The following is a 288,358-nucleotide window of genomic DNA, read 5'->3' as shown; positions in this document are numbered from 1 at the left end:
ATAAACAAACTAGGGAAATCTGGTTTCAATTAAATTACTCTATAAAGTGGGCGTGCAAGTGGTTGAAAGACTGCACTCAAAGAGTAGTTATCTATGGTTCACTGTCAAACTGAGCATGTGCGGGAGTCAGGCCTGGAACTAGTCAATATTTTCATTAATGATTTGGATAATGGAGTGGAGCATAAACTCATAACATTTGCAGATGACCCCCGCTTACCAAGCACTTTGGCAGACAGGATTAGAATTCAAAATGGTCTTGACAAATTGGAGACTTGGCGTATGTCTACACTATGAAATTAGGTCCAATTTATAGAAGTCGGTTTTTTAGAAATCAGTTTTATATATTCGAGTGTGTGTGTCCCCACAGAAAATGCTCTAAGTGCATTAAGTGAATTAACTCGGCGGAGCGCTTCCACAGTACCGAGGCTAGAGTCGACTTCTGGAGCGTTGCACTGAGAGTACCTATCCCACAGTTCCCGCAGTCTCCGCTGCCCATTGGAATTCTGGGTTGAGATCCCAATGCCTGATGGGGCTAAAACATTGTCGCGGTTGGTTCTGGGTACATATCGTCAGGCCCCCGTTCCCTCCCTCCCTCCGTGAAAGCAAGGGCAGACAATCGGTTCACACCTTTTTTCCTGAGTTACCTGTGCAAACGCCATACCACGGCAAGCATGGAGCCCACTCAGCTCACTGTCACTGTATGTCTCCTGGGTGCTGGCAGACGCGGTACTGCATTGCTACACAGTAGCAGCAACCCATTGCCTTCTGGCAGCAGACGGTGCAATAGGACTGGTAGCCGTCATCGTCATGTCCGAGGTGCTCCTGGCCACGTCGGCCAGGAGCACCTGGGCAGACATGGGTGCAGGGACTAAATTTGGAGTGACTTTATCAAGTCATTCTCTTTAGTCCTCCAGTCAGTCCTTTTGAACCATCTTATGGTTAGCAGGCAGGCGATATGGATTGCTAGCAGTCCTATTGCATCATCTTCTGCCGGGCAGCCATGAGATGTGGATAGCATGCAGTCCTTCTGCACCGTCTGCTGCCAGCCAAAGATGTAAAAGATAGATGGAGTGGATCAAAACAAGAAATAGACCAGATTTGTTTTGTACTCATTTGTTTCCCTCCCCTCCCCCGTCTAGGGGACTCATTCCTCTAGGTCACACTGCAGTCACTCACAGAGAAGGTGCCGCGAGGTAAATCTAGCCATGTATCAATCAGAGGCCAGACTAACCTCCTTGTTCCAATAAGAACAATAACTTAGGTGCACCATTTCTTATAGGAACCCTCCGTGAAGTCCTGCCTGAAATACTCCTTGATGTAAAGCCACCCCCTTTGTTGATTTTAGCTCCCTGAAGCCAACCCTGTAAGCCGTGTCGTCAGTCGACCCTCGCTCAGTCAGAGCAATGGCAGAGAATCGTTCCGCCTCTTTTTTCTGTGCGGCTGCCATACCAAGGCAAGCATGGAGGCCGCTCAGCTCACTTTGGCAATTAGGAGCACATTAAACACCACACGCATTATCCAGCAGTATATGCAGTACCAGAACCTGGCAGAGAGATAGCGGGTGAGTAGGCGACATCAGCGCGGTCGTGTGAGTGATCAGGACATGGACACAGATTTCTCTGAAAGCATGGGCCCTGCCAATGCATGCATCATGGTGCTAATGGGGCAGGTTCATGCTGTGGAACGCCGATTCTGGGCTCGGGAAACAAGCACAGACTGGTGGGACCGCATAGTGTTGCAGGTCTGGGACGATTCCCAGTGGCTGCGAAACTTTTGCATGCATAAGGGCACTTTCATGGAACTTTGTGACTTGCTTTCCCCTGCCCTGAAGCACATGAATACCGAGATGAGAGCAGCCCTCACAGTTCACAAGTGAGTGGTGATAGCCCTGTGGAAGCTTGCAATGCCAGACAGCTACCGGTCAGTTGGGAATCAATTTGGAGTGGGCAAATCTACTGTGGGGGCTGCTGTGATGCAAGTAGCCCACACAATCAAAGATCTGCTGATATTAAGGGTAGTGACCCTGGGAAATGTGCAGGTCATAGTGGATGGCTTTGCTGCGATGGGATTCCCTAACTGTCATGGGGCCATAGACGGAACCCATATCCCTATCTTGGCACCGGAGCAACAAGCCTTCGAGTACATAAACCGCAAGGGGTACTTTTCAATAGTGCTGCAAGCTCTGGTGGATCACAAGGGACGTTTCACCAACATCAACGTGGCATGGCCGGGAAAGGTACATGACGCTTGCATCTTCAGGAACTCTGGTCTGTTTCAAAAGCTTCAGGAAGGGACTTTATTCCCAGACCAGAAAATAACTGTTGGGGATGTTGAAATGCCTATAGTTATCCTTGGGGACCCAGCCTACCCCTTAATACCATGACTCATGAAGCCGTACACAGGCATCCTGAACAGTAGTCAGGAGCTGTTCAACTACAGGCTGAGCAAGTGCAGAATGGTGGTAGAATGTGCATCTGGACGCTTAAATGTGCGCTGGCGCAGTTTACTGACTCGCTTAGACCTCAGCAAAACCAATATTCCCACTGTTATTACTGCTTGCTGTGTGCTCCACGATATCTATGAGAGTAAGGGGGAGACATTTATGGCGGGGTGGGAGGTTGAGGCAAATCGCCTGGCTGCTGGTTATGCGCAGCCAGACACCAGGGCGATTAGAAGAGCACAGGAGGGCACTGTACACATCAGAGAAGCTTTGAAAACCAGTTTCATGACTGGCCAGGCTACGGTGTGAAAGTTCTCTTTGTTTCTCCTTGATGAAACCCCCCGCCCCTTGGTTCACTCTACTTCCCTGTAAGCTAACCACCCTCTCCTCCTCCCTTCGATCACTGCTTGCAGAGGCAATAAAGTCATTGCTGCTTCACAGTCATGCATTCGTTATTCATTCATCACACAAATAGGGGGATGACTACCAAGGTAGCCCAGGAGGGGTGGTGGAGGAGGGAAGGAAAATGCCACACAGCATTTTAAGCACAGCACTTTAAAAGTTTACAACTTTAAAATTTATTGAATGCCAGCCTTCTTTTTTGGGGGCAATCCTCTGTGGCGGAGTGGCTGGTTGGCCGGTGGCCCCCTCACCGCGTTCTTGGGCGTCTGGGTGTGGAGGCTATGGAACTTGGAGAGGAGGGCGGTTGGTTACACAGGGGCTGTAGTGGCAGTCTGTGCTCCAGCTGCCTTTGCTGCAGCTCAACCATAGACTGGAGCATACTGGTTTGATCCTCCAGCAGCCTCAGCATTGAATCCTGCCTCCTCTCATCATGCTGCCGCCACATTTGAGCTTCAGCCCTGTCTTCAGCCCGCCACTTACTCTCTTCAGCCCGCCACCTCTCCTCCCGGTCATTTTGTGCTTTCCTGCACTCTGACATTATTTGCCTCCACGCATTCGTCTGTGTGGGAGGATAGCCTAAGCTCAGAGATCATTTCATCACGAGTGCGATTTTTTTCTTTCTAATCTTCACTAGCCTCTGGGAAGGAGAAGATCCTGTGATCATTGAAACACATGCAGCTGGTGGAGAAAAAAAAAGGGACAGCGTTATTTAAAAAGACACATTTTATAAAACAGTGGCTACACTCTTTCAGGGTAAACCTTGCTGTTAACATTACATACATAGCACATTTTACCTTGCTGTTAACATTACATACATAGCACATGTGCTTTCGTTACAAGGTCGCATTTTGCCTCCCCCCACCGCGTGGCTACCCCCTCAATCCTCCCCCCTCCCCGTGGCTAACAGCGGGGAACATTTCTGTTTAGCTACAGGCAAACAGCCCAACAGGAACGGGCTCCTCTGAGTGTCCCCTGAAGAAAAGCACCCTATTTCAACCAGGTGACCAGGAATGATATCTCACTCTCCTGAGGATAACACAGAGAGATAAAGAATGGATGTTGTTTGAACACCAGCAAACATACACTGCAATGCTTTGTTGTACAATGATTCCTGAGTACGTGTTACTGGCCTGGAGTGGTAAAGTGTCCTACCATGAAGGACGCAATAAGGCTGTCCTCCCCAGAAACCTTTTGTAAAGGCTTTGGGAGTACATCCAGGAAAGCCATGAATGCCAGGGCAAATTAATCCTTTCACTCACGGCTGGGGTAGTGGTGGCTGAACCCCCTAAAATGGCATGCAGCTCATCATAGAAGCGGCATGTTTGGGGCTCTGACCCGGAGCGGCCGTTCGCCTCTCTGGTTTTCTGGTAGGCTTGCCTCAGCTCCTTAAGTTTCACGTGGCACTGCTTCGGGTCCCTGTTATGGCCTCTGTCCTTCATGCCCTGGGAGATGTTGACAAAGGTTTTGGCATTTCGAAAACTGGAACGGAGTTCTGATAGCACGGATTCCTGTCCCCATACAGTGATCAGATCCCATACCTCCCGTTCAGTCCATGCTGGAGCTCTTTTGTGATTCTGGGACTCCATCATGGTCACCTCTGCTGATGAGCTCTGCATGGTCACCTGCAGCTTGCCACGCTGGCCAAACAGGAAATGAGATTCAAAAGTTCGCAGTTCTTTTCCTGTCTACCTGGCCAGTGCATCTGAGTTGAGAGTGCTGTCCAGAGCGGTCACAATGGAGCACTCTGGGATAGCTCCCGGAGGCCAATACCGTCGAATTGTGTCCACAGTACCCCAAATTCGACCCGGCAAGGCCGATTTAAGTGCTAATCCACTTTTCAGGGGTGGAGTAAGGAAATCAATTTTAAGAGCCCTTTAAGTCGAAATAAAGGGCTTCATCATGTGGACGGGTGCAGGTTTACATCGATTTAACGCTGCTAAATTCGACCTAAAGTCCTAGTGTAGACCAGGGCTTGGTCTGAAATCAATAAAATGAAATTCAATAAAGACAAGTGCAAAGTACTTTACCTAGAAAGGAAAAATCAAATTCACAGCTATAACTGGCTAGGCAATAGTACTGTTGAAAAGGATTTGGTGGCTACAGTGGAGCATAAACTGAATATGAATCAATACTATCAGAGAGTTGTGAAAAAGGCTATTTTGGAGTGTAGTAACAGTATGTACGCCACGAGAGGTAACTGTCCCACTTTACTCAGCACTGATGAGACATACTGTGTCCAGTTCTTGGTACCACACTTTAGAAAAGAGGTGAAGAAATTGGACAGAGTCCAGAGGGGAGCAACAAATATGATAAAAGTGTTAGGAAAAAAAACTTGACCCATGAGGAAAGATTAAAAAATGTGGCATGTTTAGTCTTGAGAAAAGAAGACTGGGGGGGGGGGGGGACCTGGTGACAGTCTTCAAATATGTTAAGGGCTGTTATAAAGAAGATGGTGATCAGTTGTTCATGTCCACTAAAGGTAAAACAAGAAGTAACAGGCTTAATCTGCAGCAATGGAGATTTAGGTTAGCAATTAAGAAAACATTCTAATATTAAGGAACGTTACCCTGTGGAATAGGTTTACAAGGGAGGTTGGGGATTCCATATCACTGGTGGTTTTTTAAGAACAGATTTGCCAAACAGCTGTCAAGTATGGGCTACATATATTTGGTCCTGCCTCAGCACAGGAGTTGGTCTAGATGACCTCTCGAGGTCCCTTCTAGCCCTACATTTCTAGGATTCTAGTGGAAGTGGGGGTTTTTTTGTGCATGTTTCATTGGTTATGGTAATCTATGCTGTATTTCTCTCTTGTGCACTTGGTTGTTTGTTCATTTAAGCATAGCTATTGGAAAATACAATATGCCAAAAGGTATTGGAGTAAAAATTAGATGTGGGGGTCACATTAAATGCACTTTGCATTAGTCAACTCACACTGGTGCCTATATGGGGGAGCTGTTGCATCAGGGATTAGCTAGGCATTAAGGCTGAACTATCCACAGCTAGTCCCTTCGGGTCAGGGTGGACACACAATGGCAGGGGAGATAAAGAGTGGAGGGAGTTACTGCTGCCACTGCTCGTGCTGTACTTATTCTGTGGATTATGGAGTCAGGGCATTGCTGGCATAGGTAAGGCTATAGCATGACCATACTTCTATAATTATGACTCCACCAACCTCACACCCATCCTAATTTTTTAAGTTCTTTTGCCCTGGTATTTTATATAACTGGTCTCCTGCCAGAGAAGAATGTTTTTTGCCCTGGCTTGTGGTTAATGACCTTTCTGGGGTTATTTGGAGGGGGTGGGTTTTGGTTTTTGAAGGGTTAAAGACTAGTCTGGGAGTTATTTACTATGTATATATATTAACCTTTGGGGAAAGGTGGGAGTGCATCAGCGGTCAGCATTGAGCTTCTTCTTGTTTATCATCATCCTGGATACCCTCACAAGGAATATACAGAAGATGCCACCGTGTTGCACGTTGTTTGCAGATGATAGTCTGTGCAGTGAGGCGAAAGTCTAAAAGAAGATCGTGTGAATGGAGAGATGTGTTGGAAAGACAAGGGCTCAAAATAAGCAGATGAAAAACAGAGTATATGGTATGCAGGGGTGAAAGTAAACCGGGACGGGCCGGTATGGCATACCGGTCAAAAGTGGCCGCCAGTACCAGCCCGTAGCAGCCGACATTAAAGCAGCCTTTGCTTAAAGCGCTGCCGTGGCAGCACTTTAACTTTGTTTCCCCTTCTGCCCCCACACCCGTGGCCGCCGACGGGGCAGGGACAAAAAGAGCAGCTGCCTGGGGCCAGCGATTTAAAAGGGCCTGGGGCTCTGGCCGCCACTGCCGCTACCGCAGCAGTGGCAGCCAGAGCCCTGGGCCTTTTAAATCGCTGCTGGAGCCCCAGGCAGCACGGGCCAGGCAGTGCGGATGGGCTGGCTGGGGGACGCTGACCCCCCCCAACCCTGCCCCTTCTGCCCGAGGACCCGCCCCTTCCAGGGGCCGGAGCTGGCCCCCGTACCGGTCAGTGTTGAGTGTTACTTTTACCTATGATGGTATGTAACTTCAATACTGTGAACGCTGAAGAATTATCCTTGAAACTAGATGGGCAGACAATACCGAATGCAAAATTTCAAGTATCTTGTCTTCAGAATCCAGGGAAATGGAGGAGGATGAAATTAGAGCTAAGATAAGAAATGTTTGGCTCAAATGGAGAGAGGTAAGTGGTGTAGTATGTGACAGGAGGATACCAGTAAGATTAAAAGGGAAAGTCTGTAGAATGGTGGGCTGTCTAGTTTCCGTGTATGGTGCTGAGTGGTGGGCAGCAAAGAAGAAACCTGAGCAAATTATCTGTTCCACAGAAATGGGAATGTTGAGGTGGATGAATACCGTAAGCAAGAAAGACCACGTGAGGTATATGTATGTTAGGGATGTGGTCAAAGTAACACCTGTAAATGAAAAAAATGAGGGAGTGCAGGGTCAGAGGGTTTGGCCCTTAGACTAAAATGGAATCAAACAATATGTATACCTGTGCCCCCAAAAAACACCTCTGTTGCTTAATAGTTAAGGTTGCCACATAGCTAACATGCCTCACTGACCTCTTAACTAACGACACATTTCCTGTGTAAAGAAATTGCGGCCAATGGAAAATTGTGGTATTAGACCATTTCTGCATCAAGTGCTTTATACAGGGAGTTGACGGCAAAGCACAGTTAACCAGAAACAAACAATGAAGAGTTGGGATGTATAGAAAGTGATGAATCCTGAACAGTTTTCTTCTGCTGTCAGAACAACAAGGCTTTACACTTGAAAGGTGCTGCAAGGGGAAATGGGCTGAAATGCTAACCAGCTTCTTTTTGCAGTCTGTCTGTCATATGTAGATAGTTACTGTCCCTGCAGAGACCATAAAGGGGATAGAAAAAGGTTCAACTGGGGTACAAGATATATAGGAAAGGGCACAAATAGAAAAGAAGGGATTTGCCAGGATAAAAAGAGAGAACTAAGAGAAGAATGGAGAGAGAGAATAGAACAGAATAGAAAAATCAAAAGTGACACAAGTTGGCTTTGAGTGTGCTCTGGAGTCAGTTCAGTGGAGGCTAGAGAATATTTAGGAGCTACTGGAGGTGCTTAGCAGTACCAAATCCCCTTCACACCTAACATACCAAGAGACAGATCTGATCACCAGAGACTTATCTTCAGTGTGTCCAGCTCTCTGTCAGTCCAAGTACTTCCACTGCCACCTCCAACTGCAGCACAGAGTGCTCCTAAGATCTGCAGTGGCATTGCAGTACCATTTCTGAGAGGAATTATATTTGAGTAACTTGAATTCTAAGGCAAGTTTTGGTGCAAGACTAAGTAGCACTACGAAGCTTTAATGAAAAACTTCCTATCAAACACTGCAAAAAAGTGACTGTCTCTATTACCTACTGCAGGGGTTCTCAACCTTTTTCTTTCTCAACCGCCCCTCACCCCAGCAGGCCATAAAAACTCCACGGCCCACCTGTGTCACAACAACAGTTTTTGTGCATATAAAAGATGGGGCCTGTGATAGAGGGTAGCAAGCAATTGCCGGGGGCCCCACGCCACAGGGGGCCCTGCAAAGCTAAGTTACTCAGGTTTCGGCTTCAACCCCCAGTGGCAGGGCTTGGAGTCCTGGGCCTCAGCCCCATGTGGTGGGGCTTCGGCTTTCTGACCTGGGCCCTAGTAAATCTAACGCAAGCCCTGTTGGAGGACCCCCTGAAACCTGCTCGCGGACCCTCCAGGGGGCCCTAGACCCTTGGTTGAGAACCACTGATCGACTGTATGCTAAGGATCTTGGGTGAAATCCTAGCCCCACAGAAGCTACTGTTAGTTTTTCCATTGACTTCACCCCTTGTGTGTAAAATGCATTGGTCAAATACTGTCTCAGTTTGTCACATGTCAGTAATTTCAGAGTGGATTTAAACTCATGTCAGTGAGAGCAGAATCTGGGCCCTAATCTTTGCTTTAAAGCAGCTACTGTAATTCATATTTCAGATCTTTTCTTGTCTTTGAACAAAGTAAGAGACAAAGGGACTAATTCTGTTTTCATTTACCTCTGTGGCCACGTCTACAGTACCTGCTGGATCGGCGGGTAGTGATCGATCTATCAGGGATCGATTTATCACATCTAGTGTAGATGATTATTTTAAATCATGGGGCAGTCTTTGCATTTTGCAATAAGGTTCGGCTGGAGTAAACTCATAATATCTAATGTCATTGACAAGCTCTGATCGGCATGCAGCATTTTCTGTCGTAACAGATACGTCAGGTTACTTGCTCAACAAGCCATTGGTTTCCCTAATTATATTAAGCAAACATTCAATATCATCTGCCTCACTGTGTGACAGTGCATAGACAAAATTAACAGCTTCAAATAAGAAAAAATAATTTAGGTGGGCCATCTGCTCTTTTTATTTAATAGCGGTACCCACAGCAAACCAACGAGGAATCACAGCACTGCAGGGTCTTTTGCATCCAAGGCAGAATGACAAGCTTGTCACATGACAAATGGATGCGACAAGCTGTCTGTCTTGTTGGAGAGCCAGAAAGTCACCAAAGAGATCTGTGAAAGAAACTGTCAGAAAATAACATTAAGAGAAATTAGCCTGTTGTTTTTCAAACTTCAGTCTGACACCATGTCCCCAGGTGGGTCGCTGCCCACAGGAATTGAACCTAGGACCCTCAGATCTGGGTGCATAAATCTATGCTGTCCATACTAAAAGACCTCTCTTAATGAAGACGGTTGCAGGTTCAGCAATCTCCATATGTGTCCCAGCTGCCACTAGCAGGGGCACAAAGTGCCACACCGACTGGGTGTGTGTTACAAATGGGTGTGTGTTACAGCAGTACTTTAGCTTGCTTTGAGAGCCACATCTCCCAGAACAACTACCACACAACATAAGCAGAACTGAAGGAACACTTATAGGCCATGTCACAGGATGTGCTATCCCTTTAAGAGCAGGTCTGGGCCAACATATGCTTGCTTCAATGTCTAGCCCTTTAAGTACTGGTATCCTGGGAATTATCATCCCCAGAGGGTCATGTGATTGTAAGCTGCTGCAGGGCATTCTGGGAAGGAGTACCAGGGACTATAAGGAGCAGCCTTCCCTCTATGCAAGAAGGACAGAATAGAGCTCTTTATCAAGAATGTAGGGGACATGCTCACCCACAGAGCTGCTGTTGGAAAATACCTGTGAAGAGATGGGCTATAGAAGGCCCTAGGAAAGGTGCGCAAAAAAGGGCCTGGGACATCACAATACTGATGTGGGCTTTAGGCCTCGTGCTGGCATCTGTTCTTCTTTAGAAGCCCCGGTCTGCATCTTTCAAAGAGGCTAGGAGGAAGCTGACAAGATTATCCTACCAGCCTAGGAAGCCCATCTCTGAGGAGAAACTGAGATAGTAGATGAAGCTCCATGCCAGAAAGGTAAGATTGGGTGTGGGGGAAATGAGAAAGAGGGATGGGGGCAAAATGACAAAAATCCAAAAATTCTTTTGCCTTCGTGTCATTTTTAAAAAATAGTAAAAATGCTTGTGGACAAATGTCAAAGTTAATCTTGTTTTATCATTTTTTTCTCCCTGAAACACAGCATGTCTTTGTCCGTTCTATTGTGTCTGTAATGAGGTAGCTAATCTAAAGAGTCCATCTACTGGCACAGGAGAACTAGTAGCATGTATAGGTTCAGTGAGAGTGTTATGCACTGGAAATGGCTCCCTGGTTGCAGCCAGGGCTGGCCTTAGGGGTGGGCAACATGGGTGAGCACCCAGTGTGCTGTGGTCAGGAGGGGCACCATGGCCTGGGCAGTGTCCCAGCTTGGTGAAGGGGGTGGATGGGGTGGGCCAGCTCCTAGCCTGGGGAGGGGCTAAAGTTGCAGGGGGCGCCATGGCCTGGTCGGTGTCCGAACTTGCTTGTGGGGGCAGGCAGGGCAGGCCGGTTCCCAGCTGGGGAGGGGCTGAAATTGCAGAGGGTTCACCCATGGTGCCATTTTCCATAAGGCTGGCCCTGAATGCAGCTCTCACCAGTCAGAAAGAGAAACGCTTTGTCCTGCTCTGATTCCTCCTTGTGGCTGACCAGAGTCGCTTCTACAATGGCTGGGGAAAACATTTTAGTCCCTTCTGTGATACAAATGAAAGGGAATATATATATGAAAAGTGGAGCTTTTTCAGGTGTGTACTAACTGTGACCCTAAATACCCTTGTACTCTCACCCCACATATTGTTTCAATGCTGCTTATCCAAAAGGTGCCTTGTAAGGTATCACTTGAAAACTGATGGTACACTGGTCATTAATATCGTTGTAAAATGCATGTGTTAACATTATATATAAAGTTATGAATTCCCTTTTTATAATGTCACTAGAACATTTGCAAGAACACAGCCTCATCTAGGTAAAGGTGATAAGTAGGTCTGTACTAGACAAAGGAGTGTGGGTGTACCTCAATTTACATATTAAAGTTATAAAGCAAACCACTGAGGGTTGTCTTGAGCCTGAATTTGAGACAGAGAATTAACATGGCTCCTGAACACCAGAGAGATACAGGAGACTGAATCCCCAGGGGGCTTTCCTAACTTTGAGAACAGAAACAATTATTTGGGAATATAAGGAACAGAGAGGGAGTCCATCTTTATCATTCACATAAGAAGACAAGGGAAACTAGCACCTCATGCTTCTGTGGAAGGTCCTGACTGAGAGACATTCAACCATGCTGGACCAAGAGTTACTGGTAAGCAAAACCATCTTAAATAAACATGGCGCCTTGCTAGATTAAGCTTTGGACTTTTAGATGGGTGTTTTCACTTTTATCTGGAGGTAACCATCTCTACAGTCATTTCTTTTACTTGCCCTCTCTTAACCTACGTCCTGTTGTTAATAAACTTCTTTATTATAATCTAAACCAACCTAGTGCTGTGTTTGAATTGAAGTAATTGTTAACTCCAGTTTATGTGGCATGCTGCTGGGTATTGTCTCTTTAAAGGAGCAAACAAAATGTCTCATGTCTGAGTGTTCCAGGAGAGGGCTGGACACTTCAGAGCAGATGGCTTGGGGGAAATTCAGGACTGGAAATGTGGTGGGGTCATCTTACCAGCTGTATCCAAAGCTGGTGGAAACCAGGGTTGGGCTGTTGTGTTGTGATCTGCTGCTGAGGTCAGAGCACTGAACCAGGACTGCACAGCACACAGACACTCAGGATACTACATGCTTGTCTACTGACTACTGGTGGCTGGGCTGCAAGCCACAGCAGCAGAGCATTTAAGGCATCCAAGGTTACAGGGCAGGCAGTGGCAGAACCCCTTACTGGTCTGGATTGCAACCTTAAATGTGACACTAACTAAGAAGAATAAAGAAAGCATGGAAATCAAAATGGGTTCCCCCAATGAAAGAGCTAGCAAAGACTGTCTTCTGACTTGCCCAGATGTGGCTCCTTTTTGTGTGACTGTCCTTTGCATCGAATAAAATCGGCTCAGCTGTGTGCCCTAAGCGCTACACTGTTAACATCTAGTAGAGAGTCGTCTTTAACTCAAATGTAAGGTTAGAATGCACTGATGGGAATCTGGTAGAGTATACAGTGGAGCAGGAGCTCTGACATCCTCGAAGAAGATACAGTGTACACTCCCCCTCTTGCCTCAAGATGGCTATATGTGCTGGTGAAAAGTGTTAGATGGATCCAGACCCTCACATTTGGTCTGGAGAATCAGGTACTAAGAACATCAGAATGCCCATGCTGGGTCAGAGCAATGGTCCCTCTAGCCTGCATCCTGTCTTCTGACAGTGGCCAGTGCCAGATGCTTCACAAAGAATGAACAGAAGAGGGCAATTATTGAGTGATCCATCCGCTGTCATCCAGTCCCAGACTCTGACCGTCAGAGGTTTAGGGACACCCAGAGCATGCAGTTGCATCCCTGACCATCTTGGCTAACAGCCATTGATGGACCTATCCTCCATGAACTGATCGAATTCTTTTTTGAAGCCAGTTACACTTTTGGTTTTCACAACGTCCCCTGGCAATGAGTTCCACAGGTTGACTGTGCACTGTGTGAAGAAGTAATTCCTTACGTTTGTTTTAAACCTACTGCCCATTAATTTCATTGGGAGCCCCCTAGGCCTGGTGTTATGTGAAGAGGTAAGTAACACTTCCTTATTCATTTCCTTCACACCAGTCGTCATTTCATACACCTCTGTCATAGCCCCCCTTAGTCATCTCTTTTCTAAGGTGAACGATCCCAGTCTTTTTTCTTTTTTTTGTTTAAATCTCTCCTCACACAGCAGCTATTCCGTATTCCTAGTCCATTTTCTGCCCTTTTCCAATTCGAATATATCTATTTGTGAGACAGGGTGGCCAGATCTGCATGCAGCATTCAAGATGTGGATTTATGTATATACTGCCATTGATAGATTCGGTCTTATCTGTCCTGTTCCTAAAGGTTCCTAACAGTGTTAGCTTTTCTGATGACCGCTACACACTGAGTGGATATTATCACTGTTGGCGATCTTAGCCTAATGTAGTGTCTGTGATTTCCCCAGCTAAAAGAAGTCTCTGGGGGATTTTTTTCAAGTTGCTTCTTAAGTTAGCATGTCAAGAAGTAAAGCATAGCCAGTGACACAAGCTGTTTCAATGACTGCATATTTGTACTGTCCGACAGCTTAACAGTCTGAAAACACGGACCTGGGAGGAAAGGACTCCTATGCATTGCTGCTTGAAAATGATAGACCATCAATTGTCTCTGTGCCCCTGTCTTTCTTAACTAGTCACTAAAATCTATGAAGCGTGTCACAAAACAGTATGTTCCACATCCGCTTCTGCTTCCTAGAACGGTGGCCTGGTCAGTGCCTTTTAATATATGTTTTTCCTCTGGGATTCTCCAGTACAGCTGGAGCTACATTATCTGCATTTACAAAGGAGACATATGAGATGTGCAGACATATGCATTACAAATATCTTATTTGTTAAACCATGCTATCATCATACATGTAGGGTTGCCAAGCCTCCAGGAGTGGCCTGGAGTCTCCAGGAATTAAAGATTAATCTTTAATTAAAGATTATGTTGTGATGAAATCTCCAGGAATACAGCCAACCAAAATTGGCAACCTTACATACACATAGTGTATTAGATGAAATTCACTCCTATGTAGGGGGCCAGTACAATGTAATTGTGACAGGATGTACCCATGTCCACACTATTGTAATAATCTTTGTACAAAGTATGCCTTGTGACCTAAATTCCCTGTACATTGGACGGCTGCACAGAAGCCTATTTAGCACTGCGCAGGTGCTCAGGGAACCCGCCCGGCCAAGGCCTGCCATGGCCGGGGGAGGGGCATACAGTGGCCTCAGCCTGGACCGGGTCTGCCGCAGCTGGGGTAGGGGTGCCTATCCCGATGCCCCAGCCCCGGAGCTGCCATGCTGGGGGGCGGCGCCTCTCCTCCCTAGCCAAGGTGCTGATGTGGGGAGAGAGAGAGCTGGGGGGAGTCCTCTCTCCCCACCAGAGCACCTTTCTGCACCTCAAACCCCTCGTTCCCGGCCCCATCCCAGAGCCCTCGTACCCAGCCAGAGCCCTCACACACCCCAACCCTGTGCCCCAGGCCTGAGCCCCTCATCTCTGACCTCACCCCAGAGCCCACACCCCAACCCTCTGTACTAGCCCTGAGCCCCTCATCCCTGACCTCACCCCAGAGCCTGCACCCCTAGCCGGAGCCCTCACACCCCTGCATCCCAATCCTCTGCCCCAGCCCTGAGCCCCCTTTCACACTCTGAATGCCTCAGCACCACCCCATTTCCCCACATAACATTCATTCCGCACACGTGGGAAAAAATAGAGGGAAAACTGCTTGTAGGTTATCATTTGAAAACTCAATAGGCTGCTCGTTATTGTCTTGGTTAAAGTATGTGTGGCAATGTTGTATGTGAAGTTATAAGATTCCACTGTATGTTGTTATAAACACATGTTCCAAACTGAGGTTGGCAAACAAGTCTATCTTAACAAGGAAATGTGTGCTTTGCTTAATTTGCATTTAAACAGAGTCATGTAGTAGGGAGGGAAACAAAGGAAGCTCAAGCAGTTGAGAAAAAAGCAGCAAGGAACATCCTTCCTGTTAGGGGGCTTATTCCTTCACCCACTTACTTCCCTGGTCCTTCTCGCATGAACAGAGAGCAACAATACCCGAAGTCCAAAGGTGCAAACAATTCGGTGTTTATTGGGGTGAACTTGCAGCAAGCATGATTCCAGTTTCCTTCCTTAGTGTCCCCCTTCCCAGCTCTGACACCACAAAGCCTTACCTGTGTCTCTGTTCCCATTCCCCCACTTAGCAAAACATGATTCCAACTTCCCCACCTCCATTCCCTGTTCCCATTCCCCCCCTTACTTCCTGATTGACTGCAGACTATGTAGTAAAACTTGAGTTCTGCTTAGCTATACCTTAACCTATCATTTTACTGAAATTTAACTAACCAATCCTAACATATTGTAACATGATTATTTAACCAATTATATCCCACCACCTTAATTAGTTCACACCCAGCAAAATTAATTATACAGCAGACAGAAACAATCACAGAACCAGACAGAGACCATGCAAATAAACAATAGCAAAGTGGGAACTATAATGACAAAACAATACAGAAATGAGGATTTCACAACTACATCTATAAAGACATAAGGGTTTCCCAGCTGTGTCTATTGATAAGTGAGTTCTTGCCAGACAGGATGCTATCAAACTAAGTTTCCTTTTACATCTTCTAGGCACTTCCCTTTCTCTGGAGGTGATAGGCATTATCAGGACAGGATTGTATTCCTAACATCCCAATAGCACCTTCTTTCAATGTGACTAGTTTGGAATGTAAAGATGTGACCATACACTTCCCAGCTTATGGCTGCCTCTGCTGCTTAGCCAGAGACCTTAACCTAAGAACAGGGCCTCAGACTGTCACAGTGAGAAAAGGCCTTATACAGTCAGACAGTGATTTTGATTCTCTCTTTTATACCTCTATAACTAGCTAAGTGATAAGAACACACCTAAATTCTTAGAGTCTAAGCCTTTACAGACAGGCCTGAATATCTATATCCTAACACTTCCCCCATAGACTTTTTGTCTCCTGGTGCCCAGCTGGAAATTTTTTTTTTTTGAAGAGGGGAACTGAAACTATAAAAAGGAGGGTCAAATACCCCAATCACCTCTCTCGCGCTCCGTACCCATTACATTCATGGCCCCTGAAGTGACAAAGGAAGCATTTGTTGAATTCTGGAAGAAAGGGCCCTAACCTAAGAAGTCTGATCAGTAAGACTGCTGAAAGCATATGGTGAGAGAACTTTACTTTGCATTTAACATAGTTTGCTAAGTTAGGCACCAGATGCATTTTAATCTTTATTTTTCTTGTAAACATTTCTGACTTTTTATGCCTCATTACTTGTACTTATTTAAAATATATCTCTTTGTAGTGTATAAACATGTTTTGTTTTATTTAATCAATTTAAACACACTGGAAGTGTTTGGAAACGCCATTTGTGTTGGCAAGTTGTGCATATTATTTCTATTAATGAAATAACTGATTTAATAGAACTTGTATTGTCCAGGAGAGGGCTTGGTGGTACAGGACATAAATTTCTGGAGGAAAATCTAAGACTGGGGGTGTGTTAGGGTCACCCTGCAGTAAAACCAAGGCTGGTGAGAGCCAGATTGTAACCCGAGAGTGGTTGGCAGGCTGCAGTTACACACAGACACCCAGCAAGTGGCTTTCATGCTGGAAATCTGTTTGTGAGTGGCCCAGGTGGGAGGTACGTCAGCAAGGCATTGTAAGGCACCCAAGGTTGCAGGGCAAGGGTGGCATGGCTGCTCATTAGATTGTATCCTGCTGTGTCACAGTCATGCATCACTTATCCCTTCTACCAAAAACTTTGTGTTTTCTAGCTTGTAAAAGGCCACATTAAAAGCCAAATCACTCTGAAACCCAGGCTTTCTGTTCCTGAGATCCTTTTTAGGACAGGAAATGGCATGTAACACTGAAGACTCTAGCATTATTGATCTGAGGACATGAAAACACTCTGAAATCTAGTTGATTAGTAACTAAAGTTACTCAAACATCACCACATGTGTTATTTTATCTATACATCCTACATAATTACCATATTGCAGCCTCCATGCTATCAGCCAATTAATGTGATGCGTGTCATAATTCAGAGCAACTGCACCTGTATTTGCCCTCTGGTCCACCAAGGGCACCCACTCTAGGCTCCCACCTCCTCAGCTGTCATTTGGACCTTCATGTCGCTCTCTCCCCTTACTGGGTTTTTTCTAGTCTGCACAGTTCCTTGCCTAACTTCCCAGCAAGTCTGGCTGCCTAAGCAGGCCTGCTCTGCTTTCTCCTCAGATGTTATAAACAGCATAATTGCCGACAATTACGTTATCGCACAGCTCTTTCTAAGCAAGCATGTTTATTCTTAAGGTGAGAGCATTACAGAGAAAACATTAAAACGATGAAGGAACCTATATGCATGCTAATAAGCTTTCCTGAGACCACCCCAGCTCCAACAAGGGCTCTTGCAGATGTCAATCCTTTAACCCCCATCAAGAGCTTTTTCTGTGGTACCTAGTTAACACCTTTTACTCAGAACAAGCACAGCCATGTATCTGAGAATCACTCTTTTATGCAGTTTGGGCCACTGATCAGTAGACAAAAGTCATCTCCTCAAAGTGAAGTTTCAAAAGGCTGAGTTTTGCATAACCAGAGGGAGCGTGTTTGCATACACATCCCCCTAGAGATTTCCTGGGAAACACAACTTTAAACGTTCATACTTGTCTGGCCCTTTTTTTCAAATAGCTCTTTGAAGCTCAGAACACTTTCCATGGTTTACATCAGTCATATCCTCCCGCCCCCACCCCACCTCCAAGAAGTTACCTACAATAATACATAAACTTTCCATTTTAGTGCAATAAACTCTTAAGCTACTTAAACTTAATTCAGTAGGACTTCTCCAGGAAAGTGCCGTATATTGCTGTAGCTGTCACACTGCCTATAGGACCAATCATGCAAAGACTTATGCATAGGAATAATTTTACTCATATACACATGTCTTCAAGATCAGGCTATGGTGTATATTTGATATATTGATATTGCTAATTATATACCAGAGCTATCATATATAATATATGCAACAATTCTCAGAAAATATATTGTTTGTCTCAATGTTAATTCAATCAGATGCTTTCGCGGCTCTAATTGGGACATTACACTGCAGTATGGCATCCTGGCTCCTCTCCCATGCTGCTGCCTTGTTCTCAATAATCTTGGTTCACATATAGACAGTGGGGGGGGGGGTGACTCTGTTTTCATTGCCAAAAAAATATTGACAACATGACTTTGAGAGTCATTTAACACAGAGACATCTGCCTGAGTTTTGCAGAGAATCTGAATCGATAGCTATTAGTCTAGGTCAGGGGTGGGCAAACTATGGCCCGCAGGCCGGATCCAGCCCATCAGGGCTTTGGATCCGGCCTGTGGGATTGCCCCCGTAGTACCGCAGGCCCCACGCTGCTCTCAGAAGTGGCCAGCACCATGTCCCTGAGACCCCGAGGGGGGGGGAGGCAGAGGGCTCGTGCATTGCCCTTGCCTCCAGGCACCACCCCCTGAAGCTCCCATTGGCCGGGAACAAAGAACCGCGGCCACTGGGAGCTTCAGGGGAGGTACCTGGAGGAGTGGCAAGGGCAGCGCATGGAGCCCTGTGCCCCCCCACACACACTCCCAGGGGCCACGCAGGGACGTGGTGCCGGCTGCTTCCCGGTGCCTGCTACTGCCACCCCAGAGCCCCTTTAGGTAAGCGATGCCAGACCGGAGTCCGAACCCCTCCTGCACCCCATCCCCCAACTCCCTGCCCTAACCCCCCCTGCACCTCGCACCCCTCCTGCACCCCAACTCCCTGCCCTGAGCCCCCTGTCACACCTTGTACCCCAACTCTGTCCTGAGCCCCTTGTTGCACCCCCATGCATCCCAACCCCCTGCCCTGAGTCCCCTGCTGCACCCCGCATTCCTCCTGCACCCCAACCCCCTGCCCTGAGCCGCCTCATACATCCCTCAGCCCTCCTCTGCCCCAATCCCTTGCCCTGATCCCATTCCTGCACACTGCACCCCCTCCCACACCCTGCACTCCCTCCCGCACCCCAAACCCCTGCCCCGGCCCTGCATACAATTTCCCCACCCAGATGTGACTCTCGGCCCAAAAAGTTTGCCCACCCCTGGTCTCGGTCTACACTTACAGAAGCATGGAGAGTACGTACACATCACACACCCCTAGTGCGGTATACATAGCAGTGTAGATGGTGAGGCTAACAGAGTAAAGACAAGCTGGAACCTTAGGATATGTGCCCTACATGACTCTCCACACACCCAAGCAGTGCCCGTCTGTGCTGCTGGTTTCAACAGTATAGCGTCTTGCGGCCAGAGCCTTTCCCTGCCACAGGGAAAGGCTCTCTGGCAGCTAGGGAGGCAGTCAGCAGGGAAAGTCTCGAGCAGCTCCCTGTTGCTGGAACCTTTCACTGCCATATGTAACTACATACTGAAGTGTTTTCTATTAAATGGTACATCATCTCTGAATGGATAGTGTTGGCCAAATGCAGCCCAGAAAGTGAATGAGGCCAGAGGTTCGGAACAGCTCTGGACAGACTGTGTTTGCAGAGCTCCTGCGGAGCCCCATCCATGAGCTACAGCTGTTTCCCCTCCTGGAACTTTCCAGGTGGCAGTACAGATGCTGCCTGTCTGCCTGGTTTGACACTCTCCTTGCAATCTTCCAAGAATGCAGTTGCCCTTCTTATTGGCAATTTACAACCTCCTATGCCTGTGGTGGTAAGCCTACCCTGGTTGTATAAATTTCACCTCTCACTAAGAGTGTGATAACTAGAGCTGAGTAAATAACTGGGGGTTTTGAGAGCATGGTTCAGTGGCTGAACAAAAAAATAGTTTGTTTCAAACTAAAACCGATATTATCTGGGGTTTGTTTTTTTTTCTTCAGTCTCGCACCAAAATGCAAAAACAAAATAATTTTCTTCTGGTTGAAGAGAACATTTCAAACATCAATTTCAGGTTACATTTTATTTTGAAACAATTTGGTTTCACACTGTCAAAATGGAAAGTTTTGACATTTCCGCGGGGGAGGGGGAATTGGACGAAACTACTTGCTGAATTAGACCGAAATTTACAAATGGTTTCCATGCCCTGAAAAATGCATTTTTTCAGCAAATTTACTATTTGCAGAAAAAATTCACCCAGCTTATTGGTAATATAAGGGGCATAGCTTGGTGTAATTTTCTACCCTGAATGGACTAGAAGACATTATTAAATACACCAACTTAGAATTACCTCTGAATGTGGCCCTAAGGCTTGAAGTAGAAGGAAGGGGCTGCTTAGGAGACTTTGATAACAGAGAACAGAAAGAAGAGGAGTTTGTCTGGGTAAATGCTGACTAGTTAGTTCCCTACAATGCCTGAGATACCACCTGAAGTGATGGAGTTGAAGTCAAGATTGTCAGCCTGAGCCACAGAAGCTTATTGGGAAGTTGATGGTTTTCAAAATTTCAGCAGTCACTTAAACAGAAGGACAGATGTGGAAGCCTGTGAATTGTGTTTTATCTATTGTTTTTGCCCACAGTTAAAATTATTACTATTACCAGGAATCTAGTTAAAATACACCCCAGATAGGACTGTGCCATACCAAATAATTCAGTCATCCACTCATTCTGACTATCTCATATGGCACAAAGCCCTGCTTTATTGCTCATGCCAACATGTTAACACAAACTGTGAAAAATATAGAAACTCTCCAGGTACAAGCATAACTGTGAATACTGTACGGACTTGATCCTGCATTACTGAAGTCAGTGGGCACTTTGCATCTGATTTCAGTGGGAGCAGGAGTAGGCCTTATATGGGGGAGAACTTCTCGACCTTTCAGGTTCCATCCATGTTTCTTTAAAAAAGCTAAGAAAAAAAACCCTCTTCCAATTTTTCTTCTTCCCAGCTGCACAGTAGGTGCCTGAGGCCTTCAGTATGTAGGGGTAAGGGGAGCCTGCCAACTTTATCCTCTGATCCTAGCAACACCCAAGGAATGTCCATGTCAGTGAAAGGAGTTGTTAAAAAATGCTAATGAGGAAACATCCCCTCCTTATGATAAATCAGATTTTGTCTACTCTGTGTGTGTGTGTGTGTGTGTGTGTGTGTGTGTGTGTGTGAGCACGCGCTGTTTCTCTGTGCTACTTGCTGCTTATTGCAGCTTGAATATTTTGATTGCTCTACTACACTATATTGAGGGCACTAGAGGAGTTAAGCCTTAACTGCCAAGTTTGTTTTGGAACAGTATCATTCCTGTCCCACTCATAGGCCTTGTCTACATTGGCAAGTTTCTGTGCAATGAAGCAGCTTTCGGCGTTGTAAATCCCGAGGTGTACACACTGCCAAGGCCACTTAGTGCACAGAAACAGCGCAGCAAAAAAACCACCCCAAGAAGAGGCGTACAGCTTTCTGTGTCAGGAATACAGCACCTCGGTGCCAGTGTAGTCACCCTGATAGATTACAGTGCTGCAATTGGATGCTGGGAGGTGTCCCACAATGCCTGTTCTTGCCTCTCTGGTCATTGGTTTGAACTCTTCTGCCCTGCCCTTAGGTGACCAACCATCATCCCCGCCCCGTAAATTCCTTTGGAATTTTGAAAGTCCCCTTCCTGTTTGCTCGGTGACATGTGCACCTTTCCAGGTGGCCGTGCCCGCTCCACGCACCAGGCGATCCCCCTGCTTGGAGCATTGCCGAGCTGCTGGACCTCATCAGCATTTGGGGAGAGGAGACTATCCAGTCTCAGCTGTGCTCCAGCCATAGGAATTATGATACCTACGGACAGATTTCACGATGCACGACAGAAAGGGGCCACGACTGGGACACCCTGCAGTGCAGGGTCAAAGTGAAGGACCTGCAGAATGCCTACCACAAGGCGCAGGAGGCAAACTCCAGCTCCGGTGCTGTGCCCACGAGCTGCCGGTTCTACAAAGAGCTGGACGCGATACTCAGCAGCGACCCCACCTCCACTGCAAAGTCCCCTGTGGATTCTTCGGTGGCTCACGTGCCAGTCAAGAGTGGACTGAGCCAGGAGGAGGAAATCTTGGACAAGAATGTGGAGGGGGAGGGGGACCCAGAGGCAGAGGATGATTCAGAGGTCAGAGATACATGCAGGCAGGAGATCTTCTCTACCCCGGAGGAGGCTAGCCAGTCACAGCTGTCAGATCTTGGTGAAGCGCAGACAGAAGAGGAGGCCCCTAGTAAGTGACAGAACAGGGTGTTGATTGACTCTCTCACTTCACAGGAATCTGCCTCAGATCTCCAGGAAACTCTCATGGTTCTTTGGCAGAGCTGTTTCTTTTTTTCCTTGCCCCATTAAGGGTAACTTTCCCACGCCACGGATTACCCTGATGGGCAGTGTGCAGAAGGTTGCCAACCCCTGATATAAAAGAAGACTTATTTATTTATTCCCCAGAAATTATCCCTGGAACTAAATAAGACGCAGTCTGACTTATCTGTATAATTACTAGATTTCCTCTGACTAGTCTAATTTTTAAAGCAATTTAGTGTACAAAAGTGAATTGCAATTTTGAACTTAAGCTACTTTCATTTAATATGAATTTAAATCTATTTTGACTGTACTTTGCTTTTTCATAAAGCTAAAGAAAGACCATCTTTTGAGATGCTGTATTATGACAGTAATTGTATGGTACATCACCACCACAAACTTTAATTGATTTGAGTCACTTCATTGTCCTGGCAAATCCCAAAGGGACATGGTTCTTCTGCCAATCAGGTGTCATCCAGATAAATGTCTGGCTATGTCTTTAAAATGGCCTACCTGGATATTCAGTTTATGTCCATCACTGGCAATCTTGCCTCACCACTGAAGCTTCTGGTGCCTTCGTGACTGCCAGCCATGTAGTGGCTTTCCTTGGTACACATACTTGGGAATTTGTTTCTCTCGCTGCTTCTTTTACTTTGTTGTTTAGCCACAGTGGCACTTTTTTGGTTCTCTTACTATGTTTTTTTTAATTTGGAGAATTCATTTAAGTTGAGCCTCTATTATGGTGTCTTTAAAACGTTTCCATGCAGCTTGTAGGGATTTCACTTTTGGCACTGTACCCTTTAATTTCTGTTTAACTAACCTCCTCGTTTTTGTGTAGTCCCCCTTTCTGAAATTAAATGCTACAGTGTTGGGCTGCTGTGGTGGTTTCCCCGCCACAGGGATGTCAAATTTAATTATATTATGGTCATTATTACCAACCGGTCCAGCTCTAATCACTTCTTGGACCAGATCCTGTGCTCCACTTAGGACTAAATCAAGAAATTCCTCTCCTCATGTGGGTTCCACTAGCTGATCCAAGAAGCAGTCATTTAAAGTGTCAAGAAACTTTATCTCTGCATCCCATCCTGAGGTGACATGTACCCAGTCAATATGGGGATAGCTGCAATCCCTTGTTATTATTGAGTTTTTTATTTTTATAGCCTCTCTAATCTCCCTGAGCATTTCAGTCACTATCACCATCCTGGACAGGTGGTGGGTAGTACATCCGTACTGCTTTATTCTCATTATTAGAGCATGGAATTACTATCCATAGAGATTCTATGGTATAGTTTGGTTCATTTAAAGTGTCACAGCACACTATTACTGAAATATTGCTTTATTGAAATGAAATAAAAATATCATTACCAAATAAATCAATTGGAATATAAATATTGTATTTACATTTCAATGTATAGAGCAGTATAAACAAGTCATTGTCTGTATGAAATGTTAGTTTGTACTGACTTCTCTACTGCTTCTTATGTAGCCTGTTGTAAAACTAGGCAAATATCTAGATGAATTGATGTACCCCATGGAAGACTCCCAGTGGTACACATACTCCTGGTTGAGAACCACTGTCCTGGAGTGAAAGCTAAAGTGAGCGGGCACGGAAGTAGGAAGAACTAGTTAAACTGAGGGTCAGATCCTGTGCAGAAAACTTTGTGTAGGTGTAGAAATCATTTTTAAAATCTGTCAAGTATTTCTTCCACAAGGTCAAATTTCTAGCTCCTGAACCCACAAGTTATACTGATTTAAACAAATACATCATGCTTCATTTGTAGTAACAAGAAATGCATGCAATCTGGTTTTTGACAACATTGCTATCACGCATGGATTAAAGGCATTGCTGTGATATGTGATTTTTGTGTGTGTTTACTTAATGAGTTAAAACTTTAGCATTTATAATGGGTAAATGTCTGAACTATTTTGATTGCATTTTTTTTTTAACTCAGCCTGAGGCAGACAACCTGGCATTGAAAATTTCAGCCCAAATGGCTTAAGTTTGGCAAACTTAAGCAATTGAAAACAGGGTCTTACAATGGAAAGTGTCTTAATTACCTTCATGATGGGCGATGCTACCAGCCCGGCATTACAGTAAGAATTGTTTGCAGATTTCTTTTTAAATGAGGCAACTCACAGGGTAATGTGCTCTAGATTACAATACTACTGCCACAGATCAACAAAAAGGCTTTTACCCTGGCAGCAGTTATAATTCATGCCCATCTCACACTCCAATGCTTTTTTGTTTTTTTTAACCACAATGGGACTTTCCTTGAAAGTTGTTACAAGGATTTTCAAGAACATATAATTGTGTCAAATTCGATTCTTCATCTAAAACAAACTGGACTTAGACTGGAGTGGATCCAACTGGTCTCTCTCTAATCAGGAAACCAGCCATGTTTAATAGGAATGTTTGTATAGGAACATCACTTTCTGTGATTTTTTTTAAAGCACTATTAAATGTACCTCAAGGGATGAAACTGTATTAGCTGGGGAATAGAATAGATGTTCCAGTACCGATTCTGTCTGTAATTTCTGTGGTTTTTCTAAAATCCATTAGACCATTACATGCTGAGTGTCACTTCTACCAAGCCTAACAGGAGGAATAAAGTAATTTTTCATATCTACTCTGATAGTAGAAACACATGTTGGAAAATGTTCTAGTATGTAAGAACAGAATCTGCATTAATATACATCTGACATCAATTACAGTTGAAAAGTATTGATATGCTTGTAATAAGAAATTGGATGCATAGAATCCCAAAACCTGCTAAACCCAGTAAGGAAACAAGCATACTCGCCCTCTCCCCTGTAAAGCCAAACATACTGAGCTATCTCTCTTCCTTTACTCAATCAGTATAAAATGCAGAACATTGGCTACTGCACTCATTGAAGAATATGAGTTTTAAACATTAAACCACTAGATGGTGTCTCTCCACCATTTATGATCAGTCACCTTTAGAGTCTGGAGTTATTACCGGGTGGAGCCATCGTATCCAGCATATTTACAAAGGAAAACACCAGTGGAAAGCTGAAGTAACCAAACTGATGTTCAGATACTAAATATGAGTTCATTCAGTGTCACCACAATTGCTTTTGAAAAACAGTTCTGTGCTCCAGTGAAAGATTAAACTAAATTTACTAGTAGAAGTTTTCCTGAGAGGAATGAATTCATCATTGTGCCTGAACTCTGACAGATACCATCTATGGGATGAGAAGGTAATTCAGTCCTCAAATCCATTTAATCCTTGTTCAGCTTCGGCTAGTTAGAAGGGTGATAATGTAGACTTCAGTCCACTATAAAACTGGCCTTCAACTTCTTTAACATAGCCCATCATGGCCATAGGCTCACATGGCAATGATTTTCAATCCAGTGAAGAGCTACCAACATTTTTAACAAGAGACTTCCACAAAAATTCCCACCTCTTAATTTGATATCTCCCCAACCCTAGTTTGATCATAGAGGAGGGGTGAGGGCCTGGAGAATCTAATTGTTTGCTTTTCCATTTAAAAAAATCATAACCAGGAGGAGGGCAATTGTACCACTTTGCAAACAAACATGTGTAATGGGAAGTCAGAAAGGGAGAGCCAAGCAGTATTCTCCTCTACTATTTCCTGAAAATGGTTTTGAAAATACCTGACACTGATGTTTCATTCTAAAGTTCTTTAGAAGTATTTTTAGGAGCACCAGGGATCAGAGGTCTGGTTGGTCCCTGTCATAAATATAAAGGGAAGGGTAAATCCCTTTAAAATCCCTCCTGGCCAGAGGAAAAATCCTCTCATCTGTAAAGGGTTAAGAAGCTAAAGGTAACCTCGCTGGCACCTGACCAAAATGACCAATGAGGAGACAAGATACTTTCAAAAGCTGGGAGGAGGGAGAGAAACAAAGGGTCTGAGTCTGTCTGTGTGCTGCTTGTGCTGGGGATAGAACAGGAATGGAGTCTTAGAACTTTAGTAAGTAATCTAGCTAGGTATGTGTTAGATTATGATTTCTTTAAATGGCTGAGAAAAGAACTGTGCTGACTAGAATGACTATTCCTGTTGCGTGTCTTTTTTGTAACTTAAGGTTTTGCCTAGAGGGATTCTCTATGTTTTGAATCTAATTACCCTGTCAGGTATCTACCATCCGGATTTTACAGAGGTGATTCCTTTACTTCTATTAAAAGTCTTCTTGTAAGAAAACTGAATGCTTTTTCATTGTTCTAAGATCCAAGGGTTTGGGTCTGTGGTCACCTATGCAAATTGGTGAGGATTTTTACCAAACCTTCCCCAGGAAGTGGGGTGCAAGGGTTGGGAGGATTTTGGGAGGAAAGACGTGTCCAAACTACATTTTCCAGTAAACCCAGATAAAGTTTGGTGGTGGCAGTGGATCCAGAGGCAAACGATAAAATTAATTTGTACCTTGGGGAAGTTTTAACCTAAGCTGGTGAAAGTAAGCTTAGGAGGTTTTCATGCAGGTCCCCACATCTGTACCCTAGAGTTCAGACTGAGGAAGGAACCTTGACATGGTGGCAAAGTGGTGGGATTAACCTGAAATCATTTTGAGATCAATTTGAGATTTTTTTGAAGCCGAAATACAGACCTTAAAAAGGAATTTTTTTTTCCTTTGGGGCTGCTGGAAAGGAGGTCCAACTGAAAGCAGCTAGTTTTTTCTCTGCTTTGGGGCCAGAGCAGAGACAAAAGGGGATTATCTTTGTTAATTGCAGGTTTTCTTTACCTGGAGGCAGGGTACTTAACCTCCTGCCGGGAAATTCAGTCTTCGCAAACCAGAAGTTTTTTTTTCCCCGAAAAGTAAATGGGGGGGGGGGGTGTTCTACGCATTTGCCTGGAGACAAAAGTGGCAGGGGTGGGTTTTTTTGGATTTTGATTTTTTTTTTTACAAGGAGTACAGGTTTGAAAAGGAATTTTTTTTCCTTTGGGCTGCTGGCAAGCAGGTTTCCAAGTAGTTGGAGATTTTTTGCTTTGATTTGGGGCCAGAGCAGAGACGAAGGGAATTGTTTTTTTCTGTAGGCTGACAATCACTATCAGAGAATAGGTATCCTATTCCAGCACAGCAAAATTTTACAAGCCAAGTTTTGTTTGTTTTATTTCTAACCCTGGGGTGTAAAGTTAGTTAAAAACAGAGAGGTAAAGATGTCAGACACCAAGGCACTACACAAATTGGAGTTAGCCAAACTGGAGACAGAAGCCGAAAAAGCTCAAGAAGCTGCTCACAGGAGAGAAATGGAGACAAAGGACAAAGAAAGGGAGGCAGCAAAAGAGGCAGAACAACACCAAGCGGCTGCTCACAGGAGAGCTACGGAGGAGAGGAAGCATGTGGAGGAGGAGAAGAAAAAAGAGAGGAAGCATGAACTGGAGATGAAGAAGGTAAAGGCTCAGCAGAATATCCCAACAAACCCTAGTAATCCTTCTCCAGGTACCACTTCCCATCCCAGAAAGTTCCCCACCTACAAGGCAGGCGATGATACTGAGGCCTTCTTAGAAAACTTCGAAAGGGCCTGCCTTGGGTACAGCATCTCTACCGACCAATACATGGTAGAGCTGAGGCTGCAGCTCAGTGGACCCTTAGCTGAGGTGGTGGCTGAAATGCCTAAAGAACACATGAACAAGTATGAACTGTTTAAATCCAAGGCGAGAGTCAGAATGGGGATAACACCCGAGCATTCTCGTCGTAGGTTCAGAGCCCTAAGGTGGAAACCAGACGTGTCATTTACCCGACATGCCTACCACATTGTAAAACATTGGGATGCCTGGATATCAGGAGCAAGTGTTGAATCTCCAGTAAATTTGCCCTTCCTAATGCAAATGGAACAATTCTTAGAGGGTGTTCCTGAGGAAATAGAAAGATACATCCTAGATGGGAAGGCCAAAACTGTAATCGAGGCAGGAGAGATTGGAGCCAGATGGGTGGAGGTGGCAGAGAAGAAGAAGAAAACTGGTCGCAGTTGGAGCGGAGACCAAAAGGGACAACCCCAGACCACACCGTATTACCGGGGGCCACCCAAGGCCCCATCTACCCCCCAAAGAACCCTCCAGACACCTTATCGTCCCGCCACACCATTCTCCAGCAACCCACCTCGCCCCAGTGACCCGTCAGCTGGACGATGTTTTAAATGTAATGAGCAGGGGCATGTAAAGGCCAACTGCCCCAAGAACCCCAACAGATTACAGTTCATTGCACTGGAATCACACCAAAGGTCCTCAGGCCCAGATACCTCCCAGATACCCTTGGAGTGGAGGGAAACTGAGTGTGGGTGGGAAGAAGGTCACCACGTGGAGGGACACCGGAGCACAAGTGTCAGCTATCCATGCTTCCTTAGTGGACTCCAATTTAATCAACCCAGAGATCCAAGTGATGATTCAACTCTTCAAGTCCAACTCTTTCAATTTGCCTACAGCCAAGTTGCCTGTCCAGTATCAGGGCTGGTCAGGAACGTGGACTTTTGCAGTCTATGATGATTATCCCATCCCCGTACTGTTGGGGGAAGACTTGGCCAATCATGTGAAGGGGGCCAAGAGAGTGGGAACGGTCACCCGCAACCAGGCTAAACAAGCCGTGAGGCCTAGCTCTGTTCTGGAAACTTCTATCAGGACCTGGTCAGAGGTGATGGACCCGGACCCCAGGCCAATGTCTGCAACAGCAATAGTGGATCCGGTCCCAGAGACCCAGATGGAACCAGTCCCAGAACCGGAACCAGCGGAACAACCAACACCAGACCCATTGCCAGCACTGAATCCAGTACTTGCAACCCCAACCCCAGAGGACCCCACCGAACCTGAACCGGCAGCATCCCATAACCCTACACAAGAGGCTCAGCCAGAGCTTGAACCCCAACAGATGGAAGCCTCCAGAGAGCTTGGGCGGCGGCACGGAGCAACCCACCGCCTCTCAGCTCTTCTAATCTATCCAGGTTTGTTGTAGAAAGAGGACTTTTATACAAGGAAACTCTTTCTGGTGGACACCAGGAAGACTGGCATCCTCAGAGACAGTTGGTAGTTCCAACTAAATACCAGGCCAAGCTCTTGAGCTTAGCCCACGATCACCCTAGTGGTCGTGCTGGGGTGAACAGGACCAAAGACCGTTTCGGGGGGTCATTCCACTGGGAGGGAATGGGCAAGGATGTTTCTACCTATGTCCGGTCTTGTGAGGTGTGCCAAAGAGTGGGAAAACCCCAAGACCAGGTCAAAGCCCCTCTCCAGCCACTCCCCATCATTGAAGTTCCATTTCAGCGAGTAGCTGTGGATATTCTGGGTCCTTTTCTGAAAAAGACACCCAGAGGAAAGCAGTACATACTGACTTTCATGGATTTTGCCACCCGATGGCCGGAAGGAGTAGCTCTAAGCAACACCAGGGCTAAAAGTGTGTACCAGGCACTAGCAGACATTTTTGCCAGGGTAGGTTGGCCCTCCGACATCCTCACAGATGCGGGGACTAATTTCCTGGCAGGAACTATGGAAAACCTTTGGGAAGCTCATGGGGTAAATCACTTTGTTGCCACTCCTTACCACCATTAAACAAATGGCATGGTGGAGAAGTTTAATGGAACTTTGGGATCCATGATACGTAAATTCGTAAATGAGCACTCCAATGATTGGGACCTAGTGTTGCAGCAGTTGCTCTTTGCCTACAGAGCTGTACCACATCCCAGTTTAGGGTTTTCCCCATTTGAACTTGTATATGGCCGTGAGGTTAAGGGGCCATTACAGTTGGTGAAGCAGCAATGGGAGGGATTTACACCTTCTCCAGGAACTAACATTCTGGACTTTGTAACCAACCTACAAAACATCCTCCGAACCTCTTTAGCCCTTGCTAAAGAAAACTTACAGGATGCTCAAAAAGAGCAAAAAGCCTGGTATGATAAACATGCCTGGTATGATAAACAAGCCTGGTATGATAAACAGAGAGCGTTCCTTCGAAGTAGGAGACCAGGTCATGGTCTTAAAGGCGCTCCAGTCCCATAAAATGGAAGCCTCGTGGGAAGGGCCATTCACGGTCCAGGAGCGCCTGGGAGCTGTTAATTATCTCATAGCACTCCCCACCTCCAACCGAAAGCCTAAGATGTACCATATTAATTCTCTAAAGCCCTTTTACTCCAGAGAATTAAAGGTTTGTCAGTTTACAGCCCAGGGAGGAGACGACGCTGAGTGGCCTGAAGGTGTCTATTACAAAGGGAAAAGTGCTGGTGGTGTGGAAGAGGTGAACCTCTCCATGACCCTTGGGCATATGCAGCGACAGCAGCTCAAGAAGCTGTGCACTAGCTACGCGCCAACGTTCTCAGCCACCCCAGGACTGACTGAATGGGCATACCACTCCATTGACACAGGTAATGCTCACCCAATTAAAGTCCGACCTTACCGGTTGTCTCCTCAAGCTAAAACTGCTATAGAATGGGAGATCCAGGATATGTTAGATGGGTGTAATCCGCCCCTCTGGAAGTGCATGGGCATCTCCAGTGGTTCTAGTTCCCAAACTAGATGGGGAGAGATGTTTTTGCGTGGACTACCATAAGCTAAATGCTGTAACTCGCCCAGACAACTATCCAATGCCACGCACAGATGAACTATTAGAGAAACTGGGACGGGCCCAGTTCATCTCTACCTTGGACTTAACCAAGGGGTACTGGCAGGTACCGCTAGATGAATCTGCCAAGGAAAGGTCAGCCTTCACCACACACGTCGGGCTGTATGAATTTAATGTCCTCCCTTTCGGGCTGCGAAATGCACCCGCCACCTTCCAAAGACTTGTAGATGGTCTCCTAGCGGGATTAGGAGAATATGCAGTCGCCTACCTTGACGTTGTGGTCATATTTTCGGATTCCTGGGCAGAACACCTGGAACATCTACAAAAAGTCCTTGAGCGCGTAAGGGAGGCAGGACTAACTGTTAAGGCTAAGAAGTGTCAAATAGGCCTAAACAGCGTGACTTACCTTGGACACCAGGTGGGTCAAGGAACTATCAGCCCCCTACAGGCCAAAGTGGATGCTATCCAAAATTGGCCTGTCCCAAAGTCAAAGAAACAGGTTCAGTCCTTCTTAGGCTTGGCTGGTTATTAGACAGTTTGTACCGCAATACAGCCAAATTGCCGCCCTACTGACAGACCTAACCAAAAAGAAACAGCCAAATGCCGTTCAGTGGACCAAAAAGTGTCAGAAGGCCTTTAACCAGCTTAAAGCGACACTCATGTCTGACCCTGTACTAAGGGCCCCAGACTTTGACAAACCGTTCCTAGTAACCACAGATGTGCCAAGCGTGGTGTGGGAGCAGTTTTAATGCAGAAAGGACCTGATCAAGAATTCCACCCTGTAGTGTTTCTCAGCAAGAAGCTGTTTGAGAGGGAAAGCAACTGGTCAATCAGTGAAAAAGAATGTTACGCCATTGTCTACGCCCTGGAAAAGCTATGCCCATATGTTTGGGGACGGCGTTTCCACCTGCAAACTGACCATGCTGCGCTACAGTGGCTTCATACCGCCATGGGAAATAACAAAAAACTTCTTCGGTGGAGTTTAGCTCTCCAAGATTTTGATTTCGACATCCAACACATCTCAGGAGCTTCTAACAAAGTGGCTGATGCACTCTCCTGTGAAAATTTCCCAGAATCAACTGGTTAAAATCGTCCTTGAGATGTGGAAAATATTGTTAGTTTTTATGTACTTGGTAGTATATTTACCAAGAGGTGCATGTGTCCTATTAACTCTGTTTTTCCTAGAGCTCCAGGAAGAAATCCCAGCCAGCGTTTCACCCTAGCTGAGATTTGGGGGGCGTGTCATAAATATAAAGGGAAGGGTAAACCCCTTTAAAATCCCTCCTGGCCAGAGGAAAAATCCTCTCACCTGTAAAGGGTTAAGAAGCTAAAGGTAACCTCGCTGGCACCTGACCAAAATGACCAATGAGGAGACAAGATACTTTCAAAAGCTGGGAGGAGGGAGAGAAACAAAGGGTCTGAGTCTGTCTGTGTGCTGCTTGTGCTGGGGATAGAACAGGAATGGAGTCTTAGAACTTTAGTTAGTAAGCTAGCTAGGTATGTGTTAGATTATGATTTCTTTAAATGGCTGAGAAAAGAACTGTGCTGACTAGAATGACTATTCCTGTTGTGTGTAATTTTTGTAACTTAAGGTTTTGCCTAGAGGGATTCTCTATGTTTTGAATCTAATTACCCTGTCAGGTATCTACCATCCGGATTTTACAGAGGTGATTCCTTTACTTCTATTAAAAGTCTTCTTGTAAGAAAACTGAATGCTTTTTCATTGTTCTAAGATCCAAGGGTTTGGGTCTGTGGTCACCTATGCAAATTGGTGAGGATTTTTACCAAACCTTCCCCAGGAAGTGGGGTGCAAGGATTGGGAGGATTTGGGGGGGAAAGACGTGTCCAAACTGCGTTTTCCAGTAAACCCAGTTAGAGTTTGGTGGTGGCAGTGGATCCGGGGCAAACGATAAAATTAATTTGTACCTTGGGGAAGTTTTAACCTAAGCTGGTGAAAGTAAGCTTAGGAGGTTTTCATGCAGGTCCCCACATCTGTACCCTAGAGTTCAGAGTGGGGTAGGAACCTTGACAGTCCCAATGTAAAGCCCAGCCTGACACGAGCACAGCTAACCCAAACCCGATCCGAGAGTGTCCAGTCATTTTAAAAAGTGATCTGACCCCAACGCTTCCCCCACAACCTATGTCAGTGCTGCTGCCACCTTATCTGTGGGACTTGTCCTGGTGAGGGCTTCCTGCTCCCAGGCCCTGTGCCTGTGATTCATCTCTAGTCGCCTCAACCTGGCCGGTTCCCCCAGGCACCACTACCTCACTGAGCTCTGCACGCTGCAGAGTAAGAGGCACTGTGACTTGTTGGCACACAGAGTTTAGCCATGTGGTGGCAGCTGGCAGGAGCAGGGCATGCAGCTGCTGCTGCACCAACCCCAAGGTCAGGAGGAGGTGATCAGAGATGACCCACCCCAAGTCCATGAGCGTTGGGTTGTTTTCAGACGTGACCTGAACAGATACAGGTTGTTGGGTCCCATCAGATCAGGTTGCAAGGCTCTATCAGGGAGAAGTCCTGCTGACAGGTATCAAGCAGTAACCAGGGTGATGAATTCTCACTTATTACACCACATACTGCACAGGATGCAGTCTGAGGTGTATTATGTTTCAGAAATAAGAAATGTGGTAGGGTACCCTATGCAAAACAATTTTTTACACTAGTCTAAGAATTGTGGGGAGGGGTCTCCAGCCAAAAGTAATGTGATGAGTCACCTCAGAAGGAAGCAATGCAGATAATTAGGGGGAGGAGGGGGCAGAGCCTGCTCAAAGCTAGGAATGTTCAAAAGAAAAAAAATCCCCAAGGAAGCAGCAGGTATCTTTCACCAAAAAAAGAACAGTTGGTAGTAAATCTGCTCTGTGTTAACAAGAGCAGCATTCATGATGGACCCTTTAGGTTTGTAGTGAGCATGATGAGTTATAAAATTACTCAAATTACTAGTCAGAGATTAGTTGTGCTTTAGATTACCACTAAAACAAAAATGATAGAAGTAAAAGTAAAGTACACAAACCAGAAATGATGTCCCTGAAAGCTGGGATGCTTTGATGGAAGACAACAGATTACAATTTTTAACAAGGCTGCCCACCAAAGTATGCTGAAAATACATTTTTTTGCCAAATTTTCCATTGCAATGCATTCATTTTATTCCTGTCTCCATGCCAACAGGCAGACTTTAGTCTATTATTTTCACCAGAACATTTCTAAGTACTTCCCCTCCCTGGTTAGGCTCTGGAAAGTGAGAGAAACTAAAAAGAATGTCAGCAGAAGTACTCTATATACAGAATCTCTCCACAAGCTTCAAAGTAGCTGTCAGCAACAAATGAACTTCAGGTTTCATTAACTTCTGTATTTTTAAGTGGTTATTTTTAAAATGGTGAATTAATCAGGCTTATTTTAAAAGTTGTCTAAATTGCATGTTTTAACAGCCCTTCACTAACTTTTAGTTAAGGAAACTTAAAATTTTTGAAGTTTGATTTATTTTTCCACTAACAAATATAAAACTTGTGATGTTGCATTGAGCTAATCTTCCTATATTCTGATTCTTTGGCATTTAAAGAATATTTCACAAATTAAAATGAATTATTTTGCCTTGTGTTTTTTCCTGCATAAAAAAGTATTGTGAATGCAGAGAGATTTTTAGGGTAGCTGGAAATCTAAGTGCTTAGATATTATGGTGATGGGGACACAGTAACTAATTGGGGCCTTGATCCTGCAAGGGAATTGGGGGTGTTTGGATCCAGGGTTTTGGTTCTATATAAATCTGTTTTGATTGGGAAATTGTGCAGTCTCGCATGCTCTTGCCCCACCAGTGACTGGCCCTATTTAAGTTTAGTGGAAAAGACATATATGCCGCACAGTTGGTTTTACTCTGTTTATATATCTCTCAGAGCTTTCAGGATAGTAAACATGGTAACCAGACACTATATTTTTGATAAAAGCCACAGAGCAACTGTCAGGTCCTGAAGATTTCCCACAGGGGGGAAATTGCATAGCACTGTTTACTTCTGCTAATGTAATAGGGGTGAGCTTATGTATGTTTTATAGGGCTGTTGACTAATCTCAGTTAACTCACACGATTAACTTACAAAAATTAATTGTGATTAATTTAATCGCACTTTTAATCACACTGTTAAACAGAATACCAACTGAAATTTATTAAATATTTTGGATGTTTTTCTACATTTTTCAAATATATTGATTTCAATTACAACACAGAATACCACGTGTACATTGTTCACTTTATATTTTATTACAAATATTTGCACTGTAAAAATGATAAACAAGAAATAATATTTTTCAATTCACCTCATACAAGTTAGAGCAAACTCTTTATCATGAAAGTGCAACTTACAAATGTAGATTGTTTTGTTTCTGAGTGCAGTTATGTAACAAAACCAAAAAAATCTAAAACTTTAGAGCCTACAAATCCACTCACTCCTAATTCTTGTTCAGCCAATTGCTCAGACAAACAAGTTTGTTTACATTTATGGGAGAAAATGCTGCCCCCTTGTTCTCCCTTTCAGGTGAAATTGTAAATAATAGGCATTCTCACGGCACTGTTGTAGCCGGTATTGCAAGGTATTCACGTGCCAGATATGCTAAACATTCGTATGCTCCTTCATGCTTCGGCCACCATTCCAGAGGACATGCTGATGATGCTCATTTAATTAAAAAAAAAAAAGTGTTAATTAAATTTGTGACTGAACTTCTTGGGGGAGAATTACATGGCTCCTGCTCTGTTTTACCCACATTCTGCCATGTATTTCATGTTATGGCAGTCTCGGCATGATGATCCAGCACATGTTGTTCATTTTAAGAACACTTTCACTGCAGATTTGACAAAATGCAAAGAAGGTACCATTGTGAAATTTCTAAAGATAGCTACAGCACTCGACCCAAGGTTTAAGAATCTGAAGTGCCTTCCAAAATCTGAGGGGGAGGAGATGTCAAACATGCTTTCAGAAGAGTTAAAAGAGCAACACTCCGATGCGGAAACTACAGAACCCAAACTACCAAAAAAGAAAATCAACCTTCTGCTGGTGGCATCTGACTCAGATAATGAAAATGAACATGTATCAGTCCACACCACTTGGATTGTTATCAAACAGAACCAGTCATCAGCATGGATACATGTCCTCTGGAACGGCAGTTAAAGCCTGAAGGGACATATGAATTGTTAGTGCATCTGACGAGTAAATATCTTGCAACGCTGGCTACAACGGTGTCATGCGAATGTCTGTTCTTACTTTCAGGTGACATTGTAAACAAGAAGTGGGCAGCGTTATCTCCTCCAAATGTAAACAAACTAGTTTGTCTGAGTGATTGGCTGAACAAGAAGTAGGACTGTGTGGACTTGTAGGCTCTAAAGTTTTACATTGTTTTATGTTTGAGTGCAGTTATTTTTTGTACATAATTCTACATGTGTAAGTTCAACTTTCATGATGAAGAGATTGCACTAAAGTACTTGTATTAGGTGAATTGAAAAATACTATTTATTTTGGTATTTTTACAGTCCAAATATTTGTAATGAAACATAATATAAAGTGAGCAATGTACATATTGTAGTCTGTGTTGTAACTGAAATCAATATATTTGAAAAATGTAGAAAATATCCAAAAATATTTAAATTGTATTCTATTATTAACAGTGTGATTAATCATGATTAATTTATTTAATCACGCAATTAATCACAATTATGTTTTTTATATCACTTGATAGCCCTAATGTTTTGGTTAACTTGTTTTTAAATTGTTTCAGTGAAAACATTAGTTGAAATTAGTTACTTTAACTGATCAGTGATTTAAAAAAAAATGTTTAAGCAACAGTTTTGTTTCAGGATCACTCGCTTGCCTAACCCTAACCCTAAGATTTATAGCAAAAGGCACCAAAATCTTGAAATTGAAGAGTAAAGGTAGCTCCAATAGCACCCTAACCAGGAGGACAGTTTTTGCATAGGTCTGGTATATGACCCAAAATAGATTGCACAGAAACAGCCTGACTCTAATAAATATCAACATCCACACCTTACATTTTCCTTCACTTATCAACCAAGCACCTCACTACAATTCTTTTTCCATACCCAGATTTGAAATAAGATTCATGTGGAGCCAAGAAATCTGTGGATTTGAAGTGTAACTGGCATTGATCCATTACCATCCACTCAAATACTTTCTCTGGAAATAGAAACTACAGACAGGCTAGCAATTGGTAAGGTTAACATCAGTCTCACCACTGCTTGTTCACCATAACTGACATTTTGCCCCTTTGATGAATGGAGCCACTCATCCTCATCATTATATGTTGATCAAGGTAGGTATCAAAGATAGATTATTCAGTTAATCAAGCATTCCTATTAGCTGAAAAACCACTAAAATTCCAAGTGCTTTATAATTATCAGTTACAAGGAGACTCTATTTTACAATCTATCAATTGATTATTCCTTGAATAAATATTTTATTGCTTCAAAAGCTTTAGCTCGTCAGTATGGTAGGAACTGGGGCTAGTCAATTTATTCATATGCAAATGAATTTATCTTGGCATGCTGTCTTTTCATACTATTGAGTCCTATATTAAATACCACCATATTGGTTTTATTTTCTAACAACTGAAAGCCTATTGGATAGGATTGCCAGTTGGAATTATCTCTCAATGTTTTCACCTGATGACAGTCCAGTCAAGATACGTTATGTTAAAAACAATCTGTCACAATAACGGTTCTTCTGGTTTCTTTTTTTCTTATTGCTTACTGATGTATGATATATGGAACTGATTATTTTCTATATAGAGAATTTTTTTCCTTAAACTCCAAGAAAACTTCAGCATTAGACTCTTATAGAAATCACAAACCATTTTTTTTGAGAATTTTTTTGTAGCTTATATAATTATACATGACTTGTCTCATACTTTTATTGTTTGCAGAATCTTAGAAATTAACAGACTGCAAGATATTGATACTCTAGCCTTGCCCTAACCTAGCAATTCTCATCCCCTTTCACGTGTTTTATGTAGGGATTTCCTCAGAATTGGGCCCTTCAGCGTGAAGGCACTGCACACAGCCTGCTCCCCATCTTTCATGCACAGTGAAACTACACCAGTTACTCCGGGGGAGAATTCTGAATCAAAACATTAAAAATTCTGTGCCAAACGTTTAAAAATTCTGCACACCAATTTAAAAATTCTGCATATTTTATTTGTCAAAATAACACAATATAATCCGGCCAGTTTCACTTAATTTGGTAATTTATTTCAAAATACCTGTCAGTAACTATGTCTGTAACAATAGAGACCAAAAAAAAAAAGAGTCAGGAAATGATTTTTTGACAAATAGATTCCTTACTAGGCATACAAATACAGAACTTTGAGTAATTAATTTAAACTGCAATACAGAACCATATTTCCTGCCCCACTCAGAAGCTGTGCAAAGACTTGGAGGAGTCAGGGGTAATGGAGGCGCTGAGGGAGAGGGAAGGAGCCTGGGAGTGGACCTGGAAGGTTGTTGTTGGGTGTGGGTGGGAGAAGTATGGAATGGCTTGCGGGGGGGGGGGGGTTGTTAGGGAGCTTCCCCTGTATAGACCCCTAGTCTCTCCCATTCAGTTAGACACATCTGCCCTTGAACCCACCGTCCCCATGTGGCCCTGCACCCTCCTCCCCCCTGTCCATGTGTGGCCCTGCACCCTAGCCCCTCTCTCCATGTGGCCCTGAAGCCTCCCTCCCATTCAGTTCTTGGGTCAATGCTGTCACCCCACTAGTTCCTAACCCCATGCCCCAGTCTGTCCCCCCAGCTAGCCTTTCTGAACCTCAGTCTGTGACCCCCCCCCGCAGCATCCCCATGTACCCCACTCCGTCTGTCCCATTCCTCCTCACCCGGCCCTGCTGTGAGGAATGCAGCCTCTCCCCCTCCCTCTCTGCCGGCTGGGTGCCCTCTCTTCTGGTGCCACAGCAGCCCCTGGTGGGTGAAAGGTTTACTTACAGCCCCTCTCCAGCAGAATCTATATTCTGTGGAGGAAAAAAAAATCTGTGGGAGACATGAATTTTGTGCATGCACAGTGGTGCAGAATTCCCCCCAGGAGTATGCAGTTCTGCTTCAAAAGAGGGTAGAACTTGCCACTAAATGCACAGTTGTTATTTCTGTTTCTATCTGACTGCAATATTTTTGGAAGGTGGATGAGGTAATATCTTTTATTGGACCAACTCAACACAAGTTTTTGAGCTACACAGAAGCTCTTCAGGTATCAGCATTTTCAGGCACTTACGATGGGCCAAATCCTGATGTCCTTAATCAGGCAAAACGCCAGTTGATCTCAATGGTATGACATCAGTGGACTTCTGGGTTTGGCTTCATATTCATATTGACTAGATTAAAAACTCTGAAAGTGAAATATTTTGAAGACTAGAGATTATGTATTGAGGCAAATAATACCAAAATCTCCTAAAAAGGACAAGCCAAAGACTGAAGAGGAGGCAAAATCTTCAAACTGCATTTGCTTCCTGTTCACTACTACATCCATTTCAAGCTCTGGAACCAATTTACAAAGCTCTTAAAGTGATAAGGCAAGACTTCTCAAAATTTGTGAAATGGAACTCTCCTACAGGAATATAAAAAACACTAGTGTGATGTTTTTAAAGGCCTACCCAAAATGAGCTGTCACTCAATAGATTGTGTAGATTTTCCTGGTACACCTCTACCCCACTATAACGCTGTCCTCGGGAGCCAAAAAATCTTACCGTGTTGTAGGTGAAACCGTGTTATTTCGAACTTGCTTTGATCCACTGAAGCGTGCAGCCCTGCACCCCCGGAGCGCTGCTTTACCGCATTATATCTGAATTCGTGTTATATCAGGTCGCATTATATCAGGGTAGAGGTGTACCTTCTCTTCTGTCTTATATGTTTTGATGAGCACTGAAATACTTTAAATGTCAACACTTAACTATCACTACTGGCAACTGAAGCACCAATTGAAAAGAACTAGGCTGTTCACAGCCCTCAGCTACTGTTTCAGGCTCTCTGCAAATTCAGACACTGTTGCATCCAATATACTCAGTTCATATTTTCAAGGGGTTCTTTACAATCAAATGTATGTCATTACTGCACAGCTAACCCACGTGAGCAACACCTGGGTTAGCCTAGCTTGGGTGCAAACAGACGTGTTGCAAAGCCATACCTGAGTTACTGGCTCTGCACTTACTGGTGTATGTCGTTAGGACTTGTGGGGTCATATTCCATGGTTCTTGCCACTGCAGTAAACTGAGCTGCTGTATGATTCTCTTCCAGAGAACTGTGAGAGAACTTGTCTGTCCTTCTGGGCACACAGGAGGAATTGTGGGAAGGCATTGAGTGGTTTAACCTGTGTCCTCACTGCAAAGTGGGCAGGTTACCAGCTCACATATTAGCAGCACTTGAAGTTTATCCTATAGGGCAGGCCACCTAGCCTTGATGTAAAGTACCACCACATCAGACCAGACAGTTTAGGGGCAATATCTGTGTTAGACCCCACATTAACTCTGCAGTGAAAACAAGCCCTATGTATAACAGAGTCCAAGCACATATTAGAAGGAGTCTGTGATACAGCATTCTTAACAGCAGGCCCAAGGCTCTGGATCGCCTTGTCTAAAGGAGAGTTCAGGAAGAGTTGTTTAATATTCTGAGGTAATACTGTAAAAATCACCTCTTCACCAAGGTGTTCCCGAAGAACCATAGCATTAGATAAACTGGACCACACTCAAAACAAGCAGCTCACAATTAAACAAGAGTAGGGTGCAGGACTGACTATTCTTTGGACAGTTTCTTTTAAAAATAATCCATGTACAGGGCCCAGCCAGTAGTACTGCGGTAGACACTTTAGAATTGCAAATAAATTAAATTGGATAGATCTGAGACCAATAAGCCAATATGTCGTGGGCTTTACCTGATTCATCAATACAAACTAATTTCATAGCTCATGCATCAGACCAGGAGAGACGTCATAAGCTGTACTGAAGTCAATATTTTATTAAGGAATGCAAATTTGAAAGCATCCCCTTATTTGATGATCCCACATGCTGTGGCCCTTTCCTTCTTTCATGTTAAAAAAAAATCTATTACTCCAATGGTGTTTATTACATTGCAATCATAATTAGATTGTTGGAAACTGACTAGAAAAGTTTCAGGTGGTAAAAATGGTAAGATATAAAGAAAAACTATACCTCATAAAACCTTAAAATATATGCTCATTCAAATGCAACTATAGATCTATAGGTAAACAACAAAGAATAGGTCTACAAAGGCTTGACTTTTAGATCAATGGCAACTTTGAGATTCCCTCTATATCAGGCAGGACAAAGTTGAAATTGGTTATTTTCTTTTTTTCCTTTTTTGTTATAATGCCAAAGGTGAATACACTTAAATAAAAAATCATTTAAAAACTCTATATGAAAAATAGATGCAGAGAACCCTAATTTATTATACATAGTCTGTGATAGACCCTTATGATTCTGTTTTAATTTTAATTTTAACTCTTGCTGTGAAAGGATATATAACTTTCCTGATACACTCATTCTCCAAGGAATACTAAATGAGGATTTATTGTTGCAGGACTAATGGGTTTCACATGAATTTTTTGAAACTTTTTGGTTCTGAATGATCAATGTTCCAAATAGAGGAAACATAAATAAAAATACAGCAACTGAAAAAGTAACCACAAGTGAAGCCTGGCAAAGTTTAAAGGCATAATCCAACCATTCATCAAACAAGCTGGTCTTACTGTCCCATATTTTCCTGAAGCTGGAAAGTGGCCTGAGTACAGTTTTGATTTATCCATTGCCAGTAAGATATTTCTTGCTGCCTCTGAGACGTTTGTAATAGTATCCTGCTCTGCTCTGCGTTGCCTTGGAATTCTAACATTCCAAACAGTCTGGCTACTCTTGAATGCTTAAATCTTTACAAAATATTCCTGCCAGGAAAAAACAAGCACTCCAGCTTGGTTATCAATCCAGGTTTATCTATATAGCTGACAATTCACTTAGAGCTTTTTCTAATTGTTATTTTTAATTATTCACAGTATCAAATAAAACCCTCATTGTAACAGACTAAATAGACTAGTTATCTTAAAGGTTAATAAGTCAACATCTTGCACTATTTTTTTAGATATTCAATATGAAAGTATTTTCCACAAGGTTTTTTTTTTTAATATATTTTTACAGCAAGATGTATTTTGCTTATATGAAGGCTACCGTTGGTCTATATAGAAAGTAAATTTTTAGTAAAAAGGGCAAGCTTCTGACAGCTTTTTCCACATCAATATCTGTAAATAGGGGGACCAGGCAAAGAATTGCAAGGCTTAACTGCTTTACGCTGATCCTCACTCCCCTGAAGCCTACTGTATTTATACTGCATGAGTCCTCTCCTCCCTTTGTTGTTTTGCAAGGGCATTCCAAGGTGGAGTTTAAACACAGACTCCTTGATTCCTAGGTATGTATCCTGCTGATGCACTACACGCCTGTCCCCATTCAGATTACTCCTGCTTCTGCTTTCTTCCTTCCCTCTGTTATAACCCTATGAAAAGCTCATTGTTGGGTAGTAGGATTATGACCTCAGAGGCAGATCTCCCTCCTGTCCCCTCTCCATTCCTCCTCCTCCTTAGCTGTGCTTTGCACAGCTCTTTGTTCAGTGATGGGATTCTGACATCCTTCCTCCTGAGATTATGACATCAAAGGTAAATCAACCAATCACTGCTCTGTCCCTCTTCTCTGTCTCGTCTCTATTACCTCCCCTCAATCTTTATTCATATGCATACAGCTCTCTTGTTTAGAGCCAGTATGATCCAGTGGACCAAGCATCGGAGTGAATCAGTCCTGGATTCTATTTTTGATACTACCAATGACTCATCCTATGTTGTATGCAGTGTAGTTGTAGTTTGTTTGGTCCCAGGCTATTAGAGAGACAAGGTGGGTGAGATAGTATCTTTTTTTAGACCAACTTCTGTCGGTGAGAGAGACAAGCTTTTGAGCCACATGGAGCTCTTCTTCAAGTCTGGGAGAGGTATTTGACTGTCACAGGTAAATGCAAGGTGGAACAGATTGTTTAGCATAAGTAGTTAGCACATATTGTAAGGGACCATTCAAGATGGATTTATAGTTTATTACAACAATCTGTAACCCACTAATGCCTTCTTTTTGTCCTTTTCTAGAGGTATTAACGGGCCACTCTACCTTAAATGGTCCCTTAGAACAGTGGTTCACAAACTTATTTGATCCCACCTCCCTTCTTTGTGTCTGTCTTAGTTTGTCCCCCCCACCAACAACCACCGCCACAAGTACATATACGGATATATGTGGTGGCCGTGCTTCACTTGAATCAGTTTTGGCTTCTTTGTTTTTCACTTGAGTTTTTTTTTTCCCTGTTGAATGAATGAACCAACAATCCATTGTAAGAAGAGCAAAAGCAAAACACTGCTTGTGGTCCATGCTTACAATTAAATGTGCACACCATGCTGTAGCAAATAGATTAACGTACAGATGGCAACAACTTTGTATAATACTATGCAAGCTTAATATAAATCTGTCAAAATGCACAGTATCATCTTCCACAGGTGACATGTAGGTGCAGCATACAGCGTCACATGCACCTGCAAGAATTGCTGCTTGACTTGTATTAAGCACGCTCACGGAGTCAAATGGACTGAGCGTGCTCAGTAACATCTGCTGAAGCCGCTACCCTCCCCATCCTTCCCCCCTTTCCCCCCAGTGCTATCAGCAACTATGGGTCATCTCTGCTATCTAGAGTCAAATGCACAGCACCATCTGAGGACCTGATATGGCTGGAGAAATTAGTTTTGCTAATTATTCATTGCTGTGGGTAAAATGTGCAGAGTACATTTTTCCCCACTAAAGTTTCTCACACACCCCAAGAATACATTCCGTGCCCCTTTCCCCCTGTTTGAAAATGTCTGCCTTAAAATATGTACTAACTACTTAAACATTCTGTTTCACCTTACATTTAGCTATAACCCTTAGAGTACCTTTCCCAAATCTGCAGAAGAGCTCTGTGTGGCTCAAAAGCTTGTCTCTCTCACCAACAGAAGTTGCAAATCACTTCACTCTTCTGTGCCTCAGTTACTCCATCTGTAAAATGGAGATATTCCTCTGAGTCACATTTTTGAGACTATGAACATCTATCAAAAAATATAGTTGGAATGACACACTGGTCCAAATCAGCACCATAGAAGGAGTTGGCTGTACACACGCACATGCAACTGAGCATTTATGTGATATCGGCAGGCAGGATATATGTACAGATACGTAAATTTCCAATGTGGCCTCAGTTATCTTACTTCAAAGAACTAATTATTATAATTATACCTCTGTAATACTACTACTTGAAATGGAGTATATAACAGGCCCATTGTATGAAACCCCTACAACATGTTGCTTGCTGTAATCAGCTATTCTTGTTCAAGTGATGTCCCTATGGGTGCTCCACTGTAGGTGGGTGCAGCAGCGCCTCCTGTGCCTGGGATTAGAGATCTTCATTAGCAGTGTCCATTGGATCGCACATGTGCACCTCCCCATCTCGCACCATGAGCAGCATGTGTATATATATAGCACTCTGCGGTCCAACAGTCCTCTGGTTCCTCCTTAACCAACCTTGGTCTGGGACAGAATCTGCAGCAGAGCCTGCCTATCCTTTGAGCTGTTAGATAATGCCTTACCTATTCTTTTTAGTTTAGTTTAGTTTAGTTTAGTAGTTACTTAAAAAATAAATTGTTTTCCTTCCTCTTGCCCTCCCCATGAGTTTAGGATTTCATTTTCCCGCTTCCTGCCTTCCTGACTGGGAAGCTTTCTCCCTCACCCTTATGCCTGGGTCTCCTGGGTTTAAGGGGTGCATTTCCTGCCGGGAGGCCTTTCCAGTAAGCGATGGCCACCGACAGCGCATCCGCTGCCTGGGAGAGGGACATGGCCTGCAGCAGTGTACTCATTGCCATAACCTGACTGCCCAGGCCAGAAAGGAGTGGGACATTCAGCTGCAACTTCTCCTCATGGACAGAGATCATTGCATCCGGCATCGGACCCTGGCCGGGACACTTCCCCCACGCGGCTCTCACACTTCACTAGGTCGTCCACTGACCCCCATTCACTGCATTCTTCTAAGAGGAAATCTTCTCTTTCCCACGCTGATGGGAAGAAACAGGCTCCCTCATCGCCCTCTGAGGCACCGCCCACCAGAACACTGTACTCTGTGAGTTCAGGAGCCTCAACATCTTCGGGGATGAGACATCCCTCCAAGGACTATCCGAGTACCTCCAGTATCCAGTACCTAAACATAGGTCTAAACACCCTAAACAGGTGGACCTGCAGGTGTTGGCACCATCTCTCAGCACCAGATACTGTGGTGCAAGACCTTCAAAATTTATTCCAACTGCCCCAACCAGATCAACTTTGAACGCCACGGCACCAACGAAACCACCAGCACTGGCAGCTCTCTCAGCGCTGACAAAACATGCAGCACCAACCAAGCTTTCAGCGCCGGCGTGCCCTCTGGCACCAACTACATCCTCAGCACTGAGCAAGTCCTTAATTCCATCTGCTGGCTTCTCAAGAGAATGCACCTCTCCCTCGGCACCAATGCATCCACCTCCCCAGGACTTCAGATACCCCAAGGACCTACTTGTATTTGACCTGCCTGAGTCACCACTACTCAGGCACGAGCTCCCTCCACCTCCGTCCTCTTCTCCGGAGTCAGAGCACTGTTCCCTTTCCCCTCTGAGGACAGCACCATACTTCCCCAGCATAGAAGAAGAGGAGGAGGACTACCCTGCCTTCCCCCTTACATTCGAGACAGGCACAAATCACATCATCTTACATGTCCTCAATATCCACAAGCCCCAACAGACCCAGGGCCCTGGTATGGACTACCATGGATGCAACCCCACATGCCATTCCCTCCCTATTGGCCACACTGGGATCCATGGGCCATGTACAGATCGCAGTTCGGGAAGTCTCCCAGAGAGCAAAGCTGGAGGCCTACACGTTTGCCATCCCCATCCGTTTCTCTGCCACCAGAAACCGAGCCACTCCTGATAGTGGATGAGGAAGAAGAACCGGAAGGGGAGGTTACACCGCCACTCCATTTCTCCTTGTCTTCCTCCAATGAGGTTATTATGCCGCTGCCCCCTATGTTAGCCAATGACTTTAAACACTTCCAGGAGCTGTTTCACAGGATAGCAGTCTCCCTTATGATTCTATTGGAGGAAGTGGAAGAACAACAACATAAACTGCTCAACATCTAGCACTCATTCTCCAGAATACCCCTCCCTGTCAACAAGGCCCTTCTCAACATGGACAGGGTGCTCTGGCAGACCCCAGTGTCCATCCCACCAAGCCGGCAGATAAATAATATTATGTCCCCACTAAGGACATGGAATTTCTTTTTTCTCACCCCACTCCAAATTCCTTAGCTGTCAATGCTATGCACAAAAAGAGACATCAATACCAACCTAGATCTACCCCTTATAACAGGGATTGGAAGTGATTGTATCTATTTGGCCACAAGATTTATTCATCTGCTATGCTCCAGTTCTGCATCTCCAAATGAGGAGAGGCTCTGATGACCAAATAGAATTATGTCAATTATTCCAAAATTCAGGAATTCTGCCAAGACCTTCCTGATGACAAGAAGGAGCAGTTCCAGGCACTTGTATCCAAAGGACATCTCTTGGTCCATACAGCTTTACAAGCCTCCTTAGATTCCACAGATACTGCTGCCTGTTCCATAGTGATTGCCGTAGTCATGAGAAGGACGTCATGGCTGCACCTCTCTGGCCTCCCTAAGGAGATACAAAGCACCAGTGGTAGCTAGCGGGGCAGCGGCTGCTCCCCCACCAAGCAGAAGCAATGCCTTTTTAATTACTTGGCGCCTTTTAAATTTCTACTCAACTGGCAGCGCTTCGGGTCTTCAGCAGCAATTCAGCATTGGGTCCTTCACTCGCTCCGGTCTTCGGCGGCATTGTGGTGGCAGGGCAGGGGCGGTCCTTCAGTGCCAAAGACTGGAGCGAGTGAAGGACCCAACGCCAAAGTGCTGCTGAAGACCCGGAGCGCCGCTGGGTGAGTACCAGGGGGTGGCGCCTTTTTTTATCTGCACTCCCCCTGTTTTTTCCACCTGGCTATGCCACTGCGCACCATTGAGAACCTACCCTTTTGAGGGCTCCAAATTATTCACACAGTGCATGGATGAGTGCCTGCACTCCCCAAAGGATGCTCAAACAACTCTCAGCTCTCTGGGCATTCATACGCCCGCGCCGAAGAGATGACTGGGGAAATACCAACCTTCCCCACGATCCTGACCACCGCTGTTCACTCCTCAGTGACAGTACAATACACACACCATGGACAGAAGCCCCCTACCAAGCGCAGACATACAATTCCTGAAGGGGCTACCTCTCACATACCTTTGGCCAAACAACAATTCTGAAGGTCTGATCGAGGCCCCGAGAAGCCTTCCCCTGTTCCAGTCACAACAACCATCTCCAACATCCCACCAGTTTCATGACAGTTTAGCCCCTTTCTTTCCATCATGGTGGCTAATTGCCTCAGACAAGTGAGTTCTAGAGATCATCAAGAAAGGATATTCCATCCCATTCCCATCTATCATCCCCCCACTGTCCTCCCCCACTCCTGTCCCTCTTCAGGGATCCTTCTCATGAACACATTCTATGAGAAAAAATAAACCACCTTCTGCAACTGGGAGCCATAGAATTGGTCCAATCCCAGCACAGCAGGAAGGGTTTTTACTCCCATTATTTTCTGATCCAAAAGAAATCTGGTGGGTGAAGGCCAGTCCTAGACCTTTGAAACCTCAACAAGTTCATCAAACTACAATGTTTCAAGATAGTTATCCTGTCCACCATTATCCCAGCACTGGAACAGGGGTACTGGTTCTCAGCCCTCGACTTCCAAGACACGTATTTTCACATCACGATACACCCTACCCAGAGACGGTTCCTCCAATTCATCATGAGGACTGATCACTATCAATATAAAGTACTGCCCTTCAGACTCAATACAGCCCCTCAAGTGTTCTCCAAAGTCCTCATGGTAGTGGCTGCCTACCTACGCAAAGAGGGCATCGTCATATTTCCATACTTAGATTGTCTCTTCAAGGCCCACTCTGAACCAGATGTCCTTCATGCTGTACGAATGACAATGGACCACTTCTTGAACCCAGAAAAATCTACCCTGACACCAGTGCAACACCTGGAATTTATCAGGGCACAGCTGGACACCATACAAGCCAGAGCCTTCCTCCCAGCTCACAGATTTTCAGCAACAGTCAATCTCGTATCCATGGTGAGAACCTGTCCCCAGGTCTCAGCCAGGATGTGTCTCAGCTGCTCGGCCACATGGCAGCGGCCACGTTCATGGTAAAGTACACATAGTTGCACATGCAGTGTCTCCAGGAGTAGCTACGTACATGCACCTCACAGACACAACCTTCACAAACTCCTCATGCCTATCAAGGTCAAGGAGTCATTACTCTGATGGACACAATCCAAAAACATTTCTGTCAGGGTCCCTTTCCTTCGATCAGCATCATCAACTAACCGCCATCAGCCGACACCTTCTTAATCAGTTGGTGAACGCACTTTCAGACCCATACAGTGCAGGGTAGGTCCTTAAGTGAATCCACCCTACACATCAATCTCCTAGCGTTATGAGCGGTCTGAAATGCCTGCCAACATTTTCTATCATTGATCACACATTGGAGTCATGATGGACAATATTGCCTGCATGTTCTATATCAACAGGCAAGGTGGTGTGAGGTCCCACTATGCTCATGGAACTCTTCACCACATCTTCAGCCCTGGGCATTCCCCACCATAGATCTCTTTGCCACAGCAGAGAATGCCCGATGTCCTCAATTTTGCTCGAGAGCAAGTCTCGGACTCAGATTCCTGAGAGATGCATTCCTCCTCACATGGGATGCACCACTGCTCTATGCCTTTTCTCCCTTTTTCCCTTCTGTTCAGAGTACTCCACACGATCCAAGAGGACAGAGCCTGAGTCATCTTTTTAGCTCTGATATGGCCATGACAGATCTGGCATACTTACCTTATTTGCATGGGGGTATGCCCTCCAATCACTCTGCAACCAACTCCATGACTCCTTTCACAGAATGTGGGTCGAATCCTCCATCCCAGTCCACAGCTACTCCAGCTGAAGGCATGGTTCCTCCATGGTTCTGGAATTCAGAGATGACTTGTTCGGAGGCAGTTAAACAAGTACTTTTGAATAGCAGATGTGATACAACTAGATGCACTTACCTCCACAAATAGATTAGACTCCAATCCTGGGGCACCTGCAATCATGTCAACGCAATGCGTGCTCCATTACTGCTCATCCTGAACTATATTTTACACCTTAAAACATCGTGGTTATCCACCAACTTCATTCATGTGCACTTGGTAGCCATTTCAGCCTTTCACCCCAAGATTGACAGCCACTCCGCATTCACCCATCTTCTCATGAAAAGCTTCCTGAAAGGCCTCCAAAATCTTTCCCTTCACATACGGGATCCCATCCCAGCTTGGGACCCCGGCCTTGTCCTACGTTTTTTACTAGACTGCTGTTGGAACCAATAGTAATGTGCTCTTACGTTCACTTATCGATGAAAAAAGCATTTGTTGTCACTATCACCTTCGCCCAGCGGGTTGGTGAAATTGGATCACTCACGGCATACCTCCCGAACAAGATTTTTCATAAAGGCAAGCTTGTGTTACATTCACATTCTAAATTTTTACCCAAGGTACCATCCTCTTTCCATTGCAAACAACCTATCCACCTTCCCTACTTCTTTTCAAAGTCATACTGCAACCAGCAGGAGGCAGCATTATACACCTGGACGTCAGACAAGCATTAGCGTTCTACATGGACAGAACTAAACCTTTCAGGTGATCGCCACGCTTATTCCTATCAATGGCCAAAAGATCGAAAGACGCAGCCATTTCTAAGCAACACCTTTCCAAGTGGATCTCGCAGTGTATACACCTGTCCTACCAACAGTATAATCAACAATCACCTACTGGAACTCAAGCACATTCCACCCACTCTCTCTTCACCTTGATTGCCTCTTTCTCTACAATGTCCTGATTGCTGACATTTGCAAAGCAGCCACATGGGCATCCATGGACACTTTTAGCGATCACTACGCCATAGTTCATGATCCAGCATCAGGTACTCTGCTAGGACACACTGTCCTATCACCTGCTTTAAATGCCATTGCAAAGCCCCAGCCTTCCAACTAGGGGCACCACTTTATAGTCCCCTACAGTGGAGCACCCACAGGGACATCACTCGAAGAAGAAGAAGAAGGTTACTGACCCTGTGGAGTAACTGAGGTTTTTTGAGATCTGTGTCCCTATGGGTGCTCCCCTACCTGCCCTCTTCCCCTCTGCTTTGGAGCTGAAAAAATAAGCTCCGCGATAGAGAAGGAACTGGGAGGTTTGAGATGAGGGGGTGCGTATGTGCGGTCCAATGGGCACTGCTAATGAAGATCTCTGATCCCAGGCTCAGGGGGCGGGGCCAGACCCATTTAAGGTGGAGCACAAATAGGGGGACATATCTCAAAGAACCTGAGTTACTGCACAGGGTGAGTAACCTTTTTTCTCTGGGACATTGAGCTACCGGGTGCAATAATTTGCAAACACTGTGCAAAATAAGACATCATGAGATAAAGTTGGGACGGAGGCACAGTGAGGGATTAATGGAAGAAAGATTTTCTTGTGACTAATGCTCAGGATTAAGAGTCAGGAGCCCTGGATAGCATTATATGCTCTTCCAGACTTTCCATGTGACTTTGCGTGAACCACCAATGAAAAAATTTTCCAATCTGGATGTTTAACTTTAGCCACATAAATAAAATTTGCCTGATATTCACAGATGTTGAGTACCAGCAGCTCCTGTTAAAGTCTACAGGAACTGTGGGTGCTCAAGACCTCTGAAAATCAGGCCAATTTTATGTAGGCTACTAAATATGAATTTACCCATCTTCCTTTAGGAACCCAAGTTTGGAAATGTTGGCCTTACAAGAACTGGATGAAATTCACCCTTGTACAAAAGCCCTAGGATTCTACTTAAGCAAAGGGCAATTTGCGGTAGTGCTGTACTTAAAGTTTTAGTCTCAGCTTTGACTGTAATGCAGATAACAGTACTCACCTGCCTCATCCAGAATCTTGTGAGGCTTTATTTATTTTTTGTATAGCAGTTTGAGATCATCATATGGAAAATGATATATAAGAGAAAGCATCATTGTTATATTGAAAGTATGCTTCATATCAATGCTGTTTTATTCTGTATATATTCAAAAAGGGTCCTCTTCCAACTTACATCCTCCTGTGAAGTTAACTCAAACCTCTTCTGTCATGTTTTCTGCAGTCTCATTCAGGATTCTGAAAGGTAAAACTCAAAAGGTACTGAGGCACAAAGGCGAGAGAGGGAGGATGAGGAGATAAGAGATGAAAAAAAGGGGGGGGGGATGTGGAACACCAAAGGAGGTAGATGTTTTCCAAAGGAAAGTGATGAATGTGAACGAACAGAAATATGTAAGAGGAACAATAACGAATCACAGAAGTCTCTTGAAGTGAAAGAGATTAAACAAAATGATCTGGCGGTTTTTAGTTGGCGTGGTATAAGTTTGTAAGTTTTAATAAACAGTATGGGTGGGGGAAATACTGTAGGAAAACAGAGAGAAAGGTGGAAGAAAAGAAACAGAGAGATACTTTAGAAAGCCAAAGGAGAAAAGAAATGGAAAGAGAGGACACACAGAAGGGAAATCTTATTATATTAGATACTGTGTGGTTTTTTAAAAAAATATACCAATATTACAATGAAATACACACAAACCTTTGTTTTCATGTGGCCTAATATATTTTAAGATATAGAAAATTAAATCTTGTATTTCAAAATTTCTTGAGTCTCCCCTCCCAACACAAACCTATCTGCCTCAGACAAAATTCTCTTGCCTGGTGTTTAAATGTTGCCATATATGATACTGTTTCCATGCCATGTTGTGGTTTCTAGGACTATGGAGAACATCCATGTAAAATATCCTGAAAAAACTAACTTGTAATGAAATGTAAGTTAGAGCTGGCTTGATGGCCTAATGTTAATATTGCTGCCACTGAAGACAGGAAGATTGCAAGATCAAGCACCCGGTGGGATTTAAGGGCGCCATTTGTTTTTTTTCCAAGGCTGAACTGGGCTGAGACTGCTGCAGAGGGCTTGCTGGGCAGAAAAGGAACAGTACTGGCACAGACCAAATATGGTCTTGCCCAGTCCTTCTTGGCCTCAGATATTCAGTGAAGGAAAGCATTAAAGTTAGAAATATGTGGATAGTCTCAGAATTCTGATAGGAATGCATTGGGACCCCTATGGGAAAAGGAGCTGTCATAAAAGGATCTGTCAGGAATTGATGGTTATAAATGTGAAATGAAAAATACCTAGAAATGATTAACAGCTGCACAAGAGGAGCAACTTCAATAAATAATAAAATTGTGCCCCCACTGAAGGCAATATATATTCAGCGATCTCTGTATAGTATATGGGGGTTTAATTTATAAGTATGGCCGTGCTGTCTTCTCATTAGCATTTGTAGGGTAAGGTAGAGAACTCACTCTAGCCATATTTGGAATTAAAAACACAATGATTGTAAATTGTCAGCTAACAAAATGAACTCTGCTAGTTTCTCTCCAACAGGATGCAGATTAAGATTCAGATAAGGAATGTCTCTTTCTTTAATCAGTACTGTGCTATATGAAAGCAAAGCTCCCATCTACTATTACATGGGTTGCTAATTAACCTAATACATTTCCCCAATGACTCACTGTATTTGTCCAAATGTTTTCAGTGATGCCTTTTTTTTTTTTCCCTCTGCACAAAATAAATCCTACGGAGCTAGGGAGGATTAAGATCAAGTCCTGCGTCAATTAAGCAAGCACTTTTCCTGTTGAACCTTCCCGTTTTGTGTTTAAAAACACACAAAGAACAAGTTTTGAAAGGATGCATAAGAGGCGATAAATGAACAAATCCTGATATTTGTGGATTACGGCTGAGCAGAGCTGGCAGGGACTGCACAACATGCACCCACTCTGTAGTTTGCTAGCTACTGATATGTTGATATACAGTGTTTTATGCAGGCTAGACAGGTCAAACTGGCACTTACAATTCCTACCATCTCAGTCACAGCAGGAGTCTTCATAGTTAAGAGACAATCCAACCATGTTTTGGCTTCTCACTTTGAGAATTGCCTTGTAGCAGAATTTGAGAGACAATGGCAAAGAAGGGGTCCCAAATTACCTATCTTGACACTTGTATTAATGAGCATTATGAGACAAAATACCTAAGAGCCAGCTTGTGGTAGTTAAATTGTACACCACTTTGGGAAAGCACATTACCAATAGATGCTCAAGCTTCTCAGTGTTAGGGTAGTCCACCTTTATGAAGGGTAATGCTGGGCAGAGCCAGGACTTTGCTGCCACTTTTGGGCTTGCACACCCAAGGGAAATAAAGGGACAATGTGTGAGTCCCTTTGGAAAATACATGGAAGAGAGGAAGGTCCTTGTGCTCCCTTGCCATGAACCCATCAAGATCCTGCCACAATCCAAATATAAATAAGAAAATGAACATGACTCTGAGGCAAATGCTTCTTCATGCTCATAGTCCGAGTTGCTTCTGGGCTCTAGGAATCTCCACAGGGTTGAGGGAATTAATCTTCCCTCCCAAGTCATAGGCTAAAACTGTTCCCATAGTTCAGTCCTTACACTGCAGTATTGCCCATTCTCCTCCCACTGCTCCTTCAGAGAACAGCGACCACTCAGTATCAGTTAGTGGAAGATCTCCCATCCTCATTTCTTTTCCTCCCCATGTTCCATCCACCTGTGCAACCGCACATGCAGAGCCACCTGTTGTTTCCTGCGATATGCATGCAGTTCACCTGCTCTGTGAGCCCCTCAAATCCTACCTCTCTCCACCCATGCAGTGGAATGGCATTTGTTCCACTGTCTCTGTCCGTGGGAAATAATTTGAACTAAGTGTATATTAAAAATGTTAGAATAAAAGAAATAAACAACGTAAGTCCCTAACAAGTCCTACACAAAAAGTTAAGTTCAAGGTATTACTGATATTATATAAAGTGTTTAATAATCTAGGTTAAGCACTTGAGGACTGGTTGTTCTCTTTTGCCCTTTGTGATTGTTTAGACCTGACTAGCTGATTACCTAACTTTAGGGCCAATTTTGTTTAAATATTATTTACATTTTACACCATTCCATGTGCATGCAAGGGCCACTTATTAGGTTGATTCTTATGAAACACATACCCCTAAGTTTTCAGTGCAGTTTTAATTAGTCATGTACTCATTTAAAAATGTATCTCATAAGAGTTTGAATTCTTCATTAGCCACGCTTACTTACTTTTCTCTGCAGTATTATAAGAAGCACATCATATATAAGAAGTATATTTGTGCAAAGTGAGTGCCTATGAATTTTTTAAAAAGACTATTTTCAAACTTGGGCGCCTAAAATATTTGGTGCCTAAATAATTGGCCTCGCCTTCAAAAGTGCCGAACACTTGCAGCCCATACTGAAACTTACATGTGCTCCAGTGTTTCTGAAATTCAGGCGACTTTTAACTAGGTTCCTAAATATATACCTCACATTAACCATCCAGGTTTGAAAATGTTGGCCACGGTATGTAATAGCTTCCTGCTTAAGACTGGGCCCTTTCAGAAAGCTCTACCTGTACCAAAATGACAGTTGTCTTTGCAGCCCTGCAAAATTCTTCCTAGGCTCCTTGTGACAATCAACATCTCTGGGACACAGAACTAACTACTTCTGTGCATATCTGAAGTTTGATGGAGTGGCATGGGTGCGTACAACCCTGTTAATACTAAATTTGCTTCCGTGACTCAGGAGAGAATCTCCTAGTTGGCACAAAGTTGAACAGGCTTCTTAGCATAAATGTACAGTGATAGGAACCCCGAAGCGGTACCTGGACATATGGAGGATGGAATTGTCATAAATAGCAACATATAGTAACAAATAACTGAAAAAAATCTTTACCACCTTGAAGGCGGCAGCGGGGTGGGGAGGACAAGAGAGAAAGAGTGTGTAACGTTTCTCTCCTGAAGAAGGGTGTGAAATATCTTTTCCAGTTTTGTTCACTTCAGTCGTTTCTAAAAAAATGGTTTTCCTGATTTAATAAGAAAAATAATTTGTTTTTTCAATTTAGGCTTTATCTTAAAAGACTCGATGTCTATAACAAGAGAGTGGTTAAGGAGGGGAAATTAGATTAGTAATAATTAGTTTTAGATAGTTCCTTTTATCAAAGAACTTCAAAGTTCTGAACCCAAAATGAAAGAATTAGACCTTGCACAGCCCCTGCAAAGTAGATAAGTATTGTTACCAAAAAATAAAATCAGATGCATTAATCACTGAAAAGTAGTGTATAGTCAGGATGGTTTTATGGTTTACCTGATCTGAGCTTTGGAGCAGTGTTAACCAAGCAGTTCATACATATGAATTAGTGCATCTTTAATTGCTGTAGTTGAGTTCTGTGTACTAATAAGATAACATAGGAAAAATTTTGGCTGAGAGATTAGTTTAATGAATGTTTACTTTATTTCTTCCTTACAATGTTAGTTTATAATGGAAAAACTGCTCCTTTGAAATTTGTAACCATAAATGTGGGTAAAATAGAGGTAAGATCAAATGGGTTTACGTAAGGACCTAGAAAGATATTTCAGCTAGAATTTCAATACTTGTGCACAATGAGTCTGCTGATAACTGCACATTTTATTTTAAAGCTTCTGTGCTTACCTACCAGCTTTAGTATGTGAGATATTTCATCTGGTACAGCTTGGCTATAGGGGAAAATTGCAATGTGTTAGTCATGATAATCTACAGTGTTAAACACTAGATGTAGGTGAGTGTTTACATCTGCTAGTTCTTGAGTGGTTTCTCTCATTGTATGATCAGTAAGAGTTTTGAGCAAAGTCCAGCATGCATTTTCATCATCGTGTTTGTAATAATTTGTTTCAATTATTGCATTGCCAGCTCTCATAGCACCGAAGCAGGGGGCATAATCAGGATCACAATTAGCAGTTAGAGCCAGATAAAAAATAAGGTTTAGACCCCGTTTAGTATCTGGTCCATTTTCAGCCTGTGTTGTATATGTTGTAGTTCAATCATTCAAGCTGTGTGCTGTGATCTTGTACAATACATGACCTAAGCTTTAAAGACCTTTGTCTTTAGAAATATTTTCAGGAAGTGTTTTAGTGTGATGTTCCTGAGTATTCTTAGGGATGTATTCCCTTGGGAATCACTTGTATGACTTATCATTTTCTCCACTGGAGGTAGTGTGATATTGAAAGGGTACGTGTGGTGGAGAGAGTTACTTTTCAACTGTAAGATTTATTTCCTTAATCAAGGGAGTTGCCCATTATGATAAATATCAGTCATCACTCTCAAGCATATGACAAAGGGTGTGTCAAAGGCTCAAATTTAGGCTCCATTTTGCCTCTTCACCTGAAAATGTAGCTAACCCAGAGACTGACAAGTGATCTGAAAGATGTTCAATGGCCACAAATACGGTCTGGTACTTAATAGGGAAATGACAGTCAGGATTTAATACTAGTCCTGACTCCTTATGTTACCCTGGGCAAATCATTTAACTGGTTGCCTCTCCATATTGGGAGGATTAAATTTTATAATCTAATTTGAGATTTTCAGGTAACTACACAAAGTGAAGTGTTAGTAATTATTATTACCTGATTAGATGGGGTTGCCTTCTATCCGCTATTTCAGGTATATTTATTTGGATTTAAAACATGAAAGCCAGATGAAACTAAACACAAACTCAGGAGGGGAGAGGGAGGAAGAGGGGTTATCTTGATAATGTCTTAAATAAAAGTATACAGCCTACATGTATGGAACTCGCTAGATATTTTTTAAAGCCTCAAAAAATAGTTCCAAGTCTTAGTCAAAGTTGATGTCACTAGAGTTTCCATGACACACTTCAGTACAGAGAAGCATTGTTCGCAATAGCTACCATACAATATGGCTATCATTGTTCTTTGAATCTAGAGCTCTAGGTTTTTATACACTAATAAGGTCATTATTTGGTGTACAGTTTTTTATTTAGAGTTCAGATTATGGTATTTGTTACTCAGCAGAACCTGGGAGACCCACTGTAAATTACTGACTAAATGAACAAGCCTAAGAATAATGCATCACAAAATGTACTTTGTTCATTCATTTTGACAAAAGTTCATTTTAACTGTTTTATAATTTATTAGTAAAGGTACTTTATATTTTTGTAAGTAGAAAAAAAGAATTCTCTTATTACTAAGACTCACTACAACACTTTGCTGCTAAATATCTCCTGAAAAGTGTGCAAAGACTGGTCATTTACTCTATAGAGTACAGGTCTGCCGATCCTTTCTCATGAGTGTGTGAAGGCAGCAAGTGTTCTCAATCAATAGAACAGGTCCTTTGAGATTGGGATCCCATTTTCTGTCTGAATGGGGAAAGTTGACCAAGACAAGTCTTAAAAATTATAAAAGACATTTATGCTACAATAATTCATGAAACTTCCCCAAGTTCCCAGAGTTTCCTTCAAATAACCTTAAAGAAGCCTGGCAATTCCCTTGTGATTCAAATGACTAAAAACCACCTGCTTTGCATAGAAACCTTAGAGGCTGTATTTCATAATGAGAAATTATGTTTATTCAATACTATTTGCAGTACTTTAACAAAGTAAATTAACTCAAAATGTCAGAAGAGATACCACCAGTACTGGATATAAAGGATCTGAAGGCCAATATTATAATTTTAGAATGGAAAAACCTGCTCATAATACTCTTCAACATCCTGCTGCAGCATCCTGACCTCTTCAAACAAGAAAGTGTACCTGGATATAGCTATGGTCTGTGTATAACTCAAAGCAGTACCAGTACAAAGTACTCCCCCTTCAGGATGTCAGCTACAGTCAGGGGATTAACCAAAGCATGCATATACAGTATATGCACCCATTTTTAGATTGCATCCCTTATCCTTTGCTATTGATCTCGCATTGTCCCTTCTTCAAAAGCAGAGGTTCATCATAAACTTTTGAGAAGAGTAATGTAATCTCTTCATAATCCATTACTTACCTGGGAATAGTGAGAGCACACTGAAAGGCAGAGCATCATTTATCACTGACAGATTTCATAGGCACCAGTGATAGATCTGTGTGTCAGCAACTAGGAGAGCCATAATTAAAAATTCTTCCATGACTCCAAGGCCGGAAGGGACCATTGTGATCATCTCATCTGACCTCCTCTATGATACAGGCCATAGATCTTCCCCAACATAATTCCTAGAGCATATCTTTTAGAAAAACATCAAATCTTGATTTAAAAATGGTCAGTGATGGAGAATCCAACATTAAACATTGGAACAATTTACCAAGGATCATTACTCTCACTGGTAAAAATGTATGCCTTATTTCCAGATTGTATTTATACCTTTCTCTGCTAGATTGAAGAGCCCATCATTAAATATTTGTTCCCATGTAGGTACTTATAGACTGTAACCAAATTACCCCTTAAACATCTCTTTGTTAAGCTAAATAGATTGATCTCTATCAGTTTATCACTATAGGAACAACAAGGAGAACGGTGGCACCTTAAAGACTAACAGATTTTTTTGGGCATAAGCTCTAGGTTTTTATACACTAATAAGGTCATTATTTAGTGTACAGTTTTTTATTTAGAGTTCAGATTATGGTATTTGTTACTCAGCTAGAAGCTAGAACCCACTTCATCGGATGCATTAATCCTTCAATTGTTTTCGGGGCTCTCCTGTCTGAATCTGCTCCAATTTGTCAACATCCTTCTTGAATTGTGGGCACCAGAACTGCACACAGTATTCCAGCAGTGGTCACACCAGTGCCAAATGCAAAGGTAAAAAATCCTCTCTACTCCTACTTGAAATTCCTGTTTATACATCACAAGATTGCATCTACGCTTTTGGCCACAGCATCACATGGGAGCTCATGTTCAGATGATTACCCACCATGAGCCCCAAAACTTTCTGTGGATGCTGTAAATAAGAAGAGGGCAGCATTATTTCCTGTAAATGTAAACAAACTTGTTTGTCTTAGTGATTGGCTGAACAAGAAGTAGGACTGAGTGGACTTGTAGGTGCTGAAGTTTTACATTGTTTTATTTTTGAGTGCAGTTATATAACAAAAAATCTACATTTGTAACACAAAGAGATTGCACTACAGTATTTGTATTAGGTGAATTGAAAAATAGTATTTCTTTTATTTATCATTTTTACACTGCAAATATTTGCAATAAAAATGATATATACTCTGATTTCAGTTACAACACAAAATACTATATGAAAATGTAGAAAAATATTTAATAAATTTAAATTGGTATTCTATTGTGTAACTGTGTGATTAAAACTGTGATTAATCATGACCAATTTTTAATCACAATTAATTTTTTTCAGTTAATAGCGTGAGTTAACTGCGATTAATCAACAGCCCAAATAAAAAATATTAAACAGTGTAGGGCTAAGAACAAATCTTTGCAACACTCCAGTAAATGGAGGGATTCCCTGTTTATAGTTACATTTTGAGACCTATCTGTTAGCCAGTTTTAATCCGTTCAATATGTACCATGTTCTAGTTTTTTAATCAAAATTTCATGCAGTAATAAATCAAGCACCTTAGGGAAGTTTAAGTATATTATATCAACAATGTATCAACCAAACTTGTAATCTTTGTTTTTTTTAAATTACTTTCCATAAACTCTCCTTTAATTCTTTATTAATCAAGTCCCATATCAGCCACTCCATTATCTTGCTTGGGATTGATGTCAGACTGACAGGCCTATAATTACTCAGGTAATCCCATTTACCCTTTTAAAAGTATTGGCACATAACTGGCTTTCTTCCAGTCTCTTGGAATTTCCCCAGTGTTCCAAGACTTGATAATCAATATTAACAGTCCAGCAAACTCCACAGCCAGCTCTTTTAAAACTCTTCGATGTAAGTTATCTGGACCCGCTGATTTTAAAACTGTCTAACTTTAGTAGCTGCCATTTAATATCCTCCTGAGATACTCGTGGCATGGAAAGAGTCTATTTCTTTGGGATCATGGTCTCTTGTATCACAGAGTGGCTCTGAGAATGATAGCCCATGAGATACATCAGAGACTCCTACTTACTACATGACCAAGGTAGGATCTATCACCAAATTCAGATGTCACAATTCTAGGCAAGGTAATACACTTTGTTGTGGTGGATGGAAGAGTAGAGATTGATCAAGGGAACATCTCTGCCAAACAAAGAGGAAAATTCTCACCAAACTTGAGTATTGAGGGGCTAGAGTCTAGAGAATCCAGTCGGGGAAGAAGTAAAAGAGTGTGGATCAGGGTGGAAAGAAAGAAAAATCAACCAACCTATTAGAACTTAGAGAAATGAGCAGATTCTGTGAAAGTCACAGCTAGTCCTAAAAAACAAGCATATCCTGGTCAAGACAAAAATATAAACATGATCTCCTATCTGAACTGACAAGGGGGAACTGCTGGACCTGCTTCATTACAGAGCAAAAAAGTTGTCTCAGTGGGCAGGAGAACACACTCTTCGTAAAAGCTATGCACATAAATGGAGCCACCAGTCACAGGGCAGACTGACTGAGAAGAAAAATAATTCAGGAGGGGGTATGATCCCTTAATTATTTGTCTGTATAAAACTGAATGATAGGCTCATTGGAAAAAAGAAAAGGAGTACTTGTGGCACCTTAGAGACTAACCAATTTATTTGAGCATGAGCTTTCATGAGCTACAGCTCACTTCATCGGATGTGGGGAGTGTGATTCATTGTAGGGAGAGTGGTCGCTTTGGATGAGCTATTACCAGCAGGAGAGTGAGTTTGTGTGTGTGGTTTTTGGAGGGGGGTGAAGGGGTGAGAAAACCTGGATTTGTGCTGGAAATGGCCCACCTTGATTATCATACACATTTTAAAGAGAGTGGTCACTTTGGATGGGCTATTACCAGCAGGAGAGTGAGTTTGTGGGGGGGGGGGGAGGGTGAGAAAACCTGGATTTGTGCTGGAAATGGCCCAACTTGATGATCACTTTAGATAAGCTATTTCCAGCAGGACAGTGGGGTGGGAGGGGGTATTGTTTCATGGTCTCTGTGTGTATATAATGTCTACTGCAGTTTCCACGGTATGCATCCGATGAAGTGAACTGTAGCTCACGAAAACTCATGCTCAAATAAATTGGTTAGTCTCTAAGGTGCCACAAGTACTCCTTTTCTTTTTGCAAAGACAGACTAACACGGCTGTTACTCTGAAACCAGTTGAATAATGGTGTCATATCTATAAATAAATATATATAGTTTCTAATACTGTACTTAATATGTAATATACTGTGTAAACTTTAATCCATATTAATGGTTGGGACAGCCTCTGTGAGTGACAAAGTTTGGGGATTTTTTTTTTAAGAAATCAATTATACTGCATCAAACCAACATTACTTTATTGTTTAATGAAAAAATATACTAGATTAGTATATTAAGATGTAATCTAACAGCACAAGTAGTACTTTAGGTTCTTGTTATCTAGAATTGTCTGGAATGGATTTTTGAAAAAGACCTTTAGAAATCTTATGTCTCTCTTTGTCACACGTTGAACGCAGCTGCAGGATATCAGAATACCCCCATATCATCTTGTTGCTCAAAGAACATAAACACATTCTGAAGATTCTGCACTGTGTCCTCTGCACTAATTTTTGTGCTTGACACAAGCTCAGTTGTATCTTGTTAACTGTCTGCCTTCTCCACCTGATATTCCCCTTCAACAGCAACATTAATCTAAGAATCATCTAAAATTTGATACCAGGGTTGGTTGCTGTCACGCAGGAGCCATTGCTGGATATTCTCTTCATCCACTTCTTCAAAACCATGATGGTGATTTATAATTTCAAGAATATCATTGTTTTCCTCGGGGTCTGTTTCAAAATCAAGGAAATGTTGTTGTCTTCAAGATCTGACCACAGTTAATATCAGGCAAATTTGTAATGTGATGTCTTTGACATCATTCCATGCCTTTTCAGAACCATAAATAGCATCTTTCAGAATCAGTGACTTCCAAAAAATAAACATGTCATGTTGTTCAGTTAATAATTTTTTTCCATAACTTTTTTCTGTCATTTTTTTGAAAGTCTGAATTATAGATTGGTCCATTGGCTGCAAACAGAAGTCACATTTGGCAAGAGCATGGCTAAAATCTGGTGATCTGTCATCAGTTGCTCTTTCTGAGGACGTGAGGGAGCACTGTCCAACAATATAATTGCTTTTTCAGGCAACTGTAGTTTCTGTGGCTAGTTGCAAACAGGGGACACAAATTTTGTATGAAATCAGTCTTAGAAAATATGGCTGTCCATCCATGCTGCCTTCTGGTGATAGTAATGAACTGCCACATGCTGAACATCTATGCCCTTGAATGACTGTGACTTTTTGGCTTTGCCCATACAAGCCAGTTGCAAACAGTGCCTCCCACTTGCATTGGCACAGCACAAGAAAGTGATCATTTTCTTGCTTGACATATATCCAGGCACAACTGTGTGTGCAACTTGGAAAACATTTCCAAAAAACACCTGTCTCATCAGCATTGTAAACTTGAGCTGGTAAAAAATTGTGCATTTCAATGCACAGATGGAATCTATCCTTGAAATTTTTGGATGCTGCACTCTCTGTGGAAAGCTTTTTTCCTCAGATGCAAAGCACACAAATTCCATGGAGTGATTTAAAATGCATCAGCCACCCTTGACTTGCCATGAAAGGCTCGGTAATTGTGAGGCAAACTAGCAGCCAAACCAGGGCTGCTCACTCAGCTGTCCCCCGAACAGGGTGGACTGGCGCCTGGGGCTCTCCATCCCTTGTGTCCCCTGTCATATACTCCAGGAGGTGAGGCCAGCCTTACAGTCAACTTCTTGCGCTTTCCTCGAGCAGGCCCTGCAGGGGGGTGCTTCCCGCCCATCCCTCCGGACCTCACCATCAGGCCTCTGCCCCACAAACCTCCCCAGCTGCCCCCTACGCACCACCTGAGCTGGCAGCCTGACATGCAGCTTATCTGCCTCCGAACCGCACCTAGGAAACAGCTATACACACTTGTGCTCCTCACCCTTCACATCCTCAGCCTCGTGTCTTGTCCCGATCACCACGGGACCTCCTACCACCTGTCATAAATATAAAGGGAAGGGTAAACACCTTTAAATCCCTCCTGGTCAGAGGAAAAACCCTTTCACCTGTAAAGGGTTAAGAAGCTAGGATAATCTTGCTGGCACCTGACCAAAATGACCAATGAGGAGACAAGATACTTTCAAAAGCTGGAGGGAGAGAGAAACAAAGAGTCTGTCTGTGTGATGCTTTTGCCGGGGACAGAACAGGAATGGAGTCTTAGAGAACTTAGTAAGTAATCTAGCTAGATATGCGTTAGATTATGATTTCTTTAAATGGCTGAGAAAATAAGCTGTGCCGAATAGAATGGATATTCCTGTCTTTGTGTCTTTTGTAACTTAAGGTTTTTCCTAGAGGGATTCTCTATGTTTTGAATCTATTACCCTGTAAGGTATTTACCATCCTGATTTTACAGAGGTGATTCTTTTTTACTGTTTCTTCTATTAAAATTCTTCTTGTAAGAACTGAATGCTTTTTTCATTGTTTATAAGATCCAAGGGTTTGGGTCTGTGGTCACCTATGCAAACTGGTGAGGATTTTTACCAAACCTTCCGCAGGAAGTGGGGTGCAAGGGTTGGGAGGATTTTGGGGGGAAAGACCTTTCCAAACAACGCTTTCTCAAAAATAAACCCAGTCAGATGTTTGGTGGTGGCAGTGGAAGTCCAAGGGCAAAAGGTAAAATAGTTTGTACCTTGGGAAAGTTTTAACCTAAGCTGGTAAAAGTAAGCTTAGCAGGTTTTCATGCAGGTCCCCACATCTGTACCCTAGAGTTCAGAGTGGGGAAGGAACCTTGACACCACCCATGGAGGGTGAGGACATCTGATGGGCCATTCCATATTCCACCCTGGTCCCATGGCCTGATGGGGATATTAGTTGGCAGCTCCTTCATGGAGCCATAAACATGGGCGTGTACCTGGCGCAGTTCACTACCTCCCCCGAGACCTGCCCCTTCCACGGTGAGAGGGAGATCCCAGGCACATCTACATCGAATGCGCTGGGTTGCAGCCCCTTTTCTGGCTTCTCCAAAACCTTCTCCTTAAATTCTGGCGGACTTTTCCCTGCACCTCTTGATCTATGCACACCACATCCATGGCCCCACAATTGGCCACGAAGTCATGAGACCTCCTCGTCAACCTCCTCCTGGCTCTGGCCACTATGGCCGTCCTCCATGCCAGGAGCAGGAAGTTGGATGGAGAGGTGCTCTGCGACATTGGGGCCTACTTCTGATCCTCCCTTAAGTCATGTCTCTGGGCAGAGTTCCTTTGGACTGTGTACACTGGCTCCCTAGACACCTTTGAAGAGCAGTGGGTGCTGTCCGGGGTTCTCTGCTTGGTGTCTCCCTCTGGATCCCTGCTTTTGAACCTGTGTCCCTCACTCTTGTACCTGTTTTTTCATTTGTTGCCCCTGTGATGGATTCCCCCTCAGGTGCCACCTGCAACTCAGGTACCTGTAAGCCCCCCTCACCCACCAGTCTGGGCTCCCTCTTACGCTGTGGTTCTGTGATAAATTGCCAAGCTCTCCAAGCTTGATCTTTCACCAGCATACACAGAGGTAGGCACACACCCAGCTGCAGAACTTACAGGCTGCTGTGATCAGCTCTGCATGGGGAGGCTACTGCTAAGGAACTGCCCAGCTGCTCAAGAGCACACACCCCTCTGGAGTGTAAATCCAAAATAATACCGTCTTGCGCTGCACGGAAATCTCTACAGCATAAGCTCATGAAATTCAATGTGGAGAGAGAATATATAACAGGTTTTTGTCCCAAGTTATAAATCCCACACACTGGTTTGTGATTCAAGCAAAAGCAAATTTATTAACTACAAAAGATAGATTTTAAGTGATTATAAGGGATAGCAAACAGATCGAAGCAGGTTACCTAGCAAATAAACAAAAACGCAATCTAAGCTTAATATATTAAAGAGATTGGATATGAGGAGCAAATTCTCACCCTAAATGATGATATAAGCTGGCTTCAGGCTCTTAAGGGGCAAGCTGCACTTGCTTACAGCTTGGAATCCCTAGGTGTTCCTTTCACAGTCTAAAAATCCCTCTAGCCTGGGTCCAGCACTTCCCCCCCAGTTCAGTCCTTGTTCCTTGCGTGTTGCCAGGAGTCTCTTTGGGCAGGGAGTCAATGAAGAATCTCGATGTCACTTCCCTGCCTTAAATAGCTTTTGCATATGGTTGGAACCCTTTGTCTCCAAGCTTTGTTCCCATGCCTTTCAGTGGAAAAACACTGGTCTTCCAAGATGGAGTCCAGTACCAGGTGATCTGGTCCCATGTCCCTGTAGTGTCATAACAATCATGACTGGGAGGCTATTTGTAGGGTGCTCAGGAAGGTTCCTAGGTGGGAGATTATCTTCTTGTAAGACCTATTGTTCTTCCTAATGGTCCATTGACTTGACCATTTCCAGCCAGCCATCTAGACTGACAGTTTTTTGCCTAGTTTCAGAGTAGCAGCCATGTTAGTCTGTATCTGCAAAAAGAAAAGGAGTACTTGTGGCACTTTAGAGACTAACAAATAGTCTTTTGCCTAGTGGGCATTCCCCAGGTAATTTTGTATTTGTAATAGATACATAGATAATATTCTTAACTTCAGATACCAAAATGATACATGCATACAAATAGGATAATCATATTCAGTTTATAATAACCTTTACCATGATATTTCACATGACCTATCTTGTATAAAATACATCATTGTCATGCCATAATTGTATCATAATAATATCTCTTATGAAGAATATGGAATGCAGTGTCACAGTTCCCTGTAATCTTTTTGATGCCTGTGTCCTGTGGCTCCTCCCCTTAGGCTGGGTGGGGTGGCTTTCGATGTGGGCAGGCTTGTGACTACCTATCCCCAGAGGCTCAATAGGTGCCCCTCCAACAGAGCTGTGATGAGGCAGCACTCAGGCAGGCACCAACAATTCAGCTGCACTTAATCTTTCTACAGAGCCTGCCATGACTCAGTCTTCAGGCATGCAGCAGCAGCCTATCCAGTAGAGCCTGGATCAGATAATCCTCAGGTTCAGGTACTTTCCCCAACCCTGGCAGAGCTGCAGATTAGCCTGTGCAAGAGAACTACCCAGCCAGGAACCCTCCTGCAGCCTTGCAGTGTACCAGATTCCCTTCATGTCCAGCCTGCTCTTGATCCAGTTCCTACTCCAGCCTTGACTGCGTTATGTTCCAGTCTTGTCCTTGCCCAACCCTGACCTTGCTCCAGCTCTGTTACTGGCCCGCTTCAGCCTTGCCTCTGCCTCCTGACCTTCTTGGACTCTGACCACTGGGCTTCAACCTTTGTTCTGTATCTGGACTCTGACTATAGTACTCAGTTTGGCTTATCTGCGGACACTGATCTCAGTTCTGATACTGGCCTGTTCCCAGATCTCGGTTCCAGCACCACCCTCAGCATGGTCCCAACCCTACGTCTGGTTTCTAACTCCGCTCCAACCACTAGGCATGACTATTGGGAGGCAGGGCCTGACAATAATGTTCATTTTTGCATGAAATTCCCTACCTTTTTCTGATATCATTGGTCCTGAAACCGGAATTCCTTCAGCACGTTTCTGTTTGAACCATGTGTATGAAGCAACATCTACATCCTCCAATGAAGATTTTTTTCAGGCTTCCTCTTCAGCACACTGAGCAGGCTATCACCATCATGAATAAACTTACAAATCCATGACCCTGCCCATGTTCAAATCATACCCGGTTTGCAAACCACAATTATACTCTACTGAACTTTTTCTTTTTCTTGCTGGGATGCCATGCTCAAATTTCTCTATGAACTCACGTTTCTGTCATAGGATTAAGAAAACTCTTTTTCTTTGTCATGCTATGGGACTCAGAACCAGATGGTAATGGTTGTTTGTGCATGATAATTCAGGCTTTTTCCTTTCTTCTTTTTCACTCCTTGACAGATTCCTTCCCCCGCTCCCTCTCTTATGTGTGGCCCCATCCTCTCCTTGGTTTAGCATTTGACTTTAACAGTGTATGAATTTAATTAAATGTTATAATAATGCAAAATGAAGTTAAAACAAACCTTCAGAGATTTTATCATCATCCTCATGTATTAATAATTGTTCCTCCACCCCATATTTCGTTTCCTCCTTCCTCTGATCGTCTTTGTCCTGACTCCACCAAGGAGACAGCATGTTATTCATCAGGTGCATTAACTTCACCACCCCTAATACATAACACCTGCTCTGGCAAGTGAGAAGAGCTGTGTCATGCCCAGGGGATAGTGCTTGTAAAGCAATTTCACATGATGCAATGCTCCACAGTTGGCAAATAGGGTCCATCACATTTACTGACCCTACTTCCAAAGTGATGCTTCTTGACTGCTATGCCAGCACTGTTTTCTTAGAGCATCTGTTTCAATGAATTTGATTATGTTCACTTCAGTGGATGGTTCTGGAAAAGATTTTACTGTATAAGGAAATAATTATTTCAAGAGATTGTGTGGACAATCGTGGGGTATCTTTAACGGCCAAATTTTGAAAATGGTGCACAGCCTGTGGTGCCAAAATGTAAGCTGATAATTTCAGGGTGCAAAGGAATATTCTTCCCAGCCTGGTTCTCTACTGCTTGTGCAACTTGTACCAATATATGCTCTGAGTGTTTCACTCCCTGGGCCAGATTCTGATATAATTTACACTGGTGTAAAAGCAGAGTAACTACATTGACTTCAATGGAGTTACTCCAAATTTCGTTTGGTATAACTAAGATCAGAATCTGGCCCTCTGTCTGCAGTGAAGAATGGCCAATGGATCTGTATCTGCACTATTTGTAATGATTGGGTGCAGAGAGAATCCTCACACAGTAAAATTCTCAGGTGCACAGAAGTGTGCAGACACCCTGTGTAAGGGTCCCTAAATGCCATCCCTTCTCCTTTTTCAGTGGAACCTCTTTAATTCCATTGAATTATGGTTCTCAGCAATCAAGAATAACAGGACCCAAGTTATTTGTTCATATCTATATTATTCTTCAGAAGAATGTCTTTAGTTATGCAAAATTATACAAAAATAATTTCATATAGCTGAGAATGATTGAACTTAAAATTGTATCATCTTGATGTACATAAAGCTATTTCATGTTTTTTGAAAGGATTTAAATGTATTAACACTAATTTTTAAGGCAATTTGGCCCACTTGATGGAACACAGGATTGGGAGCCAGGAGACTTGGTTTCCGTTATCAGCTCTACACTGATCTGTTATGTGTTCTTGGGGAAATCATTTTACTTACCTATGCTTCTGTCACCCACCCATCCTTTACCTGTCTTGTCTATTTAGATTGTAAACTCTTCACAAAAGGATTGTATCTCACTACATTTGTGTATAGCGCTTAGGATAAGGAGACTGAGCTCAGTTACAGTAGCCCCTAGATATTGTAATGGAAATACTAATAATGTTTTTCTCTCTCCCTTCATAACTACACTAGCTATGTTGTACAGTATTGCATAAACCAAATGCATGAGTTTGACGGTATAAATGTTTTATTGACACTCATTTTGGAGGAGCTATATTGCAGGATCATGTGGCCCTTTCAAACTCATGCTAGTGAGCATAGGTCATAGTGAGTAACAGACAACAGTTTAGGACAGACAGTGAAGAATTAGCCAACTGAAATGGCAGGGGCACATCAGCTAGTTAGTATATTATCTAAACTGCTACTTTGTCAGGATGCTCTCAGTTTTGCAAGATATGCCCTACAGTCTTTAGTAACTGCAGAAGGGTTAATGTCTTGTGAAAGGCAGCACTTCCACCAGCACAATACCATCATCGCCACACAGGGGTATCGCTTATAGGGAGCAAATGCCAACTTAAGAATTGTCTCCCCTTCAAACACTGCTCAGGTTCAACCCAGCTTAACTTGCAATAACTGAAAATGTTACAGGCAGCCTGATGTCATAAAGCAGCACCATGCATTCAATGTCTCCTTCAATAATTCCTGTGTGCTGTAAGATGACTTCTACGTACCCAGTGAGGCAATACATTACCCCAACGTCATCACATCCTCTAGATCTCACTTAAATATCTGTAAATAAAAAATAAATGGGCCTGAAGCTTCAGGACTTGCCCCAGCCAACAGGACAGGACTGAGGTTCTCTCAAACCAGACCTCTTTCAGTCAAACTATAGCCACTACTGGAGTTGTGCCACTTCAGCACAAGTTATCCGAGTTAACAAAAAACAGGTCTGAGTTATAGCCATCCCTCCAATGTCTGTGACTTTATGGGCACTTGATCGTCCCCACGAGTCATACCACTACCTTGTGATATGTTGGTATCAAATGAAATATTACATCCATCCTCCGAGGGAGGACAACAGGGAGCTCTATGACCAATAGGACTAGCATAAATAAAAGTATATTAACTTGGGGAGGGGTTCAGCTAGCCGTCCCTCCCCACTTCTCTCCAATGCTGGCTGTGGGAAGGGGGTCCGTCTTCCATTTTCTCCGGGGCTGAGTGCAGGAGGGGTGTGCAGCTGCTGAAGGGTTAGTTAGCTTCCCCTCTTTCTCCATCCTAATGTGACGGGGAGGAGAGCTCCCCCAAGTGTCGCTGGGTCACTCAACCTCATTTCTCTCCCTGTGGATGAGCAGGTGGGGGGCTGGGGAGCAGGTGGGGAGCCCCCCACCGACGTTAGCAGGTGGGTGCTGGGCGGACTCCCCCCGCCCCCAGTGGGGTGCTGGGGAATCACCCTGGTATGGCGCTGGGCAGCCCCCCCCCTCTCTCTACTCCTGGGGGGGCAGCCCCCCCACCCCACCCCACCCCACCCCACCCCGGTGCTGGCGGGAGCGCCGCTTCCCCCTCGTGCCGGGTAGGGAGCGCACTCTGCTGCGGCCGGTGCGGAGCGGGGCCCTTCCCGCGCCCTGGCGACAGGGGCCCGGGCGCAGGGGCAGCGCGGAGCCGCTCTCCCCCCGCGGGCGGGAGCCGAGGCGGGGCGGGGCGCGCTGTGCGGCGGGGGCGGTGCTCGCTCCTCCTCTGGGGCCGCGCGGCGAGGGAGGCGGCGGATCCGGGGCCTGGCGGAGGCGGAAGGGGCGGGGGGACGCGGCGCGGCCGGGCCTGACTCTGCGGGACGCGCGATGCTGGTGAGTGCCGAGGCCTCGGCGGCGCCGCGGTGTCGCAGTGAGGCCGGCGACGGGACGGGACGGGCGCGGGGAGGCGGCCGGAGCGGGGCGGGCTGCGGGGCTCGGCTCGGAGTCACTCCGCAGCCGCCGCGCAGGGGAGGCCCGGGCGCCGCCGCCGGTTCTTCCCTTCGGGCTCGTTTTATGCCCCTGGCCCGCCAGCCCTGGGGTGGGGCCGAGCTCGGCCGGGGATCTGGCCCCTCTGCCCCCGGCTCGGCCTCTGTTGAGAGGCCTCGAACTACGCACTGGAAATGCCTTTCCCGGTACCGCCCCGGAGCCTTCCCCCATCCCGTAACCCCCCCAACCCCCCGTCCTTGTGTCGCCCCAGGAGCCTCCTGCGCAAGGGGACAGCCCCCACGTTGCCTCAGTATTGCTCCTGGAGCCTCCCCTCCCCTCCCCAAGGGGCAGCATCAGTGGCTGGCTCTCTCACCCCCAATATTATCCCAGTCACTCCAGAATATTCTCTTCCACAACCCCTCACCCCAACCCCCCAGTGACTGCCTGCCAGACTTCTGTATCATCTCAGTTAGCCCTGACCCCGATATGATCCCAGTTCCCTCCCACTCTTAAAGACTGTGCAACTAACTACTCCCCAAAAGCCCCTGCTGTCCCTTCATCCCCGGTGACTGTCCCTGTAACTGCCCCTACCCAATGACTGTATCTCCATAGTCCTCAGTGTTCCTCAAGTATATCCTTCTAATTCTCTCGTTAACACTCTGCCACCCACTAACAGCTCTGTAACAAAGCCTTACAATGATCCATTTTCCTTTAACTGGGATCCTTTCCCCATCCCTTTAATCATTCTTTGCCTCTCAGTGTGGAGGATCCATCCACCATAATTATTCCTCTGCTGTAATTTGTCCTCCAAAAAACTATTTCCTGCACTGATTCTTACCCCTGCTGATCTCATTTACTTGTCCTCAGATCTTTCCCTAAGATCCCTCATCATCTTCCCATTACACTTCTTCCTTCCTTCCTTTCTGTGAACCCACATACTGTCTCCCCTACTTTGTACTTGTATCCTCTTGCTGTGCCATTTCTTTTGATGGGGTAGTGCCAGTTGGCTTACTTTTTGAACACCTTTTTCTGTCCAGGCTGTGCACACAGATTATTTCCCTATCTTTATTAATTTGCCCCAATTATGTTTCAGTTCTCTGCTAATAACAGCAAACCAGTTTAACACCCCCACCCCAAATCAATGTTGGTTTATTTACTGCACATATAGCTTTTCTCTTTTTTGTCTCACTTTTTATCTGGGGATAATTATGTGGTCCATCAGGTGCTTTAGTAAAAACCTGCTATTTGGGAGAAGCTGGGGGAGAGAATAGTGAGGGAATGGGGAGTTAGCTTAAAGTAGCAACTCAGAAATTGTTTCCACTACAGTATTGTGAATTGGTGGTTTGGGGGGTAACGCTGTTTGGAATCTTTTCTTCAAAAGCAAAAGTGTAGTAAATTGGCCCACTATCACCAGCTGCAGCCCTGGGCACTTATTGTAAAGAGGCTTGCATTGGCAGATGAATTGACCTTATATGACCCTCTGACAAATTGGTTGCTTCCCTCTCTGATTTTGTGGTTCTGAAGATTCATAGATTATGTGGCCAGAAGGGACCACGGTGGTCATGTAGTCTGACCTTCATTATCTAGAACTTCCCTGAAATAATTCCTGTTTGGACTAGAGCATATCTTCTAGAAAAACATCCAAACTTGATTTTAAAATTGCCAGTTGTTCCTCCTTGTAGTTGAACTATCCTTGCTCCTCTTGTTACTGTTAGTTGCTTAATCTGTTAAAATTTGATTGCTTTATCCTCGTAACTTGAATATTGCAGTCAGAATTAAGCGCCATGCATAATTAGAATACTGTGTGTGTGCGTCACATTGGTTTAAATCTGTTTTATAGTTTGTGCCTATAAGTTAGCTCTTGTCTGCAAGAGAAAGTTGCACCAGTTTCAATTAAATCTTCATAAAAAATTAGCCAACTTGATGCAAACCCCTGTGTGGACACTTATTTTGGTTTGTGTGTGTCTTACTTGGGTCTATCTTAAGTTGAATTTTGCTGTTTGCCTATAGAATTCTGCTGTTTTTTATAATTTAATATTCAAGAAGTTATTTAATACTCTGTTCTATTAAATTAATTTAATTACATTTCTCTGGTGCTGGATTGTAGTTTGAGTACATGAAACATGGAAAGGCCCACTCTACTAATCAGGCCTTGTCTACACTACCAGGGTAGGTCAACTTAAGTTATGCTACTCCAGCTATGTGTATAATGTAGCTGGAGTCGACATAGTTTAGGTCGACTTAGTGCGGTGTCTGCACTGTGCAGTGTTGACAGGAGATGCTGTCCCGTCAACTTACTTTACTCTCTCATTCTGGTGGAGTGCTGGAGTCAACCAGACAGTGTTCCGCAGTTGATTTAGCGGGTCTTCATAGAATCATAGAATAACAGAGTTGGAAGGGACCTCTGGAGGCCATCTAGTCCAATCCCCTGCCCAGAGCAGGACCAATCCCAACTAAATCATCCCAGCCAGGGCTTTGTCAAGCCTGACCTTAAAAACCTCTAAGGAAGGAGATTCTACCACCTCCCTAGGTAATGCATTCCAGTGTTTCACCACCCTCCTAGTGAAAAAGTTTTTCCTAATATCCAACCTAAATCTCCCTTACTGCAACTTGAGACCATTACTCCTTGTCCTGTCATCTGCTATCACTGAGAATAGTCTAGATCCATCCTCTTTGGATCCACCTTTCAGGTAGTTAAAAGCAGCTATCAAATCCCCCCACATTCTTCTCTTCCGTAGTTCCCTCAGCCTCTCCTCATAACTCATGTGTTCCAGCCCCCTAATAATTTTTGTTGCCCTTTGCTGGACTCTCTCCAATTTCTCCACATCCTTCTTGTAGTGTGGGGCCCAAAACTGGACACAGTACTCCAGATGAGGCCTCACCAATGTCGAATAGAGGGGAACGATCACGTCCCTCGATCTGCTGGCAATGCCCCTACTTATACACCCCAAAATGCCATTGGCCTTCTTGGCAACAAGGGCACACTGTTGACTCATATCCAGCTTCTCGTCCACTGTCACCCCTAGGTCCTTCTCTGCAGAACTGCTGCCTAGCCATTCGGTCCCTAGTCTGTAGCTGTGCATTGGATTCTTCCGTCCTAAGTGCAAGACTCTTCACTTGTCCTTGTTGAACCTCATTAGATTTCTTTTGGCCCAAGGTCTTCACTAGACCTGCTAAACTAACCCCCGCTGCATTGATTGCAGCAGCATCTATCCTCAGTAAATGTAGACATCGCCTCAGGAATGCTTCATTGATGACAGTGATTACCAGCATAGGGTCCACCTGTACTTATCTCTGCTGGCACTGAAAGTAGTTTAACTGCTAGTGGACAAAATGATTTTTAACATGGCTCCTTTATACCTTCTGTAATGCTACTGAAAACAGTTTTGTTCCATGTGCACTAGTAATTAAATCGCTTTCAACACGGGTTTAGAGAATACATGGTAGGGGAAGGGGAGATATACTCATTGCTGAAAACAATTGCTAAGGGCAGGTCTACACTGCAGCCGGGATCGACGCTCTTGAGATCAATCCACTAGTAGTCGATTTAGCGGGTCTAGTAAAGACCCACCAGATCGACTGCAGACTGCTCTCCAGTCGACCCCTGTACTCTACCCGTGACGAGAAGAGTAAGGTAAGTTGACGGGAGATTTTCTCCCGTAGACCGCGCGGTAATTCGACCTCAGGTACGTGGACTCCAGCCACATTATTCATGTAACTGGAGTTGTGTAGTGTAGGTCGACTTACTGCCGTAGTGTATACCTAACAAAGGGTCATTTTCCTATTGCAGATAGATATAAAGGCCATGTTGTGCAACAACTTTCCCAGGGTTTTATAGCCAATTGGTGGCACAGTCACATTAATGGTGTTACAGATAAAAGTTCGGTTTGTCTGCCCAGCTTTGCTCTATTGCAGCCATGACTGGGCGTCTATATTTACCACAATGTATAATCTTATTTTTATCCATGCATTCTAGGAAAAATCTGGGGAAGCGTGGTGCCCTGTCAGGGGACACAGGGTTTGGAGGACATGCACGCAGAACAATAGCAGCAGCATATAGGGTAGTGTATCTTTGTGGTTTTCTGCTGCATGTAGCAGGGAGGAAGGATACCCAGTGAAACCAGTAATAAACTTAGTTATGGGGGTCATGACTGCACTGTAAAAAAGTGTAAACCAGTTTCAGAAAGACAACCATGTGCCAGCCTAGGTCTCTGGCAGGGGCAAAACACTGTTACTTGCCACAGTTACTGAATATTAAAGATGAGGTAAATGGAAGCAAATGGTAATTTGAGCCAACTGTGCCAATAACTAGTTGCAAACTTTGTTAAAAGTTATAGTCTCGTGTTATATAGGGATTGTATAGGATTTCTTTTTAATCAGCCACAGTGACTGCTCTGTTTTTTGCATTTATTACAAGAAAACTTCTGATGAAGGCAAGAAAGAAAAGGAAATAGTTTAATAAATGAGAGAGAGCGCTATTGAGCTTTTCTACACTAGCATTTTTTGTAAAATGTTTCACTATGATTGTTGCATCTCCATTGGAAGAACTAATGTAGACTGGCTAGTGGTGTGTTTACTGCTGTGCAGCCTAGATTTGCTGTGAGCAGGGTTAAATTACATGGAGGTGAAACTGCCAAGGTCAGTCTGCACCAGGGCTCCCACTGGTGGAGCTACACTGGCACTAGTAGAGAAGTGAGATGACATATCTGCATCAGGCTTTTTGTAATACCATCTAATGTAGCATTATAATATGTCTGGACTATCTCCAGTGCTGTTGGGGGCAGGGAGGGTCAGTACTGTTTCATAAGATCAAATTCTTTGCCATATTTTTCTTTCTTTTAAAAAAAAATTAGCAGAATGGTCAGTTTCTTTTTTAGAAGCACAGTTTTATTGGTCTCCTATAAAAGTTTTTTAAAAAACCAAAGAAGCTGCATTATAAATTTTGTTTAGATTCTACACTGTATTTTTAGTATAATACATTCTGCATCTATAGTGCATTCTATTTGAGAATCTTGAAGGGTTTACAAACCTGAATTACTATACCTTTGAGGTTGGGAAAATATTAACCTATTTTACAGATTAGGAAACTGTGGCACAGGAAGTTTGTGGCAGAGCCACAGATCTCTTGGATCTCTCGTACCTAGTATTATACCTCAAACTCAGAGCCATCCTTCTTTTCTCAAGTTAGCAACATAATTCTTATTTGCTATTTTCAGAATCTGGGACAGAATTACATTACTTTCCCCATCTCCCTCATCTTCCCCTTTGATTATTCTGTTTTTGGAAGAATTGTCAGAGTCAGAAGATTCACTGTTAGCTGGTCATGTGGGATCTGTGTAGCCTGATGACACTTTTAAATCTCATACTAAAAGTTGTACATTTTATTCCACAATTAACTGAAAATATCACTCTTGGATCTGCTTTTAATAAAACATATGTACACCTGCAATAGTAATGGTTTATAAAATGCTATTTGTCCTTGTGTCAAAGTTGCTGTCATTAACACTACTAAGATTATTAGTGTTACTGTAAGTGTGAGAGAAATTCAAGTTGAAATAACTGACTTCACTTTTTTACAAAAAAAAATAGCAATAGACTGCTCTTGGATTTAGGGGATTATGGGAGGCTTCTTCCTCTGGCCCGCTGCTACCATTTTTCTAGAGAGGGTGGGCATAGGTACTCATTCTCTCTTTCCTTCTGTAGTTATTAGGGCTGTTGATACTGTTGCATCAACTAGGGAGGAACAGCAGCCACAAAAGTATATTTGCATGTGGCATGTCTAGATTTTTAGTAAGGCGTTTGACAAAGTCCCACGTGACAGTCTCATAAGCAAACTAGGAATATGTGGTGTAGATGAAACTACTATAAAGTAGGTGCACAACTGGTTGAAAGGCCATACTCAAGAGTAGTTATCAATGGTTTTCTGCAGGGGTCGGTCCTGGGTCGTCTTCTGTTAAATATTGTCATTAATGTCTTGGATAATGGAGTGGAGAGTGTGCTTAAAAATTTGCAGATGTCCCCAAGCTGGACAGGATTGCAACTGCTATGGAATCGATTCAGAATGACCTTGATGAATTGGAGAATTGGTGTGAATTCAACAAGATGAAATTCAAAGTAAAGAAAAGTGTGAAGTACTTCATTTAGCACATGCCTACACTTAAAGCACTACAGCGGCATAGTTCCAGTGTAGCAGCTATGGTGCTGTAGTAGTTTAAGTGTAGATGCTGCCCACACTGAAGGGAGGAGTTCTCCTGCTGGCATAGATTACCTATGTCCCTGAGCAGAGATAGCAAGGTTGATGGAAGAATTCTTCTGTCACCCCCACACTGGGGGTTAGGTCAGCGTAGATACAGATGTTTGGATTTTTCACACCCCTTGGAGATGTAGGTATGCTGATCTAAGTTCCCAGTGCTCTTAGGAAGAAAAAATTAAATGCACAATACAAAATTGGGAATAACTGGCTAGGTGGTAATATCGCTGAAAAGAAACCGAGAGTTATAGTGGATCACAAAATGAATGAGTCAGCAGTGTGATGCAGATGCAAAAAATACACCCCAGAATGATATAAGCCTTAACCCAAGCGATGTAATTGTCCTGCTCTACTCAGCACTAGTGAGGCCTCAGCTGGAGTCTGTGTTCAGTTCTGGGCACCACACTTCAGGAAAGATGTGGACAAATTGGAGAGAGTCCAGAGGAGAGTAACAAAAATGATAAAATATTTTAAAAACCTGACCTATGAGGAAAGATTTAAAAACCTAGGCATGTTTAATCTTGAGAAAAGAAGACTGAGGGGTGTCCTGATAAGTCTTCAAATATGTTAAGTGCTTGTTTGAAGAAGATGATAAATTGTTCTTTGTTCACGGAAGATAGGACAGGAAGTGATGGGCTTTAGTGTGCAGCAAGGGAGATTTAGGTTATACATTAGGAAAAACTTTCTCACTATAAGGGTAGTTAATCTTTGGAATAGGCTTCCAAGGGAGATTGTGAAATCCCCATCATTGGAAGTATTTAAAAACATGGTTGGACAAACACCTGTCAGTGGTGGTCTAGGTTTACTTGGTCCTGCCACAGTGCAGGATGCTGGACTTGGTAACATCTCAGGGTCCTTCCAGCCCTACATTTCTATGATTCTGTGTGCTGCTGCTTCTGGTTCCAGTCTCTGTTGCTGACATAGAAACTCCCAGCAATGGTCAGGGTGACTTCTTAGAAACCGGGAGAAGCAGGGGAATAATAAATAACTCATACTCAGAGGAATTCTTATCTGTAAAATGTACAAGATGAAACTATATTGAAATTAGACTAAATAACGTTAAAGTTGAATTTCAGCTATAAATCAGGAAAATATAGGGAAACAGGTTGAACTAAGGACAGAATTTCAGCCTTAACTGAACTCAGATTGTCTTATTTGTGGGTTTAAGTTGCATCTAGTGTACTTTGGTGTAAAATGGATTATTTCATCTTTTGTATTTTTTATGATGAAATAAAGTCTTAAGTCAGGTTAATAGAATTTAATATTAAGGCTACACTTCTGTGCTTAATTCACTGTTTTGCTTGGCTATTTAAATTTAGTATATAAGTTCATGAACAGTTCTGTGGTCTCATGACAATGGAGAATATCTACCAAAGAGAAGGGCAGAGGTTTGAGCTAAGAAAAATATTGTGCCTTAACTCAGAGAAATTGACCTGAGGCCGGGGGTATAGTTCGTTTGGGAATTGTATGGTTTGCCTCCCTGCCTTTTAAAAGTTCCTGTGTTGCTGCTCTTGAAATTAGTGCTTGCTGACTGGCGCCAGCAGGAGCAGCAAATTGAAATTGTAATTCTGCACAGTTTTGCACGGCTGGGGAAGTGCTGTGTGATGGAGCTGCAGCACAGATGCCCTTCCCTCTGAAAGGAGAAGAGGTAGCAAACACACAATGGGGGAGATTGAGTGAGATTAGACATGCAAACCAAGGGATAGATGTACAAACCAAATGTGTTGGTAGCAGCCCAGCTCATTTGTAGCTCATCAAAGTACAAAACAAAGCTTAGTCCCTTACTGCCTCTGTTAGCACAAGTTCCACGTGTTAAAGAAACCTACTCAACTTCCAAAGGATGCCTGTTCCTCATTTTCTGTCAAGTAACTACCTCAGACCAATTGACGGAGCTTTGGAGGAAGTCATGGTCCATCTTTACCAAGAAGGAGGTGGTTGTGATGCATGAATTTTGGAGAAAAGGCTGTGGGATGGGAAGAGAGGGAGACTGAGAAGTGGGAAGGATTTTTGGAAGATCTTTTCAAAACCTTTGTGTTTCAGGGAAGCAAAAATGAAGGAGAGAAGGGATTGAAGAGGAGAGATCGGTTGCATGTAATTAAGAAAAAGGAAAAAAATGACCAGTTTCTGCAAAAACTAAATTATAGTTTGTCTGGCTTTCTAAAGAGAAATTCAGAAATAATCCCTTCATCCTCCAAAAAGCAATTCCTCTCCTCTGTAATCTGAAACCATTGGGGGTTAGGGGTAGGGGGGGAAGATCTTGAAACACATACAAACAAAATTCAACACCTGAAACTTCTTTGAGAATGAAAAGTTCATAGTTCAGGATTCTTCATGGCCCTGCCAGAGTTGCTAGTAATGATAAGAATGATGACACTAACACCTGAAGTGAAGCACGGAGCTACTTTTCTGAGCCTGCTTTATGTGCTAGTGATGTCACATACCCAACAATATGTGAGCTGAAGGTAAAAAACAGGGTCACTGTTCAACTTCTTCATTCAAAATATTCACAATTTTAAGTATCTTCTCCACACAAATTGCTCTTCATTACAAGCATTTTTCCAAATTTCTTTGTTTTCCTTGGAAGTATGCCCTTGCTAAAATCCCTTTACTAATATAACTAGTGTAATGCAAAAATGAACCCATTTAAGTAAATCAATTGAAGAATCAGTTTAGTTTAACTGTGGTGCAAGCTTAGCTTTGTAACTTAGTGACACAAGCGAGGTTTAAGGGTGTCTACATTGAGGGTTTGCTTTGGTTTTACTAGATTAATTTATAAACTGTTTTAGTTAAACTGGTACACTGTTTTGTATAGACAAAGTGTAGCAGCAGTTAGCTGTTGTAATTGTGCGTTCGAAAACAAAGATGAATTTAAAAAAATAACGAGTTGTTGGAATTAGTCATCTGATCTCTTTTATAGAACAGAACAAATGATATTTTTGTGAGATATAAGTTCTGAGCAATGCAGAAGGTTAAATTTTGGTTTATTACAATTAAGATATCTGGCTTAAACTGGAGGGGAAAAAATCTCATGCATCAGTAACTTTCTTAAGGGGGGGTTTCTGTTTATTCAAAGAGTAGGGTTATGCCTGGTCTGTATTTGTGCACCCCTTCGCTGTTGTCTTTTAGTCATCAAGAGTTGAGGTAGTTAGTGGTACTGTCAGGTTTCAGAGTAGCAGCCGTGTTAGTCTGTATCCGCAAAAAACCCCCAAAAAAACAGGAGTACTTGTGGCACCTTAGAGACTAACAAATTTATTAGAGCATAAGCTTTTGTGGGCTACAGCACAATTCATCAGATGCATTGAGTGGAACATATAGTAAGAAGATATATATACACACATACAGAGAAGGTGGAATTTGTCATACAAGCTGTAAGAGGCTAATTAATTAAGATGAGTTGCTATTAGCAGGAAAAAAAAACTTTTGTCAACTGTCTAAATGGGCCATCCTGATGATCACCACAAAGTGTGAGGATACTTAACATGTGGAAATAGATTCAATATGTGTAATGACCCAGCCACTCCCAGTCTCTATTCAAGCCCAAGTTAATGGTATCTAGTTTGCATATTAATTGAAGCTCAGCAGTTTCTCATTGGAGTTTGCTTTTGAAGCCTTTCTGTTGCAGAATTGCCACCCTTAAGTCTTTTACTGAGTGGCCAGAGAGGTTGAAGTGTTCTCCTACTGGTTTTTGAATGTTATGATTCCTAATGACAGATTTGTGTCCATTTATTCTTTTGCGTAGAGACTGTCCGGTTTGGCCAATGTACATGGCAGAGGGGTATTGCTGGCACATGAAGGCATATATCACATTCGTAGATGTGCAAGTGAACAAGCCCCTGAGGGCTCATAACATTCAAAAACCAGTAGGAGAACACTTCAGCCTCTCTGGCCTCTCTTGGCATCTGTTGCACATAAAGCAGACTTTGTCTTCTCAGTAATAGACTTAGTATGAAGCAGACAGTTTGAAGCATATAAAACCAATATCCTTCACCTCCCCTTGCCAAAGAGGGGCAGAATGATGCCCCTAGATTTCAGTATGTGCAACATGACTGTACATATGCACTCCATAAAACTGTCTTATGAAGCTATATAAATGACAATGGGGGTGCAATAGTTGACCTTTGTCAACATATGCATGACTGTAAAGTGTTCAGAAATAATACTATGCCCCTGCTGCACACCCCCTTCCATAAAATAGTGTAAGACACACCTCTGCAAGTTTGTTCAATTGTAAACATTAACTTGAAAGAAATGTGATCTAAGAATATTATCTAAAAACAATCAAAGTATAATTTTTCAAAGGAAAGTTTTCCATGTTACAAAGTTCTGCTCAGATTTTTTTTTTCAAGATAAGAATATCATGGGACAGATACTGAAAGCCTAGAAAAATTGTAGAGGCTAGGCTTTCAATATCTGTCCCATGATAGTCTTATATTGGGAAAAAAAAATCTGGGCAGAACTTTGTAACATGGAAAACTTTCCTTTGAAAAATTCTTTGATTGTTTTTAGATAATTTTTGTATCCCAGATTTGATGGCATAAAATTCTTGGCACTATTTTTCTCTGTGAGGGAGTATATCAGGCCTTCTCTCCGCTCGCTGCTGGTGGTGGCGACACCCTACAGCTCCCCGCTCAGGGAAAACCCACTCAGATTGGGCCACCAACAAGAGGACTCCTCCACACGCCTACAGGGGTGAGGACGATTTATAGATTTTAATGCCAGAAAGCATCATTATGATCTAGTGTGACCTCCTATATAGTACAGGCGACAGAACTTCTCCAAAATAATTCCTAGAACATATCTTTTTAAAAAAATCCAATCTTGATTTAAAAATTCAGTGTTGAAGAATTCAATACGACCCTTGATAAATTGTTCCAATGGGCAATTACTGTCAACACTAGGAATTTATATCTTATTTCCAGCCTGAATTTGTCTAGCTTCAGCTTCCAACCATTGGATCATGTTACACCTTTACCTGATAGATTGAAGAGCCCATTATTAAATATTCAAGTCACCTCTTAGCCTTCTCTTTGTTAGACCCAAAACTCAAACTGTTTAGCTTATCACTATAAGACATGTTTTCTAATAATTTAATCATTCTTCTTCTGTGAACCGTCTCCAATTTATCAACATTCTTCTTGAATTGTGGGAACCAGAACTGGACACAGTATTCCAGCAGTAGTCATACCAGTGCCAAATAAAATAAAATAATTAAGTGGTTCACAAGCAGGGGTACATGTACCCCTGTGGGTATGCAGAGGTCTTCCAAGGGGCACATCAACTCATTAAGTAAGATATTTACGTAGTTTTACAACAGGCTACATAAAAAGCACTAGCAAAGTCAGTACAAACTAAAATTTCGTACACCACAACTATTTGTTTATACTGGTCTATACACTGAAATGTAAATGCAATATTTATATTCCAAATTGATTTATTCTATAATATGTTGTAAAAATGAGAAAGTAAGCAATTTTTTAGTAATAGTGTGCTGTGACACTTTTGTGTTTTTTTTTGTTTATGTAAACAAGTCGTTCTTAAGTGAGGTGAAATTTGGGGGTAAGCAAGACAAATCAGGGGTTTGTCTGAAATGGGTACAGTAGTCTGAAAAAGTTGAGCGCCACTGAAATAACCTCTACTCCTACTTGAAAGTCCCCTGCTTACATATCCAATATTCGCATTAGCTCTTTTGGCCATAGCTTCACACTGGGAGCTCATATTCAGATGATTATCCACCATGACCCCCAAATCTTTTTCAAAGTCACTGCTTCCCAGAATAGAGTTCACCCCCAACCTGTAAGAATGGCCTACATTCTTTTTTCCTAGATGTATACACGTACATATAGCTGTATTACAAACAGTTAGCTTGTGCCCAGTTTGATTACCAAACAATCTAGATCAGTGACCTATCCTCTACATTATTTATCTATTTTTGTGTTGTCTTCAAACTATCAGTGATGATTTTAAGTTTTCTGCAGGTCACTGATAAAAATGTTAAATAGTGTAGGGCCAAGGACCGATCCCTGTGGGACTTCACTGGAGAAACAGCCGCTGGATGACAATTTCCTGCTTTCAATTACATTTTGAGTTCTATCAGTTAGCCAGTTTTTAGTCCACTTAATGCATGCCATGTTAATTTTATACCTATCATTCTAGTTTTTTAGTCAAAATGCCATGTGGTACCAAGTTAAACACCTTGTAGAAGTCTAAATATATTACATCAACGCTATTGCCTTTATCAACCAAACCTGTCATCTCTTCAAAAAGAAGATATCAAGTTAGTTTGACTCAATCGATCTTCCATAAACCCATGTTGATCTGTATTAATTACATTACCTTCCTTTAATTCTTTAATAGAGTCTGTATCAGCTCCTCCATCATCTTGCCTGAGATCAATAGTAAGCTGACAGGCCTACAATTACCTGCATCATTGTGCTTAGCCTTAATAAGTGGCACAACATTTCTTCCAGTCTTCTGGATCTTCCTCACTTCTCCAAGATTTATAGAAAATCAACATTAGCTGTCCAGAGAACTCAACCAGCTCTTATAAAACACTAGGTTGAAAGTTATCCAGAGTAGTGAAGTGCTTTTGCTGGCATAGCTTAGTTATATTGGTTCCCTGCAGAAATTAAACTATGCTAACAAAAAGACTCTTATGCCAGAATACCTGCATCTACGCTAGGGCTTTTACCAGTACAGAAATGTTGTGGGGGGGAAAAAATCGCATGCCTAACCTTACTGTAGGGCAAAAGTTTTTAGTGTAGAATTGACCAAAGCAAAATTTAAAAAGAAAAAAAAAAAGTGTCATCTCTTTAATTTTTTGTAATTTTAGGTTGCGTTTTTAGCAACAGAAGGCAGAAAACTGTCAGACAAATCTGATGTTCAAGTTAATGTGTTCCTTTAACTCAAGGCCTTGGATCTTTCTGTGTCTGACATATGTTACAAATCACAGGATTCTTTTAACTGAGCCTGTAGGGGGTTAGCTTTGCACTTTTTTGCCTACCATGTCTAGCTTTTACATTTAAAGAAGAGTGAGGTGCTTTGGGAGAAGAGACCATACGTGCATTGAAGGTCAAGCCAAGAGCATGAGAGAAAGAAGAAAAGCTAAGGTGGTCAGAAGGACTCGCATACCTGTTTCATTTAAACCTAGCATAAAGCCTAAATCCAAAAATGAATAAGCTGAACAAAGATAGCAAATACACTATCCAGAAGGTTTGCTGTTGAACAGGCTACGGAGATGGAGCAAAGAAAGGTGAGGGAGGACACAGCCAAGAGAGGACAAAGATATAGAAATAAGATAGAAGAGCAGGAACAAGGAAGGCAAACAATTTTTTTTATAAGTTTCAGAGTAGCAGCCGTGTTCCGCAAAAAAGAAAAGGAGGACTTGTGGCACCTTAGAGACTAACAAATTTATTTGAGCATAAGCTTTCGTGAGCTACAGCTCACTTCATAAGTGAGTCAAGAAAATGCAATTTAGCAAGAAGGGCAGCAGCATCATAGAAACCCAGAAATATCAATTTGGGCAATTCAGAAACTGCTGAGCTTGAATTAATATGCAAATTAGATACCATTAACTTGGGTTTGAATCGAGACTGGGAGTGGCTGGGTCATTACACATTGAATCTGTTTCCACATGGTTGATCAAAATTACAGTAGGCTAGTGTCATAGAACAAATCATAATGTTTTTGTTGGGGCATGCACCTATCCTGTTAGCATTATACAGCATGTTTGCAGTATATGTGTCTAGTGTGCCTGTTGCTTTTGTGAGCATATGTGCTTGTATTTATGTAGTATACTTACTTACTGATCTCTATTATAGGGTGTTTAGACAGTTGTCTTTGTTTAGTGGTGATATGGTTAAAATGCTGTGGCTCATCAGGGCAGGTAATTTTAAATTTAACAGGTGCCTTCATTCACTAGGGATTTCTCTTCACTCAGTAGAGAAATCTCTGGTCTGGGGGAGCAGTGTTTGACTGAGGTGTTAAAAACTGTTTCTGGGGCGGGAGGGACTTATTCGAAAAAGGTGCCTCTTGTCTAACTATTGGAATCAAACTGCCAGAAAAGTTCATTTAAAGATTTTTTGGCTGCAAGAATCTCATTTTGCATTTTTGGACTCTGGCTGTATTAATCCTTACTCCTTTTTTGGTTTGGCTTTGGCTTCGCTTTTTTCGATGACCACCAAAGGCCTGATATGATTGCAGCAGCTGTCCAGTGAGTAGGGTGAGTGAACCAGATTCTGCCAAGGACTGACAACTGCTTGCATACCCTTACAAGCATGTACTGTGTTTGTGATACTGAGAATCATATTCATTTTTAGAAAAATTAAACAAGTTCAGTATTTTGTGATATGTTGGCAGAATATAAAGAATGGAGTTCTGATCTTAATCTGTAAAATAATATATAATGAGGCTGCCAAGATTTAAACTTCATTACTAGTATTCAAAGCATATGAGGGTTTTGAATATATTTTTGTGTAATATAGTGAAATCTGATATTTCATAATATTTTACTGCTTTTTTAGCACAGTGAAATCTGATACTTCGCTGCACCTTGTTCTAGGAGTGATAGAAGACTGTTCTCTTTCTATGGGTTGAAATTAGGCAAGGGTTAAATTTTTCAGAAGTGCCTGATTACGTTACTTTTTTGAAAAAGTGACTTAGAGTCCTAAGTCAATTAAGTGTGTGTGAAAATTTTACGTAAGATCTACAAGTGATTGGGGTCAGGAAACTTAGCACCCATTTGTTAGTATATAAGATTTGAGAATTTAAAATAATAGAATTGTAATTCACTCAACTTTAGAACCTGATTTTGGAAATGAATGGGAGTGTGTACGTTGGTGCCATGCTGGTAAAAGATATTTTTAATAAGGAAATAACTAATGGAAATGTTTTATAAAGCACCATTGTTTTGAATGATAGTAGCACATTTTATATTTGATTATTGATGGATAAATATTGGTGTTTTTTATAAGCTTCATACAATATGCACATCCATTTTTTCTCAACCTGAATTTCTAAAAGAAATGTAGCGTTCTCTACTGGCTTTTAATTGAAAGCAAACTTTTATTGACTGGATTTCAAATAATATAGTCTTTTGCAATTGTTTCTGTGTTATAATGCAAGGCATGATTATAATATTATTGTAGTATAAAGGAAGGGAATCTTCTCTATTTTTCTGCCCTTTCCCCTTCAGCTATCGAGTTTCCAGAGTTTTATCAGGAATGTTATAATATAGAGTAATTCTGTTATCACTTTGATTCAAGCAGTAGATTTCTCAATGGTATTGGCACCAGCATGAGTGACAAGAATTTTAGTAGGTCTCAGTTTGCCACTCTTTTGATGCGGTGGGAAAAATAAGGTGGCATTGGAAAAACATGATGTAGGACATCGTTATGCTGCTGCATAGTTATTTATGTACAGCATAACACTAGCTAGTGAGGTAATGGGAAATAAAGACTTTTGGTATGACTCATCACTGCTTAGGAGTAGCAAAGGGGTCTTTGCAGCCTTTAAAAGTGGAATAATTATTCTGGAGTAAAGTCACTTTAGATACATTAACACTGCAATAAAAAACCTGTGGCATCGGAGCCCAGGCTCGCGGAGCTAAACATTGGGGTGTAGACTTTTGGACTTGGGCTGGAGCCAAGGCGCTGACACGCTTCCCCCTTGTGGGGTCTCAGAACCCAGGCTCCAGCCTGAGCACCGACACCTACACAATTTTTAGCCCCTCAGCCCAAGTCCGGCAAGCCAGAGTCAGCTGACCAAGGCCAGTTGCAGCATCGCCACAGGTCTTTTATTGCGGTGAAGACATACCCTTTGATTTCGCAGTTGTGTCCAGCTGGGTGAGTTATGTCAGCATAGCTGTAGCAGAATAATTTTTAACTTTGTTTAATTAAATTGGTTTTGTGTTATTGATACTGCTCCACCACGTGTGCTGAGATTATAGTTTTGAGTTTGAGGATTTTCACTGGCTCCTTGGTGAATAAATGCTGGTACATATTAAGCACTGTGCTTGCTCACTTGCTTCATGTTCCTTTTCTTTCATATGTAAATACAACATTTACAAGTTAATAGAAAACTTGGAGGTCCATTTGTGGAGTTTAGGAGATGCAGAGTGCACCTTTGCTAAACCCCCTGAAAATGAAAAGATGTGGTGTGATGGGGGGCCCTGTTTGTTGAGGGTGGCTGCCCCCCATCACACAGTCATCTGGACTCCTTGGGGGATGGTCCTCAGTGAGGTCACAGGACGCCTGGTGAGGCAGAGTGAACAAAACAGGCTATGGCCCCTGAGCCTCCTAGCTGGGGCAGGCAACAGCAATTGGGGTTCTCACCCTCTGGGCAGGGCAGAGCAAACAGTTTGTAGCTCTTGGCGAGGCAAACAAAATAGTCTATGGCCTCTGAGCCTCCTGGCTGGAGCAGGCAAACAGCCACTGAGGGTTCTGACTCTCTGGGCAGGACAGAGCAAACATACAGTAGCCACCCCCCCTCCAAGCAAGGAGCAGGGGGTGGGGGAACCAGGGTCCACTCCACTCCACTGGGTTCTGACCCAGAGCACTATGAAGCTGGGAAATTCCCCATGATGGGATTAAGCATCAGTTTATACTACATTCACTGGGTCACTTCCTACCACAAGCTGCATCTCATCATCTCCCCGGCTGGCAGCGGCTCAGCATCCCTGTCAATCTCTGTGGTCATTTGGTTGCTCGCAGTTTATTCCGAGTCTGTCGTTCCCACTGCTTAGGGAGTCTCTGGTTTCTCTGCTGGAGCTTGTGATGTGTGTCCTTCCTCCTCAACCAGCCCAGACTGAGCTGGGCTGTCTCCTTTTATCTGTCCTTTCCACCTGGAGCATGCACAGCAGGGGTGAGAAGGCATGTGATCGGCCCACAGTGATTGGTCTGTCCCCATTGGCCCAGTGTGGGGTTGGGGCACTTGTTCAAAATTTGTTCAGTGGTTTGAAGTCTGTATATTTGCACTGTGGGGAACCCTTGATGCTCCATTTGTGCATCAGGTGTGATCATTTTCCATGTAACGTTCTGATTTTTATGGTTTGTCCACAGTCTCCAGTGGAGCAAGAAACCAGGCAGTTCTACTTCGGGATAATCTGTGAGGTGCTTGTTGTTTACTTCAGAGCCTGCCCATTGCATCCACCAGGTATTTTCTGGGTTCAAGCTGGTGATAGAAGAGCTTCTCCAGCTGCCCAGAATGGTTGGTAAGGCTTAAGGAGAATGCGAGGTGAATGAATGAGGTTGTCATTCAATGGGAGATTTTGGTTAGTGAGAGCTTTCTTGTACTCCCATCTCTCTCCGGATGGTTGGAGGAGGGATGTTTGTGAGGATTGGAAGCCAGAGCAGTGGAGTGGACATGACAGTGCAAGTTACAAGTCCTAGAGCCACAATTACTGGATATCGACAAGTTTGTGAGCGAACTTCTTACCCAAACAGGTGCACAGTACTCAGCCATGGAATAAACTAAAGGTAACGTTGCTGTTCATAGTATTAGGTCATCACAACCCCAGCTACAACTGACTAGCTTTTGGGTGATATTGATGCAACTCTTTATTTTATGGCTCAGATGTTGACAGTTAAGACTGTGATTGGGAGTGACTCCTAGGTAGTGGGAGTTAGGATCGTGGGCTATCTCCTTGCTGCAGAAGTTTACGTTAAGCATCCTCTTAGCTTCAGAATTGCTGAGATGGAAAGCTGATGACATCAGTTTTGGTGGATTGGGTTTGAGCTGCCAGTACCGAATGTAATTTTCCATCCTCTTCAGATCAGTATTAAGGGTGTCTTCTGCTTCTTTGAGTACTGCAGCTGTGTCATTAGTGCCAGGTCGTCAACATAAATTAACTTGCAACATTTCATTTTGGGCACATCATAAGAAGATAAGAATGGCCATACTGGGTCAGACCAAAGGTCCATCCAGCTCAGTATCCTGTCTGCTGACAGTGGGCAATGCCAGGTGCCCCAGAGGGAGTGACCCTAACAGGTAATGATCATGTGATCTCTCCCCTGCCATCCATCTCCACCCTCTGACAAACAGAGGCTAGGTACATCATTCCTTACCCATTCTGGCTAATAGCCATTAATGGACTTAACCTCCATTAATTTATCTAGTTCATAGAATCATAGAATATCAGGGTTGGAAGGGATCTCAGGAGGTCATCTAGTTCAACCCCCTGCTCAAAGCAGGACCAATTCCAAACTAAATCATCCCAGCCAGGGCTTTGTCAAGCCTGATTTTAAAAACCTTTAGTTCTCTTTTAAACCCTGTTATAGTCTTAGCCTTCACAACCTCCTCAGGCAAGGAGTTCCACAGGTTGACTGTGCGCTGTGTGAAGAAGAACTTCCTTTTATTTGTTTTAAATCTGCTGCCTATCACACTTGTGTGTGTTTTTAAAAAGGGAAGTTGGTAGTACCGATCCTTATTTGGGAGGCCATTGTGCACACTGTGTGTTTTGCTAACCTGACTTTTGAGATGACATGTAAGGTTCATTCCAAAAGCATTGACCTAATGAGTCAAAATTTCTGGTCACACAGAGGCAGGTTGGATAGTTTCAGCAGTAGACCCCTGTGCCAGACAATGTTATAGGCTGAAGACAAGTCGACAAAAGCTGCGGCCTTTTCAAGCTTCCACTGAAAGCTGGCCTTGATATGCAGTCAGTACAAGCACTTGGTCACAGCATTCGCCCTGCCCTAAGACCTGTTCAAGGGGTGGGGGGGGAGTTGTGGTCTCCATGATGGTGGTCAGCCTCACCGGGCTTGCCTGCTCCAGTACTTTCTATGTTATACAGAGGAGAGAAATAGGGTGGTAGCTTGTGGATCAGCGGGCACCTTTTCTGGTTTGAAAAGGGTGATGACCTTTGATCATCTCTAAAATGTTAAAAATTGGCTGGTGTTGATGAGTTCTGTGGATAGTGCTGCTTTCTAGTTGTGCCCTTTTGGCCTGAGATATTCAAGGAAGTCTGGAAGAATGCCATCAGTGCCAGCTGCTTTTCCTGCTTTGGTGGTAGAGATGGCAGCATCAATCTTGGCTTGATTGACAGAGACTTGTAGAAGGGGCGCTTTATGCACAGGATTCCTTGAGAGCTATTTCTCCTCTCAGTTTATTTGTTGGCTTACAGTCATCTTAGAATTTCTTAGTTGGAGGCTGGCAGTACTGTTACCAGAGACTTGAAATATATATGTGGGTTTGATGGTGCCACTCCACCTCCACAGAATGGCCCATGCTATATGGCTTGAGTTTATGAAGTCTGTGGTCTCCATCATCTTTGTCCATCATTGTCATGTAGAATCCAGTGATTGCAAGAGAACAGTGGCTATGTTTGGGTCACCAGAAGCTTCATACTCCCTTTAGCGAGCATGGGATAAAGAAGCTCCTGTAACCATGGAGCATGGTCATCCTTGTGGCTTTAATAATAAGCTTTGTGAAGAGGTTGAAGTTTTCAGGCTTTGGAGGTATACTACTAATGGTGGGTTTTGTTTTGTTTTTATGGTGGAGGAGAAATCCAGGCAATCCACCCATCTTGGGTTCCAGCATGGAACTGGTACACTGGTAATGATGATGAGTTCAAGGCCAATTATACCGCCACTGGCTAGTGCTGATGGTGTGGGAAGGGGTCCAGGACAGTTCAAAATGCAATGAGTGGTGATTCACTATGATGAACACAAAACATAAAAACAGGTGTGGCTGGGTCATTAAACATATTGAAACTATTTCCCCATGTCAAGTATCCTCACACCTCTTTGTCAACTGTCTAAATGGGCCATCATGATCATCACTACAAAAGATTTTTTCTCCTGCTGATAATAGCTCATCTTAATTAATTAGCCTCTTACTCCACTTTTTCATGTTCTGTGTGTGTGTGTGTGTGTGTATATATCTTCTTACTATATGTTCCATTCTATGCATCCGATGAAGTGGGCTGTAGCCCACGAAAGCTTATGCTCAAATAAATTTCTTAGTCTTTAAAGTGCCACAAGTACTCCTGTTCTTTTTATAAATCAGGTGTGTGTTCTTTCTTCCATCGAGCTGAGCAGAAGGTACACTTTTTTGTTTTGCATCAGAAGGTACTGAGCCAGTGCGTACTCAGTGAGCCATTTGCTGACTATGTTGTTCATTGTCGTTCATGTTGGATGGTGGCATTTAAAATTGCCAAACAATGCAGATGGGTGTTGTGATTTTGATAAATTTGTTAGTCTCTCCACAAGTACTCCTTTTCTTTTTGTGGATACATGCTAACACGGCTGCCACTCTGAAACCTGACGTTATATATTGTCAGCTCACTGATTTGGATATCAATTGTGAAACTGTCATCTGTTGTCAGTAGTGCTTTGGCTATGTTTTTTTAATTTTGGCCTGATATAGGTGGCCATTCCGTGTTCTGGATGGCTTTGGTGGGAGAGAAGGATGTATCCTGGTATTTTGAGATGTACTGAGCCGCCTTGTGCAATGTGTGCTTCTTGCAGCATCAGGATGTTGATGTTGTTCTCCATCAGCAGCCTTGTGATGACATCAACCTTTGAACAAGATAGGCCTTGAACATTAAGTTCACAAAGACAAATGAACTAGCCCTTTAGTCAAGTAGTGTAGCTCTTGAAAAAGTTGCTATTTTGACTGAGAAGTCAATGAATAATCATCAGTCTACAAAGTGGTGGCATTAGTTCATATACATAAATTAAAATGTACTTACCAGGGAAGACCACATGAAGGTTTCCACCGTTGCTCCCTTGCTTCATGTAAAGTCATGGCAAGAAACTGACAGAGAAACTTCACTAAATGTTTATTTTGTTTCTTCCACCATTTGAAACAGATTCTTGTCAGGTGGTGCGTTTTGAGCCAGGCTGAAGTTGTTGTGATAGAGGTCCATGGAAATGAATAAATAATACTTCTAATGAAAAATGCCGTGTTGGCTTAAGGCTATACCATAAATGCTAAAGTCAAAACTTACATTAATGTCAGTAATGCAAGGACATGCCCCTAAAGTGCAAATTCATTATCTTCAGTTACCCATTTTGAGCCATCAGGATCATACTTGCAGATAGTGTCTGATCAACTTTTTTTGCTCTTTGTTTTTTTTCTCTTTCTCATGTTAATGTAGATTGGGAGTTTACGTTGGCAGAATATTATGGAACTTTATCTCAGAGGACTCTTCTGGAGTTCTGTGTGTTAAGTTTTGGGTAGTGCAGCAGACAGTATACGTTGTATTCTGAAAAACTGTTCAGGATATATGCCACACAGAATGAGATGGTTTCATTGCATCCTTGACATGTACCAAGAGTGCTTTGGGAGTTGCTTTAGGAGTTCATTAACATGAACAGGAGCTGTAGTCAGTGCTGGAGGAAAGTATGGCTGGAATCTAAATTCTGTGTGCCAAAGCCACACAGCAAGTGAGTGGCCAAGCTAGGGTTATAACTCAGAAGTTCCTGGTTCAAACTTGGTCCACCAGAGCATCCAGTCTTTCCAAGAAAGGACACTGACAGTTCAAGACTGATCTTGTATGTATTGCTGATAACAGTGCTTACCAGTGTGAGAAGTCCCATAGACTTTTAAGTTTAGAAGATTGAGCCTTTAGTTTTGAACTGGCAATGTGTGTTTTCTTGGAAAGGCAGTGTGTTCTGGTGGACTAAACACGGAACTGGAATCCAAGAATGTTAGATTTCTAATTCCAGCTCTTTCAGTGCGCTGCTGAATTTTTGGCTTGGGCAAGTCACTATAAATCCCATGCCTCAGTTTCCCTATCTGTAACATGGGGCTGAGACGGTATACAGCACTGTGAAAATAAGTTCAAAAGTATTCTAAGATATTGCTCTTTCTGCTACACTGCATAATGGTTTTTCCTTGCCAGGACTGATTCCAAGGACCTTAAATCGAAGTGTAGCTAGATATCCGGAAAAGTCATGAATGTACAACTGTAGTTTTTGTTCTCTTTGGAATCTTAATAATCCTTGTAACCTTATGTAAGAAAGAAACGAAGTATAAGTAATTGGTGTGGACCAGTTCAAATCCTTCAGTGTCACACAGGGGACCCTCTGAGCATGAATTTTAAAATAGACTTGAACAGTGCATTCAGTAACTTTACCAATGGAATAAAGCTTTCAGATTTTCATAGAAAAAAGTTGTCTATAACAGCAACCTTGCTACATAGCAAAACTTGATTTTGCTGTACATGTAGCAGCATAGTGTATTTTCTTAACAGATAAGTAGGAGAGGCTACTTTCACAGGAAACTTGTTGACCTGTGTGTTGATACCAGCTATTCTTTATTACTGTTAAGTCAAATAACCTCTCATTCCCCTTCTGGTTTTTCTATGAATGAGTGATAGGTGGAAATATCTCTGTAAGCAATGTGTAGCTTTATCCATCTGTTTTTCTTTCCAAATTTGTGCCAAATAACTAGAAGAAGCAAATCTCTTTAGTCTATAAAGCTAGTAAACTCAGTCGATTATAAGAATAGATTGTAAGACTATATTATAAGCATTTAATTGCAAAATTCAAGATGGAAACTAGCCAAGTCACACTGAAATATTGTAATCAAATGCAGATGTTGCAGTGCAATTTAAAGCATGTAAAAAACACACTTCCAAGTTGATAGGTGTCTTAAAAATAAATTACATAAATATTCAAAAAACAATTGAAATGTTCCTTTGTTCCCCTAAGTGGTAAGATCCCAAATTGATTATCAGAAACAGCTTTAGGATTGCACCTCAAAACATTTGGAGTAAACGAAGTTTCTCAATAAACATCTCAAAACATTAAAATTTATTTTATTGCTTTTTTAGCTACCAGACATATTTTATAAAATATATTTTTTGAAAATAGTCTTACTGATGCTTATTGATATCAATAAAATAACCAGGAATGCTTTTAGATTTAAATTTTTATATGTCATCAATATCTGTTGACCTCCTTACACCAACGGTTTTACTTTCTGACATCCAGGAACCAAAATAAAACAAGCTAGCTTTATTTATTTTACTTGTACACTTCAGAATAGTAGTCAATTGTCAGTTGCCACGCAGCTAAGAAGCTCTTTAGAGAAGTGGATAATTTCTAGGAAATTGTGTATGCTATTTTCAGAAAATATTTATGTCCTATATGGATATTTCTTTGTATGGGTGGTTTTTTAAATGTCCTTCTAATTTCAGGTATTAACTATATTACTATACTGTACAGTATTATTCTGGATCATATGCAAATAATATGTTCAGCAGCAGTTTATTTTTAAGATCTCCATTCTGGATCAGTTAAATTCAGAATTAAAAATTCATATCCAATTGTCCTACATCATATGTAAGAAATAAAGCCTTCTATACTGTACCTATCCTGGAAGTAATGAATGGCTGGGAGATATTACTAGCCAGAGGCCTGTGATCATTTCTCCTGGATTAACCTCCAGAAATGGTATTTTTGTTACTGTCTGAAAAAATAAAATGTGCTTGTGGATTTTTCATGATTTGGTATGTACCTTGCATTCATTACAGAGAACTAATCATGAATGTTCTAAAGATCTTTAATATCCATCTGCAGCAACCATGTATACTGATGACTCCTAAAATATTCAGTATTTTGGCAGTTTAACAGTATGGTTATCTTCCAAATTCTTATTTTAATGAATAAAGTTGAAGTGATATGGAAGGCAACAGTAAAATCATCGCTTTTCTACTTACATATTTAAGTATGCTTTGGTGATATTATTAGCAGACAGCACTCTAAATATGTAATGTTCACTTTTGGATGACTTAATGGTATATCTTTTGTTCTAGCAGCTGATGAAATCGAGTCTGGTGTCAGTGAATGTTATTAACTAATTCCTTTTTTTTGGTAGGTTATCTTGCAAGGGGATATCATTCTTCGTATGTAAAGAACATCTTTCTGAGTCACTGAATTTGGAATGTTACTTTACTTGTGAAACTGATGGAGGAATAGCCAGATCTCAGACTTCTACTCTGGAAGACTTTACAGGAAATACAAAATGTCGTCGAATAGGAGTCAGAACCCACATGGACTTAAACAGATTGGTCTTGACCAGATATGGGATGACCTTAGAGCTGGAATTCAACAGGTTTATACCAGACAAAGTATGGCAAAATCCAGATATATGGAACTCTACACGTATCCTTATACTAAAAAAAAAAAAAAAAAAAGTTGGTAAATATTTTACTGTCAATTAAGAACTAAAATCACCTTATAACTTAGAGTAAGTTTTTTTTTAAACTTTTGGTGATGTTTTATACTTTTTGTTTTTAAACTTCATTTTTGAAAAAGATTAGCCTTTCCCATTTCATTGTGACAAAAACAAGTAGAAAGACCAGTCACTGGTATAATAAAAATCATGAGTGAATGTGTTTAGCTTGATAAACGCTTGTCTTGAAAATATTTTTTTAATAATTGTACTTATTTGTAAAATGTCAAGTGGAATGCTTTTAATTTTTATAAGACAGCAGACACTTAAAGGTGATTTTTTTTTTTAGTAGATAATGTTTACAAGGTGCACCAAATATTATCATTCCTCATTAATGATCAGTACAATGAAAACATTTTTTCTTTCCAGCCTTTTCACTTTGACATGTTCGCTTCAAGGCTTTTTTGTAATGTTCAATTATCTACTTCAAAGTAGTGGAACAATTTTCTCTTGCAGTAGGCCTTGTCCAACCATAGGGTTAGCATCTTTCTCTGCAGAATACTGGAGTCAGTTTCAGAGCTTTCAGTCTGGAAGAAGAAATAGCTCTGAATTTCTCTCTAGAATTACTGGCTTCCACTGAGATACCAATTGAAATTTTTGAGCAGCTCCTGGTCTAGTGATTGCTTTAATGTTTAGAAGGATTCTAAAACAGTGTGGTGTTCTTGTTTTCATGTTCATGTTGGCCTAATACTTGGAAGTTACATTCAAGGAAAATGTTCCTGCTCAGAGACTCTTCTGTCAGCTGTTGTTTTATGGTGGAGAAAGGCAAAAAACATCAGGAAGGTGTATGTCTCTGAAATCTTCAGGTCTTTAAGAGAAGGAAATGAGTCTTGTGAACACTTGAGGCACACAGATAATTTTCACAAAGGTCTGGAAAATGCCCTTTCTGCTTTGCAATGACCAGTTCCCTCTTTTTACCCTCATAAGAATCTTGTATTTCTGCGGTAGGGCAGGTGCTTCATAACAAGAAAAGACTATCATGAAGTTTAGAGATAGCATAAAGAAAAATGTCATTTGGAAGTGAATGTGTTCTCTCCTAGTTTTTATTCTAATACTGTTACACTCCTTGATGAATTAAAATGGCAGTTTTAAACGGTTGGTAAGCAGATGGGCAAGATATCTCTAAATTCAGCTTTTTAAAATATTCTTGAAACTGTACTGGAGTTTCATAAATTGTGCATCTGTCAAATTGCAGTCCTGTTTGTAGGACTGTGTTGTGAACAGATGGGGACTTAGCTTCAAAACTTGAAGAGAGTGTGTGTGTTTTAGGGGATAAAGGATGGATGGACTGAAGGCTGTGTAATTAAGCAGTTCTCTAGATTTCATAAGAGGGGAGGATGATAAATTACATACATCAAATGTTCTTCAGATATACCTTCATAGAGTTCACTCATAATAATCTTCTGAATTGTGACTTCAGATTCCAAATCAGTGGAAATAACCAGTGTATTCTTTGTTGGAGTTTTACAGAGTGCTCTTTCAGTAATAGTTGGGAATGTGTTGAATTCTGGACTTGATGCATCAGGATCTGGTCTTAGAATTTTGAGAGCAGAGCAAGTAGGTTAACTTTTTTTAGCCCCAGATCTAGATGGAGCAGGCTGTATGTTGGGTGAATGAGGAAAAATCTACAACATTTAAATGAGTGCTAGAAATATTAAGAAAGTGATGTGCAGTAGAACTTTTGCGAACCCTGAGATTCAACTGTATTCAGTTTCTAGTGTCTAAAAATCTCTTGAAATATATAGACTTCAGATCCTTCTTTTATAAACCTATTACTTGAGTGGAAGGGAGAGAACCAATATGCTGGAGAGACCTATGTGTGATTTTACTCGTAGGTTTTTTATTTTTCCAAAGCAAATAGAGTACAAGTAGTACAAAGTAAGTCATACTAGATCAGATATATTTAAAAATACAGTTTGAGGGTACTCTTTTCTCTGTTCTATATCTAGGTGTCTGGAAATGCTAGGCGCCCACTGTGTGTTAGTGTTACTGCAGGTTAATGAAACAGAATCAGATAAGATATCTGAGATTCTCATAAATGCAAGATCTGAATTTACCCTTCAGAGGGTATCTGAGGTGTAAGATCCACTAAATTCAGATCTTAGTGCAATTCACTTTTTAACCTCTTTTGTATTACCTTACCTTTTTGCCATTTTAAGGCAACATCACACTGTAGAATAGAGATAAAGTTGTTTATTACTACAGTAGCACTGGTTTGGTATAAAATTGGTTTGAGAACAGCTTCAATCTGTCCCACAGTTTTAAATTTCATTGAGCAAATAAGCATTGTGGGAAAGCTGTATGTTTCAAAGGAAAGATTTTTTTTTTTTAAATTTTTACAAGATATCAGAAGTGGTTTTAAATTAAAAGGTGCTTGGTAGAGTATCAGTCAGATTACTCTTAAATACACTAAAGAAAACCTCCTCTTCTATGAAAGACTTTATGTAGGAAAGGATTACACTTGAGGATATTACAGATGTTCATATTGTTCATTTGGTCAATCATGCCCTAACACAATGATCATTACTTGGTATTAGGATCCATGTGGTATTAGGATACCAAGTGAATAACTTGGTATTAGGATCCATTAGTCTTGGAACCACTAAGAAGATCTGAAGAAGAGCTCTGTGTAAGCCCAAAAGCTTCTCTTTCACTAGCAGTAGATCCAATAAAAGATATTCCTTCACCCACCTTGTCTCTCTAATATCCTAGGAGCTATGTGGCTACAACAGCACTGCCAGCAAAAATGAAAAGTAATTCAGCGTTGTTCATCAGAACAAAGTAGTCAAAGGAACATCAGAATTTACACTTGAAACAGCCTCGTTTTTCCATTAATCAAGGAAATCCAATGTGTGCTCCCTTTTTGTCCAGCTCCCCAACCATGATATAAGTAATGGCACAAGCTCGATCTGCAGAGATGTGGGGTTTTTTGTTTCATTTAAAAAAGAACTAAAGTTTTTTAGAATATCTGCCTTTTACCATTGGTCTAAATTTAGATGGCCGTTTCAAAATGATAGCAGAATTGTATCACCAAAACCTACGTAGTGAAGAGTGTTTGGGTGCCATATAGAGTAATAGTACCCTTAACTCTCTAGTGTAACAGTATCATCCTGAGCGACTGGGGTATCAGCTTCTAGGCAGAGGACATGTAGACAGCAACAGTGTGATCTAGTATTCACGTACTTAAAAAACACAAGAGATTTATGTTGGGTTTATAATGTGTTCAGCTGATTAAGGGGAAAATAAAATTGCTCTTTGAGTAGTGTCCCTGAGGGTGCTCCACTGCATGTGCACATGTGCCTCTTTGAGCTCTTGATCACGGATTTTTTTCTACTAACAGTGCCCTGTGCCTCTTTGTGTTGGACACAGAGAAGGAAGATAGCAACCATCATCAAAAGTGGAACCACCCCTGCATACATCCTCCCTCCCATATGCCAAACCTTTCCCCTCTCAGTGACCATACTGGGATCCCTGGACTGCTTACTGACAGCAGTTCTCCAGACCACCACCATCTCAAGGGGACACTAGGGTTGTTCAGTCCTCTTCTTCCCACAGCAGGAGATGTTTGAGGAACAGGAGGCCAGGCTACCCCTCAAACACTCATTCATCCTCATCTCCAGATGATGCAGTTATGCGTCCTCCACTTTCTGTGACAGACAGTTTTTTGGCAATTTCAAGATCTCATGTAGAGGGTAGCTGACACTCTTCAAGTTCCACTCAGAAAGGTCAGGGATTCAAAATGCAAGCCGTTGGATATTCTACAGTCAGCAAAATCCTCTAGGGTGGCATTACACATCAAATGCCTACAGTAGTAGGCAAATACCTACTACTGTTCCACCAATGTGTAAAAGGGCAGATAAAAAGTATGATGATCCCCCCTAAGGAATCTGATTTCTTGTTCCTCCGACGCTCCACCTAACTCCCTAGTAGTGGATGTGGTAAATGAGCAGGGTAGGCAACACTTCTCAGGTCTGTTCCTCATGACGAGGACAAAAGAGACTGGATCTGTTTGGACAGAAGTCCTGTTCATCCTGAACTGCAGGTTGCTGATTGTGAACTAACAGGCTGTCATGGTCAAATACAATTGCACAAACTGCAGCATTGCTTAAACGTATTGGAGTCTGAGATAAGTAGGGCTGCTAAGTGGGCTTCAGTATGTACACTTTCCAAACGCTATGCTTTAATCTATGTCGTCAGAGCCAGTGCGGGTCTGGGTACTGCTCTACTATCTTCAGTTCTGAACTCGGTTCCAAAGCTCCCTCCCTTTGGGAAAACTGCTGCTCAGAACTGATGTTACTGCACAATGTGAGTAACCTCTTTTTGTGTTCATTCTCTCCACCCTGTTTATCTGACTTGATCTATCTAAGTCACTTTCAGTGTCAGATCAGTAGTGTCTTTTCCAACAAAAAGGAAGTATTCTTACCGGCTAATTTATAGTCTCTGAGGAAACATGTCTGCTAATCCAGACCCTGACTAAAGTGGTGACCAAACAAAAAACAGATGGGTAAAACTTTCAAAAGCATCCAAGCCCTATTTTCAAGTTTACTTCCATAATAGAGAACTAATACACTGCCATAATTAATACAACATATACAGTAGTATTAATAAGTATTATTTTGCTAACCTCTCTATTTTGTCTTTTCCAAACACAGGATGAAAGTATGAATGATTGTCAGTAAATTGACTGATGAATAGAAATATCAGACGTTTTAAAATATTGCATTTCTTTTTGGAGTTCTGCCATAAATGTGCATTTTACTTTGGGTAAAAACATTTCTAGGTTTTCTTTTCTTCAAAATAGTGATTCTTCAATTTTCTGCATACTCTGCCATAAATCTTGTGGAATAACCTCACAATCTTCCACTTCCCTGCAGCACATTTCCATCTTCGTTTGTAAAACGTAGTCTGATGAGCATTCTCAAGGAACTGTGTAATCCACTTATTCTTACACCAGTCAGAGCAATCATATTGTATGGTTCTAATTTTTAAAATAAAATCTGGCTATTTTATATCTTTAAAATCTGTACTGTTTAAGCACTTACAAAAGCTATGCATTTGTAATAAATAACAATTCTGCTCATGGATGTAGAACACTTAGCCTGCTTTAACCTTTTTCATTTGTTATGGGGAGAGATGGGAAGTGCACAATCTATAAAATATTCAATCAGGTAAGTGCCATTTTTGTTGATACTGGCATTTAAAAAATTCTAATGTGGTTTAGTTTAAAAAACACACAAACAAAAAAACAAGTTACCCATCTCATAAGAACATCCAAAACATTTGGTTAGTCAGTATTCCATGAAATGAATTTCTGTGTGAAATATACGTTAAAGGGAGCTGTCCAAATTTAGGATGATCTGAAATTTGCATAAACATTGTTCCAATAAGCCCAATACTCCAAAAGCTGTTTGTTACACTAAAGTGTTCTGATTAACAGTTCACAAATTACTTTTAACAAGGATTCCCCTGGTATTCTATTTTAATATTTAAATTTAGGAGGTTTACTAAAGATCGCGTTTTGTTACACCTCATTATCTACTGCGTAATCCTTTCCTTATTTGTAAATTTGTTTTACTGTGATTAAAATTTTCGTTCAATCATTTTCAGCTTTACTCCTTGAAATCATTTTTCTTTTATCACTTCCTTTGACCTCTGTTAGAGCTAAATATTAGCATATCTGTGGGCAGAATTAGACTCATCTAGTGTTCTTCTGTTGAATGTAATTGCTTTACCTACTATACCAGCTGTAAATAAACACATCTACCTACCATTAAGTAAAATAACAGTTAAATGCAGTGTATTTACAGTTTATAAACTTAAAATAACTTTTTTGTAAATTAAAATATAAAAACATGGTAAGTTTTTTGGGTTTTTTTTGTTTGTTTTTGTTTTTTGGTTTTTGGTTTTTTTGCAGGGGGGAAGGGAGGACAGGAGCGGGGATTGGCTTTGCTACAGTATCGGTAGGAGGACTGCCCAAACAAATGGTCAAGTGCAATACAAATTCAGGCTAGCTTTAGCTATTTAGGCTGCAGGCATTTCTATCTTAACCAAAGACAGCTGCACAGAAGCCTCCACTGGGATACTTCTGACCACTATGTAATGCAAACTTTAAAAGTCTTGAAAAGCAGTTGGCTAAGTAGACAATGATTGTTTCTGCATGCACCCTCTGTTTCTGCTCTGTGATGTGCTGTGTTGGTGAGGGTTTTTTTGTTCTGTTTTTTGTCTCTTAATATTTCAAGTTTAGGGTCACTTGCTGCTTTAGTTGTCTGTATTCTCCAGTCATTCCAGAAATGAGGCGTATTTTTTATTTGGCTATTGATACTAAACTGTTTACATAATATAGATTTATGTCTGCAAACAACCTGAAGTACGATACTAGTGAAGAAGTTAACAAGACAGTTCTATAATGGATCCACTGTTCTTGGCAAAAGTCAAACTTCCCATACAATCTAGTAGAATGTAAGTGGAGCACATTTTAAACTTAAAGTATCTCTTCTCCCCATATCTGGCACATTAACTGAACTAACTGTGCCCTACCCACACTGGTAGTATACTAAGGGGTTCAGTAAGGCAGTTTTTAACGCCCAGCATTTGTCTGCCTCTCCTTCAGCTCCATTGCAAGGCAGCGTTCCACTTTCCTGTCAAGTAGTTTAGGATCGCACTGGGGACATCAGTGCAGTATCGATTAGTCATCATCATCCATGCTGTTTGTGTGCAGTATATGATGTTTCACAACATCTCTGAATGTGTGTCAGCATATGCATTTAAGGAGCCCTTCAAGTTGAAATAAAACCTATACATTTATGTGTGGGGGAAAATGTTGCATCTGATAATGAAATACATATATGTACGTGTATATATGTATAGATGTATATATATTTATATATAATGCACATTTCCCCTTGTACAGTAACTTCAATAAACAGGCTTCGACATATAGATATGACTATACAAGGTGTGTAACTCTGCCATTTGGATCTCTTCAGTGTGAAATAACTGCGCGTTGTGCATGATCAGTCTCTTTTTTTTTTCTCATTTGACTGTCATGTTGATCACTTTTTTTTTAAAGGAACAGGATATTCAGTACAAAAACAGCTATTGAGTGTTGATGCTAAAACTTTTAAATGCATGGATTAAAGAAATCTGAGTTACAGTTCTTATCGTAACTTGCTCCCTTACAGATACAGTAAGAAATATTCTCTACTATATCTCCTGTGTGTGTTTGTAAATGGACGTGGCAACTAAATATTATACTTCCACAAGCTCACAAGTTAAAATTGCTTTGGGAACCATAACTAAGGTATCCTAACTTCTGCATGTTTACACTTCCAGATATAACATTTTATTACCATAGAATTTGTATAGTGTGTGGATATACCCACCTAAAAGTTAGTATGTTTTTATGTATATGTATGTGTAGTTTATAATTTATTTGTTGTAGTCTATTACCTTGAATGCAAAGGGCAGTTTGGGATTGCAAGGAAATCTGAGATTTATACTGTGAGTAGAGCCACTGGAATTTATTTGGTAGATTTAGGGTAGCTGCTTTTGCTTTTCTTCTTACGGAATTCAGACTTGCATTTAAACAGTTGAAGTTCACGTTGTAGATAAATGTGTTCTTTCTCCAATATACATATGTATAGTTACTCCTGCACAAGGTTTGCTGTCAGGGATGGCTGAATTCTGCCACTGACTCTCTAAACAAGTCCCTTCGCGAACTGATTCATCTCTTCCCATGTAAACTGGGAATATACCTTGAACACTTTTATATACTCTACATGATTAAAGGTAAATATTTTTTCAGTCTTGTGGAAAACTATCCAGATATAGTGTAGATGGGAACTATTTTAAAAAAGAAAATTGTGGAGAGCGGTTGTATACCAGACTGAAATAATATTTTTTTTCTAGCAGCTCATGTTACTGTTTTGAAATTGTGCTGCAGCCTTGTAAACACTTTGCCTGAAGGTGAATTAATTTGGCAAGTTCTCAAATTCCTTCAACTATTGATTTATGAGAGGGTTAGAAAAATCATGTAAGTGTTTCCATCGGTCTTAGTTTTTGAAAAAGCTTTATTTGGTTGTTTTGTAAAACTTAATCTTTGTGTCCTATTTGATCTGAAACTATTACTCAACAGTTTTTCTCTAATATTCTGTGTTGTATTAAATGCAATAAGCTACATTTTTTTTTGGAAAGCCATTTAACTAGAGCTGTGTTTGATTTGCTGGCAGTTCTGAAAAATCATGGAAGAAAACTTGTTTTGGGTTAAGCTGAAAATATTTTTTAAAACTTTCTAGCAAATTGAAAAGTATAAAAACATTGTTTGGATTTTGAGCTTTTATGTTAATTTTTTAAAAATAAAATAACATTCAAAATAATTGAAAAAACATTTTAGAAATGAAAAAGTGAAAAATTTAAAGTCAAACTTTTATTTTGAAAAGTGTCAAAACTTTTTCTTTTAATTTAAGGCTCTTTTCCAATTAAATCAATTCTGTGAATTCAACACAAATTTACAAAATGTTAAAATTTACCCACATCTGCATTTTTTGTCAGAAAAATTATGGTAAAAATATTCCATGCAGCCCTTCACTTAACACAATGCAAATTACTCTATTTCTGTAACTCCCCAAGTCGTTTCTTTTAAAGTGAAGTGGTTTGTGTACTTTTCCTCAGTTATTTTATGCTTATCATTTCCCTGAGTGAAATATTGACAGTAAACACATAAGTGAAAACTAACTTGAGTTATTCCTGTGGGCCAGTTCAGCATGGTAAAGAGATTAACCCAGCTTGCTGGATCATAGGAAGTAGCAAAGTTGATGCCCAGAATCCGCATATATAAGGGAGATTATAAGTAATGAACAGAAAAACCATATTTAGAAAGTTGTTGTTGTTGTTATCCTTGTAGCATACTATAGTAAATCCTCAGAGTTGCGAACACCAGAGTTACAAACTGACCAGTCAACCACATACCTCAGTTGGAACCAGAAGCACGCAATTAGGCAGCAGCAGAGACACCCCCTCCCACCCGCCCAAAAAAGCAAGTACGGTGTTGTGTTGAATGTAAACTACTAAAAAAATAAAGGGAAAACAGTGTTTTTCTTCTACGCTGTAAAGTTTCAAAGCTATATTAAGTGTTCAGGTGTAAACTTTTGAAAGAACAGCCATGACGTTTTGTTCAGAGTTACGAACAACTTCCATTCTCATAGCATTCATAACTCTGAGGTTCTTCTCTACTTAATTTTGAAGAACCTTCCCATATAATCTGGTTATGCCTCTCAAGGCAACTTCTTAAATAGTCAGTATCATTATAAGAACATGCAATTAATTTTTGATTTTATGTAAGTTTTTATGCTGCCGTCATTTGTGTAGTATCTGAGTGCCTTCCAGTAGTACGTTAAGTGACATGACTAACATCACATGTGGCTTGTTCTTACTCTCTCCAGGGGGAGAATAGTATGTGTGGGGGGGTTGGGGTAGGTTTTTTAATATGCACATGCTGCTATGTGTTTATATTGGAGAAGGCAGGGTTGAAGAAGTGTGCTTGCACTTGAGCAGTAGGTGGTGAGATTCCTGTGAGCGTTTGTTCCACATACTATGGCTGGCCCCTGAGACCCCTCTGTGTTCTGCACAGTTGAGCTTTAGATGAGTAGTCAAGATTTTTTTTTGTAAGCACTGGAAAGAGACCAGCAACTTTTAAGATGCAAATGTTGAAGTTGAATTATAACCTAATTATTGGCCAGTTCTGGTGATTGTGTATCACAATTTACAAGAAAGGGAAGGAAAGCTGTGAGAGAGATTTGTCTCTTGAATCTTACACCCATGAATAGCAGCAGGAGGCTTCATTGTGGCTTCACTTTCCCCCATACTTTTTTTTTTTTTTTTTTGCCTCAGGTTTAAAGTTAGTATCTCTCTGAATAGCAGGATCAGTTTAGAAATAATTTACATTAGGTCCTAATTCTGCAAAGTGCTGTATCTGCTTTGAAAGTAATAGAAATTGAGGGCAGCGCCTCTTAGAAGATACTCATCACATTATTGGATCAGGTCTTGATGTTTACTAGCTGGACAATTCACTTGGGAAAGAAGTAAGACTACACTCCTATGCATATTGGGACAGAATACCCTCTGAGTAATTATATGTCCCCTCAACTTGATTTGTAAATGACTATACAAAGTTGCAAAAACATTCCAGTGAGAGATTTTGATATTTCCTAATAGCCATTTGGATACACACATGACTTCTGAAGTATGCTGCTGTTATGAAACTAGGTTTTACTTTCTCTAGGGCAAGAATTCTTTTTATAGAACTCTCCTTGTGATTTTTGGACTGTGTGTGATGTACTTTGTTTCAGGATTACAGATTGATTACACATGCAGCATTTCAGGTTTTGTTTTGAATACATCAGTCTTCCTGTCAGTGGCTGGCTATAGCATTTGGGGACACAGAGTGTAAACATCATCAGCATGAGAGCAGTATTATTTTTACATGTAGAACATACGGAAGGTCATTTTATGTTCAGAAATACTTTCTGATGGACCACACAACAGGAATAAATGCTGTAATTCATGGTTTGATTTATATAAATCAAGCTGGAAGAATATCAAAATTTGACTATGTAGAATACTTTCATTATGTGCATGCTTGAGATTTGTTGTATGACTGTCCTTATTTTTGGCTAGAATGTCTTTGTCATTTGCACACTTTCATGCAAGTAAATAAATGACGCTAGTTGGTTTGTGTGTGTGAGCAACTGCAGTAACAGGCATATGGTCCCCATAGCTGGAGTCTTGCTTCCATTCTGTTTGCAAAAATAACAAAATTTAGTGGTAATTTGCCAAGAATACTCGTCAATGCTATAATAGTGCTTGAGGTCCTTTGAGACCTCAAGAAAGGACTATGAATGCACCCCTACTTAGATGATTGGTGGCCATCAACAGGTTATGCTCCTTCTTGGAGAACAGGGAGTTGGATCATTAGCAAAGAAAAGATCTTCCTATCTCTCTCAACACTTGGTCTGCCTGGAAGCTTAGCTGGATAGTGAACACAGCAGAGTCAACACAGGGCAGGCTTACAGTGTTGGGATTAGTCCTTCTGTGACCTGAGAATAGGACTGCTGAAAGGTGTTTATCCATAGCAGTGAGCTTGGAGGTGGTCCTTGGGGGCCTAGTTTACCAATAAGAGCAGAAAAAATTGCTGTTTCAATGTGGAATTGGTATCAAAGGACTGTAATGATGATTCTCCAGCTGCTGGCCCTATGGTGGAGGCTGGATCACAGGAACTGGTGGGGAGAACCTCCAGTGGTCAGTTCTGAATACAAAAATGAACCTATTGGGATGACTTAGAGCAAAGGGACCACAGAGAAATGATGGTTAATTGGCCACCTCAAAATGAAGGCAAAACTCAATCGGCTCTCCATTGGCAAAATCACAGGAAGTAAATGGACAAACTCCCACATGTGGCTGTTTGTCCTGGGTTGAACACCACTTCGTCCAGGGTCGCGGGAGCTCAATCACAAGATGTCTGCAGTACGCTAGAGTTGGGGAACTGCAGATTATCATCAAGATCAATAGGAAGACAGAGGGTTATTTCAGCCCATTCAAGGATCAAGTCTCTTGGGAAATAGATGTTCTGTTACTTGAGTGGAACTTTAAACTGCTATATGTGTTCTCGTTCTGGCCCATAGTGGGCAACAAGAGCATCATTTTTCACACAACGTACAGTCAGCCTGTGGAACTCCTTGCCAGAGGATGTTGTGAAGGCCAAGACTATAACAGGATTCAAAAAAGAACTAGATAAGTCCATGGAGGATAGGACTTATAGTCCTTATAGTCCTTATAGCTAATAGTGGCTATTAGCCAGGATGGACACAGATGGTATCCCTAGCCTCTGTTTGCCAGAAGCTGGGGATGGGCAATGGGATGGATCACTTGATGATTACCCGTTCTGTTCATTCCCTCTGGGGCATTGACCACTGTTGGAAGACAGGATATTGGGCTAGATGGACCTTTGGTCTGACCCAGTATGGCCGTTCTTAAGTTCTTATCAGTTGCTATGGGGCAGGGAGGGCAGTTCCCCCGCTTCCCCTGACTTTTCATAGGTCTGTATGCTCTATTGTGTCTTCCACTCTTTGCCACCTTGTACTTCCCACTTTTCAGGAAATAAAATAATCACATATAATAATCTACATGCTGGTACAACTTGCTGACAAACCTGTACCACTCCTCTCCAGCCACCACCTCCCCATTTTTCTAAATTGACGCCCCTGGTGAGGAAGTTCTCCAAAAGAAAGCCATGCCCACAGGAAACTTCATTCTGAACTCACCAGACTGGCTGTGAGTACCCTGGCTTCCTGGACCTAGTGAAGCCTCCATTCCATCTCCAGTGACAGAAGTACTGTCCGTTCACTTCAGGCTTACAGCGTGGCTCTTGATAGGGCAAGTTGAGTCGAGAGAGGCCTTTTTTGATAAGGTCATTTCAACCTTGATTAATTCAAAGAATACATTTATTTGGATTTAGTATGCAAGAGTTTGGAAGGTATTCACTAAGTAATGTGAAAATAGAGGTTTGATGCTATGCTGTATTGAATTCTGAATATCGTGGAATTTTTGCTGAATGGTTGGGGCATAGGAATGAGTGCCAGTTCATTGAAAGTTAACTGCTGCAGTTGCAGCCTTTTAGAACGATGTAGACCAGTGGTCTCCAACCTTTTTATGCAAAAGATCACTTTTTGAACTTAAGATCAATTCAGGATCTATCTTGCCCCTTCCCTGAGGACCACCTGCTCACTCCACTCCCCCCTCCTCCCCGTCCCTCGTTCTCCACCCTCACTCACTTTTACCAGGCTGGGGCAGGAGGTTGGGGTGCAGGAGTGTGGGGTGCAAGCTCTGGGAGGGAGTTTGGGTGCAAGAGGGGGCCCCAGGCTGGTGCAGAGTGTTGGGGTGCAGGAGAGGGTGAGAGGTGTGGGCTCTGGGAGGGAGTTTGGTGCAGGAGGGGGCTCCGGGCTGGTGCAGGGGATTGGGGTACAGGAGGGGGTAACGGGTGTGGGCTCTGGGGCAGGCAGGTGGGGTGTGTGCAGGGTCTGGGAGGGAGCTCTGGGGTGGGGATTCAGGAGGGGGTGTGAAGTGCAGGCTCCGAACGGGAGGTGGCTTCCGGTCGGCGGCGCAGAGGAGCTCAGGCTGCCTGCCTGCTGTGGCCGCACGCCGCTCCTGGAAGCGGCTGGCTGCTGGCACATCTCTGTGGCCCCTGGGGAGGAAGTGGGTGCAGCAGGTCTCCATGTACTGCCTGCACCTGCAAGCACTGTCCCCGCAGCTCCCTTTGTCCGGGAACCGGCCAATGGGAGCTGTGGGGATGGTGCTGGGGGGGCGGGAGGGGAGCACGTGGAGCCACCTCATTCCCCTCTTCCCCCAGAGGCCACAGAGACGTGCCAGCAGGCAGCCGCTTCTGGGAGCAGCATGGGGGCCATGGTAGGCAGGCAGCCTGCCTGAGCCCCTGTGCCGCCAGACTTTTAGTGGCCCGGAGATCGCGATCAACTTGCCGAGGCTCCAGGATCAACCAGTCGATCGTGATGTAGACCATACAACTTTGGGGAAATCTCCAGCCATATTGAGATGTTTGCTAAATTGGACAAACAGGCCTGTGCTCAAACCACCCATTTTATCATTAAAGTAAATTTGAATCAGAATGCCCTTACCAAATCACTGTTCAAGCTATCTGGAGGGACATCACCATTACATTTATCCCTCAGAGTCTTTTTGCTTGCCATAAGTTTGGCTATGCCAATTGGAGAACATCATGCCCTATCTTGGAGTACCTCCTACCTCGTTTTATCCAGGCAACGCTGTGGTCAAAACAGTGCCACACTTCTTACTAATGGTTGCCTGCCTTTTCACGAGAATCACGGCATAACCCTGTCTTTTTTTTTTTAGTCCTAACCCAAATACAAATAGTGAAGGAAGTTCAGCATCTTAGAAGAACTTAATGTTTGGCAGGGGAGAGGGCATAAGAAATGGATAACAGCAGCCTAGTTAGCCTTGTCTAATCGAATAAAACAACTCCATTAGAGAAGCTTATTTCATAGTGGGAAAGAAGTTTTAGGAAGCATTCAGGGTCTACTGAATGAGAGAGCTGGCCTTTCTGAGGACAGCAGAAGCAGATGTATTTGCTGGTGATCTATGAAGTTGCTACTTGCACATAACCTACACCTTTCCCAGCATCACAGGGTTGACGTCCAAGTTTCAGTGAATGCAGTGTTCAAAAGGAGCCTCTGCAGGCTGTTATGAGGTGCTCATACTATGGCAAATGGAATGCTGTTTTGCGAGGACCTAAGAATCTTGACTAGCATGTAGGGGGTTAAAAATAAGTGTGCCATACCTGATCCCTTTTTTCTCTTCCGTTGAGATTCTCTATGCCAGTCCAGACTCCCCCCTCTTCAAATTAGCATCAAATATAAATTTTTATATATTTCAAATTACAGAAATCTCTAGTTAATATCTTACCATAGAACGTCTTTTGATTAGTCAGCAGAACATATACTGCTATTTTTATATCCAGAAGTGAATAAGATGTGTGTGCTCTCTCTGTTTGTTGACCAAAGGAATTGTAGCCAGGTAGAGATTGGGATCTCTACAAGAAAATTATCTGGTAGGGAAATACTCAGTTGACGATGCACACATTTTAAATGTTGTAGTACAGCACTTCTCCCAACTACATTGCATCTCTCAGACTCCAGCTATGGGGACCGTATGCCAGTTACTGCAGTTGCTGGAGGAAATGTTAAATAGACATGGTTCAACCAAAACAGGATGGCTAGTGTGAACACAATCTACCATTAAAAGTTACAATTCCATTGGACCTATTGTAAATTACAGTGATACCATGCTCTATACAAAGGTGAAAAGGAAAAGCCAACTGTGATCTGTCTCTGTTCTCCTGAATGCCATAAACTAATAAAATACATTTTATTCGTGTCCCATGAACTCAAAGTACTTTATTATGGAAAATGAAACTTATTTACAGCTAATTGCAACATAATAATGAGTGATTGGTAGCATACTAAATAATGAGAATTTAAGTAAGAATGTGATTTCTTAGAGAAGGAAAGAGATTAACTGTACTAATCTGCATTAACTCTCTCATACAATGATCTCTATAGAAGCCAAGTTTAAGAATATAATCTAAGTGGATTCTAGAGCTTAAGATCAGAAGGGACCACTAGATCATCCAGTCTGACCTCTTGTAAATCACAGACCATTAAAGTTTACCCATTTATCCCTGTTATGAGCCCAATAACTTGTATGACTAAAGCGTCACTGGGGGAGGATTCTATACCAGGCTTACTTGGAAAGATGACTATATAGCATTCAGCTGACAGTTAACGTTACTAAAGAATGAACGTTGAATACAATATACAAGTGTTCTGTGTAACTGGAAGACAATGGCATTGTTATATTGCCGATAGTACTATTCATCACATCTTACATAGAGATCCTTGAATTGAGTTTCAGATCAGTACAAGTAATGACAGATTCCAGAACTTTTGGATAAACTAGGTTGAAGAGCAGCTTAATCTTTTCTACAAAAGACAGTAGTTCTGATCTTATACCTTCATGAACTGATAGTGTCCTGAAGCTGCCATCACTTTAGCACTAATCCAATATTTTATGTTTTTTAATGATTTTTTAGGATTTTTATAGGAAATCCTAATATTTGGCACTGAGGTGGGGATAACACATGGGAATAAACACATGGAATACATTTCCAAAAAGGGTAAAATTTAAGTGAAGAGGATTGTATTCTTGGGGTATAAGTAGATGACTTTTTAAAATAAACATGTAAGTGGGGATGCAGAAGAAATGAGAAAATAAACTGGAGGGAAACAGAAAGGGTGATCATAAAGACCTTGAGCCTTTGTGTTTGCTGAAGTGTCAAATACTTTCTTGATTCAAGCTGAGAATTAGTTTTAAGAATTAGAATTTCTCCTGGGAACATGTCATTCAGAACTGAATGCAGTTTTCTATGTCTGGTCAAACTAAAGCTATAAAGGAATTATTACCACACTGCTCCTTGACTTGATGATTGTTTGTAGCCCAAAATTGCTTTGGCCTTTTATTTAATCACATCACATTACAAACAAATATGTACTTTGCTGTCCATTAGCGATACCGGGTCTCTTTCTGCATAACTGCCTCCCATGTTTCATCTTCCCCCTGTGTGCGCGCAGACACACTTGTTTGTTTTTCCTCATCTTGTATTAGCTTACATTCTTCAAGAATTAATCTAATTTTATTTTCAGCCCATGTTTCTGGTCTCTTTCTTCATCTGTTCAGACTAGTGCTTAAATTCCTTCCAGTTCAGGAACAAGTGAAATTCACCTCTGTGCAGCAGGCCAGCACAATGCCTATGCATCCATTTAAAGTTTAAATGGAGTTTAACTGGCACAGAGGCCTTGTGCATCATTTTCACCTTTATCAGCAAATTGCTGTGGCTTACTTCATCTTCCAGCTTATTAATAAAGATGTTAACGAAGATTGCTCCTAATATCAGTCCCTGCTGTACTCTCCTAGATCCGTCTGTGCATTTAGATAAATTTGATTATTACCTTTTGTTCAATCTTTTAGACAGTTTTCTTTCAAAATGGCAACATTCTAATTCTAGCAAAAAGTGAAGGCAGTCAGATTAGCCTTGCAAGATTTCGTTATGTAAGCGTGTGGTCACTTTTCCTGATAGATCACCCTCTAAATGTATTTCATGATGTTTCTTCTCTTGATATTGTTTTCTTAGATTATTTTGCTGGGAACAGAAACTAAATTAACAAGAAAACAATTGCCAGGATAACTTTTGACCTTTTGAGAATTGTTACTACATTAATTCTGTCAGAAATACGTTGTTCAGTTTTCAGTTCCACTACAGACCGAGATGCTTTGGACAAATAACTTAATCTGTCTTTCCTTCACCTTTCCCGTTTGTAACATGGGGATACTACTTACTGACACCACAGATAATCCTCTCAGGAGGGCTAAATGATTGTTTATAAACTCTTTGAGATGGGTTCAGATGGAACTCCTAGAATTTGCATAGAATATGTGTCATACACATATATATGTATATTCCTTAACTTTTCTATCAGTCATGTTTATAACTACTGTACTAGTGTACACCAGTCTAATCAAGCACGAGGAGCTGGAGTACCTCCTTCTAAATCTAAAAAAGGCCAGACACCTGGAGGAGCTCAGTTCGTTGGCTTAGAACTGTACAAACGACTTAAAGAATTTCTGAAGAACTACTTGACAAATCTCCTTAAGGTAAGGCGGCATCATGTCAACTCAATGAATAATTACATGAAACTCATGTGAACTGGAGTCAAAATAGTACAGTAAAACTAAAAATATTTGAAGCCATTGCAAGTAAAATTGTCGAGTGATCAAATTTGTAGAAAATCATGAAATTTAACATCTTAATTGTTTCATTAAGCTTTGACTTTTTACCTTGTACACAAGTCAATCACTGTGAAATAAACACAAAACTTCTCGCACCATTGGGTGATGCTCGCAAGCTATCCTATGTAACTCTTTAATTTGCTGTGAGTGGAGCTCAATTTTGTTTAGCTAATAGCTAACCTCAATATTAACCCTTCTGCAAAAAGAAAAAGGACAGCTTGTTGGTCTAGTTGGGAAAGATATTTTAGTATCTCCTGTATCCTGTAACATTTTTCTTACTTCAGCACTGAAGTCTGGGATGTAAGAGCCAGGTGTGATGCCTTATCTCTACCAAGATAGCAGCTTTAACTGCTGCTATGTGCAGGGGTACCAAGGAGAGAGAGACAGTATTCACTCTTGACGCTTGGGTAGCAGTTATACTTAGAAATTTAGCGCATGGCCTTTACCACTGTTGCAGGTCTGCAGGTAGTAATTGTGGAGGCTGTAGAATAGAGTGGGATCAAGCATTTTTTCTAGGTATCTAACCCATAACGCTAACAGTTTACCAGGCCACTATCAAGGTAAGAATGGATTTAGTAATACTTTTTCCTACGTGCAGCCATACCTGTTTCTGTAGTAGAGTTCTTACTGGAAGCAGCAGCATATGTTGTATGTCATGGATTTCGGTTTACAGTAGACGATTACTTTTATCTCTACATAGCATTATATTGTATATTAAAAAATAAGCAGTCTACAGTATTGGTGGACTTTCTCTGTTTCAGGATGGTGAAGACTTGATGGATGAGAGTGTGCTGAAATTTTACACTCAACAATGGGAAGATTATAGGTTTTCAAGCAAAGTGCTGAATGGAATTTGTGCCTACCTCAATCGACATTGGGTTCGTCGTGAGTGTGATGAAGGTCGTAAGGGAATATACGAAATCTACTCAGTAAGCATTTTAAAGAGCTTTCTCTTCAAGTATTTTATTGGTTTTAACTTTTAATTAAAACATTCTGATGGAAATATAAATATATCCCTACTGTGTTACTAGCCTACTGCACCAGGCATCTGCTTTCTCTTCCCACAAATCCCTCTTTAAAACTCACTATTTGTATGAGGCTCACCAGTATTTGACAGATTTGCAAGCTTATATACCTTTTTCCTTCTCCATGTTTAGACAAGCTAAATCATAGTATTTTATATAACCTCCAAAGTTTCCTTCCTTGCTCTTCCTGCCTCCAGAATGTTGTTCTGTGTTCTGTTGGGGACAGTCATCAGTTTTGTTGGTAATTTTGTTTTTTCTGGACATACCTCTTTCATACAAAATTTTTGCAGCAGCATATTAACATCATCTAAAGCTATTTTAGTCATATTTTCCTCTTCTCCCCTTTCACTGGCTTTTCATCTTCCACAAAAATTGAAGATTTTTTCACTTTGAAAACTATTCATGACAGCCTCCTGATCAGCTCTTCTTTTATTTCCCTGTCTAATGGGCTGTATTCCATCTAAACCTTTTTCCTGACTCTGTTTTCTTCTGACTTCTGGCTATGCCATGTTCTGGGGAGCAATCCAGGCTATTGAGGGGTTGTCACTTCTTGCTCTGTAACCCTGAGTGCCTCAAAATGCTGTGCTGCTGTAGCTCCATTTTCTGGATGCTTCCAGCCAAAATACAAGCATGCATTGAGTGTCTGTGTTAAGGAACTCAGAGTCAGCAACTCTGATTCCAGTAGCTTTCTTGTTATACCACTGCCACGTTCTGGCCTCCACCAGCCTTGGTTACACCTGGCAAGATGACCCTAAAACCCCAGTCCCAAATTTCCCAAAATTATGTGCTCTGCACTATCCAGCCCTCTCCTAGATCATTCAGAGAGATATTAAGGTTCTTTTGTTCCTTTAAATATACAGTACCCAGCAGCTTGCCACATTAACTAGAGTTAACATTCAATTTAAATGAAACACAGCACTGGGTTGATTTAGATTAAAGTAAAACAAGTTTATTAACAAAAGGAGAGTGAATTCTAAGTAAGTCAAGTAAAAAGGATAGAGCTAGAAATGGTTACAAGAAAATGACAGTGGAAAAACACTTTCCGGGGCTAAGATTTAACAAAACCAAGCTACAGCCTTTGTTCATGATAGTTTCCTTAACAAGCCATCTTCCTGTAAGATGGCTGACCACCCCTCTGGTCAGTATTTCCCCAGAGTGCTTGGTTCCTTTGTTGTCTTAGGTGAAACATAACTTGGGGTTCTTTGCCCCTCTCTTTTATAGTCTAGTGCATCTTTGAAATGGACTCTTCTGAAGGCTCCCCCTCCCCGCCCCAAGTAATTGGTTTTTTGGTTTTTTTATTCAAGCTGTGAGGAAGGGGACGTGGAATCTCGTGGTAAAGGAAGGTTTCATGCTTGTTTCTTCCCCCTTTGGTGTTTGCTAAAATGAAAATTGATCTGTTCCTGAAATTTCCTACCCCTGCTGTGATGCTGAGTGGATATATCCTCCCCTTGTTGGCTTGATGTTCCTGTTTACTTTCTGTGTAAATTGCATTCACATTTTCTCTTAATGTAGCTAATGTACCTTGGAAAAACCTTCAAAGTGGTAGAACTGAATTCCTTTGTCTAGGTTGGGGTAACTTCAGCCCTGCCTCACTCTTTGATAACATAAGCTCCAGTATGTTTGTAACTTTGAAATTGTCCTCCATACATACGCCATGCAATAATATTAGTGATCACCGTGTTATTAGCTTTCTATTGATATCTTACATAATACCTTCTATATACAGGTTATGTCATTAGTGAGTTGGGGTACGATAAACTGATCAGGTCAGCTGAAACTCATTACCAGATGCTAATTAGCCCTATGCTCTCTTTCATTGGGATGCTGTTAGGGCACAGGCTACAAATCCTCTTCCATTTTACTCCTTGTATTTGAAACAACGTCTCAATAAATATGCCCCAGGCACCCTATCTTTCCTCTGTATTACTTCTGAAAACCAGTCTAAACTGTCATGTCTAACAGTGATGATATTCTCCCCCTCATTTGAACTCTGTTATACTCATTTGTGAGTGTAGATTGTTATATGTTGAAGGAATCTTTTAGTTTCTGCTTAGTACATATTTTATTGCATTATGAAAATAACTCTGCATTGGGTGGGACGATAAAAACAATTTAGGAGGGCGTCTTTACTGAGTGTTCATCTTCCAGCTGGTCCTTCTCTGACCATTCAAATTCAAAGTCCCTACATCAGAAAAATCCCATTTTAAAATATTTTTTTATTAAAAGTAGAGTAGTATTCAGGTACGTGCTGGACAGCCCTATTCCTGTCTGGGGGATGAGGAAGACGGGGGTTCAAAAATACTGTTATCTGATCATTTAGAGTGTGGGGATAGTTATAAAACATGTAAGTTTTCCCTGAGATAGCTTAGCTAACTGAGACTTGACTGCCATAACAAAAAGCTTCTTAAAAATAAATTATAACTATTTAGCATAATACAATATTTCAGTTTTCCATAAAGGATTATCCTGTGTATATATAAGCCTTTCCTCTTTTCTTCTCCCTTCCCCAATCTTAGCTTGCCTTGGTGACCTGGAGGGACTGTTTGTTCAGGCCGTTAAATAAGCAGGTACATATTTTATGAATACTGCATTATTTCACAAGGTTAGTATTGAAATGTCACAAGTAACTATTCCAAGGTGAACTGCAAAAGGGAAGAAAAAAGCCTTCTGCTTCTCCTTTAATGATTTTTTAGTAATAGGGGACATCAGGTGCAACATCTGTTACATATGAGGGATGGGGAGAGGCTGCTAATTTTGTGTGACTGTTACAGACGTATGGTTTAGCAAAGCATGGATTGGCAAGGTTCTAGTGTATATTTCAAATGTAAACAAGCAGAATTTATTAAACCGAAGTTTAGAGGTTGCTTATATATTATAGAGAAATAGTTAAAGGCACAAACAGATGCTTTTATATTTCTTTGCAGTTCGTTAGCTAGAATATTGAATTGTAAGTTACTGACGTGCACAACTTTCAGTGATGTTTGTGGGAATTCTGTTTGGTGTTAAGATTAGCACATTGCTTTATTTCTTTTTCAGGTGTTTGGATTGTCTTGAGCGTGGAAGTACATGCCTGATTGATTACTGTATTTATTGACCAAGTAGTTGGTTTTAATGTATGTTGACTCATTTTTAATTTGTATTTCAAAGGTAACAAATGCTGTGTTGAAACTGATAGAAAAGGAAAGAAATGGTGAAACCATCAACACCAGGCTGATCAGTGGAGTCGTACAATCCTATGGTAAATGAATTTTCTGTAAGATTTACTTGTAGCTGCTTGGAAAATCTCCCACCAGAGCCCTGAAGCAACATTTTTACCATAGCTGATTAAGAAAGATTTTTGCAGTAGAATAAACTTTTAGTAGTGTAATTTGCCATGTAAAATTTTTAACTTTATTCTGTCTGAGAATGGGGGGGAAGTGACAGATCATGTATGCCTCTAAAACAAAATAACTCCATCCCAATTAATAATGCAACCTTTTCTGTTTTGAGAGGCAAAAATTCATAGCTAGAAATAATCAAACTCTAAGCCTGTAGTAGATGTTCTTCTTCGAGGGATGGTCCCTATGTATTCCACTCTTGGGATATGCATGCGAAACGTGTTTCAGTCTGGAATTTTTTGTAAGCAGTGTCCCTTGACCTGCCCATGTGCTGTAGCTCTTGTTGTAGTCCGAACCGAGGGCATAAAAGGTAGTGCGTGGTGACACCTCTTCAATTCCTTCTTACCGCTTCATGGTCTGAGTCAGAATCTTCCTTATCCTCACTCCTTTTTTTACTGTCATTACTGTAAGATATTGTATATACTTAGTTTGAGTAGTCTTCAAGGCATAGTCTACATAGCAGAGTTAGTGTTGTTTTTCCCCCATTTTCTTCCACACGGGATATTTTTCCTCCTGAGAAGTTTGGGATTATGCCCAGAATCCCAGAGTTCAGAAATTGTGTTTCTTGCCCTTGCTCCTCTTCAGAGAAGTGATCATCAATACTGCCTGTACTGCGTGGGTGAGGCTCATGTTTCTGCCAAATGCAGCAACTGCTGCTCTTTTTGCCGCAGAACTTGTGAAGGTTGGGAACTAAGACTACAGAAAACATCTCACGTAGAAGTCAATGAAGCTCTAATCAGATCCAGACTTGGGACCACCATCAACCCCCATACATCAGTCTCACCAGGTGGGCAGTGCCCTCTGAGCACGAGGTTGGCAACATAGGCTAAGACTTAAGCCTAAGCAGAAGGCTTCACATGAGAACCAAGGGCACTCTCATAGACTTAAGGACAAGCCATCTTTGTTTAAAACCACCCCATCAAAGATGGGAGAGCTAGCAAGTACAGGCACTTAGGCTTTAGTCCCAAATAAATCATCTCTGCAGGAGAAAGCGGTACACAAGGGTACAGATCCAACAGCTCTAACATTTGGCTCTGATTGTGAAGGCTCAGGATAAACGGCTCCTGGTGATGCCATCCATTTCTAGAGCTGATGCAGTATCAGGAGTGACATGGCCCCAAAGGACGCCCGACCACCATGGTGATGAAGCAAGTTCCAGTTCAGACAGCTCTGCCAATGGAGACTCCTTGTACCGAAGGGTTATCAGAGACCTGGGTCTCCCTGGAAGACATGTTTGCTTTTTCCTATCTGCATTCACCCCTCCTATTGAGGACCATCTCTAATCCGGGATGCTGTTACACCAGAGGAAGACATTATCCGAACAAGGCAAAGTTGTTCTTCCATCCCACCTGCCAGCCTTGGGGCATAACCATTGGTAACATAAGTACCGTTGGAGATAAGGGATCCAGCTTTCCAAGCGAAGAGTTTCTCTTGATGGGGCTGTCAGGACCTGTGTCCCTTTATTGATGCCACTCATTCCCCTCCACTGATCTTCAGAGGTTGCCGTACTCAATTTGCCAAAAAAATTGTAGTTATCCCCTGACTACAGACAAATGGTATTAGAGATTGTTCATGGTTGCTATTTGATGGAGTTTCTGGTACCTCTAACCCGCAACCCCCCCTTCCCGATTCCTTTTCAGGGACCACTGTCATGGGGAGATTGTGCATCAAGAGGAGAACTCCATTCTCTCCAGGGGAGCCATAGAAAGGGTTCCACCTGAACATCAAGGGAAGGGATTCTTTTCACCTTACTATTTGATTCCCAAGAAAAATGGGAGATGGAGGCTAGTTCTCAGTCTGGGACAGCTGAACAGATTAATTCAAAAACTAAAGTTCTACGTGATATCCCTTGTTAGAGGAAACATGGTTCGCAGCTCTCAACATGAAAGATGCATATTTTCATTTAGTCCTCTACCCAACCCACAGGAGTTTCCACAGGTTCCTCTCTGATCACAAGCATTACCAATTCAGAGTCCTCCCACTTTGGTCTAGCTTCAACACTCAGAGCTTCACAAGGTTCTTTTCAGTAGTGGCAGCTTGGATGAGAAGAGAGGGATTTACAGTCTTCCCTTACCTCAACGATTGGCTTCTGATGGGCAGTTCCTACAAGGAAAGTCCAGCGGGCAACCGTTGTTGTACTCAACCTTCTGACTTCCCTGGGTGTCCGCATCAATCACAAAAAAATTTGCATTAACACCCATGAGGTTCATAAATTGTATAAGCGATATGTTGGACTCGACTACAGCAAAAATGTATCTATCTCTCAAGAGGTTTCAGACCGTGAGTGCTTTGATTCATCAGGTCACTGTCAGACCCAGAACGTCAATCAAAACTTGCCTTTCCCTCCTCGGCCACATGGCCATATGCACATACTTGATGCTGTTCTCCAGGCTTCATCTTTGCTGCCTACAAGCCTGGCTTCTCTCCATGTACGCACCAGAGAAGGGCAACATAAATGGTAGATGATTGTTCCACCCAAAGTTTTAGACTCTTGTCTGGTGAACAAAATCAGAGAAGGTTCGTGGGGGAGTCCCTTTCCTCACAGCAGCTCCCAAGGAACCCAAATGCCTCCCTCTTTCGTTGGGTTGCTCATGTGAGTTATCATATGGAGCAAGGCATCTGGATCCTATGGGAGTCCCATATGCTTATCAATTTACTAGAACTCTGGGCAGTCCATTGAGCTTGCAAACCCTTCCTCCCACTCACCCAATCCAGACACGTCCAAATAATTTCAAACAACATGACAATCGTATTTTATATAAGTGTGTGTGTGTGGGGGGGGGTCCCTCCTTGTGCATTGAGGCAGTCACCCTGGAATTGGTGAACCAGCCATCACGTAACCCTGTTAGCAACATATTTATCAGGGGTGTAAAACTCCCTAATGGACTGCTTGAGCAGACACTTTTCCTCAATCACAAATGGGAGATTCACAATTCAGTTCTTGACGACATCTTAGCCCAATGGGGAATTCCAGCCTGGGAACTTCTTGCCTACCGAGAGAACAAGAAACTTACTTGGTACTGCTCCAGAGCAGCCCTAGGCAAGGGTTTGATGGAAGATGCTGTCCTGGTATCATGGAAGGGTCTCCTGGGGTATGCCTTCCCTCTCATCCCATGGATATCACAGGTTCTACAGAAAATCTATGAAGACAGAGCTTACGTCATCCTGACTGGGGCCAACTGTCTGAGATAGTTCTGATTTATGGATCTGTTGAAGTTCTCAGTTCACTTATCTATGAACATCCTCACATTGCCAAACCTTCTAACCCAGCACAAGGGCAGGTTCAAGCACCCCAATCCAGGACCGCTGCAACTCAGGGCCTGGCATTTGAATGGGTGTCAGAAATAGAGCACTTGTGTTCTAAAGGGTTGCAGTCCATCCTTAACCAAAGCAGAAAAGCTGTTACTCAGGAAAATGGAAGAATTTTTTCTCTTGGGCTCACAAAGAATCTTGTCTCCAGAATCTGCTGGATCATTTCTTCTTAGAGTATCTGCTTATACTTAAGTCTTCAGGCCTTGTGCTCAATTCTCTGTGAGTGTATTTAGCAGTGATCATCACTTTCCATCCTCCAGTGGACAACAGTACAATCTTCACTCATCCTGTCACAACTAGATTTCTGAAGGGGATTCTGAAATCCTTTCCACCATTAGTGAAGTTTGCACATTGGTGGGACCTCAATTTTGTTTTATCGTCACTCACTTTACCCCCCCCCCCCCGAGCCTCTAGACACATGCTCTGTGGCCTATCTGTCCATGAAGGTGGCCTTCCTAATAGCCATGATGTCAGCCAGAAGAGTCACTGAGCTCGGCGCACTCCTGGTGCACCCACCATTATAATTCTTTCTATAGAGAAAAGATCTTGTTATGACCTCACCCTAGATTCTTTCCTAAAGTAGTATCCAAGTTTCATGAGTCAGGTAATCCACTTGTCTCAGATGAAGAAAGATGGTATTCTGTAGACATCTGAAGGACTTCCTCTTTTTATTTGCAAAGAATGAAGGATGTTAGAAAGATACCTTAACAATTTGTTTCCATAGCAGAGAAATCAAGGGGTCAAACTATATCAAGGCAGAGACTTTCAAAATGAATCCCAGGTTGTATTACCTTTTCTTACCAACTAGTTTATATTCCCTCTCCGAAGGGGGGTAAAGATACTTCGGCTGCATTGCTGAGAGATATAACCTTCCTAGAGATATGAAGGGCAGCGTCTTGGAGGTCTTTGTATGCCTTCACGAGACATTATGTTCTGGTCCAGACATCAACTATGGATGCAGCTGTGAGGGCAGCAGTACTACAGTCAACTACACTTCAGCGTCCTTTTACCCACCCCATCTCAGTACTGCTTGTTAATCTCTCACGTGTGGAATACATATAGGGGACCATCACTTGAAAGAAGAAATGGAGGTTACTTACCTATAACTGGAGGTTCTTCAAGATGTGTGCTCTACTATCCACCCTCTGTGCTGCAGAATGTTTGAACTACAGTAAGAATTGGAAACTGGAGTGATGTCGGCCCACGCAACCGTTTCTGCCTTCTGTTTGGAGCACGAGAAGAGCAATGGCTTGTGTGCGGGACAACAGACACTGCTTGCAAAAAAATTCTGGATTTTTGAAATTGCAAAAAAAAAAAAAAGATCATAACAAGATCTTTTCTCAGGCACCTGGTGCACATGCATATCCCACATGTGGAATACTTATATGGACCACACACCTCAAAGAACCGCCAGTTAAAAGTAATAACCTCCATTTCATTGTTGTTAAGAAATTATTTAAGAAGACTATACTGTAGTTGGAACAAAAATGTTGTTTTGGAACAAAAATATGAGCTGCAACACAAACATGGATTTTTTTTTTCATTTACATTAAATTCTGATATTGTGTCCTTCAGGGGAGTAAATGAATGTTAGTTTATGTGTGCGTCTAATTTATTTATGCAAACAATTTGAAAGTTTAAAAGAAAATTCCTTTTTGACACGAATAATGTGAAAGTTGACATTTGAGCTAGTTTCTGTGATACTGACTATGGAAACCATAATATTATACAGTTTCTGTAATCAATTATTATTTATACTAATTTATGCTTAAAAATCTAAATTTCAGTGTTCCCCATGGAACTGACTTATATTTCAGATGCACAATAAAAATACTATACATGGTTTTTAAAGCGGTGGCTCTCAACTTTTCTAGACTACTGTGCTCCTTTCAGGAGTCTGATTTGTCTTGCATACCCCCAGGTTTCACCTCACCTAAAAACTACTTGCTTACAAAATCAGACCTAAAAATACAAAAGTGTCACTGCACATTGTTACTAAAAAAAAAGTATACTTTCTCATTTTTACCACATAATTATAAAATAAATCAATTGGAATTTAAATATTGTACTTGCATTTCAGGGTATACTATGTATAGCGATATATATATAAAGTCATTGTCTGTATGAAATTTTAGTTTGTACTGACTTTGCTAGTGCTTTTTATATAGCCTGTTGTAAAACTAGGCAAATATCTAGATGAGCTGATTTACTCCCTGGAAGACCTCTGCGTACCCGCAGGGGTATATGTGCCCCTGGTTGAAAACCACTGTTTTAAAGTATTAAACTTTATTTACATGTTAAACATTCCAAATTTCTCTTTGTAAACCCATATTAAATTACTGTAATGGCTGCCAAGAATATGCAAAAAATTCCACAAAGAGCTTATTCTTTTCAAACCACTTCTTTTAGTATATACTCCAAATACTGGTTTCTTAACACTTCTAAAGAATTGAGCTTAAGTAATTTTATAGCACAGTTTTCCTTAACAAACAATGCAAATAGTAAAACTGTCTCACTGGATTCACTATTATGAGAAAAATGATTGCGCTTCTTGTCTGTTTTAGTTTTCTCTATCAGTGCTTTAAATATTCTGGTTATAAGTACTATAACCATAGATCTTTTATGAAGGTCTAAATTGTGGTTTGGTTAGAAATACTAATTCTGTTAAAAGTCCCTGGGTCTTTTGCCTGCCTTGTTTCAGTCCATCCTGGGCTTTCTGCTCTGGAACTTGGTTTTGAAGATAAAACTGTGTAGTCTAGGCTGGTTTTAGTACTAATCTTGGATGTTTGGGGATTTTTTTCCCCCTCAATATTTCCAAAGATTTTTCAGAAATTCTTCCATGAAGCATCTGGTGCTTTGTATGTCTTTATATAATACAAATTTCACGATCCTCCTTGCAGTGTATATATATTAAATGTATTTCATAATTGTCAAACATTGCTCATCCTCACTCTTGCTAAATTGCCAGAAAAGAGTAGTCTCTGTGTCTCAGCAAATTTAATAGTAGTACACTGGAGTGAGTTCTTATGTATTATGACTTCATTATTTTTATTAAATGAACTTGCAATTACTAATAAATTCTGAACCATGTATGTGTATGTAAAAATACATATATAAAATAAAAAAAGCATACAACTACAAGTTCATCTATCCTTAATGAAGTTGTTCGAATTAAATTTTTTTTTATACAGAATAGATTCCTGATTAATTGAGGCGTCTCTTGGTGCACGTTATTAGTTTAGAATTAAGGATGCACTTCTGGGATTTATAATTAATTGCATAGAGAACTAAACACTCAAAATGTACAGTAGATCATTTAACGTAGAATAAATTAATCATTGTGTACTTTGTTTTTTAGTGGAACTGGGGCTGAATGAAGATGATGCATTTGCGAAGGGACCTACACTAACTGTCTATAAGGAGTCTTTTGAATCTCAGTTTCTCGCTGACACAGAGAGGTTTTATACAAGAGAAAGTACTGAATTCTTGCAACAGAACCCAGTCACAGAATATATGAAAAAGGTGAGCTATTATTAAGTAGCTGGAGTTCAGTGCTTATTTCCTGGATCCAGCTGTCTATTAGAGGTAAGCACTAGTATAGATATTTGAGTTCTTAAGATGCTAATTACTGTTGTAAAGTAAAAACTACTTACTGTCTTTCCACTGCCATTTGGACAGAGTTGTTCTTATTCCTATCTTCGTTACTTTTAGCTGGTTTGAAATTCCTCCCTCTTCAATGTATTTACAGTTATTTGAATCTCTCCTTAATGGGCAAACCAAAAGAGGAGATGGAATAAATTCAGCTACGTCAAAGGCCTGTCAAATTTTCCAATGAAAAAGCTATTAATTATGTCTCGGGGCTACAGGCTCATGGGTTCAGTTCCAGTACTGGGAGCTGGCCTCATAAACGGTACTGAAAAGCCTACACTGTTAGGCCTTGCCTTCATTAGCCAGGCAAAATCCCCTTTTCATCAAGAAGCAGGTTTTAGGGAAAGTTCAGCAGAATTCCCTTTGAAAGCATTTGTTATTCCAGCATCGCAGGGAGAGATTTTTTTGTTTGGTTTGCAGTGTGAAGATATTTCAAATGCCTCTTCCCCAATGGTCCAGGTACATTGGTGAAGACAATATATCGTCTCCTCTTTTGATATAAAAACAAGTCTTTGTGGATTTTCCATTTTTGCTTTAATTGTTGCCTATCATCTGCACTCTTTCAAGCACTTTTTATTCTGCCAAGCTTCAAAAAGCGATTGTGCAACCTATGAGCTGATATACACATCAAAATGGCAGATGTTAATGTGCCCTGAATCTGGTGACCACTTCATTGTGACTTGGTTCACTCAAATCCTTTGTCCTGCCTGCAGCTGAAATCCATATGGATTCCCAAAATGATTGAAGCTCATGAGAGAATATGGAGGATGAAATGTGAGTCTAAACAGGAAAAGGGCTGAATATTGCATTCTAAAATCATTGCTTGGTTTGAGAATTGAAGCAATCTCCACCAAAACTTGCCTTTCTTTTTAAGAGACACAGGTCCAGATCCTCAAAGGTACTTAGGACTTGATCTGCTCATTGTTGCTATACCTAACTTCCTGTTGTTTAGGGGGATCATCGGTCTTAAGGTAGGTGCCCAGGTTCTCTCTACAATGCAAATGGAGATTTACACACCTAAGAAAGGGATCCACAGAAGCCAGCAAGCTTAGCCAGAGTGAAGCTGAGGAGAGAGGCTTAGCTGCTTAGCAGCTAACCAGGTGCACCTGGCTAATGGACCACAGATAGGCTCCTCCCTCTGCTCAGGATCCTCAGCTGCAAAGTCTCTCCTGGACTTAGGCATCTAAGCCAGGTTAGCCACTTAGGTAGCCTATGCCTTGCAGCCAAAACTGTCTCTTGGTCTCCTGCTCGATACTTATATCATGGTTGCTCCACATTCTGTGTGCCTCTGGTTGTCTTGTGTATAGGTGCTAGTCTGCCCAGCTGTCTAGTCCGTGGCCTGCATCTGGACCTTCTGCTTCAAGGACTGACTGGTATCGGGTTGTAGGTCTGCTCAGAGCCTGCCTGCGGGACTGAGCCCCACTGGTGAGATAAGTGTTCCCCTGCCTAGTTTGAGAATGCCCTATGCTGTTACCGGAAGATTTGATTCAATTATCCTATACCAATGATGTTGCCTAAAAACACTGCTTTTGATTTAAAACCTCAATTCTTACTTTATCTAACCTGGTAACCAAGGTTGTGACCCGCCCTAAAGGAATTGCCAGGAAAAGCCACAGCTAGATTGCTTTCCCTTGAAAGGGCATGGATACAGCCCTCCAATCAAGAATAGAGAATCAAGCACTAAATCTTCGAAAACAAGGAATCATATTTTATTTTAGAAGTGAGTGGTTACAGTAAAATAATAGAGATCAATATAAGGATTATAGTTAAAAGAATGAATGGCACTTACAATACAAACGACACTCTCACTGACTATGGCATATGACAATATAATCATTCACTTAATGCTCTGTAACGTAACTGTGATGGGTTCAGTCAGAGAGAGCCCCTTGGGACTGTCACCTGATGTGCTGAAACTACCTCTGATCCTGTTTCTTTGATGGCTGGGACTCCAGAACCCTTTCTTGTTGAGCCAGACACGCTAGCCTGCTGCAACACAGACCCAGGGTCTGAACCACGCCCCCAAAGCTGCAGACGTAACTGAAAACAGCTCAGCAAGAACTCCTGTTTCCAACACCCAGCTCCTAATGGGATCCAAACCCCAAATAAATCCGTTTTACTCTGTATAAAGCTTATGCAGGGTAAACTCATAAATTGTCTGCTGTGTGTAACACTGATAGAGAGAGATGCACAGCTGTTTCCTCCCCTAGGTATTAATCACTTACTCTGGGTTTGTTAATAAACAAATGTGATTTTCTTAAGTATAAAAAGTAGGATTTAAGTGGTTTCAAGTAATAACAGACAGAACAAAGTAAGTTATCAAGCAAAACAAAACAAAACACGCAAGTCTAAGCCTAATACATTTAAGAAACTGAATACAGGTAAATCTCACCCTCAGAAATGTTCCAGTAAGCTTCTTTCACAGACTAGACTCCTTCTTAGTCTGGGCCCAGTCCTTTCCCCGGTACAGTTCTTGTTAGTTCGAGCCCAGGTGGTAACCTCATGACTGGCCACCCCCTTTGTTTTGTTCCACCCCCGTATATATCTTTGGCACAAGGCGGGAATCCTTTGTGCCTTTCTGGGTTCCCACTCTTCTTTCTAACTGGAAAAGCACCAGGTTTAACATGGATTCCAGTATCATGTGACATGTCCACATGTCCTGTGAGACTTCATTACCCACTGGCTGGCACACATATATATATATATATATAGGAAGGCTTACAAGTAAACGGAGCCATTTACAACCAGTTGTCCTACTTAATGGGAGCCACCAAGATTTCAAGCCACCATTAATGGCCACACTTTGCATAGTTACAGTAGGACTTCAGAGTACTACTTCATATTTCTAGTTTCAGATACAAGAATGATACGTTCATACAAATAGGATGAACACACTTAGTAGATTATAAGCTTTGTAATGATACCTTACAAGAGACCTTTTGCATAAAGCATATTCTATGGAGTGCAACGTCACAGTAACAATATAATCATCATAATAATATATCAGACTTTCAATACCAAATACTTAATACTAAACTAAACATCCAGTAAGCACTGGCCGGGCAGTTACTGGATGGGTAGGGGAAGATCTCATTCAGACCACAGCCAGCCAGCTTATTTACTATCCAAAAGTGTATGGGTTTTGTTTGCAAATAAAAAGAAGGATTAAACTTACAAAAGCTTTTTAAAAATCTCTGAGACCATCTTTGGTCCTTCTACTCTGTCACAATTAGAGTGCGATGGCTGCCAGTGGCTATTCCTTTGCAAGCTGTTGACTGCTGTCACCAGTGGTCTCTAGCTGCTGGCTCCTGTGTTGAGCGGCTGCCTGTTCCTCAGATAAAACAGCTCCTCAGGTAGAAGAGACAGAAGCCCGCTTGGTAGCTGCTGGGTTAGCTGCTGCAGTGGCACCCGGCTGGCTGGATAACGGAAGCAGTCGTTGTCTGGAGCAACTTTGGAATTCTGCGGTTGCTGCTGCTGCAATAGCTGCTTTTCAGGCAGCGCTCTCTCTGCAGGGTTCCGCTGAGGCTTCTGCCGCTGTTCCTTAAGCGTCGTCGTCTTTTCAAGTCTTGAAGCCTTTTCTCTCCTCCAGGTTCCTGACGCCACTACAGGGTTTAGCCTGCTGTCTGTCGCCCTTATGTACGACTTGGTCACCCAGACTCAGCCAATCAACTTCCAGCTTTTTGCTGGCTCTGTGCCCAGCTACACCCAGTCACATGTACCAACATGTGACTAGTAGCTCCTCCTCCTCACTGGAAGTCCCATGTATTCCTGTGGGCTACAATATATTCCTAGGGGAGGTTTTCAGCTGACCAGTGGGTGCCCCCTACCCACTTCCTCTTTGGAAGCCCCATGTATTCCTGAGTCAATCCCCCATAGGAAGTGGAATTTACCATTGCATCACAGGAAGTGAAATTATTACATCATAGGTAATGGACCCCTATGTGCCTTAGAAATGGAATCTTCGACTACATCACCATCCATTACTGGATTTTCTAATTTATACTACAGTTAATTTCTATTCAAAGATTTATTCTTAAAACTAATTACTAGTCTAAGCATCCCAAAGGGTCCTGATACTACCACTACGCTTTTATGTCCAATTAAGCAACTTATAATTTTTTCGATTTTAAACCTCCTCCTGAGGTTTTTCTGCAAACCGTCCTTTTTAAGCTAATTCAAACAACTGAGGCAAAAGCTTTCATCACAAGGAGCCCTGAGTAACTTCATTTTATGTAGGGTCCAAGTTGCTCATTAGCTGTGGGGAAGCATCAGGGCTTTGGTGGCTTTGCAAATGCCAACTGGTAGAAATTTAGGTGGCATGGGGATTTAGGTGCCAACAGAGTGGTGTTTTTGGAAGTCAGTGGCACCTAAATGGTGTACTTAGGCCCTGGAGACAACACTGAAAAAACACAAGGAAAACAACCATCAAACCACTTCCTTACCAAACTGGTTCCCATAGAAGTGGATTATTAAATAATCTAGCTTTTCTGGATCTTATAGGGTAACGGACCCTACAAATCACTCTAGTCAAGAACTGAAATTCTTGGATAGTTTCATTGGCAAGTCTCTCTGACAATTAGGAACAAGTTGGATAAAGATTCTTTGACAGTTTCCAGCCTGGTTCCTTGCGTCAGTCTTACTGTATGCAGAATAAATAGATCTTGTTTTTTCTCGGATAATGGCTGTTATATAGATTTCCAGTAGATTCCCCCACTCTTCAAAGTGATCCTGTCTTCCTTCCCATTTGATTAAAATAGAGCTTTTTGTGCACTCTAATGAAACCATGTTCCTAGTTATAGTTGTACCAAGAGCACTTTCTATGCCATTTCATTATACCTCATAGACTGGAAGGAGGTAGCTTGGTCCTTGATTTTAAAATGGATGATCTACAAAAATTTCAAAATGGATACATTGAAAGCCATCCTAGCATCATTGGATTTGGGGTAGTTACTGAGTATCAGTCAACCTCATAAACATCTATCTTCATGTTCCCAATAACTGTTGGATCAGTGATTCCTGTTTCCCTTTTTATTTATTACCCTGGCTTTGTCTGGCCTCCCTAAATAATTAAAAAAAAAAAAAAGAGTGAGAGAACCACACCACACACAAATAAAAATAGAGGCAGTATTAGCTACAGCACTGAAGAGTGAAGGAATCCCAGTACAGTGATTCCCAGTCTAAACAATGGGTTCATCCAGGCTTCCTCACTGCAGGACATCAAAAAAGCTGATGGTCACTGCAGCTATTTCAAGAACCAGGGATTAGTGTCAAATTTACAGAATTTAACAGGATCCCAGACAACCTTGGAGACCTGAAAATTACACAAAGGGATACTTGTTCCCCTCCAAGATGATGGTTTTAGGCCTGGAGAGAGAGATGAAAGTTATCCAAGGGCAGACGAAATCTTCAGAAAGAAAATGCACAGCCTTACTGGGAATCATAGTTTAAGGGCAAAGTCTAACACTCTGGGTCCATGACCACCTTCACCATCTGAATTCCTCCTCATAGAGGACACTCCAACATGGAAATCAACCTCCCAATCCCATCTGAACAGAAGGAACACCCTCATAAGAATTCAGCTGACAAAACCAAAAACACTTCACATTAGACATCAGTCTAAAGGGGGATGGAACACACACAACACATACAGACCAAAGGATGTGGCCCAATATGCACTGGGGCTAGATACTAGATCACTGAAATAAATTTCTTCTTGGCTAATTCTTTTCTATGCTCTGGCTACACTGATAGAAATACCCACATAAGTTACCAGAACTGTTTAGGTGTGAGTAGGTATTAGATTATTTCTCCTGCTTTTTGCTCTTTAGTGTGTGTATATATAGTGTCCTTGGAGTATTCTGACTCCAACATCACAGGAGGATTAATTTTTCTTCAGTTTCTTAGTCAGACGATCCTTGTGCTCATATACTGTGGTGATTTGTGCAATATAAATGCCTGGAACAGAATCATTCTCCCCATAATTACTTACTCAGATGGTAAATTAGAATATAGTTAAGCAGTTTCCTGCTGTGTAAGGCATCAATTGAGACAGACTTGAAGAGGTGCAAGGAAGGCTGTTGCAAGCCACCCAGCTAAATGTCAGCAAAGGGGCTTGAAACAATTATCTGTATTGGTAAAGTGAGACCACAAAAAGCTATTTGCACTTCATTGGCTCAAATGGCTTTCATGCTTAACTGCCATGTGCTAAATTCTCAGTGAGGATAAATGGTATTGTACAATAATTTCTAAACCCACATTACTTTAGTACATTGGTGTCCACAAACTTTTCAGCATGTGGAGGTTTGGATGTGATTAATGATGTAAGAGGGTTCCAGTCAGTTTCTTAATTGGAGTTGACAAATGGACATTTAGGCCATGCAGATAGATTTGCTGAGTTGAGAGGAAATGTGCTCTCACTCCATGGGAAATGGGGATGAGTAAAGCTGTGATGGCTTGTGTAGCCATAGGAAAAGGATGGATTCATAGAGACCCCCATCAAATTTAAAAATCACAAATTCAGTTTGTGGTTTTTTGTCTACTGTTGTAATAATTTTAGGTGTTTCAACTAACAACAGTTTAAAAAAATATTTACTTTTTCCTGTTTTTATAACTTTGTGTATTTTTTCTGTATGATCAGTTTATTTCCATTATTGTTTTTGTGGATGTCTCTCCCTCCTCTTGCTTTGTGAAATGCTTCTTAAAATAGAATTATGAAAGCACAGAAATTGGCAGGGGGACTTGAGCAAGTGCAGTATCAGAAATTATTTTGAGCTCGTTTTTTGGAAATGAATAGATTTCAAGTTGACTGTATCAGTCAAAAGGGATACATTTCTTGATACAGTGCTACCTGTAAAAAGAAGGGGATAAGCAATGGAGTCTCTTGACTCATAAAATTGTAGGAATTGCCGTGGATCAAACCAGCTGTCCTAGTCCAATATTCTGGACACTGGCCAGTACCAGATGCTTCAGAAGAAGGTGCAGTAAACGTTGCAATTGGGCAATTAAAGAATGATTTGCTTGTAGGGAAGGTTGATTCCTTATCCCCACTGGCTAGAAGTTGGCTTTTCCCCTCAAGCCATGGGGCTTTATATCCTTTTCAAAACTCTGTTGATTTTGTTTTTAATATTTTCAGTCCTTACTGTTGTAACTGTGGAAGCTTGTTATTCACATGCCTGTCATCAGAAGAGATGATGCACATGTAATACCTTTTTATAGCAATGGTTTCGCTAAAGACTGGTGTCTGCATAATTGGAAAATTTTATTTTATACAAGAACTTTCTGTTTAATGTGTAGGTTTAAAACTCTGTGTGATCTTATCCCTAATGTTGTCTTTCATGCTTAGTCCATACATTTAAGTATTAGGAAAATGAATAAACTTGTCTTCTAATTTCTCTTCTATTGTGATGGGTTTTTTAATAAAAATATCAGTAATCAGCAGGGGGGGGGTCACATGTGCCCCATCATCTAACATACTGTTCTTACAGATTGATCATAAAGAGAACCTTTAGCACATTCTACAAACAAAACAGAGATTAAAATGGTGGCTGTACAAATAAATTCAGTTTTACATTTTGGAATAAACACTATTTCCCTAGTGACAGTTGGATTTTGGATGAGCAGAAACATATATATGGAGGGCTCCACGGATCAAAATAAATGCTGGTACAGTTTATGAATTTTGGAGCGTTTTAATATGTAATCCTGTATACTTACGAACACTCAAATTAATTCATGTTGTGCACATACTGTAAAATTGTCTATTTTTGTCTGTCAATTTTTGTGTAAGTGTGGAGGTCCTTCTGTTCATGGTTATTTTTAACAGTGTGCTGGAAAGTCTGATGTCTTAAACTGTACAGGTGCTCTGCCTTGGTTGCTTTCTCATTTCTTTTGAAAACTTTTGCTGTTCAGAGGCATAGGACGAAAATAATTTCTCAGTGACTTTTTTCTGTTTCAACAGATTAAGATATAAAATTAATGACATGGACACTAACACAAAATATTACATATAAATAAAAAGGAATCACTATTTCTTCTGTGAGAACTATATTCTCTGTATTTAAATAGACAGGTATAATGTTACATCAACATACTTTTTTTTTAAACTCTGTTTACACTGTCGTCATTGGTTTTACTGCTGTTCTATCTTGCTGTTATACATTAGTACATGTATCTTTGTTCTGTAGGCAGAAGCTCGTCTTTTGGAGGAACAGCGTAGAGTTCAGGTTTATCTCCATGAAAGCACGCAGGATGAATTAGCACGAAAATGCGAGCAAGTACTTATTGAAAAACACTTGGAGATTTTTCATACAGAGTTTCAGAACTTACTGGATGCTGACAAAAATGAAGGTGAGTTGGTTCAAATTTCAGTTTGGGAGTTTCTCAGAGATGATGCCCCTTAATGGTACTAGTGATCATAATATTGCTAACTTTGATGTCTTTGCTGGGGTTACATCAACAGATAGGGTTAACACTCAATAAAGAAATTTTAAAATCTGAGAAATTGGAAATGTTAATAAAATTAAATCCATATGATCAACTTGATGGCTTCTCAAAATACTGGTTAGAGTCACAGATGGAATGCATAAGAAAACGGGGGAAGTGGTTGAATGGTAAGGTAAAAGTAGTTTTAATTCAGGCAAAAAGAGATCCTTTTTATTAGAGGAAATGGGTCTTAAGTGATGCTTCTAGAAATGAAAGTAAACTTCAGTGGATAATATTGAAAATGGAGACTATAAGAGCTGAGAGAGAGAATTTGAGAAATAAATTGCCAAAGGAATATTCTGGAGAAATTATTTGGAGTGTAATAGGTATAAGACTTCTGTGGGAGAGACAGTGGCCCTCCTAAATGCCATGATTTAGTGTCTTGCAGAAGGCACAGTGAAAGACCGGGACAGCTAAGTGATTTGTTTTTGTAGAACTCTTCACCATAGATGTTGATGAAGGAGGTTACATCAGTCTAGAGTTAAGCTTTACAGGAAATGAAGGTGGGCTCTGTCTGAAATAAAGATTTCAAGAAGAAAGCGGTAGAACTGAATAAATGATATGATAAATCACCAGAGCTGGAAGGTATTAATCTGAAAGTTCTGAAGAAATTTGAGTGAAGTAGCTGAGATAAAACAAATAATTACTAAAAACAACAACTGTAATGGAAGACTAGAGTGGCCAACACTACTTATTTTGTCAAAGGAAAACTGATGAAGTTAGGCCAGTGATCCCCTTCCTTCACTAGCGGAAGAAGAGCTAAGAAACCATTTATTTGTACTAAAAATATCCATACCTAAGATTTCCAAAAAAAAAAAAAAAATCGGACAAATCAGTGGGGTTAATTGATCAAAAAAATAAACTATTGCTAGCTGAAAGTGTAGCTAAATTGGTATACACTAGTTACCTCTCATAATAGCTGTTAAGTGACTAGCACTGTAAATCAGAAATTTGTTTCTCACCTAATTGAAGCAATTTTGCAATATATGGATACTGAGCAATAAGAAACTAATGCCTTTTTAAAATATAAATCCCTTCTGAAAATATAAATTTCTTCCCCAATCATGAAAAATTCTGTCTAATCAATCTTTAACTTAATTAAAAAAAAAAATTACTAAGCTTATAGTGATTCATGTGAGCTCTTGTGTGTACCATATGGTGATAAATACCCTTTCTTAAAACATTTTCTTAAAACATGCATCTTTATCCACCCCACCAGTATCTGTGCATTAATTTTATCGACTTCTATGATTCCAAATCTCTGAGCAGCTTTTACACAGCTACCACTTTTTAAAAAGTTTCCTTTCTTCTTAAACTGGTTCCACTTGCACAACAGACAATAATTGTTCCTTGATCATTTTAAGCTCTATTGTCTTGTAACTCAACATGGCTAGAAACAGCTGCATTAACCTATTGCCCAGAAATTCAATCTTAATATAAATCATCTGTATCTAGCCTAGTCAAGTCTCAAGTCATTGGATCTAACCTCATGAAACACTGAAGTAAACTATTTTAGATTATCTTAAACTCAGCAATGAAAAGTTTATATAGCTACACACCATAATATATTCTCTATAGCTCATCCCCTGGAAACAGCCATATACAGTGGACCCTTGCTAGAGCGCGGATTCGCATATAGCGCGGTCGCGGCAATGGATCCCAAATTTAAACATTTAAATTGGGATCCATGATAACGCGGCCCCCGCTAGAATGTGGTTAACGCGGTACCGCGCATGGATCCCGAACCCCACGTTCTAGTGAGGGTCCGGTGTATAAGGTATGTTAGGCACACTGTATTACAGACCACTCACTCTTTAAGTGTTGTGTAATTGCTTAAACGTATTATGCAAGTAATAATACAGGACATGGTGTGGATTAGTCAGCCGGTATCTAGGCACATCAGAACATTTAATGCAGGAAATAATAATCTTTATTGGACACTGGATATAAGATGATTTAGGAAAAATTACCTTATAATCCAGGAAAGCTTCAGCAAGCTTGTTGCATTTGTCTTCCGTTTACTTCCAAGTGTAGGGCAACAACCGTTGTCCCCTTACTTTTGAGATATGGCTAGCAACAGCATGAGTTACATTCTCACATAGCATTACTGTTCAGGTCCTCCAAAGATTTTACCAGGCTCCTGAAACACAAAGAGGGAACTGAGGATCGGATATTCCTGACGTGTATATATAAAACTATACGGAGAAACTTTTTCAGAATAAGTTTGAGACAGTCATATATATATATATCTCATCCTGAAAGTTCACCAAGTTATAAGTAACTGAAAACAGAGTTATAATGGAAAGGGTTAGCCATCGTTAATATAAAAATCACTACTGCTCCACATGGTAATAAAGGAGCAGTAAAGGGCGCCATTTTTTGTATTTTGCTATTAGCAAGCAACTTTACTGTCTTATCACTTCTTTTTATTGAACATCCAGTAATTTGAGGTTTCTAATAAATTGTTCAGAGGATGTACAGAAAAGTTCCACACCACTGAATGGTAGGATATGGCCGAAAAGCCTAACGTTGCCCTATTTGATTATCACATCTCGTAGTACCTAGTCCATAATGGCTAATATGGTCCTTTACCTTTGAGTATCTATTTATTAAGGCCAAGATTTTCTATAGTAACTAGTGATTTTGTTTTTTGGGCACCCAACTTGAGATCTTGAAAGGGGCCTTATCTTCAGAATGAGCTGAGTACCTGCCCTCTGAAATCACACCCCTTTGAGTTGGACACTGCAAAATCACTGGAAAATCTGGGCTGCAAGCTGTTGGGTTTTTAACTGATAAGTCTTTAACATATTGCAAAATGATGTTCAATGAGGAGCAAATTGTTTTTCATCCTGTGACCCTGAGTTTTTTGTAGTGGGGCTCTTGACAATCATCCCTTTTTTTTTTTTTTTTTTTAGTTGGGCTTATAAAACAAAATACAGAATTTATTGACACTTAGCAGTCATTGAATGTTTCCCCCCTGAAACAAGGGGGAAACAGTAGCACTGGGGAGGCAGTAGCACTCCTCTGTAACAAAATTTGCAGATAACTCACTTTTTCAGGTTTCGCTCCAAGGCCGTGTCTACACTTGGTTTCTTTGCCTCATATTTTCCACGGTTGCTAAGTCTGTTTTGTTCCCACCAATGGGAGCGTTAGCGTGCTTTAAAAGAAAGGAGAGCTGCCGGTGGTTCCTGAGGTTTTAAGTACCATACTTGCTCTGAGCAGGATTACGTATACAGTGCTTATGTTGGTGGCCAGCTGGAGCCCACGCTACATTAGCACTCCCACCACTGTTACTACTGGTGGTGCTGAAGCAGTGGGATCTATTGTATAAGACTTGGATGCAAAAAAGCCTAATTTACATACAACCTACTTTAAACTTTAAGTATGACATATGACACCTCCTCTCAAATGTAGAAACTTTATGAAAACTAGACATAAATTAACATTTACTATATTTTATATCTTGGTCTTTGTTCTTTGTTTGTGTATAAGTGTACTGGAAATAAGAAGTAGTTTATTCAGAATATTGTTTATTTTAGCAAGTTTTTGTCCTTCAATGCCATCTAGTTCTTTGCACTACTCTGGAATTGTTTAATGTAAATTCTTTGGCTTGTTATGTGATAATACTTACAAGTATGCATATGTTGATGAATGTGTGGCTCAGTTCTTTGGCCACTTTAAAAATGCAGAATTGGGATGTTGGGAGAAAGGAAATCATAATTAATACAGATGAGAGAGATTGGCTTCCTTTTTTTCCAGACTTGGGGCGCATGTATAACCTTGTATCTCGAATCCAGGATGGCCTCGGAGAGCTGAAAAAACTCTTGGAAACGCATATTCATAATCAGGGTCTAGCTGCTATTGAGAAATGTGGAGAAGCTGCTCTAAATGCAAGTATCTTTTCAGATATAGTTTTGTATCTGACTGCTAACAGCTCATTTTGTGAGAGGTGGATGCTTTTGATAGTCCTGTGTGTGTATATTCCTTCAGAATAAAACAGCTGAGGACTAAACCGTTCAGATGGTTATAGTAGGTTGAAAATAAAATAACTGTAATAGAACTGTATTATTGCTATTTTTTGCCAGACTTCTTTCTTTCTCCTCCACCCACTGCTCAATTTGGGCTGCCTTTTCCGTTGACCCATTTGCTTGAACTAACTCTTTCAATAGATTCCTCCCTTTCAAAAACCATGAAACCTACCATTTCAAGAAGCATTCTAGACCACATATTCTTTACTCTGTACTGCATCACATGTACTTGTGCTCTCCACTTGTAAGCTTTTTCATGAACTGGTTTGCCCTTTTTTACCTGATGTGTACAGTATTATGTATGCTGAAAGTGATTATATAAAATTGAGACAAGGTGGTTGAGGTAATATCTTTTATTGACCAACTTCTGTTGATGAAAAGGAGCTCTGTGAAGCTCAAAAGCTTGTCCCTTCCAAGTCTGTAGCGCTCAAAAGCTTATCCTTTCCACTAATAGAATTTGTTCTTTAAACATGTAGCCTCCCCCACCTGTCTCTCTCATATACTCTCATCTACAACAATTTACTAGTACAGTATTCTTAGTAAAGAAAGTAATGCTGATTAATCATAATTGGAATTGTAAAGAGATCATTTAATGAGGCACCTGACTTTAATCCACAGAGGTTGAGATTGCCTCACCGAGCAGTATTTAAATAACTTTAAACTAGGGCTGTCAAGTGATGTAAAAAAATTAATCTTAATTAGTCGCACGATTATTTGCACTGTTATCAATATAATACCATTTATTTAAATATTTTGGATGTTTTCTACATTTTTAAATATATTGATTTCAATTACAACATAGAATACAAAGTGTACAGTGCTCACTAAATATTTATTTTTTATTAAAGGTGTTGCACTGTAAAAAACAGTATTTTTCAATTCACCTAATACAAGCACTGTACTGCAATCTCTTTATCATGAAAGTTGAACTTACAAATGTAGAATTATGTACAAAAAAAACCTGCATTCAAAAATAAAACAATGTAAAATTTTAGAGCCTGCAAGTCCATTCAGTCCTACTTCTTGTTCAGCCAGTCACTCAGACAAGTTTGTTTACATTTGTAGGAGATAATGCTGTTCACTTTTTGTTTACAGTGTCACATGAAAGTGAGAACATGTGTTCACATGACACTGTTTTTCCTGGCGTCGCAAGATGTTTATGTGCCAGATGCACTAAAGATTCATATGTCCCTTCAGGCTTCAACCACCATTCCAGGGGACATGCGTCCATGCTGATGAAGGGTTCTGCTCAATAACAATCCAAAGCAGTGCTCACCGACGCCATATTAGTTTTCATGCTCTGAGTTAAATGCCACCAGCAGAAGGTTGACTTCCTTTTTTGGTGGTTCCGCATCGGAGTGTTGCTCTTTTAAGACATCTGAAAGCATTCTCCACACCGTGTCCCTCTCAGATTTTGGATGGCACTTCAGGTTCTTAAACCTGGGTCAAGTGCTGTAGCTGTCTTTAGAAATCTCACATTGGTACCTTCTTGGTGTTTTGTCAAATCCGCAGCGAAATTGTTCTTAAAAATTCCATGTACTGGGTCATCATCCGAGATTGCTACTACATGAAATATATGGCAGAATGTGGGTAAAACAGCAGGGGACATACAATTCTTCCCCTAAGGAGTTCAGTCACAAATTTAATTAATGCTTTATTTTTTTTTAACGAGTGTCATCAGCATAGAAACATGTCCTCTGGAAAGGTGGCCGAAGCATGAAGGGGCATACGAATGTTTAGCATATCTGGCACTTAAATACCTTGCAATGCCAGCTACAAAAGTGCCATGCGAACACTGTTCTTGCTTTCTGGTGATGCTGTAAATAAGAAGTGGGCAGCATTATCTCCTGTAAATGTAAACAAACTTGTTTGTCTTAGCGATACAAGAAGTAGGACTGAGTGGACTTGTAGGCTCTGAAGTTTTACATTCTTTTGTTTTGTTTTAGAGTGCAGTTATGTAACAAAAAAAAAATCTACATTTGTAAGTTGCACTTTCATGACAAAGAGATTGCATTATAGTACTTGTATGAGATGAATTGAAAAATACAATTTCTTTTTATCATTTTTACAGTGCAAATATTTGTAATAAAAATATACAGTTTAATTTCAATCACAACACAGAATACAATGTAGAAATGAAAAAGTAAAAAAAAAATCCAAAATATTTAATAAATTTTAATTGGTATTCTATTGTTTAACGGTGCGATTAAAACTGCGATTAATCACGATTAATTTTTTTAGTTAATCGTGTGAGTTAACTGTGATTAATCGATGGCCTTACTTTAAACACACACATTTCAGGTCATCAGATGTATAATTTTTCACATAACTGAAGGCATTTCAGTTTTATGGAGGGGAAAGGGAGGTTAGGCAGAGCAGAGTATATTCTCTTAATGAGGGGGAAAAAACTGAGCTCTGACTTCAGAAGCAAAATCATCTGGTTTTCAAAATGACCTCTTACAAAAATAAACTGGTGGCTTCATGAGGACTCTGGAAGCTACAACTAAAGAGTTGTGTGTTTTAAGCAAAGTGGTTGACTTTCTGGCAGGTCATAAAGTGAAAAAAACATTGCATTTCTTCCTCCTCTGCTGCTTTCCCTCCACAAATTCCTTGCACCTGTCTCCCTATTCCTCCTAAGAGCCACCACCTCCATTGCATTCCCTTGGGAACCATCATGCCTACTTCTCTGAACATACTTCTCCCTACACCTATATACAGCTACTTTTCTTTCCTTACCTCATCAGTACTCTTTTGACATTTAGCATCTTCAGATACTTCCTGTTGTGATCAGGAGACTCAATTTTTGTCTTGCATGTGCTCCTGAGATGCTTGCCTTAAATGTTTCTTGATCCTGAACCTTCTTGCAGTATTTGTAATTGATCAAGTGGGAACCTTTTTGTTAGCTTCTGGTTCTATTTTGGCTTACTTTGTTGGGAGTATGAATCATAATTTGCATTCTAGTAAAGTATTCAAAAGTAAGATCTTCTTATTGGAAAAATTAATTGCATGGTTTCTTCTAGAAATTGCCACATTGTGGTTGATTAAAACCAGATATAAGTTTGTTGTTCAATTAAACTTATGTCTTCAAAACGTGTCCTTGTTGGACACTTGCATAGTGCCGGGTTGAATAGATCGTTGATTTTCCTTTTATACTTTATGCAGTAGCAGTGATTATTGTACATTCAGCATGTCCAAGTATGTAAAAATCAACTCTGAGCAAATTACATATCTGTTACTGTAGTAATGACTAAAATAAGTTTCCCTTGTCACTTGAATGCTCTTAATAGTCTAGAACCTACTTCTATTTTTAAAATAATACTTCTAATCCTTACCCCTCACCCCACCCCCTTTTTTTTTTTTTTTTTTAAACTTTCACTCTATAAACCTGCTTAAGAGGACATTGGTCACCTGCATTGTTTGGAGACACTTGCAGAAAGTTGAACAAGTTTCATTGCAAGCAACAGACTGTTTTTTCTTTCAGGATCCAAAAATGTATGTACAGACAGTGTTGGATGTCCATAAGAAATATAATGCTCTCGTGATGTCTGCCTTCAACAATGATGCTGGCTTTGTGGCTGCACTAGATAAGGTACCGTATGTTTAATGTCTGTGGTAACCATTATATCTCTCTGAGTTAGGGGATTTCAAAACTTTGACTTTCTTGTGTAATTTGCAGGCTTGTGGTCGATTTATAAATAATAATGCAGTGACAAAAATGGCTCAGTCATCCAGTAAATCTCCAGAGTTGCTGGCACGATATTGTGACTCCTTGCTAAAGAAAAGGTAGGTCTTACACGAAAAGTTAAAAATTAGTTTTCTAGTGTTTCTTGTTTAAAAAATTATAATCATCATAGTTGTGAATTGAAATTACACATTGCATCTGCAGAAATATATTTACATTGTTAAACACTTAATTCAAGCAAAAAAAGATAATGCTGTAATTGTTTGAAAAGCCTTTATAAAAAGTTGAATAAGGAACATGTTAGAAAAACTTCGTTTTCCAAAGTAAATTGCATATTGGACTTAAGTTTCAGTTCACAAGTCATGAATCTAGAATATAACGGTATTCATAAGTTATGAATAATAAATTTGTTCAGTAATGCACTTCTTTGACTGCAGCTCTAAGAATCCAGAAGAAGCAGAGCTAGAAGATACACTCAATCAAGTGGTAAGATTCTTAAATACAGTTTTCTTCTACATAAACTTTTAAATTTCATAATAATTTTAAGGTTATCACAGGAGGTTGCAGGTCATGTGCAGTCAGAACTTTTATTCTGTGTATTTCATTGCTTAAAGTTTTTGGTAACATTATTTTTAAAAAATGCCAAAAGTGTGTTTGTGTGTGTGTGTGTGTGTGTCTCTCTCTCTCTCTCTCTCTCTCTCTTTTTTTAAAGACTTCTTCATTCAGTCAATAGTATACCTCAGAAAGCTGAACAGAATCAACATTCTTTTTAATATGTATTATGGTGTAAAACCATTTTATCTCTTCTGAACTATTTCAAAGGTTAACATGTAAAAAAAAACCCTGCATTTACATTTCAAAAATAATTATGACACTAAAATGTATGACACTTTTAATGAAGTAAAAATTGGATTTGATACAAATTTTCAGGTGTGTTCCTTTTGTAAAAAGTTTTTTTTTGGTTTTTCCAGATGGTTGTATTCAAGTACATTGAAGACAAAGATGTGTTTCAAAAATTCTATGCTAAAATGCTGGCAAAGAGACTGGTGCACCAGAACAGTGCTAGTGATGATGCTGAAGCAAGCATGATCTCTAAACTTAAGGTAAGTCTTCCCTTTCTTAGCACTGGCTAGGGAGGCAATGTTCCTTTCAACACATGATGCATGTATGCACTTTTTAATATTTGATCAGAAAAATACAAAACTTAAAGTTCACACGTCTTTTAACCGACTGGCCATCAGTCTGTCTTTGGAATGAGATCTTGAAGTGGTCCTGCTGCTGTCCACGCAAACAACTGCTGAAACAGCTCCCCAGACTGCCACTTTTCTCTATAACCCTGAATGCTGCCTTAAGAACAATTGATTGCTTTTTGTGTTGCAATTTGGCATGGGCAATAAATAAAATAATCATTAATCAATACAGTTGAGTTCATAATTTTTTTGCGTAATTGTGCTGCTGTTTACAACAATCTTGCCAGACCTTATTTGTGTGCAGTTTTTTGAAGGGGGAGTAAAATGTCAGTAACTTTTTCATTCTCATAGTTGTTATAAAGGGCTAGCAAGTAGACCATACGTTGAGACTAGTAAATTTTCATGACAGTGTTCCCTGGCTGGTTTATTTTAATTTTTAAAATGTTGATCTCACATTTTTGGTGGCAGAACAGCTACAGAAGAAGCAATTAAAATAACACAACTTGTCTAAATGGGTTCAGAACTTTCAGAGTGATTTTTGGACATGCAGGGAATGGGTTGCCATATATTCCTCTAGCAAAATTGATTCCGATCAGAGAAACCCTACTTTTCTTGTTCTGTTTGTTCTCCCTGTGTCAAAATACATGATCTTTCAGACAAAGCTGTGCTCTTTAATTTTACAGCAAGCTTGTGGTTTTGAGTACACCTCTAAACTTCAGAGGATGTTCCAAGACATTGGTGTAAGCAAGGACTTGAACGAGCAATTCAAAAAGCACCTGACAAATTCAGAACCATTAGATTGTAAGTATTCAATTTAATATAACCTTTCTCTTAAAAGCTAAGTTATTGGTGAATTAGCCATACACTCCCTTAATTGTAGAGATACAAGGGGAAATTACCAAGTGTTAAATGAGCGAAGTATTTGATTCATGTAGCATGCCACTGAAAGCTAGAGTTATTAAAACTTCAGCTTGGATAGACTTTTTTTGGGTCTGTTCACTGTCTTCAAACAGCACCTCATGCCTCCTGATATGAACAGGTTCCTCTTTGTTTTACAGATCACTGGGGTTAGCTGTTACAGAGAGAGGATTCAACATAGTGTATCCCCCTCTGCTAAAAGTGAAGCCTGGTGTTTTTGTTAAATGTTTTTTTCCTTTGACCAAAATCATCGCTTAAACAGGGAGACTTTTAGGAATAGTACTGAAAAACGACAGGTCCTCCTTTAGCTCGGTAATTAGGCCTGTCGCTTTCAGATTCAGAGGTCTCTGATTTCAGTTTCTTCTTGAAATGGAGTGCTTCAAGATAGAGTTATCACTTGGTTTTCAGTTAATTACATTCCGTGTTGTGCAAGGTCCACTTCAGGTTTTATATAATTTTATTTTGTAATACATAATGTATTCACTTCTGCCTTGTATCTCAGAGTCTTTCTGTGCTGCAAAAAAAGTCTCAGACCCCAGGTCAACAGGGCTAAAAATAACAATGTAAACGTTCTCACTAGTTCTCACTAGTTCTGGAGTCCGGGCTCTGAGACCCACACCTCCTTGCTGGGTCTCAGCGCCCAGGCTCCAACCTGAGTGAGAACGTCTACACAGGAGCACTGGAAGTTCCCTAAAACCTCCCAGTCTGTGGCCCCATCCCCTGCTCCGCTTCTTCCCTCTGAGGCCCCGCCTCAGACTCACTCATCTCTGCCCCTGTCGCCCGTCCTTAAGGCAGGTAAAAAGTGATGGGGCGATTGCCCTCTCAAACCCCCACTTCCGGTGCCCCTGCATCTGCGTTTCTGTTTTTATCTCTGTAGCATTAGTCCCAAAAGTCTGAGTCAGTTGACCTGAACTCTTAAGACTTTCTTTTGCATTTTGTTTTTTCTCTCCATTATAGATGCACTTTGAGTCTCAAAAGCAATTGACAAACATAAATTTGCCACTTGTGTTCTTGCCAGTAGCAGATTTTTAATTAAATGGTTATGCATGAATTTTGAAAAACCTTATATTTTTCTCTTTTTTTGAAAAGTAAAAACAGGGTAATGAATGAGATTAAATGCATGCAAATGTCAGGGAATATTGACTTTAGATTCTGAGTAAATACACATCTGACCCCTCAACCCTATCTTTGCCTCACACAGTGACTTTAATTTTAACAATATGTTTTATAAATAGTAATAGTTACCCATTATCTTTTGATATTAGTGTCATCACCAGGTCAGGCAACACAGAAACCTCTCCTGTTCGAGTTGGCCTCTCCCAAACTGCACACTGACAGGTCCATAATACCAAAGGGGAGATAGCTGTTAGCCTATTAATCTATGTATGTTTCTTTTCCAGTGGATTTCAGTATACAGGTTCTCAGTTCTGGATCATGGCCCTTTCAGCAGTCCTGCACATTTGCTCTACCTTCTGAGGTGAGGTGATAAGCTTTTTAATCTTCTATTAAATAAACTAAAGTTTCAGTTTAAGTTTTTTTCAGAGATGACCTAAAATGAACTCCCAAGTATTTTCTGGCATAAAATGTCATGACTTGAACATTTTTGCCTCTGTTAAAGGTGACCTGCAAAGAATTTATTCAAATAAAAAACCTAGATTTTAAATCTCTTGTTTTATGGTGTATAAAGAAAACCTGATTTTTTTTTTCCTGCTTTTTTTTATTTTCAAAGTATCAGAAATGTCAAGTTTTGTCTTTCCTGATTGTGCTGGAGGACCTCCCAGGGGGGAGGTCTGAGATGTGTAATCCTTCTTTGTTACTGATGGGGCACTCATAATCTTTAAACAAGATGGCCTTCCTCCAAAACGTTCAGTAGTCATTAAAATAAAATGAGTGTATGCTTTTAAAGCTCTTATTTTTATTAAGATACGTTGACCCTCTCAATTACTCAGCTTTCAGTCTGTTGATTCTTGAGATGACATGATGGCTGGTTTTCCAGTCTCTGTGGTCCTCATGCTAGCTAAGACCTGAATTTCTGACTTAACAAATGAGTAAGGGAGTAGAAGAGGGGGGAAAGGAAATGACCTTTAAGGCCCTTCTTAATACTTGGAAAGAAACAAAAGAACAATAAGCCTGTTTTCTTTTCCTTTCCATATGACATTTAAAGTGAAGTTGCTCACAAAAGGAAACTCGTATGCAAGTCTGAAAAACCTTTTTTACATTTTCTATCTAGCCCCCCCTCCCCCCTAGGGAAAGGGCATGTTAACAAAGGGTGGTCTGGATTGATTTACACGCTGTAGATTCAAATATACTTCCAAGTGTGAAAATGCAGTGATGTTGTTTTCATTTTTATTTTTTTTATACAGTTGGAACGAAGTTATCAGAGATTTACAGCTTTTTATGCCAGTCGTCATAGTGGAAGAAAATTGACCTGGTTGTATCAGCTATCCAAAGGGGAACTGGTTACCAACTGTTTCAAAAATAGATACACATTACAGGTAAGAATAACCTTGTATTAGTGAAAAGGTTTAGTGAATAATTGAGTAGTCTAAACATTTTTGTGATGAGTTCTTCCAAGCTGTTCTGTAGAGGGACCTTAGTGTTGGAAGTCCCTAACTTGGTCTATTTTTTGGTATATGTCAGGTAAATTACAAAATTATACATGTAATTCTGTGTATTGGGGAGCAAAGTTTCAGAATAAATGTTTCATGTATCTTAAAAATAAGAGGCAAGCCTTCACAAGCATCCCTACAAAAGCAAAACACAAGTGCACGATGGTGGAGAAAAAATTAGGAAATATATTTTAGTTCTAAACTTTGGAGGTGGTTAAAGAGTGAGAAGGAAAATCATTTAAAAATTATGCATATCACTGAGTTTCCTTTTAAAGTGTTTAAGGGCCAGATTTTCTGAAGAATTCAGAACCCACTTAGACATAAAAAATAATGTGGGTAGATTTTTCAAGTGCTCAAAACCGTAAAAGGCTCCCTTTGGAAATCCTTCCCACTTCATTTTAGTGCCTAAATAGGAGCTGAGCTCTTTTGAAAATGTGGCCTTAAAAGTTTTTCCATTGCTTTTTTCCAAAAGATTTCTAGCTTGTCTTAATCCTTGTATGCCAGCAGTCCCTGAGATATCCATTGTAAGAAGATGAACTGTTTTTTAAAAAAAAAAAAGTGAGATCAGTGGGTTGATAGTTTTATAACCCCAGCACCTATTTTATACTCCTTTTTAAAATGGCTGAGTACATTCTCCCAAAGTTATTCAGTATGGTATAAGCTTCTGGTTTTCGGGGAGGGGCTAAATCTGACTTAGATTCTGCCCTGAATTAAAACAGTGACTACCTATGTCAACACACAAACAGCCTAATATAAATATAGGGTATGTTGAGCTCTATTTTGTACTTGTCTGAACACTGAAACCAAGTGAGTAAACGCTATATAATGGGATTTGACGTTAGCATTTTAAATTCATGTAATAATTTCGGTAATCCTCCAAGGCTATGTCTACATTACGAGTTTGGGAGGTGATTCCCGTGCTTGTGTATAACATTCATGCTAGCTCTCATCCAGTAGCAGTCTAGCTGCAGCAGCATAGGTAGTGGCAGTGGAGGCAGGGCCAAGCCCATTGGTTTCAGGCATGTGTGTACTTGGCACGGATCAGCTGCTGCTACTCGTGCTGTCATGGCTACGCTGCTATTGACACTTACGCCAGCTCGATGAGAGCTAGCGCGAGTACCGGTACACTCAAATCAGATTCCTGGCTCGTAGTGTTTGACCCTAAAGCGTGTGTATATTGTGCCTGGCCACTCTGAAAACCACGTATGCACATCGCTTAACTCACAGGAGTAACCCAGTTGACTTTAAAGCTAAACGTGTGCATAATTGTGTGCAGGATCAGGTCTTTTATCTGACCAGCTAAAATAAACTGAGACTTTTGCCTTCTCAAATACCTTACTCAGACGAACTTATGCATTTAATGTACATTTATATTGTCAATACTACTGGCGATAAACATGAACAAACCATAAGTGTGTGACTGTAGTTCATCGGCCTTGATGAAATTAGTCTCTTATCTACAGTTGTATGTTAAATGTTTCCAATGTCATGTTGTGAAATCCAATAGTCTGTGTCTAGGTTCTGTATTAAGGATAAAGTGGAAAATACTCATAATTGGGTAACAAATATTTTGAAATCAGAAAACGTATGGGTAAAGAGAGAGCTATAGCTTTGGCACCACGATACATGGAAGGAACCGTCTTCAAGTAGTTCAACTGGTCACAATCGTAGGATTTAAATTTAAAGAATACTGGAACAATGGTGGGCACATGCAAAATACACAGAGAGACTTGCTGCATTGCATAATGATTCCATTCAGGGTTCCTGGTCTGAAGATTTATCTCCCATTTTAAATAGCAAATCTTGTGTTTTATTGGCAGTTCCATGAAGCTCTTTAAAGAGCACAGTCTGAAAGCATGTGAGCCTGATTTCTCAGTTCTCAATTATCGTTCACACGTACACCTGTCATTCAAGTTTGTGTTTGTGTCAGAAGGCATGAATATGTCTCACTGTTAGTTGTGCTGCAAACATTATGCCTATTTGCTTTCTCATTATATTTTGGCATACAGGAAAATTTACTCAAAATCTTTCAAAAAATAACTATAGTACAGTCCCTAGCTCCCATTTTTTAAAAATAGTACATTTTTGAAAACTAGATTTTTGCTTAAACATCCATTTGAATGCTGTTTAATAGCTGAGAAGAAATGGTAAACTTGGATACGAAGGATCATTTAAAAGTACATTGAATATTCACTTTTTTAAAGTGATGAATCCTTCCAATAGAGTATTATGAACTTTTGTTTGCCTAGCCATAATTGTTTAATTATCAGGTTTCATCAAGGTTTCAATTCAGTCGGGGGGTGGGGTGGAGGGAGGTGCTGTTTGTGGGTGTGCGTGTTCGTGATTGGTGAATTTTCCAAGGCATTCAAGTTCAAATACACATTCAAGTTGTGCGTATTTTCACTTAGATTTTATATTTGGCCTTTCTTTTCTTTCTTTGGGGTCTGGAAGGCATCGACGTTCCAGATGGCAATCCTACTACAGTACAACACAGAAGATGCCTATACTGTTCAACAGCTGACAGACAGTACTCAGATAAAAATGGTAGTGTCTTAATTATGTATTGTATTACACTAGTTTTATGTTACCACTGCAATGTAAAGTCTCTGGTCATGGGGTTCAGCCCACTTACTGCTATCATGAAAAGGGGAGCAGAAGGTGAGATCTGTTTGACTTAAACGTTAGTTTTTGTTCTTCTGGTAGCAGTTGTGTTGCTTTGTTGGTCAACTTACCTTCCTGTTCAGTTTCCAGTAATCATAACCTCTTCTAGGTTTTATTTCTGAGGTTTCTAGCAAATCCTGAAGTGTGTAGACACTCTTACTAATCACTATGCTGAATTCTTTAGAATTATATTACTCTCTGCCTCTCTCCTCTGCTCCTGTAATTCGTCATTGGTTTTCTAGTGCGTGTGTTTTTGTTTTAAAACTTCTGTTTTTGGGAAACCTGGTAGTCTCCCTTTATTATCAAGTTCCTAGACTTTCCCATATGTTTTATATCCTGAAAGATTAAGAACGTGAACACGTTGAGAATATAGGCACATTGGCTAAGCGTTTGTTTTACTTGGAGAGGCAATGCCCTACTGTTTCTTCAAAAGCAGACGCTGTACCTCAACTGTTAAGAACCAGGTGTAAATAGGCTCACATGAGGTCTGCTAGGGCATGTCAGGGAAAAGCAAATTATCCATGGTCTGCAAACTTAAGTGACCTGCCAAAGAGAGAATAAATCTGTGAACACAAATTAGAGTTTTGGATGCTTCATAGAAAATTCATAGGTGTTTGTCCACAGGGGGGAATTGCCTCTCTTTTATGGACATTGTCAGCCACCGAAGTAGCTGCACCCAGTGCAAACCAATAGCTGTAAACAGATAGAGCTGCTATTTTCACGGATGGAGCTTCCACCTGCTTCAAACTGGGTTCAGTTTCAGCAGGGAAAATAGCAGCTTCACATGTCTATACTGGAGATATACACTGGTGCAGCTTCCTCAGGGACTGGCCTCCAGTGTTTTGTATTGGGAAAAAAATATTCAGACATCTGCCATCGTGCATTTTCTGAGTTCTTACTCAGCATAAATGAAATAGTCTTTGGATAGATGCTTTCCTGCATGTCAGCACTATTTCGTGGGGAAAGGGTCATTAATGGGGTAATTGGAAATTTGTCTGGTTGAGGAACCTCAGAGTAGTCTGGCACAAAAAAGGGGAAAATCTACGATTGGGTTCATGCTAAAGTGGAATGCTTTGTCTTTAGTCCTCTAAAATGAAAAGTTTTTAATATTTCCCTGAAGCTTTTGTGGTATTTTTCAATCATTTATTCTCACTGTCTGAATGCTCGACATGTTGTATTTTTCAATTTTTCTGTACCTATTGGTGATTTTTTTCAATTCTGCCTGCAGGACATATTTTTGTAGCTATGAAAAATGAAATTTGAATAGTTCCAGTACATTGCAGGACCTTTCAATTATTTTGTTATAACTCAATGTCAAAATTCATTGGACATTTGAAAGAAAAATGTATTTTAAGTTTGCATTGATAATTTCTCCTCTAACTTGTAGGATATCTTGGCACAAGTTCTACAGATCTTACTGAAGTCAAAGTTATTGGTAAGCTCTTTTGCTTTCTTGCATATTTAATTTATAGAAAAACATTTTAGCAAATATACAATAATTTTTTGTTTGTTGTAGGTTTTGGAAGATGAAAATGCAAATGTGGATGAGGTGGAATTGAAGCCAGATACCTTAATAAAACTATATCTTGGTTACAAAAAGTAAGAAGAATCTAATAGTATAAACCAGTTGTGTATAAATGGTAACAATCTGTTTCTCTGAAGCTCCTGCTATTTATAGTGTCACTTTAGCAATGCTATAGCTATGGTTGAGCAAGCAGTCTAATGGGTCTATAAAGCAAACAGGATGGCACTCACCAGCAGTGTCAGTAAACATACTCTCACCTCTTCAGCTCTTGATTCTTGCTAGTCACTGGGGCACAGTAAAATCTGGTTTAATTTAGTTAGACTTTGATCACGTAGACACATTTGGCTAGTGTGCCATCACCCGTTTTTTGCCATTGGTCCTGACTTACGCAAGCCAAGTAAATAAATTACATTTAAAGGGGTCTTAATTTAAAAAAAAAAAAAACCACCAAATCCAAAGATTTAAGCGCATGGCCATTAAAAACAGCCCCTGAAAAAGATCAGTGTGCTTATTTAGAGATTTTGAGCGCTGAAGTGCCTTAAAAACTAGGATTCTCTTTGCAGTTTCTTTTTTTTCGCTCCTGTTGTTCCAATGCCATTTTTATAGCTATACATCTCAAACTATACAGTAGTGGTTTTTGTGTAATCTCAGTTATGAATTCCATACTGATGATGGTTTATTTAAGAAACCTTTTAGTCTAGCGCATGTAACTTAATCCACATTCTAAAAAATAAACCACATTTTGTGTGAAATGAAATGAAATTTGTATTTAGAAATCCTCCCTTGTATTTAATCTTTTTTTCCTTTCCTCCATATCTGAGCTAGAGGGATGTTCCAAACAAACTAGAGGGCTGAGTATTCTCTCTTATGAGAATTCATAAACAGTTATATTATTTGGTGTTAGCAACACTGATGTTGTTATGCTTTGTCTAGAAGTAACCTCTTATTTACATGTAATTATAGCCATATCAGATTTACAAATTCTATAGTCGAGTGTTCTAAAATAATGTCACTTATTTTAAATGTGGAATGGTAATAATTAGCCATGTGATCAGCAGGTACCATGATCATCCTTGTGCAGTGTTCTTTAACACTGGATGTATTTCTACCTGTTTTGTTTTAATGTTCACTATCTTTTTTTTATACTCTCCTTTTTACGAAGCAATCACTTCTTTTGTTTGAATTTCAAAATCAGTTAAATAGAGAAAATTCTGTTTTCACCAGTGCAGTGAATTCATAGGGATGTTTATAACTATGGCTTATTTGAAAAATATCAAACTGCAATAGTGGGTTTTGGGTCAGGATTTCTACCAATCTTCATAAAATATACAAATGTGTAATGCAACAATATCTATACTTGAAACAAATTAATTAACATTATTATGAAGGAAAAATTCCAGATTTAATCAATCCTCTCCTTGCTAGGATCAGAATGTAGTAAGTTAACCAACATATTGACTTTTCTCCTAAATGTTGTAATTCCCTGTTGTCCATGTGTATGCTCATAGAATTGGAGTGCAGCATCAGTTCCATTTCTCTCTCATAGAGGCAGCACTCTGAGTGAGGCCAAAAGTCTGTGGGATAACTAATTGCAGTTGATCTGGTAAATAAACAATAATCCAAATTGTTCACAGCTTGTTCTTGAGGAAGATTAAGTGGTAAATTTTCAAAGTTCTGTTTTCAAAAGTAACTTACAAGCCTAACGGTCAATGAGACTTAGGTTTCCTAAGTACCCGAGTGACTCTTGAAAATAGGGCTTTGGCTCTTTTGAAAATGTTATCCTTGGTTCCCAGAACAAATCTTAAGCTTTGTTTTATTTTTAGGTAAATTTAATACAAATGGAAGTTTTGCTTTGAGTTTTTATTGTTAAAGTTCCTGCAGTATCAAACTCTCTCATATGCATTGTGCTAGTAGTTGTTGAGGACCAGAAAGTGAAACTGGCATATAGGGTTGTACTGTCTTAAAGCCCTGATCCTGTGACAGTGACCGTGTCTGTGTGGATGGACCCATATTGACTTCAGTGGGGTTTCACATGGGTGCCAGGATCGACACATGAGGATGCAGTTCCAGTTTTGGGTTCCATGTGAAGTACAATGTAAATAGTGAACAAATATGAATGGTAAAAATAAATGAACCTTAGAATTGAGTAATGCAGGTAAATCTCCCCCCCCTCCCCCCCCAGATATAAGTTCCTTTTAAGTTTCAAAGTCTGTACTCCTTTGACAGTCAAATGCACAAGTAGTTTTTATTTGACTTTTGTGATCAAAATTCCTAGGTTTCAAACATTATATTTTGTTATCTTAGTTATTTTTAAAACAAAGCCATAGTTTGAGATCTATTTGGTTTTCTCCTTAAAAGAAGACTCAAAACTTAATTGAAATGTGCAGTTCTCCCAATTTAAGTCTATGCTTTTGCACCAGAATTTTGTCCAAATGTGTTCTGATTCTGCAAACTCAGGGGGGGCTATTCACATAAGAAAGAGTTTGATGGATAAATCTCATTATCACTTTGAAAAATCACAAACCTTTCTTGTATTCACCATTTTGTTGGGATTATGGTATATAGGGTCCAGTTGTGCTTCTGTACCCTAGAGTACAATGAAATGTATTCCATCTGGCCTAGGTAGCCTTTACAATAAAGAATATCACAGTGTTAAGATCATTTGAAGATCACTGCCCAATGTCACATTTGGGAGAAAGGAGGCAACTATGAAATTTCTCTCCTATCCTATCCTCCTTGTCCCTAAGTAAGAAAAGCTGTGTTGGGAGCAAATGGGGGAAATTCGTTCTTTTTGTAGAACTGGAAATGGAAGGAGTAATCAGATATTCCCAACTTTCCATTCAGATTTTCTTTCTGAAATTAGGCTAATTATTTACTTCCCTTTCCTGGCAGCAAAAAATTGAGGGTCAACATCAATGTGCCAATGAAGACTGAACAGAAGCAGGAGCAGGAAACTACACACAAAAATATAGAGGAAGACCGGAAACTACTGATTCAGGTGCGTTGGATAGTAGTTTGATGAGATCAACCACATGCCATTGTAGGCGATCTACGACTGCTAGTACCAAATATCCCCAGCTGCCGAAGAGTACACTAAATAGCTCTTGAGTTACTGCAGTGAATTCTTTGCCAGGTGTCTGGCTGGTGCGTCTTGCTGACATGCTCAGGATCTAGTTGATGATGCCATATTTGGGGGTCAGGAAGGAGTTTTCCCCCAGGTCTTTGCCTTCCTCTGCAGCGTGGAGCATGGGTCAGTTCCTGGTTTAACTAGACAAAATGAGAGATTCTTTATAACATGAAGTCTTTAAATCATGATTTGAGGACTTCAGTGACTCAGCCAGAGGTTAAGGTCTATTATAGGAGTGGGAGGCCTGAGGTATGCAGGAGGTCAGACTAGATGATCACAATGGTACCATCTGGCCTTAGTCTGAGTATGCTTCAGCCCATGAACTAAAGCTCATAACTTTTCAATACTTTTCATGAAAATATTGCAAAATCTTGCTTTTTTATATTTATTCCTAAATGAACACAATTCCTGGGTAAAACAAACTTGAAACAAAAGACATATAATAGGATTTTCAAATATTTATCTTCTATAAATAGAAAATGTAGGGAGATGGCTTTTTGTTGTTGCTGACATTGAACAACATAGTAAGGAGCGTTTAGGTTCTGAGGATTCATACATTGATTTTGCTGGGCATCTAGACGAGATGTAAACTCCAGAATGTTGTTCAGATTTAGATGAGCATCGTGGAGTCGGCTTGCATTGTACCAGCTGCAACTCCAAATCCACCTACCGAGGAAAAAGTTGTATTGGCTCTAAGTGTGCTAATGTTGCCATCGCTGTCCATTACTAATCCTGGCCTTATGCAAAGCAATTTGTAATCATGTAGATTCTTATGTGCCTAAGAACAGGCTTATGGCGAGTGTTGACTGTTTTAATCAGACACTCTGAAACTTCTCAGTAAGAACTCTGTGTATGCGCGTTGCACCACTGGTCAATGTTTTCATCCCCCTCTTCGTTAGCAGATACAAGCCACTGGTAGAGGCATGATAAAGCTCTGAAGGCAGTGTTTCCCAAACAGCGGGTCACAGGAAGGCTCTAGATGAGCTGTGGGCCTGATGCGGAGGAGAGGCCCCTAAGGGGGAGAGAGTGTTGGAGAGTGAGTCCACTGCTCAGTGGTGACTCCTGTCTAGGGTGACCAGACAGCAAGTGTGAAAAATCGGGACGGGGGTGGGGGGTTAATAGGCTTCTATATACGAAAAAGCCTCAAATATCGGGACTGTCCCTATTAAATCGGGACATCTGGTCACCCTACTCCTGTCCTGTAGGACTGGGCCCAGCTCCAGGTGTTGCCATCTGGTGAAACGCTACACTCCCTAATTTGACTCGGCCGCTCCTCTGTTATGACAGAGGAGGCTGGGCCAAACCTGAGTTGCCCTGTGACCCCATATGCTACGTTGCAGTCCTAGGGTTGCCAACTGTCTAATTGCACAAACCCAAACACCATTGCCCTGCCCTTCTCCGAGGCCCCACCCCTAGCTCACTCCAGCCCCCTTCCCTCCCTCGCTTTCCCCCACCCTCACTCACTTTCACCGGGCTGGGGTAGGGGTAGGGGGTGCAGGGGTGGGGCTGAGAGGTTTGGAGTCTGGGATTCGGACCCTGTATGGGTCTCAGAAAGACAAATGGAGTTGGTGGGTTGTCTTAGTAAAAAGTTTGGGAACCACTGGCTTGATCCACAATGGCAAATTGTATCTTCCTAAGAAAGTCTGTTTCTACTTTGCTATTTAGGCTGCTATTGTGAGAATTATGAAAATGAGAAAGGTTCTAAAACACCAGCAGTTGCTTGGAGAAGTTCTAACCCAGCTGTCCTCAAGATTCAAACCACGAGTTCCAGTAATTAAGGTATGTCAGATCAGCAATAATGGATCTTAATTTTTTTAACAAGTGTCTGAGTTAATGGAATGATTTTAGAAAGATTAAAGAAATAAGTTATTCAACTATTATACTTTTAAGTAGGAAACGTTTAAATATTCTCTTATAGCTTCTCCAAACATACTGGTATGGGGAAGCTAAATAATAAGACTTCGTCATGTGCCAATAAGCATACTGTAGCGTGAATTGTAAAATAATAATTTATCATACAGTTGTCAAAATAAAGGAACCAGATACATCTTGGTTTAATTGTTTTATTGCTCACTTACAGAATAATAATGTTCAGTGAGTCTCCCAGGGAATTAGTGACATTTGACAGTATCAAATCACCTTTATTTCATTGAATGGTGTTTGTGAGTGGCGTCTTCGAGGCATGGCCAAAAAATTCCCATAGTTTAAATGGTCCATTATTTATGCCATTTCCCTGCTAAATAGTTTTAATGCTAGTCTTCAGGAGAAATATGTATTCAGCATGGCACTTAACAGTGAAAACGTTTTCTTGCTCTTAAAATACCTGCTGCAAAGTGCCTGTCTGGGGTTTGTTTTATGAAATGCACTCCTGGCCTTTCCCCATCTCTCCTACAGAAATGCATTGACATTCTGATTGAGAAGGAGTACTTGGAGCGTGTGGATGGTGAGAAGGACACCTACAGTTACTTGGCTTAGCATTTTTATTAGCAGTTGTCTGACTGTGTGAGACGCTCAGCAAATAGTTATGTGATTGAAAGAATGAAAACAACTGAACTTCATAGCAGCCAGTCTGCTGCCATTTGGACCTCCCTTTTTAATAACTGAGACCAGGACTCCCATCAGCCAGTCTCAGATTTACATCGGAACTGCTCAGGATTGACACATTTCAAGTATGTAAATATGGACACCGATGCCATTTAACCTAATTTAAGAACAGAAAGGAATCAAACCCTTCTCCACTGAGGGTTGCATGCTACTGCATTTAAATCAATACATGGGCTATATGCTAAATAGCTGCCCCCACAGGCAGTGCTTAGAAATGTCGGCAGCACTTTGAGAGCGAGTCTGAAGGGACCTATGTGTAATCTGCTATGAAAACCCATTTGTATAGTGTGTTTCATTTTTTAATGTGATAAATAAAAAAAAAATTAAAAGATTTCTGTACAAGTTGCATTTGGTTTTATTGTTCTAAGTTTCACTACTTTCTAAATGTAAATAAAAGGTCTAATGATTATGAAAGCTACAGTAATTCATTAGTTTTGCTTTCTTTCATTTCCCTGTGATTCAAGCAAAACACAGCACTGGATTGAAAAATCATTCTGTATCTGTGGCTTGGTGGGGGAGGAGTGTGCACTGAATTGTGCGCACGGATTTTTTCAAGATAAATAGCAGAAACTTGGAAGATGGGCAACAACGTTTTGGCATTTGTTTCAGAATTTTTCTAAAATGGATACACCAGAAACTAAACTCATCTACTTATGCTGTTAGGTGATATTTTTGGCCAAGATTAATCATGTCACTTTTCTGAATAGTGTGGTAATATATTTTGGATGCACATTCCCACAGACAAAACTATTAAAATTAGGTACTTAAAATGGGAATAAATGCTTTAGTTTTGAATCTTAGAGCATGTGTGCTGATGCTCAATCTTTTTTCATATAGTGAGTGAACTCTAGCTCTAACATCTACAGCATTGTTTCTTTAAACTTACATAATCTCCTGGCTGTGGAAGCCTGATTAAAATACAATAAAGCCAAACCCTTGTTTCCTAATGGTGGGAGTTCTGTACTCACTATCTCTACAAATGGAAAATAAATTCTTGCTCTGAGCGTTTCCAAGTCCTCATTGTGAGCAGAGGCTCCAACTTGATTTTCCAGGTGCACCTTCTGCACTCAGACACACCATAGCATTAAACCTTTTTCTTAGAAATCCCCATTCCCTCACAGTGTGCGTTATGGGAAGTGAAGAGAGGTGGCTAACAAAGATGTGTGAGGAGATTGTCTTGGCAACTCTGCACCTCCTGGACTTGAAGCATTTAGAGGGGATAAAACGGTTCTGGTTTTGCTTTGTTGAAAACACTGCTGCTTTGCCCTAGTGAAGACGTAACAAAAAATGGCCAGAAAAAGTGGCAAAAATGACTATACCCTATTGAATTAATTGTGGGGAGCTGTTACAAGTGAGCTAAAGGCTTTAAAAACAGTCTTGTGTCACACCCATCTCTAAAATCCCCTTTAACTGGGATTTGGTCCTGCTTTGAGCAGGGGGTTGGACTAGATGACCTTCTGGGGTCCCTTCCAACCCTGATATTCTAAGAGGTGTGCATGCTGCTACTAGGCCTGTGTCAACACACTGCAGTCTGCCCTTACAGTAATACAAACTGTTGGGAAGGTGGTAAATGCCATTTGTAGTTTAGAGGAATGTTTTTGCCAGTTTTAAAGTGCTGCATTTTTGACACACTGACTTGTATGCAAGCCATGGAGTTGGTGGTTGTTTTGGGTTAGGCTCATTCAAAAATGTTTCTGCAGAACACTCAGCACTTTTCCCTGGGAAGAAGGACTAAGCTAGAAATGGAGGGGGGAGAACGGTTACAATGCCAGAAATGGTTATTGCTCTGCTATGGCTTACCAAGCTCCTTGTTTAAACTGCAGCCTGTGTAGCTCAACTGCGGTCCGATAGTTTCTACACAAGGATAGGAGTGCTCTGGACCAACAAACGGAAGCAGAAGAAAAAATCTGGTTAAAGTGAGCTAGCAGATGGATTTATAGCCACTTTCTGAGATGGCCTGTGGAGAACCCAAGTTAATAGAGCAGCAATTATCCATTTCTGCTAGTGCTCCCAAAATACTGAGAAGGGTACAGGGTGGCAACAGGTCTGTGGAGTCTTCAATATAAGCTGGCTGCAGGCCTGCAGGGCTGCTGTTTTTCCTGTAATGAGGTATGGATGAATTCTTGGTTTCTGCTGGAGCCTTTGAAAAATAGCTACAAGATAGTGACAGGTTTCAGAGTAACAGTCGTGTCAGTCTGTATTCGCAAAAAGAAAAGGAGGACTTGTGGCACCTTAGAGACTAACCAATTTATTTGAGCATGAGCTTTCGTGAGCTACAGCTGATGCATCCGATGAAGTGAGCTGTAGCTCACGCTCAAATAAATTGGTTAGTCTCTGAGGTGCCACAAGTCCTCCTTTTCTTTCTACAAGATAGTGGAAGTTGTTCCAGCAGAGACCGATGGAAGTTAGTCTAGCCTTAGGATAATGCGTTGCTGCATTATTTCAGCATGAGGGAATACCACTGGTGAGTACTGAGGGGACTGCTGACATTGCAGCACTTGCCTTGTGGAAGCTAATGGCACCAGTTTGGGACCACTACAGTGGTGGCTGTCTGTCAGGGAGGTTTGTATGGCAGATGTTGCAGGGGTGAGTGATCAAGGTAACTAAGATCCTTGGGGGATCGAAACTGGGGTTTGAGAACTGTGCTCCCATCTGGCATGTGACTATAATTTAATACCCAGTGTGTAACTTCTTGCAGTAAAATTCATATATTGAGCCCATCTACTTTGTGAAAGTTTAGCCTTGCCCTTGTCTGCAGTTTTGAGTGATAGGGCTCTGGCAGCTGTTGTGCACCAAAAGCAAAGAACGAATGCTGACTTTCACACTAAACCAAAAATCAAGCTAATCCCATTTCAAAACAAGCCAATCCCTAAGTACCCAACACTGACTAGATCCCCTCCAGTGTGCAGTCTGGGACTGTAGTAGGGCCACTGCACCCCTGACTCCCCCCCCTTGCTTGCCAGGAGTTAAATCCAAAAAAAAAAAAAACCTACAACCCAAAAACAAGCCCAATTTCTGTTTTTTGCCCCACAGGTTTGGCATGTCAGGTTGGCAATAGCAGCTCTTGCAAATGAAGGAGGATGACTCTGGGAAGTAGAGGACAGAACAAAACATAATATACTGACAATAGCTGGTTTTGACCTTTCTTAAAGGTTTCATTTTGAACCTTACTGAAATGTCTTTGTACAGCAACTTGTTCCTTTGCAAATTTTCAACCAGCTCTCTCTGTACAGCTGAGTTCCATAGTGGGTGCTGCCCTGTTTTGGCAAACTTGAGGGCTGTGCAGTAGTAAATCAGCCAGGATCAGGTACCACTATTACAAAAAAAGCCAATTCAAATCCATCCACTTCAGACTTGCAGCTGTTAGTATGCTGAGGCCACCCTAAAACAGTGGTCACATGCCCCGAGGGATACATCTAGATATTTGCCTAGTTTCACAACACACTACATAAAAAGTACTAGAAACAGTGACTTATTTATATACTATACACTGAAATGTAATTAGTAATTAAAAAAATCAAGTAGAATATAAATGTTGTATTGTGATTTTGTGAACAAGTAGTTTTAAAGTGAGGTGAAACTTGGGGGTATGCAAGACAGACTCCTGAAAGGGGTACAGTATTCTGGAAAAGTTGAGAGCTTTAGGGCAGTGGAAGGACACTGTTCCATACTTACTTTTTCCCTTTGGAAGAGAATTAAGATAAGTGTAGTTTAAGAACTAAAGTAGCCTTAAATCAGGCTTGTGTGTAGAGGCTGTTAACTAAAGGCATGCATTTGAAGTGTATTAATGAACATGGACTCACCTAGAACGCAATTAAGATGCCCCCACATACAGTTTGGAGAAAGGGTCTATGCCTGCCCCAATTTAAAGACTACCACTCAGTTCAAGTGAATACACAGGTTTAGGTACTAACTTGTCCTTAAAAACAAAGCAGCAGGGGGACTGAATTTATTTTCCTCTGCTTCCCAGTCAGCTAATTGTGTTTTAGTCCCCCACAGACAACAGGCTAAATAAATACTCATTTTAAAAAAAATAAAACCACACTTGTTGCTGCTTTTACCTTTTCTTTAAGTGCACTATGTACCCTCAAAAGACTTTCTCTACCGAAATTATTTTAACTGCCTAGAACACCCACTATCGCTCAAATACACTCAAAATGAAGAAGTTCAAGTATCCTTTATTCAAGGTTGAAAAATGTACCACACCGCATTATTGCAAAAGTTCATTGGTACAAAACACTTTGCAGCTAGTGAGAAGGCAATAAAAAGTTGATTTTGAAATTTGTTACTATAAATTACTGGTACAGTACTTTGCAAATTCAGGATTTCAAATTGCATCATTTTTCTAAAATTGCCCACAGTACTAGAAAATTCCTGGAGATAAGGCAGCTGTTCAAAAGTAGAGGTAGCTGGTATCAAGGGATTTCCATTTCTCTTTCAATGCCTACATATTTCAGTGCATCAGCCTGGCTATATCTGGGGAGGAAAAAAGACGTACACATCAAAGACAAGATTAATAAAGTTGTAGCATACTCGGTCCCATCAGTAACATCAAGAGGAGTTTAAGGTGCTGAGCCTCTCAAAAATATTGGGATCCAGTCACATAAAAGGTTGAACACACTTCTGTTGCCTTTGTGCCCTTGCATTTAAGTTATTGCGCTAGAAGAAGACAAAGGAACAACCATGGTGGTAGAGTGCTCTAGTGCTGTGAGAGCCCAATTCATGTTAAAACAGAGACTTTGGGGTAGAAATCAGTGTGCATAGACTTGTGGGAATTTCATTCAACTGATAGATGATAATGCTTAGTTGGGAGCTTTTTTTTAAACTTTAAATTTCCAGTTGTAGGAGAAGAAGAGGAGGAAGAATAATACCAGACATTGTATAGCTTGTGTTAGCTACAATAAGAGTGTCTTGAATATCAACATAATTATCTTGAAATCAAATAAGTTCTCAAGCAGCATTTTTCTCACTTTGACTGATGGAAATATTTTTTCACGTGTGTGTATGTACAGTGAAACAATGTTTACTGAAATTTGCCAATAAAAATCTAATCCATCCAAGGCTAAGTATAAACTGATAGTCAATAAATTTAGGCTGGAAATTAGATGGTTTCTAACCATCAGAGGAGTGAAACAGCCTTGCATTAGTTTGATAAATATATAAACAGGACAGATGGTGCGTTGCCTGTCATAGCAGGGGCCTGAACGCAATGACCCAGGAAGTTTGTTCCAGAGTTGTGTTTCCATAAACGGCAATCAGTGGACCAGATTTCTAAAGCTACTCAAGCTACTTTAAATCACCTTTGGATATGGGACTTAGCTGTCAAAATCATTCTGGCTTTGCAACACTAAGCAGAGCAATGCCTGTCTTTAAAAATCTGGTCCAGTGTGCCGTCCGCACTAGATAATGAATGGCGCAACTGTTTGCTCCACCTGTGTGTTTAAATAGCACATAAGGCAGGAGGCTTAAGCCTAATCTATACTGGAAAAGCACCAGTAGCACAAATGTTTTATTTTGCTTGGGAATTTAAAAGAAACAACTCACAAGCACTTTAAAAATGTCTCAATCACCCATGACAGATTTTACTGGCAAAAGTTCTAAGTGTAGATCTGGTCTTTTATAATTGGCAAACTTGGGTGTTATTGGGGGGGGGAGGGGGAGATACGTAAAGTTTAGATACTTGTCCCATCCTTGTCTCTTCCGTATAGAACAGTGATATTCCTCCCTATAAGGTCTGGGCTTTAAGTGTTCAAGGTTCTGACTAGCTGCTTTAATGAGACTGTGCCCTTGAGTTCCAGAGACAGAAGTGCCCCAAGTTCATGGCTGTCTCTTTCGCCAGCAAAATCCCAGCATTTGAGGGAGGAAGACAACTGCTGGCATAAGCCATCTGCTGAGACCCAAAGCTGGATTTGAGGTAAAGGGTGAGGCATCTAAATGACATGATCCAATCTCAGATATTAAAGGTTCAATGTGATGAAAAATCAGGCTTGGCCACAGTGGCCCTAGAATAAAGATCTTGTTCTAGTGTACCAACCTGTAGTCAAAAAACAGCTCTTCACCAGTCTGAATGGCTCTCTTAGCAAATATACCTATTCTGTGATCTCCATTAACCATCATAACTGTTTAAAAAGAGAGAGAGAGTATAAGGTCAGGGTCTTAGCTCACATTTGCATGACTTATTTGTATTTACACATTCTGCCACCATTTAAACGTGTATTCTTATTCAACGTTCTACAGTAATGATGTTTCATGTATTGTTAGACTAACCATAGTTTAACTTTGTCTGGTATTACCTTTTGCATAGCAGTTGGGATTTACTGAATGGTTTGCAAAGCGGATTTTGTTACCCTTGCGTGTTGCATCAACCACAAAATCTAGAAGAGAATGTGAGTAGTTAGAACAGGTTTCTTCTAAAGAGCTTTCTAAGCACATCTGAGAATATGCTGTACAGCTCATAGCCTATTTTATGCACCTGTCAGGTTATAACTTTAGAGTGTTCAGCTTCACACATGAAAGTCATTTTGAAAAACCTTCTCCGATGTTAACTTTTCCTCAGGGAAGGCTAACAAGTTGCTATATTAAAATATCATGGCATTTGTAGTTAAACATTCTAAACTTCCTAAAATTGAGGTTTCCACCTGCTAATCTTTTTCACATTCCACCTCCATCCATCTCCTGCCCAAATGATGTACACTGATGTTTCTAAATTAGATGGATTCTTTCCTTCCAAGTCTACAAGCTGTTTAAAATGTACTGACCTTTTTATATAAAGAGCTTCCTTCATGAACTTTTTGCAGCACTTAGGGCTAGATCCACAAAGGGACTTCAGTAGTACAACAGTGAGCATTGTGACACCTAACTTTTAAGCACCATGCTGTCCCGTAGCATCCCCAGCCATGAGGGAGGCTCCCGAGAGTTAGGTTCCTAATAGGATTTCTCAGAAGCCAGCATGCTGAGCTGGGAATGGCCTAAAATAGGCCCCATCTCTTTCCTTAGCATTTCCTACTGCCTAAGCCCCATCTCTAAAAGGTGTTTAGGCACCTGATTCGTGGACAAACCCTTTCACAAAAGACAGTTACAGAGGACTCTACATGTACATGAGGCCCAATATGGTAGGTATGCTCTGAGAGTGCCCACTGGATCAGGCCCCGCAGGTGAGATAGGCAGGAATCACCTACTCTGAGAATCCCACCTGGACATAGAAGTGAACACTGGCAGAATTTAGGTGCCTCCAGGGTTAGGTGGCAGCTAAATGGAGGTTTTGAAAAATCTTAGTTGTGTCAATTAAAATCAATAGCTAAACATACGTACCGTTATTCAAATTGAATAGAAAGCTGCACATGTACTTGTCATATACCTTCCCTCTTCTGTCTGCCTCATCCTGAGAAATAATCTGAAAGAAATATTGCTTATAAAAAAGGCCATTTATTTTTCAGCTGGTAATGGAAATAGCCTACAGCCTCAAGCATGTCCGTCTCTCATGCCTACTCAGACTATATGTCAAAGTTGCTCCACATCTAAAGCCCATCATAACTGGAATCCTAACTTTTCAAAGACTTATTCCATTCTGGAATGAAGTTTATACTGCAAGTGGAATTAAGACAGAGAAAACTTTAACGCTACAGCTCAGGCTGACAAGTGGTCTTAGATTATGCTGTTCTGTGGGTGGATGCAAAGACAATGACTGCAAGACTAAAAAGTCTATAGCTGTCATCTTGGAGACATTTCCAATTCAGCATACGAAGTTACACTAACTAGGGCTCTCTCTTATTTAGTAACCCAAAACAGCACTATCAGCTCAGCCTAGAAGGGAGACATATTTTGTTTTTCTGTTTCTCTAAAGATATATAAACTTTAAATATTTTTTTAATTTAACAGTTTTCAATTCAACCCATTTAAAATTAATTTTAAAATAGATAAATCATTTAAATTAAATACATAAAATAATATTAAGTAGTACATGTTTGCAGCCACATTTTAAGAAAGGTCAAATCACTGATCTGGTAGAAGTCACTCGCTAAGCATCTGGAACCAATTTGTTGAAATGCTAAACCAGCTTTTAACATCAATAGCCTCTTCTGCAGGTTCAGAGAGAATATTTTCTTTGTTTCAGTTTATTCAACTAGTTCAGTTCAATTACTAGTTCATTCACAGTTGAAAAAGCAGGAAAGCTTGTTTTCCTTTTCCAATCTATAAATAAAAACTAGGTGTGAGAGGATGAGATCTACTAGTTCTGAAATCTTGAAGGTCATGGTGATCAGAAACAATCAGTACAATTTACTAACAGATAATTACTTCCTTTAATAAATCAGTTTTAACTACAAAACATGTTTTGATAAACCTTTTTTCCCTCTTATATATCCAGCCCACTTAAGGTAGTTTTATTTAATTTTAAAAAAATTTAAAGCTGTTGTGCATTTTCAATCAAATCTGAAAATAGAGCTTGATACAAAAGTTAATTATCTAGTAAAGAAGAAAGCATCTTCACCATTTTCTAAAAAGAAACATTAAAAATCTAAATGTAAGTTAAGCTATATATCTGCTTAAATAAATGTGTACAGCTATATGTATTCTCCTGGTTAGCAAAAGGAAGCACCAAATTTAGTGTAAAGACTACTTAGTTGCAAATCAACATGTTTAACAGTTACTAACCAATAAGGATCAACCTTTCAATTGCAAAAAAAAAAAATGTACAAATGCACAACATGATTTAATCATACTGTGATTGAAAATGACAATTTAAATCAAAGCAACTTAAATCAACTCACTCTGTGCAGGACACTCACTTCTGGGCCTTAGCTCTCCCTTTCACACAGCCTGATATCAGCATTTGGGGCGGTTAGAGGGCAGTGTTGCCTACTGAATCTTGGCAGTGTCTTATGCTGGCAGTCAAATAATTTTGCCGGAAGCTCCAGATTTATTTTAACTGGGACTGCTCTTTAGAGCAGTGTTTCTCAAACTGTGGGTTGGGATCCCAAAGTGGGTCATGACTGTTCTACCAGGGTCATCAGGGCTGGCATTAGACCTTGTGGGGTCTGGGGCTGAAGCCCAAGTCCAAGGGCTCCAGTCCTAGGTGGCAGGGCTCAAGTTACAGGCCCCCTGCCAGGGGCTGAAGCCCTTGGGCTTTGGTCCCCCCACCCAGGGTGGCAGGGCTCTGGTGGGCTCAGGCTTCAGGTCCCCCCTCCTTGGGTCATGTAGTAATTTTTGTTGTCAGAAGCAGGTCCCCGTGCAATGAAGTTGAGAAGCCCTGCTTTAGATCCATCCTCTCTTCCAGCCTCATCCTCACAGGCACCCAAAAGTCATGAAAAATCTTGCCAGTGGAAAAATGTCAGTATCAACCATGGATTCAGCTATGTATACTAGATGCTAGGGAAGCTTTTATTCTTTTGGCAATGCCAAGACCTTGAAACCTGCTGTGAATTATTGTATAACATTCCTTTATTCTGCAAAAGGGTACTAAATCTACAAACAAGCTAGTTCCCAAGCCTGGAGACATTTAACTAGTTTTGCTTTATAATTAGTCAAGGTCACAAACTGATACATCACTGAAGAAAGTGACCTTGATTATTTTAGTGAGACATCTATTTTTAAAAAACAAATGTCTTATGCATACAGCTGTAACGATTAAAACATACATTTGAAGCAGTGGTTTTCAACCTGTGATCCTTGGACTATTTCTAAGATTTCCTAAGATGTCCGCACCTCCAGTCAAAATTTTTTAGGGGTCTGCAAATGGAAAAAGGTTGAAAACCACTGACTTGAAAGGTACTATCTTTCCTTACCTCACCACAGTACTCAGAGATGAATTCATTCTTCTGTACGGGGTCTTTGATGAAAATTCCCCAGCCCGCCACATCTGAAGGTGCCAACAGCAAATGCTAGAGAAGGGGAGAAACAAGAAACATATCATCTGACTTGAGTTTTCTGGAATGTTTAAATGATAAACATACACAGTTGCTAACATTTGGGAAGGGGGGTCGGGGGGAGGAGAGAGAAGGTGCACATAAAGGAGACCAGATACAGTGCTAATGAAAAAACATTCCAGGGTAGAAGTGGCCACGGGGTAGAAATTGTTTGGTTATAAATCCAAGTAACAAGACACATGCTTAACTGTATCTGTCTATACTAAAGGCCTCCAGATCAGAATATTAAAAAAAACTTGGTAAATTAAGAGATTTTTAAAACTGCAAAAGTCTGCTTGTAAAAGTGCAATATTTACCACTTTAATATTAATCTGATTATGGAAACAATGAACTAGTGCTTTAAAATACTATTTTTTTCAACCTACAAGAAGTGATGCTCAGCTTCAGTTTACATATGTTGCACACAAGTTAGTACTGAAGAAAACAGTAGATGTTCCATTCCATAGTGGCACAAGTTGCATAAGGAGCTGTACAAAGATGAGTAAAGTAGCACATAACTCAGAATGGCAAAGTAGGTGGAAACCATTTTCCCTTTCAGACTAGTCTCTCTCTTTTTGTTGGCCAGAAAAACCACAGCAGAGTCCAAACTCCAGTGCACTTGGGATTTTTTGGCATGAAAACAATATTAGGCACCCTCCTCATTGTACACATGAAGTAAAAAGGCAAAAACAGTGGAGCTGGGAGGACGTGTATGTGGAGAAAGGTAAGCATATACACCTTTTTGGATCCCCTCTGAATGCTGCAGTTCTTGCAAGACACATTTTTGCTGTCCCAGTGATCGGCTGCTCCACATGTTAGACAGAGGTCTGGATCACATTCACGTACAGCCAGATAGCATGGACACTGCTTAGTGTTGCACTGTGCTTTGCAGCGGCATCCAGGAAACCTGTTTTGGCCTTTAATGAGGAAGGAAAGATAAATAAGTAAACATGAAAAAAAGGATCACAGTTCATGTCCTAGAGTTTAGCAAAAATACATTGATTCCTTGCTCCAGATGTCTCATTTCTCCAATACTTAAGGTTAATACAAAGTGAACAGGGTCAGGCAGGGTATGTCTTCGCAGCCTGCAGCTGTGAGCCTCCCAGCCAGGATGACAGACTCAGACTGGTACTCTAAAAATAGCTATGTAGGCAGCACTTTGACATTGCAGCTTGGGCTCTGAAGCCTAGGGAGAGGGTGGGCTTCACAGCCTGAGCTCCAGCCCAAGCTGCAACCTCCAAGCACTGTCTATATAGCTATTTTTGGAGCACCAACCTTGAGCCAGTTGACCTAGGCCAGGAGGCTTATTACCATGGGCTGAGGAGACATACCCTAAGGATGTTTTCTCTGCAATGTTCTACTGAATGAAGCAGTGTTCACCATATGCACCAGTTTTGAAACTCTTCCTTTAAACAGAGGCATGGTAAGTTTCTTTATACAGGCCTTATATGCAAGAATAATCAACTCACTGCTCCTTAATGCCCCAGTCCTGCATTCATTTAAAGATGTTTCACTATGAGCATGCAGTCTCATTAAAAATTGCACCTTAAGTATGTATTTCAAAGATATTTAGATGTTGATCTACTTGGCGGTGTTAATGCTTAACTTATTTAGAGATTTCTGTATCTTTAGAAATTCTGAAAAGAACCAGGAAGCCAGCATACGGGTGCGTGTATGCCCTTGTTTCTTACCCTAGAAATATCAGTAAGGCAAAGTGTGTTTTTTTCTGGTTTTGTTGGAGGACCACTTGGAGGCAGAGTATTTATTGTGAGCGTTTAACTCCCTACTTGAATGGGTGAGGGTGCTGAATTTATAATAAAGACTCTATTCAAAGTGTAATTAGCCATTAAAATTAAACAGGTGTTAACAAAACCAAAGAGATGTAAACAGACTAACTAAAAAGCACTTTCACTCCTTACTTGTAATGTCATCATTTATGCTTCTGGTCACCTAGACATAACCTGAAATAATCATTTTTAAAAAGCGGGAGGGTGGCCCCTCTCTGAAAACTTTCCAGGACTTTTCAATGTCAAAAAACAGGAAAAAATAGCACCAGCCCATGTTTTTCCCCTTTGTGGGCCTTTTATTTAATACCAGCACTAAATTTGTGTCTACAAATGAAACCAGTCTATGAAAAAAGACACTCAATTGTAGACACCTTCCAAAATTACTTACATTCTGAGCTGCACTGACAAAACTTCTCACAAAAGTTCTGAGCAATTACACAAGGACATGAGCTGTCACAAGGCTGACGAGGATGATCACATGGCTGGTAGTTGTAAACATGATTAGAGGACCCATCTGAATAAAAATAGTAATAATTTGAAAAGATTAAGCATGAGAGAACGGTAAATTTGGTAACCAAAAATCTCAAATAGGAAGTCCCCTCTTAAAATTCACTTCAACAAAAGAGGCCTATCAAACCTACTCTTCTCAAAGTATTAATAATAACTAAACAAAAAGCTGAGGCATTAACAAGATGCATGTTAACTTAATTACCGAGTTGCTTGCTTGCTGTTGCACCTCACTCCTCATATTACTAATCTGTAGTGTATTTAGAACCTAAGAGCTCGTTTACAGTGGGAAGGGACTAGCAGAACTATAGCGGTATAATATTACTAGCATCGGCATCGACTGCATGGGTGCTCCAGGGCTGGAGCAACCACAGAAAAAAATTAGCAGCTGTTTAGCACCCACCAGCAGCCAAGCTTCTCTTCCTCCCCCCGACTCCTGCCTACCTGCAGCCCACCACTGATCAACTCTTCCCCCTCTCTCCCAGTGCCTCCTGCATGCCTTCATGGAACAGCTGTTGAGCAGCATGCCTGAGGCATTGGGAGGGACGGGGAGGAGCCAGGACAGGGCACGCTCAGGGGTGGAGCCTTGGGGAAGAAGTGGAGTGCAGGCAGGGCCAGGGGTGGACCAGGGGGTGAAAAGATGGGGCCTGAGGTGGAGCAGGGGTTGAGCACCCCCAAGGAAAATTAGAAGCCAGCACCTGTGAATACTATAGCTCTGTATGTGGACAATCTAGACCAGCAGACATGCTGGCTGCTGCTTCCCGCAGCTCCCATTGGCCACTGGGAGCAAACCGCAGCCACTGGGAGCTGCAAGCAGCTGTGCAAATGTAAGCAAACTGTTTGGCAGCCCACCAGCAGATTACCCTGACGGGCCATGTGCAGCCCACAGGCTGACCCCACTGTTCTAGACTACAGTCACTTTTATTCCACAAGAGAAATTATACTGCTTAGCAATACCCATACAATTATACCGCTATATTTCTGCTAGTCAATTTCCCTGTGATGATAAACCTTAAGCTCTGAAGGCAGGAATCTTGTCTTTCGCTTTATCTGTAGAGCAGCTAGTAGACTTTGGGTGCTATATAAATTAGTATCTGCCTTCAATCCACTAGCACTTATGCTGGTTTAGGTGAATTTTATAATGTTGCATCTGTTTCAGTTAACAACCAAGCAGCAATTAACTAATTAATGAAAATAAAAACTAAAAATCCACCTCTGAACTGAAGATTATTCTTTAATCAAAGTCTCTCCCATCCCCACAAATTTCCAGAGCATCTTTTAAAATAAAGAACAAAACAAAACCCCCACACAAATGCAGCTCATCACAATAAGAGTTGTGCTGTGTTATTTGCACTATAACAAGGCCTACCTAAAGTGTTATGAATTTATTGCCTCCTTCCTGTTTAGTTTTATTTTCTTTTAAAATATGCAAAGCTTTTTCTGAACAGCTGCATAAACAATGTGGAATATCCTCTGTCCCTGCTATATCAGTAATGTATGGTTACTATTCTTCAGTCTCCTTATGACGCCTGACTCCCCATAAAAAGTATAAAAGGCCTAACGTCATTCAGAAAACATTAGTAGGATCTTAAAAATTCAGGACATAAAGTTGAATGGAAAGATGCTAACCCTTTTTCAGCTGTATCTTTCTGCAATGAGCAGCCCACAACCTGCAAAAACACAAAACAAACACAAGAAGGTTGACAGGAACTCCTCCTGTACTGGGCTGGAGAATGTAGCTGCAGTTCTAGCACCTACAAAATCACTTTTAACTGGGAAAGTCTTCTGTAACAAGAATTCCTAAATCTTCTACAGGAGATCCTCCACACTAGTCCAGTTTACTGCTAACATCTGGCGACATCAACGTGCTGAGGCGATTTACAATCTACTAAAAATGATGTAGAAACTAGTGTTTTTAATTTAGCTTTAAAGCTGTAATTCCAATATATAGTTTCTTTAGCAGTTAAAACTAATTGAATTACCAAGTTTCACCAAAACAAAGTTAAAACAATTGCAGCCAGGATTCCCTAAATTTATATTCCCAAGGAGTTAATTCATATGTTTAAATACCAACATTAAATTTCTATTGTTTGTGAATATGGGACAGATTGTCAATTTGCTTCTGTACAGAGCTCCATTTCTAGAGAGAGTTCATTATTGTAACTGGTACAGTAATTGTAACAGTAATGCAGAGTGTTGTGTGTAGTGAGAAATTCTCATGGTAGATTCAAATGTTTAGGGAACAGAACCATGAATCTGCATTTCTTTCCAATGACTACGAACACCCAGAAGTTCTTCTTTCAAACATTAGGTACATTTAATACCTGTTAACTTCTTTTCTACACAGCATTACGTCAATCTGGATTCTGATGGATTACTGTTATTTCCTCCTGTGCACCCAACATCTTTAACCAAACATAACACGATTCTCCACACAGCTAGCTTACATTAAATATATGTTAACCTGTTCTGCATCCAAATAAGTAGACTCTTGTCAAGGTAACTATGAGACTCAGAGTTCATGCTCTTAATTTCTTCGGATTTATAAGTTTTCTTCAAAAAAAACGCTATACAAAACAGATTTAATTCCTTTTCAAGGTGGGTCACTCCAAGTGGGTATAATATTAAAGTAAAAGGATATAAACAGGTAAAAATTCCTATTTCTGCACTGTATTACTTCAATTAAGAGATACAGAACCTCTCTAGAAATCTGCTTCCCAACTACTTGAAGGGAGAAATAAGATTTCAAGTCAGAAAATTTAATATACCTCACATGATTAAGTTACATTCGCCAAACACTCCAGACTAGTTAAAAGTAGAAAAGACTACATAGCTGAACAATACTTCCTCCACAGAAGCTTTCCTTCCTTTGCCCCAAGATAATAATATGGATTCATAGTATGCCAAATTCCCTACGGTGATAGAAGCTTTTCATAGATAAGACTCTTGAATGAACAACTTAAATCAGACCTTTGATAATTATGAAGTGTCTATGAATTAAGTACCTCTCCAATTCTAACAAAGTAATATACTAATGTCCTGCAAAGGTTTATGGTGTGCCATCTCCTTTCTAAGGGTGGATTCATACAAAATTTGGCAAGGAGACTGGATTAAAATGAAAGACTAATACTGTGGCCAAGATCAGAACCAAAATAACTTTACATGGTAAAAAATCAGATATGGAAGTTGTGATGAATTATGCCAGCTCACTGACTCTTCTGGAGGAGACTAGGGCCACTTAAACAGTACTTTGAGAGTAAAGGATTAAAGGTATATTGTGAATTAAAGATGACATTAGGGACCAAGTGAATGCTTCAACATGGGCCAACTGGGATAACTAGAGGTCTGACTAGTGCTCTTCGATACTGGTGATGGGTGGCAACATAAATGCTAAGATTAGCATGGTGGCTTTCAGAAACTGAATGACTAAGAGGTGGAAGGTTGCCTGGAAGCACTATACCTTTCCTTTAATGGCCTCAACAAGTGACATACTGGGGATAGGAGAAGTGGTGGGGTTGAGAGATTTCTCACAAGTAATTCTATTTGTTATCTCTTCTCCCATCCTACTCAGCAAAACAAGACAATGTTGTAATTTCAACTACTAGGAAGCGAAGAGGCAAAAGTGCCAACTGGGAGATTTCCACAGCAAAGTAGTAGTAGGATAGTATAAAATAGAGGAACTTCAAGTGATCTTTCCCAAGGGATGTGGCGTGGGATGGAATAAATACTGGACCATGACAAACAATTACTAGTGAGTAATTTCCCCTTACTGTACATGCCACTTCTCCCATTCTCCCCAGTAATAGTCAGGAGGTATTGCAAACATCAAGCCAGATGAGGTAGGTTTACCAAGAAGTGGTACTTGGAGAATCTTCCAGGCAAGAGCAATTTCACTATATAAATACATGTTGGAAGGTGAGAAAGCATTCACAAGTGTTGTTCCTAAATCCAGGTATCAGGAACAATAGGCTGATCAACAAAGTGGGAGTCAACTGATCTCTGCACCTGGTTCCTGCCTGCCTGTGCATTTAATAACTGAATGCTTCTGGCTTATGTTCACTTCTGATTACTGAAATTGTCCATCAAATATGTTGACTGTTCTGGCTAAAAATCCAGAAGATGCGGACGTCAACCGGATAGCAGCTATAGACATTTCTGGAGAAACTTCTAAAAATCTGTTCCTAGTAAAGGCATGAGGACAACACTGAATCTGTCTCTTGAGTTTAGAAATGAAAATTCAACTGATATATGTGGTTAGATCTGTTGGAAAAGCAGGTTTTTGCTTTTCTGCTTTTGTTCTCATTAGATTCCTTTAAAGATGCCATGTCGAGGCTCGCTGTAAAAATGCAGCCTTTTGGAAGGGAATGGAAGTCATTTGGGTCAAGACATCAGCCACACTGCTTGCCAGGCCATAATGATATTTAAGATGCCTTTGGCCAAGATCCTCAGTATCCTGGGCAGAATAATATAGAAAAACTATAGCTAGATGCTGTGAAGAACCAATCCCTGAAGAATGAGGACAGAAAGAAGAATTCAAATGAAATCTGACTAGAAATCATCAAGGATATTTCTTCACTTAAGTGTAGTCAAAGAAATCAAGTCAAGTCCTGTTTAATGAGGGAAAACAACGGATTACAGCTGATCATTATTGATCCAATGAGATCAGAGGGAGACTGATGATGATTTCATTCATATCAGCTACATATGGATGAAAGCACATCAGAATGAATGACTAAAGTACAAATTTCTTCTCCTCTCAGTATATGGTTAAATTCTTCTGAGTTGGTGGAACTGTTGCTCTTTATTCAAGTTGTTAAACTGGTTGTCTCTTATACAGAGCTGTCTTCTCAGTTTAATTTGGAAGAATAGCAGAGATGGTACATAAAAAGACACCTCAAGACCACTGAAGTTATTAGGCTCCTACAACACAGGTGTAAAAAAGAAAGTTGTCCTTTCTTTTTTAGCACAGCATTATCAGGCATCTAAAAGACTTTGGCATAGTAAGGAGAGAGGGAAACTGCTCTAAGCAATGAGCAGGCTGTATTTCTTACTAGGCTTTCCATTCTTTGAGCAGACTGGCATGCTAAGATGGTATGGGAACCCGATGCTGCAGGAGGTTAAGTTTGGTAGTACTGATGTGGAGTAAACAGTAGCAGTTTGGCTTGCAAGACAGCTTCAGCATGTTGGTAGAGAGGCAACCCAGACTGAACAGAAACCTTAATGAAAAAGTGCTACCAAGTCAGGTAGGAAAGATGTTACAAAAGCCCTTAACTGAGCCTGCTGCTGCTTTTTCTCCTCTACGAATGGAGTTCTTCAGAAGGATGATGCCTGTGAATGTAGGAAGCCACTATGAATTGTTTTTCAGGCGCTCTCCTGTCTTCTGGCAGAAAGAAACTGGAACGTGCAGCAGGCTCTGGAGAGCCTGCAATGGAAGCCATGTCCCAAAATTAGGTGAGTTAGAGATAGGTTGTTCAACACAATTTAAGCAGTCTGGCTCCAGTACAGTAGATTCAGACTGGAAACAACATAAAGAACACTTTCTACCTCTTCATTATGAGTGTTTCAGCCACTTGTAAACCTCTAGCCGCATCTCTCCCAAGAAGGTAGAGAAACAAGAAAATCGTCATGAATAAGTGTTGACAATATTGTTTTGTTTTACTCAAGAGGTTTCTTACGTAGGAGGAAAAGTAACCCATTAGTCTTTGAGCTGACAGTAAAATGCAAAATCCTTTTCCCACAGTACAGTGAAGAATCCAGTGAGATGTTGTAAAAGCATTATAGACACCCTGAAATTACCTATCACTGACACATTGGCAACCAGTCAGAAAGAACACATTGGTGTATAGCACTTCCCCACCCAATGAACCAGAACAGAGAAAACCAGAATTCAAAGCTAACAACATACCAAGACAGAGCTGCCAACAGTCCAAGTTTGGCTGGACAATTTCAGATTTTGAAAATCTTCCCACCAAATGCCTCAGGACAGTTGATAGCGATGAAGCACAGGGAGCAACAGTACTATTATGATCTGAACAAAGCAGGACCTCTTCGAGCTGCTCACTGACCCCCTTTTCTACCCTGGTTTGATTGTCTCTCTACACTAGAAGCAGTCAGCTCATTTTATTGCTGTCAAAGCTTCTGTACTAAGATCAATGGAAGGCTCTCTTTGAGCAAGAAGACTATGAAACAGGTAGACAGGAATCAGGAAAGTAATAGGGATTAATTGCTAGAAAAAGTAGGGGGAGGGGAGAAACAGGCAGCCAGTTGGGAAAAATAGAAAGAAAAAGTTTTCCAAAGATCTCTTGGCTGCTGGGGGTTTGCGCTTCCTTTTTTCCTCTCACCCTTCCAGGAATACAAACATTCACCAGAATGCACACAGAATTGTCCCATGCGTGGGTTTCTGTTGGACCCCAGATTTTTAGTTAAGAAATTGTTCCTATCAAAAGTGTTCATACGTTACAAAGTAGATAGACAAGAAACAGTGATTTTCCAGCATATTACAAGTTATTGCTTGTTTGAAGCATTACATTTTACCCTATGAACAAAATCTGCATACTAATTTGCAGAGTATCTTCTATTCACTACTACTGATTCAGACTATTATTGGGAAATGATATATTATAGTCACATAACTTCATTACTGATGTGTTATTTCTAAAAAAAGCCCTCAAGGAATCAATAACTTTTTTTTGTAATGTTGCCAAAAAAATCTACTAAGTGGTAATATCTCCTTTTGCTTCTTTTTTTTTTTAATTCAACAAAACCTAACCTATCCTACATTAATGTGAATTTTTGAATAGTATAACATTGTTTGGAATAACATGAATCTAACCCTAACTTGAATTTACTTGTTGCAATAAGCCTATAAGCACCTGTGAAGAACCTGACTATTTATAAAGGAGGAACAGTTTTGGGTTTGTTTGTTTTTTTAAAAGAAGTGCTGTTTAAGACCAAAATATTTGAGAAATTGGACGATTTTGTTTCATTGATGTTCTTTGAATGCAAAGAAATAAGGAGAAGAAACAAGCAGCCTTTTCTTTCAAAGACCTTACTTGTGTACTGCTGGTTCAATAAGTCTCCTTTGGCAGTGGTTCTCAACCAGGGGCCCAGGGCCCGCTGGGGAGCAGGTTTCAGGGGGTTCGCCAAGCAGGGCTGGCATTAGACTTGCTGGGTCCCAGGGCAGAAAGCCGAGCCCCACAGCTGAAGCTGAAGCCTGAGCAACTTAGCTTCATGGGGGCCCAGGCAGTTGTCCTGCTTGCTACCCCTTAACACTGGCCCTGGCTTTTATATGCAGAAAAACAGATGTGGCACAAGTGGCCCGTGGAGTTCTTATAGCGTATTGGTGGGTTGGGGGGACCTCAGAAAGAAAAACGGTTGAGAACCCCGTCCTATGGGTTATCATGTTTAGCTTCTAAGGTTATTTAGTAACAGATTTACCTGTGCTTCCTCTTCTTCTTTCTTGGAGGAGTATCAACATCTTCAGCAGGAACTGGAGCAATAATACTAGATTCTTTTACTCTAAACTCATACACCTAGCAAGAGATACCATAACATATATCTCACTTATAGAAAATGAAGCTTTCTATTATTTTAGAATGATTTCCTCCAACACCTTACAAATTATAACAAGCCACAAAATGTATTCCCTTTATAGATATATCTCTTATTTGATCTTATTTGATCTTAAATGATCAAATAAAAATAGCTGTGTATTTTAAACTGTATGATACATTGAAATCACTAAAATTCATGGTACACATTATAAAAATCAGAGAGGACAGCATTCTCAGGAAAACCACGTTAGTTAATAAATGCTTTTATAAGAATGAGTAATAACATATATTTTCTATCCAGTTTTGAAAATAGCATGCTGCCGCCTAAATAAGCAATTTCCACTTCTTACCTGCCTGCATGTTTTGGTCCCAATTAATCTAGCAATTGCACAGAAGTTGTCATAGTAGGTGCCAATGAGAACTCTGAACATCGAGGCTTCTGCACCACTCCATTCCACGTTCTCAGGAGGCTCAATATTTGGCTTCATCTTTATTGGTGTCTGACACCTGGAATTTGCCTCTGCAACATCAAGAGCATCAATCAGGTTGAGGCTTCTCTCACAATTTAACTAAGTTTCCGTGACCCTTAAAAACATCAAGTTACGTGTGAACTGTAACAGAACAAAGTCCTGTTTTTTTTTAAGTGGGAAGACACCACATACAGAAGTTTTTATACATCTACAGACAGAAGCTATAATCAGACAGTGGGAAGAATTCAGGTAGCACAGTCTAGCTTCTGAAAGTATTCCAGAGACAGTGATGAACAAATGAAGTTATTCTCAACTTTCATTGTAAGGCTCTCTGTGATAAAGATACTATCCCATATCTTCTAATTAAATTAAAAGTCCAAATACACTCAAAAATATGTGATTTCTAAGGTTGTGTAATTATGCTTTGAGCCCTCTCCTCACAATCACAATTCATTTCTTATTAAATCATTGATTGGCCTCACCAGAGGAACTGGATGTTTCATCTTTCTTCTCCTCCTCCTCTTTATCATTATTTTCACCTCCAGTTTCTGCTCCTGCTTCCCTGTCACTATCTGTGTCCTTTGATTCCAACACATTTATTGTTGGTGTGCTGGGCCTGCTGGTGTTATTTGGAAGTCTTCCTCTTCGGCGGCCACCTGGGCGCTTTGGCGGTGTCTTTATTCGCTCAGCAGTCAGAGCAGCTGCAAACTCCTTTGCGCCTTCCTAAATAAAGGATAATAGAGTCTTCAGTACATGGGTTTGAAATATTTTAATTTGGGGAGGAGGGAGGTGAGACTGGATCACTAGTCACTTAAAGCATAAATCATGAAAAAATGCATAATTTACACAGCAGGTTTCAGATAAAGTAACTATTTACATATTTTAATATTAAATCTAAAAATGTTTATCCACGATGCTTTTGAGTGTTCTCATGCTCATGATCTTTACTGTGTACATCAGTAAAGTACACACAGTTTGAGATCTCAATTTACTTAGTTTTGATATTAGTACCCAATTCTATTTTCACTTTGACTTAAAGAAATCAAAGATGAAAGTATTTTTTCATGATGGCACAAGTAAAAATTTTCCAGCATAAAGTCCATTGCCAAAAAACAGAAATGTTGGGAACTGTTAAGGTGTTATAACTAAAAGAGGTCTGGTATTACAAGGAAAGATGAATACAGCATAGTATTTTCTCTCATTTTCTTTGAGATGGAGATGATTGAGAGAATGTATAGCAAACAATTTTTGGATTAGAAAATTATTTCTACTACAAAAATAACTCTTGGAACTGAGAGAAGTGGGGTGGGGTTTGAAACTACATCAACTAAGGTCTCTATACTGCAATCATATCAGCTTCTTAAGGGACACAAACATTGGCGGAGACTCTCCCTGACAATGAAACAAACCCCTGCAGTTTAAAATGAAATTTAAGACAGTTCATAACTCTCTTACACCTGCTGTAGAAGATCAGTAGACAAGTCCCTGATCAGGATTGGGCCTGTTAACAGTGCATTACTGAGAGAGGAAGATACTTGCAAAGGGTCACCATACATCTGTGTTTTCCCCAAACATTTTCTTGTTTTTGATCCTTCACCCTCTGTCCAGGCACTTTTTCAAATAAGAGGCTATTTCCAGATTTTTGCAAACAGAGGTTGCAGTTCAGAAAGAGCTGTCTCCATGCCCGGCTTGGTCTCTCACTGCACCCACAGCTGCTGGATCCTACCCACCCAGGCCCCAGCTCTGGAGATGGGGAGAGGCAGGGAGGTGCTGACAGACAGCAGGCGCTGTATTCTGGGCCTGCGCCAGTTGCCCTGCCACAGCTACAGCCCCGCACCTGGCCAGTGAGGCAGCAGGTACCCTATCCAAGTGCTCCTCCCAGTACACACACACGAACCCCTCCCACACACCCCAGATACTCCCTCCCAGTACACACACACACAAACCCCTCCAGTTGCCCCCTCTCCTTCAGCTCCCCCTTTGGCAATGTCCTGAAATATGGTAACCCTATACCCACACTGTTAGAGGTATGTACTTTCATATGAAATAATTCAACTTCCCACTTTGAACTTTGGCCTGCTCACTGGAGTCACTTTCCTTACTTTTGTGAAAAGTACTATGAAAGCTTTGACTGCAAGTTGCTAGCACCTAAATTTTACACCTCCATTAGCACAGTATCTCCTAACACCACATGGGACATCAGTCACTAACAGAGATTCCTATAGCACTACGTAGTATGGCTTGACTGGATTCATTTGACTACGGACTTAACCTTTTTCAACACTTGATTTTTATTTTTTGCTAAATAGAAAGTACAAAAAAAACTCCCAACTCTCTATCTACCCAATGAAATAAGTTATCTTACCAGATGCTGATAACAATGCTGTCCACAAGGTTTATTATCTATTGCTGTTTCTGTATTCTTCCGTTTGTAAGTGTTAGGAGTTGCGTGGAATGCTGTAGAATAAAAATAGTTCCCAAATAAGCATTTTTAAATATGTGTTTCACAAACAAATACTTGCAAAACTGAAAATTTATCTGAACTTCACCAAAAGTGGCCTGATGGCAATCATAGTAATAGTGAAAGAAAAACCTAAATGAGATATTTATTTATTTAATGGTAAATAAGAGTGGGCAAGTAAAATTGTGCAAAGCTGATAATTTATAGTATGTTTCCACCTATTCAGATCACTATCTTAAGTAAAAATGATTACCCTTTTCACCTTCCCACTCTTCCCCCCCCCCCCCCCCGCCAACCAGGGGCAATGTCCTGGGTTAGTTTTGTTTCCCCCACCCTCTTTCAGACAGAGCACCAGTACGAGTCAAATTTCTTATTCAGGGACTTTCCATCAAGAACATGCTCCTTCCTGCTTCAAGACCAGGACAAATAGTGGCAATCAATCCTCATTTTTTCAATTATCATCAAAGATCTCATTTACATTAAACCTTTGGAACTTTAAAAAGTGGGAGCAAATTCTTACTATACCCACTTCCAGGCCACTTTACACTGCTCTGAAAGTGTAAAGAGGCCTTAGTGTAAATGAGACTTCAGTGTTCACACAGATGCAAAATCAGCTTTAATAATCCCCTAACTGTTCCTTTGACGATCGAAGACCACCTCAAAAGAACGCTTCAACACACAAAAATACAATAATAAAAAAAGCCCTTTCGAATACTTTGACTTTCCTCTTTCTGCTGGAAGATCCTAAGTAGTGTGATTAAACATCTCTCCCTCTCTCAACTAAGGGCTGGGAAACTCGCAGCTACACTGTCCACAGAACATTTGTTCTAACTTATATGGCTGCTTTTGAAAATTCCACATGCAGCCTAATGGTTATATAATTAGTTCTCCAGTAATTTGAGGGAAAAATTGAGATGACCTAATGTTTCCCATTTCTTTTTTAGATGAAGGTTAAATACCACCTCTGAGGTCATCTTTATACATCATAAAAAAGCAATGAAGAACACACTTTAGTTCTGTGGTTCACCGTCAATATTTCAAGAGACATTCATATGATCGTTTGTTCAAAAGATACTTAGCCCTCGTAACCACACATCAGGGTCACCATGGAAGCATAATCTAGATAAGCTACCTCACTGATATCTTTCTGTATTAGCTACGCCTGAACTGAACAAATATAGCCAGGAAGGAAGATAAAAATCAACTCCTTTTCGGAGGAATCCAATGACAGAGGGGAAAAAATTGGTAAGAAACTGAATGTCACTTTTATATTTCCAGTGGGCTATTATACACAATGAGGAAAACAAATATTTTTACAAGTGCTATTAAATACAACATGGTATTGTTCTTTAATTAAAAGAAAATGTGATCATTGTGATGCCTGCCTTGAATTCACAGCGCTCCGCTACCCAAGTCAGAAAATTAACCATTATTTTAGGGGTGGAGTTTAGGGTTGTTTTTTTAAGCTACTATACAAAATAAGTAAAACTAACCCCAGTGTGGAGGGCTAATACAGCCCTCCATGACTCTACTTAATTCCTAGAGTGAGAATCAGGCTCTGAAAGGATAACTAGTCTCCATTTAACCTCTAGTATACATTGACTAATATTTATTTTTAAGGCTAGTGGAAGTAGTTGCCCCAAAGATCTTTTACAATTTTGCCATATTAACATAACAGCAGTGTTTACATTTCTCCCTCAATTTAGTATAGGGAAAACCTGAACAACATGAATTATTTTCAAGCACCAACAAGTTAAAATGTAAAAGCAATTACTGTGCATTCATAAGATTGTATGTCAAGTCTCAATGGCAAGCAATTTAATTCCATAATGAAAATCTGATATTCAGATTGCACAATTCTGAAGCACAAAAGATAACAAATTTTAGACTATGGTAGTACATAGCAAAAAGAAAAGGAGTACTTGTGGCACCTTAGAGACTAACCAATTTATTTCAGCATGAGCTTTCGTGAGCTACAGCTCACTTCATCGGATGCATACCGTGGATACTGCAGCAGACTTTATATACACACAGAGACCATGAAACAATACCTCCTCCCACCCCACTGTCCTGCTGGTAATAGCTTATCTAAAGTGATCATCAAGTTGGGGCATTTCCAGCACAAATCCAGGTTTTCTCACCCTCCACCCCCCCACACACAAACTCACTCTCCTGCTGGTAATAGCCCATCCAAAGTGACAACTCTCTACACAATGTGCATGATAATCAAGGTGGGCCATTTCCTGCTCAAATCCAGGTTCTCTGAGCCCCTCACCCCCCTCCAAAAACCACACACACAAACTCACTATCCTGCTGGTAATAGCTCATCCAAAGTGACCACTCTCCCTACAATGTGCATGATAATCAAGGTGGGCCATTTCCAGCACAAATCCAGGTTTTCTCACCCCCCCCACCCCCATACACACACAAACTCACTCTCCAGGCAATAGCTCATCCAAACTGACCACTCTCCAAGTTTAAATCCAAGTTTAACCAGAATGTCGTTGGGGGGGGGGGGGAGGAAAAAACAAGGGGAAATAGGCTACCTTGCATAATGACTTAGCCACTCCCAGTCTCTATTTAAGCCTAAATTAATAGTATCCAATTTGCAAATGAATTCTAATTCAGCAGTTTCTCGTTGGAGTCTGGATTTGAAGTTTTTTTATTTTAAGATAGCGACCTTCATGTCTGTGATTGCGTGACCAGAGAGATTGAAGTGTTCTCCGACTGGTTTATGAATGCTATAATTCTTGACATCTGATTTGTGTCCATTTATTCTTTTACATAGAGACTGTCCAGTTTGACCAATGTAAATGGCAGAGGGGCATTGCTGGCACATGATGGCATATATCACATTGGTGGATAGTACATAGCAAAATACAGAGAAGAGTTTGAACTCAATATCATGAAGACTGAAACACTGAACATGCTGAGCCAGATCCTCAGCTGATGTAAGTCGATGTAGCTCCAAAGACCGACATAGAACTGCACCAATTTACACCAGGATCTGCTACCCTCTTAGTGTAGTTCTAGGGTACTTTTTAATCCCACAACCTAAAAGGAATTGGTATATTTGGTTCCAATTTAAACCCAATAGTTACCAATAAAGCCCAGCTGAGGCTTAAGTAAGTACAAATTTAAAATAAATAATAATAATAATAATGGGGGGCAGGGGAGAGAAAACATTCATGGGACTCAGACTGTTTTCAAATATTGTATCAGCTTTGTATTGCTCCACATAGGCTTTGTAATCTGATGTCTGAAATTGAGATTCTTAAGCACCATAAGTCTTTACATTGCTTTATAATATCAAATAAAATATTAACAATACTATTTGAGTTAAAAAGTTCTTACCACCAGGTGCTGCAAATTTGTTAAATAACTCCTTATCAAACACTATATTTAAAAGTAATAGCTGCATTGTTGAACTCTCAGTTACTAGGAAGTGCCAAAGTTCGGGATAAATGCACAACTTCAGCTCTGCCCCCTTTGAAGTATGCATTATACTTAACTTTAACATTTCTTCTTCCCCTACATTGATGTTTATAGCTTTAATATTGTATGTAGTTTCTGGCATGTATGCACATATTTTATACCTATACATCCTTGATGTGTTCAGATGTTTTGTACATTAAATATATGAAATATACCTCAAAACAATTAATGCCAGAAGTTGTTACATTATTTTTCAGTTTGTAAAAATAATGAAGGGAAGCAGGAAAACAGAAAGCAGTAACACAGAGGAAAACCAAGTCTTTCAGTATTTAAAATTTTTAGTGTTGAAAATATGGACTTTTTATTGTTCTGAAAGACTTTTACTTTCTTCTGCATTAACAGTTTCTCCTCTCCTCTCCTCACTCCACAAGGAAAATGGCTCTGGATTAATTTGAGAACACAGTTGGGAATATTGATTGCAAATGGTTTACAAGACTGTAGCAATCTGCAGAAATCAAAACTATTTTAGTTATATGTATCAGTTTCACATGTGAACATTTCCATTATGACCTCTTAGGGGTGCGGCTAAATTTGTCCTAAAAACGTGTGCCAAAAATTCTCTCTGGTCTGCACAAAAGCAAATTTAAAAAAAAAAAAAAAAAAAAAAAAGATCTCTGCTGCTGTGTTTCTGTTCTATTACAAACTAGACATTTCAGCATTTTAACACATCATCATGGACATCTCAAAAAGGTAGTGCATCAGGAGTTAACATACAAATACTTTAAAAAAATACACCACAAAAATTTTGTCTATATCAGTCAAAACTGTGTTGGGTATTTTTTGTTGCTGTTGGTCAGTTTCTGGGTGGGGGGCCAGGAAGAGGATCCATTCACAAAGACGGGATGTCAATATTGTGACTAGAAAAGGAGTACTTGTGGCACCTTAGAGACTAACCAATTTATCTGAGCATAAGCTTTCGTGAGCTACAGCTCACTTCATCGGATGCATGCAGTGGAAAATACAGTGGGTAGATTTATATACATAGAGAACATGAAACAATGGGTGTTAGCATACACACTGTAAAGAGAGTGATCACTTAAGATGAGCTATTACCAGCAGGAGAGTGGGGGGGAGGAGTGGGGAGAAAGAGGAGAAAACCTTTTGTAGTGATAATCAAGATGGGCCATTTCCAGCAGTTGACAAGAACTTGGGGGGGGGGGGGGAGGGGGAGATAAAACTGGGGAAATAGTTTTACTTTGTGTAATGACTCATCCACTCCCAGTCTCCATTCAAGCCTAAGTTAATTGTATCCAGCTTGCAAATTAATTCCAATTCAGCAGTCTCTCGTTGGAATCTGTTCTTGAAGTTTTTTTGTTGAAGAATTACCACTTTTAGGTCTGTAATCGAGTGACCAGAGAGACTGAACTGTTCTCCGACTGGTTTTTGAATGATATAATTCTTGACGAGTGTATGGTAACACCCATTGTTTCATGTTCTCTATGTATATAAATCTCCCCACTGTATTTTCCACTGAATGCATCCGATGAAGTGAGCTATAGCTCACGAAAGCTTATACTCAGATAAATTTTTTAGTCTCTAAGGTGCCACAAGTACTCCTTTTTGCGAATACAGACTAACACAGCTGCTACTCTGAATATTGTGAATGTCATTCTTGCTATAGCGGAAAGGGTTTTCTGTTTTGTTTTGGTTTTTTTTTTTTGCGGGGGGGTTCCTCCCCCAACAGTGGAAGTTTCAGTTTCCTAGGGATGCTAGAGTCTGGAAGTTCATTCCACAGCCAGATCTCTTCAGTCAAGAATGGAATCATTCTCCTGGAATTTGTGATCTACATTGTCTCCAATGGGCTCACAATCCTCAAGACCTTACTCAATCCTAATGTTTATGAAGGTGCAAACGTTTAGACAGTATTTTAGGCTGAAATGTACATTTGCTCCATAAACAAGCTATTTGGGAAGTTCTCTATACCCAATGATTATCCTTTTTCTAAATTCTGTTATTCCAGACACTCAGGTATAATTACGAGCAAATGAAGACAGTAATACACACTGTTCCAGTAATGTCATCACCTGTACATAAAGCGGTTCCCAGCTCATCAAGTGTACTTTGACATTTCAAAAGTTAATGACTACTTCTTTCCAACATTTAACTAGAAAGTCAAAATATTTGGATAAAAAACTTGAAACTATATAAAGTGATGCTAATATCAATAAGAAGGGGGTCTGGACTGATTAACAGGAGGATTAAAAAGAAAAACAGATCAAATGGGTAATTTCCATTCTCTCGTTGATTCTCTATGCCATTCCAGACACTTGGACCTCCCAAAGTAGCATTCTGATTGCAAAGGTGGAATTAGCACCCCACAATGGGCTCCTCCATTTCCTCCAAAAACTCCATCTGCTGAGGTCTTGACTTCATGCTCAATGCTCAGCTGCAATGCTCAACAAAGGTGTGAAGGTAGCACATAGGAACATTTTAACAGATTGCTATCAGAGATGCATCTGCTTTGTCCAAGAGGCAGCTCATTCATATTGAGTGGACCCTGAACACTGCCAACACTATCTTCTCACTACTGAAGTAAACCTTGCTGATTAGTTGTTTAGGCCCAATTCAACAAGGTGGATTTGGCTATATGTCCTTTTTTAACACCTTCATATAAAACAAACAGTGTCTCAATCTGAATTTCTGGGTTTTTTTCATATAAATTTTTCAAGTTCTAGTTCCATCCAAACAATGCCATCTTGCTTCTTTGTTGTTACTGGGGGATAGGACAAGAAAAGTAGCCAATACATCCTGCTTCTGAAGGAAAGAGGAGGGGAACTTCATTAAAAAACATGTGGTGCTATCTTAAGTGCTACCTTGTCCTGATGAAAAACTATGTATGAAGGAAGCTTGAAGGTAGTAGGTAAGACCAAATTACCTTTTCATTATGGCTTGATTACCAGGCTCAATTACTTCAGTCTTAAAAAAATCTTTGTGATGCAATGAGCCCCCAATGGCACATTATCTGCATGAACTGGAAAGGTTACAGTTCCTGCTGAATTAACTTTCAGTGAGCCAGCATTCATTCCCATGTTCCAACCGTCCTGAAAAAATTCCAGGATATATGAACTTCCTACACAGCACAGGAATACCACCTATATTGCCACACCACCTTCCAAATTCTCATGCTGCAGTGGGATAGATTTATCAAGATTAAAATGGTACTGTAGGATATTCTGAGGTTTATTTATAGCCATGCCATATTCTTGAAGCGAGTTTGATCACTGTGGATGACAGAGTCCAGTGTCAGGAGATTTATTGCTGGAAGCCAAAAAGGACAATTGCAGATTCACCCATTCTGTGAACTAGTGCCATTTTGGCCAGTCCTCAATTATGAGAAAAATGCGTTCTGTGGGCCTGGCTATCTTTTATAGTACCTTCCTCACTATGGGCCAGAGTGGGAATATCTATGCCAAGGTAAATTCAGCTTTTAGATAGCTATTCCCTCAAAACAGAATATGGAATAGCATATTTATTCTCTGAACTTCTGAAATACTCAAGTATCAGGGGGTGGCCGTGTTAGTCTGTATCCACAAAAACAACAAGGAGTCCAGTGCCCAAATAAATCTGTTAGTCTTTAAGGTGCCACCGGACTCCTTGTTGTTTTTGTGAAACATTCAAGACATCCTGTTACTTTGGTATTAATCAGATCGATATGTTGTTCTCCATATTGCCCTGAACAGCTTGTGACTGATTTTTCATTCCACTAGACATATGTTGTCTGCTTAGCTATTCTTTCATGTTGTTTCAATTCTCTGCTAGGAGAGTAGCTGACAGTTTTAGTGGGTGTTTTTCCCATGTCAACAGCATGTGCTATTCTTTGGCCATCTTTTTGCGTCTCCCTGCCTATTTATGTAGACAACCGTGATTATGCCATCAGACTGTGCTTGAAATGGCTAGTTGCGAAGGTTGTATCAGAAGTCTCACCTACCTCATATTGAGGTAGTTGATCAACCATTTTCCCCCCGCCCCCTTTGCAACCCACTTGCTTTGAGCAATTATTTGGAAACATGGGCACAATACTACATTCCAACAGATCAGATATATTTAATGTTCTCCCATGGGAATGACCCAGGTTACATCCTTTTTCCCAAGTTAATGTTATCAACCACCATCTAAGAGAACCACAGCCAACATTTGAAAAAAAAAGTTACATTCTGGTTCCCAGGGGGAGAGCAGAAAGGGCTGCAGCACGGTCCTACAGAAGCGGGCTCAGGCATCACTTCCATTTTCACTGTCATGGATCCCAGTACATGCAATTCTACAGCCAATGACTGAGGTCATACAGGAAGGCATTTATCTGTCACTGAAGTATGTCATGCCTGTACCATGCTAAAAAAACTCTGCCAGCTTCTGAGCTGAAGCAGACTAACTGCTAAGATAGGAATAGAGGGCTCTTTGTTCAATTAACAATCCAACCATGGCACTCTAGGAACGTGCACAGGTGGCAATGGCATCCTATTACTTTTCTATCCCAATCTTGCCAGCCAATCATCTCAATATATGCTTTTCTTTCAAGGCTGCTACAAGTACCATCCCCACGTTGGTGAATGTCCTTGTGACTGTTTACAATTTAAAACCAGAAGAGACTGATGAAAGTTTTAAAAGCACAGAAATCACTGATAATGTAACAGAAGTTATTCTGAGTTGACTGAATGGATCAGTGACTTCAGGGAAACTTGCAACATACATTAGGCATAAATTGCATTTTTCTGAAACTGTGAAATGTATGGATCCATACTGGGTGCTACACTGGCCCCTTTGGTCTGGAAAACTAGAATGATGCCCTAGATTTTCAATAGGTGAGCCAAAGTGTTTTAGATGCTCTGCCTTTTTGTGAGGCAGCAGCAAGTGAACTGGATAAGATAAACCTGATTTAAACCTGGTTTAGAACTACTACTTCTTCTTAGCATATGCAAAATGTGCCTGGGGTACCATGCGTCCAGGATTCATCACTGAATTTGGTCTGCCAGCTGGATCATTAGCTTCTCTGGCCCGGGCCGGGCACTGATGGGGAGTGTGATGTGAACATTGATCCATGGCCCCCCAGTTAAGAACGGATGTATACTGAATAGCCTCACTTAAAGACAATGGAGATCCAAAGTCACGTTGGCCGATCCACTGAGGAAGTGGCAAAGGCTACCAGCTACGGTATCTGACACTGCATGGGTCAGCGCTTGTGTGCATGTGCGTGTTTTACATTGAGCTCTCCTCCTCTGGAGTGCCAGCCTCTAATGAAGTTTAGACTGAAAGGAATACTGCTATTTCTGAGGCTTGATTTGTGAGGAACCCAGATTTCATGTATGTAGAGTTCTTTGCCAAACAGAAGTGGCCCTTTGAAGGGTAGGGCACACAGGCAGATCACAGCTTCAGCAACAGGGACTCCTTACTACAATAGATGTGCCTTTGTGATAGATATAAGTAGCATCAAACACAAATTGCATTGCTGCATCTAAAAGAACATAGAGCACAATAGCTCTGAATGTTCATCTTCAGCCTTAGGGGCTTTGCAAGGTTCTGCAGCCATCTGAGCACTGTGCTAGATTATTCTACCTCAGAGGCAGGCAAACTACGGCCCACGGGACCCTCCTGCCCGGCCCCTGAGCTGCTGGGCCTGGGAAGCTAGCCCCCGAGCCCTTCCCAGCTGTTCCCCCACCCCCGCAGCCTCAGCTCACTGCACCGCCAGCACAATGCTATGGGCAGCAGTGCAGCTGCAGAGCTACAGCCTGACCCGGTGCCGTGCTGCACAGTGGCATGGCTGGCTCCAGCCGGGCGGCGCAACTGCCTGTCCTGGTGCTCTGGGCAACACGACTGTAGTGCCACCAGCCACCGGTGCTCCAGGCAGTGCAGTAAGGGGGCAGGGAGGGTTGGATAGAGGGCAGGGCAGTTCAAGGTGGTGGTCAGCAGGCGGGGCAGTCAGAGGGCAGGAAAGAGCAGGGTTGAATAGGGGCAGGGGTCCCGGGGGCGCAGTCACGAAGGAGGGGTGGTTGGATGGGGCAGGAAGTCTGGGGGGTGGGGGGGAGGTTGGATGGGGCAGCAGGGGTTCCGGGGGAGGTCAGGGAGAAGGTGTTGTTGGGTGGGGCAGGGGTCCTGGGGGAGCAGTCAGGAATGAGAGGAGGGGTTGGATGGGGCGGCGGGGGGCAGTCAGGGGCAGGAGGTCTGGAAGCGGTCAGGGGACAGGGAATTGGGGAGGTTGGAATTGGGGCAGGAGTCCGGGGGTGGGGTGGAGGTGGTCAAGGGATGAGAAGTAGCGGGGGTCAGATAGGGGCCGGGCCACGCCTGTCTGTTTGGGGAGACACAGCCCAACCAGCCCGCCATACAATTTTGGAAACCTGATGGGGCCCTCAGGCCCAAAACTCCTCGCCCCCACCCTTTCTACCTTGAAGATGGGTATCCAGAGTACCTTGACATCTCAAACGTCTATCATCCCATCAAGAAAGTAGCCATCCTTGAATGGCAACATGTACTTGGGGGCTTCTTAGTGAAGACCTCTGTGTCTTCTCTGCATAATGAATACAGTATTTTCATGAACCTGTTCAGCACAGACTTCCTGTTTGGGAATTCTTATTTCTGGTCTGTCAGTTCTTCGACATGCAGGTACAGAGCTAATGTTTTCAGTGCCTATAATGGGCTCAGAAAGACACTGGATCTGCTGAATTTCCTGCTTCAGTGTATTATGTTCTTGGTGATCAGGTCAGGAAAATCATTTTTTATAGAAATGGAATTTTCTCTCTAACCCCCCAGCTCAGGAAAAAATTCTTGAGACCAGAAGTTATTGGCCTAATCCTTCATGATTTCACCACCCTAAAGTGGGTCATCGCCTCAAGACAATTTCTCATTTGGAAGCTACTGGTTAATGAGTCTCTTTACTTGAGTTCACCAACAAGTAATTGTATATTGTACTCCCCTCAATGTCAAATTCAGACAGTTCAAAATCCTTTGCACTCATTTTCTAGTTGCTTCACACATTCTGGGCCCTTGGCTTCAGGATGAAGAAATAAAAGAACCATTTTTCTGATGGTACTCAGGGAAGTACTTTATTGTTCCCACTTGAAAATGGGAATTGACTGTCTCTCAACACTTTGTTAAAAGGTTTCTTCAGAAGGTATGGGCAATATGAATTATAACTGAATAGGGCATCCTTTCTGAAGGATTTCTAGGACACTACTGTCTAAAAATAATTCCACTCCATAAGACTAAGAGGGCTAGGAGTAAACTGTGGGGTATTCTCAGAAGAGAATAAAAGACTAAAGCAGTTCACGGATATTCGTTTCCCCTGCTGAGGACCGAAAAAATCTGAACAGGAAAAGAACAAAGCCCTCCAACACAAATCTGGTCAGTTTTCAATCTCCCTATGATAAAGAGAGATAAGTATGATAATGTATGGAATAGTATTGAGAAACAAAACTTTTACTTTAAAAAAAAAAGAAAAAAGAGAGAGAGAGCGCGAGAAACACTACTACAGGCCAGGCACTCTATCAACTTCAAAAACACAAATGTGAAATCAAACTACACCAAACAATATATCCAATATTTCAAAGATCAGAAACTACAATTTTCACACCACAATGAAGTTAACATGTTTATTGTTAGCAGATGTTAGCTCATCTATTGTTCTCTTTTCTTATTCTGTATTGTACTCTGTGGCTACTTTAAAGTTTCTTGAGGTCTCATAAAATGAAATGCAGATTTACAAAAAGGCTATTGCACTTACGATGTAAGAAGCAGTCATATTTAAAACAGCGCCTACAGAAGAGAGTATGAAAGGAGTGCAGACTCTGCTCCCTCTGAACAGATTTTGCATTTGGTCCATCTATGTTTGGTGTGCACTCAGGAGGAAGAGCTCCTGGCAGCTGCTGCTCTGTGAGTTCTTTGTATCTTCAAAAAGAAAAGTAAATAAAAAGTATTGTTTATTCTATTCAGAAAGGGTCAAGTTTTGCTGTAACACCACTGTAAATCTAAAGTAACTCCTGATTTTAATGTATTTATTCTGGACTTACTGGTGTAACTAAGAAAAATCTGGCACTAGACACTTACAATAAACTGCCTGCTGAAAAAGTTGTTCTACAATATTTATCTTGGCAAAAAATGTGAAGTTAAGTTATCTTTGGTCTGTGATTCTATAGCTTAAGTCAAAAGCCAAATTACTTAAATCAAAAATTATGTAAAGTATATCAATAAAGGCTACATTCAAAGGCATGACTAAGTAGCTCTGTACTTATTAATCCTGGGGGGGAGGGAAGGGTTCACGGGAGGGATGTATTTACTTTTCAAAAATGTATTTTCCCAAAATGCTTCCCTCCACCAGCCCCTGCGCCCTCCCCCACACACCCCCTCCCAAAAAAAGATTACTGCAACAAAGCATTTCCTCTTTCCTTCACCACAGCAAGAGGACAATATGTACCCATACAAAAGTGACTTTTGGCTGCTTATAGGGAAGGCTAACAATAATAAATAATACCACCATCTCTTCTATATAGCACTTTTCATTTGTAAATCACAAAATGCTTTACAAACAAGATCAGTAACCATATCCTCATTTGACAGCTCTCACCCAAGGTCACCCAGTAGCCCATGGCAAAACCAGGAAAAGAGCCCAGGTCTCCTGAGTCCCAATCCAGTGCTCTATCCACTAGGACACACTGCCTCCCTTATGTCTGAAACAGCCACCCTTCAAGTATCACGTACATAAACAGTACAGCTGTAGTCAATTTATTCAGAACTTCCCAATCTTGGGGCCTAAAGTGGTCAGATCCTATTCAAAACATCAACAAACTTTAATACAGTAGAACCCAATTTATCTGAGCCTCCATTATCCACCTCTCCGTATTAACTGAGCCAAGCTCCACCCATTCTCTGGATTATCCAAATTTTTGTTTATCCAATCTGGCTCTGGTCCCAATAAGATTGGATAAACAGAGTTCTACTGTAACTCTTTTCTAGACAGTATAGAAACTCAAGAACCATATTATGCAGTGTACCACACCTCTTAAGAAATCAAATCTTACTTTTCCTTCAATTCCTCTGCTGTACCCTTGTCCGGAAACATCGAGGAAATGGCTTCAAATATCTTGTCAGAAGGAAACTTCCGAGGTGGATGGCTCTCTTTGTCTGCACAGAGAAGCAGAAAAAGAAATATGAAGACGAATAGGAAATATTTTCTGAATAATATTGTGCTCCTTTGGTATTTCACACAGTAGCTTTATAAATGTTAATCTACTTGTAAATTTACTGTTTATACCAATATTTAAGGATGAAAAAAGCTGACCAAGAACCTAAATTACAAAGTAAAGAAAGAATTAGCTCTTCAAAAATCTGAAGCTTTCGGTTTATAATTACAGAGAAGTTATATTAAGGAGTTTTAAATGATTTTTCCTATCAACAGGTTCTTCTGGACAAATAAGTTATGTTATTTTGCCAGCACCGATCATTCACGTATCTGCTTGATGAATGGTGCTGTCTTCCTCAGTAAAATATTGCACAACTGTATCCTTCAACAACAGTGCAGGAGTTGACCATCTCCCTGTGTTGGCAGTGGTCTATGATTAGCAGCACCACATTTTGCAACACTCTCTTTGCTAATCTGGGACTGACCGGTATAGAGAAATGCTGAGGAAAGAAACTATTTCTAACCTGTTCCATAACTCTTGTTCTTCAAGATGTGCTGCACATGTCCATTCCACTTCAGGCATGTGTGCGCCCAGTACGCTGTTGGAGATTGTTCCGTCAGCGATGCCCATTGAGATGGTGCATGTGCCCGCTGCTGCGCGATGGTATAAAGGGCAGAACCACTGCTGACTTCCCTCATTTCATTCTTACTGGACAGAATCCAATATAGAGGGGAAGGAGGACGGGTCATGGAATGAGATGTACATCATGTCTCAAACAACAGTTACGGAACAGATTAGTAACCATTTCTGCAAGTGACTGCACATGCCCATTCCACTTCAGGTGACACTCAAGCAGGTCAAGCCAGAGTAGGATCGGAGTCTACTTGAACAACACTTAAAGGACCACACGTGCAAATCTGGCATCATCTCTACATTGCTGAGAGATATCCTAGTGTGAGGCAGAAGTATGGACTGAAGACCACAATGAGGTTTTACAAATTTCTAGGATAGTCACTGGAGCTGAAACGGTTGCAAAGGCTGTATGTGATTTTGTTGAATGTATTAATACTCTGCTTGGTGGAGCTACACTGGCCAATTCATAGCATAAGCATATATAGGGGGATATCCAGGATGAGACTCTTTGAGAACAGAGTGGAAGTCGCTTCATCCTGTCTGCAATTGCTGCAAATAATTGTGAGGACAATCTGAACTGCTTAGTCCTGTCCAAGAACACCACAAATGATCTAACACCTGTGGAGTCTCTCCTCATCCTTGAGCATGAGGCTTTGGGAAGAAAGAGGGTAGATATACTGCCTAATTGATGTGGTAGTCAAACACTACTTCGGTGAGAAATTTTGAACGAAGGCATAGGTAAACTTTATCCTTGTAGGAGATGATATACAGAGGTTCATACACTAGAGCATGTAATCTGCCTGCTTTTCTGGCTGAAGTGATTACCAACAAAAAGGCTACCTTGATCAAGAGATGTAGCAACAATCAGGTAGCTAAAGGTTTAAATGCAGGACCATTAGCTTTGTCAACACTAAACTACTGGAAAAACCCACAGAGGAACAGGATCTTCTACCTGGGGATATAAATAGTAGAGAGACCCCTTTCAAAAATCTGATTAACATGAGACTGGGCAAGAGGGGCGGGGGGGAGAGAGAAGAGGAGGAGGGAGAATGACTGTCCATCAGTGAATGGAAAACCAAGATAGCTGCTAGGTTGACTTTGATGGAATTAGTTGCCAGCCCATGTTGTTTCAGGTGTAACTGACTGTCCAGAACATGATGTATGGGAGCTCAGACTGGAGAAACCCCTTTTTCTTGGGATGAGATGGAAAATGTCTTCCAATTTTCCAATGAAGTATATCTAGTGTATAGTTTTTCTACTATTTAAAAGTACATCTTGAATTCCCTTTGAGCAAGCCTCCTCTTGAGGCATTAGCCATGGAGCATCCAGGCTGGGAGATGAGGGCCTGTAGGTTGGGGTGGAGGAGATGACCATGGTCCTGAGGGTAGCATCAACAGAGCTGAATGAGAGGCTCAGCAGAGTAGGAAGGCCATACGGAGTTAGAAATATGACTCAAGCACGGTCTGGAGTGATTTCAACAACATCTCTGGGCAGGAGCGGAACTAGAGGAAATGTGTTCAGGAGCGTGGCCATCCAGGGCAACAGGACAGCATCTTTTGAGAGACTCTGGGCTGTGACCTGTGTGATGGCCCTTCCTGTTGATGTTTGTTTCAAGCAGGTCTATTTGGGGAGTCCCACATCGTTGGAAAATGAATCTGGCAATGTCTGGCAGACAGACCACTTGTGGTGACTAGTGAAAGATCTGCTTAATCAGTCTACCAGTTTACCCTGGACACCAGGAAAGTGAGAGGATTTGAAGTGGACTGAGATGGTGCTACAGAAATCCCACATCCTCACTGCCTCATGGCATAGCAGACAACTGGGCTTGTCCTTGCCTGTTCACACAGAACACGGCCGCTATGTTGTCCGTAAGTACACCTCTACCCCAATATAACGTGACCCGATATAAAGCGGGTTCGCATACAACGTGGTAGCTCTGACACGCTGCTCTGAGCAGTGTGTTAAGGGTACCAGGCCGGGGCCAAGGGTTTGGATAAAGGGCTTAGAGTCTTGGGGGCGGTCAGGGGCTCCCCACACATAGGGTCTGGGAGGCAGGAGCTGTGCGGGGGGGGGGGGCTTTTGGGGGCCCCACAATCCCAGAGTAGCCCGGGGGACTAGCAGGAGACTGGGAGCAGCCCGTTCCGCTTCCCTCACCCCAGCCCAGCCATGTCGCTTGGGGGAGGGGGCTTGAGGGAAGGGACCTCTCCTTGCACTCACCGGCAGTGGTGGAAGCAGAGCAGCCCAGCCCATTCCACTCTGCCAGCTCCCAGCCGCGGCGCTCTATTTCCCACCACCGGTGAGTGCAACACGGCTGGGGCTGGGGCAAGGAAAGCAGAGAAGGCTGGGGCCGCGTCACTCCGCTTCCCGCCGCCGGTGAGTGCGGAGGGCGTCCTTTCCCCAACCTCCCCGCACCCACCGGTGGCGGGAAGCAGAGCAGCCCGGCCCCAGTCCACTCTGCTCTGCCAGCTCCCAGCCACGGCACTCCGCTTCCTGCTGCAGGTGAGTACGGGGGGCATCCTTTCCCCAACCTCCCTACACTCACCGTCGGTGGGAACCGGATTGCCGCAGTAGGGAGGCGGCAGAGTGGAGCGGGCTGGGGCCACGTTGCTCCGCTTCCCGCCGCTGCCGGTGAGTGCCTGTCAGGGGGCGGGGTCCTGGGGGTGATTAGGGATGGGGGTCTCTGGAGGGGGTGTCAGGAAACTAGGAATGGGGAGGGGGGCAAAGCAAGTTCAATATAACGTGGTGAGATTTTGTGTCTCCCAAGGACAGCGTTATATCAGGGTAGAAGTGTATGGCAAGGATTTCTTTCCTTGATATGGGGAAGAAAGGCTTTGTGAGTTAGCTGAATGGCCCTTAATTCTCAGACACTGCATGTCCAGAGACCTGAGGTGAGACCCCAAGCAAGGGCAGAAGCGTATATAACTACGGTCAAAGCCAGCTATGGAGGAGCAAATGGCACTCCATACACACATGAATGGTTTTTCCACGAGTTTAGAGGTCAAGACTTGTGCGTGTACTCAAACTACTATGTCTAGAGGATGACAAACTGGAGAGTGCATCGATGCTAACCACCCTTGCAGCTTTCAAGATGAACCACATAAGTGCATAAAGCCATATGCCTCAGAAGCCTGAGGCAATTTTGTTGTCATAGGATGGGCCCTCAGATTTAAAGCAACGGGACAGCAGAGTCTGGAATCTCACCTGTGGAAGAAAGGCCTTGGCTTCCAGAGAGTCCAAGACAGCTCCTATAAACTTCCATCTTTCGTACAGGTGACAGGATTGACTTCTCCATGTTGCTAAGCAACCCAGAGTGTTGAAGGTGAATTGGAGGAGAGATAGTGGACAGCACCACAACTTTAGATCAGCCTCTCACCAACCAGTCATCCAGGTAGGAAAAACACCTGAACTCCTGATTTCCTCAGGAACGCTGCCACGACTGCCATGCACTTTCTGAAAACATATGGAGCTGCAGACAGGCCAAATGATAGTACTGCAAACTGGTAGTGAGATTGGTTGACCATGAATCTGAGGAACGTCCTGTGGCTTTGACGTATTGCTACTTGGAAATTTGCATCTTTTAAGTCGAAGACAGCATACAAGTCTCCAGGGAGAGATAATGGAAGCCAGCATGACAATGCAAAAAACTATTTTCTTCAGATATCTGTTTAGCTGTCGCAAGTCTAATATGGTCTGAGACCTCCTTCTGAGATCAGGAAACAGCGGGAATAAAACCCTGTTCCTCTGAATTGCTGAGAAACTTCCTCTATGGCTTCCAAATAGAGCAGTGGTCTCCAAAGTGGGGTGCGCGGCAGGAGGAGTGTCGCTGACACGGCAGCAGCTTGGCTCTCCCGGACCTTTGATTCTTCGATGGCACACCAGCGGCAGCTCGGCTCTCCCCGCTCCGTCTTCAGCAGCAGCTTTTTTTTTTTTTTTTGCTTTCCTAGAGCTAGCCCTGGGGGGTGCGCGATTCAAAAAGTTTGGAGACCACTGAACTAGAGGAGAGACTGCATCTTCTGAAGGAGAAGTTCTTTGTAAGACTGGTCCCTGAAAAAGGATTGGGAAGGTGGTGCGATGGGGAGACCGAAATAAACTGAAGCTTGTATCCCAATTCCACCATGCTTAAGACACGCTGATCCGTAGTGATGCAAGACCAAGCACTTAGATAGTGGGACAGGAGGAGGAGAAACAGTCCTGGACAAACCCACCAAAATGCTTGCTTAGAACCCCCAGGCTGCGTGCACAAACTGGGTAGTAGTGCAGAAGAGGATGTGTCTGGTGGGGTGGGGAGGTGGGGGGGGAAGAGAGAGGGTGTCTCCCCTCCTAAAACTTCTGCCCTTTTTCTTAACTAGGTTCTGGTGGCAAGCTGTAAATGATGGAAAGTGGTATGCCTGCTGAGGGCAAAACTGATGCTTTTTTAGTACAGGTCTATAAATGCCCTAACATGTGAGTGTAGCCCTGGAGTCCTTGAGACTATTCAGCTTGTCATCAGTCTGCCTAGAGAACAGCGACGGCCCCTCAAAGGGAAGATACAGAATGGTTGGTTGAACCTCTTGAGGAAGACATGATGACTGGAGCCACTAACATCTGTGAATTGAAACAGCCACTGCCGTGGCTCTGGCTGCAGAATCAGCAGCATCCAAAACCTCCTGAAGTGAGGTCCTGGGCACCAACTTACTCTCGTCCAACATAGAAAGGAACTCTTGCCTCTTGTCCTCTGGCAATCTGTCCTTAAACTTTCAGATATTGTCTCAGAGGTAGAAATCATAGCAATGCCTACTGATTAGCAATCCTGAGCTGCAAGCTAGCTGTTCAATAAAATTTTCTGCCAATGAAATCAAGTTTTTTTGCGTCATTTGTTTTGGGGTAGATGTCTGGCAGCCTCCAAATGGCAGCTGAAACCGCCACTGATGCCAGAGGGGAGGGGGTAAATCAATGTTCAACACCTGTGAGAGGACATAATACCTGCACCTCAGCCTTTTGCTGTGTGGGAAAGGAAGATGGAGTCTATCAGAGCACTTTGGCGGTCTCCAGAATAGCTTAATTAAATGGAAGCACCATCTGAGCAGGTCCTACGGCAGCTAAAATGTCAATCAGCCTGAGACCTCTCTCTAACAACTTCCATCTGGATATCCAAAGCATAAGTCACTCTCTTTAAAGGGTCCTGATGGACTCTAATCATCGGGGGAGGCAAGGAGGCACTTGCCCCACAGGCGATGAAGAGGATGAAGCCAAGGATGGATGTGCCCAGAGGGTGCGCAGCAGGAGGAGCGTCGCCAGCAAGGCTGCGGCAGCTCTTCTACCTTTGATTCTGCGGTGGCAGAAGGAGCGCGCCTGCGGCAGCTCTTCCACTTTTTTTCCTTTCCTTTGGCAGCATGCCTGTGTCAAATTTGTTTTTTCCTGGGGGCGTGCAATCAAAAAGTTTGGAGACCACTGTTCTGGATGAAGTAGAATAGGGAGGGTAAGGAGATGAGCTGGAGGCAAGCAGAAACCCCCAAGTGTGCCAGAACTGCCACTGGTAAAGGCCAGGAGCCCAGTTTCTTCCAGCCTCAAGTGGCTGGCCAAGATGGAGCCTCTGGTGGGTGCCAGAGGTGGTAACCACTCAGAAGGGAATGGTGAGGCACATGATCCACTGCAACATGTGTAAGCCAATCTCCAAAGATAAATCAGCTTCCTCTGACCAAATCGGGGTGGGCGAGTAGTCACTTCTGTTTGGCCAGGGATCAGTGTCTGGAGCCCAAAGACGACTGTATCGGAGAGATCATCAACAGCTTCCCTCTGGATGGCACAGTATAATGAGGTACATGGGTAAAGGGAGGTGCCTGGCCCCCTGCTGGTGCTTGGGAATGGGTATGAGGGAAAGAGAGCGAGGTTGGCGGGACTAGCAGGCTCCCTACCAGGCTCTGCGCAACTCCCCCCAAAGCAGCCTGCCTGTCCCTGCAGAGCTGAGGGACTGCCCGGGGGGGGGGGGGGGGGCGGCAGCAGGGAGGAACAGGACAGGAGGAGACAGAAGCCCGGAGACCATCTCCTGGGCTGCTTCAGCACAGAAGTGAGGGTGTTCCACTCTCATTTCTGTGCTGCCTCTAGAGCTGGATCTGATCTAACTACCAAGAGCAGCCATGCAGGGGAAGGACAAATCCTGACCCTCCCCAGTGTGGCTGGACTAGCAGCTCGGAGCCCCAGGCTCCCAGAAGCAGGGGAGATCATATTTCACAAGGGAGGGCTGATTTCATGGTCTGTGACATGTTTTTCACAGCCGTGAAATTGGTAAAGCCCTACTTATGACTAGAAGAACCTAACACTAGAACTATGGTTAAAACCAAAACCAACTATATACAAAATAGACAATTTAAGAAAAACCTGCAATAGCAAGATAACATGCTCCGACAACCATCATGAGCAGTGAAGGAACTGAGCAGAATCAGGGGCAGCACAGTGGCACGAGGCAGCAGAATGCACATATGTGCTGCCTCAGTGCGTACCACTGGGGGAAAAGTTTTCAACAGTGCACTAAACATGCACACACCTGAAGTGGAACAGACATGTGCAATCACTAGAAGAAATAAAGTTGTTAACTTCACTGAGCACAAACACAAATGCAAATCTGAACATCTTCCATTTATTGAGCAAATAAAGGCAGGAAAAACTGCTACAATAATAAAGGTTTTTCAAATCTACTGGATTGACATACCCATTCTGTTGCCGTCTCGGTTTTTCTGTTTTTCATCTTGCTCATCAGAATTGTCATCTCCATAATCATCATCTTCATCATCACTATATTGACCAAGTGCATTTACCAGCTCTACAAATATCTCATCATTGATAAATCCACATTCTGAAATTCATCAAGATCAGAAGTAAAGCAAAAAACACAAAGGAAGTGCAAACGAAGTATTTATTTCTACCCCATATATCAGTTGTTTTTTTTAAAACTATGGCTACACATTTAGTTATCAGATCCAGTGCTCAGAGCACATTACAATCCGTAAATTCAGTACAAGACAGGAGGGGCTGAGCAGGAGGATGAATGAGAATCAACAATTGCTTATCTGTTAATTTTGAGGGACTTTTCCCAAATCCCTCTATGGCGGCCAAGAGAGGGAATATAAATCCTTCTACCAGCAAATAGGAACAGAAAAATAAAGCTCTAGTAATATCACACTTCCTACAAGATAAAGGGGACTGGGCTGGCTGGGGTACTGGTCACTTTGTGCCATACTGGCAATGAGGACAGAAGTGGTTTGCTGCTATCCTCTCCCTAATCATCCACACCACCCACCTAGGAAGCATGCCAGAGGAATTCATTCATACACAGTAAAGGCAAATGAAATGCCAAAGAGTTTAACTCTCCATCTCCTGGCTCAATCTGGTTATGCCACTGTGCCCTACAATTCAGAAGTCTAGTCAAAAGGGACAGGATGATGATTGGATTGTCCTTGAAATGTTTCACCACTTATCTAATATCAAACCCAGCTATTACAATGATTAACTGTATGCTCTGGGCAACAAAGTTAACCTCGCTATTTCACCCTCAGGACTGGTGTGAGGATTTAGTTTATATTTTCAAAGAAATGCATAAATATTAATCCATGTACAAAAGCTAAGTATGATTGTTATACTCACTATTTGACATGGCTTAGGCGGATGACGGAGAATACCAAACAGTAATTAGTATTAGTAAATAGTAAGTCCTCAGGAATCATACTTCAGTTTTGATATTTAACTTATAAATAAAAATATATAATAAAGCTGACTGCTACATAAGCAGCTGTTAATCATGTTTAGGTAGGAAGAAATGACAGATATACATGGTGTGTTGGACTCACCTCTGTCTCCATGTACTTTTCCATCATAGTTCTTGATCAGTTCTTCAATAAAGGTTCCATCCTGGTCAAGCACTTCATCTCCCATGTAAGGAATGTTATGTAAAACTGTTTCATCCTCTACCTAAAAGTAATGTGGAAAGATTTATGATTACAATAAAAGCAAAGATATTCTCTCAGGGAGAACAAGAAAAAATTTTGATGAGTCCCCCATTTCAGAAGTGCCACTGCCCCAAACCTGCAATGAGATGTGACGTTCCGTATAGTCACATAATCATTCTGAAATAAAGTCACTTTCTTCTGTAATAGAAGACTCACACGAGCAGTTATTGATGCATTTCTATAGTGGAATTACTATTCCACTATAACTATTCTGGTCAATTTCCCTCCATGTAGACAAGCCCTTATCCTCAACAGGATACTCATTATGTTAACAGATAACCTGTTGTCTAAAATGGATTAAATATTTGTTGATAATAATGCCTTTACAATTATTTAATTTAAATACGATAGGTGTAACTTAATTCTGGCTTTCAGGGATAGAGGGTTGATGTTTCGTTTTTTGTAGAGAAAAACATTTAGTTGTGGGTTGAGTTTTCTTGTAGATTAGCTGCTGATTTTATCTGGATTAAAATTACTTCTAATAATAAGATCAGTCAGCTTGATGCACACACAGTAATTAGTATATTTTGTATTTTTTTATTCTAAATAAAAATGGTTGCCTTCAGTGCACTAAACTAACATGAAAAAGGATGACTGATTATATGTAAATAGTTGTGTACAGTGTCAAAAGTGCAGTTTCCTAAGTAATTTAAATGTCTGTTCATAATATAAGTAGTCCGATCATACAATAAATCCTAGATCTCAGAGAATTAACATGACTTAATGGAGACTGACAATAGATTATGCAAGAATAATCAATAACTCATTACGACTTCCTTCTGGACACATCAGGCATTAGTCCTAATTTCTAAAAACTTAGTTCAAATTTGATTTAGGTCAAAATCTAGACCTTAACTGACATCTGTCCTAAATACAAAGCCATTGTACATAATCAGGATTTCTATTCTGGTGAGGCCAAGGACTGGAATATCCTTAACTTTACAATACTCATGTTATGGAACTCTAGAAGATTTAGGTGCGAAAGGTTGAGTCTATGGCCAGTGTTATTACTGTCTCTTTTGACTTAAGCATTAACACTCACCAAGTGTAAATCACAAATATCTTTAAAATGTCCTCTTTCTAAAAATGAATCAGTACTAAAACTTTTGTCTGCTCACAAAAACCTGCCATCCAGTCACCTTTGTAATATTCAACCTTTTCTTTGTAAGTTTTTCAAGTTTATGAAATAACTGGTAAAAAATGAAAGAGGCAATTGGGTAGAGCAAGAAAAGAAAACTGATGTGAAGCAGTGTAGAAAGAAATATTTCAGGTATTTTATACAGATCTGAATATTAAAACAAATGGAATAGATTTCTATTCTTTTGGATATACTAGTTTATTGGTTTCCACTTAAACTGTAATTTATCTCCCCAAATGCACACAGCTTCTACTTTTTAACTTACTTTAACAGATATTGCAACTCCAGGCAGCATCTTTGGAGACAACTGTATTAAATGTATGAATGGTTTATGTATAATTGTTACTCCATGTATAATGTGTTAACACAGCTCCTCCAGGAATGAAAATACGGTGAGTCACTGAGACTAACCAACTCCAGAGAAGTTCCAACCCTTCAGGTAGTTTGCATATTCAGGATCAGGCTGGGTTTGCCAGCGACTGGGAGAGAGAGAGAGAAAAGGCTTCTGATATAAGAAGGATGAGCTTGGACTGGCTCATGCCTTCATTTTGATTCAGCAGATGGACATCACTCTCTGTCCAAAGGGAGGCCCCAACCCTTGCTAACGAGTTAGAAGGAATGTTGGCCTATCAGACTCCCCATATGGAAGATGGGTGGTTTCTGGTATGTTTAATGTGGATTTAAATTTCTTTTTTCTCTGTAATGCTTTTGCGCTATGAATAAACGTGCTTGCTTAGAAGAGCTGTGTGGTCACTGGGAAAAACACTATCAATCGTCCTCTGAAAGAAAGCAGTGCAGGAGCTGGCCTGTAACCAGACTGGCTTGCTGGAGATATCACAGTGGATGGCAGGTCTGTGTAATCATAAAAACCCTGTCAGAAGGGAGTGGGAGAAAGGTTCCTGCCAAGAGATGGAGACAGGGCAGACCTGAGTGGCATTCGTGGAGTGGACCACAGATGCAGGAATACAGGAGCAGTTAACCTGAAACTGTGACACTTACCATAAAATTTTGCTGAAGGGGAGACCAAGAATACATTATAGGCACTGAAGCAACAGCATTCAGAGTCTTGAGCGGGATGACTTGTTTTGGAAAATCTAAATCACTGGTAACAGAGCACTGAAATGAGAGGTAGAAATTACACTTCTCTCCTGGTAGCAATTTTGGTAACAAAATACAAAATGTATCAAATTTAAACCATATCAGAATTAGATAAGTCTGCCTTTGGAAAAATACATCAATTTTTAGGTGGTAGCATTAGGAATAGGTTTAACAAGAAAGAGACAAATTATTTTGTTAGCAGAATATTTGTTAATAGTTTCCATAGCATGCTGTTCTTTTTTTACTATCACATACAATGATATCCAGGCTCTCATGTACCATTACACTCAGCCTACTTAACCAAATGCAATGATGTTTTTCTGTTATCTAAAACAGATTTAGTACTTGATGATAAATTGTCTTATCTGGTGTTTATAGTGTATTAACTAGTTGTCTGGGAGACAAAGAAGATTCCTCCAAGCTTCACATTAATGCACTGCTGAGATCAAGAAAGAATTTCTTTTTAGAAAGTTGATATGGTGATCCTTTAATATCAGAAAGTCTACTTCAACAAGTTATCACTTCAACTTGTCTGTAAGTCTTGACCTCCACTATATTCCTATGCTATCCCAAAACCTTTGACCATGTATACTGTGTGCAGGACAACAGTAAAGTGAAATTTACTCTAATACTGAACTCTGAGGTGTCAAACAGTGCTTTCAATATGACATTATTTTACGATTCACTTTTTTGCAGACCTAGAATAGGAAGGAAGAGAAATCACAAAAAGGTGAGAGAGAACAGAACATTCAAAATGTGAAATGAGAAATGGTTTTAAAAACTGAAACATTTGGACAATTCATAAATGTGGTTAGTCCTAGAGTAATCCATAAACATTCTAACCCAGCGCCTGAAAAATTCACTAGCTCTTATAACTGGGGGCACCTACAAAACCAATTTCTGTAGGTTCTATTTTTAAAGTTTCTAAGTCCTTATATTTGCAAAGATAACCTTCCCAATTATAGGCAGAGGTGGTAACAGTGCCTACACTTAAGGCTGCTCAACACTTTCCCTTTGGGAATCTTGTTTAGAGTTGCTTATAACTTTACCAAACTTTAACCATTCAGGCTGAATTTTTTCATGCCAGGTATCTGCTTGGCTGAAGAGTAGTTATTATTTTCTTTTGGGGTTTTTTTTAGTTTCAGCTCAAACAATTCAGCCATTTCTCAGAACACATTTAGGGAAAAAAAACACATTGATGTGCCTATGTTCAATACTTTTTTTTTTTTTTAAACTTTCATTGAGAAGCTCTAACACCTCCCTGGTTTGGAGCCACAAGTTGACGTTGAGCAAGGATGGGAGGGAAGAGATTCCATTGGGTCACTGTATGACATGTACAATACATAGAAGACCTCACATTATATAAAATCACACACTAAATAACTATGTTTAAAAATAATATTAAGGTTACAAAGTCAAGCTATCACGAGTTAGGAAATGCCAGAATTAAGTTTGTCCATAAAATCTTAATTCAGTGCTCTTGTACATATGTATTCTGATTCTATCTTTTCTTACACAATCATATTTTTTTCCACAGGATACCTGCCTTATTCGGTGCATAGGACAGACCATTCTCCTTAAATAGATAACTATTCAATATTTTATTTTATCTTCATTGTTTAATGTGAGGCCCTATGTGTTATCTACTGCACACTATTCAAACACTTCTCTGAAAACAGAATTATTAATTTCCACTTAGGCTTTTCTACGGCACTCATCACTATATTGTCTATATATATAATGTTAAAAAGACCAGCTGACTTCAGTTGCAGCTGCAAGTGCTCAGCACTTCTGCAAATCAAACCCCAGGATCTCAAGCTGGGTTTCCAGAAAATGTGGCACCACATAGGAACTTTGCAACACAGGCAGGGACAGAATTCAGAGCAGCATTCAACTGCTTGAACCATGAAACCATCCTCTCTCCTCCTGCACTTCCCTGTCTCTGTCTTGCAACTTCTGCAATAAGTGAGACAGATCCTACAGACAACAGCCTTCCCCTTCACTACACAACCTCGATTCATCCTCAGAGCAAGTCTGTACACTGAACGAGGCAGGGGTTCTGGAAAAAATAGTATGGGATCATGCAAGTAAAGACTGCATCATAATGCATATGCAAAAAAGGAATCAAATGAAGCTTGTATGGAAAAATTTACTTCTGGCATTTCCCCAACTCTTGAGTATTTGACTTCACAACTTTATTCATACTAAACACATTAAGAGAATGTTACAGTGGGCAAACTACTCCACCTGGGTATGCAGACAGATAGCTACAGTACCTTTGTTCCTGTACTGCTTTGACAGGAGCAATGTGAAATTAACAAGACACTGATCAGTTTCACCAAATGTTTTTCAGAAGTCCTTATACTGCTGCAGGGGACAGTAGCGGACCTCTATTCCCATCAGAGTACCGAGGAAGATGAGAGGAAGGGGAGACAGAAAGCTTTCTTCCTTCCAAAAGCCAGCAAGGTAGGCTTCAAATTTCCAAAGACACCATAACTTGGAAGACTATCTGTTGTATTAGTCTCTGGCCAGTTGGTGTCTTTAGAAATTTGATTTAGATTTAGTTCTTTGACTAGTAGCTCTCTAGCAATTTTTTCATGACATAATTTAAGTCTAGAAAGTGTGCAAAGTTATAAAAACGATTTTGTCCTTTAAAAAAAATGAATACAACTAAAAATCTCAAGGCAACATTACGTTTATGCAAAGTTAAGAACAAAGTCAGTATTTTAAATTCCCTTTATGATCCTGTGTGATACTCTGCCTGCTTTTGAACTCAGTTCAATAATCATTAAAAAAGGGAATTACATTTGTAGGAGTGGCTCTGGTCAATGCCACTCAATAGTCTAGTCACTGGAGGCAACTGAAAACCAAGGTCTGTGGCTCTACAGAAACAGAGGAGTGTCACCTATGATACTTGCAACCCACACTGAGTGTGTTACCGTCATGAAAACTGCACACAAGATATCAAGTCTCCAACCAATATGTTTGAGACTAAAATAAATATTTAAATTTATTTTAAAAGGATTCAGATACTATTTTCCTGTCTTAATCCTCCTATTATAAATTATGGCAATTTTTAAATCAAGCACTGAAAGTAGAGTTCTTTTGAGAGTCCTTTATGAGACAAACTGGATTAGAATGCAATAATCAATTCACTGATTCAGACAGGAAATTAACATAAAATTCCCCTTTCATCAAGAAGGCAATTCAAGCTAGCAAGTCAAAATCTGATATATTCAAATCATAATTCTGAAGGTGAAATTTGGCCCTTTTCCTCCAAAGAACTGAAAAATTGATGCATGACCCTTACCTAACAATTTTTGTTTTCAGCATTTGTTAAAACTACTGTCAAAAGCTCTGATCCTGTATGTATGTGAGTGTAGCCCATGCAAGTATGGAGCCCCACTGACTCCAGTGTGGCTTTGCCTGTGTGCATTGTTTTGTAGGACTGGAGCCAGTCATCTGTTTTCCATTTTTGCTTGCAGGACTACTTTCATAAGAGAGGAGTAGAAGGAACACTAAGACACATGGGATGGAAATAGTTTCAAAAAGACGACAAATGGAAGATACATATATTTATGGCTAAAAGTACAAATTGTATAAAAGTTCCCTTTTAAAAATTTCAGATTTTCTGTTATTTTTTGCCCCTTAATAAAAAGTCATCCCCCTCCCAAAACACAGAAAATTTGTCAATTAAATTCATTTTGTTTATGGCAAGCCCTTCTCAATTTGATGAGTAGGAAAACACTTTCCTTGTCATCAGATCATTTCACACCAAAAAGTCAGTCTACCACCGGAAGCTAAACTAGTTTAAGTATGCTGACATTAGGGTTTTGCACCAGTTTAAGAACAGATTTAAAAATTTTATTAAAGCGAACGTTAAAATTATATACTACACAGGTTGAGAAAAGAGTGTCTGTATATCTGGGTATAGCGTTTAAATTATCCACAAATACCAAGTTTGTTTTTAAAGTCATAAGATACATATAGTGTATAATCAGCAGTATCCCAAATTTGGTGAGTAAATTTAAGAATACAGTTTAGATATTAGCATCCAAGTATTCGGGTACATCACTCACAAAAAGTTATAGAGAGAGTTGGTTATGGAAAGCACATATATTAATCAATGAGTGAAGACTGTCCCTCAGTAATTGAGAATTTAGGGTAGGCTGCCCATTTAGAAAATACAATCCACGAGGAAAGTATTTCAGTTACTTTTTGCAGTTTAAACTACATCCATTTTCAACCTACTTAGTTAAGCCAGTGCAACTTTTCTAGTATAAGCGAGGCCTATGCAAACTAATCTGTTCACTATTTTCATGCATGTTCTTTTATGAAGTGAGGGCCTGCTCCAGCTGCCATTTAAGGCAACAGAAGTTTTTCCATTGACATTAGTGGCAGCTAGATCAGACCCCAAGTGCCCATGAGACAAGGCCTGATTAAAGGATGGTAACATGTGACCTAAGCATTTTCTGCAGCAAAAAGTCTTAATTTTGTGCACATTTGGATCTTAACTAAGTAGCATTTTATTGATTTCTTCTTAGTAAGCATCTGATAGGAGTAATAATCAATCATTCCTAGAAAGGTGCTAGGGCCTCATATGAAAAGAGAACATTAGTGGCTAACACATGACCTGCTAGCCAATTTTTCACCAGTAAAACCAAAATGTGCTGACAACTTTGTAACTAGAATTACCACAACACGTTAACCAACCTCCCTGGTCCCACGCAATGAGCTCACAGAAGTCATGATGTGTACAGGCTGTATCCTACGTTGTTTCCATTCTTGATTTAAGATTTCTGTTCTTTCCAGTATCTTCTGACGATTAGAATTAAACATACTCTAAGAGTGAAAGAGAATTGTGACTGTTGCAAGCAAATTAAGAAACGAGTCAAAATTAATTTAATAACCTCTTCAAGTACTATCAGGTCTATTTTATTAACAAAGCATACATCTTTGAAAACACTAACTGCACTTAAGCAGCACCATAATACACAAAATGAACACAAATTTTACTAGAAAATAATTTTCAGCATTTCTGCCTATTTTGAAAAGTATTTTTCCTCTTAAATATTTAAATACAGAATTATGGAACAGTTATTTTTCTTTAAAGTAGCCATGTTCACCGGCAAAAAGAGGGGTCCTGTATTTCCATGATTAAACAATACAAATCACAGAAAAACATCATTTCATCATTTCCAGGTGGATTGATTTATATATAAAATCACAAAAATCCTTGACATTAATGCATATGATATAAAAGGCAAACAGACTTAAGGATCCTAGTGCCATGTTTTATTGTAAAGATTACAATTTTTACACATAGCCTATATTACCAACACTATGCTTCATGATCTAATGCTTCCGTTCCCAATAACTCAATTTTAAGTTACTCAGGCTTGATCTCAGCCATGATATGATTTTATTTTTTTAAAGGTGAGAAAGTACAGTCAGTCATTTCTGAATTATGGGAACGTGGAAATAAAAAGGCCAGCCCATCTCTACTGTTTTCCCCCCTACATTAAAGGAATTAAACAAAAATGCAGTGGAAGGGTTGTGATGGAAAAGCTCTGAACTGACTCAATATTGTCTGTGGAGAGGTACGGAGACTAACTGTACTATCCCTCCTTCCTCCTCCTACATGCACGCCATTTCTGAATGTTTGGAGATCTAGTGTTTCATGATGGTGCGGCAGGCCAGGGAGAATATGGCCATCCTCCACAGAACCAACTCCCCTAAAAACTGCAAGGATTTTTCAAGCATAAATGAACACTGATCTTTGACATATCCTGACTGAATTAAATCTGTAACTGAATGTATTGCGTAAATGCCTGCCTACAAATTCATAATTCTAAATAGACATTAATACAATTTTTGGCACTTCATAGTTCATGTTAATTGGGATGTGCAACACCTTTTATTTAAAAAAAACGACTATATCTTCTCCTTCAGAAAAAAAAATCATATTTTCCATCAAATATATACATAAAATATATTTTGTTAAGTGCAAGATTTCAATTCTAACTTATATTTCAGAAGAAAATACATTCCAATGCCTACCATATAAGATCTTCATGAAGGAGGTACAGGTGACATACCTTAACTTCATCTGCCCGGCGGAACCTCTTGAGCTGCCTCAGTCGCATATATTCTGATTTTACACGCTTCCGCCAACAAACTGGTCCCTTTTCAGATTTCTTTCCGGTCTGACCCATGATTATCCTGTAATCAACAATATCACATTAAGATTCACTGACCTAGCCACTATAGATAGGATAGTGTCTTAGAGATCATTTTACAGTGACTGAGCAGATAGATGGACAATAGGGTAAAGAAAAATCAGACATTTACAGAAAACAGTTAACCTTCCAGGACTTGATCCTGTAAGGTGCTGAACAGTCTGGCCTTAATCCAGCAAAGCAGTTAAGCGTATTTTTAATTTTAAGCATGGGAGCAATTGCACTGGAATTCAATGGGGTTACTCTCGGGCTTACAGTTAAGCACATGCTTAACTGCCACATTGCTCAGCACGTTGCAGGATCAAGCCCTTATGTAGGAAGCCAATGGAAAAGTTCAGATTCTGAGAAACACTTCACACTGTGAAGTATTGGGAAGTTAAACTTTCTAGTTATAGTTCGTATTTGAGTCTCAAACTGGAATCCACATTACTGTGAATGTCACCAGAAATATGGGAAACCAGAAGAAGATATTTAAACTAGTTACTATTCAGTACTACCATTGCAAAATGTTTTAACTATAAAAGCACTATTGTGTAAACAAGTATTATGGAGGTAAGAGTTTAAAACCGAATAAATTCACAAGATAGACAAAAAAATTCTCCAAGCTTCCTTTACTATGGTATTTAGATAAACTTGGTCCCAAATCCAGGAAAGGAAATGTATATCATTTATTTACAGACTTTCACACACAAATATTAACAACCGGACAATGAAAAAAAATCTGAGATTCATGTGTGCTTTGTATTAAAAAAACTGCACATTTTGCCAATATACCTACGAAATGGTCTCATAACAATGCCGAATACTTTAAATAGCTGTCACCATTTAAAGTACATTGCACTTCCTGGCTGCCAACAATGCTAGAACTCCTAAAACAAAGCCATTCTCTCAAGACTTGCCTATACGAAAGAAATGAACCACTACAGCCTGCTGTATTTTATCTGAAGTACTTTAACTTTCAGCAGTGCTTTATATTCACAATAACCACTCTGGCTAGCAGAGCTGAAAAAAATCCAGTGGATCAGCGACTGTAGGAAGCTCTTGGGCAAGTGTCAGCAACTTCTGCAGAATCATTTCTAGTTTTTGTGGTTGTGAAGATAACCTTCTACACGTAAACTAAAGACCAGCGCTACACTAAAAAGTTACAGAGCGCAAAAAGAAAAGGAGTACTTGTGGCACCTTAGAGACTAACCAACTTATTTGAGCATAAGCTTTCGTGAGCTACAGCTCACTTCATCAGATGCTGTAGCTCACGAAAGCTTATGCTCAAATAAATTGGTTAGTCGCTAAGGTGCCACAAGTCCTCCTTTTCTTTTTACTAAAAAGTTAGGCTGACCCAGCGACGTCACTCAGAGATGTGAAAAATCAACCAGCATTGACATCATCAGATCAACAGAATAATTTGTTTGGCGACCTAGGTAGCACCTCTCGGGGAAGTAGACTAACTACAGTGACGGGAGATCCCATTGCTTTAATTAGCATCTACACCGAAGCGCTACAGCATTTCTAGTGGAGACGTGGCCTGAGTAACCGATGCAATACTGTCTTCCTTAATCTAGAGACAGATGGTTTTAGTGCCTGTACTGTTTGTCAGAACTTTGCTACACTTCCTGAAACAGTACTGAAAACAGTTTTGTCCAGGTTACACTAATAAAAAAGTTTTCAGGAGTCAAAGAACTGTTTTTGGCAACTGTTCAGTTTCCCAGTATAGAAAGAACATGAAGAGTTCAGAGGGACTTTAGGACAATCTCATAAGTAACAACTAGAAAGCTAAAGTCTAATAAATCTCAGAATGACTTCTCCTTCATTTATATTTAAAGACGAGTCATATATAAAAGTCTCAAGAAACCTGAAATACCTATTTACACAAAAATCTGTTCTGTTCATTATGACATCTATTACTGTGCAGGGTATGGAGAAGGAAATATATTAATCTGAAATGTTGTAGATGTGTTAAGCAAAAATGTATGCCTGGGTACATTGTTGGAGAAAGACCAAAAAACACACACAGATAACTTTTTTTTTCATGGGAGTCCAATGATCCCAGAGCGCCAAACTCTCTAAATGAGCTCTCCAGTCTAGATGGGATGCATCTATAGTGACTATAATTGGCTGTCAGAAGACTGAAGAACACTACTTTCATAACACTGACAGTGAGTCCACCACACCTGGGATTTCCTTTTCAAATATACTGTTTAAGTTGCGTTTACAATTCTTTGCCAACCAGTATTGTAAAGACCTCATTCTTGAACAGGAATAAGACTTTATGCACATGGCAGAAATCACAACCCCCTATCAGCATGAGAAAAATTATCATCTGCTATGGAGAATGATGCAGAATGGTGATGGCTGACCATATGTTTACAAATCTTTTTGATGAAAGGAACGCTCTGCCTAAGTTTTGAGTCCAATGTGGCTGCTATAAACAAAGTATTGCATGGATGTTACAATGACTTTTCTCAGTTTATTCTGTGTCGTAGTCTCTCAAAGAGGGAGCATATCTGGGTTCCAGCTATCTTTTCTGGATGGAGTTTTGATCAGAAAATTGTCTAAATTAGGCAAGACAAAAATCCCTTCCCTCTTTAATTTGCCACAACTACCAGAAAGCATTTCATAAAAACTCTTGGGGTGGTAGAAAGACCAAAAAGGAGGATTTTATATTAGAAGTGATCTCTTTACGAAATGTGGTGGGATGATCTTACAGAGATATAGAAATAATATCTTATGGACACCATATGGAATCAAAAAAATATTTATAAATGAATGCAGCTTCCTGATGTCCAATAGGGACCTTCATCTTTCTTTTTAAAATTAGAAAATACCTTGAATAAAACCATTTCCCCCGAAACTGCTCAGCATTTCCTTTGTAGCATATCTGCTTGTAAAAGAGGGGGAACCCTAATTTCAACATGTTCTCATGAAAAGGGGGAGGAGGGATTCAGAACAGTCACAAACTGAAATGCATTATCCATTGTGTACTCTCTCTAAAAATCACCTGTCCAAAGTTATTGATTGCTGGTTGCCATAAAAATGGCACATGCAATCTCCAGTTACGGTAGGAAAAGCTAAGGTGGGAACTGTTAAACACCTCTCCGTCCTCATGTCAAATCTGAGGTTATGTTTGTGGTTTATTGGCTTCCACCAATAAAGAGTTTGGGGCTGGATGTGTACAGAACATTGAAAAGCCTTTTTGAAGGACAAGTTTTTCTTTCTTCCTTCCTTCCTTTCTCTCTCTATATATATAGACTGTGCTGAGGCAGGTGAAGACCAGATAGACTCTCTCATTCAGCAAAATCAGAGAGGAAGTATAATTCCGTTTCTAGAGAATGAACCCAGGTGGTCATATATGGGGTGAGAAGTCTCCTCAATAGACAAGGGAAATCCCTACAGTCACTGCCATCCTGTCAATTAGCCTGTGAAGAGAACTGCATCCTCTGAGGGGAAAAAAGTTGTAATCCCCCAGCAGTAACATCTGAGGGTGCCTAATTCTCTAATTCATTATCCGTTACATAACTTTGTTCAGCTATCATCAGTTCCTCTTTCTTTAAAAGAGTGTCCAGTAAGATAGTAGGCACTGTTTTTTACCTATAGACTAATCCGGAACCTGGATCGGATGCTTGCACTCTCTCTCAAATCCTAGGTAGGAAAGTTTCTTTATATCAAAAGGATGCTCAAGCGCTCTATGGTGTACAGGGAAGGGCCAGCATGACCATCTCACCCATCGACGAACTTGCCAGTCCAGCCAGAAGTCCATATTTGGATCCATGCAATAGAATTTAGGATAAAGACCCTCCATACACTTCTTTGGAAGTATATTTCTCCTTATGACATGGGATTAGTTCAGATTCAAAGTCCGGTTGCAAATTCAAACTTGTTTACGATCCCAACTGTAAAGGCGTATCAGTGATTTCAGCTGCAGGACAGAAAACGGTGAAGCACTTATTCAGAAATCCTGAAAGAATCTTGGGTGGAGGAAAAGGGAGAGAAATTCATGTCTTCTACCTCTTCTTTTTGTCAGTGGTGGACTATCAATCAAACATGCATGACCGGAGTCATCGTTGTCACTCTGAATAAGTGTTTATCCGATGCTGCCCATGAAGATGCAGATCCATGTGGTAGATGTGTGCAATCCCTGTAACAGACTGTTGGCAAGCCCATTTGGAACCAGTACTCAGCTCCTTCTTTCTGTATCTGAGAATCTGTCTCCTTATGCTTAGTCTTCAGTTCCGGAGTTCTAGGATCCAAATGGTCAGAACTGAAAGTACAGCGTGACGAGTTGGATCACAGAAACCCCTTTGGGACTGCCACCTAATGTGCCTAGACTACCTCTGAGCCCGTTTTCCCTGCGAGCTTGGGACTTCAGTACCTTGCCTTGCTTGAGCCAGACACTTTTGCCTGCTTCAAACACAAATCCAAGTTTGAACTACGTCCCCCACAAGCTGCAGGCTTAACTGAAAACAGCTTAAGAAGTGCTCCTGTCTCCAGCACTCAGATACCCAGCTCCCAGTAGGGTCCAAACCCCAAATAAATCCATTATAAAGCTTATACAGAGTAAACTCATAAAGTGTTTGCCCTCTGTAACACTGGTAGAGAGATATGCGCAGCTGTTTGTCCCCCTCTCCCAGGTATTAATACTTACTCTAGGTTAATTAATAAGTAAAAAGTGATTTTATTAAATATAAAAAGTAGGATTTAAGTGGTTCCAAGTGGTTAATAATAGACAGAACAAAGTAAATTACCAAGCAAAATAAAACACACAAGACTAAGCCCAATACTGTAGAAAACTGAATACAGATAAAAATCTCAACCTCAGAGATGTTTCAATAAGCTTCTTTCGCAGATTGGATGCCTTCCTAGTCTGGGCCCAATCCTTTCCCCTGGTACAGCCCTTGTTCTAGCTCAGGTGGTAGCTAGGGCATTTCTCATGACTGCAGCACCCTTTGTTCTGTTCCACCCCCTTATATATCTTTTGCACAAGGTGGGAATCCTTTGTCCCTCTCTGGGTTCCCACCCCTCCTTCTAAATGGAAAAGCACCAGGTTAAAGATGGATTCCAGTTCAGGTGACATGATCACATGTCACTGTAAGACTTCATTACCCACTTGCCAGCACACAAGTATACAGGAAGACTTACAAGTAAACAGAGCCATTTACAACCAATTGGCCTGGTTAATGGAGCCATCAAGATTCCAAGCCACCACTAATGGCCCACACTTCACATAATTACAATAGGACCTCAGAGTTATATTTCATATTTCAAGTTTCAGATACAAGAATGATACATTTATACAAATAGGATGCATACACTCAGTAGATTATTAACTTTGTAATGATACCTTACAAGAGACCTTTTTGAAGCATATTCCAGTTACATTATATTCACACTCATTAGCATACTTTCGTATCATCATCTGGAGTGCACACAGAACATCTCTTGGTGCTGGTAACAGAGTCCTTTCTCCTCACTGGTTTCTTAGTTGCACTGGCACACACAGTTCAGAAGAACGTCTCTCATGGACTGGCTCTGGATACAGAGACCGACAGCAGTAAGGGGTCTTCTGCTTTGAGGCTTTGGATCTCGTAAATGTTGGATCCTGTCTCATAACTTTTGTAGAGCATGGAACTGAAGCTGGTAAGTTCTCCAGAATTTTTTGCTGCTTCTTGAGGTATTAGAGACTGAAGCCAGTTTGTGGAATCGCTTGGAGCCTAGTGAAGTATCAGTTCTGGCGGCTGCCAATGCCCCCTACACTACTGTAGCCTGCAGTTTCTTCTGTCACAGCATCCTTGCTTAGAATAAAAGCGGAGTATCTTGAACACCCTAACAGAGACTATCATGCTTCTAGACGCACCAGGCAGCTAGTATGCACACTGGATGTCAAGAACACTAATGGAGACTACATCTGTTAAATCCCAACCTCTTAATATTCGGATCTGTTATCTCAAAACTGAAGGGTCGAATCTAACACTTCATTAAATATCTATGTAAATGTAAACAAATTAACACTACCTAAAAATAACTATATATTTTTATATCCTAAAAGCTTATGCTAAAACTATTCAGAAGGCACTGAAGAAAAGGCTCCAGGAGGAAGGCCTGAAGTTTGTTCCTGAACTTACAGCCGGTTGCAGCAGGAAGGAACTGAGGCAGCCGGAGTACCCTGCCCCTTTTATAACCTCGCCCGAACAATGTTCAGGAATGGTCAGAGAAGTGGGGGAGGGTAAACACTCCAACGGGCACTGCTAGTTAGAATTCCACTGCGTAAGCTGCATCTGGTCAGTGCATCCTATTAATGGAAATATACAGAGGACATGCAAAGAACAACTGGATTTGCATCCACGACTACAAAATTGAAAAGCTAGTGCATTGAAGCGACAAGTTGTCACAACTACTCAATTTTAAATATAAATTAGAAATCACTTCAAGGCCTGACTACAGAAATTGCAGTGGTTTAATTAAAGGCAGGAGATTAAACAGACTTAATTAAACTTCTACAACTTTGCGTGTGTACATTTACTTTGGTTTAAACCTGGCTTACAGGAGAATACACACGCAAAGTTGTAGAAGTTTACTTAAGGTGTGGCATTAAAAATGTTTTAGTTATTGATGCAACCCTTGCAACCACTGGCCAATTCCTGTGGTTTTACAATCATTTTTCTTTTCCTATCTTTAAAACCTACACAGAGAGGGGAAACTAATTAAGGGCCCAATCCTGGAAACACACAAGTAGCTTTATTCAGACAGTAAAGTTACGTATGTAAAATGTGCACAGGACTGGGCCTCAACTGACTATACAGGGAGACAATGAAAGTAATTTGTAGACTGCTATCAAATACACAGGTAAAAACAATGAACAAAAAAATTTCTCATTCACTTATAGTAATTTTATTTTTCATTACAATAAGTAAAAACATTCAAATAGAAGTAATTTTTAAGTTGAATGTATCTTTTTAACATTGTCTGTCACCCATCTATTAATTTTAAAATGGCAAGTGTTGAACATGTGAACTGTGCACTTTTGTTTCAAACCTTGCCCTAATTTGTTACAAGTTTTGCTCAATGTTTCCTAATGAAGTTAATATAACCTCCCTACACTCTAAAATGAGTGAGAGACCAATTACTATTAATTTTAAGCAGGGCTCTATTTACTTACAGCAGCCAAGGAGGTAAATTAGAACTAATTTTCTTAACCAATTAATACATCTGATACGAGTGGCATGCTGACACGTGATACATGTTCCATTCACAATGGGAGGCAAGTGAATGCAGAAAAGCAGTTCAATTTCATACCATTTTGCTGCTGAAAGCAAAAAAAGAGACAGCCTTGTTTAAAAATCCTCTCCTATTTTTCTCAGCCACTGTGGAACCATCCATCAAGGATGCACAAGCATATGGGAAACTATCACAGCTAAACTGCTTGATTTAAAGATAACTGAGTGTCTCTTGGATACCAATCCAATTAAAGGTGATACATAAAACTCCCCTGAAGTGGCAAAAAGGGGGGCTAGGAATTTCCCCATCAGAATAACTAATAAAGAGAAATTAAACCCTGGCCTAAGAGTACAAGATGGGGCATAGTTGCAATATGTTTTAAGACGTAAATATTAGAAACTTATATGAACATTACTACATTTTCAGTTATGTAAATATGCATGCAAAACAGACTAATGCACAATACATTACTCTTAATCCACACTTCTAATTCATTGTACAGAAAAGGTTGTCTATAGCATGTCACAAAATTTCTTAAACAGCACTGTGTAGTAATACCTTTATTATCCTAACCAATACTTTTAATCCTTTAACTCTCAGTTTTCCAAAGAGAAGTTGTAAATGAAAACTGCTGTAGCCCAAAACATCTACAGAACATTTGTCTTTTCAGTAGATGTTATCTTCTCTTCCCTGCATTTTGCCCATAAAAAAAAAAAAATCCTTCTTTTGGGCCAAGTTCAGTCTTTAAAAGATTTGTACATAGTTCTTATTCATATATATACACACGATTTTCACTGAAATATGGAGGGCAGAATTTGGTCCTTTGGATTTTCACTTGAAAAACTATAACTTAAATTTTTGACAAGTATGAAGAAAAGTTGATACTATGCTTCCTGAAACTCCTGTGTTACAAAATAGGCTCAGTAAGAGTACCAAAATTTATTCCTTAGCTAAAAAAAGAGAAACTTTCAAAAACGTCAGTCTTTCCAATAAAAATAACCTAAAGTATCTTCCCTTTCTTTTACATTTTATATTTTGCAACAATATTTATACTTTACAAAGACTGTACTTTACAATTTCTAAAATAGACTATTTTGTTGCTGTGTACTACTTAAAATCTAATTATCACCAAGTACAGTTGGCCAACGATGGCTAACTAGTATTTGTATAAGTCAAACTCTATTTAAAAATATCTTCCACAAACAGTTGCTGAGTTTTCTGAACAACAACTATTTTTACTTTGCACACTGAATTTAAAAGGGGACACACACACACACTCTCTCTCTCTCTCTCTCAGGTCCAATGACTATTCCTCTGTGGATACATATATAGTCATTGGGCCAGAGAGAGAGAGCGCATGACTGCAGTACAGTGGTTAGGGTACCACCCCCCCCCCCCCCCACCACCACACACGGTCCAGCCCAACTGCTTCAATGACTAATTATTTATCCACAGTGGAATAGCTTCAATAAGAGAGAATGAGGAAGCCATACATCAGCGTCTCTCATAGATCAGTGGTTAGAGCACTCTATTGAGAGGTGGGAGAGCCCTGTTCAAATTCTCTCCCCGCACTGGCAGAGAGGAGGGAATTGAACCTGGGTCTCCCACATACCAGGTTAGTGCTTTAACCACTGGGCTAAAAGTTATAAGATGGACACCACCACCCCACTTCCTGCACTCCTCCCCCACAAATTCTGAATGGGGCCTGATCTAGTCAGCAGCCTCTGTTTACACCTACACCTACAGATCACACCCATACGACAACCAAATGCCTATCTTCTTCTCGTTTGTGTATCACTGTGGGGCTTAGGAAGGAGACAGGCTGTTGACTCTGGGCCTCAACAGCTACAGGTCTATTGGTATAGCAAAACCTTATTTAAAAACTTGATATTTTATTTTAAAGAAAAATAAAATGTCAGCTTACTTTCATCCTTAACTGTAGGTTATAGCGCACCCCATTTCCATAGGGAAAAAAGCCCCTCCAAGGTCAGCCAACCTGTGTATTTCAAACACCAAACCCAACTGCCTCCTAAAATCCCTAGCTCTGATATATAAAACACAGAAGATTAATATATATATATATACACACACACACACACACACTTCATCATTAACACAGTCACATCACAGAAAATTCAATCCTTGTTGACTTAGACACATTAAAAAAAGGTGGGAACAAATACGTAATACTGTTTCACTAGTCCATACTATGTAAGATAACAAGAACAACAATTTTCTATAAAGGACCTCAGTTTACAATAAAATTTCTAAAAATCTCCTTTCACCATCAAATTAAAATCTACCCACAAACCTGATGATTTAAAAAATACTATAATACTGTAGGTACTAAAAATCTGGAACATTTAGAAAGTTCAGATTTACAGTTAAAAGCTCTTGCCTCCAACTCTGCCTGTAAAGTAATAATTTTTTCTCATTATCATAGCTTGACAACTCCACTTGATAACTACAAGTAGGAAACATTCTCAATAGCCCCATCCCTCCCAGTCACATTCTCCCTACCTCTAAAGTCCCCTACTCCAAGTGGACCACTCACTCTTCACTGAAGCCGGGAACAACCACTGACAGTTAAAAGTTTAACAGTTGATAATAATGCTCTGATGAGACATCTGCAATAATGTAGGTGGAAGCTTGACAGGGACTCTGAGCCAGGGAGCTAAAGAGGCTCAACAGTCATATGAGCTGGCACCTTTGACAGTTTGCACCTTAAATCAGTCATGTCAGCCAAAGTATGGACATAAGGACATATTTTAAACAGACCAATGGCAAGTAGCTTGGATGCAGCTGGTGCTATGTAAGTAAGTGAAGGACACTAAGTGGGTGTGCTAGTGCACAACACACAAGCCCTCACTGTTTGGAAACTGCTCAATGTCAAATTTCTGAGGCCTCAACTCTCTCCCTGCCTGCCCACCCCAAACTCTAAACGCACACAGAGTTTTAGCAGTGAGTACGATAAATCTTCTTGGCTGCAGACCTCTTGGATAAAAATGTGTCAAAGATTGGCTACAAACTGAAAAATACAGTTCAAATGAAGTTTACACTGAAGTTACACTGATCCCCAAATAATAGCCCCTGATTCTGTGCAAGATCATGGAATCACAAAGCCTGAGAGTTAGGATTTCTATAGGGTAAAAGTCTGACGAATTACTATTAGATTATTTATAAAGAACCAATTACAAGACTATGTACACTAAAATTGAGTAACTGGAAAAAATTCTGATAAAATGGCTTGGACTCACTCGGAATAAATATATTCATATTATAATAGAAGATTAACCACTGGAGTATTTATAGATAAGGCTCACAGAAGTCACGAATTCCGTGACTTTCTGTGACCTCTCCATGACTTCTACAGTGGCCGGCGTGCCTGGCCCGGGGCTGCTGAGCTCCCCAGAAGGGTGAAAGGAACTCCCCTCCCTCCGGTCCTAGCTCCACGTGCTACCTTTGCCTGCAGGCACTGCCCCCGCAGCTCCAATTGGCCGCGGTTCCCAGCCAATGGGAGCTGCAGAACCGGGGCTTGGGGTGGAATGGAGGCAGCATGTGGATCTAGGGTTGCTGCTTCCCAGGAACCAGGTAGGGAGCCTGTCCCAGCCCTACTCCCCCGCAGACCCCCCCCCCGCACCACGACTCCCCCCCAGCAGCACAAACCCCCAGGCCACACACCCCTCCCCAGCACCTGCGCCCCCTCCCAGGCTGCCACCCAAGTTTTAGTCAGGAGTATATAGTAAAAGTCATAGAAAGGTCATGGGCAGTAAATTTTTCTTTACTGCCCGTGACCCGTCCATTACTTTTACTAAAAATATCCATGATTAAAATGTAGCCTGACTTATAGATGCTTACTGAATTTGGCATCACAAAATGCACTCAAATGAAAGTAACATCGATTTAGCCTTACTATTTAAAGCTTAAATTAATTTTAAGCACAATCCACATAGATACTTTTAGATGGGCACTGATGGACTCTTGAAAACTTCCTTTTGGAGTAAGCACATGGGTCTAGACCAGGGGTTCTCACGAAATTTTTTGGTGGCCTCAGACTGCCACTCACAATTTTTCCTAAAACACTCAATTAGCTTTAGGAAAAACAAATAAATATGCATATATACATGTCCAAATCACTGTAATTTATGCAGGGTTTCTTCACAGACTCAGTAATAAAAATAATTAGTTTTCTCTGTTCTTTACCTTGGACCTAAACAGAACAGAAACAAATAATGTGCTTTGCATGTTCCTGTCCCTTCTTGTTATTGTTTCTTTTGTCTTTATTTTTTTTTTTGGTTGCTTATTTTTTTAAGACTTGCTAGTAGTAAGTCTGTTTCTGTGAAAAGTGATATTTGTATTTTGTTAATATCACTTTTCACAGCAGCAGACTTCCTAGCTAGCAGGGAGGAAATGAAAAGTGATATAAACAAACATACAAATATCACTTTTCACAACAGACTTACTCAGCTCTCGCAAGCTGGGGGACAAATTAAGTCATGGATGGGGAGGTGGGTAGGGAGGCAGCTCGGGCCAGAGGTGATGGGGGGGGGGGGGAGGAGTGTTTGAGTCCGGGGACTGGAGCCACGCTGCTGGGGACTGGGGTCGGAGGATGCAGTGAGGGCCGGGGCGATGGGGAGGCAGCTCAGGGCCAGAGGTGACGGGTGCAGGAGAGAGCTTGGTGTCGGCAGTCACTGCCACAGGGCCCCACGGGTGGAGTCTGAAACCCTGCAGCTGGGGGTCAGGGCCCACTGCTGCATGGCTGGAGCCCAGGGCCCGAGGAGGCAGCAGGTGAGGGTGGAGGGAGGAGCCTGTAGCCAGGGAATGGAGCCCGCCACCACACAGCTGGAGCCTGCCTGCTCCTCCAGCATTTGTGGCTCCAGAGGGGGACAGGGCCCAACCCCTACTGGCAGTCCTGGGGGGAGGGCCACTGCTTTGACCCCACCCCTCACTCACCACCCAGGGGGCTGCGGCCGCACAAGAAGCCCCTAGTGGCCGCATTCGAGAAACGCTGGTCTAGACTCCCAGTCTTTGCAAGGGACTTTTTGAAGCGTATGCCAACCAGACTTAAAAACTTTCCATTTTTAATAAATGTAAAGGTGTCAGCTATCTGAGTACGGATATTTGTTTCAATTGCCAGGAGCCAAAATTACCACAGTGTAGACAGGTGTAATTCTAATTGAAATCTATGAAATGTATTCATTGGTGGTTTACACTACCACCTAAGTGGGTTTGGTAATTGAAGTAAGTAACAACTTTCACCTATCTGGCATCCTGTGGTTGTGCAAAATTAATGTAACTAGGATATGGAAAAGACGACAAATACAACAGGGAAAGGGAACCAACAGTAGGGCACACAACGAAACAGCCACCCCACCGCACCCTCTTACAACCTCCAGTTAATTACTTTTCCTTCTATACTCTCCTCCCATAATGCAGAACTACAAGTTACTACTGCCTACATTTAGATCTATATTGTAGTTACCTTGCATCAGTTCGCTTGGACAAAGGGATCTTCAACCTGGCACACCTGGGCAGCAGAGGATACTTTTAAAAACAAAACAAAACAAACCCAGACTATGCTAAATGGATATAAGCCACTAAAACAGATTTAAGAGTGCCAACACAGGGGAGATACACAGATTCAGCTAAATACATTTCAAAACAGATTTAGTTAAATTGGTAAAATGTGTGTGCACAGATCAGAAGGCATAGAGAGAATGTACTTCTGCAAGGCCCAAGCTGTGAAGCCACCTTCTTGTCAAAACAAAGCTGGTTTTATTTAATTTATTTACTTATTTAAAGAAATCACAAACGATATGCAAGTTGCAGCTGACAAAATGCATGTACATACAGTCTCATCTTTACGTACCCTAGACTATAGTCTCAGGACAGCTATTTACATAGTGTGAGTAACCCAAGGGCTGTCTTCTGAGCTAGTTACACTTTTACCCTTTTCTAAAAAAAAGTAATCAGTTAAAAATATACCATGATTTGACTACATTCAGTCTTGAATAGTCTTAGAAAGACATCCTAGAACAAAAGAAATTATTTTAAATATTTTTCTATTTCATACTAATGATTTTTGACAAATTAACTTCAAGTTCATTTCAGAACAAGAGTCATAGATTCATAAGGAAGCCATGTCTGTCTTGTAAACAGAGGCTGCAAGAGCTAGTTTAGAGGCACTCCTCAGAAGAACCTAGATCCCTTGGTTTGCAGCAAGGAAAAGATACAGTGGAGGAAATTCATCCCTGTGTTCGCACTGAGCCAGGTGCAGAGATGGAAGGGGAGTTTGTCTGCTCCTCCCAAATGCTGAGTTTACCATTGGGTAGTTCAACCCACAGTTTAGGTGAAAGCAGCTCTGAAGGCTGCCTTTACTGAAATGGGCCCTTTGGCCCATTGTGCTATCTGGGAATAAATGGAGTGTAGGAACACACCAACCACATCCTTTAACCCCTTGAACCATAATCCCTGGAGGGCAGGGACATAAAAATGGTAAAGTCAGATCTGTTCCTGCAAAGGAAACAGACAACTGTTTTGTGGCCAGTTTATGCCAACTATGCCAGTGTCTCCCTCTGCCAAAACACAATCTCTTTTATTGGAGGGTGATGGAGGAAAAGAGAAAGATTAAGTACACAGGATGACAAACAGATATGCTGTACGCAAGCCTGTATGTTATCAGGAAGGAGAGAACTGACATTCCCAGGTGCTATCCAAGTTTGATTTTACAAGCTGTAATTGTCTTATCTAAAACTCTCCCCCTTAATGAGAAAGGACAAAAACCAAGTTAACTATGTCTTGTTAGTTTGAGCATTTAAAGGATGTTTATCCAACGCCATAAATTATAGCTTTTACAACATCATTTGGAGTAGCACCATCTCCCTGAGGTGTTTGCCTCTGCCTCCACTTCCAAGTGCAGCCAAGCAACAGCTGTGGCTAGCATTTTTTTCTATTTGGTCATCTAGTCCTGCTCTGAGTAAACAACATGGTGGTAAAAACAGTGACTTCTCTACACTAGTGCCCCCCAGTAAAAGTGCAATGATAGAAGATTTCGCAAAAAAAGAGGCTAGTGTAGAAAATGTCAAGTTCAACTTTGTCTCACACTACTTCGTTACTTTAGTAATTTCCCATACATCTCTTTTGTGAGACCACCACTTCACCCTCATTAAAATTTCAGATGGAAGTAAACTGAAAATCGATTAAAGTGTGGTTACACCCATCCTCCTTCATAAACACACTGCAAAAATAATAGGGTCCATGAAATAGGGTCCATACTAGAAATTAGTTTCTAGTATGTTTTTTTTCTTTGTTTATGGCCCTTGCCTCTACTTCAAGTATTTGGCAAGTTGCTCTAACATTATACGCAGCAGAGCATTGCACAAGATGCTGAGATATCATAAATGTTATGCTGAGACATTCCCACAAGTAACGAAAAACTTCTCCCAGCTGCATCCTCCATGGATTCAGATTCTGGCAGAAAGGGTGGGAAGACTGGGAGCACAATCCCAACTACTACTTGGATAGGAGAGATAATTCATTGGACTCTAGTTTATGCCAAGGCATGCCATTTCCTTGGTATGTCTTGCTGGTCCCAAAACCCTTTCAAGTCTTATTTCACTTTATCTTTTAATAGCTGTTGTCATTGTTCAAAGCCATTACACCTCTGACAGTCTTAATATCAGATGTAGGTTTCTTTCCCTTGGAACATGCAAATAATATGTAAATAACTTGTCACACTCTAAATTTATTTTCTTAATTTAAAGGCAGATTTAAGACTCATACAATACAATATTAAATGCCTCTAAACAGGATAAGAAGTTGTAAGTATAGAACAGCACTTACACTGTCACTGCACAGTCCTCTCTCTGTTCCCCAAGCTTGGAAAATGTGTCATCTCCTCACTGGTTTCTTGAAGTCTTTTCTGTTACCACAAGCAAATTAGAGAAAAAGCCACTTTTGTTAAGCCAAACCCACACCTCTCTGGATTGTCACCTGCATCTCTTTAAATGCACCTCCTTTCTGATCCTTGAGGTTATTTTCATGGTGAACCCCTACTTGTGACACTTTCTGGGATAAGAACTCTTTGACCAAAACCTCAAACTATAAATACGGCTCCAAACACCCTTCTCTTCTCTATCACTCACAAGAGATTTTTTCCCCCACTGTCATACATTTGGGGCAGCTTGCAAGATATTTCCTGTGCATCACTCTACTCTGACCCTTTTGTCAGAGACTACCTGTCAGGAATTATTTTCCCTCCCTTGACTTCAAGGGTCTCTCCAATTCCTCCTTGCTCCAGTCCTTGGTCAGATATACCTGACACTGTTCAAAGATGTTTACCCATTTCTAGTTCATTGTTTAAAAGATTATCTTTCCTCTATTGTCACTTGTGGGAAAGTCACCACTTTCTCATATGTGATATCCATCTCAATTTTTTAAGATACTACTCTTATGCCCATTTTCCTGATTAAATTGGTTTAAGAGACTTCTTGGTTCCCCCATTCCTTTTCAAATGCTTATTAGGAGGGTCTAATCACTACAGTAGACTCAGTCCACTTTTGCCTCTTACCCCTTTCTCTGGGTGATTTTCTTCACCCAGTGTTTCAGCTGTTAGACAAATTCATTGTTTTACAGAGGTTGCATTTTTTGCAACAGTAACCCCTCTTACTAAGATTTCTACCTTCTAATGAAATTTAAGTTATTGATAGGTATCACATTTTCTGTTACAGCTATATTTACACTAGCCTCAGATCTTCCATCACTACAAATAGTAACACTGGTAGTAACCAGAAGAGCAAGTTTAGATGACCAGAGGTAAAAATGCTGACAGATGCCTCAATCCAACCTACACTAGTGTCTTCCCACCACTGCTACCAGGAGTAGTGCAATGAGGAGATATTTCTACACCACTACAAAAAGGCACTAGTCTGGACAAGGCTTTAGTAAATCTATGTAGTTTCCAAGTTCAGTTTCCAGTTAGTATCAGGAACTGGCAAACACTGGAAAAACATTTTGAGTGTGCTAAAGTAGACAAGTCAAAAAAATAGTGATGTCAGACTCGTTTAATTAAACTTACTTTCAGAGGCTTAACTAAACAGGCTATAAACATGGCTCTGTTCACTGAATCTTTATCTATGCTACTAATCCAACTACTTTCCATTTTGCCAGAAATTACCACCATATAGACAAGGCCATGGGGCTTGCATCAAACTACTAAATGACAGAACCAGTTACAATCACATTTGGATTACTTTGCTTTCCCCTCTTCCCCAACCCCCTCTTTGGTTCTAAGGAATGTAACACTCCTTTCACAATGCTTTGGCCTCTTGTTTTCCCCTAACAGCCCCTTATCTATCTATCTAAGTAAATACCAGTCTCATTATTAAATAGGCAAAACTTTATAAGCATTTTGCATCCACTCCTCACATTACAAATTTATTCCTAGAGACTGTACTTAAGTATAACAATTATAAATTGGACATACAGGCAGATTAAATCCTCAGTAACAAAGACCTTAAATTTCTCCCTTCTTTATCTAAGGAGATAGGTAGGGCCCTACCAAATTCACGATCCACTTTGGTCATTTTTATGGTCAGGATTTTTAAAATAGTAAATTTTGTTATTTCAGCTATTTAAATCTGAAATTTCACTGTGTTATAATTGTAGCGGTCCTGACTCAAAAAGGAGTCGTGTGTACAGGTCTCAAGGTTATTGTAGGGGGGTTGCAGCACTGCTACCCTTACTTTGGCACTGCCTTCAGAGCTGGGCAGCTAGAGAGTGGCAGCTGCTGGTTGGGAGCCCAGCTCTGAAGGCAGAGCTGCCATCAGCAGCAGCACAGAAGTAACGATGACATGGTATGGTATTGCCACCCTTACTTCTGTGCTGCTGCCTGCAGAGCTGTGGCCTCAATCAGCTGCCCACTCTCCGGCTGCCCAGCTTTGAACAGAGCAGCACAGAAGTAAGGGTGGCGTGGTATGGTATCGCCACCCTTACTTCTGCGCTGCTACTGGCTGGGCACTGCCTTCAGAGCTGGGCGCCCGGCCAGCAGTCGCTGCTCCAAATTAAAGATTACTTTATTTCTTTAAAGGTTTCTCTTAAAATTCTTCCCACACCACCATCACTACTCCTGGGGGAATTCTGCGCATCTGCGGATGCACAGAATTAATCTGTCTCGAATAATTTTGTATTTTCCCACAAACATTTTACCTAAGTGATACAGTTCTGCCTTTTGCCCACCAGAGGCCGTTGTGGCACCAGAACGGCCAGCCAAGAAGTGCTACAGGTCCTTCTCTCTCCCTCAGCTCCTCTGTTACCCCGTCTCCCCCAAGCCTTTGCACTTTGCTTCTGACACGTGAGAAGAAACACCGTTTCCGGTGTCTTCTAAACACCGTTCTGAATCGTAATTTAAATGAATTACACAAAGTTCTGTATTCACAGATATTTAGGTCAGAAGGGACCATTATGGTCATCTAGTCTGACCTCCTGCACAATGCAGGCCACAGAATTTCACCCACCACTCCTGTGAAAAACCTCTCACCTATGACTGAGCTATTGAAGTTCTCAAATTGTGGTTTGAAGACTTCAAGGAGCAGAGAATCCTCCAGCAAGTGACACGTGCCCCATGCTACAGAGAAAGGCAAAAAACCTCCAGGGCCTCTTCCAATCGGCCCTGGAGAAAAATTCCTTCCCCACCCCAAATATGGCAATCAGCTAAACCCTGAGCATATAGGCAAGATTCACCAGCCAGATACCACAGAAAATTCTTTCCTGGGTAACTCAGATCCCACCCCATCTAATATCCCATCACAGGCCATTGGGCCTATTTACCATGAATATTTAATCACCAAAACCATGTTATCCCATCATAAGTATTAATATGCCTAGTAAGGAAACTGTGTGTCTAAATAAATAAATAAATAAATACCAGAATCTTTTTTCTGAGGGGGTCTGTATTGTTACAGACATACTTGCTGACAGATATTTTGAAATAAATTACCAAAATAATTGTAATTGGCATGATTATATTATGTTATTTTGACAAATAAAATATACAGAATTTTCAAATATTGTGTGCAGAATTTTGAGGCGCAGAATTCCCTCAAGAGCATGTGTGTATATACAATATATATTCATGCATTCATGGGTGACCAGGGGATACGTTCTCTAGAACTTCAAATAATTAATTCAATAATTCTGTAGCATTTCAAATAAATACACATTCTAAATAATGCCTATTGCTCACGTCCATTTTCTCAAAACAGAAAGCTTTTTGACAAACAGTGTAATAACTTGGAAGACAAGTAATAATTGCTTGAAGCACTTTGGCCTGGTCTACACTTACAAATGAGATCAACCTAGGTGTATCACTCAAGGCTGTGAAAAATTTTGTGCCCTGTGTGATATAGATAGGTTGACCTTACTCCTGGTATAGAATTCTTCCATGTATCTAGCTACTGCCTCTCAGAGAGTTGGATTAAAAATATTGATGGAAAAAACCCTTGTAGGAAGTATCTATACTACGGTACCACTGTGGCGGCTGTAGTGTAGACATACCCTAAGTCGGGAAATACTTCACCACTACCACCACCACACTGGAAGAAAGCTTAATTAATACTGTGTTCTGACTCCACATAAGTTATTTACTGGAGAACAGTCTTAATTGAACCTTTGAAATGAAGGAGCATCTTGACTCTCAAATGGTCTGAAATATTTAGGAATATGCCTTAAGTGGAAGTAGACAAAAATGGTTATTTTGCCAAATCTCAGTCTGAAGTCTTGACACAACACAGACTAATACATGGTCTTTGTTGGGGCTATATATGACGACATCGTCGAGGTAGGCTGCCTCGTACTTGCCATGTGGTCGCAATAGTTTGTCCATGAGCCTTTGGAAAGTAGCGGGAGCCCCATGCAACCCAAAGGGGAGGACGGTGTACTGATATAGTCCCTCTGGAGTTGCAAAGGCCGTCTTCTCTTTGTCGGCCTTGGCCAGGGGGATCTGCCAATAGCCCTTGGTCAGGTCAAGGGTAGACATAAACCATGCTTTTCCCAATCTGTCAATTAACTCATCTATCCGAGGTATAGGGTACGCATCAAACTGGGACATCTCATTTAGCTTTCGAAAGTCGTTGCAGAACCTCACGCTGCCATCCGGCTTAGGCACTAAAACCACTGGACTTGACCATTGGCAATGAGATTCTTCAATGACTCCTAAGGCCAGCATTTTCCTGACCTCTGTCCTGATCTCCTCTCTTTTGGCCTCCGGGATCCGGTATGGCTTGACGTTCACCTTCACTTCAGCCTCTGTGAGGATGTGATGGTGAACCTCAGTAGTCCTGCCTGGCTTTTCTGAGAACACATCCTCGTTGCGTTTAATCAGGCTGATCACTTCAGATAATTGCTCCGGAGTCAACTCCAGGGATATTCCCACTTGGACGGGCTGGTTGCTTTTAGGGGATGGTGCTCCTAGCACAACCACATGCGCTTCTCTAACCTGCCATGGTTTCAGCAGATTTATATGGTAGATCTGCTCCAGCTTCCGGCGACCTGGCTGTCGGACCTTATAATCAACTTCTCCTATGGCTTCTATTATCTCATATGGCCCCTGCCACCTGGCCAGGAGCTTGCTCTCTGCTGTGGGTATGAGCACCATTAGCCAGTCTCCCACCTGGAACTTCCAGGTTGTCGCTTGGCGATTGTAGTATGCACACTGGGCCCCTTGGGCCTTCTCCAGGTGTTCGCGCACAAAGGGGCAATGTGGGCTATCTGGTCTTTCTTTGCAACACATGTTCAACGATACTTCTCCCTGGGTTCGGCTGTTCCTCCAAGCCCTCTTTGGCCATGTAAAATATGCCCCTGGGGTGGCGACCATATAACAGCTTGAATGGGGAGAATCCAGTGGAAGCTTGGGGAACCTCCCGTACAGCAAACAGCAAGTAAGGCAGCAGGGCGTCCCAGTCTTTCCCGTCGCGACTAACCACTTTCCGCAGCATATTCTTCAATGTTCTATTGAAGCGTTTGACAAGACCATGAGTCTGGGGATGATAGACTGAAGTCCTGAGGGTCCATATATGAAGCACTGTACATAGGTCCTTCATTAACTTAGACACAAAGGGGGTCCCTTGGACCGTCAGGATCTCTTTAGGTATCCCTACTCTGGAAAAAATACGGACTAATTCTTTGGCTATGGTCTTGGACATGGTGTTCCGTAGGGGTACGGCCTCGGGATATTGGGTGGCATAATCTAGTACTATCAGAATGTACTAATGACCCCGGGCTGACTTCTCCAATGACCCTACTAGGTCCATAGCTATTCGCTCAAATGGGATTTCAGTAATTGGTAGAGGTACCAAAGGGGCCCTCAGGTGTGGTCAAGGTCCATGTATCTGACATTCCGGACAGGAGATACAATATTGCCAGACCACCGCATAAATGCCGGGCCAAAAAAACCTCTGCAGAATCTGATCAAGGGTCTTATCTACCCCTAGATGGCCCCCAAACAGATGGCTGTGGGCCAGATCCAACACGCCCCTCTGATGCTTCTGTGGGACCAAGAGTTGTTCTATGACTTGCTCTTGGATCCAGACTACTCTGTATAGCAGATCACCCTTAATCACATAATATGACCCTGGGCCCTTAACTCTCCCCTCCATGGGGACCACATTTACCTCGACTCCTTATTTACGACTATTGCTGTACATTGGATCATTGGCCTGATTCTGACCAAAATTCCCGAGTAAGGTCCCCATTTGTCAAAACTCAGGGCGATCTACGTCTGTCTCCCCCTCGGGGAAAACCCCTGGGGAACTAGGTCCGGTAATTGGGTCGTTAATCGCCTGCCCCGCCTCGCCGTCCATTGAGCCACCTCTTTCCCCTACAAGCGTAGATTTCTGTTACTGGGTCAAGATCCTAGTTCCCCTCCTTTTATCCACCCTCTGTTCCCTCCGAGTCTTCCGGGGTTTTCCTGGCAGGAAGAACAAATCCTGGCCAAATTCACGGAAGGCTATTGCGGGGCGGAGGGGGTGTTTATCTATCTGGGCCACCCCCTGGGGCCCAGGTTCATTATTTTCTTCCACCTTCTCCCCAGGGAGTAGGCTCCGATTGTTCTTCCGCATCCTTCCTCCCCTCCATAGTCCAGCCTGGCGCTAAAGCAAACCAGGGCCTCGGAGCAGAGACTTGTCTCCGATTCTGGCGCCTTCCTTCCCTGGTGGTCCGAGAAAGTTCTTGGGCTGCTAGGTGTCTCTCTACAAGGGCAACTAGTTCATCATGAGAGGAGAGATCATTTTGGCGAACCCACCCTCGTATGCCCGGCGGCAATCCCCTCATGTACCTGTCCAACACGAGGATTTCCACTATCTTTTCCAGCCCATGGGTCTCGGGGTGGAGCCACTTCCGGGCGAGGTGGATTAAATCAAATAGCTGGGACCTCAGCAGTTTGCTGTCCCAGTATTTCCACTTGCGGAAGTGCTGGGCCCCTATGGCTGGCATCACACCTGACCTTGCCAGGATTTCCGCCTTCAGCTGGGGGTAATCCATAGCTGTCTCTGTGGTCATGTCGAAATAGGCCTTCTGGGGCTCCCCACACAGAAATTGAGCCAGGATATCTGCCCACTGGTCTTGGGGCCAGGCCTCCCGCAGTGCCGCCCTCTCGAAGGCAAGGAGATATGTCTCTATATCGTCGTCCGTAGTCATCTTCTGTAAATAGTTGCTTGCCTGCAGCGGCCGGGCCCTCTGGGGCCCGTGCGTCAGCGTGGTCAGGGCTTTTAACTGCTTCACTACTTCATTCAGGGTGGCTCAATCTTGGGCCTCCTGGTTCATCAATAATTAGTTTGTCTCCTGTTGAATGCATACTGACTCTTGCTGGGCAGCCATCTGTACCCTGGTAGCTTCTTGTTGGGACGCGGTGGCCCGTATCAATGCCTTCACTATGTCTTTTTTTTTTTTCCGGGGGGGGGGGGTGATTTACCTTGCCCTGAGATGGCTTGCCACAGAGCCTTACTCACTCACCGCATCCCACTACTGACACCACGTGTGGCAAAATACCTCATTCGCTTTAGCAGGCTCAGTCCTTTTTAGCCTTAGAGACTCAGGTTTGGGGCAAGGCAAATCCTTATAGGTGGCACAGGGTCCTGCTACTCCTCTCCTCAGTCAATCCCTTGTGCTCGTTTTCCCTCCCTCCTGGGAAGGTTTGGTGTCTTGCTGCAAACAGCCTACTGGCAGCTTCCCTGTTTCTCTCACTCCCTCACTGCCCCCCTCCTTTCATGCAGGGGAGGGTTTAAAAAGGTCTCAAGTAGTTGGAGTCAGCTGAACCTAATTGGTTCCCTAGCAACCCCTTTTCCAGCTGAACCTTATTGCCCCCTGGTTCTCTCTCCTCAGTAGATAGGGAGGGACATTTTAACCCCCTGGGACTAATTACTACCCCCCCCCTTCTGTAGCTGTTTGTCCTGGGTTTACCACAGTATGCAGAAGTTTTCATGTAGAAACAAGTAAATTCAGTTCTCATCAGTCTCCCCTTCCAATGGTTTCTGTTAATCACAATGTTCGAGAAATGTAAATTTTGTCCTACTCTAACACTACTAGTAATGTGCACCAGCTAAATATATCAAAAGTACAACTGGTTGACATTTAACTGGAGGAAATTACCACACAGAACAAACTAGAAAAAAATAATTTTAAATTGGACCATAGAACCTAGGGGATATAACAACTTTAAGCATTCAATCTCTTGAAAAGCAATTTTGAAATTCAGGCTTACAATCAAATGTAAGATTTGTGTATTGTACCAAAAAGCATGCACAGAGCTTTAAACAAATAACAGACAAGGTTCCAATCCCAAGGATAATGCAATCTTTCATAGAAATAGTCCCCCATGAAGTCAAGACTACTCATGTGACTAAGAATTTCTCATGTAAAGTTTCCTAGATCATGCCCTCCCCCCTCTTAGAGAAGACATATGGAATGGAATGCTTATACAAATTAAGATTGAGATTGCTTGTCTCTGAAAGTACAATTTTGTTTCTTTAAATTATATCGAATATTTTTGACAGAGGAATTGAAGATTATGAAAAGATGTACATTTTGAAGAGGGAGACTGCATGGTATATAGAAATTGTTCCAAGCATAGGAGAGACATAATGGGAGAAGGAAATAAAGGCAATAGAAGTGGAATTGATAGAGCAAGGGGCCTAGGTTGTAAATGAAGATGTAAACATATAAAGGAGAATAATCAACTCATCTGCTTCTGGTTTTACAAAAGCTTTAATGACTTATTACTGCGCAGATTTTAAAAAGTCACAATACCCTTTAAAGGGTCTGACTGCAGACAGTACCTTGTGCCACCTCAGTCACATATTTACAAAAAATAATGCATCAGATAATTTCTCATGTTAAATAAGCATGATGTCTCTTTAAAAAGCCAAATAAAAAAAATGGTTAGTAACCTTCAGTAACTGTTGTTCTTAGAGAATTGTTGCTTGTGTCCATTCCAATGTAGGTGTGTGCTCACCCCGAGCACTGCTGCCAGAAAGTTTTTCCGTCAGTAGTATCCCTCAGGTCAGCTCTGGTGCCCCCTAGAGTCGTGCCCTCATAGCACCAGTATACAGGGCCCTGCCAACCCACCATCCCTTCAGTTCCTTCTTGCAAGCTAAATCTGACAGAAGAGTAGGAGGGAGGGTTATGGAATAGATATGAGCAACACACCTTGAACAGCAGCAGTTAGGGAAGGTTAGTAACTCTTTTTTCTTTTTCAAGTGTTTGCTCACGTCCATTCCAATGTAGGTGACCCCCAAATAGGAGGGGGATTTGAAGTTCAACGACAAGCAGACTGCAGTACTGCTCTGCCAAATCCAGCATTGTCTCTGGCCTGCTGAGCGATAGCAAAGCGAGTTGCAAAAGTGTGGGCTGAAGATGATGCTGCCTCTCTACAGATATCCTAGATGGGAACCTGGGTCATTAATGCAGCTGAAGACGCTTGTGCCCTTGTGTAATACACAAGAAGTGATCCACAAAGAAATTCTCTGGGTTGAGACTGGGAGACCTTTCATCCTGTCTGCCACCGCCACGAAAAGCTGAATAGTTTTCCTAAACGATTTAGTCCTTTCTATGTAGAACGCCAGCACTTGCCTAACATCTTGTGAATGAAGCCTCTGTTCTTGCCTATTGGCATGCGGCTCTGGGTAGAAGCATGGTTATTGTGGAATTCCTCTACGTTTGGGAGGAATGCTGGGCGAGGGCGCATTTGGACCCTCCCCTTGAAGAAAATAGTGTATGGAGGTTCTGAAGTAAGGGCCCTAATCTCCGAGACCTTTCTGGCCAAGGTGATGGCCACCAGGAAGGCTACCTTCCAGGACGAGTAGAGAGCATATTGCTAAGGGCTTGAATGGGAGACTATATCTGTTTGGTAGGAAGGTCTACTCCACAAGGGGTCTCCAACTCCAGATCATCAACCAACAGCCACTATTATTTTAATTCTGTGACCAAGTTCAAGGAATTGCTGTCACAGGAATCCAGGGCCAAGTTTTCAGCTCTGGTCAAGAAAGGAAAACCAGTTGTGAAAGCATCCCTCCAAGCGGCGTTGGACAGGGCGGATTCTGCTGTCGTCACGAGAAGCTCACAGTTGCAGACCTCGGGCCTCCCATACGAAGTACAGCAGACCATCCAGGACCTCCCTTTTGAGGGCACGTCTCTCTTTTCAGAGCGGACAGACTCTAAGCTCCACAGCTTAAAGGGTTCAAGGGCTACCCTAAAGTCCATTTTCCTTTGCTTTTTCTTCAGCACCACTGACTGGAAGCAGTGTTGTGCGTCCCATTGAGGTATAAACCTCCTCCAGAGAACCCTGGCAGTGCCAAGAGTCCTGGGACATGGACAGAGAGTCTTTCCTTGATGCCAGAGAGGCCGAGCTGCACTGCCTCTCTGAGAAGCCGGTACACTTCTCACTGAGGTAGAAATGCTCAGTCGGTGAGGCTCAACTCTGAAGGGGGACAGAGAGCCACCTCTATAAGGAGATATTTAAGTCTCTGGTCTCTGTGTTTTATGGTACAGGAAAGTCCTCTAAGGAGAGTACTTTGGCAAACGCAAAGACAAAACAGAAGTTCCAACAACCATCACTGGCAGTAAGACGAAACTGAAGAGACAGCAGGGCCCTCTATACCGACGCTACAAGGGTGCAACTCCAAGGGGCACCAGAGCCAACCTGATGGATACCACTGAGGGAAAAAACTTTCCGGCATCAGTACTCAGGGCAAGCATCCACGTTCACTGGAATGTACATGAACAAGCACTTGAAGAAAAACTGAAATTGCAAAGTATTTCTACATTTCAATGACTTTGTTAAGTCCATATCTGACACATCCTTATTTGGCTGCAATAAAATGGCAGTATATTCTCCCACAGTCAGATTAATTTATATACCTAAATAAACTGCTCTAAGTATTGGTATCTCACTTTCCTAAGCAATTAATACTTCATTAGACAGATTACATAAATTTAATAAAATAAATTGAAAAATTCTTATCTACAGAATTTACAGCATGAACTGTATTAGAATAGGTTTCAGTACGGACTCCAGGCAAACTTGTAACCTTAGACGCACCACTGATGTTACCATTTAGAGAGAAAGATATATAATGTTGTATGGTATACAAGACTAGTCAGTTTACATGTGTGGGATGAACAAGAAACTTTTGTCTCATGAATACAGATCTATAAGTATTATAAGTAAAAGACCAGTAATATAGGGAGATGAGTTCCTCCTATACAAGTCTGTTATTTCCCACTTTTGCAGTTTTCCCTTGCACAGGGAGAACTACTTAATCTGACATAAGTGCATCCATAATACAGTATGGAAGAAGCTCACTATAAAAAGTTCATATTACTTAATCACTCAGCAATTTCATGGACAGCTTGCTCTCTAAAGTAAAGATTTGTTTTTTTACAACTAGCACTTGACACACCTACCATTAGATGTCCCCAATATGCTTTCCCCAACATGCATTTTCCTAATGCTTACCAGTTAATCTTTTACATCCCTAGTACCTAGGTCTGTGACTGGCACCAGCCACTCCTTCAATACTTTACAGAAACACTTAGGGCAGTGGTTCCCAAACTGTGGGGCATGCCCCCCTATGGGAGCATGGAGAAATGTCCAAGGGGGTGCAGTGGGGCCCAGGCCAATCCTGCGAGGGGGTGGAGAGGGAGCACGACCCAGTCCTGCCTGCTCCGGCCCCACCCCCGGCTCCACTCCCAGCCTAGGGAGGCACCGACACATTCTATTACAGCTGGGGAGGGGGAGAATGGGATGAGGGGAAAAGTTTGGCAGCCCACTGACTTAGGGTATGTCTACACAACAATATAAACCCAGATTTAATAGGACTCGAGTCAATTGACCTGTGTCAGGGAATCATGGGCTTGAGCGTCTATACTGCATTTTAAATGTTGGTTAAGGATTTTCTGACCCATGCTCGAATCTTGGGCTCTGGCATCCAGACTGCAGTGTACAGACCCAAGCCAAAGTAACACTACCCCAAAGTGCTCAGCAACCTCCTCCCCTAAAGTGTCAACACTCTAGGCCTATTAATGTGTTGCACTGTGCGAAAATTCTACTGCCCACCCTGTTTCCTAACTGTGATGGTGCTATTGATGGGACTCAGAAGCCCATAAGGAATACAAGTATATAAACTGCATAATTAGCTCCTTTGGTGATTGTCTCAGTAGAATGACTGCAGTTTCAGAAGGTTTTATATTGCACTACCATCTAACCTGAGAATTGGGCTCTCTACCTCCAGGTGGAGTTATACTGGTAAGAAAATATCCATGTGTACCTGTTCTGAGGATAATTAGAACATGTGTCTCCATGTCTGTCAAACTATTAAAATGAAACATTGAAATTCTTAAAATGGATGTTCAACTGAGGTGTTTTTGTTTAGTTGGTTATTTATTTGTCTGTTATGAAGTTGACATAAAATGTAGGTTTTAGAAGAAAAACGCACACACCCCTCAGTCAGGCTGCTGCCTGCTGTGGAGTGGTGAAGTGCAACACCAGAGTTTGGAGTTCAGTGTGCACCAGACCCTCCCCCAATCCATTATCCCTGCCTCCGCCGCACTGCAGGAGGCATGGATAAGGGATTCTTGGAAGGCGGTGGGGAAGGTTTGGGTCTGGCTCCAGCTCCAATTCACCACCCTCACACTGCATGCTGCCACGCACCGCTGCACACACAGCCCTGGGGAGGGGAGGGGCTTGGGAGCAAGGGACAGACAGCAGCGCAGGATGAAGTGACTGCCCGGCAGGGAGGGGAGGGGAAGGGAAGTGGCAGAGCTTCCAGCTCAGGGATGACCCCCAACATTCTGGCAGCTGGAAGCCACATCCTCCCTGTCAGCTTTGCTTCCTGCTCTGACCAAGCTCTGCACGGCAGCAAGGAGCCAGAGTCGCCACCGCTGCAAGAGGCTGCAGGGAGTTGGGACTGGCTTCTACATGCCGCCCAGGCACCCCTGCACAAGCAGACCCAGGGAGAGCAGGGGGGCCCCAAAGAGCAGAGCAGGGACCAAGTGGCTTCCCTGAAGGGAGGAGGAGTGGCTGAGGTGTTGTGGGCCATCCTCCTCCAGCTATGCTGAACCAGGAGCTCTGCCACTCCACTTCCCTGTAGGCCAGCCGCTTAGTCCCCACTCTGCTCCTTGCACCAAAATCTTGTGACCAAGAGGCAGCTCTCTTTGCAAAAAGCTTCTTCTGATCCATCTTCTTTGAGACCCTGCAGGCTCTCTGACAGTGTGCCTGCAGACTGGTGTTCAGCAGACAATGCATTAACACTAACCTGAGCTGCTGCCATTTGCAAAGGGAGGTGTGACTTCTGTTTGCAATAGACTGCACCACAGATTGTCCGCATAGAGAAGACTAAGGAAATTGCCCCAAGCAAGGTGTATAAAAATCAATGATATTTAAAAAAAAATAAATAAACGGATTTTTTTATTTAAATCTGATTTTGATAAAATGCTTTTGAGGAAAAAACCTATCAAAAGATAGTTTTAATTAAGACACATTATAGCTCAAAGATATATCATGGAATAGGGATTATAAATTCTTATTTTAGAGTAGGAGACAATACATTCATGTAATGTTTAAGAAAAGAGACCCAGTTTTGGAATATTTTAATGAAGTTCCTCTACCTGGGGGTAAGACAGGCATGCGTGCAAAATGCAACAGTGCAACAAAGAAATGCAAGGCCTGGTTGCCCCAGTGAAACAACATCATGAGAAGTGTTGCTTCTCAGGAGGAAGCTGCGTTGAAGACGATGAAAGGAACATGTCTGAACATGCAGGATCTTCAGGTTGGTAAACTTTTTTATTTTATACTTCTTTCTTAAGGATTACCTGTCTTCCTTCTGGACTATTCTTGAATTCTCAGGTTTGAGCAAAAAATATAGTTGTTACTTTATGGTACTATAATTTTAGATGCAGTTGTGATAAAAAATAAATAGCCGAAATAGGCAGATCTTCCTTTTACAATTTCACCTTTAAAGTAGTACTGAGTGTCAGTGAATGCAATGAGTAATACTAAATGAGCAGTATGGAAATAATATTTAAATAACTGCATTGACTTATTTTGTTTAGGAGAAACCATCCTCAACATGCAAGATTCTGAAGATATCCACCTTTAAGATCACCATCATTTTCTATAGTTTCCAAGTTATCTGCCAATGATAGTGTTTCAGTGAGATCATGTATGTCACATAGCCACAGTATATCACCTGAAGCAAAAAGAAAAAAAATCTCCATCATCCAGAAACCACCATAGATAAGTTTGTGATAAGAACCAGCAAGATTACAAAAAGAGGAAATTGATGAAAAAGTTGCCCAGTTTGTTTATGCAACAAACTCTCCTTTCCGTATGACTGAGAACCCACACTTCATTAACATGGTTCAGTCATTAAGACCAGGATACAGTCCACCCAACAGAGCAGATGTCGCAGGCAAATTGCTGGATAAAGTGTATGGAAGAGAAACTGAGCAGTGTGCAAGGTCTACAGGGTAAAATTGTTAACCTGAGTCTTGATGGGTGGAGTAATGTCCACAATGATCCTGTTGTATGTGCTTGTGTGACAACAGAAGAAGGGAATGTCTTCCTTACAGAAAGAACTGATATATCAGAAAATGGACACACCGCAGAATACTTATAAGAAGTAGCAGTAAAAGCTATAACAAACTGAAAAAAAATTCAAATGTCTAGTACGCAGCTTGGTCACAGACAATGCTGCAAATGTATCCAAGATGAGAAGAAATTATTTAGAAGAGAGTTCCAAGCTAACAACATACGGTTGCAGTGCTCATTTGATACACCTCCTAGCCAAAGACTTCAGTGTTCCAGAAAGAAAGGCTAATGTTGTTGCTGAGATTGCAAAATACTTTTGTAACAACCACTTTGCAGCAGCTGCTCTCAAAAAAGTGGGAGGAACCAAGCTAACTCTCCCACAAAACGTGAGATGGAACTCAGTAGTGGACTGTTTTAAGTACTATATCAAGAACTGGCCTAATCTGATGACAGTTTGTGAACAAAATCGTGAAAAAATAGATGGCTCTGTCAAAGCCAAAGTTCCCAACACTGGGCTTAAGAGAAATGCTGAACACATGCTGAGTACCCTCAAGCCTATTCTGTAGCCTTGAACAAAATGCAGGGAAATAGCTGTTTTATTGCTGACGTTGTTGAAATTTGGAAGTAAGTGAGATCTTAAAAAGAGAAATATGCAATGACAGAGTTAAATTACAAGCTTTAAAAAAACAATTGGGACTAGCACTATCTCCAGTTCATTTTCTTGCAAATATTCTCAATACTCGGTACCAGGATCAAACCTTAACTGCTGAAGAAGAGGAGCTGGCTATGACACGGACATCCAGCAATCATCCTTCCATAATACCAACTATAATAAACTTCAGAGCTAAGGGTGAACCATTCATGAAATATATGTTTGCTGATGATGTTTTAAAAAAAGTCACACCAGTGAACTAGTAGAAGTCACTTAAGCACTTGGATTCAGAGTCTGCTGAAGTGAAAATCTCACTTAACAGCAGTAACTTCTTCTGTTGTTGTAGAAAGAATACTTTCTTCCTTTGGACTAATTTATTCCAAATTGAGAAATAGTTCAGGACATGAAAAAGCAGGAAAGCTTGTTTTTCTTTTTCCAAATTATGAACAAACAGGAAAATGAAGGTGAAGATGACTGAGTCCACTGCAGAAGCCAATATTTTAAGTTTCTCACATTGACCTGGCTGACATAGTCTATTTAATTTTTGTTTAACAAAAACAAACCTGATTTTAAAAAACTTGAATGTTCAACTAAGTTCAGAACTTCAATGCTTGTTTTGTTAAAATATTATACGTTTTCTGTTGAAGAAAAAAATCCAGAATACATAATGTTGTTGTTTTAGTTAAATAAAACAATTTAAATGTCTGTCTGATGATGTTCTCCTCCTAAAACAGGATGGCAAGAAAATCCTCCAAATTAAGATTAACCTCTTGAATTGGCGATAGTTCACCTCCCAATGGCTTCATAAATATCTGCTTCAATTACCTTTGGTAAATAAAATAACCAATCATTCATGTTCTGATATAGCCGTAAATCTGATCTGAAAAGTTTTCAAAATAAATCACTGTTTAAAAATGTATAGTGTGTACCTTCTAAAAATGAAACCTACATCTGAGTTGTGAAGAATATGTATTAAGGTTATAACAACCAACAAGAATGCACTTTCATGTAGAAATCCATGATTAAATCAAGTCTTCCTGATTAGTGATTTAAATCAAATCCACCCTGGCCTCAAGGAACTCTGGGACCCATCTGGAAGACTTCTGGGATCTGAGTCAAGCTGGTGTTGTGTGCACACAGGAAAGCAATAGGGCTCAAACCCTAGGTCCAAGCTTAACACGGGCTTGAACCCTAGGTTCAATCCCTAGGTTAACAAATTGGTGTGTGGACCGAAGGGGGGTTTGGCTTGAGCCCAGGCTCAAGTCAAAGCTATGGGCATGGCTACACTTACAGATGTAGAGCGCTTTGAGTTAAACCAGCCTTCGGAGAGCGCAATGGGGAAAGCACTGCAATCTGTCTGCACTGACAGCTTCAAGCGCACTGGCGTGGCCACATTAGCAGCTCTTGCAACGGCAACAGAAAGCAGTGCACTGTGGTAGCTATCCCAGCATGCAAGTGCCTGCAACGTGCTTTTCAAATGCGGGGAGGGGGGTGACAGGGAGTGTGCTGTATGTATGTGGGGGGTGGAGAGAGTGGGTTTTTGGGGGGCTGAGAGCATGTCAGCATGCGGTCTTGTAAATTCAGACAGCAGACCCCTCCTCCTCTCCCCCCCGCACACAGCATTCCACAGTAATGGTTGCTTTGTCTCAGAGCAGATAAGCATGCCGGCTGTCAGAAACAGAGCTTTCAAGGGGCATATCCGCATTCCTACAGCGAGTTCAAAACAATGAGAAGAGTGGCCACTTGACTTAAGGGGATTATGGGACAGTTCTGGAGGCTGATCAGAGCATAGTAATGCAACACCTCGTTCACACTGATGCCCGAGTGTTTCAGCCAAGGAGCACCAAGCATTAATCTTCTCACCAAGATGGAGTACTATGGAGTCACACCACTCTATGTGCCTTGCCAGTGTGAATGGGTAGTGGGCTAGGGCACCCAGGGCTGCTTTAATGAGCTCTAACTCATAAGTGTAGCCAAGCCCTTAGGCTACATCTACACAGCAATGTAAATCACAGCTTCAGCTCCTCTTGCCTAGATCCCAACAGTTCTCTCTTTTCTAGTCTTAACTGTCCAAATTAAAGTATGCCTCAAGTGTAGCAGTTCATCTTAAACCATTCACAGGAATACATTGCCCTCATCTCAAATCTTCAGTAGCTGTCCACGAAAGCAGACATATCATCTATTTCAGAATCTAGTATAAAGTTTCCCCTCTTAAAACCTGAGTCAGCAAAACACTTACACATCTACTTAAAATGAATGCATGCTTAACAGATGCCAAATTGTGACCAGTGTCTTCAAATTCTTCCATGAATTTGCCTTCCCCTCCATCTTTCTATTCTTGCATCCATTCAACACTTACCACATCAAGTTTTTTTTCCCTCCTTGCATCTCTCTCCAAAGTTGGTAGTAAATCCTACGTCTACTGTCATGTCCCCTGCTCCTTTTCCTCTCCCCTCCCCCACCTCACTATTTGGAATTCTCTCTTGGACCCTGACAACATTAGAATAACTCACGATTTTATCCTCCTAGAACACTGGTGTGTGTGGATGCAAAGTGTTTTATAACTGTTCAAAACTCATGTACAAGGATCCCAAATACCATCTGGATTAGGCTTGCTGTCAACAAGTCTAACCACCATTAGTTTAATGGGACGGGGAATAGAGGTTCTGGCAAATGCACAAATTGCTTAAACAATCTCTCCATGACTCTACCACAGCAAACTGATGGGACTTTCAAAATCTCCCAGAATTCACTACTTCTGGAAGCTATCCCAGGACTTCTGGGACAGTCACACTGCATATGAAACTGTTTAGAACACTGGTAGTGTGGATACAGGGCAAAACTAACTCAGAATCTGAATCAGAGTGGCTACTATGGACACACTGAAACACGTGTTTAAATAGGTTCTGTCCTACTGTTTTAATTAACAATGGTTCCGTTTTCTAGTGCAGACGCTGCCCTGGTGCCTAATGAGGCCCTTCAAAAATGAGCTTACCTAAACACTCACTCTGCCTGTTCCATCCTTATAAGAGCTGGTAAACAAATTTTTGCCTGGGCAGGTAAAAGTTTTGTAAAGAAAGCCTAGCAGACTCCATCTTTTCAAATCCTTCTTGCCTATTTATTGCCTCATGTTCAATCATTTTATCTATAAAAGTCTCATAACATCTATAAATGCTACCTGTAACCTACTATTTCCTTTTATTTGCATAGATTATAATTGGCTGTGAAGTGTCCCATGATGCTATTTATGTATCATGCAAGCAAACCTCTATTAAAATTATCCTCTTTACTACTACTGCAACAATTCTTATTAAAAAATCCACAATAATGCTTTAATTGCACCATGGGAATGCAGCAGTATCTAATAAAAAAAAAAAATTCTTTCCCTAGTTTTTAAATTTACCAACTGAAATATCAAATATTTTATATACTGTAAGCTCTCTGGAACAGGGTTTGTACAGTGCCTAGTACAATAAGGTCCTGGTCTATCATTAGGGCTCCTAGCTGCTACCATAATACAAACAATAACGTTCAAGACTCATAACTTAGCTCAGCGATCGGCAACCTTTGGCATGCAGCCCACCAGGGTAAGCCCCCTTGCGGACCGGGCCAGTTTGTCCGCATGTTCAGCCGATCGCAGCTCCCACTGGCAGCAGTTCGCCACTCCAGGCCAATGGGGGCTGCGGGAAGCGGCACAGGCGCTTTTTACATGTTGGAAAGTCAATATATGCCCAACCACACTAGACAAGTACAATCAGCTTGGAAATTGTTAACTTTGAAGCCTAATTTTGTTCACTTTAACACCTGTGTTTGGCTAGATGATGACTTAAGAACATTGTTTTTTACACTGAAGGTTATCTTCACAACCAGAAAGACTAAATGCTTCAGATGTTTGCAAAATAAATCTTAGGATCTGACACCACACACTAAATATGGCAACACCTTCAAAATCAAGAGATCTACTTCCTGAGTATTTACAGTAATTTGTCTAGACTAGGATTTAAAGGTTTAACACGTTTTCAAACTCTACTGTTGCTGAAGTCTACATTGCCTTGTCTATGACAAAGAATTAGAACACAATAGTCAGAACCTTTAAATCCTAGTATATACACTGCCTAAGTGTAATGATGTAATGGGCACTATATTTCAGTCCTCTACGCTCTGTAATGTTATCAGAGAGAACTAGTTTCTATTCTCAACATTGCTAACTAAATTCCAGCTGAAGTCTTTAGTAGTTCTAGAGAGAGGCAGAAAAGAAAACAGCTTTACCTTCAAGTTCCAGCCTCAGTTTACAGTGCTGAGTTTAGATAGATTAAATAGATTAGATAAACTGAGCAAATTTGATTTGCAAGTCAGTGATAAAGTGGAATTCCATAAAGTCACTTTTTGGAGTATAGTTATATTTTAACATCCCTTTGACAAACCCAAATCCTGCAGATTTCTATTAACCAAAACTAGGATCTTGAATATGGAGTCATTCTAAGACGACAATTGTTGACACCTCATGGAAAGCTTTAAAAAAACAAGTTTAAGTAGAAACTTCCATCACTGCCCTTTAATTACTAGGGACATTTTTGTAAAAATAGGATTTGTTTCTTAAGAATTTGTCTTATTCTTTAAAGATACAACCCTTATTTGATGCGACAATCATCTTCACAACAACTTAGCAGTAGAGGATCGTCTCTTTAGGTGAAAGATTTAAAAAGCACACAGAGAACAGCTGAACTTTTTATTAAAATAGCCCATTTACATGCAAGATTCCACACTAAAATACTACAAGAAAAAAACAAGTGTGCTATATTGCAGGGTTGCTCATGAGGTATCAGCAGGTCTTGAGTATTCAAATTGTAACAGACCAAATTGAAAGTACTTACAGTACAATGCATACAAGTACTCACCCTTCACAACATGCTTTCTGGTTACCACAAATAAACATTCCAGAGGCTCCCAATTTGATATGGACACTTGGGATAAACAGAAAGAGTGGCCTTTTAATTAACTCTTACAAATTACATTCAGATTCTAGAAAGTGTTACACCCTAGAAATCGATATGGAAATCTCAGTTTAGAAATTCACTAGAATTCCCACTACATATTTTTGATCCTTGTACATTTGTATAGTTCTACATCTGTATACAACTCCATTCAGTGGAGTGACACAAAAGATGTATTATCAAAATCCAAATATAAAATGAAGTCTTCCAACGTTTTCATTTCTGAGATAGAAGGGAAGAGAGATCTCAACTCCCAACTCTAGTCATTACAAAACCTAAACTTAATTTCCCCAATACTAATTTCTCCCTCCTGGTACTCACACCTTCTTGACAACTGTCTGTAATGGGCCACTCTCTTACCACTTCAAAAATTATTTTTCCTCCCTTGCTATCCTGCTGTTAATTGATTTACCTCCTTAGACTGATCTCACACTTGGTAAAGCAACCCCCATCCTTTCATGTATTTATACCTGCTCCTGTATCATCACTTCATGCATCTGATGAAGTGGGTTCTAACGCATGAAAGCTTATGCCCAAATAAATTTGTTAGTCTCTAAGGTGCCACATGGACTCCTCCTTATTTTTGCTGATACAGACTAACAGGGCTACCACTCTGACACCTAGCTCCATATTGTATTGTTCCCACCCCAGAACAATGTGGATGGTATTCCAGAACTAGGAGAGAAAAGTCACAGGAACAAAACCCAAATTAACTTACATAAACACACCTACAAGCTTCTTTTCTCTTTCTCACTCCCAATAATTTCTGAATCACTGCAGGCAACTGCTAATATCAAACACTTCAAAATAATACCAGATCACACATCAATCTTACTTTGTCATATTTACCAGTCACTCTTTTGCTCTTACAATTTTAATAAAAAGGCAGCTCTCTCCAACACCACCCCCTTACACCTACCAAAATGACTCAATACAAACCATGCTTTTAGTAAGAGCATGCCTCGTGCTCAACACACTTTGTTCTAGAACCACCGTCCCCAGCCTATGTGAACTTGCGAAATGCCATGCAATGCTGTGGAGGACAGGGACCCACTGCTGTCCTTAGAAATTCGGAAGTTCTCTCGAGCTGCCTTCGGGCAGGTTTGCCAGTAATACCACCCCACTGCCTTTGCATTTAACATCCTCCCTGCATTCGGGATTTTCATTTACAAAGAGAAGGGGGGAGGAAAGGGGAGAATCAAAAGCAGCAACTCGTGTGAAACAGCAAAAGAAGGAACAACCCAGAAGACAGCTCAACGGCCCCGCGTTGAACATCAGCTTCCGGGAGACTATCTAAGAGCACACGAGACTGAAGCAGACCTGCTCAAGTGCCCAAACCTCTCCCCGTAGCAGGGAGGCCCCCTCGTTTGGGGAGGTTAATTTTATTTTCTCCCCGTCGCCTCCTCTGGGAACGAAGGATTTTGCGGCGTGTTTCAATCAGGCGAATTAAAACCTCGTTCCCCGTTTGAGGGGGACTGAAGGGGGTGGGGGGAAGAGTCCCCTCAGTCAAACTGCCCCTGCACCCGCAACTAGCCTGAAATCAATGGGGAGGTTTAAGGAGGAGAACAACAGACGTGCCCCCCCCATGCGCCCGCCCTGGTTAGGGATTCAAAGCGGTCCCAAGCCCGCGGCTCCAGTCCCGCCTTTGTCTCAGCCGGGTCGGTCCGGGGTGGGGGGGACCCCTCCGCCAGGGTGGGCAGAGCCAACTTAGACAAAGGGCGCTTCAGGCTCCGTGTCTCTCTCCAGCTGTCACCGGCCGGCAGAGCGTGTCCCGCCGCCGAACGCTCCCCCCGCGGCGCCCGCCGCCGCCGCCGCCACCCCCTCCTCCGGGGCGGGGTGAGTTCCCTCGCGGCTGGGCCCCCCACGCCTCCCGCCGCGGTATCAAGGGCGCCGGTTATAATAGCCACTCCCGGGTCCCGCCCGCGCGGTGCCGGTCACTCGCTGGCTCGCGCTCGCTCTCTCACTCACTCACTCACCCCCCCAACCCCCGCCGGTGCTGCTGCCGCCGCCTCCGGGTCCCCTCTCCGCTCCTCTCTGCCTCTGGCCGCCGGATTCACCCTCCCGGACCGAGCGCCAAACCCGGCGGCCCAATCGGCATCGCGCTCATTGGAGAGAACCAAGCACCGCCCCGATTGGACGGACGTGAAGGGCCCGCCTGAGCCAATCAGCAGCGGCTAGAGGCGGTGCCGGGGGCGGGGAATTCGCTCCCCACGTGCAGGGGGGAGGGGGGTGGAGGAGCTCTCTTTGTTCTCGCGCTGGCTGGGGGGGATGGCGAGTTTTGTGCCCCTCTCTCAAGCCTTGCGCGCCCCTCGGCCCCCTGGGGAGAAGGAATTGGGGCGCGCCGGGAGGGAGAGCCTGGAAGCCCGCATTGGCTGCGGGTGGGGAGACTGGGGGTTGCTGAGAGAGGAAGCGCTCGCGGAGCCCGGGAAGGGAGGGGCAGCCCCGTTCCGGCGCTGCTGAGAGTTTGAATCAGTTCGAAAGTGGGAGCTGTAACGGTTTTAACTGTCATGCTTCTGCGCGCGCGGGAGGGAGGCGCGGGGAGCTCAGCAACCCCACGTCCCTCCCCGCTGCCTGTTGCTTCCCACTCCCAGGCGGGCAGTCCGGACCTTGACCCGCTCCGCCCTGCATCGGTCCCAGCCCCGCCTCTGACCTTGGCTTCGCTGAACCAGTTCCCAGACCAGCTCAGCTAAACCAATTGTGGAGCCGCCCTGTAGTTCACTGGAAAGCAGCCGGACCTGCCGTGACTGAGCCAGCGTCCAGAAGCAGCTGGCTTCCGTAAAAATGGGCCAGGCCACCCAAAACTGCACCTGTGCCATGCCTCTAGTGGGTGTGAAAATAGCCAGGCTGATCAAAAATCTGCCTAGTGTAGACGGGCCCCTTACCCCCAGTCATCTCTGCTCTGTCCTGGTTCACCTAAGCCATATAAATAACCACCCCTTTCTGTCTTCTGCAGGTTCTGCCCGCACCTTCTTCCATGTGGTGCTCTGTGTCTGTGAACCACAGCCCACCAAGTCCTCTCCTCACATGTTAGCAAAACATCACAAAAATCATAGCAGCAGCAAGATGTATAGTCCACCTCACTCCTTGATCATGTGTTTTTAATTCTATCCTCTCTCACCCTATTGCCAACCCCTAGCAACTTCCAACCCCTAGCAATGCCGCTATCTTCCCCATCACTCAACTCCTAATCTGGTCCTCAGCCTTAACTTGCCCTCTCTAGATCCTCACATCCAAGCTGTGTTTAAATCTAGCTGATTCTTTCTCCATCATGTCTCTAAGATACAACCTTTCCAATCCATCCACATAAGAACTTTGGGGAAGGGACTGTCTTTTTGTTCTGTGTGCATACAGTGCCTAGCACAATAGGGTCTGGCCCATGACTGGGGACCCTAGGTATTATGATAATCAAATAATAAAGAACTATAATTAAAATTCTTGTCCAGGCTCTCATGGACTCTCATCTCAATTACTGCAATATTTCTTCTCTTGACAAATACAAACTTGCCTCATTCATATCAATTCAAAATGCTGCTGTGAAGATCATGTTCCTAGCTTGGCACTTTGACCATGTCACCCCTTTCTTTGTTTCAGAGTAACAGCCGTGTTAGTCTGTATTCGCAAAAAGAAAAGGAGGACTTGTGGCACCTTAGAGACTAACCAATGTATTTGAGCATAAGCTTTCGTGAGCTACAGCTCACTTCATCGGATGCATACTGTGGAAAGTATAGAAGATCTTTTTATACACACAAAGCATGAAAAAATGGGTGTTTACCACTACAAAAGGTTTTCTCTCCCCCCACCCCACTCTCCTGTTGGTAATAGCTTATCTAAAGTGATCACTCTCCTTACAATGTGTATGATAATCAAGTTGGATTTGTGCTGGAAATGGCCCAACTTGATTATCATACACATTGTAAGGAGAGTGATCACTTTAGATAAGCTATTACCAGCAGGAGAGTGTGTTTGTGGGGGTGGGGGGTGGGAAGAGAAAACCTGGATTTGTAGTGGTAAACACCCATTTTTTCATGCTTTGTGTGTATAAAAAGATCTTCTATACTTTCCACAGTATGCATCCGATGAAGTGAGCTGTAGCTCACGAAAGCTTATGCTCAAATACATTGGTTAGTCTCTAAGGTGCCACAAGTACTCCCTTTCTTTGTGTCCCTCTACTGGCTCCCCTTTTGCCATTGCAACAAACAAGCTTCTTGTCTTCACTTTCCAAGCCCTTCATAGCCTATCCCCACTAGTAATCTCTCATTCGCTTTAGGATATTTCTTATTCAACGGTGATGACAGCTGGGGCCACATTAAGTTTTGTACCACATTGGGGTGAAGTTTGCTGCCCAGAAGATATTACCTGTGGCACTGACATCTGCAACTGCCACGCTGCCTCTGCCTCCCCCCTAACCCCATGCAATGGAACCGCAACTGGCAACGCTGTTTGGCACTGGAAGCCTGCCTCCTGTTCTGCTGTGCAGAGCCAGGCAGAATCTGATTTTGGGGTGTCCCCCTCCCTCTGCCCATCATGTTCCCAGGCGTGCAGAGCATGCCTCTCACCCAGCCCCTGCCCCGTGGAACTGCCCCCACTATGTCAACTGGGGACTGAGCAGCACACAGCCAGCCCCACAGCAGCACCCTCTTGGACATAGCCCCTACCTGCACCCTGAGCTACACACAGTCCCTAGCTACCCCCTGCCTGCGCCCTGAGCGGTTTTCAAACTTTTTGAGCTGAGCCCTCCTTTGGGTTATAAATTTGGGCACCCCCTGCCCCATTATCTGCAAAAAAAAAAACCCCTAGAATTTTCAGGTACCTCAATATTCTCCTTTAAAGAAAAAAATTGATAAACTGCAGAGGGTTGAAAGAAGAGCCACAAAAATGATTAAAGGATCAGAAAACATGACTTACAGTGATTGATCTCCTTAAGTCTATCTGTTTAGTTTAACAAAGAGACGAGTAAGGGGTGACTTGATTACAGTCTATAACTATCTACATGGGGAACAACAAATATTTAATAATGGGCTCTTCAGCTGAGTAGAGAATGGTACTATAACATGATCCAATGGCTGGAAGTTGAAGCTAGACAAATTCATACTGGAAATTTTTAACAGTGAGGGTAATTAACCATTAGAACAAGTTAGTAAGGGTCTTGGTGGATTCTGTATCACTGGCAATTTTAAAACCAAGATTGGATGTTTCTCTAAAAGGTATGCTCTAGGAATTATTTTGGGAAAGTTCTATGGCCTTCTGGCCTTCCAATCTATGAAGCTATAAATCCCTTCTTAAAACTCCTTTAAGAGTTAAGAATTAAGCAGTTGATGTGCTGAGATCACAGCCTATCACATTGACCAGCACTGTCTCATTGTTTTCTTGTGCTCCATTGTTTGTCTGTCTATATCTGCCAGTTGTGTCTTGTCTTATACTTACATTGTAACAGGTTTCAGAGTAGCAGCCGTGTTAGTCTGTATTCGCAAAAAGAAAAGGAGGACTTGTGGCACCTTAGAGACTAACAAATTTATTTGAGCATAAGCTTTCGTGAGCTACAGCTCACTTCATCGGATGCATTCAGTGGAAAATACAGTGGGGAGATTTATATACATAGAGAACATGAAACAATGGTGTTACCATACACACTGTAACCAGAGTGATCACTTAAGGTGAGCTATTACCAGCAGGAGAGTCGGGGGGGAGGGGAGGGGGGGACCTTTTGTACTGATAATCAACGTGGGCCATTTCCAGCAGTTGACAAGAAAGTCTGAGGAACAGTGGGGGGTGGGGGTGGGGATAAACATGGGGAAATAGTTTTATTTTGTGTAATGACCCATCCACTCCCAGTCTTTATTCAAGCCCAAGTTAATTGTATCCAGTTTGCAAATTAATTCCAATTCAGCAGTCTCTCCTTGGAGCCTGTTTCTGAAGTTTTTTTGGTTGAAGTATTGCCACTTTTAGGTCTGTAATCGAGGGACCAGAGAGATTGACGTGTTCTCCAACTGGTTTTTTAATGTTATAATTCTTGACGTCTGATTTGTGTCCATTTATTCTTTTACGTAGAGACTGTCCAGTTTGACCAATGTACGTGGCAGAGGGGCATTGCTGGCACATGATGGCATATATCACATTGGTAGATGTACAGGTGAACGAGCCTCTGATAGTGTGGCTGACGTGATTAGGCCCTATGATGGTGTCCCCTGAATAGATATGTGGACACAGTTGGCAACGGGCTTTGTTGCAAGGATAGGTTCCTGGGTTAGTGGTTCTGTTGTGTGGCGTGTGGTTGCTGGTGAGTATTTGCTTCAGGTTGGGGGGCTGTCTGTAAGCAAGGACTGGCCTGTCTCCCAAGATCTGTGAGAGTGATGGGTCATCCTTCAGGATAGGTTGTAGATCCTTGATGATGCGTTGGAGAGGTTTTAGTTGGGGGCTAAAGGTGATAGCTAGTGGCGTTCTGTTATTTTCTTTGTTGGGCCTGTCCTGTAGTAGGTGACTTCTGGGTACTCTTCTGGCTCTGTCAATCTGTTTCTTCACTTCCGCAGGTGGGTATTGTAGTTGTAAGAATGCTTGATAGAGATCTTGTAGGTGTTTGTCTCTGTCTGAGGGGTTGGACCAAATGCTGTTGTATCGTAGAGCTTGGCTGTAGACAGTGGATTGTATGGTGTGGTCTGGATGAAAGCTGGAGGCATGTAGGTAGGAATAGCGGTCAGTAGGTTTCTGGTATAGGGTGGTGTATATGTGACCATGGCTTATTAGCACCGTAGTGTCCAGGAAGTGGATCTCTTGTATGGACTTAGGCTTGAATAAAGACTGGGAGTGGATGGGTCATTACACAAAGTAAAACTATTTCCCCATGTTTATTCCCCCCCACACACACACACACTGTTCCTCAGACTTTCTTGTCAACTGCTGGAAATGGCCCACCTTGATAATCACTACAAAAGGTTCCGCCCCCCCCCCCCCCCCCCGCTCTCCTGCTGGTAATAGCTCACCTTAAGTGATCACTTTCATTACAGTGTGTATGGTAACACCAATTGTTTCATGTTCTCTATGTATATAAATCTCCCCACTGTATTTTCCACTGCATGCATCCGATGAAGTGAGCTGTAGCTCACGAAAGCTTATGCTAAATAAATTTGTTCATCTCTAAGGTGCCACAAGTACTCCTTTTCTACTTACATTGTAGACTCTTTGGGACAGAGACTGTCTTTTTGTTCTGTTTGTTTGGTGGCTAGCATAATGGGGTCTTGGTCCATGTCTGGGGCTCCTAGGTGCTACTACACTAAATAATAAAAATATAATATAATATAAAAAATTTAGGAGTCAAGCCCTCAAAAGCACAAGAGTGGTTTAAAATCATGCTTTTCTTTTAAATACTACATTTTGAGTGCTTTTTATTCGCTTTATGGCTACTGAGCCTTTAGGGTCCTTCAAATTTTCAAGTTTTGCTTTCTACAACCATGAGGGCTAGAAACGTACTTTAAAAAAAAGTCGAGTTTATCCTGCAATCACATGATTCCAGCCAGCAGTTGGGCCTTTAAGAAAAATACCAAACAGCATGAGACAGTCAATAAAATCACAAGAGCTGGCAACACTGATTTTATATTCTGTCTTTAGCTCGTTATCTTGTAGGCAGGTTTATACTAGTAGTTTACTTTAATTGTAACAACTTTTTTTTGTAAGCATAGAGTTCAACAATATTTGAACTAATTTCTTCTCATAGTAACTCATCAGTAATAGATTGCCCTATCCTTCTTTGAATTCCTGAAATAACTGACAATTTCAAAAGTCGCTGTTCAGGTTTAAAAGTATCAAAACTTTCACATTTGTAAAATGTGATCTATTTATTATTCCTGGATATTAAGTTATTTAAACTACCCCAAGATGGCTGCCAAATTCAAGATGGCTACCACATTCCTTTACTGTTTAGAATGTATACTTTATTTTGATTGTCGGAATTTTATTTCATGATCACTTTAGTTTTGTTTTCAGTTAGGAGGTATAAATAGTCATTACCAAATAAGCTTTAAAATAAAGGATTGGAATTGGAGTAGTCATGTGACTGAGTAAATTAATATTACAGTATATACACTATGAATTGGATCTCATCTCAGCACAGATTTCATTCCACCTTTCTATCTGCACTTGAATGGAATGTTTTGTGTGTCCATTACTTTTTGAAATCAGCTGATTGGGAAATTAAATATTACCAAACACTCTGAAAGATGTGGCTTTTTTGGGGCGGGTTGGGGGCAGTTGTTAGTTTGTTTCTGTTTTTGAAGAAAAGAATCTTTCCATTTTAATTCAGTTTTAAAGTCTTAAAATGTTTAATTGTATTGGAAAATAATTCTTTTGAAGCAGACTTTCTGATCACCCTCCCCGTCAGTTTCAAACAGCCAGCAGAATGTTGGCAGCTGTTTGTTTTGCACTCAGCAGAGCCACCCAAGTGGCTTTTTTGTTTCTAACTTATTTTCATGGTGCATGAATATCTGTTTAGCTAAGAACCTACTTCAAAAAAGAAAACATCTACAAGACGCTCACGATGTAACAATCACTAAGGAAATGTCTGACAAGAATTTGAACTTTGATATTTTGAGGAGTTATTCTACTGAATTTTAGTTTTTAAAAACTCTAATATCACGATAAAATTCTGTAAAAGTAGTAAAACATGTTTAAGTTCAAAGACATTTATAAATTAAATGAAAAACATGTTTAAGTTCAAAGACATTTGTAAATTAAATGACAATGTCAATAAAATCAGAATCTGGAGAAAATCAGAATGGGATATGGCAGCCTTCTGGAATTGTTTAAAACATTTTTTTCTTGTTTCTATCAATCACATAATCAATTTTATATAAAATATTGAGCATTAAAGGGCCTGTTCCTGTTTCCCTTGACATCAATGACAAAATTCAAAATGGCTTCAATACTATCAGGATTGGATCCAATGAAGCATCTCTGTTTATGTTTGTATATGTGAATAAAATATTACTGATGAACGTTGATGATTAGATATGAGGAATAAGAGAGATTTCTCAACAATGCACATAGCCATAAAATCAACTGTTTTGAAACCAACGAAAAAACCATATTTATGATAATTTTACACAGGAGCATACAGATATCATGTCTTCACTTCTTTTTTTGTTAAGTAGCACACACCTGAGTGTAGAGGAGTACAATTTTGTAAAGCGATATTAACATCTGGAGGTACTTTCACGAAGAAATACTGTAATGTCAAAGTAAATAAAAAAAAATTAAAACGTGTAGATTGTTCTCTACAGCAGTATGTTTATAATTATTCACTACTGATCTCTGCACAGAGAGGCTTAGGTAATATCTCTGTCTGAGGGAACCAGTGAGGGGACAGCCTTAGCTTGAGAGAGCCATGGTTTGTTGGGGCAGGGCTAGAACACTGTTTGAATGGACTTCATGTAGTGCTTCCTGCCTGGCTAACAGGGAGCAATGTAGGCTAACTCCACCCCTGATGTGATGACTGACAGCAGGAGTATTCATACCTCATGCTATTGCTTTTATGAGGAAGCACACATTGTTTAAGTCACTGCCTTGTGGATTATGTCACCGCCCTGCTGACTGCTTTGAGACTTGGCTGTGACTTGTTACAAACCTGAGTTTATTTCTTTTTCTGGTGGGTATATAACAAGGTGCAACCTAGTGGACTTGAAACACACTAGGTCCAGTGCTCCTATTGAAGCTGATTGCAATCATATCTCCCCTCAGCCTTCTTTTAGTTAGGCTAAACAAGCCAAGCTCCTTGAGTCTCCTTTCATAAGAGGAGTGGAAAACTTGTCTTATGAAAGGAGACTCAAGGAGCTTGGCTTGTTTAGCCTAACTAAAAGAAGGTTGAGGGGAGATATGATTGCTCTCTATAAATATATCAGAGGGATAAATACCAGAGAGGGAGAAGAATTATTTAAGCTCAGTACCAATGTGGACACAAGAACAAATGGATATAAACTGGCCACCAGGAAGTTTAGACTTGAAATTAGACGAAGGTTTCTAACCATCAGAGGAGTGAAGTTTTGGAATAGCCTTCCAAGGGAAGCAGTGGGGGCAAAAGATCTTTCTGGCTTTAAGATTAAACTCGATAAGTTTATGGAGCAGATGGTATGATGGGATAACATAGTTTTGGTAATTAAATATTCATGGTAAATAAGCCCAGTGGCCTGTGATGGGATATTAGATGGGGTGGGATCTGAGTTACCCAGGAAAGAATTTTCTGTAGTATCTGGCTGGTGAATCTTGACCATATGCTCAGGGTTTAGCTGATTGCCATATTTGGAGTGGGGAAGGAATTTTCCTCCAGGGCCGATTGGAAGAGGCCCTGGAGGTTTTTCGCCTTCCTCTGTAGCATGGGGCATGGGTCACTTGCTGGAGGATTCTCTGCTCCTTGAAGTCTTTAAACCATGATTTGAGGACTTCAATAGCTCAGACATAGGTGAGAGGTTTTTCACAGGAGTGGTGGGTGAAATTCTGTGGCCTGCATTGTGCAGGAGGTCAGACTAGATGATCATAATGGTCCCTTCTGGCCTAAATATCTATGAATCTATGAAAGTTCCCATTAATTCAATTGGAGTAGGATCAGGTCCACTTTGTATTTATCAACATTAACACCAACTGCTCCCGCTTTTTATATGCATCCAAACTCTCTCTCAGGTATTCATAATAATGACATTATTTTGTACAGTAGGCAGCCTATGGGTGTAGCTATCTAAATAAGCTGCTCTGTGTATCTGTACTGCCCGGTGTTTCCCAGATACACCAATCATTCAGTTCATAGTACTGCTCTACACATTTTCTGATATGCTGGACTTTAAACATGTCAATTTACATCTCAGGCTGCAAAAGTGAATCTTCCCTGTGAAGTTATTGGTCACTTTTTCAGAAACTGGTGTTTTGTAATTCTATTAAATCAATAAACTATCAATGACAACTTGAGCAATAAGATTTCGTGGCCCAAATCTGGCAATCAAATCCATATGAATTCACTGAGACTCTGCACTCATGGATGTGCTTGTCTGTGTAGAACCGATGGCAGGATTGGGACCTAAACCAATAACAGCATTATCTTAATCCAATCCACCACTATCATGTTTACAAGGTGAAAGGCAGTATACATTCTTTCCCCTCCCACACAACCCCAACCTCTACTTGTTTTTATAATCTTCAAATCATTTAAAAAAAGTCTTTATTTCATTGTGTACTAAATTTGGTAATCAATTTAGTAATATACTTTTTATAAGTGAAAGTTTAAAAAAATTATCAATTTCAAAATCAATTTTCTTTTACAAAATAATGTTTCTGTTTCAAATGTTTTTCCATTCAAATGTTACTTGGTATTATTTTCCCTAAAGGAAATGCAACCTTATATATAGTTTCAAAAGTTAATTCTGTATTTTCTATATTTTCACAGACCGCATGTTTTTTCTTTAGAAGTTAATTTAATAATCATAATTGTACAGTTATGTTTTTCCAGACACAATGTACAAACATATTTTTAGTCACATTAACATTTAGTTTAGATTAAAAAAATTTAAAACCAAGACAACTAAAGACTCCATGGGATGGCACAGTGTGTGTTCACTGAATTGATCATCATACTGGGAAAGTAAAACACAACTAAAAAATCAAGCACAGACATACCCTGTGTCTGTGTGGGCCAACTCCAGAATACTCAGAGATTTAAGGGTGCAGTACACAGAGGAAGAAAATAAAAGGTACAATGATTACATAACTAATGCACTACAGGGTTTTAATGTGGTGTTACAACAGAATTCCCACCTGTCCATGCAATTTGAGGGCCTGAGTCTCATGCTGTAGCTCACATCACAAGCAGCTAGTTCTGAGTTTTCCAATGGGATTAGTTTAATCCCCTAGTGATATACAAGCTATCGGGCCTTTAACTGATTACTTGTCTCATATAACATATTTTATACAGAAAATTTAGCAGACAGGCCAAGATGCTTTCAGTATCCTGGACCATTTCACCTCTAGGCTCTTGTACAGAGAGTTCAGAGAAATTTTAACTACAAAACCTACTGTTGGAGGAAAAGGGTTGCACAACAAAGGTGAAACTGAGAGCAATACACAGAAATTCACTCTAAAATTAAGGTGCTGCAGCAAACAGAGGATAATAGATTTTTGGTTTAAAATGATGGGATTTAAAAGAAAACTCCAGTATTTTTGCTTCTGATTTAAGAATCACTTCAACTTGTAACAAAAACAATGGAACTGAATTCACTTTCAAATTAATATTGTTAATATATAAGAGATAAAGCTTACTGGGTAGGGTCATGCATTTCAAGGTGTGAAAGGAAAAAATTGACTCCCACCCATTTTAATTAGGAAATGATTTTGACTTTAAAAGCTGTATGCAGGTAATTTTCTAAAGTGTTTTAAGTAAGCTTTTTAAAGTATGTGTAGTTTTGTTTTGAAAGGATCTCTTGCTGTTTATTTTGCAGTCTCATGGATTCTTGAATTTGTAGAATAAAAATAACTCATTCTTTTGAAAACTAGCCTTCATCTCATCTCCTTGTCCCACATACCTGCAGTTTGCAGACACAGACTGAACCAGTGTATTTTGTGAATTGCCGCCAATGGTTTATTAACATGAAAGTTTAAGGATAAGGATTTAAATGTCAGCAATTGTTCCATACTAGCAGAAATATTAAGCAAATGTGCCTATCTAGTAAAGTTGGATGTTCCATTCCTTGAAAAGGATGTGCAACCTTCAAAGATGCAAATAGTTTTCCATCAGATCTTTGATTGTTGGCCTCCCTTCAGCCTGGGGGAACCAAATCTAGATAAAGAGGGCTGGACTGTGGTGACAAGGGTCAAATTACTCTTTCAGTTAGGAGCCAGGGGGCCAGGATTAAAAAATTCAAAAACAGACTCCAAAGAGAGACTGCTGAATTGGAATTAATTTGCAAACCGGATACAATTAATTTAGGCTTGAATAAAGACTGGGAGTGGATGGGTCATTACACAAAGTAAAACTATTTTCCATTGTTTATTCCCCCCTCCACCCCCCACTGTTCCTCAGCCGTTCTTGTCAACTGCTGGAAATGGCCCACCTTGATTATCACTACAAAAGGTTCCCGCCCCCCCTCGACTCTCCTTTTCTTTTTGCGAATACAGACTAACAGGGCTGCTACTCTGAAACCTGTACCTCTCTGGGTTTCCTCACTATGGGACATACTTCACTTTTATCCCACACAGCCCCATTGGCCTGGTCTGCACTTATCCTTTTTCTGAAAAAAATTCCCACTGTTGTTGCCAGTGGCAGCAATATTGAGAACACTAGTGTTGACTAGGCATTGGTGCCCACCAGCTTTTTAACTACCATGATGTCTAGACCTGCTCGAGAGCTTTTTATTATTGTAAACTATTCTAGATTGATGTTATGGAAAACATATGTATGTTAAATATTTTACCTCTGCTTCATTTCATTTTTTTCTTCTTAAGCTAAATACTCCAGTGCAACATTTTTCTGATCCTAAGCCAAAATCTTTCCTCTGATGTATCTTCGAATTTTTCAGTAAATTGAGCAGCTGGCAGTGTTTTTTCCCCCTGCATCTTATGATCTGACAACATTTTGCCATTCTCAGAAAAGCAGGGATCTTCAACTTCGCACGTCCTCCAGGTTTGGAATGGCAGATCTCCAGAAAAGGGACAGGACTTGGTAAACAAAAGGTGATTTAGCAAAATGCTGATGTTCTTGATATGCTACCATTTTTCCAATTGGATTTGGTCTTGATTTTGGATGCTTTAATCTATGCTGCTAACTTTGGAGAGAGGAACTCTTTTGAATCTTCTTAGGTATATGTCAGGTTTCAGAGTAACAGTCGTGTCAGTCTGTATTCGCAAAAAGAAAAGGAGTACTTGTAGCACCTTAGAGACTAACCAATTTATTTGAGCATAAGCTTTCATGAGCTACAGCTCACTTCATCGGATGCTTATGCTTATAAGCTTATGCTCAAATAAATTGGTTAGTCTCTAAGGTGCCACAAGTACTCCTTTTCTTTTTAGGTATATGTATAGATGAAAGGGCTATCTGACTGCATAGGCAAAATTCATCCTTAGGGTATGTGTAAGATTAGTTCCAAATTAAAACTTCATGGTTTGTGCTCTCATCTCTTCTGATGAGTATCTTTTCATTTCCTACCTACTGGTAAACACAGGATGAGATTTTACTAATGTATAAAGGGGAAAAAAGGCCAGGTACCAGAGATAAACAAAGTACAATTTGAGAATTTTCCACTTAAAAATGTTTTTTCACTGATTTTAGAGAAGTAGGGATTATTGGTCTCTGTGTTATATTGATTGGTAAACAACAGGGAATGTTCTCACATTTATCTCCTAAGTAAAGAGGTATGTATTTGCTATTATCTCTTCAATAAAACTATGTGTGTTACTATTAGATAGGATGCATATTTACCTGTCATAGCATTGGCCATCTTATTAACTCTTAATGGTTGAAGAATCATCAACATTCTTCTGAGAGGCGAGACTCCCAACAACAATTCTAAAACCCCGTTACCTGATAGCGAAGACAGGACAGCATTTACATGATATTAAACCTATTGTTTTTTAAAAGTAATTCACTCCTTCATTCTAACTATTCTCTAGTCTACTTGAATCTAGTTCTGTGGTTTACCATCAGTTGTTGAGATCCTGGAATGATTAGAAAACAGGACTGGGAGTCCAGATCTGCTCTTGGTTCTTCTTTTGACTTGCTATGTGACATCTGGCAATTACACTTCTCTGCGCCTCAATTTCCCCATTTTTAAAATGAGGATCATACTTACAGATATGAAGTTAGGCTTAATGAATGTTTGTAAAGTGCTTTGAGATCCTTAGAAATGCAAGATATTATTTGAGAGATAACTGCTGTCACAATAAATTCTAATTGTTATTACATGTAAAATAATGACATGACTAGCAAGACCATTCTGTATCTGAATGCTTGAATGACATGTTGGAGTAGAGTGACATCTGATGAAGTGAGCTGTAGCTCATGAAAGCTTATGCTCAAATAACTTGGTTAGTCTCTAAGGTGCCACAAGTACTCCTTTTCTTTTTGCAGAGAACATAGTAGGGGTTAAAGCATGCCATATTTGTCCTGGGTGGTCAAATATGTGGACAGAGTAACCCTACCCACAGCTGGATCTACTAAAATAGCTCTTCAGATAACAAAGGGCACTCTGCCAGGTCAGTAAAATGACATAGCAAGCAAATGTTTGTATTTGTAAAAAGAAAAGGAGTACTTGTGGCACCTTAGAGACTAACCAATTTATTTGAGCATGAGCTTTCGTGAGCTACAGCTCACTTCATCAGATGTTTACCGTGGAAACTGCAGCAGACTTTATATACACACAGAAATCATGAAACAATACCTCCTCCCACCCCACTGTCCTGCTGGTAATAGCTTATCTAAAGTGATCAACAGGTGGGCCATTTCCAGCACAAATCCAGGTTTTCTCACCCTCCACCCCCCCACACAAATTCACTCTCCTGCTGGTGCTAGCCCATCCAAAGTGACAACTCTTCAGGGGAGGAAGGGAGGTGTTTAACACCTCTGAAAGACAAAAGTTTTGTCGTTCAATTGCAGTGTAGACATAGCCTTACTTTCTCACCATAAAGGTGACTTCTCTAAAACTCAGTTGAAACATTGGTGTGGCAATATTCAGTATAAAGGAGTCTTGTATTGATGCTGTTTATGCTATGGATAAATAGAACACATTTTTGGCACTGTGGATCGATTATCTTTCCTGTGTGCTGTGCTATGTTTTGCTGAGAAACCATGTGGAGGCATATCTGAAAGTAAATAAAGACTTTATTAAACCTGAAACTCATGTTACACATCAAGGACTGTTGCAGCTCACAGATACCTCATAAGTCACAAAGAAAGAACATACAATTATCCCTATGTACCCAAACCAGCATGTGGAGGATACCACATAAAAAGCACAAAATTAACTTAATTATACTTGGTAAACTGAGGCCTTTGTTCTTCTCTTTTTTTAAAACACACTGGGAAATTATATCCAAAAATAAACAAGCAAAATCCTACATTAATGCAGAGCTACAGTCAGGAAATGCAAAAGTTAATGTTCCTGTGTGAACTCTACCACATTGAACAGAGGCAGTCTTTTCCATTCCTGTTTTTCTTGTTAGGTGCCAATCTTTCACATTTGTTTAAAATTCCAGGTGCTCCTCAATTTTTAAAACAATATTTTAAGAGTTCTCACAAGCTTATTGAGCTGCTCTTATTTGCAGGCTCTTATTATGAGAACTAGAATGAGAACTCTGCATAATAGTAAGCTAAAACTCAATAAATCATTTGCTATATTTGTGTGGCTCAATGTGTACCATAAAACATACCAGATGTACAATGTGGCCAAGTTAATGTTACTGTAGAGACTTAATATTTGCATTTCCTGGCTGTTGACATCCTGGCATTAGTGAATTCCAGACCTACTAGAAGCTGCGGGATTTGTTCCAAATGTATCTGACATTGGTTAATAGTCCCAAATTAACAACTCCCAGGAAGTTATTAATCTAAAGAGAATTCCCTGTGCTTCTGTCATTAAGTAGTTGCTCTATTGATATATTTCTAAAAGTTACGAAAATATCTGACTTAATTAACATTCAGTTCTTCATTACATATTTACTGGCATTTCATATGCTATAGTCTGAACAAGTTTGCATATAAAGGAAGATACAAATAAAAGTTTTAGGCCATATTTATCTTTGATTTAAGTGGTGCCAATTCTTTTGAAGCCAGTGCTGTTACACCAAGGTAGAATTTGGTCCCTGAGATCTTATACTCTGCCTGGTATATAAGTTAGGACTGAATACATTTGATCCAGTAAGTAATAATCAAAGGACCTTCACCTAAATTAAATGTTTTTTATCATGGGGAAATATTCTTCTGCATTCAAGACAGGATAGTACATTAGACTACATGAAAATATCGTATTATGATAAATGTGTAAGAGTAAGAAGTGCTGGTAAATTACTCAATTGTATTTCCTGGTCCCGCTAACCTGACTCAAGTCAGGGTCACAAAGGATCACATCCACTGAGTTTGGTGGTTACTATTATACCTAAGATCAAAAATTGATTCTGACCATTTCAGTTGCGACAGCAGTCCTTAAGCTGAGTGACAGCTTTTAACTGATACTGCTATAATAAATGTGTCCACAGAATCATTATACTTCAAATTAATTAACTTTGTAGATGTATCTTTAGGGCTGGTTGAATAATGAAAAAAGTGATTTGTGAATATAATGGTGAATTTGGTTAGCTGTTATTTGTGGTCTTATAATTCATTGTTCATAGCCAATGGATGTTTGTGAAAATGTTTGCAAATCTTAAAAGTTTCCCTGATTACTCAGCTGGAAATTTGTGCCAGAAGCACATTAATCACTATTTATGTGTCATCTTCTTGTTTAAAATGATTCAGTCATCCAATCAGGGAGCATAAACTCTGCCATGATCACCCTCTGGGACCACAAGTCTCACTGATTCTGCTCTCAGAAATCTACTAAAAGGCAAAGTTTGTTTGATAAGGCTTTCTTAGGGGATGGCTCAGGAATAGACTGGAATCATCTCCCACAGCAACTACCACAACCAATTCAAAAGCAGGGTGCATTTTTTCAATCTCATTTTCCCTAAGGGGAAAAAAATACATAAGACATGAATTTATTTTAAAAATACAAACAAAACCTCCACCCACACTATCAATACAATTTTCCCTGGAGAAGAGGGGATCAGAGGGGAATGGAGATCAACCTTTAGTCCCTTTATTGAATTTCCTGATTCTAGAAGGTGCTCAGATAACATGCTGATGAGCACAATATAAGAAGCTGCCTGTGGTAAATTGAGAAAACACCCACACATGGATAATTGTTACCAGGATGATAAGAATAAAAAATAGAATTACAACAGTTATAGTTTATTAAAGTGATCAAAAATAATTAGGTATGATTGAGAAAATACAGACGCATGTTCAACTAATATACTGTATTAGGCCCAATCATGTAAACCCTATTAGGCATAGTGTGTCATAGTAAGGGTTTGCAGGATCACAGACCCTTAGGAGTTTAAAATATTAGGTTTCTAGGCTTCTTTTCCTGTTGCCTAGTAATTTAAAATTCTGTTTGTGAACATGAAAGAAGATGAGGACAGGTGGAGATCTGTTCTGTAAGCTGTCATCTGAAATTAATTGATTTTGTTTTGTTCAGAGTTGTTCTTTTTTTTGCCTGTGTAAAGCAAGCATAATTTAAATATCTATTTTTTCTTTAAAACTTTAAACAGGAACTACATAGCAGGCTGTGAAAACAACTGAGGAAGCTGAACCCACTAAAAATGGCCCTGTTGTAGTTGTGATGGGTTCCCCCTGGGGTGCCACTTGGAACTGGGATACCACTGAGCCCGCCTGACCTACCAGCCTGGGTTCCCTTTCACACTGTGGTGCTGTGATAAATTGCCAGGCTCTCCAAGCTTGCTCTTTCACCAGCATACACACAGATAGGGACACACCCAACTGCAGCTTTACACACAGATGCTGAGATCAGTTCTGCATGGGAAGGGCTTAGCTAAGGCACCTCCCAGTTGCTAAGGCACGCACCCACCTCTGGAGTGTAAACCCAAAATTGTACTGTCTTGCGCTTCACAGACAACTCTATAGCGTAAACTCATGAAATTCACCTCAGTGTGGAGAGAGATATGCAACAGCTTTCTGCCCCAAGTTATAATTTCCACACACACTGGTTTTAGACAAAACAAAACAAGTTTATTAACTACAAAAGATAGATTTGAAGTGATTAGAAGTGATAGCAAACAGATCAAAGCAGATTACTTTAGTAAATAAACAAAATTGCAAACTGAGTTTAACACACTAAATATGTAGGATATGAATTAGCAAATTCTCACCCTGAGTGATAAACAGGCTGGCAGATTCTTAAGACACAAGCTGGCTTTTCCAGGTTTTCATACACAGGCTAAAAATCCCTCTAGCCTGGGACCTTCACTTCCCACAGTTCAGTCCTTGCACCTCAGGTGTTTCCAGGTGTGCTCTTGTAGGGAGAGTGAGGTACCATCATGTTGTCATTGTCCCCCTTTTATGTCTTCTTCCCACTTGCTGGAAAGCTCTTTTGCTCTGACCCAGGTCAAATAGTTCCCATTGTGTACTGCTATCTCTGGGAGGTTTCTATTGTACACAGTTCCTGGGGTAATCCTTGTGCTTGTGTGCATTTCCTCAATCAGCTATTAACATTGTTTGGCCTTTTTACTGTTGTACCTGAAAAGCTGCTTGTGGGTGTTTTCAACCACACAACATGTTTCAGCAACACAGACATAGTCAAACTTTATAACTTCGCATATGATGATAGCACATACAGTCCAACGAGATATTACTGTCTAGCAGATCAAGACTTTTAGAATGATACCTCACAAGGCATACTTTGTACAAAACATATCCTAATTACATGACAGTGGTGAATATTGGGGTGCCAGGGTGTCACAGTAGTCTCTTGAACTAAATCTGTATTTTTGTGAGTTTGAGTTCATTTAATGTCAGGGCATGCCTGCAGCTATGTCGCTGTAACACTATAGTGTAGATGGAAAGGGTTTTTCTATCGATGAAGGTAATCCACCTCTTCAAGAGGCAGTTGCTAGGTTCTTCCATTGACCTAGCCGCATCTACACCAAGAGTTAGGTCAGCTTAACTACAGCTCTCAAGGGTGTGAATTTTTCACACTCCTGAGCAACATAACTAGGTCAATCTAAATTTTAAGTGTAAACCAGGACTCAGACATAGCACTGAGTTGTGATCCTACCTCTCAACCTGCCAATGCCCAAGTGCGAGATGCAACATATGGCAAAGATCCAGAATGGGGAAAATGCAAAACTTTAGTCAATGCAGGGAAAATAGCATGATTCCTTCCCTAAGTGTAAGTGACTCTTTCTGTAACCTTAGTTACACAATTTTTCCTTCTGACATAAATAATTTTCAGGAATAAAAGTGAAGGAACACCAAATATGTGATAAGGAGCCGGTTTTGTGACCAATGAGTGATGTCCCTTGAAATGAAAGACAGTTGAGAGGTATGGTGTGATGACATGTAGGTTGTGACAGTCACCTAGAAGAGCTGTACATTCTGGGTTTCTTCCTACTCATCAGTTCAGAGGGAGGAATCTGGGTTCGTGAAACAGATGTTGCATTTGTTTTTCTAGGTGCATTGAATTCAATGGGAGTTTCCCATGCATAGTGATTACAAAATTGGACATTTTGGTCCATATCTTCAAAGCTGTGTAGGCACCCAACTCCTATTAAATCAATGGGAATGCCTCAATACCTCTGAGAATTTTGTTATAAATTAGAGCCAACACCTCTATAGTTTCATCTGCCTGTACTCTGTAACACATTAAAAAGGCACCGATTTCATGAGACTAAAGTCTGCATTTCTATCATCAGTCCTCTTTATGAAGTGTAACCCATCCATAAAATTTGCTCAGGGCTGAAACTTGACATACAAGGTCTCTACTCTGAAACTCATCTTAGAAGAGCAATTTAATTTGAATTATAGGGGTCCAAAAAGTACATTGATAAGTTAAAGACACTGAGACAAATCTTGAGAGGCACTGTGCCTCTGCATCTGTATTTGAAGTCATCATCTCTCAGGATTTTGCACATCATTTATATATTCCTTAATTCAATAACTCTTTACATTTTTCAATAATTTTTTCCAAACAATATTATGGATTAGTTGCTTTCAAAATGTTTTTTGGATGAAAGAAATCAACTGAGGTGTAAGGTTTAAAAAACAGCAAATACACCAGAGACACTATAAAAACACATTTCTTGATACTTTGTAGGGATTTTTATACTATATGACCATTACATTTCATTTTATCCAAGCACTCTTATGGTTTATTGGCTAAATAAAGTGTCTCTATAAAGGTTTATCTAGCTGTATTCACATTAGATGTTTGAACTGCTCCCAAGAAGATCTTCCAATTAAACAAAGAAAATAAGTGTTACATAACATTATAAATAGATACAGAAGGTTTATTTAAAAATAATTTGTGGTTTAGCAACTGCACTTGTTTTCCTTAGTCACTTCTTACCAGAGTCACCATTCCCACGCACATTCATACACACATGTTTTGTCACCAAGGGAGGAGGGGGAATATAATTCTCATTAAAAATAAATAAAAATTAAGGTACCAATCCGAGCTTAAACTGTTCGCTACTGATTTTGAAATGCATGTTTTTACCAGACAATATGGAATTATAGGTGCTGACTTTTATTTTTCCCTGGGGGGTACTCTACCCCCACTCCACCCTCAGGCCTTGCCCCCACTCCACCTCTTTCCCAAGGTCCTGTCCTCGCACTGCCCTTTTTCTGCTCCTGCACCAGCCCCTCCCCAAGGCCCCCATCTGCCCATGGCTCGCGGCTCTCTGCCCTCCCACAAGGACTTTCCCGAACCGCCGAGCAGCTGATCGTCGACTGCCACAGAACAGCTGTGGCTGGCGGGTGCTGAGCACCCTCAATTTTTTTTCTGTTGGTGCTCCAGCCCTGGAGCACCCACAGAGTCACCACCTATGTATGGAATGGTATACTTACAAGAGGCCTGATTCAGCAATCCTTACTCAAATGAGAAATCCAGTTGATTTGAATCAGAATACTCAAGTGAGTAAGGGTTGCAAGTAAAGGCTCAGAATTACTAATATCGTTTATTGAGGTACTTATTTTATTTGACTCATTGTCCTTAGTTGTCAGCTGTTTCTCTCTGATTTTGTTTTATATGTAACAGATTTTCAAAAAAAAGTTCTACCCACAGATACATTAATCCATAGTCAGAGCTGTTCCAGTCATGCAAGAAAAAATATTACCCTTTCAAACTTGCCAAGGGATCTTCGTGAAGATACTTAGGAACTACTATTCTGGGCTAGTAAGTAAATAATGTACTTCAACAAGTTCACAATTATGTGCTTACACAGTGGTCTGTAACAGCCATCAAAGAATAAATACCAATTACTTTATTACCAAATATTCTAATACGCTTCTAAAAATGTAATTAAATACATAATAGATCATAATGGCTTGGAAGAGTTGGGGTTACAGCTGGTGTCAATTAATTTTTCTGATGATTTTAAAAATATATGTATATCCTATTGTAAAACAAAGTTGCATGAAAGTCTATCAATTTATGCTGAAATACTGTCTAGAACAAGTATAGGGTGGTAGATATAATTTTAGGATTAAACAAATTTATGGTGCTCTTCTGAATATATTTCCCCTAGTTCTTGTGGGCTTAAGTCAAACCCTTCCAGTTATCTTCACGTACTTTTATTGTGGCTATCACACAATCCAGGTATATGATAGTTATGTATTTAAGCTTTGAAGGCCAGATTCAGATGTTATTTAAACTGGTTGAAATCTTCTCTTCTCCGCTGACCCTAAATTGTTTAGTACTAAATACTACAGAACAAGTAGTTTTGTAATCTAGATTTGTGTGTGGATGCAAGTCCTATTTATTTTAAGCCCAATTATATAAAAAAATCCCACACTATCATATCTTAATGCTATAGACCATTGGTGGGCAACCTGTGGGCCATCAAGGTAATCCGCTGGCGGGCTGCGAGACAATTTGTTTACACTGACCAATGGTGGGCCGCAGGTTGCCCACAACTGCTATGGACTCTGATTCAGAAAACCACTTAAGTATAGCACTTAAGAATAGAACAAAATATATACGTGTGTGTGTGTTTGTGGACTCTGGAGTTTTATCACTCACTTCGGAGCACAGGGCCAGGATTGATTGATGCATTCAATCAGGCCTTAATCTTTCTTTGCTAAGAAAGCCTACTTCCCTATATAAAACTAATGAAAATGTAACCCCCCTCCACCCGACCCCAACCCACATATGTCCCCTGGAATGTGAAATCATCCACTCTGTAAGTATGTCTACACTACACAGCTTTTAGAGACAGGGCTGTGTCACTACAGCCGTGCTGCTAAAAGTCATACAGTGTAGTCGCTGTCTGTTGGCTCTCCTGCCAACAACGCACTGTTCACACCGGCACTTTCGCAGCAAAACTTTTGTCTTTCAGGGTTTTTTTGTTTTTTAACACCTCTGAAAGACAAAAGTTTTGTCATACAATTGCCAGTGTAAACACAGCCTGTATTGTGAAAGTGACTAGAACCGGGCAAAATCACAACACAGCAGAGCACAACATGTTGCATTCACAGCTGTATGGTACTGATTTTTTATTTTAAATATTGCAAGAATTAAAATGTTTTTATCCTTATACTCACAAGTCAGGCAGATGATAATGTATTTGTTTAATCACTGAAACAGGTCTCTTGTATGTAAAATTACTTAAACATAAGAATATTTAACTACATAATCAGCCTGACTTCTAATTTAGTATAAGGGCAAATATACTGTAATCCTTTTATTGACAGAAATGGATTTGTGTTGGCTTGCATGGCCAGTAAATATGGCCCATTGAAAATAGGAGAGGACTTGTGCATATTTTAAGTGTGAAATTCACCCTAGCTCAAAGAACCCACAAGCCCTAGGGACCATTAAAGCTCAAATTAAGGGCTTAAATGATGCACAGGATCTTGTGCAGCCATTTGAGGAGAATTTCACCTTGTGTGAATAGAGATTAAGAAATGAACTGCTGTAGTTTGCGGTTGAAAAGCTCAGATTTTTGTCTGTGTTTTTTTAAAGTGCATGTAGCGCACCTGGAAGATGCTGAAGGGTGAAGTTTTCCATCCACAGAACAAATACAGCGTAGATGCCTCTGTCCTGGCTTCACCATTGTGCCTCAGTCATGGAGGGGCTTCTCTACAGGCTTTGAAGCTAATGTAATCTTTACGCTTATTCAATCTTTGGCCTCACTTCATTTGCTGAGAGGGCCAAGGTAGGTGCACAGTGTGGTCTTTTTTATTTCTTTTGTGATGTGGATCTCTGCCTATTATGAGTTTAATGGAGACCATCGAGTCATTTTTCATACATCAGCGATCAACCATAAAATAGGTAACAACTTTCAGTCACTGCCAAGCTGCATTTAGACCAATTCATGGAAGTCAGAGGTCCACCATTCAATTCCAGCCCTTCCTTAATACTTTTAATGCTTGATGACACAATAGGGCAAGTGACTGTGACGCAGGAGACCTGGGTGTTGGTCTTCACTTTCCTGTGTGGTAGTGGAACCAACTCACCTCACCCCTCTTATGCCTCGGTTTCTCCATTTATTGAGGCTAATGATACTTATATACCTTTTTTAAGCACTTGGAGACCCTTGTATGATGCCACTCTATATAAGTGAGAAGTATTATTATTATCCTATTATGATTTTTTTATATTACTTTAAAGCAATACCATACGTCTGTCCTACAAAGACCAAAGTAAAAAACCAAATGTGCACAGGCTTCACTTCTCGATTGCTCAATTTTTCTTATTGCAGGCAGCAAATATCTAATTTCAGTTATTTCTTCTGATCAAAATCAGAATAATTAAACTTCAGAAAAATCACTCATTTCATATTAGTTGGTTGGGCCTCATCGGGTTTTCCTGCTATTGTTGTCTACAGGAAGGTAGAGTGGTGTTTTACAGGGTATTCCCTCTGGATTATGTAGTGTTTTAAATGAGTGCAGGAAGTCAATGAAAGTTATGAAATAGGAATAATACAACAAGGACAAATAAACATAAAACATTGCTGGGGTCAAAATATTGGGTTAAAATTATGTCAATGTTATTTTATATTCTGAATTCCCATAAAACAAGCAAAAATGTTAGGTAAATGCACTGATTTGAAGACAAGGGATTTTGTTTTGAAAAATCATAAAATCACAAAACACCTAAACTGAAAATACTTGTATTATTAATGACATTTTTATATTACAAACAGATACTATTTTACGTGTGCTTATAAAAATGTTACCGTCCTACACAACACATCTGCTCTATCTCTGATTCTCACCCACTTGCTTTGCTGACTAAAACAAATTCTTAGTCCTGTTGGCACTGCAGAACCAGCTCAGTTAATTTCTATTCAGGCTTGTGAATCATCAACAGAATTGTCAGCTAAATTCTAATTGCAGAATCTTTATTACTAGTGATGGTGTCTGAGGCAGAAAGACTCCAGCTTCATTGTCAGATCACAGATTGCATTGCTAGCTGGTGACGGGGTAGCTACAGAGGTGAACAGAGATGCTTTACTGAGTTTGAATGGAGAGAAATTTGGGGTGTAGCTTGCAGCATTTTCTTTCTCCTGGTGGTGGTGGGTGGAGTACCATTGTAATTTGTATAGGAGATTGTTTGCCCTCTTGGACACCACAATCTAGTACAAAAATATGTAGTTGCTATGGAGGAAGGAATTGTATAAAGGCCATCCAAAATCCCCAAGTAAGGGAAAGCCTTGCCAACCCTATTTTAGCCTGAGGAAAACCAGAGTCATTGTCTTAAGGGGGTTAAGAGAGTACACCTGGCATAAGTTCAGGGGAACAGAAGACTAAAAGAGCCCATGCTCACCCAAGTCTCTGGTGGCCTCTACATAGAAAATCCCAAATCCTGTGTACCCCTAGTTCCTGTTGATTTCATGGAAATTAATTACGGAGCTGCAATTAATATCTATATAGAAACTCAACTGTTAAAAGTAAAAGAGCCCAAGCTTTTAAATGAATGTGTTCTCCGTCCTGAGAAGTATTAAGGTTCCATCCTGATCTACTGAAGCTCAGTCTTGACTTTCAATGCTAATTAATGGACTTATATAGTGTACTATCATTTCAAGTAGGCGCTGTATATTACATTAGTATACTAGCATAGCGTAACTATAGTTAATGTATGATGTATCAATATTGTATCTATACTCTTTGACTCCACAAAGCAAACTAATGACTTTACTGCATTGTAATCCAGTGAACATCCCAAAGATACATTTTTGGTAACTTTTCCCCATTCCCTATCAAAAATGATTTTATAAATCTATTTGAAAGTTGTGTAATTAGAAATACACAGTACCAAAGCTAGGGTCACCATTAATAAAGCTGTTACCTTTTCTTCCTTTTCTGCATTTGTATCCCTCATGACTCTTCTACACTCTCCTCCCTTCATCTGTTATCTTACCCTTTTACTACTTTTCCTATGTGTCTCCTTTCCGAATTTTCTTCCATTACATGATTCACAATTTCTTTTTAATCACTCCTCCTGCAGTGTCTCACCTGCAATGATGGGGGAAATTGAGTTATGCCTTGTTCCCCACACAAAAGCTTGACCCAAAGAGCTGGCTTCAGCATGAAACTTACTAGGGTCAGACCATCTCTATTTTACCATATTTAGAGATGGGCTTAAGTTGCCAACTAGAGATCCAGATCTGAATTTCAAATATTAAAAAGTTGGGAATATTTGGAACCTAGGTTTTGGTTTAAACCTCTCTCTAATGTGTTTGGCTTTTTAGAAAACATTGTGTAATAAATTATTTGTAAAAAAGTAGACAATGGATCATAAAAAGACATTAAAATAATGTTACAGCTCTAACTTAAAAATAAAAAGCCATGATATACAATAATAAGGATGAAGATCTTTTCTTAACACATGCTGTTGCGTCTTATGCTTTATGCTTTTTAGAAGTCTGCATGCAGTAAGAGATCACCCTCTATGTTCTTCAAGGCTTAGGCAAAAATGTGGGGGAGTAACGTTTTTGTAGTTTCATATTCAAAATATAATATACTCACTTATATTTAAAGAAAATTAAGCTGGAGTATTTCATCTTTGTTATCATCTCTGAATTGGTATGGCTCATATAATAGTCTCTCTGGCATAACCTCACCCTTAGAACGACCGAACAGCTACCGTCCAAAGTCTTCATTGTTGTGAAACTTTTAGCTGGTTTTGCTTTCATTTTTAAATATTCATTGCCCATAATGCACTAGTAGATAAATAAAGCTCAAAATATGCTAGGTACTTTATATCATTTCAACTAATATAATTTTAGAGTCAGTAGTGTGCCCTTTTTTTCCATTACATTATGGCTGGAAACCACAGTTGAGTTTTCTCTCATGAGTGGGAGCAGCATTGCAAAGTATCCCCTAACCATAAAATATCAGCAAAATGAGTGTCATATATAGAGATTAAATCAGCCAGGAATATAGTTGGTCCGCTAGTAGTGGGTTACCATCATGTCTTGATCTCCCTCCCACTGCTGCCCTTGACTAACTATTTCATTTTAAGAGTTTCCTTTCTTTCTTTTCTTTCTTTCTTTCTTTCTTTCTGTGTGAGTGAAATCAATATGTGAAACATGGGTGTCATTTAAAACAAACCAACCCTTTCCATTATTAAAAGGAAAAGGCTGACTCTGAGCTAATGCTCAACAGACAGAAGAAAATACTCAAGCGTTGTTTTCACTGGGATGTGTTGAAGCAGATATGTTAAGCTCTGGCTCATCTACAAGGTATTAATGGCAACTGCTGCACCCTGGGGCAAACATTACAACATTCTTGCTAAATTGGTATATATATTGCAAAATTATCTGACTTTAAGTTACTGATTCATACATACAGCTTCAGTTCCACTTTAACGAAGATCTTCCCCTTAACAGTTCACCTAATCATCTTGTTAGTCTGCTAGTTGCGGCCTCTTCATTGAGAAATCTTAGCTATGGTACAGACTAGTGTCTGTCCATTTGCACATTCCAACCACCACTGATGTTGGCTAGTCTTTTGTATTATTTATACCACAAGGACAAGTGATTTGTTCGTTTGGAATGGGACTGATTTGCACAGTGATTCTATGAAAAATGTAAATGTAATTTAAAAAATAAATTTTACCCTTTCCCATTTATAAGTGAATATTAGCCTATTTAGATAGTTCTGGAGTGGGTGATGGGTAGATGGAAAATGCTACCATCTCTTTTAATATAGCTCAAAGATGCTTGAAGAAATTACTGTTAGAGATAGAAATGATCTAGTATTGTCTTCAGTCCTGTGTAGTTAATTAACTTTATCAAATACTGGCTCATTGATGGTATTCTTGACAAATACAGCAGCCCAAAGAAATTCTTACAACTGGAGTCTCAGGTAAAACTGAAGAGAGGCCCAACTTTTCTAGTTCTCCATTCCTTAGCCAGAATAATACAAGAAAGTACTTTGAGATGTGATCACAGGAGAATCTCAGTTTCTAGCCCTCTTTATTGCAAAGAAAAATAATTAAAACATGGACCCAAAAGGCTTAAAAACCAGAAGGCACTAAAAAAGAACCCACATTGTTTTATTTTTTGAAATCCCATGATTTTGGAGGGCCTGACTCATGATGTTTGCACCCTTGCATTTGACAATTCTGGCTTTGTCTCCAGTGGGATTCCAGCCACCGATACAACTGAACCTGTAGTTCAGTATGATCTGCAGAGCTAGAGATCATGTGTACACTAGAGGTTTGCATTGGAGGAGCTACAATGGCTCAAATTCTGGTGTAGATAAGGCCTTAGTTATATGTTTGCTATGAAAAGGTATAATGACAGAAAGTGGGCCAGGCATTTTTTTTTAACTGTTTCTAATAACTGTTGCTATAGTATCTATGAATCCATCATACAACTGAACTATCAAAAAACTGAAATTGGGAATGTTTCACTGAATCCCTTATCTCTGCAGCATGTATTGTAGGAAGTGCCTAAAATTAAATCAAAATGACATTCTTATTCTGAATAGGTGTGTCTTAACAATAAGTAGCTATTTCTTTAAAAATAAGAAATTGTGATAGCATCTAAAATATGTTCTTTTGGGCTAGGTAGAGGCATGTGGCTTCAAATCTCTCTGTTTCTCAGCTTAAGACACTTGCTGACAATACTCTGAAACAGATCAAAATCTAGACAATAAAATGGAGACTTCACCAGCTCTGTGTGAGGAGTGATAAAGTCTATATGCTTGCAGTAATCCTGAGATAAGCAACAGATCGCGTTTTCTTTATACATTACTGCCATCTGCTGCATTGTCTCAAACAAGAATTTTTCAAAATTATAGCCAGGAGCAATGTGGGGGAAAAAAAGCCACTCCAAAAAAAAAATTTTTGTTTCTGCAACATCGGATACCCAGTAATTTTGTTATTAAGTCACTTAAAAAACAGCTCTCTCAGTTGTCTATCAACTGAAACAATATTTTAATACAAGGGAATAGAGAGCGACTACTGCTTAGTAATTTGCTTATATTTCCCATCATGCACATTTGTTGCAATCTAAGATCTCATTCTGTCTTCTAAATTTTCAAAGAAATGGAGGCGGATGATGTCATGAATGTTGGTTGCTGTTTGTGACACAAAATGCATGATATGTGATGATAATTTGCTTTCCTATTGCTAGTAAAAGAAATCATGCTAAGTGTGTTAATATACTGTTTTCAGAGATTTATATACAAGCTGAGAAAATTTTTCTTTTGGCTGGTCCGATGGTAGTGGGTTATCAGAAATTATTACTGTTAGTTTAACTAACCTTTCTATATTCCACCCCACTGCTAACTTTGACTGGTCTTTTTTCAGTCCTAAGGGGAAAAAAAGAAGAAGTTTCAATACACTAGAGCAGGGGTCGGCAGCCTTTCAGAAGTGGTGTGACAAGTCTTCATTTCTTCCCTCTAATTTAAGGGTTTCGCGTGCCAGTAATACATTTTAACATTTTTAGAAGGTCTCTTTCTATAAGTCTGTAATAGATAACTCAACTATTGTTGTATGTAAAGTAAATAAGGTTTTTTAAATGTTTAAGGAACTTCATTTAAAATTAAATTAAAATGCAGAGCTCCCCCCCCACGAGTGGTGGCCAGGCCCCGGGCAGAGTGAATATCAGCTCGCGTGCTGCCTTTGGCACGCGTGCCATAGGTTGCCTGTCCCTGCACTATAGGCTACAGCTAATAGTCTGTAGTCATACTCTGTGCTGGGAGCCTGTCAGAGCTCACTTTGGGCTGGATCATGAATTGGGAAAACAACATAACTAAGGCTGTTAAGAAAGTCGTAATTTTTTGTTTCAAAAGTTGTGGCCATAGTTTGTCAAAGTTGCTGTTTTGGTGAGGGGCCAAATTTGAGTGGCATTGTGACCCTGTGAGTGAGTGGCACTGAGACCTGGCCCCCAGGGTCACAATGCCATTCTGTTTTGCATTTTCCACAAAAACGCACGGCCCACACTTTTCTTACAGCCTTAAACATAATAAAATGCAAAGACTTGATTGTGCCTGCCTCCACCCCACCATATCATAGACAGTTATGTTTTTAATCATTTAAGTGGAAGATTGGCTGATAGAAGCCCTTGTACGAAACTGTAAATTCACAAGTATTCTATCATTTTCTGTCAAATACAGTAACTCCTCACTTAACATTGTAGTTATGTTCCTGAAAAATGTGACTTTAAGCAAAACTATGTTAAGCGAATCCAATTTCCCCATAAGAATTAATGTAAATGAGGGGGAGGGGTTAGGTTCCAGGAATTTTTTTTTTTTGCCAGATAAAAGATTATACACACACACACACACACACAGAGTATAAGTTTTAAACAATTTAATACTGTACACAGCAATAATGATTGTGAAGCTTGGTTGAGGTGATGGAGTTAGAGGGTGGGATATTTCCCAGGGAATGCCTTACTGCTAAATGATGAACTAGCAATTGGCTGAGCCCTCAAGGGTGAACTCATTTTGTAGCCTCACACGCTACAAGGCAGCAGGAACGGAGGGAGGGGAGACAGCATGGCAGACAGAGACACACACCCTGCGTGTGAGAGAGAGAGATGCGCATTTCCCCTTTAAGTACACTGACACCACTCTGAAATACACTACCTTGTTAAATTAATCAGCAAGCTGAGACCCCAGCAGCTGCTGCCAGGAAGCTCCCTCCATCCTGAGCCCTGTCGTGTGTCCCCCCTGCTCTATGGAGACGGGGTAAGCAGGGTGCAGGAGCAGGGTGGGAGGGGGACACCCTGACATTAGCCCCTCTCTCTTCCCCTCCCCCCGCAACAAGCAGGAGGCTCTGGAGAGCAGCTCCAAGGCAGAGGGCAGGAGCAGCACATGGCAGTGGGAGGAGGGACAGCTGAACTGCCCAGCAATTGATAGCCTGCTGGGTGGCTACTGCACAGGGAACTTAGGGGAGCGGGGAGCTGACGGCAGGCTGCTGGTCCACCCTGATTCCAAGCCCCCACCAGCTAGCTGCAATGGGCTGCTCTTCCTGCAAGCAGTGGACAAAGCAGGCAGCTGCCAAACAACATTATAAGGGAGCATTGTGGAACTTTAAATGAGCATGTTCCCTAATTGATCAGCAATGTAACAACAAAACAATGTTAACCAGGACGACTTGAAGTGAGGAGTTACTGTACAACTTTCCTGATCTTATTCTTTTTTTCAGGAAGGGTTATGATTAATTGTTTTTGCTAAAAAGCAAGTAAGAGGGAATAGTAGGAAAAAATGCATTTATATGTATTATAAGGCTTGGATGATATGCATTACATGATCTTAAGAGACATAGGTTGACTTAGTGAACTAGTTGCATTTACTTTTAAGAAGCCACGGAGAACTAAGGAGGAATCAAAGCAGTAGAAAAAAAGCAAATATGGCACCAGAGTCTGGGGGAAGGGAGGAAAGAGAGATGAAAGTGCAGCAGGCTAGACCAATCTTTGCAATCATCGAAACATCTGATAAGTCCATCAGTCTCTGGTAAAACATAACCAGCATTTAAAAAGGACATTTTTGTAAACATATGGGAGGCCATGAGTATATACGGGTTTGTAAAGATGAGTTACAATATGGGTTACTTTGTAAGCTCATTGAAGTAGGGACTGGCTCTCTGTTCTGTGTTTGTACAGTGCCTATCACAACAGGGTCCTAGTCCATAGCTCGGACTTCAGGGCACTGCAGTAATACAAATAAATAATATACATTAAAGAACAATTTGTGCCAGCCAAACCTGACTTTTTAAAAAAAAAACCGTAAGCCCTAGAACCCTAGACCTGCAACTAATAGCACCCACAAGGCCTGCTTCACCTATGCAATGCCCCATTGACTTCAGTGGGACTCATCATGTGCACAGCAGTCTGCTATTAGTAGCAGGCTCAGCACTGTAGCGTATTAAAAGGATTTAACAGATGTGATCTATCTGGACTCTAGTAAAGCATGTGATTCAATGCCTTACAAAATATTATATAAAAATTAATTAAAATTGGCAATGTCACAGATTGAAAATTAGTCGGAGGACTGTTTGAAAAAGGATAACAATAAATCATGTGTTCTACACATACTCTGTGCCGAATAATGTGTCTACACAACCAACCCCATTCTGTCGACCTAATAGGCTCTTAAAATCAACTTCTGCACTCCTCCCTGGCAAGGGGAGTAGCGCTAAAATCGACCTTGCTGGGTCGAATTTGAGGTAGATACAGATGCAGTTCGACGGTATTGGCCTCCGGGAGCTATCCCAGAGTGCTCCAATGTGACCACTCTGGACAGCACTTTTAACTCTGATGTACTAGTCAGGTACATAGGAAAAGCCCCAGGAAATTTTGAATTTCATTTCCTGTTTGGTCAGCGTAGCGAGCTCAGCAGCACAGGTGACCATGCAGTCCCCCCAGAATTGCAAATGAGCTCCAGCATGGACCGAAAGGGAGACACTGGATCTGATTTCTGTATGGGGAGAAGAATCTGTGCAGGCCGAACTCCGATCAAAAAGACGAAATGCTAATACATATGCCAAAATCGCACAGGGCACGGTGGAGAGAGGCTACTACAGGGACACACAGCAGTGCTATGTGAAAGTTAAGGAGCTCAGGCAAGCCTACCAAAAGACAAAGGAGACAAACAGTCACTTAGGATCAGAGCCCCATACGTGCCACTTCTATGATCAGCTGCATGGCATTCTAGAGGGACCCTACCATTACCCGACCACTGTCCATGGACACCTCCAAGGGGAGAGTCTCATGCAACAGGGAGGAGGATTTTGTGGATGAGGAAGAGGAAGAGGAGGAGGAGCAGCAGGCAGGCAGTGAATCCAATGAATCCATTCTCCCCAGCAGCCGGGACCTTTTCATCACCCTGAGCCAATACCTTCCCAAGGTGGGATCCCCGACCCTGAAGCCAGAGAAGGCACCTCTGGTGAGTGCACATTCGTAACTACAGTACAGGGTTTAAAAGCATTAGTGATTAATGTCTGATTTGCCCTGAAGAGTTGGGATGCATCCACGGCCAATATAGCTACTGGAAAAGTCTGTTAACGTGTCTGGGGATGGAGTGGGAATCCTCCAGGAAGCTTTCCTGAAGGTTCTCTGAAAGCCTTTGCAGAAGGTTTCTGGGGAGGGCTGCCTTATTTCGTCCTCCACGGTATGACACTTTACGCCAAGCCAGTAGCAAGTAGTGTGGAAACATTGCAGCACAAAGCATGGCCGTGAATGGTCCTGGGTTTTGGTCGCATTCAAGCAACATTTGGTCTATATCTTTCTGTGTTAGCCTCAGGAGAAAGATATCCTTCACGGTCACCTGGTTGAAATAGGGGAATTTTTGTCAGGGAACAGTAAAAGGACCCCGTTCATGCTGGGCTGTTTGCGCTTGGCTAAAAGGGATCATCCCGAAGAATAGCCACACGGCATGGGGAGGGGTGAAGGGATCATCCCAGAGAATAGCCAGGCGGTGGGGTTGGAGGAGGTATGTGCTGCACATCCACCGGAAAACTGCAGCCCATCCTTTTAATGTGAAATCCAGACGGCATTGCTTGCTACGGGAAAGGAGTTTGAAACCATTCCTACATGTTATGAAGGCATAAGAAGCCAACCCCACGTACCCTTTGGCTTACCATGGCTGCCTGGAAACATAATTCTGTTGCCCAGCCAGGTGTGATGTGTCACCATACCGGCAGGCGCTCAATATAAAAGGAAAATGTGACCTTGTACCTAAAGCACATGTGCCATCTGCTGTGAATTGCTTGATTCACTGTGAAAGAGTCTCCCTTTTGTTCTCAGAAATGTATCATCTTAAATTTTACTCTCCCTTTTTATCCCCCCGCAGGTGCAAATGTTGCTATGCTCCCCTTATCATCTCCGTCCCTGAGGTTATCGCAGATTAGAAGGTGAAAAAAATGCACTCGTAATGACATGTTTTCTGAGCTCATGCAGTCCTTCCTAACTGATAGGGCACAGCTTAATGCATGGAGGCATTCCATGGCAGAGGCCAGGAAAGCATTAGGTGAGCGTGATGAGCAGAGGCAGGAGGCGATGCTGAGGCTAATGGGGGAGCAAACGGACATGATGAGATGTCTGGTGAAGGTGCAGGAAAACCAACAAAAGCACAGAGCCCTGCTGCATCCATTGTAAAACCACCTGCCCTCCTTCCCAAGGTCCATATCCTCCTCACCCAGACACCCAAGAACGCGGGTGTGGAGGCTCTGGGCACCCAGCCACTCCACTCCAGAGGATGGCCCAAGCAACAGAAGGATGTCATTCAAACAGTTTTAATTTGTAGTACGACTATAATAAGCAATGTGGCCTTGTCCTTCCCTCCTCCCCCACCCCACCCCACCCCACCTGGGCTACCTTGTCAGTTATCTCACTTTTTTTTAATTTATAAAGAAAGAATGCATGGTTTCAAAACAATAGTGACTTTATTTCCTTTGCCAGCTGTGATCGAAGTGGGGAGGGTGGTTGGCTTACAGGGAATTAAAGTCAAGAAAGGGGGTGGGTTTGCAGCAAGCGGAAACACACACAACTGTCACACCATAGCCTGGCCAGTCATGAAACTGGTTTTCAAAGCCTTTCTGGTGTGCAGCGTGCCTACCTGTGCTCTTCTAATCACCCTGGTGTCTGGCTGCTCAAAATCGGCCACCAGGCGATTTGCCTCAACCTCCCACCCCGCCATAAATATCTCCCCCTTACTCTCTCAGATATTATTGAGCACACAGCAAGCAGCAATAACAGTGGGAATGTTGGTTGCGCTGAGGTCTAACCTACTCAGCAAACAGCGACAGCGAGCTTTTAAACGTCCAAATGCACATTCTACCACCATTCTGCACTTGCTCAGCCTATAGTTGAACTGATCCTTACTACTGTCCAGGCTGCCTGTGTACAGCTTCATGAGCCATGGGAGCAAGGGGTAGGCTGGGTCCCCAAGGATAACTATTGGCATTTCAACATCCCCAGTGGTAATTTTCTGGTCTGGGAAGTAAGTCCCTTCTTCCAGATGCTCGAACAGCCCGGAGTTCTAAAGATGTGAGCGTCATGCACCTTTCCCAGCCATCCCACACTGATGTCAGTGAAACGTCCCTTGTGATCCACCAGGGCTTGCAGCACCATTGAGAAGTACCCCTTGCAGTTTATGTACTGGTTGGAAAGGTGATCTGGTGCCAATATACAGATATGCGTTCCATCTATCCAGTAGCATAGCCGGGGGGAAGTGGGGGAGCGGTCGCTCCCACTCTGAGCACAAGTGACACCTTTTTAATTTATAGGCGCCTTTTTTAATTTTTACTCACCCGGCGGCACCCCGGGTCTTCGGCGGCAGGGGCCTTCACGCGCTCCAGCTCCTCGGCAGCACTTCAGTGGCACAGGTTTTCACACGCTCCGCCTCGGCGGGGGCCTTCACTCACTCCGGGTCCTCGGCGGCATTTCAGTGGCGGGGGCCTTCAGTGCCACCGAGAAGCCGGAGTGCCACCCAGTGAGGACAAGCGGGTGGCACCTTTTTTTATGTCCGCTGCCCCTGTTCGCTCCACCTAGCTACACCACTGCATCTATCGCCCCACCACAGTTAGGCAGAAGCAAAGCCATACATTGCAGCAAAGTCATCCAGTGTGACCTGCACATTTCCCGGAGTCACTACCCTGGATAACAGAACATCAGTGATTGCATTGGCTACTTGGATCACAGCAGTCCCCACAGTAGATTTGCCCACTCCAAATTGATTCCCAACTGACCGTTAGCAGTCAGACGGTGCAAGCTTCCACAGGGCTATTGCCACTTGCTTCTCAACTGTCAGGGCAGCTCTCATCTTAGTATTCCCGTGCTTTAGCGCGCGGGAAAGCAACTCACAAAGTTCAAGGAATGTGGCCTTACGCATGCGAAAGTTTCGCAGCCACTGTGAATCATAGAATCATAGAATATCAGGGTTGGAAGGGACCTCAGGAGGTCATCTAGTCCAACCCCCTGCTCAAAGCAGGACCAAGCCCCAATTAAATCATCCCAGCCAGGGCTTTGTCAAGCCTGACCTTAAAAACTTCTAAGGAAGGAGATTCTACCACCTCCCTAGGTAACCCATTCCAGCGTTTCACCACCCTCCTAGTGAAGAAATTTTTCCTAATATCCAACCTAAACCTCCCCCACTGCAACTTGATCACCCCATACCTGCAACACTATGCGGTCCCACCAGTCTGTGCTTGTTTGCCGGGCCCAGAATCGGTGTTCAATTGTATCAACCAGCCCCACTGCCACCATGATGTCCCAATGCCACAGCCCATGCTTTCAGGAAGGTCTGTGTCCATGTCCTCCTCACAATCGTCCTTGTGCTGGTGTCTCTTAGCCAGGTTCTGCACATACTGCATGATAATGCGTGAGGTGTTTACAATGCTCACAATAGCAGCACTGAGCTGAGTGGGCTCCATGCTTGCCGTGCTATGGCATCTGCATGGGTAACCCAGGAAAAAAAGCGCGAAACGATTGTCAGCCGTTGCTTTCATGGAGGGAGGGAGGGGAGACGGACAGCATGTACCCAAAAGCACTGCAACAATGTTTTTGCCCCATCAGGCATTAGGAGCTTAACCCAGAATTCCAATGGGCAGCGAAGACTGCGGGAACTGTGGGATAGCTACCCACAGTGCACCGCTCTGTGAGTCGATGCTAGCCACGGTATTGAGAACGCACTCCGCCGACTTAATGAGCTTAGTGGGGACACACACAATTGACTGTATAAAATCGATTTCTAAAGATGGACTTCTATAAAATCGACCTAATTTCGTAATGTAGACGTACCCTCAATCAATGTAGCTACACCAATTTATATCAGCTGTGTTTATGGTTCTAGTAGCTGGTGGTCACCACCACTTCAGTATGGATTGAGTTCTAACTAACTTCTCTCTGTTAAGTGTTCATACTTTTATCAAACAAATGACTTTTAGTCTGATGTTGTCAGTGTTTGGTCTCACAATGAAGGTTAAAATTATTATGGAATAATTGAGCAAAACCAATTCAACTGCTTTTGAGTTAGATGAACATGAAAAAAATACTCTAGTCTCATATGTTCCAACCAGACAGTTTATGTGAACAAAAATAAAGAGGTTGTTCATGTTAGAAACAAAAAAGCCTGGTTTGTTTCATAGACCTCATTGAAATTTGAGAAACCATCCAAGTTTGAGAAAAAATTAGCTCAGTATTTTAAAATTTAATGCATGAATGTTAGAACTGCCCTTTGCTTTTTGTTGTTAACATACAACTCCCATTGACTTCAGTGGGATTTAAGTGGGACCAGTGCCCTCAAAGCTCTGCACAGGGGTCATGGCAAGTCTGTGGTAACTCTTATAGTTCATAGGCTGGAACAAAAGCTACAGAGAGGCTGTGCTGCAGCCACACAGCCCGAGCGGGGATCAGGAGGGGTGGATTATATTCCTCCAATCCGCAGGGGGTTAGTTCACTTGTGCAATACCCCTGATTACAAAGGCTTTGTGCAGGGCAGGTGAGTGCATTTGTATAGTTCCCATATGTTGTTTCTGGGTAATACAGATAATTGGAAATGTTAGTTTGCCATCTTGTTTGTGATCATAAATTACACAACATCATCTGCTTGTGTGTGTCCTCTGGCTCTCTCTCTGTGTACCTGCTAAGAAAGTGTCTGCTGTCATCATGCTTTCTGAATGCAAATTACAGAAAATGTCCAGTGCAAAAGGCATTTATACGTGTATTTATAATGTTCAACTTATTTCAATCCAAAGCGCAAAGTATGATTAAAATATATGGTCAACTAAATATAAAATCACTGGACCCTCTTGGTGCCATTTCTAGTAGATAAAGAAACATGTCACAAAAATGACCCCCATTAATTGGCCCCCTTATTGACAGTGTCAGGAAGACTGGCCATGTTGGCTAACATGTTCTTAGCATCTGGGGTGGAATGTCCTTCAGGTCAGGCCCATGCACATTGATGGGGCAGTCAGCAATATCAATCAGAGTCACAATTACCCCCTCCCCCCCTTTGCTGTGGGGAAGGAATAAGTTACATCACAACTTTTTGTGTGCTCAGATAGGTAAGCCTGACCAGTGAATGAGGAGGGCTGAACCACGGCCTGACCCTTGCTTGCAGATAGGTAGTGTCAGGTGAGTAGATGTTCCTCTACCTACCACAGCTAGAATCCAGGCTAAGCAGGTAAGATGGGGGAGGCCTTATTCCCCTTGTCCCCTGTGCAGCCAATGTAGCGCCATGATAATTTAACCCTGTGTAAACAAAAAATCCCCAAAACATTTTCACGTCTTTCTAAGAGTATTTTATTTCTGGTTTGTGTCTTTGTTGAGTTGCTGTGAAATGCTCACCTGCTGCAGCAGCAGGAGAATGTAATGTTGAGGTTATAGTACAGAGAGACATAAGTCTTAGAACATTTGACATAAAGATCTTTAGTTTCTTAAATTCAGCACATCATGCAGATGTAGAATTGATATATAGCCCATTGATGGATGATCTTGGCCTCCTAAAGGGTTATCAAGTCATTCTGCTACCATGCCATGATCCTCTAGAGCGCCAATTCTTCAGTTTGATCATTATGTTGACTACATGGTAAAGAAATGTTCTAATTGGTCAGAAGATTGGCAGATGAATAGATGGCTGACAAATGCAAGCTGATGCAAACTGGAAGGAATAATTTTAACATTGCTAGGTTCAAAATTAACTGTAACCACTTAGGGAAAAGACCAATGCAATTTTGTGGATAGCTTTATGAAAATATCTGCACAATGGGCCAAAAAAGCAGATAAAATGATAGGAGGTGTAAGGAATGGGACTGACATTATAAAACTTTCAGGGCACTTTTTAAGTACAAATCCTTGGTACTCCCTCACTTGGAAGATGGTGTTCAGTTCTGGCGTTTCAATTTCAAAACCAGCAAAAATTTAAAAAAGAGGGCTGAGGACAGGATGAAAATGTTTAAATGCATGGAAAGACATCCATCTGAACACAAATTGAAAAGATGGACTGTTTAGTGAAGAGAGAAGATCAGTAGACAGAGATGTCAGAAAGGTATGTAAAATAGTGAATGACATGGGGAAAGTAAAGCAGGAAGTCTGCTTACCCTTTATCATAATAAAAGAACAAGAGGAGTTCCAATTAAACTGAAATGCAACAAATTTAAAACTCACAAAGGAAATATTTCTCCCCCTCTCTCCCCCCCCCACACATTGCACAACTAACCTGTGGAAATCATTCCACAACATGTTATGGAGGCAGGATTCATAAAAAGGGATACAACATGTATATGACTGATCCATATAGGACACTTTTTTCAGGGTATAAACCAACCAGTAACTGAAGGGGTTTAGGAAAAAGCTTCCTTAGGGGCAGGTTATTCCATCTTTGCATACTACACAGATTTTTGCAGCTTCCTTTAGGAACTGTCTACTCTCAGGTGTTGGCCGGCCCTAGATGGACCACTGGTTGGGATTTACCATGGTTGATCAACATTTTTGTATTCTTAATGGACCATTTCCCTTCTCATCACCACAGCCACCAATGCTTGGTTTTCAAACAGTTTCATTCTTTAGATATGCTTAAAAAGGGCTCTGCTAACAATGAATTTTCTAAAGAGTTTCAGAGTAACAGCCGTGTTAGTCTGTATTTGCAAAAAGAAAAGGAGTACTTGTGGCACCTTAGAGACTAACCAATTTATTTCAGCATGAGCTTTCGTGAGCTACAGCTCACTTCATCGGATGCATACTGTGGAAACTGCAGAAGACATTATATACACAGAGACCATGAAACAATACCTCCTCCCACCCCACTCTCCTGCTGGTAATAGCTTATCTAAAGTGTTCATCAAGTTGGGCCATTTCCAGCACAAATCCAGATTTTCTCACCCTCCGCCCCCCCCCCCCCCAAACTCACTCTCCTGCTGGTAATAGCCCATCCAAAGTGACCACTCTCTTTAAAATGTGTATGATAATCAAGGTGGGCCATTTCCAGCACAAATCCAGGTTTTCTCACCCCTTCACCCCCCTCCAAAAACCACACACACAAACTCACTCTCCTGCTGGTAATAGCTCATCCAAAGCGACCACTCTCCCTACAATTTCAGAGTAACAGCCGTGTTAGTCTGTCTTCGCAAAAAGAAAAGGAGTACTTGTGGCACCTTAGAGACTAACAAATTTATTTGAGCATGAGCTTTCGTGAGCTACAGCTCACTTCATCGGATGCATACCGTGGAAACAATGAATCACACTCCCCACATCCGATGAAGTGAGCTGTAGCTCATGAAAGCTCATGCTCAAATAAATTGGTTAGTCTCTAAGGTGCCACAAGTACTCCTTTTCTTTTTTCTAAAGAGTCAAGCCTGAGAATCACTGCTCGAGAACATTTTGTGGCTCTCCAGAACTCCAGTCTTTTGATAGGACATAAAGATATGTCTCTGAACATTAGAGAACACCAGCAGTTCAGCAGCATACACTGTTGAATATTTGGCTGTAAACATTTTCAGAAAAACAGTCTGTGCAGATTTAATTAATTAGTTAACTGGCATTTCTCTGGCACGAATCACAGTAGTAACTGAGTACCTACTGACAGCTGGCAACTGACTATTCCTCCTCATTAAAAAAAAAAAAAAAAGTAATGAAATACACCAAAGAAAATGCTCAGTAGTTAGTTGTGAATGGATATTTTACAATTGTTCTTGGAAAAGCAGTGAAACAGGCAAGAGTACAAGCAGTTAAAGACAGCAGAATCTCACAGTTGTGAAATACACCACAATTTGGGAGCAATTTTGTTGCCTATGGGCTTTCACAAAATAAACCTGACACATATCATTGTATTTAGTGGGATCCCAGTAAATGTTCAGGCTGCTCTCTATAACATGGCTTCGTCTATACTAGAAAGTTGCATTGTTTTAACTAAAATCAATTTAAAATTCATCTAGTTAAATAGGTGTAAATGCGTAATGTGCACACACTTAAGCCAATTTATACCTTTTCCGAATTAAGTTAAATTGATATAAGCAAAGTTTAACCCAGTTTAAAATGGGACTACAGTAGAGGTTTTCACTAGTTTAAATTGATAGGTAGACTACATAGACAGAGGAATTTTATTATCATCTTAAAAAAAAACACCATAATTTTCCAGGAACTTCATCAGCTTGGGCTATGGAAATAAATATATACCTTACAACACAAACCGACATTCATTTTTTTAGAAAACTGAAACTGAACTCTTACTTTTTGGTGGAGGGGAGGGGAAGTGGGAGAGAGGAAATATGCAGACTGGAACCTGCCTCACTGTTTTGATTCTGGGTCTAACCAAAACTTGGAAGGAGCATCTTTTCTGTACCCAGTTTGGATGCATGAACAGCTCATCTTACAGCATAGTATATGAGGCCAAATTATTAGCCCTCTAGCTAAGAGGAGGTATGAGGGAGCACTGTTCCCACCTGGAAGTTTCTTTGCTATCATAGATTTATTTGGGCATAAGCTTTCGTGGGTAAAAAACCCACTTCTTCAGATGCAGACTCCATGCATCTGAAGAAGTGGGTTTTTTGCCCACGAAAGCTTATGCCCAAATAAATGTGTTAGTGTTTAAGGTGCCATTGGACTCCTTGTTTTTTGGTTACAGACTAACATGGCTACCCCTCTAATATTTGCTACCATAGAAATAAGATGTGTTCCAGTTTCCCCGTTTCCCCCCAGTTTCTTAGTCTGAGTTTCCTCAGATGAGTAATTGTAGTCCTAAGGCCACAGAGTAGTAGTCACAGTTTTAGTAGCCCTTGGGGGGGCATATTATTGACCGTGTTTCAGCTAAGTGAAGTACGGTGACTGTATTATGATGCTGCAATAATAAAAAACGTGTAACCCTGCTAAGAAAGTGTCTGCAGGGAGGCTTAGGCCAGGTCTACACTATAAACTTACATTGGTATAACTACGTCACCCAGATGAGTGAAAAATCCACACCCCTGAGCGATGTAGTTATACTGACCTAACCTCTGGTGTAGACAACGCTATGTCAACAGGAGGGCTTCTGCCATTGACATCGCTACTGTCTCTTGCAGATGTGGATTAACTACGCCGATGGAAGATAGCAGCAGCTTCACTGTAGCACTACAGCAGCACAGCTGCAGGGTTTTAAGTGTAGATCTGCCCTTGCAAAGTATACAAAGCAGCCAAGTGGAGTCACAGGAATCTATGCTGGAGTTTCTGTGACCAGACCCTGCTTACCTGTTTAGAGAGGAGAGGAGACAAATCCTTTCAAACTGGGAGCAAAGAGAAAGCTCCTGTTTGAGTGCATGATGGAGTGTGGATGGGCTGCCTAGAACTGGAATGTTCCTGCAGAGTCGGGAAGAAACCTTAAATGTATTTTCCAGGGGTGCTGTGTGTCACGGATGCACGGGTCCGGTGCTCTTGCACGACTCTAGAACAGTCCCTGGGCAGGCCCCTTCAGTTTGTCAGCCCTCTTAGGGTCACACGCTCTCACTGGGGTAAGCAAGCCCCTTGGCTTCACCAGCTCCTGGGACTGAACCTCGGAGCCTTCAGCACCCCTGCTTCATGCCGTGACCTTCCTGAAGTGACTCCACCTGGATTGGATACTAGAGGGAGACTCACACACCCAAAGGGAGCAATGCACCCCTGAGTTTCCTTAATCTGGAGTGACTCTGTCAGCGTTGTAAAAGTAGAAAGGTTTATTAGATGTCTGGAACACTGCATAGATTAGAAAGACCTTAGTTAACACGGAGAATAGAAAGTTACAACAAAATCCATTTGGGTTGGTCCAAAGCCAGAGCCTTCCTCCAACCCCTCTGTAGTCCCAGTCCAGAAGCATCTCCTGCTTCCAGCAGCCCGCACTTAACAACCCCACAAGCTCTTCTTCAGTCCTTTGTCCTTGTTCCTGGGCAAACATTGTCACTTGGCCCTCCTCCTAGCCCTTTGTTCTCCAGCTGGTCAAACCTGGCTCGTTTCCTGCAGAGGGGTGGGTCATCTATGGTCATTAGTTGCTAGGTACCAAATGTCCTATTGTTTTCAGGGAACCTTCATGGCAGTGGTTCTGAACCAGGGGTCCCCCAAGGGGTCCTCGAGCAGGTTTCGGGGAGAGCAGGGCCAAGCAGGGCCAGCATTAGACTTGCCGGGGCCCAGGGCAGAAAACTGAAGCCCCATCGCATGGGGCTGAAGCCCAGGTCCCTGAGCCCTGCCATCCGGGGCTGAAGCCTGAGCAATGTAGCTTGTGGGGGCCCCTGTGGCTTGGGGCCCCAGGCAATTGCTACCCCCTAATGCTGACTCTGGCTTTTAGATTCAGAAAACCAGTTGTTGTGGCACAGGTGGGCCATGGAGTTTTTATAGCATGTTGTGGGGGGCCTCAGAAAGAAAAAGGTTGAGAACCCCTGCTCCATGGGCATGGGCCCAGGCCCCAGACAGCCAGGCGCCTTCACACCCTGTATCTCTGGGTCTCTGAAAAAAGCAGACAACCTTCCCCCTCCCCACCTCATTAACCAGGAAGCTCACAGGGGAAACAGGCACACACCGTATTCATACAAACATTATGAAAAAAATCCCACTTTGTCACACTGTGACATTACTGCAAAGTAAAGGGGGACTCCTAGACTGACTCACTGGTAACAGGTCTGTGAATACCACCTTTGCTAAAGCTGATAAGGCCTTTTGTTTTCCTTGTCAGGTGTATGCAAGCTCAGGTAATGATGGTGGAATGGAAACTGATATATGTTTTTTAAATCAAATCTGGATTTTGCAATTAGAAAAACGGACTCTCTCAAGGCAAAGGTTAAATCAAACATGAAAACTGTTTAGTCTACTTGAATGCAATGGCTAATTTGACTGAAGCAAGGAAAGGAGAAGCTACAGGTAATTTTTGTTGCTATTTCTACATTTATGACAATCAGGGTGCAGACACCCCAAAGGGAAAACAGGGAATCTGAAGAGTATAGAATATGCAATTGAATCAACTGGTTGTACACAATATTATTGTGTATAAATATATGTCAAGTAAGGTCTCTTATAAAAGCTTGTAATGTTCTGAACCAGATGGTTATTATGAGACATGTATCCAAACTGTGGTTATGAATTTATGTATCTGTGTACATAAAACTCTGCTCATAATTTGTACTGCAACATTCAGCTCCATCTCACTACGAGGTGAAACAATCAGACAGGAAGGGGCCACTTCTCCAATTCAGACAAGACTAGCTCCAAGACCTAGCTTTGTACAAACAGGAAAAGACAATGGTGAATCCTTAAAGTTAATGGGAAAATACTGAAACAACTTGAAACTGAAAAGATAACCTTAGTAATAGAAAACTAAGGCCTAGTGTACACTGGAAATGTAGCTGCACTGGTTTACTGCTGCTAGTGCAGATGCTCTATGCAGATGGTTATGAGAATGATTTTGAAAGTTTTTGCTCCAGTGAACAATTACCTTCAAAATGAACTAAATGCACCTTGCTAAAAGAGTTCAATTGATTACTGTTGCCCATGAAGAACTTCAACAAAAGAGATGTAAGATTCCATAGTCACTGAGAACTTTACCAGGATTCCAAAGGGTAATGAGCATCAGTGGTCTCAGATGTATGAATGGGTTGATGAAACCAGTGGTGAATTGCAAAGGAGATTTTCTGAGAACTCCAAAGCTTCTCAGCAATCTATTCCGCCAGTTCTCCAGACTTCTTGAAATTGGAATCATTGTGTGCTTTGACTGATTTGCTTGGATTAGATACTGAGAAGGTGAAAGTTGAAATGGCTATATTTAAGCCACTGAAAGATAAGAAAAGGAGTACTTGTGGCACCTTAGAGACTAACAAATTTATTTGAGCATAAGCTTTCGTAAGCTACAGCTCACTTCATCGGATGCATTCAGTGGAAAATACAGTGGGGAGATTTATATACATAGAGAACATGAAACCATGGGTGTTACCATACACACTGTAACCAGAGTGATCACTTAAGATGAGCTATTACCAGCAGGAGAGCGGGTGGAGGGGGAGGAACAGTATCCCCGATAATGTCACGGCTAACCTGGTAGCTGAACTTTGTGACTTTGTCCTCACCCGTAACTATTTCACATTTGGGGACAATGTATACCTTCAAATCAGCGGCACTGCTATGGGTACCCGCATGGCCCCACAGTATACCAACATTTTTATGGCTGACTTAGAACAACGCTTCCTCAGCTCTCGTCCCCTAATGCCCCTACTCTACTTGCGCTACATTGATGATAACTTCATCATCTGGACCCATGGAAAAGAAGCCCTTGAGGAATTCCACCATGATTTCAACAATTTCCATCCCACATCAACCTCAGCCTGGACCAGTCCACACAAGAGATCCACTTCCTGGACACTACGGTGCTAATAACTGATGGTCACATAAACACCACCCTATACTGGAAACCTCCTGACCGCTATTCCTACCTACATGCCTCCAGCTTTCATCACACGATCCATTGTCTACAGCCAAACTCTATGATACAACCGCATTTGCTCCAAACCCTCAGACAGAGACAAACACCTACAAGATCTCTATCAAGCATTCTTACAACCACAATACCCACCTGTTGAACTGAAGAAACAGATTGACAGAGCCAGAAAAGTACCCAGAAGTCACTTACTACAGGACAGGCCCAACAAAGAAAATAACAGAACACCACTAGCCGTCACCTTCAGCCCCCAACTAAAACCTCTCCAACGCATCATCAAGGATCTACAACCTATCCTGAAGGACGACCCATCACTCTCACAGATCTTGGGAGACAGGCCAGTCCTTGCTTACAGACATCCCCCCAACCTGAAGCAAATACTCACCAGCAACCACACACCACATAACAGAACCACTAACCCAGGAACCTATCCTTGCAACAAAGCCCGTTGCCAACTGTGTCCACATATCTATTCAGGGGACACCATCATAGGGCCTAATCACATCAGCCACACTATCAGAGGCTCGTTCATCTGCACATCTACCAATGTGATATATGCCATCATGTGCCAGCAATGCCCCTCTGCCATGTACATTGGTCAAACTGGACAGTCTCTACGTAAAAGAATAAATGGACACAAATCAGATGTCAAGAATTATAACATTCATAAACCAGTCGGAGAACACTTCAATCTCTCTGGTCCCGCAATCACAGACATGAAGGTCGCTATCTTAAAACAAAAAAACTTCAAATCCAGACTCCAGCGAGAAACTGCTGAATTGGAATTAATTTGCAAACTGGATACAATTAACTTAGGCTTGAATAAAGACTGGGAGTGGATGGGTCATTACACAAAGTACAACTATTTCCCCATGTTTATGCCCCCTCCCGGCTCTCCTGCTGGTAATAGCTCACCTTAAGTGATCACTCTGGTTACAGTGTGTATGGTAACACCCATTGTTTCATGTTCTCTATGCATATAAATCTCCCCACTGTATTTTCCACTGAATGCATCCGATGAAGTGAGCTATAGCTCATGAAAGCTTATGCTCAAATAAATTTGTTAGTCTCTAAGGTGCCACAAGTCCTCCTTTTCTTTTTGCGAATACAGACTAACATGGCTGCTACTCTGAAACCTGAAAGATAAGAGGAATTGCAAAGAACTTGAAGAAGTTCCAGGTGCTGCCAAGGAATTAAAGGAGGCTTTCCCACATATTTTGGT

General features: G+C 41.3%; 2 protein-coding genes and 1 long non-coding RNA gene across 11 annotated transcripts; 1 reads left to right on the top strand and 2 right to left on the bottom strand.

The window, feature by feature from the left end:
* Positions 1-69,972: 69,972 nt before the first annotated feature.
* CUL1 (cullin 1) lies at positions 69,973-154,556 on the top strand. The gene is made up of 22 exons (XM_073332777.1): positions 69,973-70,075; positions 94,239-94,525; positions 111,716-111,890; positions 112,787-112,954; positions 115,567-115,617; positions 116,198-116,288; positions 123,098-123,261; positions 131,571-131,733; positions 135,628-135,758; positions 139,378-139,485; positions 139,573-139,679; positions 140,016-140,064; positions 140,550-140,681; positions 141,452-141,569; positions 143,087-143,163; positions 144,050-144,181; positions 146,747-146,839; positions 148,344-148,391; positions 148,473-148,555; positions 151,374-151,479; positions 153,274-153,387; positions 154,003-154,556. Exons 2-22 carry the CDS (start codon positions 94,386-94,388, stop codon positions 154,081-154,083), a joined length of 2,331 nt encoding a protein of 776 aa, XP_073188878.1. The 5' UTR covers positions 69,973-70,075; positions 94,239-94,385; the 3' UTR covers positions 154,084-154,556.
* A 3,814-nt stretch (positions 154,557-158,370) lies between these two features.
* Positions 158,371-243,584, bottom strand: EZH2 (enhancer of zeste 2 polycomb repressive complex 2 subunit). Of its 9 annotated transcripts, XM_073332773.1 has the most exons (22): positions 241,422-241,487; positions 221,636-221,714; positions 219,276-219,337; positions 206,444-206,567; positions 205,059-205,187; positions 200,247-200,363; positions 197,951-198,071; positions 196,816-196,959; positions 189,393-189,495; positions 188,099-188,262; positions 176,797-176,888; positions 174,914-175,154; positions 174,312-174,481; positions 173,846-173,940; positions 168,038-168,078; positions 166,290-166,415; positions 164,853-165,031; positions 163,995-164,090; positions 161,524-161,605; positions 160,506-160,586; positions 160,247-160,331; positions 158,371-158,688 (listed from the first exon to the last, which is right to left on the bottom strand). In XM_073332773.1, the coding sequence occupies exons 4-22, from the start codon at positions 206,558-206,560 to the stop codon at positions 158,628-158,630; spliced, it is 2,244 nt and encodes a 747-aa protein (XP_073188874.1). In that variant the 5' UTR covers positions 206,561-206,567; positions 219,276-219,337; positions 221,636-221,714; positions 241,422-241,487; the 3' UTR covers positions 158,371-158,627. The 9 variants fall into 9 exon arrangements, 8 of the variants coding, with proteins under 8 accessions (XP_073188874.1, XP_073188871.1, XP_073188875.1 ...); XM_073332770.1 differs by lacking the exons at positions 219,276-219,337; positions 221,636-221,714 and adding an exon at positions 243,494-243,584; XM_073332774.1 differs by lacking the exons at positions 219,276-219,337; positions 241,422-241,487 and adding an exon at positions 243,494-243,566.
* A 20,253-nt stretch (positions 243,585-263,837) lies between these two features.
* On the bottom strand, positions 263,838-268,417 carry LOC140907258 (uncharacterized). The gene is made up of 2 exons (XR_012157426.1): positions 268,282-268,417; positions 263,838-267,768 (listed from the first exon to the last, which is right to left on the bottom strand). It is a non-coding gene; the product is annotated as an uncharacterized lncRNA (long non-coding RNA).
* Positions 268,418-288,358: the final 19,941 nt, after the last annotated feature.

The sequence above is a fragment of the Lepidochelys kempii genome, chromosome 2, assembly GCF_965140265.1.
Source record: "Lepidochelys kempii isolate rLepKem1 chromosome 2, rLepKem1.hap2, whole genome shotgun sequence".
In the NCBI taxonomy this organism is placed as follows: domain Eukaryota; kingdom Metazoa; phylum Chordata; order Testudines; family Cheloniidae; genus Lepidochelys; species Lepidochelys kempii.
The sequence above is the reverse complement of the archived record's forward strand: the minus strand, read 5'-3'. Positions and strand labels throughout refer to the sequence as shown.

Bases quoted from the DNA above. Each gene is read 5' to 3' on its own strand.
- EZH2 (XM_073332768.1), bottom strand. From the start codon at position 242,476: ATGCTCTTACTAAAAGCATG. The intron at 241,488-242,456 runs GTTTGTATTGAG...GTTTATCCCAAG, and splicing joins ATGCTCTTACTAAAAGCATG to TGTCCATATCAAATTGGGAG. The intron at 198,072-200,246 runs GTAAGTGTCACA...CATTACTTTTAG, and splicing joins CCCTTCAGCAAAATTTTATG to GTAGAGGATGAAACAGTTTT.
- CUL1 (XM_073332777.1), top strand. From the start codon at position 94,386: ATGTCGTCGAATAGGAGTCAGAACCCACATGGACTTAAACAGATTGGT. The intron at 94,526-111,715 runs GTATCCTTATAC...CTTTTCTATCAG, and splicing joins AGATATATGGAACTCTACAC to TCATGTTTATAACTACTGTA. The intron at 141,570-143,086 runs GTAAGTATTCAA...TTTCTTTTCCAG, and splicing joins AAATTCAGAACCATTAGATT to TGGATTTCAGTATACAGGTT.